The 212,693-nt window shown below is 44.0% G+C and overlaps 13 protein-coding genes across 25 annotated transcripts; 9 read left to right on the top strand and 4 right to left on the bottom strand.

Annotated features, from left to right (window-relative positions):
- Positions 1-15,360: 15,360 nt before the first annotated feature.
- Positions 15,361-19,948, top strand: LOC115132756 (UPF0500 protein C1orf216 homolog). The gene is given in 3 exon segments (XM_029665492.2): positions 15,361-15,525; positions 18,358-18,767; positions 18,770-19,948. Coding segments are annotated over 2 exon segments (939 nt in total). The 5' UTR covers positions 15,361-15,525; positions 18,358-18,403; the 3' UTR covers positions 19,345-19,948.
- A 7,114-nt stretch (positions 19,949-27,062) lies between these two features.
- Positions 27,063-37,272, top strand: LOC115131695 (proteasome subunit beta type-2-like). Of its 2 annotated transcripts, none has more exons than XM_029663615.2 (6): positions 27,063-27,248; positions 28,033-28,155; positions 28,339-28,409; positions 36,228-36,390; positions 36,661-36,710; positions 37,045-37,272. In XM_029663615.2, the coding sequence occupies exons 1-6, from the start codon at positions 27,158-27,160 to the stop codon at positions 37,174-37,176; spliced, it is 630 nt and encodes a 209-aa protein (XP_029519475.1). In that variant the 5' UTR covers positions 27,063-27,157; the 3' UTR covers positions 37,177-37,272. The 2 variants fall into 2 exon arrangements, with proteins under 2 accessions (XP_029519475.1, XP_029519476.1); XM_029663616.2 differs by lacking the exon at positions 27,063-27,248 and adding an exon at positions 27,703-27,732.
- Positions 37,273-38,474: 1,202 nt separating this feature from the next.
- Positions 38,475-50,142, bottom strand: LOC115131693 (transcription factor AP-2-epsilon). Of its 4 annotated transcripts, none has more exons than XM_029663611.2 (7): positions 49,998-50,142; positions 47,290-47,745; positions 44,723-44,777; positions 42,547-42,778; positions 41,849-41,967; positions 41,393-41,531; positions 38,475-39,506 (listed from the first exon to the last, which is right to left on the bottom strand). In XM_029663611.2, the coding sequence occupies exons 1-7, from the start codon at positions 50,037-50,039 to the stop codon at positions 39,245-39,247; spliced, it is 1,305 nt and encodes a 434-aa protein (XP_029519471.1). In that variant the 5' UTR covers positions 50,040-50,142; the 3' UTR covers positions 38,475-39,244. The 4 variants fall into 4 exon arrangements, with proteins under 4 accessions (XP_029519471.1, XP_029519472.1, XP_029519473.1 ...); XM_029663612.2 differs by having other exon boundaries at positions 38,476-39,506; positions 47,302-47,745; XM_029663613.2 differs by lacking the exon at positions 49,998-50,142 and adding an exon at positions 49,037-49,248 and having other exon boundaries at positions 38,476-39,506.
- A 989-nt stretch (positions 50,143-51,131) lies between these two features.
- ncdn (neurochondrin) lies at positions 51,132-64,285 on the bottom strand. Of its 2 annotated transcripts, XM_065020513.1 has the most exons (8): positions 64,190-64,237; positions 61,971-62,021; positions 60,754-60,958; positions 59,379-60,632; positions 52,831-53,075; positions 52,430-52,645; positions 51,962-52,104; positions 51,132-51,812 (listed from the first exon to the last, which is right to left on the bottom strand). In XM_065020513.1, the coding sequence occupies exons 3-8, from the start codon at positions 60,955-60,957 to the stop codon at positions 51,391-51,393; spliced, it is 2,484 nt and encodes an 827-aa protein (XP_064876585.1). In that variant the 5' UTR covers position 60,958; positions 61,971-62,021; positions 64,190-64,237; the 3' UTR covers positions 51,132-51,390. The 2 variants fall into 2 exon arrangements, with proteins under 2 accessions (XP_064876585.1, XP_029519470.2); XM_029663610.2 differs by lacking the exon at positions 61,971-62,021 and having other exon boundaries at positions 64,190-64,285.
- Positions 64,286-86,005: 21,720 nt separating this feature from the next.
- LOC115131691 (dyslexia-associated protein KIAA0319-like protein) lies at positions 86,006-111,302 on the top strand. 2 transcript variants are annotated; one of them, XM_029663608.2, is made up of 23 exons: positions 86,006-86,099; positions 86,519-87,210; positions 90,844-91,015; positions 91,762-91,893; positions 95,606-95,955; positions 100,197-100,428; positions 100,698-100,796; positions 101,053-101,150; positions 101,334-101,421; positions 101,740-101,832; positions 102,271-102,403; positions 104,728-104,956; positions 105,159-105,282; positions 105,553-105,685; positions 106,043-106,191; positions 106,630-106,781; positions 107,252-107,390; positions 107,701-107,860; positions 108,189-108,331; positions 108,725-108,847; positions 109,061-109,151; positions 109,290-109,384; positions 109,476-111,302. In XM_029663608.2, exons 4-23 carry the CDS (start codon positions 91,782-91,784, stop codon positions 109,670-109,672), a joined length of 2,940 nt encoding a protein of 979 aa, XP_029519468.1. In that variant the 5' UTR covers positions 86,006-86,099; positions 86,519-87,210; positions 90,844-91,015; positions 91,762-91,781; the 3' UTR covers positions 109,673-111,302. The 2 variants fall into 2 exon arrangements, with proteins under 2 accessions (XP_029519468.1, XP_029519467.1); XM_029663607.2 differs by lacking the exon at positions 86,519-87,210.
- Positions 111,303-114,079: 2,777 nt separating this feature from the next.
- Positions 114,080-124,581, top strand: LOC115131689 (adenylyl cyclase-associated protein 1-like). Of its 3 annotated transcripts, XM_029663605.2 has the most exons (14): positions 114,080-114,195; positions 114,630-114,712; positions 116,847-116,948; positions 117,186-117,286; positions 117,417-117,494; positions 117,853-117,996; positions 118,359-118,444; positions 118,611-118,716; positions 119,394-119,559; positions 121,163-121,341; positions 122,272-122,395; positions 122,486-122,568; positions 123,093-123,236; positions 123,347-124,581. In XM_029663605.2, exons 3-14 carry the CDS (start codon positions 116,849-116,851, stop codon positions 123,428-123,430), a joined length of 1,395 nt encoding a protein of 464 aa, XP_029519465.1. In that variant the 5' UTR covers positions 114,080-114,195; positions 114,630-114,712; positions 116,847-116,848; the 3' UTR covers positions 123,431-124,581. The 3 variants fall into 3 exon arrangements, with proteins under 3 accessions (XP_029519465.1, XP_029519463.1, XP_064876584.1); XM_029663603.2 differs by lacking the exon at positions 114,630-114,712; XM_065020512.1 differs by lacking the exons at positions 114,080-114,195; positions 114,630-114,712 and having other exon boundaries at positions 116,813-116,948.
- A 161-nt stretch (positions 124,582-124,742) lies between these two features.
- On the bottom strand, positions 124,743-129,763 carry LOC115131690 (palmitoyl-protein thioesterase 1-like). Its single transcript, XM_029663606.2, has 10 exons — positions 129,638-129,763; positions 128,803-128,924; positions 127,887-127,996; positions 127,315-127,442; positions 127,003-127,073; positions 126,792-126,894; positions 126,478-126,568; positions 126,219-126,317; positions 126,034-126,105; positions 124,743-125,199 (listed from the first exon to the last, which is right to left on the bottom strand). Exons 1-10 carry the CDS (start codon positions 129,724-129,726, stop codon positions 125,077-125,079), a joined length of 1,008 nt encoding a protein of 335 aa, XP_029519466.2. The 5' UTR covers positions 129,727-129,763; the 3' UTR covers positions 124,743-125,076.
- Positions 128,895-148,572, top strand: LOC115131687 (sialin-like). 4 transcript variants are annotated; one of them, XM_029663599.2, is made up of 12 exons: positions 128,895-128,981; positions 130,868-131,075; positions 131,538-131,725; positions 132,130-132,344; positions 132,839-133,072; positions 133,292-133,466; positions 141,062-141,180; positions 145,700-145,861; positions 146,301-146,433; positions 146,961-147,108; positions 147,556-147,646; positions 148,049-148,572. In XM_029663599.2, the coding sequence occupies exons 3-12, from the start codon at positions 131,623-131,625 to the stop codon at positions 148,214-148,216; spliced, it is 1,548 nt and encodes a 515-aa protein (XP_029519459.2). In that variant the 5' UTR covers positions 128,895-128,981; positions 130,868-131,075; positions 131,538-131,622; the 3' UTR covers positions 148,217-148,572. The 4 variants fall into 4 exon arrangements, with proteins under 4 accessions (XP_029519459.2, XP_029519458.2, XP_029519462.2 ...); XM_029663598.2 differs by having other exon boundaries at positions 131,535-131,725; XM_029663602.2 differs by lacking the exon at positions 145,700-145,861 and having other exon boundaries at positions 131,535-131,725.
- A 27,182-nt stretch (positions 148,573-175,754) lies between these two features.
- LOC115131686 (elongation factor 1-alpha, oocyte form-like) lies at positions 175,755-179,414 on the top strand. The gene is made up of 8 exons (XM_029663597.2): positions 175,755-175,862; positions 176,625-176,785; positions 177,336-177,515; positions 177,622-177,918; positions 178,020-178,170; positions 178,311-178,567; positions 178,666-178,900; positions 179,001-179,414. Exons 2-8 carry the CDS (start codon positions 176,642-176,644, stop codon positions 179,120-179,122), a joined length of 1,386 nt encoding a protein of 461 aa, XP_029519457.1. The 5' UTR covers positions 175,755-175,862; positions 176,625-176,641; the 3' UTR covers positions 179,123-179,414.
- Positions 179,415-179,553: 139 nt separating this feature from the next.
- LOC115131685 (elongation factor 1-alpha-like) lies at positions 179,554-183,554 on the top strand. The gene is made up of 8 exons (XM_029663596.2): positions 179,554-179,753; positions 180,313-180,462; positions 181,049-181,228; positions 181,335-181,631; positions 181,792-181,942; positions 182,043-182,299; positions 182,530-182,764; positions 183,074-183,554. Exons 2-8 carry the CDS (start codon positions 180,319-180,321, stop codon positions 183,196-183,198), a joined length of 1,389 nt encoding a protein of 462 aa, XP_029519456.1. The 5' UTR covers positions 179,554-179,753; positions 180,313-180,318; the 3' UTR covers positions 183,199-183,554.
- Positions 183,555-183,656: 102 nt separating this feature from the next.
- On the top strand, positions 183,657-192,875 carry LOC115131684 (cyclic GMP-AMP synthase-like). 2 transcript variants are annotated; one of them, XM_029663594.2, is made up of 7 exons: positions 183,657-184,213; positions 184,637-184,935; positions 185,225-185,457; positions 187,367-187,595; positions 187,843-188,127; positions 188,274-188,373; positions 188,500-192,875. In XM_029663594.2, exons 2-7 carry the CDS (start codon positions 184,641-184,643, stop codon positions 189,035-189,037), a joined length of 1,680 nt encoding a protein of 559 aa, XP_029519454.2. In that variant the 5' UTR covers positions 183,657-184,213; positions 184,637-184,640; the 3' UTR covers positions 189,038-192,875. The 2 variants fall into 2 exon arrangements, with proteins under 2 accessions (XP_029519454.2, XP_029519455.2); XM_029663595.2 differs by having other exon boundaries at positions 184,634-184,935.
- A 3,538-nt stretch (positions 192,876-196,413) lies between these two features.
- Positions 196,414-198,753, top strand: LOC115131683 (large ribosomal subunit protein uL5). Its single transcript, XM_029663593.2, has 6 exons — positions 196,414-196,486; positions 197,196-197,346; positions 197,471-197,577; positions 197,940-198,071; positions 198,195-198,305; positions 198,674-198,753. The coding sequence occupies exons 1-6, from the start codon at positions 196,481-196,483 to the stop codon at positions 198,701-198,703; spliced, it is 537 nt and encodes a 178-aa protein (XP_029519453.1). The 5' UTR covers positions 196,414-196,480; the 3' UTR covers positions 198,704-198,753.
- Positions 198,754-200,186: 1,433 nt separating this feature from the next.
- On the bottom strand, positions 200,187-211,146 carry LOC115131681 (kelch-like protein 31). Its single transcript, XM_029663590.2, has 6 exons — positions 210,980-211,146; positions 205,548-206,052; positions 205,055-205,401; positions 204,395-204,694; positions 204,053-204,228; positions 200,187-202,382 (listed from the first exon to the last, which is right to left on the bottom strand). Exons 2-6 carry the CDS (start codon positions 205,990-205,992, stop codon positions 201,596-201,598), a joined length of 2,055 nt encoding a protein of 684 aa, XP_029519450.1. The 5' UTR covers positions 205,993-206,052; positions 210,980-211,146; the 3' UTR covers positions 200,187-201,595.
- Between the last annotated feature and the right edge of the window lie 1,547 nt (positions 211,147-212,693).

The following is a 212,693-nucleotide window of genomic DNA, read 5'->3' as shown; positions in this document are numbered from 1 at the left end:
GCAGGATTCCTTAGTGTTCTTGGTCACAGGGACTATGGTGGTGTGCTTGAAATATGTTGGTATTACAGTCTCAGATAGGGAGAGGTTGAAAGTATCAGTGAAGACACTTTCCAGTTGGTCAGTGCATGCTCTAAGTACACGTCCTGGTAATCCGTCTGGCCCTGCGGCCTTGTGAATGTTACTCACATCGGCTACGTAGAGCGTGATCACACAGTCATCCAGAACAGCTGATGCTCTCATGCATGTTTCAGTGTTACTTGCCTAGAAGCGAGCTTAGGCTTGTGTTACTGGGCAGCTCTCAGCTGTGTTTCCCTTTGTAGTCTGTAATAGTTTGCAAGCCCTGCCACATCTGACGAGCGTCAGAGCCGGTGTCGTGCGATTTGATCTTAATCCTGTATTGACGCTTAGGCAAAGCTCAGTACGGTTGTTCCCTGTAATCCATGGCAACTGGTTGGGGTATGTACAAACGGTCACTGTGGGGACTACGTCATCGATGCACTTATTGATGAAGCCAATGACTGATGTGGTGTACTCCTCAATGCCATCGGAAGAATGCCAGAACATATTCCAGCCTGTGTTAGCAAAACAGTCCTGAAGCTTAGCATCTGACCACTTTTTTATTGACTAAGTCACTGGTGCTTCCTGCTTTAGTTTTTGCTTGTAAGCAGGAATCAAGAGGCTAGAATTATGGTCAGATTTGCCAAATGGAGGGTGAGGGAGAGCTTTGTACGCGTCTCTGTGTGTGTGGAGTAAAGGTGGTCTAGAGTTTTTTTCCTCTCTGGTTGCACATTTAACATGCTGGTAGAAATTAGGTAAAACTGATTTAAGTTTCCCTGCATTAAATTCCCCAGCCACTAGTAGCGCCGCCTCTTGGATGAGCGTTTTCCTGTTTGCTTATGGCCATATACAGCTCATTGAGTGCGGTCTTAGTGCCAGCATCGGTTTATGGTGGTAAATAGACATCTACGACGAATATATATGAAAACTCTCTTGGTAGATATGGTTGTTTATCATGAGATACTCTACCTCAGGCGAGCAAAACCTTGAGATTTCCTTAGATATCGTGCACCAGCTGTTGTTTACAAATATACACCCTTTGTCTTACCAGAGGCTGCTGTTCTATCCTGCCGATACAATGAATAACCCGCCAGCTGTATGTTATTCATGTAGTCGTTCAGCCGTGACTCAGTGAAACATAAGATATTTCCTTTTTTAATGTCCTGTTGGTAGGATATACGTGCTTGTAGTTTGTCCACTTTATTATTCAGTGATTGTACGTTGGCCAATAGTACCGATGGCAAAGGCAGATTAGCCACTCGTCGCCGGATCTTTACAAGGCACCCCACGATCTCCTTCTGCGATATCTCAGTTTTTTCCTCCTGCGAATGACGGGGATGAGGGCCTGGTCGGGTGTCTAGAGTAAATCATAAGAGACGGTAGCAGCAACATTATGTACAAAATAAGTTACAAGCAATGCGGAAAAAACAAAATAGCAAGGTTAGTTAAGAGCCCATAAAACGGCAGCCATACCCTCCAGTGCCTTCATCGCCTGTTCAGCCTCATTGTTGGAAAAGAGCAACGTAATACTGCTGTTTATCTTCTGCCATCCTTGTTAAGCCTTCATAAAGCATTGCCTGTAAGTACAAATCATTTCTAAGATGTTCATATTTTAGTATTGTAAGTATTTTCTACAGGTTATGTTTTAATTCTGAGTTTTTAAGTAAATTGATTACATGTATTTCTTATTTTAAGTTTATTGAACCTTTATTTAAATAGGCAAGTCAGTTAAGAACAAATTCTTATTTACAATGAGGCCTACCAAAAGGCAAAAGACCTGCGGGGACAGGGGTTGGGATTAAAAATATAATAATAATAACATAGAAATATAGGACAAAACACAAATTCCTTCACTCACCTGCCTGTTAAGTGCTGTTCTGCAGCTAGCTTCTCTCTACATGTGAGTTCTCTTCACACTTAAGTTATCTTACATGAAAATGTAGATACTAATCCTGTTTAGAACAATATTCAAGCAGGATACGTACATTTTCTATGTACAGTGTTGGTCAAGTATTGTATTGTTCACAATGCAACTCTATTCACTCTGTTATGTATTTATATTGCCTTTAAGTCTGAGCTGCTCCAATAATTTAGTTTTTCTTTGTTGTTACAGCTTTATGCCATTTCAACTGTAAAACAGGAGGTTTATGGAAAGCCTGTCCCTGACTCTGGTTCAGTTCTTGATTGGAGTTTGGCTTGCTGTCAAATTATGGTTGCATACACCTTAAGGAGGACAGTACAGTCAAAAGGCACAGCTACTATGGCAGTGGATCGATTCACAGTACAACAGAACCTGCAACATGGAAGCTAAAGGAAAACAAGACGAACAATGTTCCCAGGTCAGTTCCAGAACGGGATCGTCAAGATCATCAGTTGCTGCAGCTAGTAGAGCCAGGGCAGAGGAAGCACGCACCCGTGCATCATTCGCTGACAGAGAAGCTTAGATCAAGATAGAAAAAGCTACATTTGAAGCGGAGTTAGACGCATTAAACCTTCATAGAGAGGCAGCCGCAGCACTAGCTCAGGCCGAGATCTGGGAGGCAGCGATAGAGCTACAGGATGAGGGGCTCCGCGATAAAATTGGCGACCCGCCATGTCAAAGGACATTGCTGAACACACAGGTGAATTACATCAGGGAGCAGGCAAATACGTCAGGGAGCAGGCGAATTACGTCAGGGAGCAGGCGAATTACATCAGGGAGCAGGCGAATACGTCAGGGAGCAGGCGAATTACGTCAGGGAGCAGGCGAATTACGTCAGGGAGCAGGCAAATTATGTCAGGGAGCAGGCGAATTACATCAGGGAGCAGGCGAATTACGTCAGGGAGCAGGCAAATTACGTCAGGGAGCAGGCGAATTACGTCAGGGAGCAGGCGAATTACATCAGGGAGCAGGCGAATACATCAGGGAGCAGGCGAATTACGTCAGGGAGCAGGCGAATTACATCAGGGAGCAGGCGAATACGTCAGGGAGCAGGCGAATTACGTCAGGGAGCAGGCGAATTACATCAGGGAGCAGGCGATATACGTCAGGGAGCAGGCGATATACGTCAGGGAGCAGGCGAATTACGTCAGGGAGCAGGCGAATACGTCAGGGAGCAGGCGAATACATCAGGGAGCAGGCGATTTACGTCAGGGAGCAGGCGAATTACGTCAGGGAGCAGGCGAATTACATCAGGGAGCAGGCAAATACGTCAGGGAGCAGGCGAATTACGTCAGGGAGCAGGCGAATTACGTCAGGGAGCAGGCGAATACCGTCAGGGAGCAGGCGAATTACGTCAGGGAGCAGGCGAATTACGTCAGGGATCAGGCGAATACGTCAGGGAGCAGGCAAATACATCAGGGAGCAGGCGAATTACGTCAAGGAGCAGGCAAATTACGTCAGGGAGCAGGCGAATTACGTCAGGGAGCAGGCGAATTACATCAGGGAGCAGGCGAATACGTCAGGGAGCAGGCGAATTACGTCAGGGAGCAGGCGAATTACGTCAGGGAGCAGGCGAATACCGTCAGGGAGCAGGCGATATACGTCAGGGAGCAGGCGATATACGTCAGGGAGCAGGCGAATTACGTCAGGGAGCAGGCGAATACGTCAGGGAGCAGGCGAATACATCAGGGAGCAGGCGATTTACGTCAGGGAGCAGGCGAATTACGTCAGGGAGCAGGCGAATTACATCAGGGAGCAGGCAAATACGTCAGGGAGCAGGCGAATTACGTCAGGGAGCAGGCGAATTACGTCAGGGAGCAGGCGAATACCGTCAGGGAGCAGGCGAATTACGTCAGGGAGCAGGCGAATTACGTCAGGGATCAGGCGAATACGTCAGGGAGCAGGCAAATACATCAGGGAGCAGGCGAATTACGTCAAGGAGCAGGCAAATTACGTCAGGGAGCAGGCGGTACGTCAGGGAGCAGGCGAATTACATCAGGGAGCAGGCGAATACGTCAGGGAGCAGGCGGGTACGTCAGGGAGCAGGCGGGTACGTCAGGGAGCAGGCGAATACCGTCAGGGAGCAGGCGAATTACGTCAGGGAGCAGGCGAATTACGTCAGGGATCAGGCGAATACGTCAGGGAGCAGGCAAATACATCAGGGAGCAGGCGAATTACGTCAGGGAGCAGGCAAATTACGTCAGGGAGCAGGCGAATTAAGTCAGGGAGCAGGCGAATTACATCAGGGAGCAGGCGAATTACGTCAGGGAGCAGGCAAATTACGTCAGGGAGCAGGCAAATTACGTCAGGGAGCAGGCGAATTACATCAGGGAGCAGGCGAATACATCAGGGAGCAGGCGAATTACGTCAGGGAGCAGGCGAATTACGTCAGGGAGCAGGCGAATACGTCAGGGAGCAGGCGAATACATCAGGGAGCAGGCGAATTACGTCAGGGAGCAGGCGAATACATCAGGGAGCAGGCGAATTACGTCAGGGAGCAGGCGAATACGTCAGGGAGCAGGCGAATACATCAGGGAGCAGGCGAATTACGTCAGGGAGCAGGCGAATACATCAGGGAGCAGGCGAATTACGTCAGGGAGCAGGCGAATTACTTCAGGGAGCAGACGATATACGTCAGGGAGGAGGCGAATTACATCAGGGATCAGGCGAATTACGTCAGGGAGCAGGCGAATACGTCAGGGAGCAGGCGAATTACGTCAGGGAGCAGGCGAATTACGTCAGGGAGCAGGCGAATACATCAGGGAGCAGGCAAATTACGTCAGGGAGCAGGCGAATTACGTCAGGGAGCAGGCGAATTACGTCAGGGAGCAGGCGAATACCGTCAGGGAGCAGGCGAATTATGTCAGGGAGCAGGCGAATTACGTCAGGGAGCAGGCGAATTACGTCAGGGAGCAGGCGAATTACGTCAGGGAGCAGGCGAATACATCAGGGAGCAGGCGAATACATCAGGGAGCAGGTGAATTACGTCAGGGAGCAGGCGAATTACGTCAGGGAGCAGGCGAATACGTCAGGGAGCAGGCGAATACATCAGGGAGCAGGCGAATTACGTCAGGGAGCAGGCGAATACATCAGGGAGCAGGCGAATTACGTCAGGGAGCAGGCGAATACGTCAGGGAGCAGGCGAATTACGTCAGGGAGCAGGCAAATACATCAGGGAGCAGGCGAATTACGTCAGGGAGCAGGCGAATTACGTCAGGGAGCAGGCGAATACATCAGGGAGCAGGCGAGTTACGTCAGGGAGCAGGCGAATACATCAGGGAGCAGGCGGGTACGTCAGGGAGCAGGCGAATTACTTCAGGGAGCAGACGATATACGTCAGGGAGGAGGCGAATTACATCAGGGATCAGGCGAATTACGTCAGGGAGCAGGCGAATACGTCAGGGAGCAGGCGAATTACGTCAGGGAGCAGGCGAATTACGTCAGGGAGCAGGCGAATACATCAGGGAGCAGGCAAATTACGTCAGGGAGCAGGCGAATTACATCAGGGAGCAGGCGAATACGTCAGGGAGCAGGCGGGTACGTCAGGGAGCAGGCGAATTACATCAGGGAGCAGGCGATATACGTCAGGGAGCAGGCGAATACGTCAGGGAGCAGGCGTCAGGGAGCAGGCGAATACGTCAGGGAGCAGGCGAATTACGTCAGGGAGCAGGCGAATACATCAGGGAGCAGGCGATTTACGTCAGGGAGCAGGCGAATTACATCAGGGAGCAGGCGAATACGTCAGGGAGCAGGCGAATTACGTCAGGGAGCAGGCGAATACCGTCAGGGAGCAGGCGAATTACGTCAGGGAGCAGGCGAATTACGTCAGGGAGCAGGCGAATTACGTCAGGGAGCAGGCGAATTACATCAGGGAGCAGGCGAATACATCAGGGAGCAGGCGAATTACGTCAGGGAGCAGGCGAATACGTCAGGGAGCAGGCGAATACATCAGGGAGCAGGCGAATTACGTCAGGGAGCAGGCGAATACATCAGGGAGCAGGCGAATTACGTCAGGGAGCAGGCGAATTACTTCAGGGAGCAGACGATATACGTCAGGGAGGAGGCGAATTACATCAGGGATCAGGCGAATTACGTCAGGGAGCAGGCGAATACGTCAGGGAGCAGGCGAATTACGTCAGGGAGCAGGCGAATTACGTCAGGGAGCAGGCGAATACATCAGGGAGCAGGCAAATTACGTCAGGGAGCAGGCGAATTACATCAGGGAGCAGGCGAATACGTCAGGGAGCAGGCGAATTACGTCAGGGAGCAGGCGAATTACATCAGGGAGCAGGCGATATACGTCAGGGAGCAGGCGAATTACGTCAGGGAGCAGGCGAATACGTCAGGGAGCAGGCGAATTACGTCAGGGAGCAGGCGAATACATCAGGGAGCAGGCGATTTACGTCAGGGAGCAGGCGAATTACATCAGGGAGCAGGCGAATACGTCAGGGAGCAGGCGAATTACGTCAGGGAGCAGGCGAATTACGTCAGGGAGCAGGCGGGAGCACGTCAGGGAGCAGGCGAATTACGTCAGGGAGCAGGCGAATTACGTCAGGGAGCAGGCGAATTACGTCAGGGAGCAGGCGAATTACGTCAGGGAGCAGGCGAATACATCAGGGAGCAGGCGAATTACGTCAGGGATCAGGCGAATTAGGTCAGGGAGCAGGCAATTACGTCAGGGAGCAGGCAAATTACGTCAGGGAGCAGGCAAATTACGTCAGGGAGCAGGCGAATTATGTCAGGGAGCAAGCGAATTACGTCAGGGAGCAGGCAAATTACGTCAGGGAGCAGGCGAATTACGTCAGGGAGCAGGCGAATTACATCAGGGAGCAGGCGAATACATCAGGGAGCAGGCGAATTACGTCAGGGAGCAGGCGAATTACGTCAGGGAGCAGGCGAATACGTCAGGGAGCAGGCGAATACATCAGGGTGCAGGCGAATTACGTCAGGGAGCAGGCGAATACATCAGGGAGCAGGCGAATTACGTCAGGGAGCAGGCGAATACGTCAGGGAGCAGGCGAATACGTCAGGGAGCAGGCGAATACATCAGGGAGCAGGCGAATTACGTCAGGGAGCAGGCGAATACATCAGGGAGCAGGCGAATTACGTCAGGGAGCAGGCGAATTACTTCAGGGAGCAGACGATATACGTCAGGGAGGAGGCGAATTACATCAGGGATCAGGCGAATTACGTCAGGGAGCAGGCGAATACGTCAGGGAGCAGGCGAATTACGTCAGGGAGCAGGCGAATTACGTCAGGGAGCAGGCGAATTACGTCAGGGATCAGGCGAATACGTCAGGGAGCAGGCAAATACATCAGGGAGCAGGCGAATTACGTCAGGGAGCAGGCAAATTACGTCAGGGAGCAGGCGAGTTACGTCAGGGAGCAGGCGAATTACATCAGGGAGCAGGCGAATTACGTCAGGGAGCAGGCAAATTACGTCAGGGAGCAGGCGAATTACGTCAGGGAGCAGGCGAATTACATCAGGGAGCAGGCGAATACATCAGGGAGCAGGCGAATTACGTCAGGGAGCAGGCGAATACATCAGGGAGCAGGCGAATTACGTCAGGGAGCAGGCGAATACGTCAGGGAGCAGGCGAATACATCAGGGAGCAGGCGAATTACGTCAGGGAGCAGGCGAATACATCAGGGAGCAGGCGAATTACGTCAGGGAGCAGGCGAATTACGTCAGGGAGCAGACGATATACGTCAGGGAGGAGGCGAATTACATCAGGGATCAGGCGGGTACGTCAGGGAGCAGGCGAATACGTCAGGGAGCAGGCGACAGGGGGACGTCAGGGGGAGCAGGCGTCAGGGAGCGTCAGGGAGCAGGCGGGTACGTCAGGGAGCAGGCGAATACATCAGGGAGCAGGCAAATTACGTCAGGGAGCAGGCGAATTACGTCAGGGAGCAGGCGAATACGTCAGGGAGCAGGCGAATTACGTCAGGGAGCAGGCGAATTACGTCAGGGAGCAGGCGAATTACGTCAGGGATCAGGCGAATACGTCAGGGAGCAGGCAAATACATCAGGGAGCAGGCGAATTACGTCAGGGAGCAGGCGAATTACGTCAGGGAGCAGGCGAATTACGTCAGGGAGCAGGCGAATACATCAGGGAGCAGGCGAATACATCAGGGAGCAGGCGAATTACGTCAGGGAGCAGGCGAATACGTCAGGGAGCAGGCGAATACATCAGGGAGCAGGCGAATTACGTCAGGGAGCAGGCGAATACATCAGGGAGCAGGCGGGTACGTCAGGGAGCAGGCGAATTACTTCAGGGAGCAGACGATATACGTCAGGGAGGAGGCGAATTACATCAGGGATCAGGCGAATTACGTCAGGGAGCAGGCGAATACGTCAGGGAGCAGGCGAATTACGTCAGGGAGCAGGCGAATTACGTCAGGGAGCAGGCGAATACATCAGGGAGCAGGCAAATTACGTCAGGGAGCAGGCGAATACGTCAGGGAGCAGGCGAATACGTCAGGGAGCAGGCAAATACGTCAGGGAGCAGGAGAATACGTCAGGGAGCAGATGAATACGTCACGGAGCAGGCTAATTACGTCAGGGAGCAGGCTAATTACGTCAGGGAGCAGGCGATTTACGTCAGGGAGCAGGCGAATTACGTCAGGGAGCAGGCTAAGCCGTCAAGGAGCAGGCTAGGCCGTCAGGGAGCAGGCCAGGCTACATACTAGCTATCTTTTCTTGCCAAGCCTAGAACAAGCATATGATGACAGTAGGTCGCCACCCAATCCTGACGACACGCTAGCCACTTGGAAGACCCCAGGTTATGGCAACCCACTCACCCTGAAGAGCGTCATAACTCAATGCTAACAGAGAGACATTCACCACCCATCAACAATACAGGATCACCTGCTGCTAAGGCATCACAACCCAAAAGAAAACATAGCCAGCCATGGAACACCCTAGCTCAGCCCTACACCGCTCAGCAACACACAGCTCTAGCAGACCAGACTCAAGCTCCTAAAATTATTGACTTTGCCAAATATCTAGCACGTTGGGAGATGGTAAACACAGGACTCACACAGTTCGTCAACCAGCCTGAGAGCTTTAGGGCATGGCAGTCCTCATTCAACAATGCTACCAAGGGTCTGGACCTCTCCCGCTAGTGAGGAGCAGGATCTCCTAACAAAATGGCTGGGTAAGGAGTCGTCACAAAATGTAAAGTGGGTCGGCTCAGTGAACGTCAACGACCCAAGTGTAGCCCTGAAGAAGCCCTGGGATAGACTGAAGCAGTGTTACGGCTCATCAGTAGTCATAGAAACAACACTCTTCAAGAAGTTGGACAACTTCCCCAGAATCTCTATCGAAGACTATTCCAAGATAATGGAGGTCTCCTGATGGAAGTTAAGCCTGTAAAAGATGGAGACTTACCTGCTCTAACTTACCTGGACACTGCATGTGGTATCAGCCCCATAGTGGAACAACTCTCCCACAGCCTTCAGGAAAGATGGATTTCCCATGGTTCAAGGTACAAAAATGAAAACAACCATTGCTTTCCTTCATTCTCCTTCTTCACAAAGTTCATATGTGATGAAGCAAGAACTAGACACGACCCGAGCTTTGCCCTTTCTAATAGTGGACCTGCGAGAAGCGAGTACCCAGCCATGAGGAACACGAGAACCCCTATATTTGAAAACAAAATGGAAGTTGCCACCACTGCTGACCCCAAACCAGTAACCACAGAAAAGAAAGAAGATTGCCCCATCCACAATAAACCACATCCGCTCAGAAAGGCTTCAGAGCCAAAATCATTGATGAGCGAAAGGCCTTTCTCAAAGAAAAGGGAATATGCTTCAAGTGCTGTACTTCATCCTCCCACCTGGCAAAAGACTGCACCATACCATTGAAATGTAAAGAGTGTGAGGTGAATGGCACAGCAATGCATCCAAGCCCTGGACCCCATAGCCCTCTGGCTCTATGTCAGAGAACAGCGGGGAGGATGAAGGAAACCCGCCCACTGTACCCGCAGTGATCACACAATGCCCATTTTGCTCAGAAAAAAAGCTGAAAGAATGGGAAGCATGGAGGGATGATGCTGTGACACACAGCCCCAGACAATGACGGACCCTCCACCTCCAAATCAGTCCCGCTCCAGAGTACAGGCCTCGGTGTAACGCTCATTCCTTCTACGATAAACGCGAATCCGACCATCACCCCTGGTGAGACAAAACCCTGACTCCTCAGTGAAGAGCACTTTTTACGGTGGCTTTATGCCCATAGGCGACGTTGTTGCCGGTGATGTCTGGTGAGGACCTGCCTTATAACAGGCCTACAAGCCCTCAGTCCAGCCTCTCTCAGCCTATTGTGGACAGTCTGGAGGGATTGTGCGTTCCTGGTGTAACTCGGGCAGTTGTTGCCATCCTATACCTGTCCCGCAGGTGTGATGTTCGGCTGTACCGATCCTGTGCATGTGTTGTTACACGTGGTCTGTCACTGTGAGGACGATCAGCTGTCCGTCCTGTCTCCTTGTAGCGCTGTCTTAGGCGTCTCACAGTACGGACATTGCAGTTTATTGCCCTGGCCACATCTGCAGTCCTCATGCCTCCTTCCAACATGCCTAAGGCATGTTCACACAGATGAACAGGGACCCTGGGCATCTTTCTTTTTGTGTTTTTCAGAGTCAGTAGAAAGGCCTCTTTAGTGTCCTAAGTTTTCATAGCTGTGACCTTAATTGCCTACCGTCTGTAAACTGTTAGTGTTTTAACGACCGTTCCACAGGTGCATGTTCATTAATTGTTTATGGTTCATTGAACAAGCATGGGAGACCGTGTTTAATCTCTTTACAATGAAGATATTTGAATTTTTACGAATTGTCTTTTTATTTTACCTTTATTTTTTGAAAGACAGGGTCCTGAAAGCGGGATGTTTCTTTTTTTGTGGAGTGTATGTGGGTTTTCAGATGCTTCCAACAAAGCCATTGGTGCATCGACATACATCGGAGCAACTGATGAAGATGAACAAAGTGGAGTGGGCTTTGTTTTGCAAAAAGCCAAGTTAACCCTTCAATCTGAGTCTGCCATACCCTGCCTTGAACTATGTGGAGCAGTGTTGACATTAGAATACTATGGGGTATTGTGTTTAGGCCAGTGACAAAATAATAACTCAATTTAATCCATTTTAAATTCAGGCTGTAACACAACAAAATCTGGAAAAAGTCAAGGGGTGTGAACACATTCTGAAGGCACTATATCTAATATGGCAAAAGGGAAGGCACTATAAGTGATGGCACTATAAGAAATATGGCACAAGTCATAGCAGCCAAGTCAAAATTAGAAATTGATGAACAGAACTATAGAACATCACGTAACTGTGCAGTTAAATTGAATCGAAAGGAAAAAAAGTTAATTTACAACAATGCTTTTATTGATTGTAAAAAGGTATGGAACACAGTTAAGGGCTTACTTGGTACATCTATCTCATCATGCCCATCTAGTGTGGAGGTTGACGGGAGAATAATAACAAAACCAGTTGATATTGCCAATCATTTTGCAGATTTTTGTATACAGAAAATTAAATTACTGAGTAACAATGTAGACCAACATTCTTCCAAACAAGCTATTGTCCAATGGATTGATGATCATATTATGAGCAATAAGATCTGCTCTTTTAGTCTGCAAACGGTGTCAGTGGAGGAGGTGTTAAACCTATTGAAGTCATTACCTGATGGTAAATCTACAGGTTATGGTCTTATGGACAATTTTTTGCTTCGCTGTGCTGCTCCCTAGATTGCAGTTCCTCTGAAATACATATTTAATTGGTCACTGGAAAAGGGGATGTTTGCAAATGTTTGGAAGCATGCGAAACTGTGTCCTATTCCGAAAGACTGCAAAGAACCCATTACTCCTGCCAATAGTCGACCAATTAGTCTACTCCCTACACTCAGTAAGATATTGGAGGGTATTGTGAGTAGACAAATGTGGGAGTGCATGGAAAAGAATGATCTGATTACAGCCAATCAGCATGCTTATCACAAAAACCATTCCACTACCACTGCATTGGTTGACATGACTGACCAGTGGCTCAATGCTATGGATAATGGCAAATTTGTAGGTGTACTATTTTTAGATTTCAGTGCAGCATTTGATTTAGTGGATCATGAAATAATTTTGACAAAATTAATGCATTATGTTTTTAAGGAGGTAGCATTGAATTGGGTACAGTCATATCTAACTGACAGGAAACAGTCCACCTATATCAATGGTTAATTTTCTGCCCCTCAAGTGTTTAACTGTGGAATACCACAGGGCAGCTGCCTTGGGCCACTTCTTTATTTAATATATACCAACGACCTTCACTATGCCTTAGTTGAAACTCAAGCTACTATATTTGCAGATGATACTACAATTTATGCAGCAAGACAATCGGTTCAACAGGTACAGCAGGCTTTAACAAGGAGATTTGGAGAATATTAGGAAGTGGGTTTGCCAAAACAAACTTGTTTTAAACACCAAGAAAACCAAAGTTATATTGATCTGTTCAACTAGGAAAAGGCCAAAACAGCATGGGATACAATTAAGTATGGGAGGAGTACAAATTGAAGAAGTGGCAGAAACCAAACTATTGGGAGTGCAGCTAGACAACTGGTTATCATGGTTGTCTCAAATAACTAATCTATGTAAAAAAAATAATATTAAAACAGCATGCATAATCAGAAGGATAGCTAAATATTTACCGGGAAAATGTATTCAGCAAATAACACAGGCATTAATTGAGAGTCAGGTGAACTACTGTTCGGTGGTCTGGGGAAATGCATCATCAAGTGAAGTTAGGAGGCTGCAGAATGCACAGAATAAAGCAGCAAGGATTGTTTTAAGGTGGAGATATGGTTCTTCTGTTGCAGTCATGCGCAGTGGTCTTGGTTGGTCATCAATCGACAAGATCATTTGGGAAAAAACATGCTTATTTTATTTCATAATATACATAATTTAAAACGGCCAAGTTCTCTTTACAACGGTATTCAGTTGGTAAGAGACAGACATTCCGTAAATACTAGGAATAGATTGTCCACTATCTATGCGTTATCCAGACAGAAAAGAGAAATAGGCAAAATAACATTTCAATTTAGAGCAATAAAGAAATGGAAAAATTAACTGAGCAAACTAGAAACCTTTCAATATATAAATGTAAAGATTATTTTTTTAAACAATTTAAATATAATACCTAGAAATGTTGTGGGACTATAGTAGATAAAGAATCAATATTTTTTAGATAGAGTATTTATTGGGTCATTATGCTAGTATATTATGTATGTTTGTAATCGTGTATTATATGTGAAAATGTGTTGTTATTATAAATTGTATTTTAATGTTTAAGGACTCTTGGAAGATTAGTCCAAATGGGGATTAAAAGAGATCCAAATCAATTCAAATATCTGACTTTGAAGGACTGAATCCTAGTTGGGAAAATGTCCACACAGCACTAAGTTTTTGTGCAGATTTTGCATTGATGTCAATAGAATTGTGTGAAAATGTAAGTAACATACTTAAATGTGTCCCTAAATGTCACGGTCTCTCTCTCCCTCTCGCTCTCTGCACCTTCATTTTGATCAGTCTTACCTTAGCTTCAGAATACAAACAATAGAATATCAGTTGACTGACCTCAACCTGACTGAATCAAGACTGTTACCTATAGACCTCAGTCCCTTAGAAGTTACACCCATCCTCTGTTGACCTCTCTAGGCTCAGAGAGGACCACTCTTGGTCCAGAGTTAAGATAATTGCAGTTTATAACCTAATGATTATGATAAGTGACTAATAATAAGGCCCCATTAGGAGTACTTTTAATGACCGCTTTTATCTCTCCATCTCATTAGTCCACGGTGATTTAGCAGCAGGTCTCGGGGTTAGGGGCTGCAGGAAAGCTCATTACACACCATTAGGAGCAGGCACAGGGGCTGGAGTGAACCCCATGGATACCCTCTTAGCTTTAGGCTGAGACTTAATCCTGGTTTTGTTTATTCAATCATAACATTTGAAAGACGGGGAAGGTTATGTGAATTATATTAATCGGGCCTGACCGACCACAATATCTAGAGGACAAAGCCGTTTTATTTGACTTTCAACCGAGAAGAGGCTAGAATAATTGACCAGAAATATGCACTCTTTCACTCTCCGTGATGCATTCCAAGGGGTGGAACATCTAACTAAATGTAAGGGGGTTCGTTTTATGTGGCGTGTCTTGGTCGATTTGACTATCTCTGTTAGAGAAGAGAAAGCTGGAGGTCCTCTCAACTCTAGTTCTCTGTACAGTATCTGCCGTTATGCATTGTGGTGTTGTGAGCTGACAGTATAGCCATTGGTCGCTCCCCTCGGCCACTGTCACAGTAAGGACTGGTGTTACTGAAGATGAAGCTGAACTGAGGGAAGTGGGTCATTACTTGGGGCTGTGTAAAAATCTAACAAGGTCTTATTCGCTAGGTAAGTCATGCTCTTTTTATTAACTGCTGGCGTGTGAGATGGGTGGTTATGAGTTTCCTCGGTTGCTCTGTAACCGAAGCACAATATTTATTTACCGCCCCAAGGGACCTCGCGGATGACCATGCGTCTGAACATTTGGTTCACATGCACCGCAGCACGCGCTCTCATTGTTTCTTTTTGTATGCCTCGCAATGTTTCTATTTTCCGGCCTTGTAGCTATCTGTTTCTCTATATCGGTGTCCTGCTCCACGGTTCTGTGTTCAGTTTTGGAAGATAGAGATGATTTTGCATGTGACGAGGCCGCGGGCTGCCGATGTGTTTGATGTATTTTTCATGTGCTTAGGCTACTATTGAACGATGGGGAGGGGGGGCAGCCTGGGGGTGCGACACTTGAATGGGGATGTTGTTGAAGTGGAAAGGGTTTGAGGGGGAGATGGGGTGAAGGGGGGGCGAGGGGGACTTTCGCTCTTCTGCCGCCAGCGACTGCATGTCAGGGAATGGGGAGGGAGTATACTTGCAAAGTCTGTCTGATGTACCATACCTCCCACCCGAAAACACACTCACACTCAACACATGCGTTCTCTATGATCTAATACCGACATATACACAGTCGTCAGTTTAAAGCGACACAATGCAACAGTGTCTGTTCCACTGGATGTCATAAGGTGAATGCACCAATTTGTAAGTCGCTCTGGATAAGAGCGTCTGCTAAATGACTTAAATGTAAATGTGAGCATTTATTGTAAGTAACATTTGAGTAGCCTATAAACAATTGTTCGTTTGTGGCATATACTTTTCTGGTCGTACCTTCCCTTTAAAAAACAAGGATAAGATGAGACATTCCAATGTAATTTCTGCAGCACTCTTTCTGCTCACATCTTTCTGAAGTTTCCCTTCTACCTTCCCTGCCCAGTTTAAGAAGTGAGTCATTGGGTAGGCTAGCAGTCCATTCTATCAGAGCGCTAGAGAGAGCGGATGGGATGGATAGAGATTCTGGATAGAGCGGAGGTTAGTCACTGATAAACATTAACGTTACATAGGAGGGTGGACCGATGGTGAAATACGGAGGGCGCCGAATCTAGTTCCTCTACGAAGCACTTGTCTACCAAACGGTAAGACAAGGCCCTCCTATGAATCAATTCACATATTTGTCAATCAGAATTATTATGTAACCGGTGAATGAAATAAGGAATGGTAAGGTTGTTTTGTATGAGTGGGAGAGAGGTCATCGCTACGACCGAGAGAGGAGAACTCGGATATGGGGTGAGCTGATAGCGCTGCTGCTATAGGGCTATGCTATTACGTAACGCACAGTGGAGATTCATTCATCTTTATATTAACTTCATAAAACCGCGTTTTTTACCACATCTGTTTTTCTCAAACCATATTACGTGGTCTATGTAGGATAATATTACATCTCGACGCTTTATTGTCGTGAGATCTATAGCCTATAATAGTCTATATGCTTTCATCGAGCATCGGCGTTCGTTCATAACATTTCAAATCTATTTCAGAACGAATTAATAAAAATGAATGTTCAAGCATTATGCTGTGTAGCTGCAAAGCAGGTGGTGTATTGGGAAAAAACAAACGCATTAGAGTAATGGTGCATCCCGTAGTTGACAGCGTTTATGCTGTGTAGTTTAACATAAGCTAAAAAATGATGGAAATGCGTTTTATTGTTGAGCTATTGCAGGAACCACAAACCAATAGAACACATAAATTAACATATTATATCTCATCACCTAAATGTCGATTTTACTTGATAACTTAATGCTCACTAATCGAGCGTCAATATTTACATAGATGCCATTGGCGCGCACGACCCTGAAACGTTAGTTGCTGTCCTTCAGCGGAACGTTAGTTGCTGTCCTTCAGCACAACGTGCCTGTGCATCATGGGACAGAGCGGAGAATGAGTGACAGTACCCCGAAGTCAGGATTAGAGAAATTTCCATTCAGAGGAGACATGTAAATATTTGATGGTAATATAAGTGGAGTGCAATTGGACGCACTGAGCAGCTCCTTTTTACCATATTAGAAAAATAAGGAATAGGAGTGATGCCTAGAAGATTAACTAGTATTAGGCTAATCTAAAACATATTGTGAGTTATTCAGCAGCATACAGGACTGAATCAGGAAACGAGGCGGGAGTTATCAAATTATAGCATGCAGATTTATCTAAATTGTAGGCTAACTCAGGGATTAGCCTTGAAACAATTGCTTTAACTAACTTTCACCAGAGGAGCTAAATGCCTTTTATGCTCGCTTCGAGGCAAGCAACACTGAAGCATGCATGAGAGCACCAGCTGTTCCACTCTCCGTAGTCAATGTGAGCAAGACCTTTAAACAGGTCAACATTCACAAGGCCACGGGGCTAGACGGATTATTAGAATGTGTACTCAGCATGCTCAGATCAACCGGCAAGTGTCTTCACTGACATTTTCAACCTCTCCCTGACCGAGTCTGTAATACCTACATGTTTCAAGCAGACCACCATAGTCCCTGTGCCCAATAAACTGAAGTTAACCTGCCTAAATGACTATCGCCCTGTAGCACTCACGTCTGTAGTTATAAAGTGCTTCGAAAGGCTGGTTATGACTCACGTCAACACCATCATCCTGGAAACCCTAGACATGATGCAATCTTAATCGCACACCACACGGCCCTTTCACACCTGGATTAAAGGAACAACTATATGAGAATGCTTTTCATTGACTACAGCTCAGTGTTCAACACCATAGTGCCCACAAAGCTCATCACTAAGCTAAGGACCCTGGGACTAAACACATCACTCTGCAACTGGAACCTGGACTTCCTGACGGGCAGCGCTCAGGTTGTAAGGGTAGGCAACACACATCTGCCACGCTGATCCTCAACGCTGGGGCCTCTCAGGGGTGCGTGCTCAGTCCCCTCCTGTACTCCCTGTTCACCCACGACTGTTGCCAAGCATGACTCCAACACCATCATTAAGTTTGCTGACGACACAACAGTGGTAGGCCTGATCACCGACACTGATGAAACAGCCTATAGGGAGGAGGTCAGAGAACTGGCAGTGTGGTGACAGGACAACAACCTCTCCCTCAATGTGAGCAAGACAAAGGAGATGATTGTGGACTACAGGAAAAGGAGGGCCGAACAGGCCCCAATTAACATTGACGGGGGTGTAGTGGAGCGGGTCGAGAGTTTCAAGTTCCTTTGTGTCCACATCATCAACAAACTATCATGGTCCAAACATATCAAGACAGTCGGGAAGAGGGCATGACAACACCTTTTCCGCCTCAGGAGAATAAAAATATTTGGCATGGGTCCCCAGATCCTCAAAAAGTTCTACAGCCGCACCATCGAGAGCATTCTGACCTGTTGCATCACCGCCTGGTATGGAAACTGCTCGGCATCTGACCGCAAGGCGCTGCAGAGGGTAGTGTGTACATCACTGGGGCCAAGTTTCCTGCCATCCAGGACCTATATACTAGGCGGTGTCAGAGGAAGGCCCAAAAAATTGTCAAAGACTCCAGTCACCCAAGTCATAGAATGTTCTCTCTGCAACCACACGGCAAGCGGTACCGGAGCGCAAAGTCTAGGTCCAAAGAGCTCCTTAACAGCTTCTACCCCCAAGCCATAAGTCTGCTGAACAATTAATCAAATGGCCACCCGGACTATTTTTATTGACCCCCCCCTCCCCACCACCACCCACCCTTTGTTTTTACACTGCTGCTACACGCTGTTTATTATCTATGCATAGTCACATTACCCCTACCTACATGTACGATTTACCTCGACTAATCCGTACCCCGCACATTGACTCGGTACCGGTACCCCCTCGTTATTTTATTACATTTTTTACATTTTATTTACATTTTATGAACTATTCTTTGTTGGTTAATGGCTTGTAACATGTGACAAATAAAATATGATATTTTCTGTCTCTCCTTTTCTCAACAGTGAATCTCAGTCAAGGTCAAGAAGAAGTGAGTTTCAGCAAAGGAAAATGCTTCACCAGAACCGACCCGTGAATCCCCAGTACGGAGGCCAGGGAGGCGGCTCCTCCTCACTGCGGATACTCAGCAACAACAGCCAGCCTCAGGAGGGCAACAGGAAGCAAGGCAAGAAGGACGGCAACTTCAACTTCCTGGGTCAAGACGATGACATCATGATGGGAGGGGACGAGAACCGCAACCAGGTACGTCCTTGTAACCTGGGCTTGTTGGGCCGTGACCAGCCCCACCCTCCCTCCTCCTCATCCTCTTCCAACCACTACGGTCCGGGGCCCCTGTCTCCACTCTCCCGCCTTCCCTGCTGGAGCCCCATGGATCCCCTGCCTGAGATTGAGAGTGTAGACAATGGGTACAGAAGAGTCCCCCCGACGGCGCAGAGGAGGGCAAGATGCAGGAGGAGATGGGGAGGATGAGCGATGACGAGAAGGAGAAACTAGAGCTGAGAGGAGGCAGCATGAAACAGGGAGTGGTGGTGGAAGAGGAGGAGGTGGAAGTGGAGGATTCAGAGGAATGGGGCAACAGCGACTCAGAGTTTGAGTTCAGGTCCAGCGGCAGCCTGTCCTCTCTCAATATGGAGAGTGGAGGCGAGGGGGCTGGGATGGGGGGGGGGGGCAGACTGGGGAACAGCCTGCTTGACGGGGGAACGTTGTCGGACTCGGACACGGACTGCGGTGAGCTGCCTGAACTGGAGGATGCCGTGTGGACCCTGAGGGACCGCGAGCGCTTCAAGGCCCAGGAGATGGAGAAGCACCAGGTCCAGCTCACCATGTACCGCAGGCTGGCTCTGATCCGCTGGGTTCGCACCCTGCAGGGCCGCGTCCAGGAGCAGCAGAACCGCCTCCAGTCCAGCTTTGACGTCATCCTCGACCACAGGAAGGAGCTGCTGCGCATAGGTGCTGGCACCACTGCAACTGCCACCGCCAGCCAATCGTAGAGCAAGAAGGAAGAGCGGAGGCCATAACAGGAAGTGGTCACTAGCAGAGACAGGACAATCTTTGAAGGGGAATACAAAGGCATTGTTGCCATTGGCGATGGTTAATTTAGCTTATTTTGCCCCAGGCTTAACTTTCCCTGAACTAGACAGTCTCCAAGCCTCCTCTGAGGTTTTACTCTGTTGTGGTGTTTTAATAAGTGGATAATGCAGTTTTGTTTTTTATTTATTGGCGTCCTACCCTGTGTCACTTTCCAAACATATCCATGTCACCTTTCTTCTTGAGAGCCAGGATATCTTTTTTCACCCTAATTCCGCCAATCTATTGAAATATATAAAATATTATATGAGAGTTTAAGAGTTTAATAAATGATTGTATCTTAAAATGTTCTATATACGTTGTAGACTGTGCTATTTTATTTGTTTCTATAACTGTGATATAATCCATGCCAAAAAATATTCAAAGTACAACATATGAGGTGAAATGTTTCTTCTCCAGTGGCATAATACAATTGTTTTAGAGTTATTTGTGTATTGCACCCCCAATTTTTCAGTTTTTGATTTGTTAAAAAAGTTTGAAATATCCAATAAATGTCGTTCCACTTCATGATTGTGTCCCACTTGTTGTTGATTCTTCACAAAAAAATACAGTTTTATATCTTTATGTTTGAAGCCTGAAATGTGGCAAAAGGTCGCAAAGTTCAAGGGGGCCGAATACTTTCGCAAGGCACTGTAGAGCACTAATAGAACAGTTAAAGCCTCTTTGTATTCATTGTTGAAATATATACATTGCAGCCACTGGTCCATGACCTTTCAGTACAATCTTCTATTTATCAGCAGCACAAAGTTCGTTTGTATCGCCTCATCATGACTGTGTTCTGTTGGTGGTGTGATAGCCCTGTGAAGACCAAGCATCACTCTTTATAGGCATGGTTACTGCGTCTCTCGTCGCTGCGGGCAGGGAACGTCTAGCAGTGCTGTGTGTGTCTGTGTGAGTGCTTCCAGAGATACCAGCCTTCGCCAACTAATCTGCGGTCTGAGTTGAGCTGGTTCTGCAGGTTACGGTCCCCCGGGGAATCTGTCAGTTTGCGCCCCGGGGCCAGGCGGTCCTATCCGGCCGGGTGAGCAGCCGCCGGTCCAGTCCCGCAATATGAGCCAAACCCCGGGGCAAGTTTGGGATAATCCTCGGTTATACCTCCGAACTCCGGGCGCTGAGGCTTATGTTCTAAAGCTTATCGTCTCTCCTGGACGCAGGCATGACAGTGAACATGTGAGAGAATTAACATATTTATCTGTTTATTGGTTTTTAAGATGTGTGTATTTAGGGCATCAAAAAGGGAAGCGGCTGGGATAACACGTTTGTTCTGTCATTGTCCTGCCTGTGAACAAATACCGTTTCCAAAAATCGCAGAGAAACAAAACATATTGAGAACATAAAATCCCCATGGTGTAGTTAGGCAGGCAGTGAAGTTCAAATGCAAAGGGACATTTTACCTATAGGCCTGTAGCCTATACAATTAGATGGGATGGAGTTGTTATTATGTCTTGTTAGCTATTGGCCTCAACTCCACAAAGGGCCAATTCAAGCAAATGTCTCCTTTGTTTCTGTAAGGAGGAAAAAAGTGTTCTTGGATGCACATTGTATCTCAATTTGGGATTCTGCGCTGTGTCTAACGTTAAACACTGTGACCTCACCCTGAACACATCTCTTCGTTTCAGCGACACTGTATAATAGGTTCGCCACACGGCGGGACACGAGGCATGTGTGATGGAGGTCCTGCTGGGCGCGAACAGCGGCACAGGCGAAAGAGCAGCCCGCCCGGGGAGAAGCACACGCACGGGAGAGCTGCGGGACGCGCCACCGTCTCTCTCCTTGAGCAGAACTGCTAAAAACGAGCGAAGATAACGCCTCAAACTGCGTTGCTAACGTTTTCTCCCAAATTATTGCGGAGGAGAGAGAGGTGCACACAGCTGTGCCTGGTGTCATCCAAGTCGGTGTCAAGTGTTTCCAAGTATGTGTGACCCTGCGATATTCGCGAAATAACGATCCACCTACTCATTACATACACTCCAACAATTGAATGTATGGAATTTACGTTTCAGACTGTTGTGGCCATTGTGTAGAGACATTCTATCTGGCAACTTTGCGCGCATTCGGGCATAACTTGGATTTCGATAGCAGTGGTGTTCTGCCTAAAACGCCAACTATTCTCATGAATTAGGCTATATTTTATATCAATGATATTGCCTTCATTTAGCCTAACCCCTGTATTTCTGAAAATCATGAATTGATCATCATAGTCCAGGTCAGGCTCGTCCATCCCATGCGTAATGGTGTCATTTTCAATGATTTGCCTATTGTTGACGTGTTTTCTTTCCCATCACTCGGTGGTGTCTTTTTCACACGACAATGACAACAAGCTGAACCCACCATGACACAGTATCCTGCAGTTGGCCTATAAAGCGGAGTGAAATAAGAACTATATTTTAGTCCAGCAGAGGGCGACTCTTCATCACATAGCTCCTTTTGTCACTTACATTTTTTGAAATCCAATTGCGTGTTAAGAACACAAGGGGGCTATCTTCTGCATGATCCAATGAAGTAGCTTCAGTTCAGCCCTGTGTTTTGTGAGTTGGACATATAGGCCCGTACTACCCAGTGTTGTCTGATGAGTCCATAGAGCAGACTCTCTCTCTCCCCTCTCTTCTTTCTCTCCCTGTCTTCCCTCTGCCTGATGTAGTGTGACAGTGTGCTTGCCCCCAGCACTCTGTTGGCGTGGAAACAATCAGCTTTGACAGAAAGGGGGTGGTGGGGGATTGGGGGGGAAAGGAGGGCAGGGGGGCTGCGGCCTGCGGCCTGTGTATGATGAACTGGATAGAAAGACCTGTCGCCAAAAGAGAAAGAGCAAAACATACAGCAGGATAGATAGATAGATGTAGTTAAGTATCTCTTCACTTTTTACCAATGATCTACATAACAAATTGAAAATGAACTAATATTTGCCATGAGCCACTCAGACAGTATATATCTTCTTGAGTATGAAATTGTGTGGTTTTTTTGGTGAGTTATGTTCTTTTTTTGAAAATAAAATAAAAGTATTTATTTTATTGGTTCATTTCCAGCCAGGCTTTGAATCGTTTCATTTTTTATATCAGTATCCACAGCAGTGAATTCGAATTAAATTAATGAATGGAAAATATCCTCATAGAAATACCAGGCACATTTTAATTCATGAACGGAATTTCAAACCACTTCCTGAATTGCCTGAATTGGAAATGGTTAGCAAATGCTCAAACTACCTTCGGTACAACTGGAGGGCTGTAGCGTTACAACAGAAAGCACAAGTAGGCTATATCATCATAACCTTTACAGTGCTGTGAGGATAGAAATTGTGCACAGAGCCTTAACAAAAGTGTTGATGGAGTGCTTTATAAATGCCAAGGAGAGTCAGGGATGGGCAAGATATTATGTCCTTATATAAAAAATGGGAAGTGCTCTTTGCGTCACATGACAATTCATTCATCCACATATTTTTTTCATGTCATTTTAATATGATGTTGAAAATGTTTCGAGGTCCAACAATATAAATTTTTTATTGAAATGTAGGTTAGGCCTAATAATGATACTATTCTCCATAAAGTAAACCACAATCCAGAGGGTTTATTGAGATATATCCTCATGGATTCATAGAGGCCTGTATTTGTTTTAGTTTTATTTTGGACATAAAATGGACTAATTCAATGAAGACATCATTCATTCTGACTAATGCGTCATCATCTTGTTAATGCAGGTCGTCTTAATTGATGAGATTAAAGAAACCTGTTGGCTGACATAAAATGATGATCCCTGAATATGACCACACCAAGTTAGCCTATGCCGATACAGTGCGTCTATATGCCTATATTTCAATTTGCTATCATGGTTGTGGGAATAGTAGGCCTTCTGAAGACCTGTATCACTGATCATTTGCCTGCCTGCTTGTCCAAGTCTGAGGGGTCCTCTGGGGGTTCGCCGGGACTTTCTGAATGTGGGGGTCTTGAGAGCCTGTTGGTGGGGTCTAGGGTATAAGGTTCAGCTGCCTCGGTTGCTTTAACCAGCTAATAAATATGAAAACAGCGGGTTAAAACTTGTATTCTTTCTCTGCTTGAAAGGATTATACCCTTCTATAGAGTCCCATGTAAATCCTGAAACCTCATAATGCCCAATGTTGTCCCATAAAACTGTGTCGGACAATAGAGAGAGAAAGGGAGCTTTTTCACGCATAAGGGGGTTTCACAAGAGCACATTGAGAGAAGCCCCTCCGCGACACGCCCATGGATTATGTGGCTGTTGGTGAAAGCGCTTCTGGGAGCGGCAGGTGCGTGTGCCAGACACGGGGGTCGTGCGGTCGGCGACCATATAGGGGAGCTGACTATGTCGAATGCGCGCAGCTGCCAGCAGGAATTTTTTCAGAGATTGTCACTTCCATTTAACTTGCTCTTTTTCACCCCCTTGAGATGAAGTGGTCTCTCGTGCCCAGTTTCCCTCGACGTCCCTCTCCCGGTTTGCAGACGAAAGGGACCGCTAAACGGTGACATCCCATCCCGCCTCAGCACCGTGAAATTGTGGATTAAACCGATAAACGGTGCCACTGATATCGACCTCGCATTTCTTCAGGACGTATAATTGAATGCCAAAATCTAAGAAGGCAAGGTTAAACAAAGTCTTAACACAATAACTCTCTATTCCCTCGACACTTCTATTCAAGCCCCATATTTCTAAATCATGATCCACCACACCATAGGCCAGTCTGTTGGTTAGTGTGAAATTGGTCATGCAATTTTGCAGTAACTTATCAAATAAAACAGGTTACAGTCTTGCCTACACAGTCAATTAGGATAGCGCACAAATCTATGCTGATGTTGTCTACATTCACAAAGGAAAGTCTGTGTGTGAAGGTCAAGAATCTTATCTCTGTAAATTGAACCATGTCAAAATGCTTGAGCCTGCACAGCCTGCACAGCCTGCACAGCCACAACCTCATTTTCCAGGCTGTTTTTAAATATTTTTTGTGTTAAGAGAAAGACAAGCATATTTTTTTTGTAAATTGAAACGGGGGGCTTTAGCCCGTGTAGGATATTCCCTCAAATTGTTTGCACCATGCACATTGATTGCTAATCTCTGTCGTTCAAACCATGTCCCATTCCAGCAGCTCTCCCCTTAGGGCAAGTTGGGTCCATACATAATCCTCCCTAACTCCGTCGCGTATCCCACTGGGGTTTGGCTAAAATGCTATGTCTGTCAAAGCACAACATTGTCTGCTTTTCACACCATTTCTGGCAACAAAAAATTATTAATTCCCCCTATAGATACAAACAATAAGACTAAATGACAGCAACATGTATGATCAAACACAAGTGTGTGTGTTTGTGTCTGTGTGTTAGAAGGTTCGATTTAGTGGTTTGTGAAGATACTTTTTTTTTTTAAATACATCTGCTCTGTTCACTAATATAATTCCTAATATTCTACTTGCTGGCTCGTGCGGTTTCAACCCGTGAGCCTCTGCTGTATCCACCGCTGCCAAAAACGGACAGTGAGTGCTGCAACAGCCAGTGAATAAAATGAAAGATGAAATAGTGTGATAAACTGGTAGATAATCATCTTTTCATTAAACTTTCATCCCGGGCTAACTTAAATATTCAAGAGCCCAATTACACAGCTTGTATCTTTTTTTCTTTAACAAGAGCAGTCAGGGTGAGTGTATCTCGCTTAAGGGTTCAGTGAGAGCATCATTACTGAGTGGCCACGGGGGAGTTGACCCATCTCTCATGTGTTGGGCAGGAACCAGACTGAGAGATGGAACAGGCTGGCTGATGGCTGTCTAAATAAAGTATAGAGAGACAGAGAGGTGTATAGATTTTCCGGGCAGATAGTTGGAAAGATGTGTGCATTGTGATGTGTGCCATAAACAGTGTGCGTGTGCGCCCCACTCTGATCTAGTCTCTCTCTCTCTCTCTCTCTCTCTCTCTCTCTCTCTCTCTCTCTCTCTCTCCTCTCGCTTTCTGTGAGTGTGTCAGTGTATTAGCAGTCAGAGCACTGAAGCCCAGGGGCGATTCCTGTGTGTGCTTGCGATAAAGGGAAAAGGGAGGAAGTATAGGGGGAAGGGGTGCGATAGTAGTGTGTGTGTGTGTGTGTGTGTGTGTGTGTGTGTGTGGTGGGGGGCGGGGGGATGTGGAGAGGAAAGAAAGAGAGGAGGAAGTTGGGAAGGGGGATGTGCAGAGAGAAAGGGGGGTAGAGATATAAAGAAAGAGAGAGTATGAAGAAGGGGATGAACAACCAGAAGAGCTGAGAGAGCTTCCTCTGTGCTGTCAGTGCTCCTGGATCATGTCCCCACTGGGCTCTCTCTCTCTCTCTCTCTCTCTCTCTCTCTCTCTCTCTCTCTCTCTCTCCCCTTCTCTCCCTCCTTCCCCCTCTTTTTCACGAAAAGAGGAGAAGAGTGTCTGGGCAGGGTAATTAAGAATGGCCTCTAAACACAGGAGTATGGCAGGAACGCTCCAGATGAAAGTAAATGATTAAAATAATTACAGGCTCAGAGCTGACGAGCCGGAGTGTGGGGTGGCCGCCGGACATTTGTCGGTAATTAGATAATTAATCTGAATGCAAATGATGAGCCCTAACGAAGCAGTCAAGCTGAACCAGCGACAACTGCCGAGAGTGAAATAGGAGAGGAGAGAGAGAAATATGAAAATGAGTATAAAGTATCCAGCTTACAAAGTCAGCCTGCCAAAACACATCAGAATTGTAAATCAATAACTCTAGCACCCAGTTTGAGTGTAGCTTGTGCACAAAAAAACTCCTCACATCTCTACATCTATAACTCTCACTCATTGTGACAAGTAGATATGAATAACTTGTTAAAAATACACAAGCCTACAAAGGGTGCCTGACAGTCGGAGCTCGAGCAACTGCATAGCAATTTATAATGTTACAAAAGGTGCATTTCAGAGAGCTCAAACTGGAGGTTGACAGAGCCCAGAGAGACAGAAAACTAATGATGAGTAATGCTGAGATTTCTGCACACAGTTTAAATCCATTTGCAAATTGTGTGTTTATGGCTTTCTAACCTGACTGTTGATAATTTTCTAACCTGCCTTCAACAAGCTACAGAGTTGGGAGGTTTGGAGGGTTGGAAAGAACAAACTGAAAGAGCAATCAACAGAGAACAGAAAAACAGAGCAAACTGATTTCAAACTCAATAAAAAGATAAAGCATATGATAAAAAAAGATGCGTTGCATAATCCAAAAATGCTTTTAGTGTGTGTGTGTGTGTGTGTGTTAAGCCTAGCAGCATCCTACCGGTTAAGAGCGTTGGGCCAGTAATCGAAAGGTCTCTGGTTCAAATCCCTGGCTGACTAGGTGGAACATTTTTCGATGTGCCCTTGAGTAAGGCACTTAACCATAATGGCTCCTGTAAATCGCTCTGGATAAAAGCGTCTAATAAATGACTAAAATGTGTTCAATTTTTTTTTGATGTGTCTTTGTTTTTTATCTTGCTTTCGGCTATTAAACACCCCACTTCAATTAAAATAAAGTAGTCTGTATATTCCAGAGATAGACCGTGGTACATTAATAATTTTCAGCAGAGGGCTCTGATTTGCAGTTGGCTTTCAGTGGCACCAGACCTGGGTCACATGAGAAGGGGAAAAGCTTCATATATCATGACGTCAACATCTTGCGCCAATTATTATAGTTTTGCTGCGTAATCTGAGTGTACGAACGAGTTTGAGTTGTTGCTCAGGCCAAACTTCTTTAAAATTGTTACCCATAAATTACAGTATGGAATATTTGATCGGGATTCAGGGACAAGACTTTGTCCTGGTTGCTGCTGATAATATTGCCGCCAACAGCATCATTCAGATGAAACAGGGTAACGTTATGACTATGACATCGCTCGTTTGCAGTTAGCCAACTAGCTATTTAACCGGCTTTTGTTGGCCATGAACTCATTCATAAAATGTTTAAAGTTAGTGAAAGGTCCAACCTATTTGTCTCATACATTTCCGTTTTGAGTCATATGTTAACTTACTAGTTAGAATGGTTGTGTTAATTAAGCATTCTAGCCTAACTAGCTAACATCTGCTGTTTGAGCTAAATAGTTAGTTAGCTAACTAAGCGAGCTTCCTTTCTCATTGCCTAATGAGTCGAGATCGGAAAAGCACACGCTCTTAGCTAACTGATGTGGCTTCCAGCATAAATGTTAGAACAGTATCTCTGCTTTCAGTTCTCACCTAACGCTAGCGATCTGTCTATCTTGCACGATTTTAACTGTTCACGCGACTAAACGTGTTGGGAACAATCGCGTTGGACTATCTACCTAGCTTGTTAACTTGCATGTTCACAAACTCAAAACGGTGAGTTACAGACTTGTTAGATAGGTAAAAAGGCTAGCTAGTGTGTTAGCCAGCCAACTAGGTAGTTTGATACTTCGAATTGTGAAAGTGGAATTCGTCAAGGAGTGCACACACAAGTAGGCCCAGATTACTATCAAAATGACTTGCAATATTTTCCTCTGTCAAAAAATCTGAAAGCTATTTGTAATCAAACAAATTTGAGGAAAATGGTGTATTTGTCTTTAGTATTTCCATGCATCATGTTGAACATATCACTGGTGTGTGTGATTTGAATAACTAACACCTTGTCTATGCCCTCAGACCAAGACAAGATGTTCAAGCTGAGTGACAAGATTCTATTGCTTTGTGTGGGAGAGGCAGGTGACACAGTGCAGTTTGCAGAGTACATCCAGAAGAATATTCAGCTCTACAAAATGAGAAACGGTAAGTTCTCTTGTGTTTCTCTGGTGTCAAATTAAAGATGACCTAGTAGCCCTATTATTCATGTCACCGCTACGCTTCTAATCTTGATTTAAAATATAGATGTTAGATTTGAATTACGGTGTTTCCATGGTTACGTGTGACTTGTAATGGACATTCCTTTCGTTTGACTCTCTTGTCTTTCAGGTTATGAACTCAGTCCAAAAGCGGCAGCCAACTTCACACGCAAGAACCTTGCAGACTACCTTCGAAGCAGGGTAATTATTTGCCTAACAAATCAGACACTAGTGAAGATTCCATCCAATTGGCAATAGGTTTCTATGCAAATATTCTAAAGTCTGCATAAATCGATATGCACGTTTTCCCACCAGAGATGTTTCCATAAAACAGACTTGTTGTGGATAACAGGCTGTGCGTGATGACTTAGTGCACAAAAAAATACTTTTGGGATTACTTTCCAACTTTTTAAATGTGTTGCCATCGCATTTTCAATTCTTCCGATGGTTTTGTCACAAACTGTTGTGCTATATAGCAAATGTGCCCACTCTGGTTTTGACATGTGCGCTGTAGTCAACAGCTCGCAGATACAGTGCGTGTAGGATAGCCTACATAAGGTTATTTAAGATAAAAGCAAGATTATTTTAATTTAATTTGATCATCATGTCACCAGAATAAGACCCTTGATATTTATTAGTAAGGAGCATCAAGCTCATTATCATGCACTTTCACCACGCTGTGAATTTCACCCTAATAGACTGCATGCTATCCCGAGTCAAAGTGGGAGGTCCACACAACATACAGTTGAAGTCAGAAGTTTACATACACTTAGGTTGGAGTCATTAAAACTCGCTTTTCAACCACTCCACAAATGTCTTGTTAACCAACAAAGTCTGTTAGGACATCTACTTTGCATGACACAAGTAATTTTCCCAACAATTATTTGCAGACAGATTATTTCACTTATAATTCACTGTTCACAATTCCAGTGGGTCAGAAGTTTACATACACTAAGTTGACTGTGCCTTTAAACAGCTTGGAAAAGTCCAGAAAATGATGTCATGGCTTTAGAAGCTTCTGATAGGCTAATTGACATCATTTGAGTCAATTAGAGGTGCACCTGTGGATGTATTTCAAGGCCTACCTTCAAACTCGGGTGTCATCTAAAATAACCCTGATTTATAAGACCGTTCTTATTTGATTAATGGTGGTCAGACCCATCTATGTGAAGCTAGTCACAATAAGGATTAGCCACAACAGTGGACTTTGCGGTTAGCCTTCAAAATAACAGTATGGTTCAATTCTACTACTTGTATTCCTTTGCATAATTGTCAATGACATACTTTTATTCTGAAGGCAAACAGCAAATTCCACTATTGTGCCTCATCCTTAGTGTGGCAAGCTTCACAACACATACCCCCGTCAGGTCGAGCTTCACTAGCCAAATGAAGCTTGCTGGCTGCTTATAACGGTAGCTTTGGGCAACAGGGTTAAGTAGCTGGCTAGCTATTTATTTTCATGAAATGAAGTTCAATTTCAATAGGCGAACAACAAGGGGCAACCTAGCTAATACTTACTCACAAGGATTCCTAAATCATTGCTAAGACTAATGAAAATGACTGCAGGTTCTACTGGTCATTGTTTTCAGGCTGGTTGTATTGGTGCTAGCTAAGTACCAAGCTAAAGCTAGCTACCCTAGAAGTTGAACAAATTATGCTTTATTACCAACGCGGTATTGTTAACACTTCGTTCGTGGCCAGTGTTTGCTTGTTTGCTGACTTTTTTTGTACAGCTTTGACAGTGTTACTGTATCTTTTTGACACCCAAAGACCCAAACAATTTTCCATAATATGTATGTATGTCGTGAAGCTAATAGCAGTGACGCTATTACTGTGTAACCCCAGTAGGGCAACATCTGAAAAATAGCACACTTGGAAGTGTGTACTGGTGCTCGACCAGTCAGCGAAAGCCAACATCACAGACGACAGAGAACGGTTGACTGTCAAGGGATTTCCCCTTTGAGTTGTCTCTCTGAACTTGTTTTAATCTTTCAAATGACTTCTCAACTTGTTGACTGTTCGATCCACACAGCAGACATCGTGGGCTAGGTTAGGAATGCTATGTTGCACCTGTAGCGCAAAATTTGACGTGGCGTCATTACGTACATTATATAGGTAGGCACGGTAGTTTTGACATCGGTTTTTAACATCGGCGTTAAACTAGACATCGGGCCGATACCGACGTTTGCATTTTTAGCTAATATCGTCCGATTCCGATATGTTCACCGATATATCGTGCATCCCTAGTTTGCACCATTGGTGTTCTTAGAGGAGTATCTACACAATTAACATATTATTTCCCCATTGATCAAAATATGCCTTTTTGATTAGACACCCTACAATATTTATTTCCATTATAAATAGAGGGAATGCTTTTTATGTCCTTTACTCTTTAAGTCCAGCTAAGATCAATCTCAAATTTACAAAAACGGCATCTGGGAATAACAATGCAAGGTTCGTTTAACAGACACCTAAGACAATGCATTTTAATAATGTAAGCTGAAATGTTTCATTTTTTTTTTTAGCTCAAGTTATGTTGCTACTGTGAGACTGTGACACGCAGTCACGACTGCTAGCATGAAAAACCCCATATTTTAAATTGGCAAGAAATGTATTAATGCCCATGAAATAGGCTACCATGTGCATCATCCGCATATGAATTGTCCATAAAGTATGATCACTTATCTGAGAAAGTACCAAAACATATCTGAAGATGTTATCTGAGGCTCCCCTCAACACCGTTTGCTTTGGAGCGTCAATAACTTAATAATAAAACCTCTGATTGGTTTAGAATAAAAAGTGTTATGGATATAAACCAGATGAATTGGTTGAAGCATTAAAAGCGAGAAAAAAAAGTTTGTTTATAAAAAATGTAAGTCCAAAGATGGGAGTGGGTTTAATAAGTACTCTTACCCTATTTCCCCCTATGTAATTGTGCATGGCTGTAAAGCTACAGCAGGGACACCGTGGGACAATGTCATTATTTAATGTGGACCCATGCTTGTATTTTCTCCAGTGTAGCCTACTATGTTTACCACTAAGTTGCTCTGTGCTTTTGCCGCTTAGCCTTTGTCACACATTCAGGTGGGAATTCAGTCTGAGCCTCCTACACTGGACACTTAACCTTTGCAGAGCATGAGTCATTCCCATTGTTTTTAGATGAACATTGGGCACAGGCATGTCGGCCCGCTTCCAGTGTGGCAACTTTTAACAAAAAAAAACTACTGCTTTCGTGACGTGCTAGTGTAGCACACATGTTCCACCCGTTTTGTCTCTGTGTTCCTCTACTATATCAGTTTGAGATGTGGGCAGCGAGTCTATTTTGACTGATCCAGAGACATTTGTCAATATGTTGTGAATTGGCATAAGTGTCGCTCTTGTCTCAACGGTACGCAACACCTGCGGCAGAAACGTAATGCAACCCACTGGGTCCCTGTCCTACCACTCCTTGGAGTGAAGTGTGTGTGTGTGTGTGTGTGTGTGGAACACAGGAGTCAAGTCTCCTCGTATCCGTCCCTCTAAATCTCATCTGGTTGTGACGAGGTTAATATGTTAAGAAGAGTGCAGCCGCTGCCTGTCACAATAGCAGAAGGATGAAAATAATTACAAAAAACAATTAGTGAGGCTGAGAAGGGAATGTGGGACACAAGGAGGTGGGAGCCGAGGGAGTGGGATATGGAGGGGGGAGAGGGGGCCAGTCCCGAGGGCTTTGAGCTAGACCCAGAAGTCAACACGGCACAGAAGAGAGTGCGAGCGAGCGTCTGTGTTAGTTAGGCTGCTGCTGGTTCAATATGTGCTTTAGATATTGGATAACATTACAAAATATTCAGAAATACATGCTTGCCCAAAGGCAGTAATACCATATATATATATATTTTTATCCTGTGGTGAAAATATCCTTGTTTATGTATATTATATTTTCGTACGCAGTTCTCGCAGGGTTCCCAAAAGTATTGAGATTTTATTTTGGTTAAAGCAGTTTCTGGTCGACATCCCACACCTTCCTTTAGCTATGCTCCCCAATTCACCCCAGAATATATGGACATGCAAATATGTTCCATAAACATGTTTTCCACTCCTTCCTGAGCATTTCATGTTTTTTCTCTCTTGTCTACCTGAATGGAGGTGAGCTACGCTGTTAAGCGAAGAGGATGTCTCTTGTGGTTCGAAACCTCGGGGGATAAGTGGTAGCGTTGGAGCTTGGAATGGGGGGGGGGAGAATCTTGCACTGGGTACCTACCAGGGATCCAGAACAACACCTGGGCCTCTTGATAACCCCAGGAGTAAGCGCCAAGCTTCAGAGATGGTGTGAGAGAAGGGAAGATGGAGAACACTGGCAAGCAACTGTGAAGAAACCTGAAATCAACTAGCTGCATTGTATTTCAAAACTGTATTTGTAAAAATGGACTGCAAATTTCAGTGGCAGTGGTCTTTTACAGGGTTTGTAAATCATTACCTCAGTCAGATGTCGCCTCTTGGGTTGTATCCAAAAGAACAAGTAAGTCTTCTTGCTTATTTAAAGATTTAGCAAGAAGTCCACAGCAACAGTTTGTGGTGCCAGCGTCACATATGGGGTTTTCTTTTTTTAGTACAGCACGGGCACAAATAATTACTAGTGCCATATTGCACACGACTCCCCTGTTCCAGCACAGATGAACAATTAATACAGCACATTGAGGAGAAATGCCAATAAAGAGAACATGTCCTGGGGCACGGGGAGGAAGAGAGGGGGAGGAAGGGCACGGTGCACAGAGAGAGGGGGAGGAAGGGCACGGTGCACAGAGAGAGGGGAGGAAGGGCACGGTGCACAGAGAGGGGGAGGAAGGGCACGGTGCACAGAGAGGGGGAGGAAGGGCACGGTGCACAGAGAGGGGGGAGGAAGGGCACGGTGCACAGAGAGGGGGGAGGAAGGGCACGGTGCACAGAGAGGGGGAGGAAGGGCACGGTGCACAGAGAGGGGGAGGAAGGGCACGGTGCACAGAGAGGGGGAGGAAGGGCACGGTGCACAGCACAGGGAGAGGGGGGAGGGGGAGGGGGCACGGTGCACAGAGAGAGGGGGAGGGAGGGCACGGTGCACAGAGAGGGGGAGGGAGGGCACGGACGGAGAGGGGAGGGAGGGCACGGAGAGGGGGAGGGAGGGCACGGAGAGGGGGAGGGAGGGCACGGAGAGGGGGAGGGAGGGCACGGTGCACGGAGAGGGGGAGGGAGAGCACGGTGCACGGAGAGGGGGAGGGAGGGCACGGTGCACGGAGAGGGGGGAGGGGGTGCACGGAGAGGGGGCACGGGAGGGGGGCACGGAGAGGGAGGGCACGGAGAGGGGAGGGCACGGAGAGAGAGGGGAGGGCACGGAGGGAGGAGGGAGGGCACGGTGCACGGAGAGGGGGGAGGGGTGCACGGGAGCGGGGGGGAGGGAGGGCACGGAGAGGGGAGGGCACGGCACGGAGGGGAGGGCACGGAGAGAGAGGGGAGGGCACGGAGAGGGAGGGCGCGGTGCACGGAGAGGGCGGGGAGGGCGCGGTGCACGGAGAGGGAGGGCGCACGGAGGGCGGGGGCGGGCGCGGTGCACGGAGAGGGGCGGGAGGGGTGCACGTGACGGAGGGGCGGGCGCGGTGCACGGAGAGGGGAGGGCGCGGTGCACGGAGAGGGAGGGCGCACGGAGAGGGGTGGGCGCGGTGCACGGAGAGGGGGAGGGCGCACGGAGAGGGGTGGGGGCGGTGCAAGGAGAGGGAGGGGGGGCGGAGAGGGGTGCAAGGAGAGGGAGGGCGCGGTGCACGGAGAGGGAGGGCGCGGTGCACGGAGAGGGGTGGGCGCGGTGCACGGAGAGGGTGGGCGCGGTGCACGGAGAGGGGTGGGCGCGGTGCACGGAGAGGGGTGGGCGCGGTGCACGGAGAGGGGGCGGTGGGCGCGGTGCACGGAGAGGGAGGCGCGGTGCACGGAGAGGGGGGGGGCGCGGTGCACGGAGAGGGAGGGCGCGGTGCACGGAGAGGGTGGGCGCGGTGCACGGAGAGGGGTGGGCGCGGTGCACGGAGAGGGGTGGGCGCGGTGCACGGAGAGGGGTGGGCGCGGTGCACGGAGAGGGGTGCACGGAGGGGGCGGTGCACGGAGAGGGGTGCACGGGCGCGGTGCACGGAGAGGGGAGGCGCGGTGCACGGAGAGGGAGGGCGCGGTGCACGGAGAGGGGCGGGCGCGGTGCACGGAGAGGGAGAGGAGGTGCGCGGTGCACGGAGAGGGAGGGGCGCGGTGCACGGAGAGGGGGGCGCGGTGCACGGAGAGGGTGGGCGCGGTGCACGGAGAGGGGTGGGCGCGGTGCACGGAGAGGGGTGGGCGCGGTGCACGGAGAGGGGTGGGCGCGGTGCACGGAGAGGGGGGGCGCGGTGCACGGAGAGGGGTGGGCGCGGAGAGGGAGGGCTGGCACGTGGAAGAGGAGGGAGAGAGCGGGGTTGGGTTGATTTACTACGGTTCACTTCTTTCATCATCAGAACTAACCGTACATCCTTTTAGTTGAATGAATATTAGACAGACCATCTCTGTGTGTTTTATGAGGTTCTTTTGAACATGTATGTGTTGTGTGTTTGTGACTTGGCGTGAGGTCTGGTGCAGGATTTAAGGAGCCTGCTGCCCGGTTGTTGGTGCCCTCTGAGGTGACACGGGGAGGGGGTGGGGGACGCGGTGCACGGAGAGGGGCCTGCTGCCCGGTTGTTGGTGCCCTCTGAGGTGACACTGGGAGGAAGGGTTATTTTGATGCCATCTCCTGCTCTGTATTGTTACGTTGTAACCTGTGAGACCGGTGTCGCTCGTGTGGGTGATGCCACTGGGGTGTTCCGTGATACACCAATGGGTTCAGGCATGGCCTGGCGAGACACACACACACACACACACACAACCCCTCTCCACAGGGAGCATGGCAAGTCGGCCTTTCTTTCCCCTGGTAGAAGTGTCTAACACACATTGATACTTGGGGCAGGTGTTCAGATTACAGCAGGTTACTGCAGCTCAGGAGATGTCACATTAGACATCCACTGTCTCTCTCTCTATTCTAGGAATGGGTTCATGTGCAACGCTTAGCTGCTGATTTTTAGCATTCACTTCATAGCATCGCTAGGTTTGACTCCTTTTAAACGGAAACTCTACAATTGTCGAATGACTAGTTTCACACCATGACTGGTTTCTGAAACTTCAATTTGTCCTGATTAGAGGGATTATAGCAAGGAGGGAGGATGGCGAAAGAGGAGTATTGCGAGCGTGTAAAAGAGCTCATTGAAACGGAGTGGCTAGAAGGATAAAATAAGTAATTTAAGGGAGAGGGAAGGAGAGAGAGACTACAGAAGTTTTTAATGAGCCTTGGCGTTACTCCAGGGTGAAGGCGGGAGTGGAGGGGTGTGTGTGGGGGGGTGATGGAGGGAGCAGCGGGGGTGCCACCTCCCAGCAGATGTCATACTGCTGGTGACACCATGACCCCCCCCCCCCCGTCCTCTCCAACACCCAAACCACCTAACGCCCCTCCATGTCACGGCAGTTTCACACCCCTCCCCATACTTTTGCGCCGCTATTGTTGTTTAATCTCCTATTTTGTTAACTTCCAAATCACAGCCGATATTTTGGGAGGGGCGACGTTTGAGCGAGCTGAAAAGAAACGTCATTTTATTTGCCTTCTGTTGCGGTCTTAATCATAAGCTGCCTCTTCAAAGTGTCTTTCACCCAGCTTATTGCAATGATAGTTTAATGTGCTGACCATAGAGAGAAATCGTTGGCGTGCGATATTAAATCGATTAGTCTCTATGGTACTGACTATTGGTCGCTGTCGGAGCATCAGCCTTGGACGGTCATAACGAAGGAATGGAAAACTGGACCTTGTTGTTCGGATGTGGGGGCGAAGAACTGTATCGTGTGTGTGATCATTTAGTTCATCGTCCTTCCTTACATCTCCATCATGAGAACATTGTCATCACACGATAATGTCTTCATATCGCGATAATACCATAATGTCACACCTTCGCTGACCAATGCCTCTCTCGCCAGACCCCGTACCATGTGAACCTATTGCTGGCTGGGTTTGATGAGACGGACGGCCCAGGGCTCTACTACATGGATCACCTGTCTGCTCTGGCCAAGGCCCCCTTCGCTGCCCACGGCTACGGAGCCTACCTCACCCTGTCTATCCTCGACCGCTACTACAGACCAGGTGGGATCCCTCGTTCTCTATCCCCTCTTTTTACTATTCCTCCATCTCCTCTTTCTGCCTCCTGTTCTTAACCTCTTGTCTGTTTCCCCTGTTCCTTTGGCTGTGTTCTTCGCGCTCTCTCAACACTTAACAGAATTGAAATAGTAAATGATTGAAGAGTTCTTGTATTGAAGTTAAACTTCATCGGGATGTGCAGTGAGTCATATTGCTCTCTTTTTATTCCCGTCTCCCGCTCTCGAATCTCTCTCTCGAATCTCTCTCGTGCTTCAGATCTGACTCGCGATGAAGCCGTGGACCTACTGAAGAAGTGCGTTGAGGAGGTGAGCTCTTTTTCTTTTCTCTCTCTGTTTTAGAGCGAACTGAATGACGGCGGTGGGCTTCATCACCACCTCATTAGTTGGTTTAAAGTTCATCACGTTTGGAGATATTGTTGTGATGCACGTTGTAGTTGAATCATTTCCCACACAGCAGTCTTGAATTGATCAAATTGAGACGTCTCTAATTTAGGAAAACTACATTTAGCGAGAACTGTTCAATGAACTGATATCACCTAGAACAGGAACATAGCTTTGTTTTCTCCTATATTCTAGTGCTGCGCCGTGCATTGGCATGAAAAGACTCATGATCTAACTCTCCTCTCTCTGTCTCCTCCAGCTGAACAAGCGATTCATCCTCAACCTGCCCTCCTTCACCGTCCGTTTGATTGACACGGAAGGCATCCATGACTTGGAGAAGCTTATGCCCATGGGCGCCAAGCTCCTTGCTCCATGGGCGCCAAGTTCCTAAGCTCACTGCTTTACCCCTAATGCCCACATATTTTCCCTTCTGTACCCTAAGACCTTTGCTCTTTTTGTTCCAATAAAACGTGACACACCGTTGAGATATCTTTGTCCTCGTGGTACGTTCCTCTGTGTCCCCTATAAAGAGAACAGCCTTCTGGCTGTGTACTCTGCAGTCTGTCTTGTCTTCTGTGTGCCTCTGTATGTGTTGTGTATGTGCATAGTCAACCATGAGTGAAAGTGAAAAGCCATATAATATGGGTTTTTGTTTATTGCTATTTTAAGTGATGTGGGTCATTTCAAAAGACTTGGAACACCAGTTAAGTACCAAATATTATGCTTGTATTGCGCGCACAGTATATTTAAGCTTTGTTTGTTAAATACATATAAACTAATTTACCTAGCTGTCACAACACTTAATTTACCTCTACATTCAGGAAAAATGTAACCTCTCTACAGCTGGAATAGTGAATACCAAGCCAGTGTGTCTCCAACTCCTCTCTCTCTCTTCCTATACCGCAGACAGGTGATTAATAAACATTAAACAATCCCTCCTCTCCCAAACACACCGGAATCTGATGGGAAGAGCAGCATATGTTTGCCTGGAGGCACAGAGATGGAGAACAACCCTGCTGAGTGTCAGATATAGGAAAGGAGGGGGAGGGGTAGGTCACAGGGAGATAGGATGGGGGAATTGATACTTGGGGTAATGTGGAGGGAGGGGGCAGGTAAGGAGGTGTAGAGAACAAGCAGATAAGAGGTAGTTTAACAGATGGGGGAAGAGGGACGGAAGCTGAGGTGCGGTGTTGTGCACTGGTGTCGCGGTGGTCTCCCAGGTAACGGTGGGGCTGGCGACTGCCTGGCACGGTGACAGTTACCGCTGTGATGGTGAGGGATCGTTTTCACTTCATCGCTCTGCCGTAAATGGGCTCTCTGAATTTTTTGTGGCCCCTGGGGTGCACGTTCGCATCAGTAATTATTAATTTGTGTATGTGAGAAAGGGAGATGGGTAGTGTGTCTATGGTTAATCATAAGTGGTGAATTGCTTATTTTTTTTAAATTAGCAACATATTTTCTATATCAAAAAAACGTTTTAGTAAATATTTCTAATTGTATATCTTAAGAAATTATTTTTGAGATAAAAAACATTTTAAAAATTCCCCTGAAATTGTACTTAAACCATTCAAATTTTGAAGGATCTAATTCATGGCCAGTGGTTTTTAGGTATTAGAAACTTGAAAAGCATCCTTCCACCATTATCGACAGTGAATGATAAAACATGATACCCAGGCAGTCTGCATCAGTTATTCTTTAATAATATATGACATTTATGCCGTAATACAATAATAACAGTAATAACATTAATATTAAACATACACAGTAAGTACAAAATGATGTGTTTTTTTTATTTTTAATTTACCCACACCTACCCTCCCCTTCACCCCAAAAAAATCCCATAGCTGCCTGTGACACCATGCCCCCACCCCCAAAGATCTCAATTACCCAGCAGCACCCACATAGAATCGTAGTACACAAACTGCCCATCCTATGGGGTGGAGTTGGACGGTATCCAATGTCCAGATGAGGAATGAGAAAAACTAAGAAAGTTGGCTGTCCTGGATATGGCTCATCTCTTGTGACGAGATGTTTTCAAAGTGGGTCCAAGTCCAGAGAGTCAAACAGACTTTGAAGGGAAGTAAGCATAGAGATAAATAGTCGCATCTCTACGGGAAGTAGAGGGCATTCCAATGAATGCCGGTTGGGGTATCATCTTGACAGTCACACAGACATACAGGGACATGAAGTCAGAACTCATTCAGAAAATGTCATTGGCAGTTAGGAATGGACACTGCCTAGAAAACCAGCAGCCCAGAAGAAGTCCATGCGTCTTTGAGTGAAGTGGCCGACACATATACAGCACAAACATCACCATGCCCTTCCCTGTGAGGGATTGGGCCGTAGTAAGAATTTGGGGAAGAAATATGTCGTTGTCCTCTTAATGGAGGCTAAGAAAGGATGGAATATGGAAATCAGTCAGTCCGTCAAATCTCCTATCTCGTCAGAAGGCGTCCCACCTATTTGCGGTGCTTCATCTCCTTCTCGTGGTGCCCCTTGCCACCCCCCTGGTCCTTGTCCAGCATTTTGATGGCCTCCACCAGGTAGCTCTGGAAGGCGGAGAGGGCGGCGCAGATAGCGGGGGTGCCGAAGCCGTGGGTGAGTAGGCTGAAGTGGGTGAGGTTGCTCTGGACCCCGTGCTCCAGACAGGGGTTGGGACGGCTCGCCCCCAGAGGAGAGCGGTCCTGGGACATCAGGTCCACAAACTCCTTGCAGATCTCCCTGAGGAGAAAAAGTTAGAGAAGGGTTAGAATTTTTCAATGCCAACGTCAACATTTTCAGGTCAACGTTTAACAATGTAATGGGACGATCGTCACACTCATTAAAACTATACACATATTTCCCAAATAGCTTCGTCTGCTTCACTTAAGCCAAACATATTTTTTAGTTGGAGTCTGCCCTTCATGCACACTATGTACAGTGGGGCAAAAAAGTATCTAGTCAGCCACCAATTGTGCAAGTTCTCCCACTTAAAAAGATGAGAGGCCTGTACTTTTCATCATAGGTACACTTCAACTATGACAGACAAAATGAGAAAAAAAATCCAGAGAATCACATTGTAGGATTTTTTATTATTTAATTTACAAATTATGGTAGAAAATAAGTATTTGGTCAATAACAAAAGTTTCTCAATACTTTGTTATATACCCTTTGTTGGCAATGACAGAGGTCAAATGTTTTCTGTAAGTCTTCACAAGGTTTTCACACACTGTTGCTGGTATTTTGGCCCATTCCTCCATGCAGATCTCCTCTAGAGCAGTGATGTTTGGGGCTGTTGCTGGGCAACACGGACTTTCAACTCCCTCCAAAGATTTTCTATGGGGTTGAGATCTGGAGACTGGCTAGGCCACTCCAGGACCTTGAAATGCTTCTTACGAAGCCACTCCTTCGTTGCCCGGGCAGTGTGTTAGTGTGTTATCATTGTCATGCTTAAAGACCCAGCCACGTTTCATCTTCAATGCCCTTGCTGATGGAAGGAGGTTTTCACTCAAAATCTCACGATACATGGCCCCATTCATTCTTTCCTTTACACGGATCAGTCGTCCTGGTCCCTTTGCAGAAAAACAGCCCCAAAGCATGATGTTTCCATCCCCATGCTTCACAGTAGGTATGGTGTTCTTTGGATGCAACTCAGCATTCTTTGTCCTCCAAACACGACGAGTTGAGTTTTTACCAAAAAGTTTTATTTCGGTTTCATCTGACCATATGACATTCTCCCAATCTTCTTCTGGATCATCCAAATGCTCTCTAGCAAACTTCAGACGGGCCTGGACATGTACTGGCTTAAGCAGGGGGACACGTCTGGCACTGCAGGATTTGAGTCCCTGGCGGCGTAGTATGTTACTGATGGTAGGCTTTGTTACTTTGGTCCCAGCTCTCTGCAGGTCATTCACTAGGTCCCCCCGTGTGGTTGTGATGTCTTGTGATCATTTTGACCCCACGGGGTGAGATCTTGTGTGGAGCCCCAGATCGAGGGAGATTATCAGTGGTCTTGTATGTCTTCCATTTCCTAATAATTGCTCCCACAGTTGATTTCTTCAAACCAAGCTGCTTACCTATTGCAGATTCAGTCTTCCCAGCCTGGTGCAGGTCTACAATTTTGTTTCTGGTGTCCTTTGATAGCTCTTTGGGCTTGGCCATAGTGAAGTTTGGAGTGTGACTGTTTGAGGTTGTGGACAGGTGTCTTTTATACTGATAACAAGTTCAAACAGGTGCCATTAATACAGGTAACAAGTGGAGGACAGAGGAGCCTCTTAAAGAAGAAGTTACAGGTCTGTGAGAGCCAGAAATATTGCTTGTTTGTAGGTGACCAAATACTTATTTTCCACCATAATTTTAAAATAAATTCATAAAAAATCCTACAATGTGATTTTCTGGATATTTTTCTCTCATTTTGTCTGTCATAGTTGAAGTGTACCTATGATGAAAATTACAGGCCTCTCTCATCTTTTTAAGTGGGAGAACTTGCACAATTGGTGGCTGACTAAATACTTTTTTGCCCCACTGTATATCTGTATGTATATGCAACACTTGAGATGGTTCAGTATTAGTGAGACTATCTACTGTAAGATTGTATTAGGCCCAGACATGGATCACGAGACACTCACTTGGTGGCCAGCAGCATACTGCGTCGTGTGGGAAGCTGCTCGGGGTCACTCTGCCGACACAGATACTCTGCTGTCGCTCTGGCAGGGAACTCCGTCTCGCACACATACCCAAAGTCACGGGCCAGGTGGACTGCCTCACCTGGAAGAGATAGAGAAGACTAGTGAATGGCCGGATGTGGAGGTTCGGCAGGAAATAAGGCAAAGCTCCGTTTTTTTACATGGTGCTCTTGTTTGGATTTACCGTTGGTTTATGGTCTTTATGTTACTATTTATTACCAATTTTCATTCAATTTAATTGTGCAAATACATTTTGGTTGAACAGTTAACTTACAGTGGCAGTAGATTTGAATCAAGATTTGACTAAGCGATAACTGGGGAATATGCCCTCTACCTAGAGAGTTGTGTTCACCCAGGAGTGTCTGTCAGTATGTGTACAAGTTACTGTGGACCTCTTACCCTCCACTAGAGCCGTCAGGAGGGTGACGTTGGCTGCCTTGCGTCGCCCAGCGGGGAGATTGAGCCCAATCTTCTCCAGACGCTCTCTCAGACAGCGCCCACCATTCTTTGACTTTGCCCTGAGGGAGGAGAGAGGAGCCAGAGAGACCAGCTTAAGACCTGTCTGTGTGGCCCCGTAACAAACTGCTGAGCCTTGTCCTTGGCTGTGGCTGCCCACTCCTAGGTCTGTTTGTCTGTCTGGGCTGCTTTCACACAGAACTCCCCATGGCCATAGTGTAGTACTGCTGCCACTTGATGGTTTCATTTGGTCCTTTGCTTTTGCGTTCCATTTTTTGTTAGATATGGGTGCCAAAGCACTTCATAGAAGGACAATGATTTGAAATATGCACTATTGTAATCTAATGTATGAACACTGAGCAGGAAATGTGGTTCATTGCATATTTTTGGGGGAGGAATTGAAAATGTCTTAAAATATATGCATTATTACATTCTCTGTGGAGGAGCGGAACTTTTTCCACTGGATACATTAAGCAATCAAGGGGTGACAAATATTGTATTCTATTGTCCAGAATACATGAATACATCTGTTGTTCAGAATGGTCTTATTTGATTTACAATCATGTGTGAAGCCTTGAAGCCGTGTCTCTCTCCACTGTTTCTCTCTCCCCACCCCTTACTCCAAACTCCGACCCTCTCACCTGCGCAGGACTCCGCCCAACAGGGAAGCGTTGAGGCACTCGGGCGGGGCCAGCCGTCGCTGCACCTCCCCCACGGTGACCTTGTACTTGGAGGTGGAGCTGAGGAGGGAGAGGCGGCCGGGGACGGAGCAGAACACCTCCCCCGGGTTGGACACGGAACCCATCCCTAGACCATCCTTACTGAGGTGGAGAGCCGACAGGGACGAGCCGTTCAGCTTGGAGGGGATGGGAACTGTGGAGAGAGAGAGGAGCGAGAGAGAGAGAGAGAGAGAGAGAGAGAGAAAGTGTGTAAAGGTGAGAGAGAGGGTGGAAAAGAGGGGGGGGGGTGGCAAGATAGGAAGAGAGATGGAGAAAGATGGGTATTGAGGAAGAGAGATGATAGAAAAAGATGGGTATTGAGGAAGGGAGAAAAAGAGTTTAGGTGAATAAAAATCATATTTCCACAATCCTTTCTAATATACAAGTAATGTAACTAATGTGTTTATTACATGAGGATGGAGCAGTGGCACGTTTTCCCATGTGTTGCCAGCCCTAATTCTGGCACCACTATTGCTGTTGTTTTGGTCACAGCAGGTGGGTTCCCTGTTTCTTTAAGTAACACATCTCATTTAGATCTTATTCACGCCTCACTACTTTCACAGTCACTTTTCTCTGACTGCTAAGCTTAAAGACCTTCATTCTCAAGTATTGAATGTTGCTAGAATTTAAGTTGCCGCTTTACAGGTTTAAAAACTGGGAGAAACTGGGGACAAAGCAGCACTACCATATGAATGCCAATCATAGAATTGTGGCTGAGAAAGCATTTGAACCGTTAAAATATAGGCATCGTGGTATTATTTGCAGTTACTCGAGAGGATTATTCGAAAAATTATTACAATTTAAATGGCCATTCAGTTCCTAATAATGATTTATGTCGACGTAAAAAAAAAAGAAGAAAGTTACATCTTTTAAACCGTTAATTTGTTTTCTTGAAATTAGCTGATGTAGCCCACTAATCACACGTCTTTTCATGCCAGGACTGTGGGCTGGGATCTAAAGACTGTGTGGCTCCTATAGGCTGAACTGAGAGGATTGAATTAACCCTTTCCCTAGGTGAGCGTGTGTGTTATTATGTATGAGTGTGCATTACTGTGTTTCTATGGTATCTTAGTATCCTCTCCTGCCCTGTGTGTGTGTGTGTGTGTGTGTGTGTGCGCATGTGGGTTTCTGCATCTCTTCCCCCCTTATCCCTTTGGCTCAGTGCATCCTCCCAGTGACTAGCTATACTGTTGCGGAGTTATCTCTGTGCCTACTGTCAGCTGTGCTAGAGCTGCCGCTGTGATGTTTTCTCTCCACTCTCTCTCCGTGGGCGGCGTGCGTCTCTTTGCGACGCCCCACTGTGCGGCACAGATTCCCGGACAGAAGGGAGCTCTCTCTATCCCCCATTCAGAGCCAGCCAGGCCTGGCCGCGGAGCAGTGTAGAGGTCTTTAAGGTCTCTCTGTGTGTGTCTCTCTCTGTGTTCTGTTTCGCTCGCTCTCTCAGATCCGCTTATTCATGTAGGCTTGGAGTTTGTTCTATGCTCTTAAATCCGTGGCCATGAGTACGCACTGTAATTGATACACTCTCAACCTCGGCAAATCACTGGAATGATAGTCATTCCTCTTGAAAATGAGTGTTGGTTGCAAAATGTTAAGCATCGCTCATGCATAGATGCCATGTCTCCGGTGTAGTCACTAAAGCGGATTTGGAATTTAGGTATTTCAAGCTGTTTGGAATTCAACTTGAATTGGTTAATCGTGCCCCTGTGTCTTGTGAAAAATCCTAGTTCTTACTATTGGTAATATTAGAGTGATCACACGGCTGTGAATTTCTCCAGAACTCCTCTTTTATCACTTCTTTCCCCTCCCTTTTCCTTGCCCCACTTCTCTTCTCTCCTCGCTCTAATCCTGCTCTCGCTCTCTCCCTCTTCCTCTCATATGACCATGAACAGTTCATTAAGAATGACTGCCTTTAGGGTGAAGTCTGCAGCCGAGTATTAGAGAACTTTTTGACTTCAAATGAAATAGCAAAACAGAATTATTTATAGTGTGTGTGTGTGTGTGTGTGTATATATATATATATATATGCTGGAGGGGTGGTTGGTGTTTATAGGGAAGGGTGCGCACACACACACACACAGAGCTCTGCCTCCCTTACCTTTCTTAATGACGGAGTGGTCCAGGATGCCCAAGGCTGATCCCTCCTCCATTCCCTGTGTTGGGTAGATACAGTGGCCAGTCAGGATCATTTATTCACTACCCCCACCAGCCAATTCAAAACCAGTCTGGGCCAAGTGCAATCTATAATTTAGCTCTTGTCACAGTGTAAGAAAATTATAACAGTTGATTGGCAGATTTGCTAGAGTATTGTGGTTTGTTAGGGCATCCGTGTTGGAAACTAGACTCAGAAGAGGGCCGAGAAGCCGGGGTTAATTCTATGTTGAGGTGGTTATTGTGGGGCCCTTATCATAATGCAGTGTATGAGACTTAGCAGACGCTTTTATTCAAGGCCAAGTTAATACACTCACAGTGTCTGTGATCTCTATGAACGGGGTGGAAGAAAAAGCAGTAAACAGAATTCACTATTTCTTGAAATTGGATGTGCAAATACACAATGTTGTGTGGTCAGAGAACAAAGAAGAAGACAAAAGTTGGCCCTGCTTAACATGGTCTTCACTCTATGAAAACCTAGACAAAGAACTGACATTTTGTGTTTGGTAGTTGAGAGCGGGCTATTGGCATGATCATCACTTTGTCAATTCCATGTCTCTTTTACACATTTTATGTTGTGTGTATTTTGTTTTACATTAAATGTTGCAAATAAAAAACTATAGCCTAAGTAGGGTATGTTTTTCACTTAAATGAGAAAAGGGGCTAATCGATTAGCCTTCATGAGATGAACCCTGCGACCGCACTCCTTTTCAGATGTATGTATTCATGGACGTCGGACATTTTCAAAAATGTAAATCATTTTGCCCAATTTTCAAGTTACTAAATCTTCATGTAATTATCCATCTTAAGCCTACATATTTTTATATGGATGGATCAGGCCTACTTGTCTATTCAGCAAATAAACTTTATTGAATCATTATTGAACTGCAAAAATAAAGTGACCAATTTAATTCGCTATAACAAATTCAACAAACATTTCAACATTTTAAACGTTGAAGTGTTTGCCATTTGTGGGGTATTTCTATGTTATTCTACATGCGTCAATGAGGAGTGTTAGAAAAAATCTGCAGAGAGAGATCCTCTTCGTCTCGGATTTATATGGGGCTCAAACTTGCGAATTTAATCCATTAATCAAATAGAAGGTTCCGTCAAGAGAGAGCGTTTAACACAAACATGCTCTGGATGACTCCATGCCTTCCGCTTGAGTAAGTGTTTCTTTGTATTAATGACCACGGGAATCAAATTGGTTGCGCCGAATTGTGTCAGAGATGCAGGATGCTTTGAACAAATGCGTCTGAATCTGCACCTGCTTGTGTGTGGTTGACTACTCAATAAATCCATAGCAACGTTTAAACTATTCTTCTTGCTAAAATTGCATGCATACCATAATATGTTCAACACTTCTCCCCATGACTTCAATGGATACCGGCTAAAGGCACCAACGAAATGTTGACTTGCTTCGTGTGTTAGAGGATAGCCTATAGGCCTAATAAGTCAGGCTTGAATTTCAGACCCACAAAGAACAACAAAACTATTCAGGAAGGAAATAATTACAACATATAATATTTCATATTATTATGTACATTTTTCAGGAGATTAGCATCAATTTTGTTAATTTTCCCGCTGCAATTAATACATTGTCAATGTCATTCAAATCAGAAACAAATTAGTTAAATATGAGGTAATAGTATAAATGCGCCTATTATTTTATTGATATCGTACTATTTTGTTGATATTTCCAATATCCATGTCTATTTCAATTTACCTGAAAGAAATTGATTTTCCAAATAATCTATTTAAGAACTGCGTCCACAAAACAGGCTAATATAGTTAAACATATCACTAAAATGTTTTCAAGGTCTAAGAATGTAAATGATAGTTGCTTTCAGATATATTTGTTTGATCTCTGCCCGCTATATTTAACATAACAACACTTTGGGGATTAGGTTGAACTAATATAATTTTTAAGCTAACGAGACAAGCGAGCCCCTGCAATTAGTGGACCAATTCCATTTAACATGATTAGGCCTACATGTATCCATCAACGCAATCATCACCACTTAGACAAGTCTCTAGCCTATTTGCACTGCCACGGGGAAAAAGATGCCATTGGTCTCTAAATAAAGTGTTTAAACTGTGCGTATACTCTCACAATAAGATCAGGGCGAAGAGCAAGTTCATTTAATTTGACAGGTGGCCACTTCGAGACAAGTATTAGTGTAACAGTTGGTCATTTTTTCACCAAATCTTATATGAACTGCATTTACAATTAGGTATTTTTCTAAGGTGGAGCCTTTGGGAGAAAAAAAGCGAGTGTGCAAAATACGCATCAAAAGAAGACTGTCACAGTAACAAAAGAAAAGAGAATCCTTGCCATACACACAATTATTCACTAGTTCTTATAGATTCTTCCACAAAATAAATTGTAAACTAATGCAGCAATGATCTACATAATGGGTGCGTGGGTTAGGCTATGCGCTGAAAGGTGACTTTTACGCACGACCAATATAGTGTTTGTGAACGGGAGAAGGAATAATAAAAAGGTCCACGCACAAATAAACCCACCTGCATGTCCTCCAGTCCGTGATGTCCAATGTGCATTCCAAGAGGCCCGTCCCCTAGCGCTGCGGCACCCTCCCCAAGTCCGTGGAGAAGCCGGGGTACACCGGGGTACTCCCGACGGTGGTCGAGGCTTAAAGCCCGGTGTGACTGTGACAATAGCCCCCCCTCGTCCGCTCGCGACCTCTGCGAGTGCCATGCCGCTTGCTGATGCTGATGGATGGAGTTGATGGAGGTGTAGGGGTCCGATAAGTGAGAGTATGCAGAGTCCTGGCTCTGTGAGTAGGAGAGCGAAGACTGTGGGTATGGAGGGGGGAAGTACGGAGGTTGGAAGTCAGAGGCCGGTGTGTGGCAGAGCGGTGGAGCCGAGGAGTAAGCTGCCTGGTTCAGCGAGGAGAGTTGGGACAGTCGCCCGCTGGGCGAGGAACCGGTCAGTCCGTCCGCGCGGTCCTGTGCATTTAAATACAAAAAAAGTAACTTAGGCTTCTAAATCAAACTATTTTTTGATTACATGCAAATGCATCGATTTACTGCACCAAATGTCAGGCCTATAATTAAAAGTATTTCTTTTATTCAAATAATCTTTGCAAAACTATAAATAGTAGCCTAAGCGTTATCATAAGCACATTACAATTCGTTATTGATTGTGATTAACTGAACTGCAATGAAATTGAAATCATACAAATAAAATGTATTTATAATATTTTAAATCAGTTCGATAGAGCATATAGATCTGTACAAAACTTAGTCCGTCTTGACCACACAAAAAAATACAAATGTAGCTTAAAATTCAACTATTTAATTATAAAATGTCAAAATAACTCAAGGTGTTCGATTTGCATGCCAGACAGGCAGCAGGTGCCTCTGGCATCGCTGCATGACAGTGTCAAAGGTCATGGCCACTGAGAACCCCAACAGAACAAAGGACAGGTATCTAATGCGCAATAGCATCATGTTGCCCCAGGAAATACAACACTCAATATTATAAAATATGTGAACACATTTATGACTACAGGAACTTATAAAATATTGCAAATATGTTCAAGTTAAATGTAAAGCAATATAGCCTAAACATAACTTTAGCCATTTTGTCTGAATTAATTTGGGAGTCATCATGTAATATTGTAATAACATACTATCATCAATGCAATCATTTTACAATATTCTCCAACTGTCCTGTAGCCTTCACATATGCATGCACTTCCTGGTTAAAATCGATTTTTCTAAAGCTGGGTCCCTCCGATCGATTTTGTTTTGTTGGAACAATGTCCATTATTAGAAACTAACAATGGGGGACTTAAAAGCAAAGAAAAAAGTTCATTTAAAATCTGTATAAAATAATAAATGCCAACATAAAACCAATAACCACTAGACTAATATATAGGTTACCATCTGAATATGTATGCCTTATACATGTCACACCCCTTTAGTAGTTTCAATTTTCACTATGCTCACCACAGCAAAACGCAATGGTACTTTTACAAAAGTATTACTACCATCTCAAAGTGCCATTCTGGTTTTACTCGGCTCTCTTTAAATTCATATTTCGACATTCCGCATACAGCGGATCTATCCGGACAGCTGACAATGACAAAAGCTGCGCCGCTAGTGCGAAGTTAACGTCACATATCTGTGCCCACTCGAGTCAAGACAAAGTTGTAGAAATGGAAAATGACAAGACCATATCGGACCTAATCTGGTCTGCAGACTAGCGCGTAGTATTGAATTTAAAAGGACTCACCATAGCCGAATATGTGTGGACTAACATCTCTTCTGGTTACCCAAATTCACGGTCTAGGATATGGATGTCTTGTCCGTGTCACCAAATAGTTATAATCCAAGATACTTTCATGTGTCAACAAGATCCATACAGGAAATAGCTAAAGCTTTTCTTCTTCTTCTTGCTTTTAGAAATGACTCAATCCTCAACCACGTGCTGTTACGGATGCTTCTGTCAGAAAGTGTCCTAAATTTTCTCCATGCACGCGCTACTTATAGGTTTTCCGAACGCGCTCCACAGAAGAGGGGAGGGGGTTGGGGGGTCCAGTTTTCTTAAAGAGATATTCATTCAGACAATCATACATTTCCCCACATGTATGTTTGATCATTTTCCTACCTTTACTTTCCTTTTAGATTCGAAGTTATTAAACTAACCAGACATCCCATATTATTTGCCTCTTGTTTTAAACGCCAAATGAGAGGTCTCGTCCCCAGACAAGTCAAAATGATTTTGGCACAGAGTATGCATCAAATAGCCTAGTAGTCTATATGAATCAATATCCAGCCTTCTGTTTAAACTGCCGCGTAATTAAAGCATTACGCCCGCTATCCACCTCGCTCAACTTTGTGAGATACAGATAACTCAAAACAACTTTTAAAGTGTTTTTGAAATATATTTACATAATTTTGAATAATTTGATTGTGCTCACCATGACAATGAGTGAATGTTATCTATACCATTTCATTCACCCAAATTGGAAAACTGTTAACATGTGCAATATCGATCCGTAAAACCATTATAACATCAAACAAGTTCTGTCACTAGTTCTTGCCACTTTACAAAAACTATTTAAAAAAATATATATATTCATTGTAAGCCCTATTAGCCCGATCAGTAATAGCATGAGATAAAACATTTTTCAAAATTCATTAGCCATTTTATACACTTTTATCAATTCAAGCATAGCCAAATCATTTGTTACCTGACAGTAGGGCTCAGTCTTCGTTCGAGATTTCCAAAGCATGATGACCTTGTTGTAAAGGGTGTCCGGGTTGCAGAGATTTGAGTTACGTTTGGACAGGGGGTTAATAGCGGGCAACAGGAGGTTTGATAAAGACGAGCTGAAGGTAGACTGATGAGTGAGTTAGTTGGAGTAGCGACGCAGGAGTTTTGTATGAGTCACACAGAGACATGGACGGAAGTTTGAGGGGTGTGAGGGCGGGAGGTGAGCGGAATCAAGAGGGCTACTAAATAAGGACAAAAAGAGGGTTAGAGTTTTATGCCAAAAGGAAACATTTGAATAGATAACGCATTCGATTTAATAAACGGGATTGTGTTAAGTTGGACTGTAATGTGCAATTATACTATTACGCATGACTAAGACATTTTAAGCAAACTATATAGACTATATTTTTATTAATTACAGGCAAATAATTATATTTAAGCATTTCCATAGATATATCATTTAAAACGGAATTATAACCGTACACCATACTTCAGGCTACTGGTGTCTCTACTTGCTATTGTATCATTTGAAAACTATGTCCAGACTTGAGACCCTGCAGGTTTTATCAAAAATGTATCGGAAAATTAACATCGTCACTCTCTTTTTGTAAGAAAGAAATTAAGTAAAATGCACCGTTGAAATCTGAAGACTTATTTTATCTGAAATGTAAAGTTAAAACATTTAAGTTTCATGGATTGAGAATATCTGCCAAAAAAATAATTAGTTATTAGTGTCACTGATATATTAGAGTCTTCAAAATAACTTCCAACGCGTAATCTATGCATCATTCTGGGATGTACCATGACCCAAAATGCCACACTGCTGTCAGAATGCCATCTAGCGGTAGAAAAAGCAACATGCATAGACATGAAAAGATATTGGTTCACTTTAACTACAATATCACATAGTTACTCTACCAATTATATTAGTCTAAAGTGTGTGTTCATAAACTGCATCACTCCTTTCAGAAAACAGGAACATTGGTTTTAATGCATATGTCCTGTAAGTGTTTTGAATTTCAGTAGTAAGCAGGACAGCTTTGAGTGTGGATGCCATCTCTTCTCTGTTGAAGGAACATTCTGCTTCAAAATGAAAACACTTAAGATGAAATCTTTAACAAAATAATTATTTATTTTATTCTTAACTTTCATACATGTAACAGACTGCTTATATACAGTCATACCATCTTACAAACAAGTGAAATGTTTATCAGGAAGCGTATGACAAAGCAAGTATAGCCTGTTACTAAACAATGATATATTCAGCCATTTTGTCTTAGTCTCGAGGCTGAAGTTTTTCCTCATCATGTTACGTGTCTGCTCAGGAAAAACTCCTGGCCCCCCATCTTCATGATCAATACACAAGTGCTTCAGTTTGTGGTAAGGGATTTCCTCAGACTGTCCATGCTACCCAAGGCTCCCTTGGCACTGCTCTTCAGGAGGACACTGATCTCCTGTCGACAGAACGGGCACTGGAGTGCCACTGCGCAGAGGGCCTCCTCTAGTGCCCCCTGGGTGTGGGGGTCAGGCAGGGTGCTACAGGAGCCCAGCATGGCGAGGGTGTGGTTGAGCCAACCCTCCTCCCTGACCAGGGTGATGATCCAGGGCTGGGCCTTCACACAACCTCCCAGGGCCTGCAGACCCAGCCTCCACAGCTCCCCAGCCTCCTCCCACCACTCCTCCCAGGCAGGGCTCACCCTAACTGGGCCCGGGCCCGAGCTGGAGTCCAGGGCACCACGGAGGAACCGCAGGGCTGCGGAGAAGAACCGCCTCTGGCTTGCTTCAACCGGAGCTGGAACATGGTAGAACAAATACAAAGACAGGCTTCAATGAATTTAGAGGGAATGTATTAGGCATACATTCATACAATTGCAAAAATAAACAATTCTATTAAGACAGAAATTGGCCCGTTCACTCAAAAACAAAGCCATGTTAACTCACCTTTAGGAGCTGGTTTAAGCCTGCCAATCATGAGCCCCATAGTACAAAGATTGGCAGCCAGGACCAAGAGGCGGGGTTTGTGCAGGAGAACAGGAAGTGCTTCACTCAACAGTGACTCAAGGCATCTGAAACAAGGGTCCTTTCTGAGAGACAAGATTGTGCATAAATAACAGATTTTGTCACACAGGTTATATTGTAATGTTATGCATCCCCAATGTGAACTTGCAGTTAGTGAAATATTTACCGTTGAGGGGGAGATACAATTTAATTTATAAATCAACACAAAACAACCCCATTTTGCTGTATAAAAATCCATCCCAACTAGTCACCAGTATCTGTAAATTAAACTATGTGTGTTTTATAGCGTACGTGTGTGCATTTCGGTCTCTACAAAACATTAGTTATACAACACATACATGTGTATTTGGGTCTCTGCAAGGGCAGCTGTGTGTAGTGTTTATTTTGTACCTGACTCGCTCCGGCTCCGTGACAATGAAGTTGAGCAGGGCCGAGCAGGCTGTCTCCATACTGGGGTCCCGGGCTAACGCTGCCCCTCCTTTCCCCCGCAGGTCACCCCATCCCTGGGTTAGGAAGGTCACCAGGAGACCTGGGGTGTCCAGGGTGAGCAACACCTTTCTTGGGGCGTCCTCTGCAGAGAGGTGGCACAGAGCTGGGAGGAGATACCTAGAGGGGGAGGGGGGGGAGCAGGAGAGGCTGTGGCTTAAGATCCTGTTTCTCAAATGCGGTCAACTCCTGATAAATGCACACAGCTTGGGACTGTCAGCACAACCTGCATTAAACCCAGTATGCAGTTACCAGGAGCAGTTTTTTAAAGAATTCAATTGGGACTGGAATCAGAGTCAACCTACCTTACAGCATCTTTGCCTGTCCAAGCCCCTCCCTGTGAGCAGTCGCCTACAGACATCTCCGACATCCAATTGGAAAGACCCTGGTCGTGACTCTCTCCCTGCAGATGGCTTCTGGCGTAGCCCATCAGAAAGGGCAAGAGGGCAGTCACTTCCTCCTTGAGACATGAAGTCTCTTCGGCGAGCCAGGCGCAGAGGGAACGGAACGTGGCGAAAATGAAGGGGTCGCCATAACGACTCGGATCAACCTGGAGAAAAACACTTAAAAGTTAGTTTCAGAATCAGAGTTAGCCTTCTCTTACAGGAGTACTCTTTGAGCAAAGCTGAAAGTGTGATGCAAGTTAAACACTACCGTATTGGGTAAATCCATTTGAATTCAATCCCTTTTTGACAGCACCCCTTTTGATTTGAACGAAGCCTTCAATATATTTTCCACATTGTAAGGAAGGCTCAGAAAGTGACTTTTTGGACCTGAATGTCAAAATGTAAACGTGTTCAAAGTGAACCCATTTTGCACACCCCACCATACCATGAGACATCCATGTCTTCATCACTGGAAAATATAGCCCTTTGCACTTCTACCCGTAAACAGGTTGAAAATCTTGAGACTGATAAGCACCTAAATTGGAACGTAGTGGCTGTACAGTTAAATGCTATACATGAGTATCAGAGCTCAGGGTCTCCGCTCCACAGCTCTGTATGGGTTTTGACTGACAGTCCTTCTGAACTTGACCACGCGTGCAACAAGAAGTTGGCCACATCCCTCCTGCTAATTTGGCAACTTTTGCACATTTTTTGTTGTCCGAGTGAAGGAAATGCTGCAAATTACGAGGAATCGATGTATTGTGAAAAGCGAGACGTTGAGGATTCAAACCAATATTTCTTTGATGTCATACAAGCAAGCCAAACGCCTGCGAGTCCAAATGTGCACTTCACATCTCCATCTCATAAAACTCATGTAATATACAGTGTCAATGTTTATGATCACTAAGTTTGATGTACAGTTACAAGATGACATGGGTTGTCCTGTACAGAATGAGCCTGTTTGTTTCCGGGTTGGAGCGAGCGGTCGCATCTGCACTCGGTCCGCAGGTAGTATTACATTTCATTACATTTCATTATAGTACAACGGTTTGATTTGTCTAATCTTAGCAATTTTTCTTCTTAGCTAGCTACATAGCCGTCTTTGTATCATAGATAATTGCGTAATTATCGTATTTCGCCGTCCTAACGCAGTCTACACCGCCCTGCAGCTAGCTAGCTAGCTAACGTCTACCGTTAGCTAGTCCACCGTCTACCGATTAGCAGCACAACTTACACTCAACTGAACGACTTGATTAGTGTAGTGTTAGCTAGCTACATAGTTGTCTTTGCTGTCTTCGTAGCCAAGATAATTGTGTAGTTTAGAGTGTGTAGTTTTAGAGTGATTATCTTAATTTACCGAGGTTAGCTAGCCAGCTATTCGTCGTCCTTAACGTAACAGAACTTCCGCACTCAACAATCCGGTCGCATTTCGCTTCGCTCCACAGGTAGTATCACATTTTTCATTTCATTACAGTACAACGGCTTGATTTGTTTGATCGTAGCTAGCTACATAGCTAGCTACATAGCCGTCTTTGTATCAAAGATAATTGTGTAGTCTTGAGCGATTTCCAGATTTCCTAGGTTAGCTAGCCAGCTATTGTCGTTCTTTTAACGCAACGTAACGTATATCAACACTGCTAGCTAGCCAGCTAGCCCCGAATAGCAGCACAGTAGCACAGTAGAAACCATTACACTCAACGGAACGACTTGATTAGTGTAGTGTCAACAACGCAGACACTGCCAGCTAGCCTACATAGTCAACAACGCAGCCTCTGCCAGCTAGCCTACTTCAGCAGTACTGTATCATTTTAATCATTTTAGTCAATAAGATTCTTGCTACGTAAGCTTAACTTTCTGAACACTCGAGACGTGTAGTCCACTTGTCATTCAATCTCCTTTGCATTAGCGTAGCCTCTTGTGTAGCCTGTCAACTATGTGTCTGTCTATCCCTGTTCTCTCCTCTCTGCACAGACCATACAAACGCTCCACACCGCGTGGCCGCGGCCACCCTAATCTGGTGGTCCCAGCGCGCACGACCCACGTGGAGTTCCAGGTCTCCGGTAGCCTCTGGAACTGCCGATCTGCGGCCAACAAGGCAGAGTTCATCTCAGCCTATGCCTCCCTCCAGTCCCTCGACTTCTTGGCACTGACGGAAACATGGATCACCACAGACAACACTGCTACTCCTACTGCTCTCTCTTCGTCTGCCCACGTGTTCTCGCACACCCGAGAGCTTCTGGTCAGCGGGGTGGTGGCACCGGGATCCTCATCTCTCCCAAGTGGTCATTCTCTCTTTCTCCCCTTACCCATCTGTCTATCGCCTCCTTTGAATTCCATGCTGTCACAGTTACCAGCCCTTTCAAGCTTAACGTCCTTATCATTTATCGCCCTCCAGGTTCCCTCGGAGAGTTCATCAATGAGCTTGATGCCTTGATAAGCTCCTTTCCTGAGGACGGCTCACCTCTCACAGTTCTGGGCGACTTTAACCTCCCCACGTCTACCTTTGACTCATTCCTCTCTGCCTCCTTCTTTCCACTCCTCTCCTCTTTTGACCTCACCCTCTCACCTTCCCCCTACTCACAAGGCAGGAAATACGCTCGACCTCATCTTTACTAGATGCTGTTCTTCCACTAACCTCATTGCAACTCCCCTCCAAGTCTCCGACCACTACCTTGTATCCTTCTCCCTCTCGCTCTCATCCAACACTTCCCACACTGCCCCTACTCGGATGGTATCGCGCCGTCCCAACCTTCGCTCTCTCTCCCCCGCTACTCTCTCCTCTTCCATCCTATCATCTCTTCCCTCTGCTCAAACCTTCAACCTATCTCCTGATTCTGCCTCCTCAACCCTCCTCTCCTCCCTTTCTGCATCCTTTGACTCTCTATGTCCCCTATCCTCCAGGCCGGCTCGGTCCTCCCCTCCCGCTCCGTGGCTCAACGACTCATTGCGAGCTCACAGAACAGGGCTCCGGGTAGGCAGCCGAGCGGAAATGGAGGAAAACTCGCCTCCCTGCGGACCTGACATCCTTTCACTCCCTCCTCTCTACATTTTCCTCTTCTCTCTCTGCTGCTAAAGCCACTTTCTACCACTCTAAATTCCAAGCATCTGCCTCTAACCCTAGGAAGCTCTTTGCAACCTTCTCCTCCCTCCTGAATCCTCCTCCCCCTCCCCCCCCCTCCTCCCTCTCTGCAGATGACTTCGTCCACCATTTTGAAAAGAAGGTCGACGACATCCGATCCTCGTTTGCTAAGTCAAACGACACCGCTGGTTCTGCTCACACTGCCCTACCCTGTGCTCTGACCTCTTTCTCCCCCTCTCTCCAGATGAAATCTCGCGTCTTGTGACGGCCGGCCGCCCAACAACCTGCCCGCTTGACCCTATCCCCTCCTCTCTTCTCCAGACCATTTCCGGAGACCTTCTCCCTTACCTCACCTCGCTCATCAACTCATCCCTGACCGCTGGCTACGTCCCTTCCGTCTTCAAGAGAGCGAGAGTTGCACCCCTTCTGAAAAAACCTACACTCGATCCCTCCGATGTCAACAACTACAGACCAGTATCCCTTCTTTCTTTTCTCTCCAAAACTCTTGAACGTGCCGTCCTTGGCCAGCTCTCCCGCTATCTCTCTCAGAATGACCTTCTTGATCCAAATCAGTCAGGTTTCAAGACTAGTCATTCAACTGAGACTGCTCTTCTCTGTATCACGGAGGCGCTCCGCACTGCTAAAGCTAACTCTCTCTCCTCTGCTCTCATCCTTCTAGACCTATCGGCTGCCTTCGATACTGTGAACCATCAGATCCTCCTCTCCACCCTCTCCGAGTTGGGCATCTCCGGCGTGGCCCACGCTTGGATTGCGTCCTACCTGACAGGTCGCTCCTACCAGGTGGCGTGGCGAGAATCCGTCTCCACACCACGTGCTCTCACCACTGGTGTCCCCCAGGGCTCTGTTCTAGGCCCTCTCCTATTCTCGCTATACACCAAGTCACTTGGCTCTGTCATAACCTCACATGGTCTCTCCTATCATTGCTATGCAGACGACACACAATTAATCTTCTCCTTTCCCCCTTCTGATGATCAGGTGGCGAATCGCATCTCTGCATGTCTGGCAGACATATCAGTGTGGATGACGGATCACCACCTCAAGCTGAACCTCGGCAAGACGGAGCTGCTCTTCCTCCCGGGAAGGACTGCCCGTTCCATGATCTCGCCATCACGGTTGACAACTCCATTGTGTCCTCCTCCCAGAGCGCTAAGAACCTTGGCGTGATCCTGGACAACACCCTGTCGTTCTCAACTAACATCAAGGCGGTGGCCCGTTCCTGTAGGTTCATGCTCTACAACATCCGCAGAGTACGACCCTGCCTCACACAGGAAGCGGCGCAGGTCCTAATCCAGGCACTCGTCATCTCCCGTCTGGATTACTGCAACTCGCTGTTGGCTGGGCTCCCTGCCTGTGCCATTAAACCCCTACAACTCATCCAGAACGCCGCAGCCCGTCTGGTGTTCAACCTTCCCAAGTTCTCTCACGTCACCCCGCTCCTCCGCTCTCTCCACTGGCTTCCAGTTGAAGCTCGCATCCGCTACAAGACCATGGTGCTTGCCTACGGAGCTGTGAGGGGAACGGCACCTCAGTACCTCCAGGCTCTGATCAGGCCCTACACCCAAACAAGGGCACTGCGTTCATCCACCTCTGGCCTGCTCGCCTCCCTACCACTGAGGAAGTACAGTTCCCGCTCAGCCCAGTCAAAACTGTCCGCTGCTCTGGCCCCCAATGGTGGAACAAACTCCCTCACGACGCCAGGACAGCGGAGTCAATCACCACCTTCCGGAGACACCTGAAACCCCACCTCTTTAAGGAATACCTAGGATAGGATAAAGTAATCCCTCTCACCCCCCCCCCTTAAAAGATTTAGATGCACTACTGTTCCACTGGATGTCATAAGGTGAATGCACCCATTTGTAAGTCGCTCTGGATAAGAGCGTCTGCTAAATGACTTAAAATGTAAAAAAAATGTAAAATGTTTGTTGTATTGTGAAGACAATTTCCCGCAGACCACACATCTGAACACACTCACGAAAGCGAAAGCCTAATACTGTAAGATTATAAAATACAATTTAGCTAGTCATGTTGGAAATAGAACACACTTTCAAATTATGCCCACCTGACCCAGAATGAGATTTATTATGGACCGCTTTTTGGATTGCGCAAACAGTATTTGTGTAAAGGCGGGGGGATGCAATGCTGTGTTCTAGAGCAAGTACACTTGTAGTTGTTTTGTTCCTCAACGGTACAGCTAGGAGAGCTAAAAAGAAACACTTTATAGCTGAAGACTCTTCGAGTCATATAAACGCATTGAAATTACTTAGGAACTGTGCACACTTAGGTGTGTGGCCACTTGGAAACACCAGTTAGACCACTCACTCAAAACCTTTGTCATGTCTTAGGTTGCACCTATCCCAAATTTTCCAAGAATATTCTTATCATGTTCCTGAATGTATTTCAAGATTTCGTTAAAGAAATTAGGTAAAGGACAGTAAAATGCACATAAAATCAACAGTGTAATGTTTGGATTCACTCGTGTCAGGTGAACTGTTGTGTCCTCACCTTTTATCTAATCATTTTCCCATAATCTCCAAACTGTTTCCTTTTAATTGCTACCATGGGTATGAATATGCTTTCCATATTTCTTCTGTAAGAAACATTTCAATTTAGCCCTATCCATATAGTGGAACAGGTAAAAAAAACAAAAAAAAAACAAAGTTACCTTAAAAACGTAAATGATCCCTAAATATATATTCGCATAGACCCTATTTTACATTATCTGAGGTTCTTGTTTTGTGCCCGCCATCAGTTGAGGCACAAATCCTACAATTCTGTAAAGCAGGGTCTAAGCTACGTGAGTATTACATTTAAAAAATAAATAAATCAGAGTTCACCCATATTAGAGTTCACCCATATTTTGATAATTAACATAAAAAAAAAGGTTAACATTTATTTTATTTTAAATAAAAACATTAATTAAAAAAAAAAAATTCCAAGATATTTTAGAATAGTTTGACAACCCTTTTTGTGAGCTTTTAAATGATACCAAACTCAACCGTTTAGCTTTTCCAGTGATGAAGACGTGTAATGGTAGGGTGGGTATGCAAAATAGCTCAACTTCGAGCACCTCTATCTTCTGAAAGTTTCGGCATTCAGGTCCAAAAAAAGTCACTTCCTGACCACTTCTTCCATAGGCAAAAATGTATTGAAAGTTGTTTAAATCAAAAGGGATGTTGTCAAAAAGCACTTGAAATCAAATGGATATACCCCATTGTGAATTTTGTGTGTCTGTGCTTTGTACTGTCCACGACACAGTTATCTTGTGGGAAACATGATTTGAATTTTACTCCACCTACACTTTCTTACAGACACTCTGGCTGATGTGAAAAATGAGTATGAATGCAGCTGCTTTGCCTCGTTCTCTTACCTGCTGCAGGTGATAGATGACTGCCGAGAAGGCCTCCTCCAGAACCCGGAGAACCTGCCTGCTCTGCTGCAGACTGAGTCCAGTGATGGCAGTCTGTGGCTGGGCATCGCTCTGCTGGGCGACTCCCTGGCTGCTGCAGGCCTGCTCCATGGCCGCTTCCATGACGCGGTAGCAGGCGGTGAGTGTCTGTTGCAGCTGGGGACTCAGCTCTGTATCGGGGGGCTCCTCCAGGCCCATCCTCACCTCCACACAGGCCCGGTTCACCAGCAGGCAACAGAACTTAGGTGTCCCCACAGGCTCCCAGCCGCACAGGTCCAACAGGCAGGCGGAGAGGACTAACACAGGGCCTATTTGACCTGGGGTCAGCTTAGCCTGCAGCATGGGCCTCAGGGCCACCCACAGACTGACCATAGTTGGCGTTAGGTCAGTGTCCTTTGGTGTTCCACCTGGTGAGGGGAGGAACTGCGGCACCAGGGCACACATATCGAGCTGGGTGAGGCCAGTGGCTTGGCAGAAGTCTTGGGAGACTCTGGCCAGGAGAGAGAGGAGTTCGGCTGGGTGCTTACTCCAGGCTCTCTCTTTAGTTTTGCCTGAGAGCAGGGCACCAAGAAGGGGTAGTCCTTTTTCATGGCTCAGTGTCTGTTTCTGCCCCAAGGCCCGACAAAGAGCTGGGACGGCACCCCTGGCCAGGAGCTGATCTGGGCCCCGGGGTAAAGCACACACTGTATTCAAAACCTGGTAACAGTCTGTAGCCAAGGCCTCATCCAGTTTGACTGTTGAATGGGAAGTTGGAGCTCCATTTTCTGCAGTACCTTCCTCAGAGCCTGTAGGACTCGTCGCATCTTGAGACGGTGCTTTGAATCCTGCAGTGTCCTGGACAGGCTCCTTGGTAGTGTTCGTGCTCTGTGATGACTGTTCACCTTCAGCCTGGCTTGGCTGGTCTGGTTCCATCCCTTGTCTAGCCTGGTGCTGGGCTTGTTTCTGCGGGCTCCATTTGGGCCCATCGGCCAGCAGCCCTAGCAGTAGAGGGATGGTGGTAAGGAGCTGTGGGTGGGCGGCCATGTCTGGGTCTGTGCTGAGGGCAGCCAGCAGAGCTGTGCCCAGAGACAGAAGCTCCTCTGGGGGCAAGCCGGAGGCATCACTCCCCCGGACCGCAGTCACCAGCAGGCGAGCAGGAAGACTCAGCCCCACCGCCTCAAAGATGCGCCGCAGTGTCGCACTGTCAAGCTGGCCTGCTGGACACAATCGTGTAATCTACAGAACAGAAAGTGAGGGATGGAGAATATAAGGGTGAAATATGTTTTTGTTACCCACCATACCAGATTAAATAGAATTACTAAGGGTCAGAGATAAGGTAGACTGGTGACACTCTTACCAGGAGGAGTGCAGCGAGTGTGTGGCTGTCGTTTTTGGCATGGGTGAGTGTGTGTAGACAGCGCTCCAGAACCTCGCGCTGGGCAGCAGACAAGCCATCTATCGCCAGTGGCGCTCCCTCTCCTTCCTCACTGCCTGTATGTTCGCCACTGGAATCACTCTCAGAACTCACAATAAATGTACCCTCAGCCATTGCTAATGCCATCCTGTAAACACAATATACATATCAGTGGTGAAAATGAGTGAGACAGAGATCCAGACAATGCCCCATCTTCAAAATTGAGGTAGTAAGACATCAAACTCTACTGCTTCCTGTACATTGGATTAGTGAGCAAAAATAAACCACTGCCTTTTTTTGTCAAGAGCTTACCTCAAATTAGTCCTTTTGGAAGTTTTTCTTGATAAGCCATTCTCATAATTTGTGTCATTGTTGTGGAGCACCACTCCTTCAATTTGTTTTCTGAAGTGCAAAGGCCCACCTGAACTCTTATATTATGAAATAAGTCTTGTTGTGCATTGTATTATGTTCATGTTAGCTGTGTAGCTAGCTAGACTAACTATCCCAAGATGTACTCTTAATAGGTAGACCAAACCAGTTTTGGTGATTTCTGGTATTTCATCAAAATACATTTTTGGACTCATTCAAAAGTTTTTACCTGATTAAGTACAATACCAATGGAAAATCATGTTTAAAAAGTTCAATTTATATTCCTAAAACGTAAGTTGAAAAGGATGCTGTCGCTGCTTCCTGTTGACAAGACATTTTGAGAAATAGCCCAGTGTCCAAATCAATAACCAACAGTTTGTGAAATATTGAAGACCTAAACATAAAAATGTACTATCTGCACATTCATGTGCAACAATAGTAATCATATTACTTGTAGTTTTTATAAACTGCACATGCACCAAAAAACACTGTGGCAATAAACCACTTATCGATTAGGGGGAAATCAGGTTGTACGCGCTGATGAAACTAACACCTAAAAAACCCGCCACATTATTCTTTATTAGGATCCCCGTTAGCCTACAACTAGTCTTACACATGTAGTGTGTTTGCATTGATCAGCTACACATACATGTCAGTACATACACACAAAAAGTAGCTCAAACAGAAGAGAGGTGTTGCTTTATTGGTTTATTTTTTTAATAAACCAGGCTTGCTGTTCACTTGCACTATATGAGATGGAAGAGAGTTCCATGCAATCATCTGTGCGTTACCTTGAATTTGTTCTGTGCCTGGGGACTGTGAAAAGACCCCTGGTGGCATGTCTGGTGGAGTAAGTATGTGTTAGTGTTGTGTGTAAGTTGACTATGCAAACAACTTGGAATTTCCAACACCATTTTTCTTATCAAACAAGAACCCAGTCAGTCTTTCCTCAACTCTTAGCCAAGAGAGACTGGCATGCACATGATTAATATTAATACTCTGATTACAGTGAAGAGCAAAACATGCTGCTCTGTTCTGGGACAGCTGCAGCTTAACTAGGTACTTCTTTGCAGCACTTGACCATGTGACTGGACAATAATCAAGACCAGATAAAACTAGAGGATGCAGTACATTCTTTGTTGAGTCAAAAACCCATGGAAACTTGATGTTTTTTTACATTACTGGTTAGAGAACAACCTGCAGAAGACAGTCAGCAACATTTTGGAGTGATGAATTTAGATTTTTGATGGGGTCGCCAAAACAGAAACGCAACACTTTTTTTTGTCAAGTACTCATATCGATTTCACGTTGATATCGATTGCTTGAGAGGGGGGAAACGAGATTGCACGTCCTGATAAAACTAACAGTTCAAAACCCACAGAATCTGGGAATAATGTGTACATCTTTGGTTAGAGGACAATTTGTAGAACACCGCCATTTTGAATCAAGTCGGTTGCCAACGCTGTAAGTATACTTTTTTTTGCTAATCACTTCGATATCACGCTGAAATCAATAGAACTGAGGGAAAACACTTCGGATGTAGCGCTGTTTACACTAACACTATTCAAAGGCCACACGGTAACTTGGAACAACCTATACACGGTTGGTTAGATGAGAACTTGTAGAAGGCTTATCTATATTTTGGAATGTCGGATATTGATTTCGGGAGGCTGCCATCACAGAAAAGGAACAGACCACTTTTTCTGTTCGTTAAATTAAACATAATGACGCAGCATAGGATAGAAGTGACAACGGTTGGCTGCTATTTAAGTGATAGTTTGACAGTCGAATTCATGTATTGGTGTGCGGCATGCGACTTTTATAGAAACTGCCCCAAATTGTCTGTGCCATTTCCTTAACTCAGTGTTCAAACTCCTGCGCATGACAAAAATCAACAGTACAAAACCAAAGATATGTATCTGTTTTAAACAATCAATCTCATGTCATCACAATGGCTATACACTTTTATACTAATATCACCAATCTGAGGTATAAAGGATGTGTAATTCCACTCAAATTTTACAGGGTGAAAAATGCAAGCTTGTGTAAAGTAGTAACACTAACTGTCCACATTAGGAAAATTAGCGCAATATAGAATATGGCAAACATAATTCCACATGTCACTTTTAAGGTGATAGTGTGTTGCACAATCAAACTATTGCAACAATGACATTAAACTCAATTAACCAATTAAGATTTTTTTTAAAGCTCTCAAACAATTTAGCTCCACGCTCTAGACCAGTGTTTCCCAAACTTGGTCGTGGAATCAGCTGTGTAGAGCTAGGGCAAAATCCAAAACGTGCACCCAGGGGGTGCCCCAGGACCGAGTTTGGGAAACACTGCTCTAGACTAAAGCCTCCACAGTGTCTGTGCAGCAGCCTGGAAGTTTGACATCCCTACTCTTAAGGAGCCTTGTTATTTGCCGAGGTAAACTGGCTCTAACAGTCAAATACTCCATCTAAACATGAATCGATTCTCAATTACGATACGCTTCAAAAAACAAAGCCCTTTTCACATCACACCAATACAATTTCACAAAAGCAAAATATACACTTCACCAGTTATCAGTTGCAGCTGACAGTATTTTTCAGTGACAACACGTTTCTGGCGACCTTCTACACAGGTGTTCGGTGCCGCTGTAACATAGAAATATGGCCATGTGGAAACACGAACCTGGCCTAACCCTATAAAAAAGGTGAGCGCCAATTTTAACGTTGTATTTTTAGGAAAATATGTATCGATGCTATGAAAGATACGGTCCTTATTACTTCCTAAACCGTACCGTATGCGATTAATGTTAATGTTCACACCGAGCGTCGGGGCTCTTGTGGAACTGAGAGTCATGCTCAAGGGCTAGGCTAACTCAAATTAGTAAGCTTTCCAAAGTGTTGTGGCTAATGAACTCATATCGTTCACGTTCCCGCGTACATATATTTTAGCATTTTCTTTGGCATACATTGAAAACTACTGTGATAAAATAATTTGTGGAAGTAGCTACAAACATACTCACATTTAGGCTAGCTGCGTTCTTTATTTGTTCATTCAACTTTCAGCGCTGCACAAGAGAATGAGATCCACGAAAGCAAGCTGTCAAAACAAGAGCAACCAATCAACGTGATCAACAAATTATAATCGGCCAATCATGAGGAGGTTCTTTGACATGTAAGGACGCCATTTTGGTTGGTGGCCCGTTCTGTGAACGTTTATATTTTTGGTTGGCAAAGAAAAATATTGGCACATTATTTCAATGCCCTTTGATAATGTTGTGTTTAGTCATAGCAATAAAAGTTACTCCAAAAGATTGCAATTACTTGGCTGCGTGAGACGGACGTGATTGGATTAATCGTGTTTAGGTTTATATTGTAGCTACCCGCACAGTGTGTTATGTGTTAGGCTAGTAGGTGGTTGTGTTGTACTTACCAGTACCCAGTGTTCGCGGGGTCCGACATGCCAATCAACCTGCTATCTGCCAATCACGGGAATGCCTGGAATGTTCTGATGCCGGGCATTCTGGCGGTTGGCGGAGGGGGGTTGGGCAGGGGGATGGAGCATTGGAAGTTAAGACCAGGTTTAGCCTTTGTTCTCTCTTACGTCTGGGCTTCACAAGAGGTCACGGTTGGCTTGTGGGGTATCTTTCTTTTATTTGGCGTGGGCTACGGCCAAACAGTAGCCTGTGTAAAGTTGGGTTAATAAACCGTCAATTCGTAAACTCAACCCTCTGTCTGGACAATTGTTTACATTTACATTTAAGTCATTTAGCAGACGCTCTTATCCAGAGCGACTTACAAATTGGTGCGTTCACCTTAAGACATCCAGTGGAACAGCCACTTTACAATAGTGCATCTAAATCTTTTAAGGGGGGTGAGAAGGATTACTTTATCCTATCCTAGGTATTCCTGAAAGAGGTGGGGTTTCAGGTGTCTCCGGAAGGTGGTGATTGACTCCGCTGTCCTGGCGTCGTGAGGGAGTTTGTTCCACCATTGGGGGGCCAGAGCAGCGAACAGTTTTGACTGGGCTGCGCGGGAACTGTACTTCCTCAGTGGTAGGGAGGCGAGCAGGCCAGAGGTGGATGAACGCAGTGCCCTTGTTTGGGTGTAGGGCCTGATCAGAGCCTGGAGGTACTGAGGTGCCGTTCCCCTCACAGCTCCGTAGGCAAGCACCATGGTCTTGTAGCGGATGCGAGCTTCAACTGGAAGCCAGTGGAGAGAGCGGAGGAGCGGGGTGACGTGAGAGAACTTGGGAAGGTTGAACACCAGACGGGCTGCGGCGTTCTGGATGAGTTGTAGGGGTTTAATGGCACAGGCAGGGAGCCCAGCCAACAGCGAGTTGCAGTAATCCAGACGGGAGATGACAAGTGCCTGGATTAGGACCTGCGCTGCTTCCTGTGTGAGGCAGGGTCGTACTCTGCGGATGTTGTAGAGCATGAACCTACAAGAACGGGCCACCGCCATGATGTTAGTTGAGAACGACAGGGTGTTGTCCAGGATCACGCCAAGGTTCTTAGCGCTCTGGGAGGAGGACACAATGGAGTTGTCAACCGTGATGGCGAGATCATGGAACGGGCAGTCCTTCCCGGGAGGAAGAGCAGCTCCGTCTTGCCGAGGTTCAGCTTGAGGTGGTGATCCGTCATCCACACTGATATGTCTGCCAGACATGCAGAGATGCGATTCGCCACCTGGTCATCAGAAGGGGGAAAGGAGAAGATTAATTGTGTGTCGTCTGCATAGCAATGATAGGAGAGACCATGTGAGGTTATGACAGAGCCAAGTGACTTGGTGTATAGCGAGAATAGGAGAGGGCCTAGAACAGAGCCCTGGGGGACGCCAGTGGTGAGAGCGCGTGGTGAGGAGACAGATTCTCGCCACGCCACCTGGTAGGAGCGACCTGTCAGGTAGGACGCAATCCAAGCGTGGGCCGCGCCGGAGATGCCCAACTCGGAGAGGGTGGAGAGGAGGATCTGATGGTTCACAGTATCGAAGGCAGCCGATAGGTCTAGAAGGATGAGAGCAGAGGAGAGAGAGTTAGCTTTAGCAGTGCGGAGGGCCTCCGTGATACAGAGAAGAGCAGTCTCAGTTGAATGACTAGTCTTGAAACCAGACTGATTTGGATCAAGAAGGTCATTCTGAGAGAGATAGCGGGAGAGCTGGCCAAGGACGTTCCTTTATGATCTAGTTAGGTCATTACAACATTAAGTCGCAAACTTAAGCAAGACCTCTCAGAAGCCAGTTTTTGTGTACTATATTGAACAAAAATACAAACGCAACAATTTCAAATATTTTACATTGTTACAGTTCATATATGAAAATCTGTCAATTGAAATAAATAAATTAGGCTCTAATCTATGGATTTCACATGACTGGGCAGGGGCGCAGCCATGAGTGTGGCTGGGAGGGCATAGGCCCACCCACTGGGGAGCCAGGCCCAGCCAATCAGAATGAGTTTTTCCCTACAAAAGGGCTTTATTACAGACAAAATACTCCTTAGAAGGTGAAGAAGCCAAATGTGGAGGTCCTGGGCTGCCATGGTTACAAGCAGTGTTTCCTCTAAGCTGCACGCCCAAGACTGCCACAGAGAGAAGCACGAGATTGAACTTCACTCAACTTTCTAGAGCAGTGGTCACCAACCGGTCGATCTCCAAGGCATTCCTAGTCCTAGGCGGATCCTCAGTCTGCTGCTCTCTCCCTTGCTGAGACTGACCATCAGCATATCGGAGCAACCCAGAGCATATCGAAGCAACCCAGAGCATATCGGAGGATTTCTGCCGATCTGGATCATTACACCGGATCAGTAATCCGGATCATGGCAGCTAGCTAACTGCAAACTGTGGCTACTGTTAGCTAACGCCTCTGTCCCGAAGCTAGCACCAGCTAACCTCGAGCTAGGCCAATGCTAATTCTAGGGCTACAATACCTCCTTTGCCAATTGGCCTGGATCCTTTATTGTCGACACGGAGCCCCGCGATCTATCGCGACTGGACTGCCGACGTGATCGCCAGATGTGGTCTCAACAGGCTATTCTATTACAATATCGCCGCAGAACCATCTACTAGCCCCGGCCCGCTAGCTTTTCTGAACGCTGTGTCCCCTGATCGCCCAGCGTAGTAGTGACTACCGAACAGCACCCTGACTCACCTATTGCTGCTCTTTTGACCCTATGAACACTCGGCTACACAGATGATGCCCCCTGGACTGTTTCAATAACACGGTACCTCATTTTGTTTACCTGTCGGCCCCAGCCTCGAACTCAGGTCCTGTATGTACCTAACTGACCAACTCTGCCCATTCATCGCCATTTACCCGTTAGCTCTCCTGATCAACACCTGTGATTGCTTTAAGCCTCTCTCTAATGTCAATATGCCTTGTCTATTGCTGTCTTGGCTAGTTTTGATTGTTTTATTTCACTGTAGAGCCCTCAGTCCCGCTCAAAATGCCTTACATAGCTCTTTCGTCACCACCCCACACACATGCGAAAATCTCACCTAGGTTAATTGATGCCTCCAGAGACAAAACCTCTCTCATCGTCACGCAACGCATAGGTTTACCTCCACTGTACTCCCATCCTACCATACCCTTGTCTGTACATTATGCCTTGAATCTATTCTACCACGTGCAGAAATCTGTTCCTTTTATTCTCTGTCCCAATGCACTAGATGACCAGTTCTTATAGCCTTTAGCCGTACCCTTATCCTACTCCTTCTCTATTCCTCTGGTGATGTAGAGGTTAACCCCTGTAGCCCCCAGTTCTACTCCTATTCCCCAGGCACTATCATTTGTTGACTTCTGTAAGCATAAAAGCCTTGGTTTCATTCATGTTAACATCAGAAGCCTCCTCCGTAAGTTTTTTTTTTTTACTGCTTTAGCACACTCCGCCAACCCTGATGTCCTAGCGGGGCCTGAATACTGGCTTCGGAAGGCCACCAAAAATTCTGAAATTTCCATCCCCAATGACAACATTTTCCGCCAAGATAGAACTTCCCAAGGGGGTGGAGTTGCAATCTACTGCAGAGACAGACTGCAGAGTTTTGTCATGCTATCCAGGTCTGTGCCCAAACAGTTTGAGCTTTTACTTTTAAAAATCCATCTTTCCAGAAATAAGTTTCTCATTGTTGCCACTTGCTACTACAGACCCCCCTCAGCCCCCAGCTGTACCCTGGACACCATATGTTAATTAATTGCCCCCCATTTATCTTCAGAGTTTGTACTGTTAGGTGACCTAAACTGGAATATGCTTAACACCCCAGCCGTCCTACAATCTAAACTAGATGCCCTCAATCTCACCCAAATTATCATGGAACGTACCAGGTACAACGCCAAATCCGTAAACACGGGGGTAACCTCATAGATATCATCCTGACCAACCTGCCCTCTAAATACACCTCTGCTGTCTTCAACCAGGATCTCAGCGATTACTGCCTCATTATCTGTGTCCGTAATGGGTCCACGGTTAAACGACCACCCCTCATCGCTGTCAAACGCTCCCTTTAAAACACTTCAGTGAGCAGGCCTTTCTAATCGACCTGGCCGGGTATCCTGGAAGGATATTGACCTCATTCAGTCAGTAGAGGATGCCTGGTTATTATTTAAAAGGGCTTTCCTCACAATCTTAAATAAGCATGCCCCATTCAAAAAATGTAGAACCAGGAACAGATATAGCCCTTGGTTCACTCCAGACCTGACTGCCCTTGACCAGCACAAAAACATCCTGTGGCGTTCTGCATTAGCATCGAATAGTCCCCGCGATATGCAACCTTTCAGGGAAGTTAGGAGCCAATATACACAGGCAGTTAGGAAAGCAAAGGCTAGCTTTTTGAAGCAGAAATGTGCATCCTGTAGCACAAACTCCAAAAGTTATGGGACACTGTAAACTCCATGGAGAATAAGAGCACCTCCTCCCAGCTGCACACTGCGCTGAGGCTAGGAAACACTGTCACCACCTAAATCCTGTCAGGTGGATGGATTATCTGGGCAAAGAAGAAATGCCCATTAACAGGGATGTAAACAAATGTGTGCACAACATTTGAGAGAAATAAGCTTTTTGTGTGTATGGAACATTTCTGGGATGTTTTATTTCAGCTCATGAAACAGGGGACCAACACATTACATGTTGCATTTATATTTTAGTATCAAAACTATCTATTGAATACTTATTCTGTAATTGTTTGCATAGTGAGGTGTTCTGGACTGATGTGAAGTTATAAATTGGCAAGAAAATTCATACAACCATAGAAATAGAAAGTTTGACATTATTTTACTACACTGATTCTACAATTGAATGTCAGTATGTCATTAATCTCTTTATTTTATTTGGAACATTTTTCATAAACAAATCAACATTTATGAAGAAAAAGCCCCATTTAATATTTTCAACTGATTTGGAAAATGATTTAGAATCATTAAAACGACTGCAAAACAAAATGTCTGAAATGTATTCGCAACATGTCTGTATTGGATTTAATATGTTTTGTTTTTATTTATTTGTATATATTTTATATATTTGTTTTGATTTATTTTTCCTCTGTAATTTCTTTTTTATGTAATCCCTCTGGCTGTTCTGTCTTTTGTGTTTTGTATGTTACTATTGTTGAATAAATAAACAATAAACATTTATAAATAAATTACCTCTGAGAAGCCAGCAAGAATAAGCAAGACCAAGCAGCAAAAATAAGGATGTGACCTCAGCGATTACCCTTCACAATAAAACTCCCGCAATGAAGACGGTACAAAATTACAGAAATTGTCGAAATTACAGAAATTGGCAAATGTTAGCAGAGTTAGATTTGAACCAATATCAAAAAAGGAACAAATTATATTATAGCATTGACAATATTGTAACTAGCATTAAAAGTAATGATTAAGGTTCCTACGGTAACAAAAGTAATACAAATAAAACATTATTTATAATGCTACTGTTAATAATAATATAGTAGGCTTAAGGTCATTAAAATCATTTTAATGTAAAAACAATGTTAATAATAATATTAATATTATCATAATAATACACTTCAGTAAACATGTCTCTTATGACCGAAAAGAGCTTCTGAACATCAGAAGAGCGATTACTCACCTTGAATTGGACAAATAATTTTTCTTTAATGAGTCGGAAGAGAGGAATTTACTTCAGACACCCGAACAGTACCTCATCCCCATCATTCGCAGGAGAAAGAGACAGATTTTGCAGAAGGAGATCGGGGTGCCTTGTGAGGATCAGGCGACGAGTGGCTAATCTGCCTTTGCCATCCGTACTCTTAGCCAACGTACAATTGCAGGAAAATAAATGGGACGAACTAAAAGCATGTACATCCTACCAATGGGACATTAAAAACTGGAAGGTCTTATGTTTCACCGAATCGTGGCTGAACGATGACATTAATAACATACAGCTGGCGGGTTATACACTCTTTCGGCAGGATAGAACAGCAGCCTCTGGTAAGACAAGGGGTGGCGGTCTATGTAGATTTGTAAAAAACAGCTGGTGCACGATATCTAAGGAAGTCTCGAGGTTTTGCTCTCCTGAGGTAGAGTATCTCTTGATAAGCTGTAGACCACACTATCTACCTAGAGAATTTTCATCTGTATTTTTCGTAGCTGTCTACATACCAACACAGACCGATGCTGACATTAAGACTGCACTCAATGAGCTGTATACGCCCATAAATAAACATACGGCCATAAAATCAGTTTTACCTCATTTCTACCAGCATATTTAATGTGCAACCAGAGGAAAAAAAACTCTAGACCACCTTTACTCCACACACAGAGACATGTACAAAGGTCTCCTTCGCCCTCCATTTGGCAAATCTGTCCATTATTCTATCCTCCTGATTCCTATTTACAAGCAAAAATTTAAGCAGGAAGCAACAATGACTCGGTCAATAAAAAGTGGTCAGATGAAGCAGATGCTAAACTACAGGACTGTTTTGCTAACACAGACTGAAATACCTTCCAGGATTCTTCCGATGGCATTGAGGAGTACACCACATCAGTCCCTCATCAAGTCCCTCCCTCACTAGCTTTAAGCACCAGCTGTCAGAGCAGCTCACAGATTACTGCACCTGTACATAGCCCATCTATAATTTAGCCCAAAAAACTACCTCTTTCCCTACTGTATTTATTTAATTTATTTATTTTGCTCCTTTCCACCCCATTATTTTTATTTCTACTTTGCACATTCTTCCACTGCAAATCTACCATTCCAGTGTTTTACTTGCTATATTGTATTTACTTTGCCACCATGGCCTTTTTTTGCCTTTACCTCCCTTATCTCCCCTCATTTGCTCACATCGTATACAGACTTGTTTCGACTGTATTATTGACTGTATGTTTGTTTTACTCCATGTGTAACTCTGTGTTGTTGTATGTGTCGAACTGCTTTGCTTTATCTTGGCCAGGTCGCAATTGTAAATGAGAACTTGTTCTCAACTTGCCTAACTGGTTAAATAAAGGTGAGAAAAAAATGTTTAAGATAAAAAGTCACTGGCTTCATCAATAAGTGCATCGATGACGTCGGCCCAACAGTGACTGTACGTACATACCCCAACCAGAAGCCATGGATTACTGGCAACAGCCGCCCTGAGCTAAAGGGTAGAGGTGCCAATTTCAAGGAGCGGGACTCTAACCTGGAAGCTTATAAGAAATCCCTCTTTGCCCTCTGATGAAGAATCAAACAGGCAAAGCATCAATACAGGACTAAGATCAGATCGTACTCCACCGGCTCTGACATTTGTCAGATGTGGCAGGGCTTGCAAACTATTACAGACTACAAAGAGAAGCACAGTCGTGTGTGATCACGTTCTCCCCAGCCGATGTGAGTAAGACCTTTAAACAGGTCAACATTCACAAGGCCGAAGGGCCAGATGGATTACCAGGACGTGTACTCCAAGCATGTGTTGACCAACTGGCAAGTGTCTTCACTGATATTTTCAAACTCTCCCTGTCTGAGTCTGTAATACCAACATGTTTCAAGCAGACCACCATAGTCCCTGTGCCCAAGAACACTAAGGTAACCTGCTTAAATGACTACCGACACGTAGTACCCACGTCTGTAGCCATGAAGTGCTTTGAAAGGCTGGTCATGGCTCACATCAACACCATTATCCCAGAAACCCTAGACCCACTCCAATTTGCATACCGCCTCAACAGATCCACAGATGATGCTATCTCTATTGCACTCTACACTGCCCTTTCACACCTGGATTAAAGGAACACCTATGTGAGAATGCTATTCATTGACTACAGCTCAGCGTTCAACACCATAGTGCCTTCAAAGCTCATCACTAAGCTAAGGACTAAATAACTCCCTCTGCAACTGGATCCTGGACCTCCCCCAGGTGGTGAGGGTAGGTAACAACACATACGTCACGCTGATCCTCAACTCGGGGGCCCCTCAGGGGTGCGTGCTCAGTCCCGTCCTGTTCTCCCTGTTCACTCAAGACTGCACGGCCAGGCACGACTCCAACACCATCATTACGTGTGCCGATGACACGACAGTGGTAGGCCTGATCACCGACAACAACGAGACAGCCTATAGGGAGGAGGTCAGAGACCTAACCGTGTGGTGCAAGGACAACAACCTCTCCCTCAACGTGATCAAGACAAAGGAGATGATTGTGGACTACAGGAAAAGAATGACCCTGCACGCCTCCATTCTCATCGACGGGGGTGTAGTGGAGCAGGTTGAGATCTTCAAGTTCCTTGGCGTCCACATCACCAACACACTAACATGGTCTAAGCACACCAAGACAGCCGAGAAGAGGGCACAACAAAACCTGTTCCCCCCTCAGGAGACTGAAAAGATTTGGCATGGGTCCTCAGATCCTCAAAAGGTTCTACAGCTGCACCATCGAGAACATCCTGACAGGATGCATCACTGCCTGGTATGGCAACTGCTCGGCCTACGACCACAAGGCACTACAGAGGGTTGTGCGTTCGGCCCAGTACATCACCAGGACCAAGCTTCCTGCCATCCAGAAACTCTACCCAGACTATTTTCATTGCCCCCCCCTTCCATGCTGCTACTCTCTGTTACAGTGCCTTGCGAAAGTATTCGGCCCCCTTGAACTTTGCGACCTTTTGCCACATTTCAGGCTTCAGACATAAAGATATAAAACTGTATTTTTTTGTGAAGAATCAACAAGAAGTGGGACACAATCATGAAGTGGAACGACATTTATTGGATATTTCAAACTTTTTTAACAAATCAAAAACTGAAAAATTGGGCGTGCAAAATTATTCAGCCCCTTTACTTTCAGTGCAGCAAACTCTCTCCAGAAGTTCAGTGAGGATCTCTGAATGATCCAATGTTGACCTAAATGACTAATGATGATAAATACAATCCACCTGTGTGTAATCAAGTCTCCGTATAAATGCACCTGCACTGTGATAGTCTCAGAGGTCCGTTAAAAGCGCAGAGAGCGTCATGAAGAACAAGGAACACACCAGGCAGGTCCGAGATACTGTTGTGAAGAAGTTTAAAGCCGGTTTGGATACAAAAAGATTTCCCAAGCTTTAAACATCCCAAGGAGCACTGTGCAAGCGATAATATTGAAATGGAAGGAGTATCAGACCACTGCAAATCTACCAAGACCTGGCCGTCCCTCTAAACTTTCAGCTCATACAAGGAGAAGACTGATCAGAGATGCAGCCAAGAGGCCCATGATCACTCTGGATGAATTGCAGAGATCTACAGCTGAGGTGGGAGACTCTGTCCATAGGACAACAATCAGTCGTATATTGCACAAATCTGGCCTTTATGGAAGAGTGGCAAGAAGAAAGCCATTTCTTAAAGATATCCATAAAAAGTGTCGTTTAAAGTTTGCCACAAGCCACCTGGGAGACACACCAAACATGTGGAAGAAGGTGCTCTGGTCAGATGAAACCAAAATTGAACTTTTTGGCAACAATGCAAAACGTTATGTTTGGCGTAAAAGCAACACAGCTCATCACCCTGAACCCACCATCCCCACTGTCAAACATGGTGGTGGCAGCATCATGGTTTGGGCCTGCTTTTCTTCAGCAGGGACAGGAAAGATGGTTAAAATTGATGGGAAGATGGATGGAGCCAAATACAGGACCATTCTGGAAGAAAACCTGATGGAGTCTGCAAAAGACCTGAGACTGGGACGGAGATTTGTCTTCCAACAAGACAATGATCCAAAACATAAAGCAAAATCTACAATGGAATGGTTCAAAAATAAACATATCCAGGTGTTAGAATGGCCAAGTCAAAGTCCAGACTTGAATCCAATCGAGAATCTGTGGAAAGAACTGAAAACTGCTGTTCACAAATGCTCTCCATCCAACCTCACTGAGCTCGAGCTGTTTTGCAAGGAGGAATGGGGAAAAAATTCAGTCTCTCGATGTGCAAAACTGATAGAGACATACCCCAAGCGACTTACAGCTGTAATCGCAGCAAAAGGTGGCGCTACAAAGTATTAACTTAAGGGGGCTGAATAATTTTGCACCCCCAATTTTTCAGTTTTTGATTTGTTAAAAAAGTTTGAAATATCCAATAAATGTCGTTCCACTTCATGATTGTGTCCCACTTGTTGTTGAGTCTTCACAAAAAAATACAGTTTTATATCTTTATGTTTGAAGCCTGAAATGTGGCAAAAGGTCGCAAAGTTCAAGGGGGCCGAATACTTTCGCAAGGCACTGTATTATCAATGCATAGTGACTTTAGTAACTCTACCTACATGTACATATTACCTCCATTACCTCAACTAAGCGGTACCCCTGTATATAGCCTCGCTATTGTTATTTTACTGCTGCTCTTTAATTATTTGTTACTTGTATTTGTTACGTTGCTATTTAACCCATTCAATTGGACGATGGTTCAGTATGTTTTTTCATATTGGGCATGCATATTGCACCTTACATAATTGCCTGTACATTGTGTACACTGAACTTCCACGTCACTGATTGAATAGAGCCCTTACTGTGGTCAAACAGGTTCAATTTGGGTGCCTGGACACTATATGGTACAAAATATACAGCACCCGGTGCCACAGGAAGGCCAAGGAGATCAACAAGTACCTCAGCTACCTGAGCCATGGCCTGCTCACCCCGCTACCATCTAGAAGGCAGAGACAATACAGGTGCATTAAAGCTGGGACCGAGAGACTGATAAACAGCTTCTATCTCCCGGCCATTAGACTGTTAAATAGTCACCACTAGCCGGCCTCCAGTACCCTGCCCTGACATTTAGTCACTGTTACTACCCGGCTACCACCAGGTACTCAACCCTGCACCTTAGAGACCAACCTGGTCTCAGAGCATTATGTTACGTTTCGCATGGTATGTATTCATTTGTGATTGTCCATCACCCATTTCATATTGGTATTTTTTATTTTTTTTACCTTTATTTAACTTATTCAATGACGGCCTAGGAACAGTGAGTTAACTGCCTGTTCAGGGGCAGAACGACAGATTTGTACCTTGTCAGCTTTGTACCTTGTCAGCTTGTCAACTAGTTCAATGCTCTAACCACTAGGCTACCCTGCCGCCCCAATGATATGTTACGAATTACAATTCGTATTATATGTTGCGAATTACAATTCTTCTTACAAATGGAATTTGCATAATGTACTATATGTTACGAATTTGCGAAACGTATGATATGTTATGAGTTCTAGCTAGGTGGTTAACGTTAGCGAGCTGGCTAACGTTAGCTAGGTGTTAGTGTTAGGTGTTAGGGTTAAGTTTAGGGGTTAGCTAAAAGGGTTAAGGTTAGGGAAGGGTTAGCTGATATGCTAAGTAGTAGCAAAGTAGTAAGTAGTTGAAAAGTTCCTAATTAGCTAAAATTGTCTGTGATTAGATTCGAACTCGCAAGCTTTGAGTTTCTAGACGTTGGCGTTATACGCCCACTCATCCAATGCGACCAATCACCCTACTTCAATTTTTGCCTCTAGTAGCCCTCTTTCTTATGTAACCATACCAAACGTAACATATCATACTCATTTCAGTGTCCCAGATTTACGTTTACTATGTTACTTACAGTGGGGCAAAAAAGTGTTTAGTCAGCCACCAATTGTGCAAGTTCTCCCACTTAAAAAGATGAGAGAGGCCTGTAATTTTCATCATAGGTACACTTCAACTATGACAGACAAAATGAGAAAAGAATATCCAGAAAATCACATTGTAGGATTTTTTATGAATTTATTTGCAAATTATGGTGGAAAATAAGTATATGGTCACCTACAAACAAGCAAGATTTCTGGCTCTCACAGACCTGTAACTTCTTCTTTAAGAGGATCCTCTGTCCTCCACTCGTTACCTGTATTAATGGCACCTGTTTGAACTTGTTATCAGTATAAAAGACACCTCAACCTCAAACAGTTACACTCCAAACCACACTATGGCCAAGACCAAAGAGCTGTCAAAGGACACCAGAAACAAAATTGTAGACCTGCACCAGGCTGGGAAGACTGAATCTGCAATAGGTAAGCAGCTTGGTTTGAAGAAATCAACTGTGGGAGCAATTATTAGGAAATGGAAGACATACAAGACCACTGATAATCTCCCTCGATCTGGGGCTCCACGCAAGATCTCACCCCGTGGGGTCAAAATGATCACAAGAACGGTGAGCAAAAATCCCAGAACCACACGGGGGGACCTAGTGAATGACCTGCAGAGAGCTGGGACCAAAGTAACAAAGCCTACCATCAGTAACACACTACGCAACCAGGGACTCAAATCCTGCAGTGCCAGACGTGTCCCCCTGCTTAAGCCAGTACATGTCCAGGCCCGTCTGAAGTTTGCTAGAGAGCATTTGGATGATCCAGAAGAAGATTGGGAGAATGTCATATGGTCAGATGAAACCAAAATATAACTTTTTGGTAAAAACTCAACTCGTCGTGTTTGGAGGACAAAGAATGCTGAGTTGCATCCAAATAACACCATACCTACTGTGAAGCATGGGGATGGAAACATCATGCTTTGGGGCTGTTTTTCTGCAAAGGGACCAGGACGACTGAACCGTGTAAAGGAAAGAATGAATGGGGCCATGTATCGTGAGATTTTGAGTGAAAACCTCATTCTATCAGCAAGGGCATTGAAGATGAAATGTGGCTTGGTCTTTCAGCATGACAATGATCCCAAACACACCGCCCTGGCAACGAAGGAGTGGCTTCGTAAGAAGCATTTCAAGGTCCTGGAGTGGCCTAGCCAGTCTCCAGATCTCAACCTCATAGAAAATCTTTGGAGGGAGTTGAAAGTCCGTGTTGCCCAGCAACAGCCCCAAAATATCACTGCTCTAGAGGAGATCTGCATGGAGGAATGGGCCAAAATACCAGCAACAGTGTGTGAAAACCTTGTGAAGACTTACAGAAAACGTTTGACCTCTGTTATATACCCTTTGTTGGCAATGACAAAATATTGAGATGAACTTTTGTTATTGACCAAATACTTATTTTCCACCATAATTTGCAAATAAATTCATTAAAAATCCTACAATATGATTTTCTGGATTTTTTTTCTTCTCATTTTGTCTGTCATAGTTGAAGTGTACCTATGATGAAAAGTACTTGCACAGTTGGTGGCTGACTAAATACTTTTTTGCCCCTCTGTATGTTGATGGGTGAGGAACAAAATCCATTTAATCCATTTTGAAATCAGGCTGTAACACAACAAAATGTGAATACTTTCTGAATGCACTGTATATTTATATTTCAGACTCTGACATTGCTCGTTCTAATTGTATATTTCTTCATTCTTGTCTTTTAGGTACTATTACTGTACTATTATAGCTAGGAACATAAACATTTCTCTACACCCGCGATAACATCTGCAAAATGAGTATGCTTGTCACACCCTGATCAGTTTCACCTGTCCTCGTTATTGTCTCCACTCCCCAGGTGTCACTTGTTTTCCCCAGTGTATTTATCCCTGTGTTTCCTGTCTCTCTGTGCCAGTTCGTCTTGGATGTTTCCAAGTCAACCAGGGTTTTTCCCGTTCTCCTGTATTTTGCATTCTCCTTTTTCTAGTCCTCCCAGTTTTGAGCCTTGCCTGTTTCTGGACTTTGTACCCGCCTGCCTGAACATTCTGCCTGCCTTGACCACGAGCCTGTCTGTCACAATTTGATTTGATATAGCACTGTACAGGAAAAACTATTGATTGTGTGCCCATAAAACCAGGGTCTAGTATACAGTGCCTTGCACAAGTACTCATCCCACTTGGTGTTTTTTCCTATTTTGTTGCATTACAACCTGTAATTTAATTAGAGTTTTATTTGGATTTCATGTAATGGACATACACAAAATAGTCCAAATTGGTGAAGTGAAATTTAAAAACGAACTTGTTAAAAAAAAATAGACAAAATAAAAAACGGAAAAGTGGTGTGTGCATATGTATTCACCCCTTTGCTATGAAGCCCCTAAATAAGATCTGGTGCAGCCAAATACCTTCAGAAGTCACATCATTTGTTCAAATAAAGTCCACCTGTGTACCATCTAAGTGTCACATGGTCTGTCCAGTGGTGGGCCGTCAGGGCCAGCAAGGCCTTCTTTGCTGGCTTAAACATCATCAGAATATAATTTTAAAAAATATATATTTTCCCACAAATATGTATTAAATTATTCCCCAGAGTAAGAGTTACACTCTTCATTTCATAGCGTTCCTCTTGGTTGCACTGCTTCCAGACCCAGGTTGAGATTTGGAGGGCTGGTCTTTATGTTAGATCTTTTATCCAATCATATTCAGCCATCATGTGTTGCCAGGGGTCTAAAATCTGCCCTCAGGCCTTCAGAATCAACAGTGCCGGCGCTTGTAGTTTAAAGTGAATGGAAATTAAAATTTAGTGTCAACCAATCAGCTTTAGAGTTGGCTATTGTACGCCTGCTGGCTGGCTCCAGTGTTACACAGGAGCCAGCTAGCAGGCGTAGTGCGTGCACGTCTTTTGATTGGATTACCAATATTGAGAGGCAGGTCTTATATGGGCAGGTCTCAGAACTAGGAAACTGAAATTGATCTTACGAATTAATTTGCGTACTACTAAGCTGTTTTTTCAACCCACAGTGGCGGAAGGAGAAGATATCGATTTGGTCGAGGATATAATTATAACGTCATTCTCAAGACAAACTTTTCAAGAAAATACATTGTCAGGAGAGGTAGACGCCGACGCTACAAAGCCTGTCACAGGCGGGAAAGGGATTTGTTCGCCACTTTCAACTATGGGCGCTATCAATGACTCACAGGCTCCGAGAAGCACTGCAAACTGTACTGCTGGGAATGCCTATTATTTGCAAGTGATCGATTTGGTGTTTGGAGCCACACGGGCTTTGCAAACCTGAGTTGTCTAACCAAGGCAGCAATGAGACACCAAAGTACGGCTGGGCACTTACAAGCAATGGTGCTTTTGAAAACTTTTGGGGACACCGGAGTGGATCTACAGCTCAACGAACAAACGCGCAGGGCAACGAAGCTGCACAATGAAAAGGTATTGTACTCTTCCCCTGCAATTCTCTGAATAAAAATTTCAATTTCAAGGTGACGCAACGCCTGGTTATACTGCGTTTCTGTCTAAATGTATAGTGTCTAGAGCCATGGCATCATAATGATGGTAATAAGAGGTGGATTAATTCGGGTGGGACTGTGTAGGACTTCACTGAAGGCCCAGGCCCCAGAACCACGGCACGCTACTGGGTCTGTCACATGATCACAGTATATATGCACCTGTTCTGAAAGGCCCCAGAGTCCGCAACACCACCAAGCAAGGGGCTCCACTAGCAAGCGGGACCATGAAGACCAAGGAGCTCTCCAAACAGTTCAGGGACAAAGTTGTGGAGAAGTACAGATCAGGATTGAGTTATAAAAAAATATCCAAAACTTTGAACATCCCACGGAGCACCATTAAATCCATTATTAAAATATTGAAAGAATATGGCACCACAACAAACCTGCCAAGAGAGGGCCGCCCACCAAAACACACAGACCAGGAAAGGAGGGCATTAATCAGAGAGGCAACAAAGAGATCAAAGATAACCCTGAAGGAGCTGCAAAGCTCCACAGCGGAGATTGGAGTATCTGTCCATAGGACCACTTTAAGACGTACACTCCACAGAGCTGGGCTTTACGGAAGAGTGGCCAGAAAAATGCCATTGCTAAAAGAAAAAAATAAGCAAACACATTTGGTGTTTGCCAAAAGGCATGTGGGAGACTCTCCAAACATATGGAAGAAGGTACTATGGTCAGATGAGACTAAAATGTAGCTTTTTGGCCATCAAGGAAAACCCTATTTCTGGCGCCAAACCCAACACCTCTCATCACCCCGAGAACACCATCCCCACAGTGAAGCATGGTGTTGGCAGCATCATGCTGTGGGGATGTTTTTCATCGGCAGGAACTGGGAAACTGGTAAGAATTGAAAGAATGATGAATAGCGCTAAATGACAGTACAAAAGTGTAGACTGGACCCTGGTTTTATGGACAGAATCTATAGTTTTTCCTATACAGTGCTATATATGTACCAGTTACGTATCCAGTGGAAAAACAGTTTAACAATTTTTGGGGGACAATTTATAAACAATAAAAGACTGAAATATCACATTAACATAATTATTCAGACCCTTTACTCAGTGCAATACAAGTGTGCCAAGCTTGTAGCGAGAAGACTCGAGGCTGTAATCGCTGCCAAAGGTAAAGCACCTTTGGGTATGACACTACAAGCTTGGCACACTTGTATTTGGGGAGTTTCTCCCATTCTTCTCTGCAGATCCTCTCAAGCTCTGTCAAGTTGGATGGGGAGCGTCACAGCACAGCTCTTTTCTTTCTTTTTTTTGGGGGGGGGGTGTTTTTTTCCCCAATTTCGTGGTATCCAATTGTTAGTAGTTACTATCTTGTCTCATCGCTACAACTCCCATACGGGCTCGGGAGAGACGAAGGTCGAAAGCCATGCGTCCTCCGATACACAACCCAACCAAGCCGCAATGCTTCTTAACACAGCATGCATCCAACCCGGAAGCCAGCCGCACCAATGTGTCGGAGGAAACACCGTACACCTGGCGACCTGGTTAGCGCGCACTGCGGCCGGCCCGCCACAGGAGTCGCTAGTGCGCAATGAGACAAGGATATCCCGACCGGCCAAACCCTCCCTAACCCGGACGACGCTAGGCCAATTGTGCATCGCCCCATGGACCTCCCGGTCGCGGCCAGCTGCGACAGAGCCTGGGCATGAACACAGAGTCTCTGGTGGCACAACTAGCACTGTGATGCAGTGCCCTAGACCACTGCGCCACCCGGGAGGCCCCTGCACAGCTATTTTCAGGTCTCTCCAGAGATGGTAGATCAGGTTCAAGTCCAGGCTCTGGCTGGGTCACTCAAGGACATTCAGAGACTTGTTCCGAAGCCACTCCTGCGTTGTCTTGGCTGTGTGCTTAGGTGAACCTTCGCCCCAGTCTAAGGTACTGAACGTTCTGGAGCAGGTTTTCATTAAGGCTCTCTCTGTACTTTGCTCCATTCATATTTCCCTCGATCCTGACAGGTCTCCCAGTCCCTGTCGCTGAAAAACATCTCCACAGCATGATACTGCCACCACCATGCTTCAATGTAGGGATGGTGCCAGGTTTCCTCCTGACGTGACGCGTGGTATTCAGGCCTTTTGGAAAACCCGAAGTGGGCTGTCATGTGGCCACTCTACCATAAAGGCCTGATTGGTGGAGTGCTGCAGAATGACCAGAAGAAGAATGACCATCGGATTGCCCAGTTTGGCCGGGTGGCCAGCTCTAGGAAGAATCTTGGGGGTTCCAAACTTATTCTATTTAAACTTATTCCACTGTGTTCTTGGTGTAACGTCTGCCTCCAACTTACACTCTCAAACACGTAGATCCCCTGAACGCAGCTCACTTTCCAGCCCACATTTCAGCTCACACTCTCAAACACATAGATCCCCTGAATGCAGCTCACTCTCCAGATCCCAATCACCTGATTTCTGATCACATGTTCACACACCTGTATGTCATTTACACACACTATTTAGTTCAGTTCTTTGCACCCCATCATTGTGAGTGTAACGTTCTGGGTGTCGGGAGTGTGAAGTCAGGGGCAGGAAAACAGAGAGTTCAATATAGTGCTCTTTTAATGCACACATGGTGAACAACTGCCACCCCACGAAACACTGGTTGCTCAAGACAAATGCCCCAGACACGGGGGACGAAAACAGTCCAGCAAACTCCACGAACATAAACCAACACGTTCGTCTACACCAAACACAAAGGTTACAATAATTAATCCCGCACAAAGAAACGGGCGGGCCGGCTGACTATTAAAGCCCAACTAATTACAACCAACTCAAAACAGGTGTAATCAATAAACACATAAGGAGGGGGAGAAAAGAATCAGTGGCAGCTAGTAGGCCTGCGAGAGCCACCCGAACAGGAAGGGGAGCCACCTTCGGTCGGAATGGTGACAGTGAGGTATTTGTTTGTTTGTTACACGGTCTATTCGGAGCTCTGTTTATTTCTGTATTAGTCCTCCTGTGTATCGTAGTTTTTGGTCATCCTCACTAACAACGCCTTTTTGCCTAATTCCGGCATGCACTTTTGCCCATCAGATTTCCTGTTGTCAACCTCTTGCCTGATCTCTCGGACTACGTTATTAGCCTTTTCCCCTGCCTGTACTGTTAGCTTTTTGGAGCCCCTGTGTATGACCTTCTGCCTGTCCCTGGACCCAGCTACCTGCTTCCTCCTGTGGTCCTTTGCCAATAAACCCTGCTGCACCCTGCGCTTGAAACCAGCGCTCTGTCTCTCATCGTATTCATTACACTTGGGGAACTTTAATGCTGCAGACATTGGTTAGTACACTTCTACAGATCTGTGCCGCGACACATTCCTGTCTCGGCGCTCTACGGACAATTCATTCAACCTCATGGCTTGGTATTTGCTCTGACATGCACTGTCAATTGAGGGGCCTGATATAGACGGGTGCGTGGCTTATCAAATCATGTCCAGTCAATTGGATTTACCACAGGTGGACTCCAATCAAGTTGTAGAAACATCTCAAGGATGATCAATGGAAACAGGATGCACCTGAGCTCAATTTCGAGTCACATAGCAAAGGGTCTGAATACTTATGTAAAACAGGTACTTCTATTTTTAATGTTGTATAAATTTGCAAACATTTCTAAACCTGTTTTCGCTTCGTCATTATAGGGTATTTTTTGTAGATTGATGAATGTATTTAATCCATTTTAGAAAATGTCTGTAATGTAACAAAATGTGGAAAAAGAGGTCTGAATACTTTCTGAATGCACTTTACTTTTTACAAGAACCGGAGCACATGACTTGACAAGTCGTTTACAGTTTTTGACAAATCACAAAGCAAATAAAATGTTATCACCTCACATATCATCACCCCAAATACAATCCTACTGCCTAGCCTAACCACGCGAAAGCTAAACAACGTTGCCAGGATTGGATGAAGCCATTTTAGGGGAGTTTGTGAGGGGGTTCATTTAATTTTGGGGGGTTTTCCAGTCCATGGTTGAGTAAAAATGGGGGAAGGTATCATGGGGGGATATGATGCAGGAAATATTACTATGATGGGGGATTTATTAATAAATGGGGGGGGGGGGGACACAGGAGAAGTTTACAAGTTAATTAAAAATAAAACCCCTGAAAGGAGGGGTCTGAGCTAGCAACCCTGAGGTACCATAGTTACAATCTGATGCTGCGTTCAAAACAACTGGGAACTCTGAAAAAAACAAGGTCTGACTGGGAAAAATGGTTTTGAACGGTCATCCAACTCGGAATTCCAACAAGATAGCTTGATTTTTACCTATTTTTCTGAGTTCCTAGTTGTCTTAAGTACCATATGTCACAGGTCAGGTTTTCTCCCTTGAGTGTACTACCCGAGGTTGCCACTGGAGAGCACCCTTGGGTTACTTCCAGTATCCAGGTGACCCTGATTGGGCTTATTGGGTTCACCTGCTGGATGACTATTTAGGTTCCTCTGTGGAGTGTGCCAGTTGCTCAGGTCTCATGTTTTGTTCAGTGTTCTCTTGCTTTGTTGTTTTGCTATGAAGAGCTTAAGTAAATATTCTGGATTTACCCTTACCTCCATCTGCAGTGTTTCTCTTCGCCTTGGTCAGAGTTCATACTAGCATTAATGTCACACCATAAGTCAGTCGAGTGAGAGGATAAATTCATTAGAGTTAACTGCACCTCAGATTGCAGCCCAAATAAATGCTTCACAGAGTTCAAGTAAGAGACACATCTCAACATCAACTCTTCAGAAGAGAATCCGTGAATCATGCCTTCATGGTCGAATTGCTGCAAAGAAACCACTACTAAAGGACACTAGTAAGAAGAAGAGACTTGTTTGGGCCAAGAAACACGAGCAATGGACAATAGACCGGTGGAAATCAGTCCTTTGATCCAAATTTGAGATTTTTGGTTGCAACTGCTGGGTCTTTGTGAGACGCAGAGGAGGTGAATGGATGATCTCCGCATGTGTGGTTCCCATCGTGAAGCATGGAGGAGGAGGTGTGATGATGTGGGGGTGCTTTGTTGGCTTCATAGTTTTTACAATGTAGACAATAGAAAAAATAAATAAAAACCGTTGAATGAGTAGGTGTGTCCAAACTTTTGACTTGTACTGTACATACATATATACAAACATACATACAAACATATATATACAGTATGCTACAGTAGAAACGACAACACGATATACAGAAAATAAGGCACATATTATTTGTAAGTGTAACCGATGTGAAATGGCTAGCTAGTTCGAGGGGTGTGCGCTAATAGCGTTTCAATCGGTAACGTCACTCGCTCAGACCTTGAAGTAGTTGTTTCCCTTGCTCTGCAAGGGCTGTGGCATTTGGGCCGATGGGTAACGATGCTTCGTGGGAGGCATTTGTAGATGTGTGCAGAGGGTCCCTGGTTCGAGCCCAGGTAGGGGCGAGGAGAGGGACGGAAGCTATACTGTTACATAAGGAAAACAACAATGAAGGCAATGCAGTCACCAGCCAGAAAATGTGCCATGGGGGAAAAGTTAGTACAAGTCCTGTTCTGCCAAGAGATGTGCAAATGTCTGCATATTAGATCTGGGAAACACTGGGGAAGTACTTGGGCTCTTGTCAAATAGGGAAGTTGGTCTGGTTCAGTTAAGCCTCAAAAATAAATTGACCACAACAGTGAAATTGGCTACTTATGTGAATTAATGAGGCGGGACACAGCTCAATTCAAACTGTTATTAGAAAATAAAACTTGACAAGTTTGGTTTGAGGGCAGCACAGGTTAACTGTCCTGTTGCATAACAATCACATTTTGGAACAGTAATTGCATTCTCACATCATATGCATTAAAAAAAACAATGCTGGGGCAACCGTTCGATATATTTGGAATTCATGTGTGAAAAGATTACGGTAAAGGTTCAAGTTTGTAATAGGCTTAAAATATAAAAATATCAAAACAACGTTCTATGGCTAGCGCTCACTGTTGCCCCTATTGGCCAGATTTCACGTCATCTCTGATATCCTCAGACATGGATGATGGATGTCGAATACTGACTTGTATCACGGGTGACCTGGCTGCAAAATGAGCAGAGATGCTCCTCTGGGTGTAACTGTAGATTTGGAAACTAGAAGTGCTCTTGAGTAGAATGGACCCCCCTTTTATTGCGACACAACATAGGTTACACAATAATTGTGTAGCCTAAAGTGCGATATGTATGTCCAATATGAAAAAAATATTGGATTTAAGAGGATTTTCCACAATAACCAATGTTCTATTATTTTTGCCCTAACTATTAATTTACTAAGGAATGATATCTTATTCTGAAGGATTCCAAAAATCCGTGACCCGGAAGTACTTAGTTATTCTTGCCTGTTGTGACAGTGGTGTAAGGAAGCGCTGACCCAAACAGTGAACAGCGAGCAACGACGACGTAGCTCAAACACAGAAAGCGAAACATTTAATACGACGACTGGTGAGTGTATAATTTTCGGCTGTCATACATAAACTGCATGCATTCGATCAGTGAGTGGGCTAATGATACCAGGTTCCAAAGCCACACCAGTATAAACAGCTGGTGCCTGGACGGGGTGGTCATTCCAGGATTATACCGAGATATGACATTTTACACCTGTCATGTTGAATATCAATAACATATGTATTTAAGCATGATTATAATGGAATAATGGCATAAATCATTATCGGTGTTTCCACTGCGCAATCTTGCCTACTGATGTCGACTGTGAGGACTGTTTTTAGAGATGATTTGCTTGCTTATCCAATGGCTATGTTCAGCTTGTTAAAAAACAAACTTGGCTACCTTTTCTTATGGGTCATACTTCTAGGCTACTCATGCATTTTCATGATTATTATAATTTTGTTTTTCGTTTGCAGGGTTTCAAATGGAAATGTCGATTAAATATCTGAATGTGTCTTCATTTGAAACGAGGCAGTGCCAAAGACAGGGGGGCATTCAGTAATCCGAGAAAGTGCTCCTTTGAACTGTCTGTCGACAGCAGCCAACAGGATTTACTGGTGTGTTTTTGATTAGCCTTGCTGAGAGAAGGGGAGGTGGAAGAAAAATCCGGGGAAACCTTTCTCGGATCTGAAGTTTACCATCGCAGAGATCCTTGTCTGCGTTTTTTCTCATTGGAACTTGCTTCTAAAAAACGGTGACCGTGGTGGCATCCCAGTGACCGAGTCACATGGCAGAGCGAGCGCAGTTGTGCGGGCACCACGTCACGACTGGTCTCAAGCCACTGCGCTGCCAAAATGCAAATTGCGGTTATAATTTAGAATAACAGACAGCCAAGTGTTTTTTTTTTTGTAATATTTTTTTAAACTTTCACCTGTTTCCTGTTTGTCTTATATGAAAGGAACTTAAATTAACTGGAAACAAAGCCAATTGGGCTTCTAAACGCCGTAAACAACTTCTAAAAGCCAGGCTTTTGTGACATCCGTCATTGCAGTCGGCTTCTTTATCAGGATAACGTTACAGCAGTTGATAAGACTGAGGCGGATGGAAGTGTGGCATGATCTGCGTGCTGGAATGCGGATCCGACTAGGAATTGACCTCTGTCATGCAGGTTTGTTAGTCATGCTTAGTAAGTGGACGCATAATATTAAATGACTTAATAGCTCAGCAGTTGCCGCATACTCTCACTTAGATAATTAGTCAGAAACTGCTGTGAATGTGAGCGAGCCTATGTCCAATGCCATGGCAATGCACTCTACTCTAACCCGAACTAAATGTTCTCATACTGATCTGTTTAGTTTTTTCCCCCCTGGACCTTCTGCAAGAACTTTCTGAGGAATTGTGAAGTAAGAAATAGTAGTCTACTGCTATTCTCCATGGGGTACATTTTCAGCATGTGGCAAACATTCCGCCTTCTGTAATTCGATAGCAGTATTATAGATATAATTCTACACAGCTTTGAGTTGCTGGAATGAATCCATTCTCATAAGGCAAACTTTTTGAGTCCCACCAGGCAAACCTGTGGGACCAACTGTTGTGGCCATGTTATTCTGACATACTTGTTATTGTGTCTCAAGCTAAGCTTTGTACTTACTAGGAGAAGGCCACAATAAGTGCTGGAACTCACTTCCAAAGCAAAAGATGGGTATGAAAAGGCGTTGTTATTTTGGTCAGAAAAGTCAGCGCAGTCTTAAATCTGCCGCTGAACGTTTTGAGGATGCTCGTACTTTTGTGTCCACTACCGGTAAGTCGCAGTCTATCTTCACTTATCTGAAATGCAATTTCCTGTCGGCTCATTTGAAATTCTGTGGACTCCAGAAAGACTTCCTACTGCAGTTGGGCAATTCCACATTAATGGAATTTCGCTGAGACTAAGATTTTTCACTTAAAATGTATGCCAAATCAAAACCATTGATTTTGAAGTTTTAACAAACCTTACAACTCTATGCACAAGGACAACTTATCAATTTACACTGAACATTTTACAAAAACACATTCTGGAAGAACTGCGCAGATGCAAAGTTTGGTAACAGAATGTCGGTAAAATCTTCCTCTGTTTTTTTATGTGACTACTACAACGGAATTTCATCATGGGTCCCAGATCTGGGCTACACAGAAATGCATAATTATGGGTGTGAATATCATTCTCTTCATGGTGATGTATCCTGAATAGGTACACAAAGGTATAAATATGAAATATCCTCCTTTGCATATTTGAGTATTATTCTATCACTGGCTATTATTTGAATGATCATAGACGACTATGTTTTTCAAGTTTGGACATTCAAAGTACAGCTCGGTAGAGTATAGAGCAGGGGTCTTAAACCTTTTTTCCCAGGCAACCCAGGGACCCCCATCATACGTTAGAAAAATAATTTTTAGCAGGTGAATGATAATGGCAATGAGAAGTTAAAAATAATAATTAAAAATAATCGTTTTGGTAGATAATTTTTCATTATTTTGACCTCCCCACATTAGGATTGGAAGAGACCCTATTAGCTAGAAGGTTACTCCAAACACATTTTCACATTCAAGAACAGCTCTTTTGGTTAGCCATGTGTTGTCAAGAATGAATGTTTAAGTCAAGGAAACGTATCGGCAGCCAGTAGAACTTGACACACTGGGTGCTTTTTCAAAACCTGTGTCAGATACTCCAGTGAGTGTAATTTCCTCAACATTAGGAGTTGAGAAATCAAGTTGACATCATTGTAGATACGATTTTCCTCTTCTACTGTAGGTATGTTGTGATATCAAACAAATCAGGCATGTCATTTTTCTATTAATAGTAAAGGATTATTTACTTAACCAACAGTAGCATATTTCTGTCCTGCTAATGCTGTTTTTGATGGTCTCCGTTCAAGTTAACTGCAGCTAATCTGAGCGTATGGTCACTAGAGATGGCTTGAGCTGACAAATGAGTTAGACTGCATTACATAGGCAAGATGTGGTGGGTGTAACCGAGATAGCCAGGAGGAGTTTAGAACAATTCCTCATTGTCTCTAAATAATCCTTGCACCTGGGAAACTAAGCCAGGGAGGGGTTAAGACGATACCCACGTGCAGGTAACGACAGGATGAACCCAGAGTGGCTTATCATGCTCCTTGGTCTGCACGAGGGGGGTTGAACCAACCATGACTGAGTATTGTTAGTGTCAGCTATATATAGTACTCTGCATTTGTGTAAAGGTTAGGTTACTCGGGCCAACACTCAAGGGTGTCGGGGGGGTCGACCAGCCTCATTATTGCAATAATGAATCAAAATGAAATAAAGATGATTGTTTGAAGAAATGACAATCTCTCTCAGTACTGAATTAACAACGACAACGTAATTAAATATCTGTTTATTCTGTTGCTGGTGATATTCATAAAAACATTGCAAAAATATATTTTTGCGGACCCACTGCAGGCAGTACCTCTGCGAAACCTCCTAGGGTGCCATGGACCCCCGGTTGAATACCCCTGCATTAGAGTACAGTTTTTGGTAACGGAATTTCAAGGCACAGAGATGTTTTTTTAAATATATGTTTTGATAGTGGTCTTTACTTCAACATTAATGTGTTTCGATGTATTTCTAATACCTTTTTTAAAGCGGCAATCAGCAGTTGAAACGATAACAAAGCATTTTCCACGCCCCTGCTTCTGTAAAAAGTTGAGGGGTGGGGCTGGAGAAATGTACCACTCTCAAATGCATAGACCGAGGTATGGGTGCCGAGGTAAGGATTAGGCCTTGTTATCAAAATTATAGTTTTAACCTTGTTTTGAGTCAGTGTTTGCTTACATTTACTTTGTTTACAAACAGCTCGTACCCCTGCACATTGATCTGGTACTTCCTGTATATAGCTTCATTCTTGTGTATTTTATTCCTCTTGTGTTAGATAATAATGTTAAGTCTGCGTCGTTGGGAAGGGCTCGTAAGCTCATAAGCTAGCATTTCACGGTAAAGTCTACACCTGTTTTATTCACTGCATGTGACAAATATATTTAATTTGTAAAAAAACGTGTTGTCACACGTGGTCTGCCACTGTGAGGACGATCAGCTGTCCGTCCTGTCTCCCTGTAGTGCTGTCTTAGGCGTCTCACAGTACGGACATTGCAATTTATTGCCCTGGCCACATCTGCAGTCCTCATGCCTCCTTGCAGCATGCCCAAGGCACATTCACGCAGATGAGCTGTGAGCCTGGGCATCTTTCTTTTGGAGTTTTTCAGAGTCAGCAGAAAGGCCTCTTTTTAGTGTCCTAAGTTTTCATAACTGTGACCTTAATTGCCTACCGTCTGTAAGCTGTTAGTGTCTTAACGACCGTTCCACAGGTGCATGTTCATTTATCTTTTGTTTCATTTAACGAGCATGGGAGACGGTGTTAAAACCCTTTACAATGAAGCTCTGTGAAGTTATTTGGATTTTTACAGATTATCTTTGAAAGACAGGGTCCTGAAAAGGCACGTTTCTCTTTTGTTTTCAGCTTGAGTACTAATAACCATTATAAAATGCAGTCCACCTCACCATTTACAATAAACAGTGTTTGGAAGAAGAGTGCATGAAAGTGAAAGCTTATGCCAGTGGGTGAATAGTTGACATATAGAAATAACAGACAACACCTGTCACTCAAATATTGAACAATGCTCATTATTCTCTTAAACAGAATTTCTGTTAAACCAAAGCCTGTTACAAGTGCTTAATAGAACAGCCGCTCGTTACTACATTCTAGAACATCTCAGGTGAACCCCCCCCCCCCTTCCTCCGCCAGGTTGCTCTCTAGTCTGCCAGGGGCCAGGGGGAGTGTCATGTTGAAGCTGCTCTTCCACAAAGTGCTGGTGTTGACCTGTCTTCACCATTCACCTCACTGTACCTCCCTTCCATCGTAAGCTAACTCCAGCTGCTCTGTCTCCACCCTCTTCCACCACTAGGCCCGGAGAAAGGTAAATCTACTGTACTATAAAAATGTCTGAGCTTAACGCACCCAATTGTATTTGATCACCTGCTGTACTGTCTGACTCATTTAATGTCCGGAAATGATACAATGTGTACAATAGTCTTAGCTAGGATTGACATTAAGGGTTGTCGTATTGCTTGGGATAAGTGAACTGAGCAGTCACAAGTTGAGTCTGCTCTAAGGTTGCCCCTTTGAGCAGGTGTGGAAAAAATACATGTGAAAACCACCTACCAAGAATTCCAGTAGCTTAAACTCATCTTTCTGGTTCCTCCCCATTGTTTAAGTAAAATACAGACAATTTATGCCAGCGGAGCCTCCTCTGAGATTCTGTTAATGGAAAACAACCAAAAATAAAGAATTTCAGGACTGATCTTTCTGTTTCCTCCGCCATGTTTAGGTGAAAGGCAAGCAATGTATTGCACTTCTGCGTGTAAATAGCCAATTTACATTTTCGTGCATATTATCGTAATCTTCGGGGCAGCCCAAAAATACTTCTGACTTGCCCGATGGGCAAAGTGCCGTTCAGACTTTAAACGTCAATCCCTTCCTTCATAGCGCCGCCTTTGTGCTGGTGTTGAATTACACCAAGGTAGTGTGATGTTATAGCCTGGAAATCAAGACTGAAGCATATGCTACGCGTTTACTATTGTTTCATTGTTGAGCGGGATTTCAGTCTGGATTTCCAGGCTAGTAATGTGACACAATCCTGACAACTGTTTCTGTTCTGTCCAGGTCTTTGGTCCTCGTGGAAAATGTCCTATGCGTATCAGAACCTGTTCAGCTGGAGTCGACCTCGATTGACACGACCGCGGCATCTCCTCTTCCTTTTACTGGGCTTCTTGTGCTATTTAGTTCCTCCCACAGGTAAAATGCACCGATACATTTCTCTGGAAATATTCACGGTTTCACGGTTGTCCAAGATGTAAGAATGCATGAGATGTATTCCTTGATTTGATTGTTTTGTTGTACTCACCATACACTTGATTGAATCTAAGACATTAAAACATGAATACCGTTGTCTTAACAATAGATGCTTGCCTTTATTACTTTGGGTGTGCCTTACACCTTGGCACATCTTTACTTTGTGTGTGTCTTTCCTTTCTGTGTTTATTGGGTTGTTAGTAATTGTTTATACTGTCTGTTGGTTCTGAGGCGTGTATGCATACTTCGGTGGTGGCTCACTCCGAATGGCTGTTTTTACAGTGTGGAAGCCACAAGGCATGGTGAGTTACAATGTAGGACGGACAATCGGTCCTCTGTGAGTCCGTGTCGCTCGGGTAGGAGGGGAATGACTAAACAGAGGCGAAAGGCTCCATTCTCTAAAAGAAAGCAAAGGGGCCCAATCGCTGCAAGCAGTGTTACACAGAGTTTAGGTTACACCCACATCCCATAATATTCAGCTCCCGAGCTATGGCAACAATAGCCATGGGAATAGCTGCGCTGTCAGTGAGTGTCTGAGTCTGTGATGGTTGGTGTCTTGTCTAGAGACACACTCATCCTGCCTTTTTGTTTATGTTCTTGAAGCCCTTTGACCTTTTGACCTTGGTGATAATAAGGCCTAATCACCGTCTTGTCAAGGAAAGGCCTCGTTTCCCTTTACCGCTGTGACTTGATTGAGCAGTTGAGCTTCATGCATGTCTGGAGCGTTACTGTATGTTAAGAGATTGCATTTGCGAGGTACACATGGCTATAGAGAGATGACATAGAAGGCTAAAGCTTGTCACAAGTAAGGGTAATTAATGTCAATGACACAACATCTATGCCCTAAATCAGTGGGGCGCAAAACCAGTGTCGGCTGCTTTTCTCATCTGCCTAGCACATTAATGTCTGATTGCTCTCAGATTGCACACACCTGGCTTCCCAGAGCTAAGAAAGAAGGATCTAAAATCTAAACATTCAGGGCCCTAATCAATGTTCCCTCTAATTTCTTTTGGCACTGAGCAAATTTCATGTCTGCTGAGCGCAAACTTTAACATTGTGAAAATGCCTGTGCAACTTCCAGCATGCGTTTACTGTGAACACCTGAGGCTGTACCCACTTTAAGTTACAGTTTTAACAGTGGCCAAGTAGGTTACTGTGGCTATTTGATCATAAAAGAGACCTGCCGGTGTGGTCTGCCATCAAAAACAATGAAGAAAATGCACCCGTAATATTTTAACATGGAAATAGCTATTCTATCATTCAAGTCTACAGTAGCAGCCAGCAGCTAATATATTGTGTTCAGTGTAGGCCTACATTCCATGAGACTTTTGAAAATAACGTCCAGGGTTTGACATTAACCTGTTTATCCACTTGTCCTTCAAACAAGGTGGTGACTGAAAATGTTGACGTGTTTGATGCAAGGAACCACTTTACAAAATACAATGTATTATTATTCCCATATCGTTTACTATAGAGATTCATACAAATTATGCTAGTCTCTGCCTATTGGCTACTTTGCTTATTTAAGCCTGTCTCAAAATACAACACTGCCCCTTTTAAGACAAACAAATGCTCTCTAGAAATGTACGTGTTTTGTGCCCTTGTAGGAAGCAATCGCTCCCCTATTTCTGATAACAGATAATCTAACTGGGCTAATAACTCAACTAGCAAAGGATATGAACAAAATGTGCACACGTGGCTATATACAGCTCTCGCTTTGATCTCAAAACAAGTGCATCTACTCACAACTGCTCATGCTGTAAACACAGTCCAGGTGAATGTAAATGGCAGAGATCCATATATGACAATGGTCTATTTGCATATAGGCCTACTGCAGCTCTGATTGTTTACGCCTCACCTCTGTGTACAGTACGGCCTGAGTAGTGCGTGTCAAAGCAATAGACTCCTCCTCAGATGCGTTATGCCCATAACAAAATATCTTGCGTAGTTGGTTTTGTTTCAGTATGTTACATTGAAAGTGACTAATATTCCGTTGATTTGATCACATTTTCCACAGTAAAGGGAATCGTTGAGTGTTAACAGGGAAAACTCTGAGTTAACATGCAAGCCGAGATCTACCGTTTTAATTTTTTTTTGTGACTTACAAAACCTAAGCCTATGCAACATTAACAAATTAAAAACAGTACTGTAGCAATGAGTTTTGTGAAGTAAGCTATAGGCCCAATACAGTATTTCTGCATATCGGCTTTGCTTGAATTGCCCTGCCAATGCATTGTTGGCAATTTTTGTTTTATTGTATTTCAAAATTTGAGGTAGGCTATATGATCACACCGGTAATAGATCCGCTGTTGTATTACTTGTGAGGCACAGCTGAGTGAGCACACATTTAAATCATCTGCTTTTTATTTGTATTTTACTGAGCTGATGGTGCCTGCATCTGAGGGTCAGTCTCAGAGTGGAGGGAGAGAGCAGCAGACTGAGGGTCAGTCTCAGTGGAGGGAGAGAGCAGCAGACTGAGGGTCAGTCTCAGTGGAGGGAGAGAGCAGCAGATTGAGGGTCAGTCTCAGCGGAGGGAGAGAGCAGCAGACTGAGGGTCAGTCTCAGTGGAGGGAGAGAACAGCAGACTGATGGTCAGTCTCAGCGGAGGGAGAGAGCGGCAGACTGAGGGTCAGTCTCAGCGGAGGGAGAGAGCGGCAGACTGAGGGTCAGTCTCAGCGGAGGGAGAGAGCGGCAGACTGAGGGTCAGTCTCAGCGGAGGGAGAGAGCGGCAGACTGAGGGTCAGTCTCAGCGGAGGGAGAGAGCGGCAGACTGAGGGTCAGTCTCAGCGGAGGGAGAGAGCGGCAGACTGAGGGTCAGTCTCAGCGGAGGGAGAGAGCGGCAGACTGAGGGTCAGTCTCAGCGGAGGGAGAGAGCGGCAGACTGAGGGTCAGTCTCAGCGGAGGGAGAGAGCGGCAGACTGAGGGTCAGTCTCAGCGGAGGGGAGAGCGGCAGACTGAGGGTCAGTCTCAGCGGAGGGAGAGAGCGGCAGACTGAGGGTCAGTCTCAGCGGAGGGAGAGAGCAGCAGACTGAGGGTCAGTCTCAGCGGAGGGAGAGAGCGGCAGACTGAGGGTCAGTCTCAGCGGAGGGAGAGAGCGGCAGACTGAGGGTCAGTCTCAGCGGAGGGAGAGAGCGGCAGACTGAGGGTCAGTCTCAGCGGAGGGAGAGAGCGGCAGACTGAGGGTCAGTCTCAGCGGAGGGAGAGAGCGGCAGACTGAGGGTCAGTCTCAGCGGAGGGAGAGAGCAGCAGAATACCTTGGAGATCGACCGGTTGGTGACCACTGCTCTAGAAAGTTGAGTGAAGTTCAATCTTGTGCTTCTCTCTGTGGGCTGATATTTCTACACGGCAGTCTTCTCTCTGTGGGCTGATATTTCTACACGGCAGTCTTCTCTCTGTGGGCTGATATTTCTACACGGCAGTCTCGGGGCTACTGCTCGCAAGCACCCAGCTTAGAGGGAACATTGGCCCCAAGCACCCAGCTTAGAGGGAACATTGGCCCCAAGTACCCACAGAAAATACCAATCCCTGTCCCAGATGGCAGTCACTGATTGCGTCCTCTTTTTTTCCTCTTGTTTTTAACTGACTTGCCTAGTTAAATAAAAAATATATACACACACTCTCTATAACGACTCTTTCATCCTCTTTCCCTCTCCAGGTGTATCTGCCGAGATCTGCCGGGTGACCGGGGGAGTGTTGGGGATCCACTGGAGCAGTGTGGTCGGTTTAGGCTGGCGCCCCCTGGCCGTGGGCAGGAACAGCGCCAGCTGCTGGGAATCATGCTGCCTGGAGCCCGCCTGCAGTGCCGTGTGGAGCCTGGGGGGGCGCTGTGTCCTACTGAGCTGCTCCAACAGCGGGCTCTGTCAAGTCACGTCTCTACCCAAGCCCCACATCGAGTCCCTGGGGCTCCTGCAGCAGCTTTCAAAGGGCACCACCACAGCTCGAAGGAGAAGGCAGAGGCGAGCACTAACAGGAAAGGGAAGTGGGTCGGACCAACTTTCTAGCACTGTGAGTCAACGGAAAGTTCTAGTATTGTAGTTGAGTCATAGATTCCTGTTTACCCTTCCTTCTGGGATCACTGGGACGGAGTAGATAAAAACAAAGACTAAATACCCTCCTATAAAGTTATACAGGGATGACATCTATATTTCTCTAACTGATGTGTTAATGTAAGCTATGCAATCTCTTACAGTGCATTCGGAAAGTATTCAGACCCCTTGACTTTTTCCACATTTTGTTACGTTTCAGCCTTATTCTAAAATGGATTAAATAAATAAAAATTCCCTCATCAATCTACACACAATATCCCATAATGACAAAGAAAAAGTTTTTTTTGTTTTTAAATGTTTGCACATTTTATACAAATTAAAAATCACATTTACATACAGTACCAGTCAAGTTTGGACACACCAACTAATTCAAGTTTTTTTTCTTAATTTTTTACTATTTTCTACATTGGAGAATAATAGTGAATTCATTAAAACTATGAAATAACACATGGAATCATGTAGTAACCAAAAAAGTGATTGATGCAAGATGCTTTTTGAGGCAAACGCACTCACACAGTTCTGGGTTGCTCATCTACTGCAGGAAGCCGTCTCCAGACTGACTGAGAAAGCAGTCTGATCTGGTTTGGCTCCACACAACTATGTCAGTCAGGGTTCTCAACTCTGGATGACTTAAAAAGCAAGTAACGGTCTCAATGCTGAGCGTGACCTCAGGATTGCACTGAACAAAACTGAGCCCAGAATAGACCTGTTTGTTGAAAACTTCAACCAGTCACATACCTCTCATTAGGACTGTGTTTTTTTCTGGTTTACATCTGTGTGATGCCTTAAACATCTTGCGCCAATCAGTTTGTTCCAGTTCAGAATGAAAATTATTTATTGTGGTTTAACAGCAACAGTTCCAACCTAGACAGATATGTAAGTGTGTTTTTTTATTTAATACATTTTATTATTGTTATATTTTTTTTACCCCTTTCGCCCTAATTTTGGGAGATCCAATTGGTAGTTACAGTCTTGTCCCATCGCTGCAACTCCTGTACGGACTCGGGAGAGACGAAGGTCGAGAGACGTGCGTCCTCCGAAACACAACCCAACCTAGCCGAAACCCAACCTGCTTCTTGACACAATGCTTGCTTAACCCGGAAGCCAGCCGCACAAATGTGTCGGAGGAAACACCGTACACCTGGCGACCATGTCAGCGTGCATGCGCCCGGCCCCCAACAGGAGTCGCTAGGGCGCGATTGGACATCCCGGCCAGGCAGACCCTCCCCTAACCCAGGCGACGCTGGGCCAATTGTGCGTCACCTCATGGGTTTCCCGGGCGCGGCTGGCTGCGACACAGCCCGGTATTGAACCCGGATCCTTAGTAACGTAGCTAGCACTGCGATGTAGTGCCTTAGACCGCTGCGCCACTCAGGAGGCTGTAAGAGTGTGTATAATGAGGAAAAGGAAACATGAATAGCTATTTATATGGGTATCTCATTGTTAATTGTCTATATTGCATTTGTTTTAGGGATAAGACCAATTAAATGTACCAATATTTATGAATATTTGCATGTTTTCATAAGCTTGGGTCCCAGGAAAACACAGGATTTCTCATTTGGGTCCCAGGCGTAAAAAGTTTAAGAACCCCTGTTCTAGAATGCTCTCCCATCTCCACAGAGGAACTCTGGAGCTCTGTCAGTGAACATCGGGTTCTTAGTCACCTCGCTGACCAAGGCCCTTCTCCCCCGATTGCTCAGTTTGGCTGGGCGGCCAGGTCTAGGAAGAGTCTCTTGGTGGTTCCAAACGTCTTCTATTTAAGAAGGATGGAGGCCACTGTGTTCTTAGGGTCCTTCAATGCTGCATACGTTTTTTGGTACCCTTCCCCAGATCTGTGCCTCGACACAATCCAGTCTCGGCGCTCTACAGACAATTCCTTCGACATCATGGCTTGTTTTTTGATCTGTGGGCCCTTATATAGACAGGTGTTTGCCTTTCCAAATCGTGTCCAATCAATTGAATTTATCACAGTTGGACTCCAAGTTGTAAAAACATCTGAAGGTTGATCAATGGAAACAGGATGCACCTGAGCTCAATTTTGAGTCCCATAGCAAAGAGACTGAATACTTGTGTAAATAACGTACACAACCGGTCAAAAGTTTTAGGACACCTACTCATTCAAGTGTTTTTCTTAATTTTTTTTTTACTATTGTCTACATTGTAGAATAATAGTGAAGGCATCAAAACTATGAAATAACACATATGGAATCATCTAGTAATTAAAGTGTTGAACAAATCTAAATATATTTTATATTTGAGATTCTTCAAATAGCCACCCTTTGCCATCTTGGCCATGTTCTGTTATAATCTCCACCTGGCACAACCAGAACAGGACTGGCCACCCCACATAGCCTGGTTCCTCTCTAGGTTTCTTCCTAGGTTTTGACCTTTCTAGGGCGTTTTAGAAACCCTAGCCACCGTGCTTCTACACCTGCATTGCTTGCTGTTTGGGGTTTTAGGCTGAGTTTCTGTACAGCACTTTGAGATATCAGCTGATGTACGAAGGGCTATATAAATACATTTGATTTGATTTGCCGTGATGACAGCTTTGCACACTCTTGGCATTCTCTCAACTAGCTTCACCTGGAATGCTTTTCCAAACTCCAACAGGAGTTTCCACGTACGCTGAGCACTTGCTGGCTGCTTTTCCTTCACTCTGCGGTCTGACTCATCCCAAACCATCTCAATTGTTTTGAGGTCGGGGGATTGTGGAGGCCAGGTCATCTGATGCAGCACTCCATTACTCTCCTTCTTGGTAAAATAGCCCTTTCACAGCCTGGAGGTGTGTTGGGTCATTGTCCTGTTGAAAAACAACTGATAGTGGGACTAAGCCCAAACCAGATGGGATGGCGTATCGCTGCAGAATGCTGTGGTAGACATGCTGGTTAAGTGTGCCTTGAATTCTCAATAAATCAGTGTCACCAGCAAAGCAACCCCACTCCATCACACCTCCTCCATGCTTCACGGTGGGAACCACACATGCGGAAATCATCCGTTCACCCACACTGCGTCTCACAAAAACAAGGAGGTTGGTACCAAAAAAATCTAATTCGGACATTTACATTTACATTACATTTAAGTCATTTCAACCAGTCTAATGTCCATTTGCTCGTGTTTCTTGGCCCAATCAAGTCTCTTATTATTATTATTGGTGCCCTTTCGTAGTGGTTTCTTTGCAGCAATTTGACCATGAAGGCCTGATTCACACAGTCTCCTCTGAACAGTTGATGTGTCTGTTACTTGAATTCTGTGAAGCATTTATTTGAGCTGCAATTGCTGAGGCTGGTAACTCTAATGAACTTATCCTCTGCAGCAGAGGTAACTCTGGGTCTTCCTTTCCTGTGGTTGTCCTCATGAGAGCCAGTTTCATCGTAGCGCTTGATGGTTTTTGCGACTGCACTTGAAGAAGCGTTCAAGAAGAAGTTCTTGCCATTTTCCGTATTGACTGACCTTCATGTCTTAACATAATGATGGCCTGTCGTTTCTCTTTACTTATTTGAGCTGTTCTTGCCATAATATGGACTTGGTCTTTTACCAAATAGGGCTGTCTTCTGTATACCACCCCTACCTTGTCACAACACAACTGATTGGCTCAAATGCATTAAGAAGGAAAGAAATTCCACAAATGAACTTTTAACAAGGCACACCTGTTAATTGAAAAGCATTCCAGGTGACTACCTCATGACGCTGGTTGAGAGAATACCAATAGTGTGCAAAGCTTTCATCAAAGCAAAGGGTGGCTATTTGAAGAATTTGTTTAACACTTTGTTGGTTACTACATGATTCCATATGTATTATATCATAGTTTTGATGTATTCACTATTATTCTACAATGTAGAAATAGTACAAATAAAGAGAGAACCTTGAATGAGTAGGTGTTCTAAAACTTTTGACCGGTATTGTATTTCTGTTTTAAATTTCTTATAAACGTTCAAACATAAAATTTAAATAAAAAAAACTGTTTTCGCTTTGTCATTATGGGGTGCTGTGTGTAGATTGATGAGGAACATTTTCTTATTTATTCCCTTTTTTAGAGTAAAGCTGCAACGTAACAAAGTGGAAAAAAGTCTAAATACTTTCCGACTGTAACTGCAGTGTTTACTTCACGAAGCCTGTTGAAGACGGTACAATGTAGCCAATGTCGCTCGTCATTTTTCCATTCTTATCTGAAGTTCATGAAGTACATCCATGTCTTGACAGCGGGTTTCCAAGGATGCAGAGCGTCCGGCTCCAACGGTCGACATCGCCAGCGGTGTGGCCCTCCCTCAAACATCTGATAAGAATCCCAGTCACTTAACCAATGGGAGTGGAGAAGCTCCATCACCCTCACAGCAGAACTCTACGTCGGAGGACACCAGAGACGCACCTTCCAACAGCAGCTCTGTGCTCCCCACTACTGCTCCTACAGTCACTACATCACCAACGCAGGCTGGTAAGGCAGTGGACGCTGAACTCTGACCTAGTGTCCCTCAAAAGCCACCCTTGACAACTGTTTAGTTAATAACGTACTAATAACAAAATGGACGTGCTGAGGCGTGTCTTCATGGAAGGAAGAAACGTGTAGCTCTAAACATCTACTCCCGTTCATAAACTGGCACCCACTGCAGATGTACGTCTACTGTTTGCACTTTGAATGAGCTTCTGTTTCAGTGTTTCCGCCCTCCGTTTCAATCCATGCAAATCCTGTGGTTTCCATGACAGTGCGGGAATTGGTGGTGTCGGCAGGCGAGAGTGTGGAGGTCACGCTGCCGCGCAACGAGGTGGAACTCAACGCCTTTGTGGTGCCAGCGTCCAAGCAAGGTACGACCACTCAACCTACCGGAGTTATTACTTAGTTAAACTGTATCATACACCTGTATTAATACACAACCCGTGTAGTCCACGTCTCACTGGAGTTCTGTATGCGCTTATCTGTTTCATTTGGCACGACTACGGCACACGAGTGAGCTAACGTAGAAAACAGACTGGCACTAAGGCGAGCTCTGTATCCATGCATGCCATTGGTCATAGCTTACATCCTCTGCTTTGATTGCTCTCTTTCTCACGTCTCGAAAAGGGACCGACTATGAATTTGACTGGCTCTTGAGAACTCATCCCAAAGACTACAGTGGAGAGATGGAGGGGAAACACAGTGAGACGCTCAAACTCAGCAAGGTACAGCTCCTTGAATTAGTTCAACCGTTACCTCTCTCATCTCTCTCTCTGTTCAAACTCTCAGGCCTTTTTAACTGAGATTGAATGTATGACTAGAACCATTCATACAGTACTGTAATACTATGAGAAACCGTTATTGTTGTGGTCCCTCCAATTCAACCTCTCTCTGGATCTTGTGTTCAGCTGACGGTGGGGCTGTATGAGTTTGAGGTGACCGTGGGCAGCGACGGAGCATATGGAGAGGGCTTTGTCAACGTCACAGTCAAACCAGGTGGGGTGGTTAAGCTAACATGACTTGTATTGACTGTGTTTTGATACTCTTCAGTAGGAACCTGTGTAAACTGTCACATCTTAAAGGTCACCTCCCTCGACTTTCCCATTAATGGGCTTATACTGAAACGTCGACAATGACTCCTACCTGGGGGCGTGTTCGTTAGAACCGAACGGAGGATAGCAGACTGAAACAGGGATGGATTACCTGGAGTTGTCCAAAAAGAAATGCACATTTTCGGGTTTGGCTACTCGTGCCCTAATGAACACGGCCCAACTGTACCGTTCAGCCAATTAGCTAACCTCTTCCACTTCACAGAGCTGCGGATAAACAAGCTGCCCGTCGCTGTGGTTTCCCCTAAGTTCCAGGAGATATCCTTGCCAACCAGCTCCACGGTGATCGACGGCAGCCGTGAGTTCACCCGTCTCGTTGGTCACAATCAAATCAAATACACTGGAATTGCACCATCTGTGGATGTCATGTCACATCTTGTCTAGTTCTTTGCTTACAAAAAACAGACAGATTTTGTCAAGGGTGTATTTATTTAGATTTATAGCTCTACTGCCGTACATTGACATTGTAGCGAGACCGTTTTAGGACAAGAACCGGTATAAACCCTAGAATGCGAGATGTTTATCTTTGGTTTGGTGCAAAGGCCCTCTGTCAACACCCTGTGCAGTTCTTCCATAAAACAATGGGGAGATAAACTTTGGTAGTCAGGGTTGAGACGGGCAAAAGTATAGGCAGGGTGGCCTAGACATTTATGGACCGTTTGGTTTTTATCCGGTTCTTTTCCCCCTCTTCTTCCTGTCCTGTCTTCCTCCTCTCCCTGTGTTTCGGCCCCATCAGAGAGCACAGACGATGACAAGGTGGTGGCGTGGCACTGGGAGGAGGTGAAGGGCCCGCTGAGGGAGGAGAAGGTCTCGGCAGACACCCAAATCCTCACCCTCACCGGCCTGGTCCCAGGGAACTACACATTCAGGTACTGTTCCCTTGTCTTCTCAATGGGTATGTGGCGCTTCGTAGTTTCTCTACCTAGTACCGACACTTTTATTATCGTTGTACAGCTCCCGGCGCTGTCACCTTGTCTTCTCCATGGGCACGCACGCTCTTTTCTCTACATATTTCAGCAATGAAAGACTAGGGGGTGTGGTATATGGTCAAGATACAGTGGCAAGATAAAGTATGTGAACCCTTTGGAATTACCTGCATTTCTGCATAAATTGGTCTTAATATTTGATCTGATTTTCATCAATAATAGACAAACACAGGCGGCTTAAACTAATAACACACAAACAATTATACGTTTTCATGTCTTTGTTGAACACACCGTGTAAACATTCACAGTGAAGGGTGGGAAAGTATGTGAACCCTTGGATTTAATAACTGGTTGACCCTCCTTTGGCAGCAATAACGTCAACCAAACGTTTTCTGTAGTTGCGGATCAGACCTGCACAACGGTCAGGAGGAATTTTGGACCATTCCTCTTTACAAAACTGTTTCAGTTCCACAATATTGTTGGGATGTCTGGTGTGAACCGCTCTCTTGAGGTCATGCCACAGCATCTCAATCGGGTTGAGGTCAGGACTGACTGGGCCACTCCAGAAGGTGCATTTTCTTCTGAAGCCATTCTGTTGTTTATTTACTTCTGTGTTTTAGGTCGTTGTCCTGTTGCATCACCCAACTTCTGTTGAGCTTCATTTGGAGGACAGATAGCCTAACATTCTCCTGCAAAATGTCTTGATAGACTTGTGAATTCATTTTTCCATCGATGATAGCAAGCTGTCCCGGCCCTGAGGCAGCAAAGCAGCCCCAAACCATGATCCTCCCTCCACCATAGTTTACAGTTGGGATGAGGTTTTGATGTTGGTGTGCTGTGCTTTTTTTTTCTCCACACATAGTGTTGTGTTTCCTTCCAAACAACCCAACTGTAGTTTAATCTGTCCGCAGAATATTTTGCCAGTAGCACTGTGGAACATCCAGGTGCTCTTTTGCGAACTTCAGACATGCAGCAATGTTTTTTTTGACAGCAGTGGCTTCTTCCGTGGTGTCCTCCCACCAACACCATTCTTGTTTAGTGTTTTACGTATCGTAGCCTCGTCAACAGAGATGTTAGCATGTTCCAGAGATTTCTGTAAGTCTTTAGCTGACACTCAGGATTCTTACATTTACATTTACATTTATTCTTCTTAACCTCATTGAGTGTTCTGCGCTGTGCTTTTTCAGTCATCTTTGCAAGACGGCCACTCCTAGGGAGAGTAGCAACAGTGCTGACATTTTTCCATTTATAGACAATTTGTCTTACCGGACTGACTTTTAGAGATACTTTTGAAACCTTTCCAGCTTTATGCGAGGCAACAATTCTTAATTTTAGGTCTTCTGAGATCTCTTTTGTTCGAGGCATGGTTCATATCAGGCAATGCTTCTTGTGAATAGCAAACTCACATTTTGTGAGTGTTTTTTATAGGGCAAGGCAGCTCTAACCAACATCTCAATCTCGTCTCATTGATTGGACTCCAGGTTAGCTGACTCCGGACTCCGATTAGCTTTTGGAAAAGTCATTAGCCTTGGGGTTCACATACTTTTCCCAACCTACACTGAGCATGTTTAAATGATGTATTCAATACAATAATTTGTGTGTTATTAGTTTAAGCACACTGTTTGTCTATTGTTGTGACTTTGATGAAGATCAGATCAAATTTTATGACCAATTTATGCAGAAATCCAGGTAATTCCAAAGGGTTCACACACTTTATCTTGCCACTATACCACGGCTAAGGGCTGTTCTTAGGCACGACGCAACGCTGAGCAGTCAGGACTCGAACCACCCAGTTTATAATGCTTTTTATAAACTGGGTGGTTCGAGCCCTGAATGCTGATTGGCTGACAGCCGTGGTATATCAGATCATATAACACAACATTTCTTGTTACTGCTCTAATTACGTTGGTAACCAGTTTATAATCGCAATAAGGCACCTCTGGGTTGGTGGTATATGGCCAATATACCACGGCTAAGGGCTGTATCCACTTTGCGTGTAAGAACAGCCCTTTGCCGACGTATATTGGCCGTATACCACACCCCCTCGGGCCATATTGCTTAAATGTACCTAGTTGTTTCTATGGGCATGCCATCTTGTATTCCCCGTCTAGCTCTTTGTTCAGCTGTTTTCCTCCATACCATTTCACAAGCATTTGCCCCTCTCCCCATTTCAGCCATAGGTGAAGGCTAGGTCTTAGACAAAAGCAAGGACGTTAGGAATTTGTCTATCACAAACTTACCCCCCCCCCCTATTCTCTCCCCTTCAGTCTGACGGTTACGGACTCAGACGGGGCCCAGAGCTCCACCCAGGCCACGCTGTCGGTCAGCAAGGCCATGGACTACCGGCCGGTGGCCAACGCCGGGCCCAACCAGGTCATCACGCTACCGCGCAACGCTGTCACGCTGCACGGCAACCAGAGCGCGGACGACCATGAGCCGCTGGCCTACGAGTGGTCGCTCAGCCCCGAGAGCAAGGGCAAGGTGGTGGAGATGCAGGTGAGAGAGGAGCACCAGGGGTGGCCATGTCAGGGACCATGCACATGTCTTACCTAGCAATCATGGCGATTCGAGGTGTTTTGTTTTCTGAAAATAAAGCTTTTTTTTTGTAGTTTTATAATGGAAATTCTTCATTTTGACACCAACAAGAAAAGGGAAATTCTTCTCTCCCATCTTGACAGTTCTTTTCTTCGACTTATAGGGCGTGCGGACTCCCACTCTGCAGCTATCTGCTATGCAGGAAGGAGACTACACCTTCCAGCTCACTGTCACAGACACAGCCGGACAGCAGGACACGGCACAGGTCACTGTTATCGTCCAGCCAGGTAAATCAGCAGCATAGATCATGTGTATTTATGGCTAATTTCAACACCACTGCAGTGGTAATTGCTTGAATATCATCATGGCCTGATTTACAAGAAATAAGCCACACATTGTCTCTCATTCATTGCTGTTATATAACATATCTGAATGGATGTTTTTTTAACCTTGATGAACAGAGACAAACGATGAAAATAGGGTTATATATGGATATTGTCCTCGTGTCACCAAAGTCTACGTTTCCCCCGCGCCTGCTTGTGTTCCATCCTCCTCAGAGAACAATAAGCCCCCAGTAGCGGACCCCGGCCCAGAGAAGGAGCTGACCCTACCTGTGGACCGCACCACTCTGGACGGCAGCAAGAGCACGGACGACCAGAATATCTCCACCTACCACTGGAAACAGAGCAAGTCAGTATTCACACACCTATGCACAGACTGACACAATAGACGCGCGCACACACACTCAACTACATGCATGCTCACGTTTGAGCTCACACACTCACTTTCTCTCATACACACGCATACGCACACACTCCCAAATACACACACACACCACACTTTGGCAAATGACACACTCCCTGTTCTCTGTGCTTGAATGACACTTAGTTCAACTACCAGAGGCAATATGGTGAGTGGAGATGACACTTTAGAGCTCTCCTCTTTTCCACCTCATGTTATATGGCGCAGTTCAGTGCTCTGTGGTGACAGTGGAGCTGCTGTTTCTCCACCTGTCTGACTCTGTGATGGTCGTCTCTCTCCTCTCAGGGGCCCGGACGGAGTGAAGATCGAGAACGCCGACGGCGCCGTTGCCACGGTGACGGGGCTGCAGGTGGGCGAGTACGAGTTCAGCCTGACCGTGACGGACGAGAGGGATCTGGCGAGCACCGAAACGGTCACAGTCATCGTCCGAGAGGGTAACTGTCCTCTGTGTGTGTGTGTGTGTGTGTGTGTGTGTGTGTGTGTGTGTGTGTGTGGTGCGTGTGTTTGTTCTGTGTTTTTTTTGTTTAAATTCGTTTTTCTCGTTTCATAAGAGTAAGATTTTCCTTTTGTTTCTGATTTTTTTTTTTTCTGGGTGCTGAGATGATTTTTAGCAGAAAAACACAGTTATTTAATATAGAATTGCCTACAAGGAAATGTATCAGAGACTGAACTGTATGAAGCTTTCAAAAACAGGCTTTACAAGGTAATGGTCTCACACGAGATGCACTCAAATATTTTGTCAACTGAAGTCTTGCCGAGCTGAATATCAGTACTCTTAGGTTATACTTCAAAGTATAACTCCCTTACCTAGTTTTACCAGGTGCGTGGGAACCTGCAATGTCCTTAAATGTGTCTTGTCTGCTCTCTACCAGAGTTAGACCAGCCCCCAGTAGCCCATGTCCAGTCCAGGCCGGCCATCTCTCTGCCCATGCGGACTGCAGCCCTGGACGGCTCCCACTCCACTGACGACAAGGGCGGAGTCGGCTACTTGTGGACCCGTGACGACAGTAGTCCAGCAGCAGGGGTGAGAGACAGAGTCCACTCCGTGGTGCTATAATGAATAACAGAAATATGTACAGAAAGTATCATGAAGTTTTAGGTGATCTGTGGCAGGCAAGCACAATGAACCCGTAGTACGTAAACGAACAAATACAATTTAGAAAACATTTCCTTCTTCATGTTGTATTAATTATCATACTCTTGCATTTCTCATGATTAACATTCTGCTTAATAATAGTTGCATACAATGAGCTACTTGGAAGTATTTGGAATAAGAACGTGTTCTGCTCAGACAACAGTTTGTCTACATTTATTTTTTCAGTAATGTAGGCCATTGCATGCAGCTAGAAAATACATTCTGCAATTATCACATTATTCGATGTCTTAATCAGACTTTGAATTAAGAAATGTCATCAGCATGAGACAAAATCTCATTGTAATTGATCAAATGCAAATAAAATGCATCTTGTCTGAAGAATGTGTTCCATCCTCCAGGATGTACTGAACAACTCCGACCACCAGGCGGTGCTGTTTCTCACTAACCTGGTGGAGGGAAAGTACAGCTTCACTTTGACTGTGACAGACAGCAAGGGCCAGAGCAGCTCAGACAGAGGGACTGTAGAGGTCAAACCAGGTCAGTGGGCTCCTCATGGTCTACATACACACATGCCCAGTGCAAAATCAACCCCTAGACACTAGGTCTGAAAGAATCAAATGGATGTGGCTATAGCTTCAGCAAGCTTTTTGGTACGACAGTGTTATATTTCCACCATATTCCTTACACCCAATCCATTCAGATCTATGGGAAGTAGGAGCAATAATCTATTTAAGACTGGATCACACACTCACATATATATATATATATATATACACACACACACACACACACACACACACACACACAGCAGAAATGGCTCCTACACACTCCCTCTCTCTCCTGTCAGATGTGTGGCAGCGTGACCTGGTGGAGCTGGTGCTGGAGGTGTCTGTGTCCCAGGTGTCCCACCGCCAGAGAGACATGCTGCTCAGGCAGGTGGGCGTGCTGCTGGGCGTGCTTGACAGTGACATCATCGTACGCGAGGTCAGCGCCTTCAACGAGCACAGGTCAGCTCCTTTCCACTATATTCGGTCTCTTCAATTCAACTCACAATAAGTTACTATATTGCAATGTAAGTGCAAGAACATAGGAATATACTTTCACTGACATGCACATCATATTTTATCATGTTTTGTTTTGGCCCATCTGACTCTGATTTAAATCAGTTGATAACACTTTGGGGTTGTAATGACAATGTAACTTTATTTTGATTTTTTTTTACAACACTTACATGGTATGAACATGAGGCAATAGTTAGAATAACTAAGAATGTCATAATACGGCTGGTTGCGCCAATCTGTTAATTTCTTCCCGTCTCCATTCCTCTCCTCTCAGTACTCGTCTGGTTTTCTTGGTGTCTGGGGGTCCGGGTCGCTCCCCTCTGGCCGGTCACAGTGTGGCTCTGGGGCTGCGCAACAAACTACGCAAACAGAAGAACGACTTCCTCATCTTCAAGGCGCGGCGGGTGGACACAGTCAGTGAGTATTAAGACACGAGAGAAGAGAAAAGGAATACACGGATGGAGGAATATATTAGAACTAATGAATTGAAACTTAGTTGAGTTGCATAACAAGAACTTGGAGAGTTTGCTGGGAAATTGAACACGCTCTATGAATGAAATGGTTTGTTTCGTGTATCGTTTTTACGTTTGTGATATGCAAAGTATATGGGCACTTAAGTTTCTTTTGACTTTTCCTTATTTTCTAACTTGCAACTTCCAAGTTGAATATTCTTTGTTGTATTGTTCTCCGGGCGAGAGAGACCAAACTTACTAGACAGTTAGGATAGGTTTGTTGTCTTTGACCAAGAAGATGTCAAGAAAGACACTGGGGGACAACCTGTCTCTAACGTCTCTCTCTCTCCCCCTGCAGTCTGCCAGCTGAACTGCTCCAGCCACGGGGATTGTGACTCGTTCACGCGGACCTGCGTCTGCCACCCTTTCTGGATGGAGAACTTCATCAAGGCACAGCTGTGGGACCAAGAGAGCAACTGTGGTGAGCAGCGGAGTGGACACTCGTGGAGTTGAAGATGATGACATTGTGTATATATTAGGATACTGCGAGGAGTCACGTGACCTCCCGACTTTACTTCAGAGTATGACACGCAGTAGGGAGCGTTGTCGTGGAAATGCCTAGTGCGGAAAGTGCTGGAATTCAAGCGCTCTCTTTCGGACAACCTGCGACTTCTATTGATTCTCTCTCTTTCAGAATGGAGTGTGCTCTACGTAACCATAGCATCCTTCATGATTGTGGTTGTCCTCGCGACCGTTGTCTGGGGTATGGTATGTTGTTACCGCAGGTAAGAGATTTACATGTTGCATAGTAATATGATGTTGCTTCTTTTACATTTCATGGCGTACTACTCTGTTTAAGTACGTACTTATTGTCCCTTCTGTAATGTGTAACAAGCACTGACAGGACTGTGTGTTTTGAGCAGGCGTAGGGGTAAAGTGCGCCACAAGAGCAAAAGTCGCTATAAGATGCTTAATGGCGAAGAGCAGGACAGCCTGGAGCTACACCCACCCCGAACTGGTAACACACAAACACACACACACACAAAATCTACTCTCTGTCACTTATTATCTTTGAATAAGTTGAACACTGCAAATCCCTCCCCCACCAGGCAGAATGAAGCCAGCCCCCGCTCCCTCCTCCTCGGCCCTCATGCACTCTGACTCTGACCTGGACAGTGACGACGGGCAGGGAGGGGTCCCGTGGACGGACCGGGAACGAGGACACCTCCTCCGACCCCAGAACGGAACCCTGAAAAACGGCCAGGGTCCCACCAGGAGTAAAAAGCAAAGAGAGGAGCAGCTATAGCAACAGAGGGTGGGGGAAACCCTCACCCCCCCCACCCTCCTCTCTCTCTCTCTCTCTTCTCCACCACACAAACCGTGCACCTCTCCACCCATAGGACACTTAAGACACATGGAGAATGAGAGAGTACTCTGTTGGACACGGGATCAGGCTACACACCCCCGTATTGAAACTTCCCTGCGCCCACACTGAGCCAAGATGGAGATGAGGTTTAACCTTTGAGAAGGACAGGGGGAGTTGATAGGGTAACGAATGGTCAGAATGCCAAGTTGAGCGCTGTTCACCCGAGACATGAATGTACCCCCCCTCACTTCTAGAAGGAAAAAACGGGAGACTGCTAGTCAAGACGATCCTGTTCCCCTCAGACAGGAACTTTACTTCACTCCAATGTCAACATGAACCACATGGAAAATGAGCCCGTCTCTCTCACTCACTCACACACACACACACAATTCCTCTAAGACACACACCTCTTCCCAGGATGCTTGATGCAAAACTCAACGCTGGCCAACTCCACTCTGACATTACAATATGATTGACAAGTGACTTGTCTAGATGAAAACAAATCTAGATATCTGTGCATGAGACAGTACGGCTGCAGTCGTATGTATATGTATTCATGTTTGAATGGTGGTTAGGTCTGCATGAGTTAGCCATGTTGTGTGTGTCCGAATGTGTCTAAAATCAGAATATGTGTGCTTTTGGCCATTTTGCCAAAATGTCTTGTTTCTGAAAAGGGTTATGTGTTCGTTTGACACTTAACCAGCATTGAGAGTCGAAACTGCTGCTGTCAGCCATGTTGGTCAGTCAGAGGATCCTGGGAAATGCTGTTTTACGAGAGCCATGCCTCATACTGTATGAACTCACTGGATGACACACTGGACTACACAACATTGACGCCCCTACCCCTATGACTGTTCCTGGGAGTTGATGATGACGAAGATGACACCAATGACACATGGGGAAGAAAGGGGCAACGCTTCCTACTCACTCACCTCAGACGACTGCTCGAGCCTGGAAGACCACTTAACATCTTGTCTGTTTTTAAGATTCCTTTTGACCGATTTTTATTTATTTAGATTCTGATGCACTTTGTTTTTCATGCTCACCGTGGCTCTGTCTGCATCACCACTTCTCTCACAGGCTGCTAACTGAACAAGTGCTGATCCACACATTGATTGGGAATTTCTTCAGTTCAGCCGTAGATTCGGAGTGGGACCACATTGCCCAGCATGTACCTCCACCATTCAAATTTGGAGTTGTCACTTTGCTTGTAGGTTACTGTGAACCCTGACCCTTCAGTCTGACTTTAGCTACTGTTTTGGTTGTTGAATTTTTCTCAGAGGAAAGCCCCCATCTAATCAGAGGAACGCTCTGTGAAATGAGCTCTCGTGCTGTTTCTCCGTTGCTCTAGTCGAGCACATTTTATAAAAGATTGGTAGCGTTCATTCTGGGACATGGAGTCCACTGTGAAGGCAGACAGTGAAGGCAGACTGGGATCAGCAACAAAATGAAGGGATTCTGTGTTAATTTAGTTGTTCAATAACAATATTGTTTTGTGAAGGATTCCCCTCGATATGTGACCAGACCTGATGAAACTGGATTATCAGTCAATTAAAATCAAATGTTTTAATTTGTCCACCTTTTTTTTAAAGTTTTTTTTGTCAGGACTCCCAAAGTCTTAGGTTATAGCTAACCTAAAACATCTGCAAAAGTCTTGTGACCTACCCTAAACATATCCTGTTTTATTCCAGCCACAACAAGTCTATAAAGTCTTTAGTGCTCTGACTCAGGAGAGACCAACTGTGACCCATTTGAGAAAACACTGTAATACAGGGTTTCCCCAAGGGGTGCAGGTTTTGGGTTTTGCCCTTTGCGCTACACAGCTGATTCAAATAATCAACTGACCATCAAGCTTTGATCATTTGAATCAGCTGTGTAGTGTTAGGGCCAAAACAAAAACGTGCACCCCCTAGGGTCCTGAGGATCGAGTTTGGGAAACGCTGCTGTAATGGCATACACTACTACACAGCTATCTATTCTGTTGCCACTTACAGATTTCATTCTCTTTTATGGCTGACCATTGCGGACTGTGGTTCCCCTTTTAGTGCTCCATAACACTAATTGATGAGATGAAGCCATCTTAGATGATGGCCGCCTTTGGTCTCATTAATGTTATTCCGTCTGCTTGACTTTGATCTCTCTATAGACTAGACCGGGTGCAGTGTGTAAGTCTGTTTAATCACCTCGCCACTAAGTGTTGACTTAACGGCTTTGAATACCCAGTCGGTAATGAGATTGAGTTAAAGAGATGATCTAATACTTTTTAGCCAGTTGTTCTGAAGGTAGTGCTCACTAGCCAATAGTGGTCCCCGAAAATGTACTGTCAAGTGCAGATGTGTGCACCACAACATTGCTCACTCGCTCTCACTCTGCTACATCTTGCTAGCTGTCACTCAAATGGTGAGAGGCTGCTAGGGGTTCTGGTCCACGTTGGGGAGATGGCTTCCAGAAAAACATTTGCTTTCAAACTATGGATTTCTTAGCAAATTAAAGTAAAACAGTAATTCTGCTCAGAGATTATGCATGTAGGAACTCCAAATTGACACATTCAATCCAGAGGTTTAGAGAATAAAAAATATATATATATTTCAAAAAAAAAAAAAAAAGTAGCTGCCAAAGTTCCAGAGCATGCAAGTCTTTAAATCTAACTCACATCAGAGATTGAATGACGGACTAACAAACATTGGTGCTTGAGAGTATAAATGCCACAGTCTGATCACAATGGATTGATGGACTGACTGACGTACAATGAGTTAGTTGGATGCAATGGGATTTGTAGAACAGTCAGTCTGCGTAGTCGCTAATGCCAGAGGGGTAAAAATACTTAAGTTCTAATTTAAGTCGTTTTTTGGGGTATCTGTACTCGACTATTTATATTTTTGACAACTTGCTTCGCTACATCCAGGTTGCATCACATCCTCCGTGATCGGGAGTCCCATAGGGCGGCGCACAGTTGGCCCAGCGTCGTCCATGGTCATCCCTACTGCCTCTGGCCTAGCGACTCACTAATGCATTAATATTTTTTAATAATGTTTGAGTTTTGGGGTGTGTGCCTCTGGCTATCCATACATTTTGAAAACAAGAAAATTGTGCTGTCTGCTTTGCTTAAGGAATTTTAAATTATTTTTCCTTTTTAGTATATTTTAGCAATTTACATTTACTGTGATACTTAAGTATATTTAAAACCAAATACTTTTAAACTTACTCAAGTAGTATTTTACTGGCCGACTTTTACTTGAGTAACTTTCTATTAAGGTATCTTTACGTTAATTATGACAATTGGGTACTTTTCCCACCACTGGCTAATGCGCTCAAACACTGCCATTATTTCAGTTGTGTGTTGCGATCCCCTGATCTGAAACAGCAACTCAACAGAGACGTGTTCAGACGAGAATTAGGGGTACACTGTGTTAAACTATTTCACACACCACTTGCAACAAATGTTTATTAACTAATTGCTTGCCACTCATGAAAATACTAACGCCAATAAATCAGTTCATTAATGGCAGCCTTTCACTGTCAGGTGACTGGCTGTGACACTGAATACATCTATTTGATGGCCGTCACTAATGGCAGCCTATGCTGAGAAGGGCAGTGGGGATTTGTAAACTGGATGTGTGTTTCTGCTTGACTGGGTATGAATCTGGGTTCAACAAGACTGGCCAATTTTTAAAAAAACATTTCAAAATAAAGCTGATTATCTCAATGCCTTCTGAGTTTAGAAGTGACCTCTTCAGGTTAAAGGCAAGCTTGGTCATCACTCTGCAGGTCTCCTCTCCACAACGACCTGTGATCGGCGGCATCAATTGACTGAATCCAGGTCACAGCACCAATGTGACCATCTGGGTTTGAACTCGGTTGTCTGTACACCACAAGACTGTGTTAGCCCGCTGATATAAAGCCTGGGCATTGCTCCTGGCCAGGGAGCTAGAGCAAGCCTTCAGGTCTCACTGGCAAGATCATTCATCAAGCAAGTGTGGTTGACTGAACCACCTCCATTACATAGGTAGTCAAAACTGGCCCCAAATTGTGCTGACTGTCAAATTGTGGTGAGGCTGAGGGGTAGAGCCAGTATGGACGTCACATCAGTAGGCCTACCCTACAGTATGCTATAATGAGCAATGTATCACAGTTATAGGGCATCGGGACATACAGTGTTTGGAACAATGACAGATCTTGTCAATTGCAACGGAGACCAGAAAGTGGGAGGACATGTTTATTTCAGAAGAAGAGGAAGGAAAGATGTTTTGTGTTGTCTTTCAGTTATCTTCACTCTCTTCTCCTTATAAGGGAAAGGAATGGTTGCGCGAATAAGGGCGGAAACGCCGCGCGGTGACAGCTGGGAACTGCTACACATACAGGAAGAATAGGCAGAGCAGTCAGTTCGCTTGCTCGGCACTCTCTCCCATAGACTATTAACGGTGATTAAATACCTAATCAGTGCTGCTTGTCCAAGTTAGCAGGTAAGGATGACGTTTTATAACTCTTTGGGCATATGCTACCTTATATTACTCATCCTAAATTGTTTTAGAAGTGCACACTAGTCCGTGTCATAATGCGCCTCCGACTCCATTGCATTGATCATTCAGAAATTATGATTTCGCGTGATGCTGTGTAGATTGCTGGCTGATTGTCAATTTGTAGTAACAAGACATTATTCCATGGTTGCAGTATTTTGATGCAGTTCATATTTCAATCCAAATGTGAAGTGATTCAATTTTGCAGACTAGCGCAACAAGGGAGGGGTGTGTAAAAAAATACAGGAAATGCCGAAACACAGAGGGACGGGAGTGTTTTTGCTCATTGGTATTTTGTCGAGTTCGGGACTCTATCTGCCTGAATAAATCGTTAACTGGTAGTTGTTTAACTTTGCTAACCAACCTTTTTCATGTTAAAGGGTGTTTTCATTACATAAACCGTTCACGTTACAGTTGAAGAACCGAACGAAACAAAGCTAGAGTTTCTATTGGACAAATTCAGGTAGGTTCAACCACGTTTCGTTTCCTTCCGTTTGAGAAACGTTTTGCAACATCGGCATAATGAATACGCCACAACTAACCTTAGCTGTTAAGTTGTTGCTTTCTAGCTATAGCTAACTACCTCGGTCGAGTCCCAATATCATTGTCATCGGCTTGTAAAGATTAGCAGTGCTTCGCTAGCTACCTAACCATGATAGCTAGATGAAACATTGGGCATCCCAAAAACTGTTTGGCTCTGGATACCGGTAGAAGACGCCGGGGTATATTTGCCCTACTTATTCCTTACTAAAGCAGAAATGACCTGTTTTCTATTATTTATTTATTTTTTATCCCAGACTAGAACACACAGCAGACTGCGCCTAAGTGCATTTTCCCTTTATGTCTGAACGCATCTAAAGCGCGCTCTACCCCGAGGCTGTTGGCGAGCCCGAGGCTGTTGGCGAAATGTGTAGTTAACCTACTTCAATCCGTCATTCATAGGTCCTGATCCATGCTAAAAAGGGAAACAATGCGCCATTGCCAATGTGCTTAGAGGGCCCTTGAATAATACAATGCGTTTGAAACATGCCCAGCCTTTGGAAAACAGATGTTTAGCTGCAGTTTGCAATAAGACTTCGTCCTACTTTCCAAGTGCACTTTAAGCACTGTTTTCTAACTGTCCATATAAGCAACTAAAGTTCTCCCATCCTGCTTTAGCCACAAGGAGCAGGCCTAGGTTGAGGCATGGCACTGACATGGCAACAAGGAAGTAAAAGAAAAGTTGAACTCTGGGTCCACCAGCCCTTGTATAGCCAATCTTCCAAGTACAGGCCTAGCCCATACATGTAGGTCAGGGATAGGTATGGTGTGCAGAGATGTCTATCCCCATGAGGGCAGTTTGGCTGTAACTGCATACATAAACACATAATATATCACGAATGACCTCCAGACCTGTCTGCTTGACCCCTAGCACCTTAATAGTAGCGCCAACCATTTTTCTTAACATATTTCCAAAGCATGAGTTAGTGTCTCTGAGGCAGCGAAATGTTATTGACATCGAAAATGAAGACTGCATCTCTGCCCGGCATCACAGACATTTGCAAAGTGACAAGCAAGTAACCGGCCGGGAAACCCCGATGGCTGATTATTACCAGTCTCTCTTAATGGTTAATGTCATGGTGTTTGCTTATTGTCATTGTCATCTTCTCCCCATAAAACAAGTGGGTCTGCATGTATTTCTCTAACATGAACAAGACCTTGATTTAGAGGCTGAAAGGTTAATCTCCAACCAAATCAAAAGCCATTGAATAATTTGGTGGCATTTAGCATGACATTTAATGTCACAAGCAACATATTGCTCTGGGAAAGTGAATGCTGAGGGGATTATCCCAGCAGAATAGAGCGACATGGATCCACTGTCATTAATGGGGTGAGGTCTTTGTGTTTCCGCTCAGGTGACAGTACCTGACACTCACTCAGATGAACAGGGGATCTGGTTTCTGTTATGCAATGTCAGCCTCTAGGCCTGGGGGGGGTGCACTCGTGCAAGGGCATTTCACAACACTAGAGATCTAACACTTACCACTTTGTCAACACAGAGGACTGTTGTTGAGAATATATAGATTTAGCTGTGTGCACTAAGCCTGTGTAGTTATGAGTGGTTACATTTTAATATGGCCTGGGTATTGGGGGGGAATGGGAATATCAGGGAGGGAGGGAAGGGCTGTCTTATTACCTGCATACCTGTACTCATCAGGTCTTAACATGTCCCCCAAACACATTCCAGGCCTCTTTTTTTTTAAACCACAAGTTTGGTTAAAGGAAACAATTGTCTTCCCATTTTTGTTGTTGTCAGTCCAGTTGTGTCTATGGCCACAATCTCAGATTTTATTGGCAAAATTGCAGTATGCTGCCTATTTTTAGTAGACAGTATATGACTTGACGGAATGACAAGATATAGGCTAACATGCTGCGACAAGTAGGCCTACAAATGCAATTTAAACTTTAAATGAGCGGCCAAAATGGTGGGGGAGAATGTCCCTGTCACTAATTCTGCTGTCAAACCCACTTGGTTGTCAATGACAGCTAGTGATACTTTGTTAGTAAACAAGCAGTGATCAATGAACCCCCTTAGCTGATGTGTCGTCTCTCCCCAGGAATGGCAGAGTTGGCAAGTCTGGTGCAGCGGCTGGAGGTGGCTGTGGGTCGTCTGGAAGCCGTGTCGGGCGATGGAGGTGGCTCTGCTGGCGGCTCTGGAGGTAACCTGGACTTTTCCATATTGTAGCCCATTTCACACAAACATGAATGCAAGAAATCATGGAAAGACTGAGATTGAGTTGCGAGTCCAGGATCTAATAATGCTAAAGAAACGTCCACAGTACCAGTTGTCGTAGTATGTTTTAGATAATGGAGGTGAAAGTAAAACATGCAGAACAAACATAACCCATAAACGTTGGTATCTGACTTTTCTCCCTGTTGCCACCCATTCCTTGCAGTTGTGGCAGCGTACGTGGAGGCCTATGATGGCATCATCACCGGTTCTGTTGGCCAGTACATGACCCTCAGCCAGCAGATAGGGGGCGACGTCCAGAAGCATGTAAGTTGAATTGCACTGGAGGGACAAGTTGCCTTGGAATGCTCATCACGTCGCCTGTCATGCTTATCAGTGGATGTGTAGCATACAATTAACCAAACCGGGACCTTTTTCTAATTTCTCTCCGCCTCAGGCGGACATGATGAAGCAGGCGTTCTCCTGTCAGAGACAGCTCCTGGTCACCTCCTCCTGCTCCCAGAAACCCTCTGATGTGAGTTGGTTCATCCATCATCAATCCTCTTAACCCTCAGCATAAGTTTTCAGCAGAATAAGTCATTATTTAGATCAACTGAACAGTGGATATACTGTAATTGCCTCATTAACAGATGTATTGGCGATGAATCAGCAGTGTAGCAATTGGGTCGACTAATTCCAATGCCATAGCATGGTTTCCCTAAGTTTTTCCTTGCCACACATTATCTCATGTAATGAATTGCCTTTTTACCCATGCTATTCCACCCTGGTTGACACTTAGATTATATCATATTTTGTCATCGGGCACAAACACATTTGTTTCTTTGCATCTCTAGAATGTTCTGATTTAAGTCATGGTTGTTTTCCCTCTATAGGCATCCTTGACTGCTCTCCTGGCCCCCGTCTCCAAAGTGATCCAGCAGGTGCAGACGTTCCGCGAGCAAAACCGCTCCTCGCCCCTCTTCAACCACCTCTCGGCCGTCAGTGAGAGCGTGCCTGCCCTCGGCTGGGTCGCCATGGTGAGGGGAGAGGAGGGGCTTGACATTGCCACCGCCACCCGTGTGTGTGGGGGCAGTGTGTAATTGCCGGAAACAAACATGTCTTTCATTCAGTAGAAGTCTGAGATGGTTGTTTGGCAGTGAAATTTGAACAAATTTCGTCAAGCAACAGTGCGTCACTGTTAAAACTCTGGAATTATAATGATTGTTTTGATGAATGAATATTAATGAGACCTTCTGCATTGTAAACCTAGACTTTGGTATGCCAGTGGAAGCAACATTGAAAAGCCATTGTAAGCCATCACGCCAGCTGTCTCCACACGAGCTCTGTTTGCAGGAGAGTTGTTCCTGTCAATGTTCTTATGACGTTCTTGCTCTTCCAGGCTCCTAAACCAGGTCCCTATGTGAAGGAGATGCAGGATGCTGCCCAGTTCTACACCAACCGGGTTCTCAAGGACTACAAGGAGAAGTAAGGACTCTGCTGTCTGTCCTTTAACTTTTTATTTTTATCTGACCCCCCCCAAGTCCCCTACGTAGTTAAGCTCCACACTCTCTCATAGTTGGATACTGTATATTTTCTTCATCCTTTGGTCTCCCTCCTGTTGTATTCAATTCCCTTGTGTCCTACACCTTAGGGACCAGAAGCATGTGGACTGGGTGAAGGCCTACCTGTCTATCTGGACTGAGCTGCAGAACTACGTCAAACAGCACCACACCACCGGACTGGTCTGGAGCAAGAGTGTAAGTCCTTTCACTTTACTCTCTCTCCTCATGTCAGTACAGGAAGGATTCACTTTGTCGGCTTCAACAGACGTAGTGCTGGGGGTGATCCTAACCGTTACCATAGGAGTAAAATAATGACATGGGCTTATTTAGGAAAGTGGAACGTTTCCGAATAGAAACGTTCTAATCATGTTTATCGAACATGCGTGAAGCTCTGTCTTGTGAAATATGGAATCGTTAGACTTGGCTCTGTTTGACTTTTCTATCAGCACAGAACTTAACGTCACACTCGGTAATCAAGTGTTGTCTTTGGATTTATGTGTGATAAGAGGGCAAAGGTAAAGCCACCGATGTGTTTGTTACTCGTCAGCCCTTTCCTATCTGCACAATTCAAACAATTTTATTGAATTAGACCAAGTTGTTTAAGAGCAGGAAATGACCATGTCTAGGCATGTGTATAACCAGGAAATGACCATGTGTATAACCAGGAAATGACCATGTCTAGGCATGTCTATAACCAGGAAATGACCATGTGTATAACCAGGAAATGACCATGTCTAGGCATGTGTATAACCAGGAAATGACCATGTGTATAACCAGGAAATGACCATGTCTAGGCATGTGTATAACCAGGAAATGACCACCATGTCTAGGCATGTGTATAACCAATGTGCTGTGTGTTTCGTCCATCCCAGGGTCCAGTAGCCTCTGCCTCTGCAGCTCCTCCTCCCCGTGCCGGTCCTCCTCCCCCCGGACCTCCTCCCCCTCCCATGGCGTCGTCTGGCGGCAGCGGAGACCAGGGACCAGACACCCGAAACGCACTCTTCGCTTCCCTCAACAAGGGAGCTGACGTCACCAAGGGTACGTGTTGAATAATGAATCCTCAAAAGTTCTCAAGAATCAGAAGCTCAATTGATTAAGTACTTTGGAACATACAGGGCTTACTTGAAAAAGATGTCCATCTCAATGTGACGTACTTGGTTAAATAAAGAAAATTTGAGAAGCAGATTGACCCTAGACCTTAGATTCAGTGTCCAGGGCCACCCGTTGTGTAAACCAAAATTTGATGAGCTGAATACAACAGGTGTAATATGAAAACACGAACACAAGGACATTACTATTTTATTTAACTAGGCAAGTCAGTTAAGAACAAATTCTTATTTACAATGACAGCCTACTCTCAATAACGAGGCTATATACAGGGGGTACCAGTACAGAGTCAATGTGCGGGGGTACAAGTTAGTAGAGGTAATTTATAAAGTGAATATCCCTAGATAATAAACGGCTTGTAGCAGCAGTGTGAAAAACAAGGAGGGGGACCGATGTAAGTAGTCTGGGTGGCTATTTGATTAATTGTTCAGAGGTCATATTGCTTGGGGGTAGAAGCTGTTAACGAGCCTTTTGGTCCTAGACTTGGTGTTCCGGTACTGCTTGCCATGCGGTATCAGAGAGAACAGTCTGACTTGGGTGACTGAAGTGTCTGACAATTTTATGGACTTTCCTCTGAGACCGCCTATTACATAGGTCCTTGATGGCAGGAAGCTTGGCCCCAGTGATGTACTGGGCCGTATGCAATACCCTCTGTAGCACCTTACGGTCGGATGCCGAGCAGTTGCCATACCAGGCGGTGCTGCAACCAGTCAGAATGCTCTCGATGGTGCAGCTGTAGAACTTTTTGAGGACTTGGGGACCCATGCCAAATCTTTTCAGTCTCCTGAGGGGGGAAAAGGTGTTGTCGTGCCCTCTTCACAACTGTCTTGGTGTGTTTGGACCATGACAGTTTGTTGGTGATGTGGACACCAAGGAACTTGAAACTCTTGACCCGCTCCACTTCAGCCCCGTTGACGTTAATGGGGGCCTGTTCGGCCCTCCTTTTCCTGTAGTCCACGATCAGCTCACATTGAGGGAGAGGTTGTCCTGGTACCACACTGCCATGTCTCTGACTTTCCAATAGGCTGTTTCATCGTTGTCGTTGATCAGGCCTCCCACTGTTGTCATCAACAAACTTAATTATGGTGTTGTCGCATTTGGCCACGCAGTCGTGGGTGAACAGGGAGTACAGGAGGGCATTCCTTGTCTACCAGCACAGTACCACCATGTGGGCGGTAGGGTAGCCTAGTGGTTAGCGCATTGGACTAGTAACCGGAAGGTTGCAAGATCGAATCCCCGAGCTGACAAGGTAAAAATCTGTCGTTCTTCCCCTGAACAAGGCAGTTAACCCACTGTTCCTAGGCCGTCATTGAAAATAAGAATTGGTTCTTAACTGACTTGCCTAGTTACATAAAGGTAAAATATATATTTAAATGTCTCACCCATCTGTATGTTACTCTGATAATAGCATCTGGTAAATGACTAAAATGTAAGTATTTGTGTATGTTACTCTGATAATAGCATCTGGTAAATGGCTAAAATGTAAGTATTTGTGTTCCCCATCTCGTACCTTTTTATTACTTTATGTTCCAAGGCCTGAAGCATGTGCCCAAAGACCAGATGACTCACAAGAACCCCAACCTGAGGACTCAGACCGGCCCGGTGCGCACAGGGCCCAAGCCCTTCACTACCTCCAAGCCGGCTGTCACCGCCGCCGCCTCCTCTCGCAAGCTGCCCCCCGTTTTGGAGCTTGACGGCAAAAAGTGGAAAGTGGTGAGCTGGATTGGAAAAGTAGTGTAGCTTCAGCAGCGGGGGCATGGATGGTAGAGCCAGAGAGAAACAAATAGACTGACAAACAGGCCCGGAGAGTTTCATCAGTGCACCACATCTGCTTCTCTGACAGTCAGTTCCTCCTATAGGAAAACGGTTCCTCTAGGCAATGTTCTCTCTCCACAGCCCCTTAAAGTAACTGTCAGTGAAAATCTCACTTTTTTTAAAGTTCTTATTTTGTTAATTCATATCCAAATAATGTTGTTGATTCATCCTATACTTGAATCTGTGGCCAAAGCATAAATTGGACAAAAAATAATATTAGAAACAAACCTTTAAAAAATTGTTTTGCTATTTCCTCATAGAGGATGATGTCATCCTCCTAAAGAGGATGAGCTGGCCAATCAGCGGTCGACTCGCATTAATATTTTTATCACCATTATACGCCCATACCATTCTGTTTTTGGGGTACGCCCACACATTCCAATACCGAAAGGTGCTTTCTAACGTACTTAATTACCATTGTTTGGAAGACTATTTGACTCCCATTTTAATAAATGATTGTTCATTTTTCATCCAAATCTGGAAACAATGGACAGTTTCTTTAAGGGCTTGGCTGTGTTTCCCAACATATGCAACATGGAAGTGTTTCCAAACAGTGGTGTGCATGACTCCATGTGGTTTACTTGGTGCACCCAATTGTAGGCTTTATATGAGTCATAGTAAACCCAGTGGTTTATAAATATTTGTACTATAAAAATATCTACTATATAAGGAGAGTTTCCACTACAGTGAACTCATGATAAGTGGGCTGTTGGTTTGCCGCTGAAAACTGAATGCACGGGTTTAGCACACACTGATCATGACAGCCCCAAGCCAGTATATTTTCTCCCTAACTCCTAACAGCTCTCCCTCCTGTGTGATGACCTATAGGAGAACCAGGAGGGTGTCCAGGGCCTGGTGATCAGTGACACAGAGCTCAAGCAAGTGGTCTACGCCTTCAAGTGTAACAACAGCACCCTGCAGATCAAGGGCAAGATAAACTCCATCACTTTAGGTAAGGGCGGACCCCATGTTCCTGTGCCCGTGCGTGAACAAATTAAAAGGCTAACGAAGGGCATTTGTTAATATGATTCCTTTTTTGCAGACAACTGTAAGAAACTGGGCCTGGTCTTTGACGATGTTGTGGGCATTATCGAGGTTATCAACTGCAGGGACGTCAAGGTCCAGGTGTGTATTTTTAAAATGGATTCATGCGGAAATGGACACTGTGAAAAGGCCTGGCACAACGGTGACATCAGCTTTTGTCTCATTACCATTTACATATTAAAAGTCTCCTATGTGACTATGTGGACGTGACATTTTGCGGAGTACTTTGCATGTTTTCCAAACTGTGGCTGTTTTATCTATGCACTGTACCCAACAGATTATTTAATTATAGTTGATTCACTCTTAAAGATGCTCTATGCAGACATCGCTCTGCTATTTCCTGGTTGCTAAAATTATCATTTCAGTTTGTGATGAAACAAGCAACTTTAGTGCAAAGAATCATTGTACCATCTAAACCGCTGGTGTACAAAAACGAAAGTATAAGACACAAAAATATAACTTAATGGGAAGCATAGAAATTGCATACATAAAACAGATATATGGCTGCTTAGACTTTCTTTCAATGAGAATTACATATCTATGTGAATTTGGCTGGGTTGCCCAAAAAATGACATTGCAGCTTTAACCCTATCTGGTGTGTTCAGGTCTTGGGCAAGGTGCCCACCATCTCCATCAACAAGACTGACGGTTGCCACGTGTACCTGAGCAAAGATTCGCTGGAGTGTGAGATCGTCAGCGCCAAGAGCTCAGAGATGAACGTGCTGGTACCTGGTAAAGATGGAGACTATGTGAGTACATTTATGGATGAATTTGGGGCGTCTAGAGTGGCATAGTAATACGTGTTATGTGGAAAAGTTGATGATAAACTAACGTTTTCTCCTTTGTCTCTCTCTCTTAGACTGAGATCCCTGTTCCTGAGCAGTTCAAGACTGTCTGGGATGGCAAGAAGCTAGTCACCACTTGTACAGAGATCGCTGGATAGAGGGGCAGCCAGCACTCGTAACAGCCTCCCCTTTGCAAATGCCTACCTGACTGATCGACCGACCAACCAGCTAACCAAACCACAAAGTAGACTGAGATGCCAACCTATCCCAAAATATTTTCCTATCCGCCAATCACAGCTTTAGCTGTTTCTTCCTTCAGCCAATGAGAGGACTGCTTGCTTTATCTGGAGCGTTCCTTCAGCCAATTGCAGGGAGCAGCTTGTTATTCGATTTGGTTATCCTCATGGCCAGTGAGTGCATTCAAATGAGTTTGCCAACAACCAGGATCATTTCTGATTTGATCTGTACATTCCAGCAAATTATAAAAGCCTTGCTCCCACTATTATGTTTATTTATCACACCTTCTCTGTGGTTTAAACTCCTATGCCAATCAGGCTATGCTTCCTGTTTCCTTCAACCAATCATTTAATAGGGTTCCCATTTCCCCTCTGGTCGGGGGGGGGGGCAGGAGTCCAGGAGTCGAAGGTTTGTTTCATTTATGCAATTCATCCGTGAAGCACATGTACAACCAAGCCCCTCTTTACAGACGACGTTATTAACATTTCATAGGGATTGATTAACTATGATATGTCATCGCTCTTAAATCGGTGAAATGACGAGTTGCGTGCAGGATCACTGTCTTTAAAAATAAATAAAAATTAATCAAAATGCTGAAAAAAATATTGAAAAATAAAAAAAAGTTTAGTTCCCAAAACATTCCCTTTAGCATTTTTAAATTAACATTCCATATTATTGAGACATATGGAGGTGAACGGTGGCAAAGAAAGAGGGAGAATGATGGAAGTATGTGGTGAGTGTGAGTGGTTCTAGAGATAGACAAGAGAAACATATTCTTGAAGAATCATTATTGGCTAAGTTTGGGGTTACCTCCCTTAAGCTCTGAATGACTGTTGTAACGATCTGTGTAGACATTTCTTTTTAATGCTAGAGTTGTCTTAACTCCACTGTCGCCATCACCTACACACCAATCCACCTAGCCACTCTTGTCTACAACATCTGTGGTTATCCTGTTGTAGCGGTCATGCTCTGTGGAGTTTCTTTTGCCTCTTTATTTGGGTCAAGAATCAACATTTTGCTCATCAGTACTGGATGGAGGAAGACAATGTTGCAATAAAATAATTATAAGAAATCAGTCTTGGGTGATTTTTCTCCATCTGCTTCAGGCTGAATATGGAATGAGATTTGTGATGTGCCCTTATGTTTGGCTAATTTTCCCAGAGACCATTGTTTACCACTTTTCACAAGGAGAGCTGGGGGAACTTAATGAATATTAGCCCAGTCCAGAACCAGTGATTATCTAACATTAGTTTATTTACCATTACACGCACTACCCGTTAAGTTTTTTTAATGTACATTTTTATTTCAAAATGGTGCTAAACAAAAAATGATCAAATGTAAACTTGAATACACGTCCCCCAGTTAGACCACCATGCATCTCTGGGAACCAATTAAGACCAACTTAATTTTCTGTGGTAGTACATTAACTGGGTAAAATCGGGGTTTTAAAAATCATAAATTGTGCATTAGATTCATCAGCAGGATGGTATTGATATGATAGGAATGATCAGTGCAATAGTTGTGCCCATGCCAACTTGAGTGTCAGAGCGTAGGTAGCTAGGTGTATTTAGCGCAGGTAAGGCACTAGTTTGGCATTGAACCACTCCCTGGTGAACTGGAGGTGATCTCCTTCTGTACCCAGGAAATCCAGCTTGCCAGCTGCATCCATCGCTGCCAGTCCCAGACGATCCTGAAAATAAATTCCAGGTATCAATATCACATTACAATGAGTCGAATACATGAAAAATTATGTGGACACCTGCTTGTCATACATCTCATTCCAAAGTTATGGGCATTAATATGGAGTTGGTCCAGGTAGTTTTCTCCTGGCATCCGCCAAACCCAGATTTGTTAATCGGACTGCCAGATGGTGAAGCATGATTCATCACTCCAGAGAACGCGTTCACACTGCTCCAGAGTTCAATGGCGGCGCGCTTTACACCACTCCAGCCGACGCTTGGCATTGCGCATGGTGATCTTAGGCTTGTGTGAGGCTGCTCAGCCATGGAAACCCATTTCATGAAGCTCTCGACAAACAGTTATTGTGATGTTGCTTCCAGGGGCAGTTTGGAATTCTGTAGCGAGTGATGCAACCGAGGACAGACGATTGTTACATGGTACGTGCTTCAGCACTTGGCGGTCCAGTTCTGTGAGCTTGTGTGGCCTACCACTTCGCGGCTGAGCTGTTGTTGTTCCTAGACGTTTCCACTTCACAATAACAGCACTTACAGTTGACCGGGGCAGCTCTAGCAGGGCAGACATTTGACACCCTGACTTGGTAGAAAGGTGACATCCTATGACAGTGCCACGTTGAAAGTAACTGAACTCTTTAGGAAGGCCATTCTACTGCCAGTGTTTGTCTATGGAGATTGCATGGCGGTGTGCTTGATTTTTTGTTGTCAGCAACGGTTGTGACTGAAATAGCCAAAACCATTAATTTGAAGGGCTGTCCACATACTTTTGTATATACTGTATAGTGTACATGTCTGTGTTTGAAGATGACGAAATATGATGGTGGTTTTACCTCTTTATAGAGAACACTCTCCTGAAGCGTCTCGGTCTCTTTTGCCTGACCCGTTTTCAGAAAACCAAACCACTATAACAAATAGATTGCATACAAAATACATATTGACCATTAGCATCAGTAATTACAGTGTAGGAGGAGGACAGTACAGCAAGAGAGGTTGTCACAATGTGTCCAGTATTTACCTCAGTGTCAGCTGGATCCACAACACTGTCCTGCAAGAACTTGACCATCACAAACTTGTCCAGCAGCTGGAGGTTCTTCTTGTAAGTCTCGTTCACCACCTATGGGGTGAAAGGCAGCAGATGTATGGAATGGAATTGGAATACAGCGATGGAGAGTTCTCAGGAGAATATTGAATATAAACAGCACTGTATGGAGCAATCAAATAACAAGGTCTGATTCTGAAAAGATATACTAACACCATACTAGAGCCATACTAACCCGCTCCTGGTTGATATCAGCCAGGAAGAGGCTGTGTTTTTTGTATAGGTCGTCATTCAGTGGGTCGTGCCAGTACTGTGCCTGCACCAAGCTGATAAAGACAAGGATTCCAAATGACTCACTGGATAACAACTACACAATACACAAAGCCCTTTCTCTTTGTACCTCATCTCAAAACGTACAGTAGCTATGTCATAACATACTGTTGATCTGGATATTGCTGTTTTGTCTCAAACATAAGACTTGCACTCTGAAAGAGTTGAAATATAGTCTACACTCACTGTTTTTGAGTTGTAAAAAAATTCTACACTCACTGTTTTTGCACAATATCGGTGTAGGCTCCTGAGTTGAGTTTCTTGCGAATCCAGTCACAGATATGGGAGCTTTCTCCAGGGCATTTAGGGAGACCATACACCCCTGTGAATGTGGAGAATGGGATCATTTCAAAACTGTCAGGAAGTGGATGAAAGACAATGAAAAGAGACAAGGCAAGAGATTATGTTACTGTTGCCATGGTGCCGTTACCTTGTTGTTGTCCCCCAACAGAGATCAGGGTCTTCATTGGAGGAGATGGACAGCGCTGCGCCACTGCCCTCCTGGGGGGGGGAGAACTGAGAATTACAGCTTCTTGTCTCATGTATAAAGTACTTTTACTTTGGGCAACTCTGCAGGCTTTTGTTCCACCTCAGCTCTAAGACACCTGGTTGAATAAGTGTGCAAGTGTTGGGCTGGAATTGGCACATACAGCAGCTCTAATTCATGTAAAAATTTAAAAAATAAACATTCAAAAAGCATTCTGAGAGGCTTTGTGAGTACGGACCCAGAGACACTACTTACAGGAACTGCCCTCCCTGGGAGAAGCCCATGGCATTGTAGCCATCCTTCAGTTTGGGATCCTGGGCCAGCTGGCTGCACACCATGGACACCTGCTCATTGACATCCATGAAGAAACCATTCTCTGTGTCCTGAGGGTTAGATATGAGGATGTTCATGTTGGGACAGTAAGAGTGTTGACAAACAGAAACACCACATCTCAAAAAATAGGTCACGGGTGAGTGATTTTAGCCTGCAAGGGCTGGCATGGATGCAGGCTTTTGCTCCAGCCACACAGTAGGGAAAGGGGATACCTAGTCAGTTGCACAATTGAATGCATTCAACTGAAATGTGTCTTCTGGGGGGGGTGCATTAATGGCAGAACGGCAGATTTTTCCACCTTGATGGCTCTGGGTTTCAAACCAGAAACCTTTCAATTACTGGCACAACACTCTTAACCACTAAGCTACTTGCAGTAATACACCCAATTCTACTTATGAAATTCAATCAAAGCTTTCATTAGTAGAATCAGGCTTGGCTGGAGCAAAGGCAAAGCATTCACACCGGTCACCTGTCCACCACAGATTGGAAAGTACCTGAATGACAGTCTTGCCAATCATTAGTGACAGGACGTCAATTCCAGGGATGGTTTCCTCGACCATCTTCTTTATGGAGCCCATGCTGAGAGGGTTGCAACAGCTGTCTCCTATGTACACACCAAAACAAGAACCCAGATTCTCTATATGAAGAGCTTCATTCCAAAATGCTATTTTCAGAAATGTTGATAAGTTTGGTTTTGTTGTTTCAAGAAATTATGAAAGAGATTGGTGTGTTTTTTCACTATCTAATCATCGCACGGTGTTGTTCAATGACAGACAAATGGTGTTTTTTGCTAAATATTACATATCCACCTCACTCTCAGAAAAATAAGTAGTACTAGGATTTACACAGTAAAATGTAACAAATAACTCAAAACAAATTGATAAAGAACTGATACATTTGTGACATGTTTAAAAAATAAATGTAGGTGTTATTCAATACAGTAATATGAGCCTGTATGTAAAACATTTACATTTGACATTTGAGTCATTTAACAGATGTTCTTATCCAGAGCCACTTACAGTAAGTGCATTCATCTTAAGATAGCTAGGTGAGACAACCACATATCACAGTCAAATTACAGGATACGAACAGTTCATTCCAGCTAAACAACACATATAAAGCATTTTGCAAAAAAATTAAATAAAATAAATTATGAATCCAAAAATCTGACAACTCAAAAGCAATCCTTTCTGATGAAAAAACTGAATGTGAAAAATTGATTGATATAGAGTTTTGGGTGTAAAAAAACGATTCATATACACTAACTGCCATATCATGACTTATCTAAGGGACACATGCAAATATAGGAAGTGGCCATCAGTTCCTTGTTTTGCTACTCTGCCAATCTTAGAAACCCCACTGCTGTATGTGAAACATGATGTTGTTGCATTATGCATCTCAAGTGCTTACCCATTCCGTGCCACAGAACCAGAGGGAGGGTGGCATTGTCGGATCCATGTACTGGGTTTAGGGCAAGTAACAGTAGTGGACCAGCCCAGAGGAGCAAGCTAAGAAGTGTGGTCATCTTGAACCTTGAAATCAATGTAATGAAGAGGTCCAGGAAGTTAGTGAACGAACGATAAAACAGTGTGAGTGTGATGTTATTTGCTGAACATGTGTTCAAATATGTTATTTCAACAGCCTGGCCCTGCCACTTTGTTTTTTAAACTGAGTGATGGGGCTGGGGAAATGTATCTTCTCTCAGATGCATAGAGGTAGCAATGAATGCAAGGACTGACAGATTATGTCTTTAAAGCTGCGATTCTTGTTTGGTAGGGGTTTTCCATGTTGTCAAATCATGAAATATGGCTGTGTGAGCTTCACAAGAACAAAACAAAGCCAGAATGAACAACAACTACCCATTTTCCCAAAAGGTCTGACTGAGTCTATGACATCTTTGCATATCATGTGTAACTATGGGGCTGCAAGGTAGCCTAGTGGTTAGAGCGTTGGGCCAATAATCGAAAGGTTGCTAGATCGAATCCCCGACAAGGTAAACAAACATCTGTTGTTCTGCCCCTGAACAAGGCAGTTAACCCACTGTTCCTAGGCCGTCATTGTAAATAAGAATTTGCCAAGTTATATATATTTTAAACTAGCTACCTTACTTTCATAACAAACCAGCTAGCTAGGTTATTTTGCTACATTAGACACCAGCATAACTTGACAGTTGGCCTTATCTACATTTCTGGCTGGTCGTGTTTCACAGATAAAAACGAAAACTACACAATAAACTTCTACTTACTGTTCAGGAATGACCACCACTGAGCGCAATAACTTGTCACATTGCAACCAGGAAGGAACTTGGGAAATAACCATCGATTTCCAACTCATACGGAGCAGCTTGTTGCGCAATGTGTAAACTAGCTGCATGTATCTTGTGCTGTAGACTTAAGTGCAAATTCATATATACAGTCATTGGTGCAAATTCATAATCGCGTCACCGAAGAAAAATACGTTTTTGGTCATGTGACTACCGGTTTCTCCGAATCGTAAACACGCATATAGATTTTGCACATAGATTTTTGAGTCTATCCATGTGTAATGGGAATTTCATGGTGAATTAAAAAGTAGAGCAGTCGTTGATCACAAAATAATTTTGGTTTAGTTACAAATTGCAACATGGAGAAGCCTCCGGCACAGAAGCAGAGAAATTGTCTAACATGCCTCTTGGAGACAGGCCCTTTATATTCTAATCCGACAGTACCAAATGTTCTCTAAACATCATCCCGAGAGGCTTGTACGAGGTCAAAACAAAAGACAGTGACTTTGCCAGCTGCTACAGAATCATACAGTGTGCATAATGTCATCAATACAATAAGAATCAATGTGTCCTCAGTCCTTGTACCTTCAGGAGCTCTGGTGTCAATCACTATCAAACGATATGAGAAGAATCCATAACATTCAGTCACAAATCTAGTGACCATCAATTTATGAACAAATGTGTCACAAATAGAACATTGGTAATCATCATGAATAATTGCCTCTTTGAGGACATTCTAGTTTTCGGAATATTACAGAAAATGAAAAACATAAATATGCTAAGCATTGTGTTAATCACTCCAACCTGAATAAAAACTTTAATCACCTTAAATCTCACCTACACCATGTCAAGAGGTATTACATTACCTCATTCTATTCCACCCCCCTCATCAGCTGACCTGCTTAACATACATTATCTGTTCCTCCAATGGTAACCTGGGAAGGTTTTGTTTGTCTGCACATACACTAGGTTCACATCTGCTTTTGGTCAGTCTGCACAAGTCACAGTTAGAGTGGAGGAGAGGCCAAATCTACTACTTTATTTCATTTAGTGGAAAGACCTATCATCTGAGATCAGATGTACTGCGTACTACTTGTCCAGCACTAAAAGAAGTAGCTATGAAAAATCATTGAAATCATGCGTCTGTGACTGACTTTACTTAGGCCATTACTCACAGTCTGGTATTTGTTTCCCGTCTTGTTTTTTCTGCAGGGTCAACATGGGTTAATCCACACCACCAGCTACCGTTAAACTATTTGGAGCATCATCATCCCCATCATCATCATCATCATCTGAAGAAGAAGAAGAAGAAGAAGAAGAAGAAGAATGTATATATGATGCTCTCCAGTCCGACGATCTAGGTCTAGAACCTCAATAACCGCAAGTGAATAACTACCTGGTCCATCCAATCCAATTTGTGGTAATTGTTCAAACCTTTTTATCTATCTAAACGTTCCTCGATATAAAGAGCAAAGCATAATGTTATATACATGTCTATGTCGGATCTCTTTGACTTGTCAGGTGTTTTGTCATTGTTGCACAATCTCCTACGGATTTCTTTAAAGTCAGTAAGTTGTTGTCGTCTGGCTATTGTAGCTAAGGAACTAAATACTTTTTGTCTTGGCATGCTCGGCCAATTACATTGAACACCGTGAGGACCATTGACCTGCCTAGTCATGGTCATTCTCATATCCAAATCAAATCAAATTTGATTGCTCACATACACATATTTAACAGATGTTATTGCGGGTGTAGCGAAATGCTTGTCCAGCCTGTATCTGTGGTCTTAACCCGTCTGTGTGTATGTGTGTGTGCGTACGTGCATGAGGCTGAATGTCTAGCAATTGCTCATGCTGACTCTTACCGTTTCTCTATCTAGCAGATTTTCTTAGGACACTATGGTTAGGTGACCTCAGATCACCCTCACTTCATTCCCCTCTCTGGCCGTCATCTGACTGGTGGTTGCAATGGCTTTGCAAAATGGATACTCCATCGACTCCTCCCCCCTGGACGAGAGTGGAGATACTACACCCCTACTTAAAAAAGAAGTGGTAGATGTTGATGATTCAGGTGTCTTAACTTGTTTTGGTTGCTCTTTTGCGTAGTCAGCATGAATGTGCTAGTCGTGCTTCGTTATGTAACTTCATTATGTAATGATAACCTTCTGATTGTTGAATGAGGTCATATCAAGTGTTTTGTCAGTATGGGGCATTGATGTCAGTGGGGGACTAAGTGAACATTTGACCTACGTGGAAGTTCGGATTCGCCCCTATGATTTTGCTTATTACATCATAACTAACAGTGTGCTAGTGAAATATGTCATTTAAGTGTCATGTACTCCTCGTTAGCTAGAGTAGATTTACTACTAGCACTGTCTAAGTAGTCATCTTTAAGTGTCATCTTCAGTCATCTTTACGTGTTTTCAGATAGACTGTGAGGTGTGATTGGGCACATGTTGTCGTCGTGTCTAACAGTACCTCCACAATGTTGCTCTGCACGCTGCAATCTGGCCATCATGATGTTCTTTGGATTCTCCGTCGTCTACGGTCTCCGTGTCAATCTAAGTGTTGCCATGGTCGCCATGGTCAATGGGACCAAAAGCCAACCATCTCTCAACAGCTCAGGTGGCCATGAGTGCCCAGTTTCCTCCCACGGCAATGGCAGCCAAACCCCAGACCAACCAGATGGGGTAAGTACCAGCTCTTCCCAAAGTATCAACTAGACCTATAGTAGTATACTCTACATGCATATTATATCATATATTATAAACTGGGTGGTTCGAGACCTGAATGTTGATTGGCTGACAGCCGTGGTATATCAGACCGTATACCAATGGTATGGCAAAACATTTATTGACTTATCTGGTTACGTTGGTAACCAGTTTATAATAGCAATAAGGCACCTCGGAGGTTTGTGATATATGGCCAATATACCACAGCTAAAGGCTGTGTCCAGGCACTCCTCGTTGTGTTGCGCATAAGAACAGCCCATAGCCGTAGTATATTGGCCATATACCACACCCCCCCTCAGGCCTTATTGCTTAATTATAGCACATATATTACAGTACATAAATAGGCTTCACACAAACATGATCCATGCATACTGGACATACTGCACATGCGAAGACACTCACAAACTCATACGTAACACTAATGCTCATTTACGTCTATCTCTCTCTCTCAGATACCTCTGTATTTGTGGGATTCTCTGACTCAGGGCCTGCTGCTGGGGGCGTTCTTCTTTGGCTACCTGGTGACGCAGATCCCCGGGGGTTACCTGGCCGGACACTTTGGGGGGAGTATCTTCCTGGGGGGAGGGGTGCTGGGCACCGCAGCCCTCAGCCTCCTCACCCCCCTGGCAGCGCAGCTAGGACCCTACTGGCTGTTTGGCTTACGGGCACTGGAGGGCTTTGGGGAGGTAAGAGGCTTCATGTGTTCAGAGTAGGGGTCAATCTCATTCTGTCATCAGAAATGAACTGGATTAGTATTTGATTGTATAAACAACCGTATTTATCGTATACATATAGCCATATGGTCATTCTTTTCCGTAAAACACCAAGGTATATTGTTAATTTCAGTGCCATAAGAATGGTTCATTTAAATCAGTGTGTTTCGCTCTGTGTTTGTATGTCCTCAGGGGGTGACGTTCCCGGCCATGATGGCCATGTGGGCTCGCTGGGCTCCCCCTCTAGAGAGGTCTCGGCTTATGACCCTTTCGGGGTCAGGGGCCAACTTTGGGGCCTTTGTAGCCCTGCCCCTCACTGGCTTCATCTGTCACAGTCTGGGCTGGCCAGCTGTCTTCTACATGTTTGGTGAGAGTTGGATAGCAATTACACCCCTCAAACCTATACATTCATTACACCCCTCAAACATAATACATTCATTACACCCCTCAAACCTATACATTCATTACACACCTCAAACATAATACATTCATTACACCCCTCAAACATAATACATTCATTACACCCCTCAAACATAATGCATTCATTACACCCCTCAAACATAATACATTCATTACACCCCTCAAACATAATGCATTCATTACACCCCTCAAACCTATACATTCATTACACCCCTCAAACCTATACATTCATTACACCCCTCAAACATAATACATTCATTACACCCCTCAAACATAATGCATTCATTACACCCCTCAAACATAATGCATTCATTACACCCCTCAAACATAATACATTCATTACACCCCTCAAACATAATGCATTCATTACACCCCTCAAACATAATACATTCATTACACCCCTCAAACATAATGCATTCATTACACCCCTCAAACATAATACATTCATTACACCCCTCAAACCTATACATTCATTACACCCCTCAAACCTATACATTCATTACACACCTCAAACCTATACATTCATTACACCCTCAAACCTATACATTCATTACACCCCTCAAACCTATACATTCATTACACCCCTCAAACATAATGCATTCATTACACCCCTCAAACATAATACATTCATTACACACCTCAAACATAATACATTCATTACACCCCTCAAACATAATGCATTCATTACACCCCTCAAACATAATACATTCATTACACCCCTCAAACATAATACATTCATTACACCCAAACATAATATTCATTACAAACTCAAACATAATACATTCATTACACCCCTCAAACATAATACATTCATTACACCCCTCAAACATAATGCATTCATTACACCCTCAAACATAATGCATTCATTACACCCTCAAACATAATACATTCATTACACCCCTCAAACATAATACATTCATTACACCCCTCAAACATAATGCATTCATTACACCCTCAAACATAATACATTCATTACACCCCTCAAACCTAATCAAACATTCATTACACCCCTCAAACCTAATACATTCATTACACACCCTCAAACATAATACATTCATTACACACCTCAAACATATACATTCATTACACCCCTCAAACATAATACATTCATTACACCCCTCAAACATAATACATTCATTACACCCCTCAAACATAATACATTCATTACACCCTCAAACATAATGCATTCATTACATCCCTCAAACATAATACATTCATTATACCCCTCAAACATAATACATTCATTACACCCTCAAACATAATACATTCATTACACCCCTCAAACATAATGCATTCATTACACCTCAAACATAATACATTCATTACACCCCTCAAACATAATACATTCATTACATTACATTCATTACACCCCTCAAACATAATACATTCATTACACCCCTCAAACATAATGCATTCATTACACCCCTCAAACATAATACATTCATTATACCCCTCAAACATAATACATTCATTACACCCCTCAAACCTATACATTCATTACACCCCTCAAACATAATACATTCATTACACCCCTCAAACATAATGCATTCATTACACCCTCAAACATAATACATTCATTACACCCCTCAAACATAATCAAACATTCATTATTACCCCTCAAACATAATACATTCTTTACACCCCTCAAACATAATACATTCATTACACCACTCAAACATAATGCATTCATTACACACCTCAAACATAATGCATTCATTACACCCCTCAAACATAATACATTCTTTACACCCCTCAAACATAATACATTCATTACACACCTAAAACATAATGCATTCATTACATCCCTCAAACCTATACATTCATTACACCCCTCATACCTATACATTCATTACACCCCTCAAACCTATACATTCATTACACCCCTCAAACCTATACATTCATTACACCCTCAAACATAATACATTCATTACACCCTCAAACATAATACATTCATTACACAAACTCAAACATAATACATTCATTACACCCCTGCAAACATAATACATTCATTACATAATACATTCATTACACACCTCAAACATAATGCATTCATTACATTCCTCAAACCTATACATTCATTACACCCCTCATACCTATACATTCATTACACCCTCAAACATAATACATTCATTACACCCCTCAAACATAATACATTCATTACACCCTCAAACATAATACATTCATTACACCCTCAAACATAATACATTCATTACACCCATCAAACATAATACATTCATTACACCCCTCAAACATAATACATTCATTACACCCTCAAACATAATACACCCCTCAAACCTATACATTCATTACACACCTCAAACATAATGCATTCATTACACCCTCAAACATAATGCATTCATTACACCCTCAAACCTATACATTCATTACATTCCTCAAACCCTCAAACCTATACATTCATTACACCCTCAAACATTACATACATTCATTACACACCTCAAACCTATACATTCATTACACATCAAACCTATACATTCATTACACCCTCAAACATAATACATTCATTACACCCTCAAACATAATGCATTCATTACACACCCCTCAAACATAATACATTCATTACACCCTCAAACATAATACATTCATTACACCCTCAAACATAATACATTCATTACACCCCTCAAACATAATGCATTCATTACACACCTCAAACATAATACATTCATTACACCCCTCAAACATAATACATTCATTACACCCCTCAAACATAATACATTCATTACACCCCTCAAACATAATACATTCATTACACCCCTCAAACATAATGCATTCATTACACCCCTCAAACATAATACATTCATTATACCCCTCAAACATAATACATTCATTACACCCCTCAAACCTATACATTCATTACACCCCTCAAACATAATGCATTCATTACACCCCTCAAACATAATACATTCATTACACCCCTCAAACATAATGCATTCATTACACCCCTCAAACATAATACATTCTTTACACCCCTCAAACATAATACATTCATTACACCCCTCAAACATAATGCATTCATTACACACCTCAAACATAATGCATTCATTACACCCCTCAAACATAATACATTCATTACACACCTAAAACATAATGCATTCATTACATCCCTCAAACCTATACATTCATTACACCCCTCATACCTATACATTCATTACACCCCTCAAACCTATACATTCATTACACCCCTCAAACCTATACATTCATTACACCCCTCAAACATAATACATTCATTACACCCCTCAAACATAATACATTCATTACACCCCTCAAACATAATACATTCATTACACCCCTCAAACATAATACATTCATTACACAAACCTCAAACATACATTCATTACACCCCTCAAACATAATACATTCAAATTACACCCCTCAAACATATACATTACATTTTACACCCTCAAACATAATACATTCATTACACCCCTCAAACATAATACATTCATTACACACCTCAAACATAATGCATTCATTACATTCCCAAACCTCAAACATAATACATTCATTACACCTCAAACATAATACATTCATTACACCCCTCAAACATAATATACATTCATTACACCCTCAAACATAATACATTCATTACACACCCTCAAACCTAATACATTCATTACACCCCTCAAACATAATACATTCATTACACCCTCAAACATAATACATTCATTACACCCCTCAAACATAATGCATTCATTACACCCCTCAAACATAATACATTCATTACACCCCTCAAACCTATACATTCATTACACCCCTCAAACCTATACATTCATTACACCCTCAAACCTATACATTCATTACACCCCTCAAACATAATACATTCATTACACCCCTCAAACATAATGCATTCATTACACCCCTCAAACATAATACATTCATTACACCCCTCAAACATAATACATTCATTACACCCCTCAAACATAATACATTCATTACACCCCTCAAACATAATACATTCATTACACCCCTCAAACATAATGCATTCATTACACACCTCAAACATAATACATTCATTACACCCCTCAAACATAATACATTCATTACACCCCTCAAACATAATGCATTCATTACACCCCTCAAACATAATACATTCATTACACCCCTCAAACATAATGCATTCATTACACCCTCAAACATAATGCATTCATTACACCCTCAAACCATTCCTCAAACATAATACATTCATTACACCCCCAAACATAATCAAACCTCAAACATAATGCATTCATTACACCCCTCAAACATAATGCATTCATTACACCCTCAAACATAATACATTCATTACACCCCTCAAACATAATGCATTCATTACATCCCCCCCTCAAACATAATGCATTCATTACACCCCTCAAACATAATACATTCATTACACCCTCAAACATAATGCATTCATTACACCCTCAAACATAATGCATTCATTACACCCTCAAACATAATGCATTCATTACACCCTCAAACATAATGCATTCATTACACCCCTCAAAAACATTCATTACACCCCTCAAACATATACATTCATTACACCCTCAAACATAATACATTCATTACACCCCTCAAACCTATACATTCATTACACCCCTCAAACATAATACATTCATTACACCCCTCAAACATAATACATTCATTACACCCCTCAAACATAATACATTCATTACACCCCTCAAACATAATACATTCATTACACCCCTCAAACCTATACATTCATTACACCCCTCAAACATAATACATTCATTACACCCCTCAAACCTATACATTCATTACACCCCTCAAACCTATACATTCATTACACCCCTCAAACCTATACATTCATTACACCCCTCAAACATAATACATTCATTACACCCCTCAAACATAATGCATTCATTACACCCCTCAAACATAATGCATTCATTACACCCCTCAAACATAATGCATTCATTACACCCCTCAAACATAATACATTCATTACACCCTCAAACATAATACATTCATTACACCCCTCAAACATAATGCATTCATTACACCCCTCAAACATAATGCATTCATTACACCCCTCAAACATAATACATTCATTACACCCCTCAAACATAATGCATTCATTACACCCCTCAAACATAATGCATTCATTACACCCCTCAAACATAATGCATTCATTACACACCTCAAACATAATGCATTCATTACACCCCTCAAACATAATGCATTCATTACACCCCTCAAACATAATGCATTCATTACACCCCTCAAACATAATACATTCATTACACCCCTCAAACATAATACATTCATTACACCCCTCAAACCTATACATTCATTACATCCCTCAAACATAATGCATTCATTACACCCCTCAAACCTATACATTCATTACACCCCTCAAACCTATACATTCATTACACCTCTCAAACATAATGCATTCATTACACCCCTCAAACATAATGCATTCATTACACCCCTCAAACATAATGCATTCATTACACCCCTCAAACATTCATTACATCCCTCAAACATAATACATTCATTACACACCTCAAACATAATACATTCATTACACCCCTCAAACATAATAGATTCATTACACCCCTCAAACATAATGCATTCATTACACCCCTCAAACATAATAGATTCATTACACCCCTCAAACATAATGCATTCATTACACCCCTCAAACATAATGCATTCATTACACACCTCAAACCTATACATTCATTACACCCCTCAAACCTATACATTCATTACACACCTCAAACCTATACATTCATTACACCCCTCAAACCTATACATTCATTACACACCTCAAACCTATACATTCATTACACCCCTCAAACCTATACATTCATTACACACCTCAAACATAATACATTCATTACACCCCTCAAACATAATGCATTCATTACACCCCTCAAACATAATGCATTCATTACACCCCTCAAACATAATACATTCATTACACACCTCAAACATAATACATTCTTTACACCCCTCAAACATAATACATTCATTACACCCCTCAAACATAATGCATTCATTACACCCCTCAAACATAATGCATTCATTACACCCCTCAAACATAATACATTCATTACACACCTCAAACATAATACATTCTTTACACCCCTCAAACATAATACATTCATTACACCCCTCAAACATAATGCATTCATTACACCCCTCAAACATAATGCATTCATTACACCCCTCAAACATAATGCATTCATTACACCCCTCAAACATAATGCATTCATTACATCCCTCAAACATAATACATTCATTACACACCTCAAACATAATACATTCATTACACCCCTCAAACATAATAGATTCATTACACCCCTCAAACATAATGCATTCATTACACCCCTCAAACATAATACATTCATTACACCCCTCAAACATAATGCATTCATTACACCCCTCAAACATAATGCATTCATTACACACCTCAAACCTATACATTCATTACACCCCTCAAACCTATACATTCATTACACCCCTCAAACCTATACATTCATTACACCCCTCAAACATAATACATTCATTACACCCCTCAAACATAATACATTCATTATACCCCTCAAACCTATACATTCATTACACCCTCAAACCTATACATTCATTACACCCCTCAAACATAATGCATTCATTACACCCCTCAAACATAATGCATTCATTACACCCCTCAAACATAATACATTCATTACACCCCTCAAACATAATGCATTCATTACACCCCTCAAACATAATACATTCATTACACACCTCAAACATAATGCATTCATTACATTCCTCAAACCTATACATTCATTACACCCCTCATACCTATACATTCATTACACCCCTCAAACCTATACATTCATTACACCCCTCAAACCTATACATTCATTTACACCCCTCAAACATAATACATTCATTACACCCCTCAAACATAATACATTCATTACACCCCTCAAACATAATACATTCATTACACCCCTCAAACATAATACATTCATTACACCCCTCAAACATAATACATTCATTACACCCCTCAAACATAATGCATTCATTACACACCTCAAACATAATACATTCATTACACCCCTCAAACATAATACATTCATTACACCCCTCAAACATAATGCATTCATTACACACCTCAAACATAATGCATTCATTACACACCTCAAACATAATGCATTCATTACACACCTCAAACAAACATTCATTACACACCTCAAACATAATGCATTCATTACACACCTCAAACATAATGCATTCATTACACCCCTCAAACATATACATTCCCCCTACACACACCATATCTGCATGTCTCTGCATACCCACATTTTCAGCTCTTATTTTGTTCTCCTGTGAAGTTTTCACACACATAATACCTTCCAATTTTTTTTTATCATTCACAATTCTTCTCTGCACATTCTCTTGTTCAGCACAAACACTGTACCTGCACAACCTTTTGCTTTGTGAAGATGTCAACAGAATCAGGCTTTTCTCTCACTCCGTCCCTCTGTCTCTCTCTCTCTCTGTCCCTCTTTCTCTCATCACCAGGGGGTGCTGGTTGCATTTGGGCAGTGTTCTGGTTCATTCTGGTGTCGGACCAGCCTGGCACTCATCCACGAATCAGCACAAGAGAAAAAGATTACATCATCAACTCCATAGGAAAAGGGGTAACAACAGTCTATCTGAGGTGTCCTTTACGGCCCTTTGTCATACATTTTGTCAACCGGTTCACAGTCAATCCACTTCCTCTCAACTCATTTCAATTTAATTCAAGGGCCTTTATTGGCATGGGAAACATATGTTAACATTGCCAAAGCAAGTGAGGTAGATAATATACAAAAGTGAAATAAACTATAAAAATGAACAGTAAACATTACATTCACAGAAGTTCCAAAAGAATAAAGACATTACAAATGTCGTATTATGTACTGTATATTTACAGTGTTGTAACGATGTGCAAATGGTTAAAGTACAAAAGGGAAAATAAATAAACAGAAATATGGGTTGTATTTACATTGGTGTTTGTTCTTCGCTAATTGCCCTTTTCTTGTGGCAACAAGTCACAAATATTGCTGCTGTGATGGCACACTGTGATATTTCACCCAGTAGATATGGGAGTTTATCAAAATCGGGTTTGTTTTCTGATTCTTTGTGGATCTGTGTAATCTGAGGGAAATATGTGTCTCTAATATGGTCATACATTTGGCAAGTGGTTAGGAAGTGCAGCTCAGTTTCCATCTCATTTTGTGGGCAGTGTGCACATAGCGTGTCTTCTCTTGAGAGCCAGGTCTGCCTACGGCGGCCTTTCTCAATAGCAAGTCTATGCTAACTGAGTCTGTACATAGTCAAAGTTTACCTTAAATTTGGGTCAGTCGGGCCTCCCGGGTGGCGCAGTGGTTAAGGGCGCTGTACTGCAGTGCCAGCTGTGCCACCAGAGACTCTGGGTTCGCGCCCAGGCACAATTGGCCTAGCGCCGTCCGGGTTAGGGAGGGCTTGGCCGGTAGGGATATCATCGCGCACCAGCGACTCCTGTGGGTTCGCGCCCAGGCACAATTGGCCTAGCGCCGTCCGGGTTAGGGAGGGCTTGGCCGGTAGGGATATCATCGCGCACCAGCGACTCCTGTGGCAGGCCGGGCGCAGTGCGCACCTACAAGGTTGCCAGGTGCAGGGTGTTTCCTCCGACACATTGGTGCGGCTGGCTTCCGGGTTGGATGCACGCTGTGTTAAGAAGCAGTGCGGCTTGGTTGGGTTGTCTATCGAAGGACGCATGACTTTCAACCTTCGTCTCTCCCGAGCCTGTACGGGAGTTGTAGCGATGAGACAAGATAGTAGCTACTAACAATTGGATACCACGAAATTGGGGAGAAAAAAGGTGTAAAATTCAACAAACAAAAAAGTTTGGGTCAGTCACAGGTATTCTGCCACTATGTATCATCAAATCAAATGTATTTTTCAGCTGATATCTCAAAGTGCTGTACAGAAACCCAGCCTAAAACCCCAGGTGTAGAAGCACGGTGGCTAGGAAAAACTCCCTAGGAAGAAACCTAGAGGGGTGGCCAGTCCAGAACATGGCCAAGATGTTCAAATTTTCATGGTCAAATAATAATTATCACAGTATCCTTGGGTGCAGCAAGTCAGCACCTCAGGAGTAAATGTCAGTTGGCTTTTCATAGCCGATCATTAAGAGTATCTCTACCGCTCCTGCTGTCTCTAGAGAGGTAGCACGTCCGGTGAACAGGTCAGGGTTCCATAGCTGCAGGCAGAACAGTTGAAACTGGAGCAGCAGCACAGCCAGATGGACTGGGGACAGCAAAGAGTCATCATGCCAGGAAGTCCTGAGGCATGGTCCAAGGGCTCAGGTCCTCCAAGAGAAAGAGAGAAAGAGAGAATTCTCTGTTTTGGGCCAAATAAAATTCTAGTTTGCTCTGTTTTTTTGTTAATTCTTTCAAATGTGTCAAGTAATTAGCTTTTTGTTTTCTCATGATTTGGTTGAGTCTAATTGTGTTGATGTCCTGGGGCTCTGTGGGGTCTGTTTGTGTTTGTGAACAGAGCCTCAGGACCAGCTTGCTTAGGGGACTCTTCTCCAGGTTCATCTCTCTGTAGGTGATGGCTTTGTTATGGAAGTTTTGGGAATCGCTTCCTTTTAGGTAGTTGTATAATTTAACGGCTCTTTTCTGGATTTTGATCATTAGCATGTATCGGCCTAATTCCGCTCTGCATGCATTATTTGATGTTTTACGTTGTACACTGAGGATATTTTTGCAGAATTCTGCATGCAGAGTCTCAATTTGGTGTTTGTCCCATTTTGTGAATTCTTGGTTGGTGAGCGGACCCCAGACCTCACAACCATAAAGGGCATTGGGTTCTATAACTGATTCAAGTATTTTTAGCCAGCTCCTAATTGGTATAGAAATTTGATGTTCCTTTTTATGGCATAGAATGCACTTCTTGCCTTGTCTCTCAGATTGTTCACAGCTTTGTGGAAGTCACCTGTGGCGTTGATGTTTAGGACAAGAAATGTATAGTTTTTTGTGTGTTCTAGGGCAATGGTGTCTAGATGGAATTTGTATTTGTGGTCCTGGTGACTGGACCTTTTTTGGAACACCATTATTTTGTTCTTACTGATAATTACTGTCATGGCCCAGGTCTGACAGAATCTGTGCAGAATATCTAGGTGCTGCTGTAGGCCCTCCTTGGTTGGTGACAGAAGCACTAGATCATCAGCAAACAGTAGACAATTGACTTCAGATTCTAGTAGGGTGAGGCCGAGTGCTGCAGACTGTTCAAGTGCCCTCGCCAATTCGTTGATATATATGTTGAAGAGGGTGGGGCTTAAGCTGCATTCCTGTCTCACCCCATGGCCCTGTGGGAAGAAATGTGTGTGATTTTTGCCTATTTGAACCGCACACTTGTTGTTTGTATATATGGATTTTATAATCTCATATGTTTTTCCCCCAACACCACTTTCCATCAATTTGTATAGCAGACTCTCATGCCAAATTGAGTCGAAGGCTTTTTTGAAATCAACAAAGCATGAGAAGACTTTGCCTTTGTTTCGGTTTATTTGTTTGTCAATGATGGTGTGGAGGATGTATACATGGTCTGTCATACGATAATTTGGTAAAAAGCCAATTTGACATTTGCTCAGTACAATGTTTTCACTGAGGAAATGTACAAGTCTGCTGTTAATGATAAAGCAGAGGATTTTCCCAAGGTTGCTGTTGACGCATATCCCACAGTAGTTATTGGGGTCAAATTTGTCTCCACTTTTGTGGATTGGGGTGATAAGTCCTTGGTTCCAAATATTGGGGAAGATGCCAGAGCTAAGGATGATGTTAAAGAGTTTTAGTACAGCCAATTGGATTTTGTTGTCTGTATATTTGATCATTTCATTGAGGATACCATCAACACCACAGGCTTTTTGGGTTGGAGGGTTTTTATTTTATACTGTAGTTCATTCAAGGTAATTGGAGAATCCAGTGTGTTCTGGTCTTTAATAGTTGATTCTAAGATTTGTATTTGATCATATATATATTTTTACTGTTTGTTCTTTGTTATAGAGCCAAAAAGGATGGATTCTTCAATTACATTGAGCTGATTTCTGACGTGCTGTTCCTTCTTTTTCCGTAGTGTATTTCTGTATTGTTTTAATGATTCACCATAGTGAAGGCGTAGACTCAGGTTTTCTGGGTCTTTATGTTTTTGGTTGAACAGGTTTCTCAATTTCTTTCTTAGGTTTTTGCATTCTTCATCAAACCTTTTGTCATTGTTGTTCATTTTCTTCGGTTTTCTGCTTGAAATTTTTAGATTTGATAGGGAAGCTGAGAGGCTAAATATACTGTTAAGAGTTTCTACTGCCAGGTTTACACCTTCACTATTACAGTGGAACGTTTAATCCAGGAAGTTGTCTAAAAGGGATTGAATTTGTTGTTGCCTAATTGATTTTTGGTAGGTTTTCACGCTACATTCCTTCCATCTATAGCATTTCTTATTATTACTCAGTTCCTTTGGCTTTGATGCCTTATGATTGACTATTGCTCTGTTCAAGTAGACTGTAATTTTGCTGTGATCTGATAGGTGTGTCAGTGGGCTGACTGTGAACGCTCTGAGAGACTCTGGGTTGAGGTCAGTGATAAAGTAGTCTACAGTACTGCTGCCAAGAGATGAGCTATAGGTGTACCATAGGAGTCCCCTCGAAGCCTACCATTGACTATGTACATACCCAGCATGTGACAGAGCTGCAGGAGTTGTGACCCGTTTTTGTTGGTTATGTTGTCATAGTTGTGCCTAGGGGGGCCTATGGGGGAGGGAATGCTGTCACCTCCAGGCAGGTGTTTGTCCCCCTGTGTGCTGAGGGTGTCAGGTTCTTGTCCGGTTCTGGAATTTAGGTTGCCACAGACTAGTACATGTCCCTGGGACTGGAAATGATTGATTTCCCCCTCCAGGATGGAGAAGCTGTCTTCATTAAAGTATGGGGTTTCTAGTGTGTGTGGGGGGGGGGGGGGTATGCTGTAGGTAGCACACAGGAGGATATTTTTCTCTGTTAAGATCATTTCCTTTTGAATTTCTAGCCAAATGTAAAATGTTCCTGTTTTGACTAATTTAATGGAGTGAGTTAGGTCTGCTCTATCCCAAATTAGCATACCCCCTCTCTCGCTCTCTCTCTCTCTCTGGCTCCTAACCCAGGGTGGTGCCCATGGCTGGTCAGTGCCTTTGTTGCCCATGATGCTCTCTGTTCCCCTGTGGGCCATCATAGTGTCTCAGATGTGTGCCAACTGGGGTAACTGCATTCTGCTCACATCACTACCCACCTACATGGACACGGTGCTTCACTTTGACCTCCGACAGGTGAGACCCAAAGAAATCATATATTAAGTAATACATCATTGATATATATATGGACATATGATTTCTATGGATGACGCCTTAAGAGGAGAGCGAGAGTGTGAGATGCTCAATTCCAGAGTGCTGTAAAGGCCAGATAGGTATAAGAAATATGGTAAGAGCTCCACCTGGTGGTATTAGGCTCTGTAGGCAGGTGGTAGGACTAGAGAATGACTAAGATATCACGGTGTACAGGGATAGAACAGGAGTCTCGAGACTTGAATCGTGTTGGGTTGTAACCTAGGCCTATACCGTTCTGCTGTAGCATTGCTGTAATAAAACCTTGGTGAAAGTGATGCCATGTTATTGGGATATTTTATTCCTGCCATGCAGTTGCAATCCTTTCTGTTGTTGTTTTTGTTGTCGGTTAATATTGTCTATTTCTTTCTGACTGTCTATATAGAATGCCTTTCTCTCAGCTCTGCCCTATCTGGGTGGCTGGGCCTTCTCGGTGATATCAGGTGTAGTAGCAGACAGCCTCCTGGAGAAGGAGCTGTTGAGTGTCACAGCGGTCCGCAAGATCTTCACTATCACAGGCAAGGAGGGGACTTTTATTTTGAAAGGAACCGGTCTCGGTTACTTACGGACTTTACCAGATGTTTGATTGATTGACTGGTTAAACATGCAACAGTTCTTTCGGGATTCTTTGGATGCTATTTCATGCAACGGATATTTTAGTCTGTAGTAATATGTTTTGTAACAAAATATGAACTAATGGAGTATTACATTTGAGTTATTTAGAAGACGCTCTTATCCAGACCGACTTACAGTTAGAGTATCACGTAAACTGTGTACATGTTAATTGTGTGGATGGCCATACCCATGTGTTACTGTTAAATGCAGCGTTTGTACATTGACCGTGTATATTGACGTCACGGGAGGCTGCTGAGGGGAGAACGGCTCATAATAATGGCCAGAACCGAACAAATGGAACGGCATCAAACACCTGGAAACCATGTAGTATTTGAGCTCGTCCTACTAATTGCCATGAGCCCGTTCTCCCCATTTCAGGAGACATCAACCTCCTGTGATTGATGCATATTGTTGACCCCTCCTCCCCCAGGTCTGCTGCTGCCTGCAGCGTTCCTGGTTGCTGTGGGCTACTCCGGCTGCAGTGGTGTGTTGGCAGTGACCTTCCTCACCCTCTCTTCAACTGCAGGAGGCACCAGTGCAGCCGGGGTCTTCATCAACCAGATAGACATTGCTCCACGGTGGGTGTTTAATCGATTTGCGAGGTCGTCACTTCACTTGTTTCTCTTCACTTCTCTCCCTACTCACCAGTCTTTTCTGGCAAATTTTGGACCTTTACTGAACTTTCTCTCTCTTCCGCTCATTCTATCACACTCTACGTCACTGAGGACTGAAGAAGTCACTCACATTGAACTTTCTCTCTCTTCCTCTCATTCTATCACACTCTACGTCACTGAGGACTGAAGAAGTCACTCACATTGAACTTTCTCTTCCTCTCATTCTATCACACTCTACGTCACTGAGGACTGAAGAAGTCACTCACATTGAACTTTCTCTCTCTTCCGCTCATTCTATCACACTCTACGTCACTGAGGACTGAAGAAGTCACTCACATACTCACTGCTTTTTCACTGCTTTTGGATGTTTGGATGTTTTTGAACCTCTATTTTTCTCTCTCTCTTCCGCAGGTATGCGGGGGTGCTTTTAGGAATCACCAACACTTTCGGGACTATCCCAGGTGTGGTCGCTCCAATCATCACGGGTTACCTCACCAAAGATGTAAGCTTTCTGGTGACATTTCCTTCATAATCAAATGCATTCAACCTCTACTACTTTAAGAAATAATGAAATATTTGTAATATATCTACTTAAATACTGTAAAAAATTTTTTTAAAGTATTAGACCATGGCTGCGTTGACACAGGCAGCATAATTCTGATAGTTTAAAAAAATGATTGGTATTTGGACCAAACAGATCAGCTCTGGAAAAGAGCTGATGTGAAAAGAGCTGATGTGATTGGTCAAACGACCAATTAGTGGAAGAAACATCAGAATTGGGCTGCTTGACGCAGGAGTATGCAATTGAGATCTTCCCAATGGCTCATTTCTAAAAGTTACTGCACTCTTGAAGACTGTTATACATACGACTATGACCCATGTCCCCCCCCCCCTCCTGGAACAGCAATCCCTGGCGGGATGGAGGAGTGTGTTCTGTCTGTCGGCCGGGATCAGCGCCGTAGGAGCTTTCATCTTTACCTTGTTTGGGTCCGGGGAGGTCCAGAAATGGGCCCTGGTAGAGGTGGATCAGGAGCAGGCAGAAACAAAGAGAGACAGGTTCATCCCTACATGACAGATAAGACCTAAAGCAGGGTTCCCCAACTGATGGCCCACGGTGGTTTTATTTTGCCCCCCATGTTTTCTGAGCAAAAAATGTATAAAACAATATTATTCTTTATTTTTTAAATTTTCATTGTTGGACATAAAAACACCAGGAAATCAGCTCCGCGTCATTTTAATTTGGGAATTCTGTTCCCAAGTATTTCTGCACATAATAGAGAGGCAAGTGATCATATACAAATGTAAGCTTCGTTGGAAATGATTGTTTAAGTCTGTTTGGGCTCCTTGCGGTCAATTTGCAGTCGACAAATGATTTAAAATGATGTTCCGGCCCCTTGACTATCCGCTCAATAAAAGAAAATGTCCCTACGCTGAATCTAGTTGATGATCCCTGTAAGATATAAACTGACCTCAGGTTAACTCACCATCAGGTGGTTTTAAAAAGGATGGGCCAGTGCATTCTCTTAGTACACTGTGTTGGGAATGGGACCCTTAATCAAATGCGGTATTCATAAGAGGATAAGGGACTTTTTAAATGGCCTCTTTATTTTCCAAATGCCTTTCTTTAGTATTGTTTACAACCATCTGTTTCTGACCATGTTTTGTATTTACAGTTGAAGTCGGAAGTTTACATACACATTAGTCAAATACGTTTAAACTCAGTGTTTCACAATTCCTGACATTTAATCCTAGTAAAAATTCCCTGTCAGTTAGGATCACCACTTTATTTTAAGAATGTGAAATGTCAGAATAATAGTAGAGAGAATGATTTATTTCAAAGTTGACATACACTCAATTAGTATTTGGTAGCATTGCCTTTAAATTGTTTAACTTGGTTCAAATGTTTCAAGTAGCCTTCCACTGTCACGTTCTGACCTTAGTTCTTTTATTGTCTTTGTTGTAGTATGGTCAGGGCGTGAGTTGGGTGGGTTGTCTATGTTCGTTTTTCTATGATTTGGGATTGCTGTGTTCGGCCTGGTATGGTTCTCAATCAGAGGCAGCTTAGGGAGCCTGGTTTCACTTTTGAGTTGTGGGTGTTTATTTTCTGTGTTAGTGCCACATGGGACTGTTTCGTTTTCATTTTGTGTAGTGTTGCGTTTTGGTCCTCTTCTCCTTCACCTCACTCCAACGACGAACGTTACGTTACATCCACAAGCTTCCCACAATAAGTTGGGTGAATTTTGGCCCATTCCTCCTGACAAATCCGGTGAAACTGAGTCAGGTTTGTAGGCCTCCTTGCTCGCACACGCTTCAGTTCTGCCCACAAATTTTCTATAGGATTGAGGTCAGGGCTTTGTGATGGCCACTCCAATACCTTGACTTTGTTGTCCTTAAGCCATTTGCCACACCTTTGGAAGTATGCTTGGGGTCATTGTTCATTTGGAAGACCCATTTGCGACCAAGCTTTAACTTCCTGACTGATGTCTTGAGATGTTGCATCAATATATCCACATAATTTTCCTACCTTATGATGCCATCTATTTTGTGAAGTGCACCAGTCCCTCCTGCAGCAAAGCATCCCCACAACACGCATCCGCACAACATGACAACAAGTACCATCTTTGTCCCCATGTGCAATTGCAAACCGCAGTCTGGCTTTTTATATGGTGGTTTTGGAGAAACCAGTGGGGAAGGATTAATGACGGTACTAACCGTAAGTGGTATAAATCCTCTACGGGATCAGTGTCCCTATACCTGGACGGTTATGCTAACGTACTCTAATGTGAATAGCATGACATTTTAAGTAAGAGCAAACTTTCCAGAAAGCAGAAAGTGTAAATTCTTGTTAATCTAGCTGCACTGTCCAATTTACAGTAGCTATTACAGTGAAAAAAACATGCTATTGTTTGAGGAGACTGAACAACAACAAAAACACTTTATCACGGCCACTGGTTTGATACATTCACCTCTGAAGGTAAATAATGTACTTACATTCAGTAATCTTGCTCTGATTTGTCATCCTGAGGGTCCCAGACATAAAATGTAGCACTGTTTTGTTTGATCAAATCCATTTTTATATTCAAAATGTAGTAACTGGGTTCTACAGTTTGAACCCCTGCTGTCTCTGGCTCCACACCCACCCCGCCCGGCCATCTAGATGTGTGAAGGTTAGTGTATAAACTAATGATTAACTTTAAATAATGTACCAAAATGTTCGCATAGTCAATTTTTGTGTTGTCATTTTTGAACTTAGAAGTTAAAAAAGTTGTCACAAGAATTATATTTGTGACAACTTTATTCTAAATGCATGATTACATTTTTATTCACATTTATATTGCGTCAAACTTGGACTTTTATTTTGAAGTTTAAGCTCATAACTTGATTCCATTTAATGTCCAACCCGGATGTTTTCAAGTTTTCAAGTTGTCTGGTAAGACAAGGGGCGGCGGACTATGTATTTCTGTAAATAACAGCTGGTGCACGATATCTAAGGATGTCTCGAGCTATTGCTTGCCTGAGGTAGAGTATCTCATGATAAGCAGTAGATCACACTACCTACCTAGAGTTTTCATCTGTATTCTTCATAGCTGTTTACATACCACCTCAGTCAGAGGTTGGCACTAAGACAGCATTGAATGAGCTGTATTCCGTCATAATCAAACAAGAAAACGGGGACTTTAATGCAGGGAAACTTAAATACATTTTACCAAATTTCTATCAGCATGTTAAATGTGCAACCAGAGGGGGAAAAAACTCTGGACCACCTTTACTCCACACACAGAGACGTATACAAAGCTCTCCCTCGCCCTCCATTTGGCAAATCTGAACATAATTCTATCCTCCTGATTCCTGCTTACATGCAAAAATTAAAGCAGGAAGCACCAGTGACTCTGTCAACAACAAAAAAGTGGTCAGATGAAGCAGATGCTGAGCTACAGACTGTTTTACTATCACAGACTGGAACATGTTCCAGGATTCCTCCAATGGTATTGAGGAATACACCACATCAGTCATTGGGCTCATCAATAAGTGCATCGATGACGTCGTCCCCACAGTGACCGTACGTACATAACCCAACTAGAAGCCATGGATTACAGGAAACATCCGCTAAAAGCTAGAGCTGCCGCTTTCAAGGTGCGGGACTCTAACCCGGAAGCTTATAAGAAATCCTGCTATGCCCTCCGACGAACCATCAAACAGGCAAAGCGTCAATACAGGACTAAAATCTAATCGTACTACACCGGTGTAGCCCTGTATTGATGCTTTGCCAGTCTGTGCTAGCAAAACAGGGGTGTCACAGGGGTTTGCAAACCATTACAGACTACAAAGGGAAGCACAGCCGAGAGCTGCCCAGTGACACGAGCCTATCAGACGAGCTAAACTACTTCTATGCTCGCTTTGAGGCAAATAACATTGAAATATGTATGAGAACACCAGCTGTTCTGAAAGATTTTGTGATCAAGCCGATGTGAGTACGACCTTGAAACAGGTCAACATTCACAAGGCCCTAGGGCCAGACAGATTACCAGGACGTGCACTGCAAGCATGCGCTGACCAACTGGCAAGTGTCTTCACTGACATTTTCAACCTCTCCCTGTCCGAGTCTGTAATACCATCATGTTTTAAGCAAACCACCGTAGTGCCTGTGCCCAAGAACAATAAGGTAAACTGCCTAAACAACTACCGATCTGTAGCACTCACGTCTGTAGCCATGAAGTGCTTTGAAAGGCTGGTCATGACTCACATCAACACCATTATCTCAGAAACCCTAGACCCACTCCAATTTGCATACCGCCCCAACAGATCCACAGATGATGCAATCTCTATTGCACTCCACACTGCCCTTTCCCACCTGGACAAAAAGGAACACCTATGTGAAAATGCTAGTCATTAACTACAGCTCAGCGTTCATCTCCATTGTGCCCTCAAGGCTCATCAATCAGAGACCTGGAGGTCAGAGACCTGGCCGTGTGGTGCCAGGAAAACAACCTCCCCCTCAACGTGATGAAGACAAAAGAGATGATTGTGGACTACAGGAAAAAGAGGACCGAGCACGTCCCATTCTCATCGACAAGGCTGCAGTGGAGCAGGTTGAGAGCTTCAAGTTCCTTGGTGTGCACATCATTAACAAACTAACATGGTCCAAGCACACCAAGACAGTCGTGAAGAGGGCTCGACAAAACCTATTCCCCCTCAAGAGACTGAAAAGATTTGGCATGGGTCCTCAGATTCTCTAAAGGTTGCATCACTGCCTGGTATGGCAACTTCTCAGGCTCCGACCGCAAGGCACTACAGAGGGTAGTGCGAACGGCCAAGTACATCACTGGAGCCAAGCTTCCTGCCATCCAGGACCTCTATACCAGGCAGTGTCCGAGGAAATCCCTAAAAATTGTCAAAGACTTCAGCCACCCTGGTCATAGACTGTTCTCTCTGCTACCGCACGGCAAGCAGTACCGGAGTGCCAAGTCTAGGTCCAAGAGGCTTCGAAACAGCTTCTACCCCAAAGCCATAAGACTCCTGAACACCTAATCAAATGGCTACCCAGACTATTTGCATTGCCCCCCCCCCCTCTTTCAACTCTCTGTTGTTATCTTCTATGCATCGTCACTTTAACTCTCTACCTACATGTACATATTACCTCAACTAACCGGTGCCCCTGCACATTGAATCTGTACTATTACACCCCTGTATATAGTCTCGCTATTGTTATTTTACTGCTGCTCTTTAATTACTTGTTATTTTTATTTCTTATTCTTATCCATATTTTTTTTTAACTGCATTGTTGGTCAGAGGCTTGTCAGTAAGCATTTCACTGTTGTATTCGGTGCATGTGACTAATACAATTTCATTTGATTTGAAAATGGGGTGCAGGAGACTGGCAAAGATGGCTCCCTTTGGCAAAGGTTAAACCCCATTGGAGAAGCAGTAGGCCAGTAGGCAACTCAACATATTTTCATGGCCACTCCAGGGACAAAAGAGCATGCAAAAAGCGACATAGACAGCAGCCCACTCAGCGCCTTCCATTGACTGTTTGACATCAACATGTTGATGCACTGATCACAGTTCATTGGACATGTCTTTGGATGAGGTTCAAGCCTTCATTGCGCTACTGTACGTTCGTGGGGCTTTCGGAGGCAATTGCATGAAGATGGAGAGCTTTTGGAATGACCAATGGGGGGTCATATTTTTTAGGCAAACAATGTCAAGGAACAGATTTAGAGATATCATGCAATATTTATGATTGGACCACAAAGAACTAAAGAGTCAAAGTATCAAAAATGACACATTTCACCCGTGTCACACGTTTGGAACAGTTTTGTCAAAAATAGTGTCACCTGCTACAATCCAGGGCCGAATATTGCTGTGGATTAGTAATGCGTTTTCTCATATTTCATGGGAAAGAAGCTGGACCGTTATGGATTCAAGTTCTGGCTGGCAGTGGATGCTGACTCCAAATACATTGTGAATAGTTTCCCCGACTTGGGGAAAGTGGATGACAGCCAGACAACTGGACAGATGGAACCTTATCTCGATTAAAACTTCTTAGGGATTGGCGTCCTGTTAATGGGACAGTTGTAAATCATGCACTGCCTTATGTCACAATCACATATTTTTATATATATATATATATATATATTTTATATAGTGCCGTCCTTGGCCAGCTCTCCCGCTATCTCTCTCAGAATGACCTTCTTGATCCAAATCAGTCAGGTTTCAAGACTAGTCATTCAACTGAGACTGCTCTTCTCTGTATCACGGAGGCCCTCCGCACTGCTAAAGCTAACTCTCTCTCCTCTGCTCTCATCCTTCTAGACCTATCGGCTGCCTTCGATACTGTGAACCATCAGATCCTCCTCTCCACCCTCTCCGAGTTGGGCATCTCCGGCGCGGCCCACGCTTGGATTGCGTCCTACCTGACAGGTCGCTCCTACCAGGTGGCGTGGCGAGAATCTGTCTCCTCACCACGCGCTCTCACCACTGGCGTCCCCCAGGGCTCTGTTCTAGGCCCTCTCCTATTCTCGCTATACACCAAGTCACTTGGCTCTGTCATAACCTCACATGGTCTCTCCTATCATTGCTATGCAGACGACACACAATTAATCTTCTCCTTTCCCCTTCTGATGACCAGGTGGCGAATCGCATCTCTGCATGTCTGGCAGACATATCAGTGTGGATGACGGATCACCACCTCAAGCTGAACCTCGGCAAGACGGAGCTGCTCTTCCTCCCGGGAAGGACTGCCCATTCCATGATCTCGCCATCACGGTTGACAACTCCATTGTGTCCTCCTCCCAGAGCGCTAAGAACCTTGGCGTGATCCTGGACAACACCCTGTCGTTCTCAACTAACATCAAGGCGGTGGCCCGTTCTTGTAGGTTCATGCTCTACAACATCCGCAGAGTACGACCCTGCCTCACACAGGAAGCAGCGCAGGTCCTAATCCAGGCACTTGTCATCTCCCGTCTGGATTACTGCAACTCGCTGTTGGCTGGGCTCCCTGCCTGTGCCATTAAACCCCTACAACTCATCCAGAACGCCGCAGCCCGTCTGGTGTTCAACCTTCCCAAGTTCTCTCACGTCACCCCGCTCCTCCGCTCTCTCCACTGGCTTCCAGTTGAAGCTCGCATCCGCTACAAGACCATGGTGCTTGCCTACGGAGCTGTGAGGGGAACGGCACCTCAGTACCTCCAGGCTCTGATCAGGCCCTACACCCAAACAAGGGCACTGCGTTCATCCACCTCTGGCCTGCTCGCCTCCCTACCACTGAGGAAGTACAGTTCCCGCGCAGCCCAGTCAAAACTGTTCGCTGCTCTGGCCCCCCAATGGTGGAACAAACTCCCTCACGATGCCAGGACAGCGGAGTCAATCACCACCTTCCGGAGACACCTGAAACCCCACCTCTTTCAGGAATACCTAGGATAGGATAAAGTAATCCTTCTCACCCCCTTAAAAGATTTAGATGCACTATTGTAAAGTGGCTGTTCCACTGGATGTCTTAAGGTGAACGCACCAATTTGTAAGTCGCTCTGGATAAGAGCGTCTGCTAAATGACTTAAATGTAATGTAAATGTTATAGAAACAACAAATGTCGGTACATATAAGTGTCTTATATCGCCTGAAAGCTTAAATTCTTGTTAATATAACTGCACTGTCCAATTTACAGTAGCTATTACTGCAAAAAAATGCAATGCTATTGTTTGAGGAGAGCTCCTAACAACAAAACTTTTCACATTGATAGGTTTGATAAATTCACCTCTGAAATCTTGCTCTGATTTATCATCCAAAGGGACCCAGAGATAACATGAAGTGTTGTTTTTTGTTTTTCATATACTTAAAAGGTGCACAATCAATTTTGTATTTCCACTCGTTCAATTTGCGAAGAAAGGAATCTGTGAAAATGTATTCCTCAGAGATCCTAGGATGTCGCCAGACTTCACTATATCATTAGGGGTGTAGTATATCATATAGGACACCAAATTTGGTCAGAGAGCGACGCCTTCATGGCACGCCGATGACGCGGCCGGTCTTCATTTAATCGACTGTATCTTTGTCAAATAAGCACCAATCGGGGTCAAACAAAGTTAGCTAGATAGCCAATGAGCTGGGCTTTACGGGAGTATCCGGAAACCCTGTCTCTGTTGCAAAATGTAGGTGCTAACCTTTTGCGATAGCATGCCTTTTCCTTTTGGACAAAAAGTAGAAGAATATTCAGAGTTATGAAGTTATGAAAACTGGTTGTTTTGCAAATGTTGAACTTATAATATGGCTACTGATAATGGAAAAGCTAAATCAAAGTCCAAGTATACAGATTTGATGATATTCTTGCAGAAAAATGTTATGAATGCCAATGTGATTTGCCCAAATGTACCTGTGTGACTTCACACTAAATGTCATGTAGTTTGCTCATAATTCAAGTTATCTGTCTAAAACTTTGCTCATCCACTGCTGTCATCTTGTGGACACCATCGGAATTACAACCAGAGTGATGGCTAGAACTGGAACCTTTCTGTTGCGTTTTAAAGACGGTGGTAGAAAATAAAACTGTTGTTTTTTGTTCGTATTTTCTTAAGTGTTTCCTTTCAAATGTTACCAAGAATATGCATATCCTTGCTTCATTCAGGGCCTGAGCTACAGGCGGTTAGATTTGGTATGTCATTTTAGGAGACATTTTTTTAAAAAGGGGGCTATCCCTAAGGAAGAAATGTGACCACTTCTCATGAACTGGCAAATAAGTTACTGCATAAGAAAACCGCCCTGGTTGGAAAGATTGACAAATGCCGATGGGAGCTGCCACCATCTGCCATCAAGTACAAGAATTTGTAGAAGACGGCCATTGGCTACCGCTTGGAGCCCCCCCTTCACACTATACATGTGTTCATGTCTGTCCAACACATTCACCTGACTTGTAGAAAGTCAGAGTTTCTGAGGTTTTGGCTAGGAATTCGGTATCATTGAACGCGAAGAACGTCAACTGCCAACATGAATGAATGTCGCTCTGAACTATCCCCTCTGAAATCAAGACGACACACTGAGCGTAAATATATATATATTGATTGCAATTGTGCCTCTGGAAGCAACGTAAGCACAAGTACTGTTCGTCGGGAGCTTTATTATATGGGTTTCCATGGCCGAGCAGTCTCACACAAGTCTAAGATCAACATGCGCAATGCCAAGTGTCGGCTGGAGTGATGTACAGCTTGCAGCCATTGGTCTCTGGAGCAGTGGAAATGCATTCTCTGGAGTGATGAATTACGCTTCACCATCTGGCAGTCCTGACGGACGAATCTGGGTTTGGCGGATGCCTGGAGAATGCTACCTGCCCCAATGCATAGTGCCAACTGTATAGTTTGGTGGAGGAAGAATAATGGTCTTGGGCTGAAGGAAGATCGTAACGCTACAGCATACAATGTCATTGTAGATGATTTTGTGCTTTCAACTTTGTGGCAACAGTTTGGGAAAGCCCCTTTCCTGTTTCAGCATGACAATGCCCCCATGCACAAAGCGAGGTCCATACAGAAATTATTGTTGAGATTGGTGTGGAAGAACTTGACTGGCCTGCACAGAGCCCTGACCTCAACCCCATCGAAAACCTTTGGCATGAATTGGAATGCTGACTGAGAGCCAGGCTTAATCGCCCAACATCAGTGCCTGACCTCACTAATGCTCTTGTGGCTGAATAGAAGCAAGTCCCATAGAAATTTTCCAATATCTAGTGGAGGCTTCCCAGAAGAGTGGAGGCTGTTAATGATACAAAGGGGGACCAACTCCATATTAATGGCCATGATTTTGGAATGAGATGTTCGACGAGCTGGTGTCCACATACTTTTGGTCATGTAGTGTATGTGATGCAAATAGGAACTATAATGTCGGAGCCCGGTCCGGATCCCTGCCCTGCCAACAGTATTGCCAACTTAGTGACTTTGTCGCTATATTTAGCGAGTATTCAGACCCTTCTATCGACACATTTTCAAAAAAATCGACTAGTGGTAAATATAGTGACTTTTTCTGGTGTTATTGGAGACTTTTGGAGACTCTGTGAAAGCATGTATCATTCTTACTCTTTTCAACGAGCAGCGGGTGCTGTTCTGGGCCCCACCCCTGTCCCAAAGCACTCACAGGCGGCCCAGTCCTTGCGCAGCAGTCCCTCCCAGCTGCAGTCAAAGCAGGAGATGTTCACCCCTCCACGTCCAGACTGAAAATGAATTGCGCATGCGGGAAGATGCCGCTGGCTGATATTCAGGGCGGGATGTAAATATAAAATGTTCTTTGTCATAAATAAATCACTGCACAAAAATAAATCACTGCATTTGACTCAAACAGCCTCAGTCACATGCTCACCTTGTCCACTGTGTGTGTGCCTCTCTGTGACATAAGCTAAACATCTAGCTGGCTAGCTCATCATGTCTCAGTCTAAACTGTACACTCAAAAATACAGAAAGGAGTGGGAATCAAACCCTGGGAATCAAACCCTGAATTCAAAGGCTGGTTGAAGCCGTTTATTGGAGATGATACACGGGCATACTGCCTGTATTGTAAGGCTGATTTATACACCAAACCTAGTGATGTAAAAAAAACACATGACAACTCAAAAACATACTCAAAAGGCAAAGCCTTGTAACAGTTCCACCCAAAACAAGCTGCCATTTATGGTTTAAAAAAATGGACTCTGCAAAAAATGCGATGATATTAGCTATCGCTGAACACAATTCCATGCTGGCCTGTGATCACAATGGAGAAGCATGTAGAGCTGCTTTCTCAGACTCCACTGCTGCTACCCACTTCAAAATGCACAGGTCAAAGTGCCCAGAAATTATTAATGGTGTTCTAGCGCCATACTTTCTGAAGAAGTTGGTCACAGATGTGGGTGACCAGAGTTTCAGCCTCCTCCTCGATGAGTCCACGGATGTAAGTGTTTCTAAGTACCTGGGGGTTGTGATAAGGTACTTTAGTGACACCAAGCAGACATTTGTATCAACATTTCTGGGGTTTGTTGAGTTGGAGGGAGGAGATGCCAAATCTATAGCCCGTGCTGTTGTGGCTTTCCTCAAAGTGTTGTCTTAAAAAAGAGAAACTCCTGGGGATAGGGACTGACAATGCCTCTGTTATGACGGAGATTAACAATGGGGTCCAGAAAGTGCTGAAGGAGCAGTATGGCCTCAAATATCTGGTTCTTATTCGCTGTGTGTGCCACTCTCTGCAGCTTGCTCATTTGTAGTTCTAAACATATTTCGGGTGTTTTTACTAACTTTTTGTCTCTCCCACCACGTTATCCCTCTCTCCTACAGCTTCCATCACAATTACATGCACATGGCCAATTATGCAAATGAGGTGACGACCTAATAAAGAATTGTCAGGGGGCTAGGACTAAATGTAGGAACAGAACTCTTGAGGTATTTTTTATTTTAAAAAACTAGTAGCAGGACACTTTCCAAAATCCCCAAGTTTGCAGCATGTGTAAAAGCCCACGCCGAAGAACTATGGCACACAAACTATGAAGACAGATGTTGATGCATTGGCTGCATTTTCATCAACATACAAAACAAGTGGCCTACTACCTCAACATGACTGCAGCATATCAGCTTGGCAAAGCTTCATGAATATATAAGTATAGGCTACAGAGTTTGACGATGAGTGAAGTTGTGTGGTCGTTGTTTGCATTACATTTACAAACAAGTACTGACTGTATGTAATGTGTAACCAAAACGAGTGAACAAAATGTAGGTTAAGCACGAAGGTTACGCATGTGAAATAAAAGGTGTTATAGCTTACTTTTGACTAACAATAATAATAATAATACTATTTTAATCTCCAAAAGAAACAATGTTTGAGACAAAATAAACACCAAACAACTAAATAGGACTCTGACTGACTGCACATGCTAAAATAAATAGATTAAAGTTTGGGCAATCAATCAATTATACATGTTGAAGGTGGGCAGCAAGGCCTCTGTCTTTCCAAATTAAATTGTGTGCTTAATTTTGAGATGGTTAGTGCTATTCTTGGGACGTACCTACTCTGAACCTTAACTTCTAACAGCCCCCCCCATAAAACATTGATTTGGAATAGAGTTGTTAAAATTAATAGGAAATCCATTTTCAAAGGCATTTGGTTGACACGGGTATTCATTTTGTATGTGATTTTGTTAGACAACACTGGGGAGTTTCTGCCGTTTGAGTTTATTGGTAAATTTCAGGTTAATATTACTCAGAGTATATTAAGGTTTGCAAAGCAAATCCAGTTCTTTTACTTAAACTTATTAAGGACACTTTGCTATATTACGAGGTTGTTCCCACTTTTAATGACTTGAGCCTTTTGGACAAAAAAAAATAAACAAGAAGTGGATACAATTGGCAGTCAATTAAGTAATTTTTGTTGATTATAATTAAATATATTTCTATGGAAGTGACCAACCCGTGCTATGGTCAAAAGCGTCAACTTTTTTTACCTTAATTGTCCAGTTATCCCAAAAGTTAAAGAAACTAATTTTTAAATATTTTGCTTCTACCTACCCTGTTAATGATTTCTTGCACAAAAGGTTCAATTTTGACAAAATGCCTTTAGTTTTTAGTTCCTCTGATTCAGAATCTATAGAGCATTTATTTTTTTCATGCCGCCATTCTAGTAAACTATGGATTGAAGTTCATGAATGGTTGTGTAAAAATCTCCAGAATTACCTATGTTTACCTTTGATTATGTTAAATGGCATTATGCTTATCCTTGTAATTCCGAACATAACTATTTCATTAACATTATTATTCTCTTGGCAAAATATTATATTCACAAATGTAAATGGGGTGGAAAAATGCCTTATGTTGTAGTTTTTTTTTCATAATTGTTACAATTTTATAAAACTTAAAAAGTTGGGAAAATGATTAAAAGTCATTATTAGAAGTCATGTCTCTGAATGTCTGTCTCATTGCTTTGTCACATATAAATGAGGTCCTGATTTTCTTCTTTTTTTTTTAAATGGGCAGGGGGTCGTTTTATTTTTTCATTGCATTCACAGGAATGTCCCTATATTGATTTGTAATATTGTTATTATTGTTGCAATAAATAATACCAAATTAAAAATAGGAACATTTTGAGATTGCGACAGTTGCTAAAACTCCCACAAGAGGGCAATGAATAAAGACGTTTCTATTTCTGTGTGTCAGGCGATTGCCTCAGATTTTGCGAATGATCCGGATGTACATTGCCTGGCACGGTTGTGCGTAAACGTCATTGAGCTATAATAAGAGGTCAACTTGCGTAAACTATTCATTTGCGTCACTGCATTGAAACGTTACGCCACAGATTTTATATTATATTGACAAGATACTCGAGGGACTGTTCTAACAATGGAAATGCCGTGTCCTTAAAGATGGAAGGCATGTGGAAAGAGGCGAGATCAGGTGGTACAATGGTAGCCAATGAGAGGGCAGATACGAGGGTGAACAACAGGCACAACTCCAATATAAATTATATTTTTTCAAAGTTGCCGAAATGCCACGTATGTCAACTTACATCAGTGCGTTTGTGACAACCAAACCATTACGAAACATCTACTCGATCAACAAGCCTCTCCTAACAACTTCTCAATTGCCTATTTTATTCATTCAACCATGACACTGATTGACCGCCATACAAAAATTTGGGCGGAGTAAAAACCCTCTCTCTTCGCCTCTTCCTCTCTGACTACACAAACCTGTAGACCCTGCACCACCCACTGCCCATTCCTTTTTAGATCATTCTGATGTGTCTGCAGACACAAAGTCAGTGGGGAAAATGTGTCATTCGTGCTCTGACACAACAACTTAATTTATTTCCAAAATTGTCCCTTTGAGTAGGCCTAACTGTTCTGTGACCTGGCTGTCACTTATAAAACCTGTATAAAACCGGATTCTCACTACAGTCAAATGGATACATGGACATAATCAGTAATAACTTAAAGGGTGACTGCACTTCTTAATTTGGCCTCGTTTTACATTTGGGCAGAGAGGAAGAGGCGAAGCTTGGCCGGATTTACTCCGCCCAAGCGGTACCAGAGCACCAAGTCTGAGACCAAAAGGCTCCTGAACAGCTTCTACCCCCAAGCCATTAGACTGCTGAGGCATTGACCCACTTTTTTTGACGACTCTCTTGCGCTGGCTCTACTGTAGGCATACTCATTGGACTCTGCCCACACACTCACACATACTACACTGACACTCCAACACACACACACACTACATATGCTCACACACACATACATATTGATGCCACACCTACACACACACACACACACACACACATAGACACACTTTCACGCTTTTCACACGCTGCTGCTACTGTTTATTATCTATCCTGATTGCCTAGTCACTTCTACCCCTATCTACATGTACGGTGCATTCGGAAAGTATCCAGGCCCCTTCACTTTTTCCACATTTTGTTAGTTACAAACTTATTTTAAAATGTAATAAATTGTTTTTTCCCCCTCATCAATCTACAAACAATATTCCACAATGACAAAGCAAAAACAGGTTTTTAGAAATGTTTGCTAATTTATTAAAAATAAAAAACTGAAATATCACATTTACATAAGTATTCAGACCCTTTACTCAGTACTTTGTTGAAGCACCTTTGGCAGCGATTACAGCCTTGAATCTTAGGTATGATTGTACAAGCTTGGCACACCTGTATTTGGGGAGTTTTTCCCATTCTTCTCTGCACATCCACTCAAGCTCTGTCAGGTTGAATGGGGAGCGTCAGGTCTCTCCAGAGATGTTCGATCGAGTTCAAGTCTGGGCTCTGGCTGGGCCAGTCAAGGACATTCAGAGACTTGTTCCGAAGCCACTCCTGCGCTATCTTGGATGTGCGCTTAGGGTCATTGTCCTGTTGGAAGGTGAACCTTCTCCCCAGTCTGAGGTCCTGAGCACTTTGTAGCAGGTTTTCATCAAAGATCTCCCTGTACTTTCCTCCATTCATCTAGTTTCCCAGTCCTTGCCACTGAAAAACGTCCCCACAGCATGATGCTGCCACCACCATGCTTCACCAACACCATGCAATAACCTGATGGTCACTGTGAAGCATCGTGGCGGCAGCATCATGCTGTGGGATGTTTTTCAGTGGCAGGGACAGGAAGACTAGTCAGGATAGAGGGAAACATGAACTTGAGAGGATCTGCAGAGAAGAATGGGAGAAACTCTCCAAATACAGGTGTGCCAAGCTTGTAGTGTCATACCCAAGAAGACTCAAGGATGTAATCGCTGCCAAAGGTGCTTCAACAAAGTAATGAGTAAAGGGTCTGAATACTTATGTAAATGTCATATTTTTATTTTGAATACATTTTCCAAAAATTCTAAAAACCTTTTTTCCCTTTGTCATAATGGGTTATTGTGTGTAAAAAAGTTTTTTTTTTAAACTATTTAATCAATTCTGTGTTAAGACTTTCACCCTTCACACTTGGCCTGAGACCAAACAAAAGAAAAGGCTGACCAAATGGACTTTGTTTGAATATATGAATTAACTCCTTGATATTGCCAGAGGGTGACAGACTGTACAGACTGCTCAGACTCAGTGAGCATAGCCTTGCTATTGAGAGAAGATGCCGTAGACAGACCTGGCTCTCAAGAGAAGACAGGCTATGTGCGCACTCAGTGACTACCAGTCATTCAGGGCACTCTGCCCCACCTGTTTTGAGCCCCACCTGTTTAACTAAAAAAAAAAACATATACATTTGCAAACAATGTAAAAAATAATAATAATTGAGTTAATAAAGCCGCATACAAACATGGTCTCTTTTTTGCTTTCTTGAATAAGGCAGCTCCATAATGCAGGTGTTTCAGTCTAGCCCCATGCTTTCTGCAGTGGTGTGGCAGCCAGCTGAAAATATGGAGCGTATGGGTTGGTAATGTTCTCTAGTTGCGCCGTGATTGGCTCAGTGTTCTGTCACTCATGGGGACTCTACGTCACCGTAAAATCTACGGGGAGAGCTTGAAAATAAAAGCCTCTTGGGTGCTGCCATAGATTTACATTAGAAGTGCCCATCCAAGAAAGCTTAAGGTCATTGGCCACAGATAAAATGATGTCAAATCTCATATCTCATATCAACATCATACTTTCAAAATCTTAGCAAGCAAGCTAGGCAAGCAGTCATCATTGTGAATCTAGTCAACAATCTACTGGCAAATCCTTTTCAATAATTGTCACATGAAGAGAAATTATAGATAAAACGTATCGGTGCTCATCGGCCATTGGACACAAACATTACACATTACACATTCAACAAAGAGTGGTTTGGAAAGAATCAGTGGCTAACTGCAAGTGTTGCAAAGCAATCATTAGCCTGCGATTCAGTGGAGTCTGGGTTTAAGGGTCTCTTTTTCAAGCTTAAAAGGATAAACATTCATATGCAACACCATGGGCCAGAAAAAGGTTGAATACCTTGGCAATGCTGTCAATCCAGCATGATTTCTGCCGTGTTCAAAACACCTGGAAACTGAGAACGTGGAAATCTCAGACTTCAGTGAGTTCAAGACAAACTGGGAACTATGGAAATAACGACCTCCGACTGGGAAAATACATTTTGAACGGTCATCCAACTCGGAATTCTTTGTGGGCTATACGTGGGCTATACTCGGCCTTGCCCTCAGGATAGTACCTGTCTTTGTGATTGTCTCCACCTCCCTCCAGGTGTCGCCCATCTTCTCCATTATCCCATGTATTTATACCTGTGTTCTCTGTTTGTCTGAAGCCAGTTCGTCTTGCTTGTCAAGTCAACCAGCGTTTTTGTGTCTCAGCGCCTGCTGTTCCCAGACTTTCTTTTTCTCGCCCTCCTGGTTTTGACCCTTGCCTGTCCTGACTCTGAGCCTGCCTGCCTGACCCTGAGCCTGCCTGCCTGCCAACCTGTACCTTTCCCCTACCTCTGGATTATTGACCTCTGCCTACCCTGACCCTGAGTCTGCCTGTCTAGACCTGTCTATTGCCTGCCCCTGTTGGATTATTAAATTTGGTAATTCGACGTTGTCTGCATCTGGGTCTTACCTCCAAACCTGATACTATGTGCCGGTGGGCTAGGCACAGTCTGTTTTATCTGATGTAATTCTCCTGTCTTATCTGGTGTCCTGTGTGAATTTAAGTATGCTCCCTCTAATTCTCTCTCTCTCCCTCTCTCCCTCCCCTCCCGCAGGACCTGAGCCCTAGGATCATGCCTCAGGACTACCTGGCCTGATGACTCCTGGCTGTCCCCAGTCCACCTGGTCGTGCTGCTGCTCCAGTTTCAACTGTTCTGCCTGAGGCTAGGGAACCCTGACCTGTTCACCGGATGTGCTACCCTGTCCCGGACCTGCTGTTTCCGACTCTCTCTACCGCACCTGCTGTCTCGACCTCTGAATGCTTGGCTATGAAAAGCCAACTGACATTTACTCCTGGGGTGCTGACCTGTTGCACCCTCTACAACCACTGTGATTATTATTTGACCCTGCTGGTCATCTATGAACGTTTGAACATCTTGGCCATGTTCTGTTATAATCTCTACCCGGCACAAACAGAAAAGGACTGGCCACCTCTCAGAGCCTGGTTCCTCTCTAGGTTTCTTCCTAAATTCCTGCCTTTCAAAGACGTTTTTCCTAGCCATCATGCTTCTACATTTGCATTGCATTGCATGCTGTTTGTGGTTTTAGGCTGGGTTTCTGTATAGCACTTTGTGATATCTACTGATGTAAAAAGGGCTATTCAAATACATTAGATTGCTTTATATCAGCAATGATTTTTTTAAAGGCAGTAAATGAGGCTGAATGAACTGTTTCATGCCAGACAAGGCTCCGCTGATAGCCAGATGTTATAGTGGTAAGGTTTCACTCCAAGGTGCTGAAAAGAAAGCTCTGCTTTTGGGACAGCTTTATGTAGGCCCTAACAGTTTGTGGGTACCATTTGTTACCGTTGTAATGCAACTAATGTATTGTTTAGTGTTGTAGTTTTGCTGGAATGCATAAAAAAAAATGTTTTTTGCCCCACCAAGATTTACATGCTAAAGTCGCTACTGTGCATGACTATATTAGAGACACATATTGCCCTCAGATTACACAGACCCACAAAGAATACACATTTTAAAAAATCTAATTTAGACTCCCATATCTCCCATTTGACTCCCAAACCCATTGGGTGAAATACCATATTGTGCATCACAGCAGCAAGATATGTAACCTGTTTCCACAAGAAAAGGGCAACCAGTGACGAACAAACACCATTGTAAATACAGTTGAAGTCGGAAGTTTACATACACCTTAGCCAAATACATTTAAACAGTTTTTCCACAATTCCTGACATTTAATCCCAGTAAAAATTCCCTGTCTTAGGTCAGTTAGGATCACCACTTTATTTTAAGAATGTGAAATGTCAGAATAATAGTAGAGAATTATTCATTTCAGCTTTTATTTATTTCATCACATTCCCAGTGGGTCAGAAGTTTACATACACTCAATTAGTATTTGGTAATATTGCCTTTAAATTGTTTAACTTGGGTAAAATGTTTTGGACAGCCTTCCGCAAGCTTTCCACAATAAGTTGGGTGAATTTTGGCCCATTCCTCATGACAGAGCTGGTGTAACTGAGTCAGGTTTGTAAGTCTCCTGATCGCACACGCTTTTTCCGTTCTGCTCACAAATTTTCTATAGGATTAGGTCTTTGTGATGGCCACTCCAATACCTTGACTTTGTTGTGGAAAATGGCTTAAGTACAACTTTGGTTGTTGCTTCAATATATCCACATAATTTTCCTACCTCATGATGCCATCTATTTTGTGAAGTGCACCAGTCCCTCCTGCAGCAAATCACCCCTACAACATGATGCTGCCACCCCCGTGCTTCACGGTTGGGTTGGTGTTCTTCGGCTTGCAAGCCTCCCCCTTTTTCCTCCAAACATAATTATGGTCAATCAGTACTATTTTTGTTTCATCAGACCAGAGGACATTACTCCAAAAAGTTCCATCTTTGTCCCCATGTGCAGTTGTAAACCGTAGTCTGGCTTTTTTATTGAGGTTTTGGAGCAGTGGCTTCGTCCTTGCTGAGCGGCCTTTCAGGTTATATCGATATAGGACTCGTTTTACTGTGGATACAGATACTTTTGTACCTGTTTCCTCCAGCATCTTCACAAGGTCCTTTGCTGTTGTTCTGGGATTGATTTTCACTTTTTGACCCAAGTACGTTCATCTCTAGGAGACAGAACGCGCCTCCTTCCTGAGCGGTGTGACGGCTGCGTGGTCCCATGGTGTTTATACTCGCGTATTATTGTTTGTACAGATGAACTTGGTACCGTCGGGCATTTTGAAATTGCTCCCAAGGATGTACCAGACTTGTGGAGGTCTACAAATTATTTTCCGAGGTCTTGGCTGATTTATCAAGCAATGATTGTCAAGCAAAGAGGCACTGAGTTTGAAAGTAAGCCTTGAAATACATCCACAGGTACACCTCCAATTGACTCAAAGGATGTCAATTCGCCTATCAGAAGCTTCTAAAGCCATGACATCATTTTCTGGAATTTTCCAAGCTGTTTAAAGGCACAGTCAACTTAGTGTATGTAAACTTCTGAACCACTGGAATTGTGATACAGTGAATTATAAGTGAAATAATCTGTCTGTAATCAATAATTTGAAACATTTCTTGTGTCATGCACAAAGTAGATGTCCTAACTGACTTTCCAAAACTATAGTTTGTTAATTAAGAAGAAATTTGTGGAGTGGTTGACAAACGAGTTTTAATGACTCCAACCTAAGTGTATGTAGACTTCCGACTTCAACTGTACAACCCATATATATTTTTATTTATTTTCCTTTTGTACTTGAACTATTTGCACATTGTTACAACACTGTCTATAGCCGTAATAAAACATTTAAAATGTCTCTATTCCTTTTGATTGATTCTGAGTGTAATTTATTACTGTTTATTACACTTTTTGTTTATCTATTTCACTGGCTTTGACAATGTAAACATGTTTCCCATGCCAATGAAGCCCAATGAATTGACAGGAGGGCACTGCCTTGCAAAATATTCTATTTGCATTAGCAATTCGACCCCATGAAGGTAAAATGTGCACGTGTATACCTCACACATATATTTCAGATATGAATACTTTAAGTGTATGGCTTTGTCAGTAGGCTATATGGAAGAACATAATTGTTACTTCACTGACATTCTATGCTGAGACTATTTCCCCCTATTTTTACGCCCCAGTCTTATGTCACTGCATGACTAATGTTTCCCTTCCATTAAGGTTGGAATCTATACTATCTATTGCTTAATAGGCCACACTAAGATAACAGGACTGTTGCTAGCAGTCACAATCTTAACTGCCTGCTTAGTCATCTGGAAGAGAAGGTTCAACCCTGCACTATGAGCAGGAACTCTGCAGAGGGCACAGCTATTAGCTGACAGCCTGCACCATGACATCCTCACTGACACTCTGCCAGACACCGTCCACTTGCTCTTCCTGAGTTAGTGTGTGCAGTAAGACCTCAGCTGTCGTTTGTTGTCGCTGTGTGTGCGTGCTACTGACATTAAATCAAATCATAACTTCAGCGCTGACTTATAATAGTGTTGCCTTTGTGTGAGGCGGCCTGAAAGTCATGCGTTTGTCATCTACAGTGGCACCCGATAGGGAACACCGGTTGTGTGATATTTATATGCTGGTGTGAGCCACTCAGGGACATCCTGACTAATTGGTGAGCGCAAGTATGTGCCTAGGAATGGGAAGGGGTGTATGGGTGGTCTAGCCAGCCACATGGACAGCTGCAGTTATTCCCTTCAACCGCCTCCAATCTCCCTCAGTTACAGTTTTTTACAATCACTTTGGCACTAATTTCGGAACCTTGATGTCATTTTTCAAAACTCTAGACACAAAACTCACAACCAGTGATCAAAGTTTTTCAAATCTCGAGCACTTTTTCCAATTGCTTGGATACAATACACTTAAAGCTAAGATAATTTGTTCATTGAACTAAAATCACCTGTTCAAAATGACACAACTTAACATCAAAGTATTACCATTTCAAAATGAAATTAGCACATTACATCTGAAATGACTGTCTATTCATTTCATTACAATGATCTAACTATCAATTGATACAACTGCACATCATCAAATTTCATCATCATTCTTTATCAGACGATGTTTCTGTGGTCCCATGTACCACTTTTCTAGACCATGGTTTCAGATTTGATATTACTGTACACTCACCGGCCACTTTATTAGGTACATCCATCTAGTACTGGGTAGGACCCCCTTTTGCCTCCACAACAGCCTGAATTATTTACGGTGTTGTACGTTAAGAGACGCCATTCTGTACACCACTGTTTTAAACAGCTGTTATTTGAGCATTTGTGGCCTTTCTGTTTGCTTGAATGTGTCTGGACATTCTCCTCTGACCTCTCTCATTAACAAGGTGTTTTGCCCACAGAACTGCCGCTCACTAAATGTGTCTTGTTTATCGCACCATTCTCTGTACATTCTAGAGACTGTAGTGCATAAAAATCCCAGGAAGGCAGCTGTTTCTGAGATGCTGGAATTACCATGTGCGGCATTAACAATCATACCACGGTCAAAGTTTCCTAGATTACGCATCTTGCCCATTCTAATGTTTGGTCAAAAAACATCTTAAGCTCTCTACTCTATATGCTCTATATATTGAGTTGCAGGCAGCCACATAATTCGCTGTTCGAATGTAACCTTCCTTGATGAGCTAAATCAGGTCTGTAGAGCTGATGGCATGACCTCAGGTTCCACCATGCTCAAATGGGGTAAGCATGGTTTCAGGCCCATCCACAATTTACCACCCTGTACTTACCCCCATACTCTCCTTTCCTAAAACCCGATTGAGGAATTTTTCTCCATATGGAGGTGGAAGGTACAGTGGGGAGAACAAGTATTTGATACACTGCTGATTTAGCAGATTTTCCTACTTACAAAGCATGTAGAGGTCTGTAATTTTTATCATAGGTACACTTCAACTGTGAGAGACGGAATCTAAAACAAAAATCCAGAAAATCACATTGTATGATTTTTAAGTCATTAATTTACATTTTAATGCATGACATAAGTATTTGATACATCAGAAAAACAGAACTTAATATTTGGTACAGAAACCTTTATTTGCAATTACAGAGATCATACGTTTCCTGTAGTTCTTGACCAGGTTTGCACACATTGCAGCAGGGATTTTGGCCCACTCCTCCGTACAGACCTTCTCCAGATCCTTCAGGTTTTGGGGCTGTCGCTGGGCAATACGGACTTTCAGCTCCCTCCAAAGATGTTCTATTGGGTTCACGTCTGGAGACTGGCTAGGCCATTCCAGGACCTTGAGATGCTTCTTACGGAGCCACTCTATAGTTGCCCTGGCTGTGTGTTTCGGGTCGTTGTCATGCTGGAAGACCCAGCCACGACCCATCTTCAATGCTCTTACTGAGGGAAGGAGGTTGTTGGCCAAGATCTCGCGATACATGGCCCCATCCATCCTCCCCTCAATACGGTGCAGTCGTCCTGTCCCCTTTGCAGAAAAGCATCCCCAAAGAATGGTGTTTCCACCTCCATGCCTCACGGTTGGGAAGGTGTTCTTGGGTTTGTACTCATTCTTCTTCCTCCTCCAAACACGGTGTGGAGTTTAGACAAAAAAAAAAGCTGAAAGCTCTATTTTTGTCTCATCAGACCACATGAACTTCTCCCATTCCTCCTCGGGATCATCCAGATGGTCATTGGCAAACTTCAGACGGGCCTGGACATGCGCTGACTTGAGCAGGGGGACCTTGTGTGCGCTGCAGGATTTTAATCCATGACGGCATAGTGTGTTACTAATGGTTTTCTTTGAGACTGTGGTCCCAGCTCTCTTCAGGTCATTGACCAGGTCCTGCCATGTACTTCCGGCCTGATCCCTCACCTTCCTCATGATCATTGATGCCCCACGAGGTGAGATCTTGCATGGAGCCCCAGACTGAGGGTAATTGACCGTCATCTTGAACTTCTTCCATTTTCTAATAATTGCGCCAACAGTTGTTGCCTTCTCACCAAGCTACTTGCCTATTGTCCTGTAGCCCATCCCAGCTTTGTGCAGGTCTACAATTTGATCCCTGATGTCCTTACACAGCCCTCGAGTCTTGGCCATTGTGGAGAGGTTGGAGTCTGTTTGATTGAGTGTGTGGACAGGTGTCTTTTATACAGGTAACGAGTTCAAACAGGTGCAGTTAATACAGGTAATGAGTGGAGAACAGGAGGGCTTCTTAAAGAAAATCTAACAGGTCTGTGAGAGCCGGAATTCTTACTGGTTGGTAGGTGATCAAATACTTATGTCTTGCAATAAAATGCAAATTAATTACTTAAAAATCATACAATGTGATTTTCTGGATTTTTGTTTTAGGTTCCGTCTCTCACAGTTGCAGTGTACCTATGATTTAAAAAATTACAGACCTCTACATGCTTTGTAAGTAGGAAAACCTGCAAAATCGGCAGTGTATCAAAAACCTGTTCTCCCCACTGTATATGATAGGCGCCCTCACGAACAAGCCACCCTTCTCCAGGCCATGGATGACGCATGCAATGACATCACGGCAGACCAGTGTCAGGCCTGGATTCGCCTGAAGATTCTTCCCAAGATGTTTGTCTAATGAAAACATCCATTGTGATGTGGATGAGAACCTGTGGCCAAATCCACAAGACAGAGTTGATGGAAATATAGGACAGGAATCAACCTTTTGTTTAGCTTTTTACAGTAAGCCAGGTGAGGAACACTGCAGTTACTGTAGTTTTTTCTTTTTTTGTAGCTAATTATTTTTGCTTTGATTCAAAGAAACCTATGTTGTGATTTTATTATATTTCATCAATACATTTCATATTTTGTTCAATGATTCCACTGTGTCTGTAGTATTCTCTCTACTAGTCCTTTTACATTGATGTATTTACATGTATCACATATTTTGTACTACAATATTTAATGATTGTACGAACAACGACACAGTGAAACTATCCGTATCTTGTGTGTGGGTGATCTAAATGAATGTTCCGATGGTATTTCATGATAAATGAGTTATTTGAACCAATGATTCTGCAAGTGCAAGGTTTCTTTAAAGATATGAATTAACAATGCAATGTTTTGAACATTGGACAGCCTGTGTTACAAGTGATGACCGTTTTGAGTTTTGTGTCTAGAGTTTTGAAAAATGACCACAAGGTTCTGAAATTAGTGTCAAAGTGATTGTCAAAAACTGTAAGTTATCCACTGCTCTTCAGTGTGTGTGTTTCTGCTTCCGTGTGTGTGTGTGTGTGTGTGCGTGCGTGCGTGCGTGCGTGCGTGCGTGCGTGCGTGCGTGTGTGTCGGTGTGTGGGTAACTGTGTTTGTGTACGTGTTCATTATATGGGTGTCACTTTAAGTGCTTGAACTCAACTTGGGTCTTTGCCAATTTCTGCGCTCCACCTCTCTAGCACTTCTGCTGGCCACTTGGAATGCTCAGCCATCAGTAAAACTAATTTCCCTCTCTCTCTGAGTCTGCTGTACTGGTAACTGGACTTACAGGCAACTTCTGTTTTTTTTGCTGTAGGGAACAGTTAAAAAGTAGGGTTCTGCCCCAATTAAACAGTTATCTGCCTTGTCAATGTGATGTACATGATGTATTAGACAAATAAGGCAAAACTTTTCATTTTAGTGTCAGTTTAGTGAGGCCCTAAGACAAAATGACAGTAGCTAAAAGTAATTTATTTGGCCTAAACCCAGTCGTTAAAGTGGCACTCCAGTCTTCGTTTCACCTCATTCATATATCCTTATGTACATATTCTTTATCCCCTTACACTGTGTATAAGACAGTAGTTTTGGAATTGTTAGTTAGATTACTTGTTGGTTATTACTGCATTGTCGGAACTAGAAGCACAAGCATTTCTCTACACTCGCATTAACATCTGCTAACCATGTGTATGTGACAAATAAAATTTGATTTGATTTGATTTGAACAAAGGCAAATCGCAACAGCTGATCCAGGTAAATCATGACATAGCACCTCTTTTGTTCTCTATTGCTCCCCTATTGTTCCTCAAGCAAGGGGGAAGGCCGATGACAACACGACTTCCCATCAAACCAACTCCTTGAATGCCCTACTCCTTGAAGTTTGTAGTTGTATCTAAAAAACACTATTTTGCTAAAAATATGTATTTTTTACCCTTTAGTGTGTGTATTTCAATGTATTTATACTTGGGAAATTGATTTCCAACAGGAAAAGTTCAAAAATCACTGGAGGACTTCTATTACAGCATCATTTTCTCCTAGTCCCTGATTATCATTCACACCTGCTCTTAAACTTAACTAAATATTCATAATACAACATATGAATATGTTATTTGTCATATTTTTATCATAACTGTTATGTCACATGTTAAAACTGCATGCTTTTTTGGTCACTGCTTCCTTATTCAAAACAGGACTGTATCTAGGAACCCGAGAGAATATCTTTTCATAACATTGTTGGGTGTGGTTTAGCAATGGTTTAATTATACAAGTTTGGGTGGTATTGGACGTCAGCAAGACAACCCAAGGCTGTAGCTTCAACAAATAGCCTTTTTGTAAAGAGTTATGTGGTTCAGTTACATTTGCCTGATCTTCTGGTGTTAGTGCTGCACCCACCCTTTACTTGTTGGCCTTTTTACTATACTAGCTCCTTCCTCATTCTAAAAGGAAGATTCAGTACTGTATAATCTTTGGGGATTAGAGACAACCAGGGCACATTTCCTGTGTTTCGTGCTTTAACAATTTTTCCAAAATAAAACCCAGCTGAATATGTGGGCCAATATAATGTCATGGAGAAACTTTTATAGAATAAACCATTTGTCCTATTTTTACGATGTATCATGCCAACACTTTTTAACAGACCCTCCAGAAGTCTCTGAAGCTCTGAGGAAGGCGTCTGACACGCTGAATTGTAAGCCTATTAGTTTGCCCTGGATAAACCTTAAGATCAATGTGGATATCTCAATTCTTCTCTGGGATAGTCATTTTTAAACTGGGGTAAAAAAGGTTTTTTTTTCTGGCCTCCTGAAAACCTGTTCTTGGCCAATGCCTCTCCGCTTCTATTCTCCTTTGCTTCCCCCTCTGTTTTTTTAACCTCTCCTGGCTTCCCATCCTATATCTCCCCCTCTTCCTCGGACACAGTGCAGTTGCAGCAGCATTCATACTGACCTCCTGCACCCCAACACTCCCACCTATCCGCTGCCTTACTCTGACACCGGCCTCCTCCCCAACTCTGGAACTCCCTCCCTCTCCATGTCAGAACCTCACAATCCATACACATATTCAAGTCCTCACATAAGACACACCCCTTCACACAGGCTTACCCAGATTCTCTGTTGTCTTAGCTTTTCTCCTCTGTCTAATTCACTTCCTTGGTTAGTCTGCCATCATGTTAGTGTCCTCCATGGTTAGTCTATCCTTATGTTTAGTGGACTTTCACATACTTGCTTATTTTAATGTGTGATTTTATAGCTTTTTATCTTGCTGATTGTCTTGTGTAAAGTGACTTTGGGTGTCGTGAAAAGCGCTTTAAATAAAATGTATTGTTATTATTCACCCACTCTCTGTGGCACGGTTTTCGAGTACCCTTCACTCTCGCACTCACTTTCTCGCCCTCTCTCTCTTTCTCTCTCTCACCCCCCCCCCACACACTCACTGCACTGTGAGCTGATTGAAAGCAGCAGCTGCTTTCTCAGTGGTTGTTACCTGAACTGAGGGAGGAAGAGATAGTCGGGGAGAGCCGTCGCTGTGCCAAGGGATGCCAGCTGTCCTATATCGGGAATTCAACAGTGATGGGGACAGCAAGGAGACTGAAAGGCCCTGAGTCTGACCTCTCCACAGCACCCAAAACACAGAGTGGACTTCCACAGCATCCTTTGGAATAGGCTCTATAGATTAGAATATATTGATCATATATTGGGGAATAACAATATGAACATCATCACATCTTTGTGATGCTGGAGATGAGATACATCAATGTTTACATTGTTGTTGACTGTTCTTTTGAAACAGAGTGACTGAAATGTTGTAAAAACAAACAAACATGCAGAGTCATTTTTATCACTATTTGTCATAAAGCACAGTCACTGACTAGGGTATGGGGAAAAGGAAATGTAGAATGTAGAACTGCAATCACAGTTACATCACCCAACTTTGATGCAGTGTTATTGAATTTAACATTGTTTTTGGACTGGGTGGGCAACACATAGGCCTACAGCAAGGAGAGTTTTAGCATGCAATTTACTATATTTAATTTGATTGATATGATCATTATGAGAAAGCACTCAGCATTACAATGTGAATGGAGAATCTATCAGGACTCCCTCACACTTATTGATCACTGTATTCACTCACCTTAGCCTGGTCGGAACCTCTTTTGAACCTGAAGGTGTGTGAGATGTGGTGAAGATGCCTTCCAGGTCATTGAAACAATGAGTCTGGGTCTCCCTTCTCAGTGCACTGTTTGAGTGCAAATCTCTGAATTTGAATACTCTTGTTATACTGATTGGGTCATCTAGAATCAATCATTTCCTTTGTGTCTAGTGTAGCCTGCTCCTAAAGTATTAATCCAAGACAGTTTATAGTCCACTGAGAAAACTGTATAATCTAATTATAGTAGGTCTAGAGTACACTGACTAAATAACAAAAGATTATATGACAATTGTAAATGCTATGTACTCATGTTGAAACCAAATTGATGAAATAATGTCATTTCATTTCCAGAAAGGAGGTTTTAATAATCTCATTCGGGGTTATGAGACAATGGGGATTGGTTTGTTGAGATATCTAATCCAACTCAATATACAGTGGGGTAATCTACTTTCAGATTTTAATCAAACTCTTGTCAGTTGAGTTATTCAATGAGTCTCTGGTCATTTTGTTCTCGTGCCAATAAAGAGTGTACTTGACCACATGTGGTTATTTAGTCAATTTATAAATGACCTAGCTATATTGTTTTTAGACCCTTTGATTGAATCAGAAAGGATTTCGTTCAAATTTGGAAAATGTTTCAAACATCATGACGTACCATGACAGACGGGCATAGTTTTTCGCTGAATTGTGTGTGATTTGAGGGTTCGAGTAGGGAGGGGGAAGGGAAGCGGGGACGCAACCCAGTCTAGCCACCTCCCAGTGTATAAAAACTCAAACTCAACCAGCATTCTTTCTCTTTTTGTTACCTGGGTAGGGGCATCAGCAGTGGTCGAGTGAGCGCACAGTAACACCGGTAAGCGCGTTTATCTTATTTAGCCTCTAGTGGTTTCAAAAACAGGCCTAACATGTTAGCACATTGGTTTTTAAAACTTGTTAGACATATTGCGAAAACGTAAGCCATTTCAGATAGTATTTAATGGTGTGGACAATGTTTCAATTTAAAGTGACTTGGATGGTGTAGCGGGATGCTTTAACGGTACTCTTTAAGTTACCTTATGAAGTGGTGATTTGGTTTAAGTGAACTTCAAGATATATTTTGCCGGGGGGAAAAACGTTTTCAATTGGGGGAGGGGGAACTGGGGGGAAAACAAAGGATACTAAAGCGGTGGCCTGTGAGAATGAGTAGGTAGCTAAATGGAATGTCTTCCATGATCTGAACAACTGCACGTAAACCCAGGCGACTTGTCTAGTAGGGATAAATTCCTTCTGGATATTTGGAGTTCTTTCTGTAACTCTATACGACGTGGCCTGGAAGCAACACGTGTCGCTTTTGGCCCATGGCCGACTGAGGCCTAACAGTACGTGATCGTAACTCACTCATCCCCTTTCGGAGGCGTTTAACGACGTCAGCTGACAGCAAACTATTTTATTTTTTTCTTTCAATATAATTTTAATGGGATGTGGACAGTGAATTGATGGTCCATCGACATAAACGTTCGAATGCATAGTCTGAGTGACCCGGTGTTTTAATGCTGCAGCCTTGTTCCCCAAGAATTGTTACACTAACGTTAATGTTCATTGTTATTAAGTGGTATCTCTGCTCATTTTATTTCAGAAACGAATTAAGCAACCATGGGAAAGGAAAAGATCCACATTAACATCGTGGTCATTGGCCATGTCGACTCCGGCAAGTCAACCACCACAGGCCATCTGATCTACAAGTGCGGAGGCATTGACAAGAGAACCATTGAAAAGTTCGAGAAGGAAGCAGCTGAGGTAAGCGTTTTTTCTGGTTGTTGGAGCTTTCTGTTCTGGTTACATTACTTTGGATCAAAGATGGCGACGACGGCATGTTTTTTTATAAACTGGTGAAGCCGGCAGGGTGTGGGCAACGAGTGCGCGCATGTGGGACGGTGCTTGCGCAGGCCTAGTGTCGGGTAATGACGATGCACTTTGTGTAATGGCGGCTGAGGACTTTATAGCGGTCATGGCTAGGAGGGATACAGTTAACTTTTACATTTAAAATACACGTATACAATTTGTAAAAAATGGAACCCTTTCCCTAACCTTGACATACGTCTCATAACTTGCTACAGACAAAAGCTATCCCATCTATGCAACATTGGTTTAAAGCATTCTCTGCGTTTCAGATATTGCATACATCAGGATCTGTTAAATTATGTAAATGACTTGGGCCATGTTTCCCAAATCCAATCTAGGCCTAACCCTAAATGAGCTACTTGCTCACTATACATTTTTGCTGTGTAGCATTACTTTACCAGTAAAATGAATTATTGAACATAATGTGCTTTTCCTCTAATTTTAGATGGGCAAGGGCTCTTTCAAGTATGCCTGGGTGCTGGACAAGCTGAAGGCTGAGAGGGAGCGTGGTATCACCATTGACATTTCTCTGTGGAAGTTTGAGACTGGCAGGTACTACGTCACAATCATTGATGCCCCTGGACACAGAGACTTCATCAAGAACATGATCACTGGTACCTCTCAGGTAATTGGGGGGTGGCCAGTGCAATCAGAATATACTGTAAACCTGACCAACTAAGGTGATAGATGAACAAGTGTGTTGGGCTGACATGACTTGTTCCCCCCCCCAGGCTGATTGCGCTGTGCTGGTTGTTGCTGGTGGTGTGGGTGAGTTTGAGGCTGGTATCTCCAAGAACGGCCAGACCCGTGAGCACGCTCTCCTCGCCTACACTCTGGGAGTGAAGCAGCTCATTGTTGGCGTCAACAAGATGGACTCTACTGAGCCCCCCTACAGCCAGAAGCGGTTTGAGGAGATCCAGAAGGAGGTCACCACCTACATCAAGAAGATTGGCTACAACCCTGCCACTGTCGCCTTTGTGCCCATCTCTGGTTGGCATGGGGACAACATGCTGGAAGCCAGCGCCAATGTGAGTAGCCTATCCTCAATGTAGTAGAATGCACTGAAAGTCTCACCCTGTCACTTGCATATGTCATGCTTTGTACATAAACAGAAATTCTCCTATTCTAGATGGCCTGGTTCAAGGGATGGAAGGTCGAACGTAAGGATGGTAACGCCAACGGTGTGACTCTTCTAGAGGCCCTGGACTCAATCCTGCCCCCCTCCCGCCCCACAGATAAGCCCCTTCGTCTGCCCCTCCAGGATGTCTACAAAATCGGTGGTAAGAACCAGTCCTAGACTTCATGCTTGTATACAGACTGTGTACTTGCTTGTATACAGACTGTGTACTTGCTTGTATACAGACTGTGTACTTGCTTGTGCTCTTGATCGTTAATCTATTCTCCCCTGGTTTTCCATCAGGTATTGGAACAGTACCCGTGGGCCGTGTGGAGACTGGCACCCTGAAGGCCGGTATGATCGTCACCTTCGCCCCCGCTAATGTCACCACTGAGGTGAAGTCTGTGGAGATGCACCACGAGACCCTGGAATCGGCCATGCCCGGTGACAATGTCGGCTTCAACGTCAAGAACGTGTCCGTCAAGGATATCCGTCGTGGCAACGTGGCTGGAGACAGCAAAAACGACCCCCCAATGGAGGCCGGCACCTTCACCGCTCAGGTAGGCATGCTGTTTAAAATTGTTGGGTGGGTGAGCTGTCTTCCCTTGACAATTTAATTGTTTTCATGCTCTAATCGACCATATCTTGTTTTTTTCAGGTCATCATCCTGAACCACCCTGGCCAGATCTCCCAGGGCTATGCCCCTGTACTGGATTGCCACACTGCTCACATCGCCTGCAAGTTCAGCGAGCTCAAGGAGAAAATCGACCGTCGTTCCGGCAAGAAGCTTGAGGATGCCCCCAAGTTCCTGAAGTCTGGAGACGCCGCCATCGTTGACATGATCCCCGGCAAGCCCATGTGTGTGGAGAGCTTCCAGGAATACCCTCCTCTTGGTAAGTAATCCACAAGACCTCCTACCAAAGACATTGTTCCTTTTTAAAAGGCATTCTATGCTTGGAAAAGGCCTCGTTCCTAATGTTCTCTTTCTCTCAGGTCGTTTTGCTGTGCGTGACATGAGGCAGACTGTTGCTGTTGGTGTCATCAAGGCCGTCGACAAGAAGGCTGCCTCAAGCGGCAAGGTCACCAAATCTGCCGTTAAGGCTGGTAAAAAGTGAATTCTCCTCCCACAGGATGTCCCTCGGGTGGTGGGGTCTGCAGCCCTACATCCTGCGGAGTCTCGAAACCTGAGCTCTATACTTAAGGACTGGTTAATGCTGATTAAAACCCATCGTAAAAGTTTTCGCAGGAAAAAAACTCAACGCAGATACACTTTGTCACATGACTGACAGTGCCTCTTTCAGTTATATTTGAGTTAATGGTTGAGAACTAAACCTGTTTGATGCCACAATTAAATTGGAAGAAAGCTGCTGGTAACTAATAAAGGTCTTTAAATGTCTTGACCAAAAAGCTTGCTCTGTCGTTTTCCTTAATCCTTGTTCTTGTTGTAGTTGAGTGGGAGCTGTGCCATAGGGTAGAACAAGTGCAGCACTGTATCTAACTTGGTCTTTGCAGCTGTTTTGACCCAAGCTATCCCTGACTGCTGCAAGGCTGTGCCCGGTGATGGTTTTTGCCAGCCAATCACCTAGGTGGGGTTACACTGGCATAACCAATGGCACTTTATTTCTCGTGACACCAGGGCTGTAGCGCCCGCCTCCCACTATACCGGTATAAAAAGAGATGTGGGCTCATATTCTGTCCTTTTTCTCCGGTCTAAAGCAGGAATACCCGTTATCTGTATTGTTTCAGGTTAGTGAAGAAAATGTTCATTTCAGGATGTAATTGTTATGTAGCTACACTAATTACCTCAATACTGCTACATTTAAATTGCAGCATGGTTATGAAAGTGTGGCAGCCTCTTTTGGGGCGCATGATTTTAGGACCGGTCTGATTTGTACAAGATGACTAACTGCTTTTTAAAATTTGGAGTCAGTCTCATTGCAGACCACTTCAAGTTTAGTGGGTAATTTAATTTCGTTTAATGGGTAACGAAGGTTAACTGAATTGCTGTAATATAGCCTAGATAGAATTTTGAGTAGTGGGCTGTGCACGACTGCCTTAAAGCGGGTGTCGTTGATTTGACTCAACATGGCCGGCTTGCTGGTCTTATGACTGAACATGGAGGGCAGTGGGAGGGGAATGATTTGTGGATAGCACATGGTGCATGAGTCAGGGGCGCCCATCGGCAATCTGTCGAATTCATCACTTGATTACACCATGAATTTCTACTGCAGCCATGTCGGCCATATGTGTATTTTGTGTAAATAAAATTGTACATCGGTAGTTATGTCAGTCTCCTTTTCATCAGTAAATCATGGGAAAGGAAAAGATCCACATCAACATTGTGGTCATTGGCCATGTCGATTCCGGAAAGTCAACTACCACAGGTCATCTGATCTACAAATGCGGAGGCATTGACAAGAGAACAATTGAAAAGTTCGAGAAGGAAGCCGCTGAGGTATGTTTGGGAGCCCTGGCATTTTCTATGAATTCCGAGTTTGCTAATGTTGCTATGAATTGCGACGTTCTATAACGGGTGTGGTTAGAGAAAATCCTTCGACTGATTACTTTGACACGAGCGCCATCTACTGTACCAAATGTATTGTCAGTTGTGGCCATTGTGCACTAAATGGCATATATTGATTAAAATCTTATTTAAATCTAATCTGTTTTGTCGGTGCATTATGACGAGTATTGGGGAACACTCAAACAAATGAATGTTGGCAAGTGGGATTGACGGACCAGTTTGACTTTAGTTAAGACAAATATGGATTATCTTTGATGGGACAGATTTATTGCTAAGCTAGCAGAAGTTTTATCTGATTAGGCAGACATTTTTGGAGTAATTTTGTTGGGATGGATCGTCAATTTGCAATTCACGAGTAATACTGTTGTAAATAGATTAAATTCTTAAATTGTGTACGCATTTCATTAACTGACAAACTAGTACAAAATTATCAGACCTTTGTAGTAGGTGTAATTGGATCGATTTGAACTGTGTAGACATAAGTGCAATAAAAGCAAACTTTTCTTTACGTGTGTAGATGGGCAAGGGCTCTTTCAAGTATGCCTGGGTGCTGGACAAGCTGAAGGCTGAGAGGGAGCGTGGTATCACCATCGACATTTCCCTGTGGAAGTTCGAGACTGCCAAGTACTACGTCACAATCATTGATGCCCCTGGACACAGAGACTTTATCAAGAACATGATCACTGGTACCTCTCAGGTAAAGATGAGCTTTAATGTCCAATCTGTTTCCTAACTGAAAGAATCAGTAGTGGCATTTTACAACAAGGTTTGGAGTGTCACTATCTATGACTTCATTTTCTCAGGCTGATTGCGCTGTGCTGATTGTTGCTGGTGGTGTGGGTGAGTTTGAGGCTGGTATCTCCAAGAACGGCCAGACCCGTGAGCACGCTCTCCTCGCCTACACTCTGGGAGTGAAACAGCTCATTGTTGGCGTCAACAAGATGGACTCTACTGAGCCCCCCTACAGCCAGAAGCGGTTTGAGGAGATCCAGAAGGAGGTCAGCACCTACATCAAGAAGATTGGCTACAACCCTGCCACTGTCGCCTTTGTGCCCATCTCTGGATGGCATGGGGACAACATGCTGGAGGCTAGCCCCAACGTGAGTAGCCCATCCACACACGATAAACTAAACCACAGCAGTGTAGGTCTAGGTGGTTATATGTGTAAATTATTAGGGCTAGAACTTTAAAGTAGGATTAACTCTTGACAGGTAAGTAAGTCTGTAATATTGATCTTGTTTCTTCTGTTGGCCATTGCAGATGGGCTGGTTCAAGGGATGGAAGGTGGAACGTAAGGAGGGTGGCGCTAGCGGTGTGACCCTTCTGGAGGCTCTGGACTCTATCCTGGCCCCCTCCCGCCCCACCAACAAGCCCCTCCGTCTGCCCCTGCAGGACGTCTACAAAATCGGCGGTAAGAACCAGTCATAGATCAATATGTTTGAATGTACTGGTTATTTTCTTTAGACATGAATGGGTATGTGTCTTGTGGTTAAATACTTGTTTCCCATCAGGTATTGGAACAGTACCCGTGGGCCGTGTGGAGACTGGCACCCTGAAGGCCGGTATGATCGTCACCTTCGCCCCCGCTAATGTCACCACTGAGGTGAAGTCTGTGGAGATGCACCACGAGACCCTGGAAGCGGCTCTACCCGGTGACAATGTTGGCTTCAACGTCAAGAACGTATCCGTCAAGGATATCCGTCGTGGCAACGTGGCTGGAGACAGCAAGAATGACCCCCCAATGGAGGCCGGCAACTTCACAGCTCAGGTGAGAGATGGAACTGATTTTCAATGTAGTTTTGGGAAAGATAACACAAAATACTAATATTGTAAGTCTACTTTACTACATATCTCGTTTCTGGCCATAAATTAGCACTTTCATAAACACATTTTTTTTAAAGTGCACTTTTTAAATTCAGTTTTGCTACGTACCAACCCCCTTTCACTGTAGGTCTAGAGTCCAGCCCATCCTTACCCAACCTTTACCCCAATCTTCAGGTCATCATCCTGAACCACCCGGGCACCATCTCCCAGGGCTATGCCCCCGTGCTGGATTGCCACACCGCTCACATCGCCTGCAAGTTCAGCGAGCTCAAGGAGAAGATCGACCGTCGTTCCGGCAAGAAGCTTGAGGACAACCCCAAAGCCCTGAAATCTGGAGACGCCGCCATCATCGTCATGGTGCCAGGAAAGCCCATGTGTGTGGAGAGCTTCGCCGCCTACCCTCCCCTCGGTGAGTCACACACGAACACCTAATGATGACGATTATGGGTTACGTGTTACGTGGGGGTTCCCATAACTGTATAGGACACATCTGGGTAATGCAGCCTTTTGGTATTGAAAGAATTCTCCACACATTTACTGTTGCATTGCTTGTAAGATGGTGAAGAGATCTTACTAGTCTCAACCTTACAATGTCACTTACAAAAGCAGTGAAGTAGGAACTTCAATGACTTCTGGAATATGCTGACACTCCATTTAGCAAAACCACACAAAAAATCGTTCAGACCCGTCCAGTAACCATTTCTCTTAACTGTTGCAGGTCGTTTTGCCGTACGCGACATGAGACAGACCGTTGCCGTTGGTGTCATCAAGGCCGTTGACAAGAAGGCTGCCAGCACTGGCAAGGTGACCAAGTCTGCCATTAAGGCCACCAAAGCCAAATGAATTCCTGCTCCAGACATCCAGCAACAACCAGGCGTGTCACCGGCATCCCATCCTGCAGTGTCTCAGAACCTGAGCTCTCTACTCAAGGACTGGCTAATGCTAATAAAAACCCATCGCAAAAGTTTTCGCAGGAAAGGAAAGCAAATGTTCGAAGAATAATGCTTTAGGGGAAATTATGATAACACCAAAAATAAAAAAACATGAACATTAACTGCCAAAACGCTGCTGTTTCTTGTTTCTCATAAGCCAAACGCTGAATCAGTTACTGTTGGATACATACTGGTATCTATCATGAAATTATATGTTGTGTTAGAATATGAAAATAAAGTCTGATTTCTGTTGCTGTGAAACATTGAGCTAGTTGTCAGATTTTGGATTGATTTGCTGAAAACGTTCCATTGGTTTACAATATTGACTACAAACAGAAAATAATACCTATCAATTTCTTTGGGGAATATTCGATAGATATGATTCACTGCCTCGGTTTTTCTCATTTGAGTTACTTCAGAAATGTAAGTGTTGTTGCTAAACATGTCAATACTGTAGATGCATACTTTCAGAAAAGTGTCTGCCCTGTAGGAAATTGTACATCAGTAAATTTCGGCTACTGTTAAATTATGGGGTTGTTATTGAAAGATAAACTAATTGCCAGTGGGTTTTTTTCCCTTAATATTAAAGCTTTCGCACAAAATGGCAAGCTTTCACGAACCTAGTAGAGCATAATATTTTTATGACGGTACCTATACAATCCTCTGGTGAAAACCTCTCTTACAGTTTTACGTTCAGTATCAACCCGTCATCCACTGCTAAAAAGACAAAGGAGGGGCAATGCTCTTTTATCTTTCATTTATATGTGACATCATACTTGGGAAATAGAAAGCGAAAATGGGAATAGTGGCAGGAAACGGGGATATGCTGTCACACAGTAAGTGAGCCGACACGGAGAAGAGCAATAGCGACGTCTCAGTCTGTCACCCTACCAAGCTGATATTTGTGACAAAGACGGCAATAGCAGGTACATCTTCACAACCCGTGTAACATTTCACAATGGTTGAATGATTATTTAACAATCGGTCTGGGATTACGAATAAAATGTCACAAACCAGGTTGTCTTGAGTAACATGTAGCCTGGGCTGGGGTCATTGTGGTTCGGGTAAGGTCTTGGAAACAACAATTATGTTAATTCCTCATGGCAGGACCTCAGCATTACTTTCATTGTACTAAAATGACATCAAATTTAGTAATTTATTATGATCTCTGTGGTGCTATGTTTATAAGCACCCACTAAACGTTGAGGTAGTTTTTTATTATTATTGAGCAGTCCTATCCTATATACATTCAACCTAGAAGGAAGAGGATATTCAAATTATATTTATGTCATACTTTCAGATATAGTTTATCTGAATTGATTTGTGTTTGTGTGCGTTGATCAAAGTAGAAAGATGAACAGAAGCACACCTCAGAGGGGATCATCCTCCAGGAGACAGAGCTCAGTTCCATCCACACCCTCTGGAGAGCACCAGACAACTCCATCACTCAGAAGGACCCCATCCACCCCCATCGACCTCCAACCTAGCCTGGGCAGAGAGGCAGAGGATGGTGGGTTTCTGGACGGAGATGAAGGTAGCCCTATAGAGGACTCTCAGACTGGGGCATTGCTGGGTCAGGATGATGGAAATGCCAGTACCCCAGCCACACTCACCTCACACCTCCCTAGGCAGAGACCACACCAGGCAGGTAATAGCATGTTAGACCTACTCGCTTCAATGCTATTGTTGATTGTCCTTATCTGATGTGTGTATTAGTGTCATAGATGATAAGACAATCAGTAACATGTTACATTCATTAATCTAGCTAGAATTGACATTCTGAGTTGAGTGAGTTTTTGCCTCTGAGACAGAAAGATGTTTTGTAGATGAAGTTCATGTGTGTATAATCCTGTAAAACAGGTTGAAAATTACACCATTCATGCTTCAATACAATGCTCATCTGAGACAGTCCAGCCAATACATCAATATGCCCACAGCCAAGATCCCCAAACCAGGGGACGAGCTGGCCCCTATCTCCCCAGAGCTGGCCCGTTGGATCAGGCTTCGGGCCCAGGACCTTAAGCTCCGCCAGAGTGACCGGCAGTGGGCCGTGGACCTGGTCAACCATCTCCGGGAAAGCCTGCTGGTCTTCCTCAAGAACAGTGACGAGCAGCCCTACTTCCAGTCAGCCTCTGTGCTCAGCAGTGGCTCATACTACGAGATGGTCAAGGTAACTCACACCATGAGACGGGATATGTCTCTAGCTGGCAGCTCATTTAAAACACATGAACACAAGAGAATAACCCAACAGCAAATTATCCACATTTCCACTTAAGGTGTGTTTTAAAAAACATGGATGAACCCTGAGTGACTGATTAGACAGTTTTGATGAGCCAATACTGCAATATGGCTGCCTGTCCTGCATTACCGGTACATCTCTTACCCCCTCACCAATGCCCCACCTTAACACTGATAGGAATGTTTACTGTCCGTCATAAACATATACAGCAAAAACAAATCCTCACCCCCAAACATATACAGTTGAAGTCAGAAGTTTACATACACCTTAGCCAAATACATTTAAACTCAGTTTTTCACAATTCCTGACATTTAATCCTAGTAAAAATAGCCTTTAAATTGTTTAACTTGGGTTAAATGTTTTGGACAGCCTTACACAAGCTTTCCACAATAAGTTGGGTGAATTTTGGCCCATTCCTCCTGACAGAGCTGGTGTAACTGAGTCAGGTTTGTAAGCCTCCTTGCTTGCACACGCTTTTTCAGTTCTGCCCACAACTTTTCTATAGGATTGAGGTCAGGGCTTTGTGATGGCCAATACCTTGACTTTGTTGTCCTTAAGCCATTTTGCCACAACTTTGGAAGTATGCTTGGGGTCATTGTCCATTTGGAAGACCCATTTTCGACCAAGCTTTAACTTCCTGACTGATGTCTTGTGATGTTGCTTCAATATATCCACATCATTTTCCTACCTCATGATGCCATCTATTTTGTGAAGTGCACCAGTCCCTCCTGCAGCAAAACATCCCCACAACATGATGCTGCCACCCCTGTGCTTCACGGTTGGGATGGTGTTATTTGGCTTGCAAGCCTCCCCCTTTTTCCTCCAAACGTAACAATGGTCATTATGGCCAAACAGTTATATTTTTGTTTCATCAGACCACAGGACATTTCTCAAAAAAGTATGATCTTTGTCCCAATATGCAGTTGCAAACCGTAATCTGGCTTTTTTATGTCCGTTTTGGAGCAGTGGCTTCTTCCTTGCTGAGCGGCCTTTCAGGTTATGTCGATAGAACTCGTTTTACTTTGGCTATAAACTCAGCAAAATAAGAAATGTCCCTTTTTCAGGACCCTGTCTTTCAAAGATAATTAGTAAAAATCCAAATAACTTCAGATCTTCATTGTAAAGGGATTAAACATGGTCTCCCATGCTTGTTCAATGAACCATAAAAAATAAATGAACATGCACCTGTGGAACGGTCGTTAAGACACTAACAGCTTACAGACGGTAGGCAATTAAGGTCACAGTTATGAAAACGTAGGACACTAAAGAGGCCTTTCTGCTGACTCTGAAAAACACCAAAAGATACATCCACAGGTACACCTCCAATTGGCTCAAATGATGTCAATTAGCCTATCAGAAGCTTCTAAAGCCAAGCTGTTTAAAGGCATAGTCAACTTAGTGTATGTAAACTTCTGACCCACTGGAATTGTGATACAGTGAATTATAAGTGAAATAATCTGTCTGTAAACAATTTTTGGAAAAATGACATGTGTCATGCACAAAGTCCTAACCGACTTGCCAAAACTATAGTTTGTTAAGAAGAAATTTGTGGAGTGGTTGAAAAACGAGTTTTAATGACTCCAATCTAAGTGTATGTACATTTCCGACCTCAACTGTAGTATCACATACTGTACATAATAGGGAAATATGACATGCAAACATGGAGGTCCTTGTTCATCTTGTGTTGAATGTCAAGTGTTGCTGTTTGTGAGTTCATCTGGGTCAGTCAAACCTGCCCTTTGCATTCAGTGACTATACTTTACTTTTATTATAATCCTGTGAATGAAACTAAATAGTATATAAATAGTCAATTGTACTTATTGCCATTGTGTGCCAACAGATACTCAACCCAAATGAGTTTGACATGATGCTGAAGCTCCAGTCTCCTTCCCGCCTCAAAATGACTGAGCTGGACCAATACCACGGCCTCTTCTACGAAGTCGCCCTATCCCGATCAACCCGTTCCCACATACGGTCTTTCCTTTTGGACGATGGGCTCACCATCTCAGCCAGCAAGATCATAAGTGAAATGCACCGTCTGGTCCGCAAGTTCATCAGCACCTACAGAGGTGTGGTAACTGGTCTATATTCACCTGAGAGTATACGAATGCAGTCATATAAATGCTCACATACCCATACTGTATATCTTGTACAACTGGTTTGTCTGTAGATGCTATGTTGTTGAGGGGTCAATATGATTATTTGAGCCTTTGAGGTCAGTGGTCGTAGTGCACATCTCCAACCACCTGGGGCATTGTTTTGTCTAAATATGACATGACGTTGCCTGTATGCTTTTGTGTGTTCTTTGATCACCAGTGCCTGGAAATAGCTGGCGTTGGGTTGTGAATAGGAAGCGTCCAAACTCACCAGCGGTGACCCTTTCCCTGTTGGAGGTGGATCATGGGAAACAGGAACTACTTTCTGTGGATGTGGTGCCCGCCCTGGAAGTGCCCTCCTCACAGGGCTGGCCTCTGGCTGCCCGCGCCGGCCCAGATGTGGACAACTGGCTGGGGAAGAAGACCCGGCGCTCTCTCACCCACCAAACTTGCTTCTTTGTGCCCAAGAAACCCCCGGGACGAAATCTTAGTGAGGCAGCTAAAGGTGTGCGGAACATTGTTGTTTTGTGCCAGAGCCAGAGGTGCAGGACTCTGGATGTGTATAGTTTTTGTGACCGATACATGATTGATACACTGAATGTGAATGATATTTTCCCTTTGATTGAAATGTTGCTGCTTTGTCTCCTGCAGAGAGTTGGAGGATTTCCTTTTCTCACATAGAAAAGGAACTGATCAAGACTCATGGGAACAAGAGGACCTGCTGTGAGACCTCTGCCACCAAGTGCTGCCGGTCAGAATTCGCTCTACAACACCGTTTACTATCACCTGTGACTCATTTATCCCTAATACTGAACAAACACCTTTATGTGAAGTGATCTATATTATGAACCTCTCTTTCTCTCCTCCTCTCGTTTAGTAAGCAGTGCTTCAAGCTCCTTAAGTGCCTGATCGAGGGACTGAAGCAACGCTACCCTCAAGAGCTGGATGCACTGTGCTCCTACCACGGGAAGACAGCCTTCCTACACACCCTCTCGATCAGGGCCCAGGACTCCCTGTGGACGCCCCGTCAGCTGCCTGCCTGCTTCATGCACCTCCTAAGGGCCCTGGAGGGCCACGCAAGAAGTGGTCTGCTCCCCCACTTCTTTGTCCCCACCTCCAACCTCTTTGCCCCACCAACCTTCCCGCGCAAAGCTTTGGTGTTTCTGATTGAGGCTCTGGAGGAGCAGAGGAGACAGGGGCTTCCCCTTTTAATGCCCCCGGCTCCTTCCCCACCACTGGCAGTGCACTCCCACAGTGACTCCCAGCCCCAGCTTTCCCCTGTTGTACAGCAGACTCCTGTTATCCAGTATCCTGTTATCCTGCCACCCCAAGTTGTTGAGATGAAATCCTTTGAGCAAATGTTCAAAATTGTGGCTTTGGTTGTGGTTCTTGTCTATGTTTGTTACCTCCTGTAGAGGTGTCTGTCCTGCCCATCGGTGGTAGGAAGGTGGCAGAGACAGTCTATCTACAGCAGATGGTGGTAAAATGACATGCAGCTGTAGAAAATGGTATGCCATTTTGAAACAGTATAACATAGGATAGGATTCCAGATTTGTATTTCTCTCTAAATCATGTCTTTGCTCTAGACAAACACAATGAAACATTTAGCCCAAAAGTAAAAATGTTGTATTTGTATATACAGTGCTTTCGGAAAGTATTCAGACCCCTTCCTTTTTCCACATTTTGTTATGTTGCAGCCTTATTCTAAACTGTTCCTCATTAATCTAGACACAATACCCCACAATGACGAAGCGAAAACAGGTTTTTAGAAATGTATAAAAAAATAACAAACAGAAATACCTTATTTATATAAGTATTCAGACCTTTTGCTATGATTCTCGAAATTGAGCTCAGGTGCATCCTGTTTCCGTTGATCATCCTTTATATGTTTCTACAACTTGATTGGAGTCCACCTGTGGTAAATTCAGTTGATTGGACATGATTTGGAAAGTAACACACCTGTTTATATAAGGTCCCACAGTTGACAGTGCATGTTAGAGCAAAAACCAAGCCATGAGGTCAAAAGAATTGTCCAAGGAGCACCGAGACAGGTGCAAAAAAATGTCTGCAGCTTTGAAGGTCTCCAAGAACACAGTGGCCTCCATCATTCTTAAATGGAAGTAGTTTGGAACCACCAAGACTCTTCCTAGAGCTGGCCGCCAGGCCAAACTGAGCAATCGGGGGAGAAGGGCCTTGGTCAGGAAGGTGACCAATAACCCGATGATCACTCCGACAGAGCTCCAGAGTTCCACTGTGGCGATGGGAGAACCTTCCAGAAAGAAAACCATCTCTGCAGCACTGCCCCAATCAGGCCTTTATGGTAGAGTGGCCAGATGGAAGCCACTCTTCAGTAAAAGGCTCATGATTCTCTGGTCTGATGAAACCAAGATTGAACTCTTTGGCCTGAATGCCAAGTGTCACATCTGGAAGATAACTTGGTCCCTTCCCTACGGGAGAGCATAGTGGTGGCAGCATCATGCTGTGGGAATGTTTTTCAGCACCAGAGACTGGGTGACTAGTCAGGATTGAGGGAAAGATCAACAGAGCAAAATACAATGCGATGCTTGATGAAAACCTGCTCCAGAGCGCTCAGGACCTGACTGTGGCGAAGGTTCAGCTTCCAACAGGACAACGACCCTGAGCACACAGCCAAGACAACGCAGGAGTGGATTTGGGACAAGTCTCTGAAGGTCATTGAGTGGCCCAGCCAGAGCCCGGACTTGAACCCGATCTAACATCTGCACAGAGACCTGAAAATAGCTGTGCAGCGAAGCTCCCCATCTAACCTGAAAGAGCTTGAGAGGATCTGGGAGAAACTCTCCAAAGACCATTGTGCCCAGCTAGTAGTGTCATACCCAAGAAGACTTGAGGCTGTAATCGCTGCCAAAGGTGTTTCAAGGGTCTGAATACTTAAGTACCGACCAATCTAAAGACTAGAGCTGCCGCTTTCAAGGAGCGGGACACTAATCCGGACACTTATAAGAAATCCTGCTATGCACTCAGATGAACCATCAAACAGGCAAAGTGTCAATACAGAACTAAGATTGGATCCTACTTCACCGGCTCTGACACTCGTCAGATGTGGCAGGGCTTGCAAACTATTATGGACTACAAAGGGAAACTTAGTCGCAAGCTGCCCAGTGATGCGAGCCTACCAGACAGTCTAAATGCCTGTTATGCTCGCTTTGAGGAAAGCAACACTGAAGCATGCATGAGAGCACCAGCTGTTCCGGATGACTGTGTGAGCGAGACCTTTAAACAGGTCAACATTTACAAGGCCACAGGGCCAGACGGGTTACCAGGACGTGTACTCAGAGCGTGCGCGGACCAACTGGCAAGTGTCTTCACTGATATTTTCAATCTCTCCCTGACCGAGTCTGTAGTACCTATATGTTTCAAGCAGACCGCCATAGTTCCTGTGCACAAGAAAGCGAAGGTAACCTGCCTAAATGACTACTGCCCCATAGCACTCACGTCGGTAACCATGAAGTGCTTTGAAAGGCTGGTCATGGCTCACATCAACACCATCATCCTGGAAACCCTAGACCCACTCCAATTTGCATACCGCCCCAACAGATCCACAGATGAATTAATCTCAATCGCATTCCACACTGCCCTATTCCACCTGGACAAAATGAATACCTATGTGAGAATGCTGTTCATTGACTACAGCTCAGCGTTCACCACTGTAGTGCCCACAAGCTCATCACCAAGCTAAGGACCCTGGGACATAACACCTCCCTCTGCAACTGGATCCTGGACTTCCTGACAGGCCGCCTCTAAGCTGTAAGGGTAGGCAACAACACATTTGCCACGCTGATCCTCAACACGGGGGGACCCTCAGGGGTGCGTGCTTAGTCCTCTCCTGTACTCCCTGTTCAACCACGACTGTGTGGCCAAGCACGACTCCAACACCATCATTAAGTTTGCTGACCACACAACAGTGGTAGGCCTGACCGACAACGATGAGACAGCCTATAGGGAGGAGGTCAGAGACCTGGCAGTGTGGTGACAGGACAACAACCTCTCAATGTGAGCAAGACAAAGGAGATGATCGTGGACGACAGGAAAAGGAGGGCTGAACAGGCCCCCATCCACATCGACGGGGCTGTAGTGGAGTAGGTTGAGAACTTCAATTTCCTTGGTGTTCACGTCACCAACAAACTATCATGGTCCAAATACACCAAGAAAGTGGTGAAGAGACCACGACAATGCCTTTTCGCCCTCAAGAGATTGAAAAGATTTGGCAAGGGTCCCCAGACCATCAAAAAGTTCCACAGCTGCACCATCGAGAGCATCCTGACCGGTCGCAACACCGCCTGGTATGGCAACTGCTCGGTATCCGACCGTAAGGTACTGCAGAGGGTAGTGCATACGGCGCCATACATTACTGGGGCTAAGGTTCCTGCCATCCAGGACCTATATACTAGCGGGTGTCAGAGGAAGTTCCAAAAAATTGTCAAAGACTCCAGTCACCCAAGTTATAGACTGTTCTCTCGAAGTTCAGGTCCAAAAGGCTCCTTAACAGCTTCTAACCTCAAGCCATAAGACTGCTGAACAATTAATTAAATGGCCACCCAGACTATTTGCATTGACCCCCCCTCCCCTTTGTTTTTACACTGCTGCTACTCACTGTTTATTATCTATGCATTGTCACTTCACCCCGACCTACATGTGCAAATTACCTTGACTAACCTGTACCTCTGCACATTGACCCTGTACCCCCTGTATATAGCCTCATTATTATTGTGTTATAATACATTTTTCTTTGATCTTATTTAGTCAATCTTTTCTTAACTCTATTTTCTTAAAACGGCATTGTTGGTTAAAGGCTTGTAGGTAAGCATTTCATGGTAAGGTCTACACCTGTTATGTTCGGCGCATGTGACAAATAAAATTGTATTCGATTTTTGAATTCAGAAAAAAAAGATGTACCAAATTTTCTACAAACCTGTTTTATTGCTTTGTTATTTTAATCAATTTTCATCCATTTTAGAAAGGCTGTAATGTAACAAATTGTGGAAAATGTCAAAGGGTCTGAATACTTTCCGAATGCACTGACAGTTATGCAGATTACCACGAGTATAGTAGCTACGCAATGTATTGTTAACTACTACTCCCAATGTACATTTACATTTTAGTCATTTAACAGACGCTCTTATCCAGAGCGACTTACAGTAGTGCATACATTTTCATACTTTCTTTGTACTTGTACTTCATAACAAACATTTAAATAAACATGATTAAGTATCACTTGTCCTGCATGTATGATCTTATATTTTATAATATGGTGTGTGTAAATTAAATCCTTGTTTCCTTACAGTGCTATAAGAGAGTTGCTGGTCTGGAAATGGTTCCAATAATGGTTCCAATAATTTCCCCACCATTTATTTTCAGTGGCGTGCATTCATTCATGGATGCCAAGGGCAGCCAGGCTTCTCAAATTATTTTACCAAGAAATATATATATTTTTTAAATCTTTCATTATTTTCCTCCAATTCGCAAGAGGCTAAATGTATTTTACCAGAGAAAACATCAGAGCGAGCGAAACAGTGCCCCTCTGTATCTGTAGGCCATCTATCTGATACTGTCTGGTCAGAAAGAGTATGACATTGTTGCAGCCCATAGCATTGAATGCAAGGGAAACCAGAGAGCGTTTGACTTCCCTTTATATCTTTTTTATAACATAATAGCCAATCAGCGTTGAGCTAAACTGATTAAGCTCAACTGTATATGCTCCCGGCGCACCAAAACAAAGTGTCAAGGGAAGCCAGTTTGGATTTGGCTTTACACCAATCACAAGCCAAACATCATTTACAGAAAAAACTTGTTGCATCTTCTTGTGTCGTTGTCCTCCGGTGGCTAGCTAGCATGCTAAAATGATCCCTTTCTTAAATTAGCCATGGATGGAGATAGGGATTTGGACTTGTGGTTTTACTTAATTCTCTGTACTGGCCAATGATTATAATGGTGATTCTGATCTAACCATAAATTCATACATTGTGCCCCTGGCCTGAGAGGATGGAAGTTCAATATGTAGCTAGATGTAGTAGGCTATGTTAAGAAACTAGCCTGTCGCGTTGTTGCCCATGAAAGGAAGTTAGGCTAGCGAGGAAGCATTTTAACCAGGTAGCCTAGGACAACAAAAACTAAAGTGTGATCTGCAGTGGCGATTTTAGCCTGTAAATCTTGGTGGGGCAACAAAAAAAAACGCATGCCAGCAAAGCAACAACACAACACTAAACAATACATGAATTGTACTATAACGGTGACAAACAGTGCCCACAAACTGTTTAAATAAAGCTATCCCAACAGCAGAGCTTTCTTTTCACCACCATGGAGTGAAACCTTACCACTATTACATCTGGCTATCAGCGGAGTCTTGTCTGGCAGCGAAACAGTTCATTCAGCCTAATTTACTTCCTTTAAAGAAAACATAGCTGATATGGGTGACTTTCTTAAAAATGTGGTTTCTACTGACAATTGAGATGTACAGACTATAAGGGGACGACGAGCAGATACGGGGCAATCTGTCATTTCAATTAAGGCATTAACGAGGACGGACGTAGTCAATATAACTATTTCTTCATCACTTTAGAAACGTACAGCAACAGAATTCAGAACATGGGCCGTTCTTACATTATTCTCCCTGTACACCAAGTCAGAACTGTAGGATAAATAAAGGGGGTATATAGAGTGCATTCTGAAATTGTATTCAGACCCCTTCCCTTTTTTCACATTTTGTTACGTTACAGCCTTCTTCTAAAATGTATTTTGTTTTTAATTGTCCTCATTAATACCCCATAATGACAAAGCGAAAACAGGTTTTTCCATTTTTTATTTTGAATACATTTGCAAATATTTCTAAAAAACTGTTTTTGTTTTGTCATTATGGGGTATTGTGTGTAGATTGATGAGGAAAAAAACTATTTAATACATTTTCCAAATGCACTGTAAGCAGACAATGAAAGGTTTTATAATATTTAGTGCTTACATTTCTCTAAAATAGGCTACTGGCCACTTAATAATGGAACACTAGTCACTTTAATAATGTTCAAATAATGTTTACATACTGCTTTACTCATCTCATATGTATATACTGTATTCAATTATACTGTAATGAATGCCACTCCGACATTGCTCAATTTAATATTTATATATTTCTTAATTCCATTATTTTACTTTTAGATTTGTGTGCATTGTTGTGAATTGTTTTAGATACTACAGCACTGTTAGATACTACTGCACTGTTGGAGCTAGGAACACAAGCATTTCGCTACACCCACAATAACGTCTCCTAAATATATGTATGTGACCAATAACATTTGATTTGAGGCTACATGTGCACCACAAAGTCAGAACAGTAGGCTAAGTTATGAGGGGGAAAGGGACCAAATTATTAGGGTGAGGCACATGGGCTACTAACAGCTTACTAAACAACATACTCTTATTATTACGTTCTTAGCTGGCATTTTATATAATTTATGCAGCAGCATACAATACATTTTTGGACTCACCTTGTTGTGCTGTGCTCACTTGAAAAAGAAGGTGGTGCAGCGGTCCTTGTGGGCAAATTGTGTCATCAACATATGGCATGGATTTATTGTGCTTTCAAGACAACTGGGAACTGGAAAAAAACAAGGTAGAATCACAACGTCAGTGTGATTTCTAGAGCTCTAGAAAGACGCCTGAGTTCCCGACTTGGAATTCCGAGTTGGATGACCATTTTCCCAGTCTGAGCTCTTTTTTTCAGAGTTCCCAGTTGTCTTGAACTCACTGAAGTCTGAGATTTCCCAGTTCCAAGTTTCCAGTTGTTTTAAACATGGCAGAAGTAATGCTGGATTGATAAAGAGCTTGGTAAAGAGACTCTTAAACCCAGACTTGGACCACACACCCACTCCACTGAATAGCAGGCTAGTGATTGCTTGCAACGCTTGCAGCTAGCCACTGATTCCTTCCAAACCACTCATTGTTGAATTTGCGATTTCAAACTTGTTGTGCAATGTTTATGTCCAATGGCAGATGAGCATCAATACATTTATCTATAATTTATCTTCATAAAACAAGGATTGAAAATGATTTTCCAGTAGATTGTAGATGTGATTCAAGATGATGACTGCTTGTCTAGCTTGCTAGCTAAGATTTAGAAAGTATGATGTTGACATGATCAGTCCAATCAAAGCCCCGGTAGATATAATGTGATTTGATGTCATTTTATCTGTGGCCAATGACCTTGAGCCTTCTTGGATGGGCACTTCTAATGTAACTCTAGGCAGCACCCAAGGGCTTGAATTTTCGAGCTGTCCCCTTAGATTTTGCGGTGACGTAGTGTCCCCATGAGTGACAGTACACTGAGCCAATCACGGCGCGACTAGAGGACATTACCAACCCCTAAGCTCCATATTTTCCACTTCTGCCCCACCACCACACAAAGCACTGAGCTAGGCAGAAACACCTGCATTTTGGAGCAGCCTTAGTCCAAAAAAGAGACCATGTTTGCATGCAGCTTTATTAACTCAATTATTATTTTTATTTTTTACATTGTTTGAAAACTGATATGTGACACATATTAATTAATGCCAAAATAACATGCAAATCAGGCAAAAAAATAGGGATGACATTTTCCACTTGTAATTTTGCTTTAAATAAACCATTTTATTGTGTTCTTGAATCTAAACAGTCTTATATAAGCGCAATTGAATAATGATATATACTGTTTTACTGTACATTATTATTGAATTTGTGCGCCTATGGAACCTTTCTTCAAATGCGTGATTTTACGTAGGGCTCATTTAGTTAAACACTTCCCTATAAATGCGCTGGCCCGGAAATGTGTCGTCCTCTTCAAGTGATCAAACATGGCGGTGAGTGCAGGTTTTACGTATAAGGAGGCAAGATTTCGCGGGTTACCTTTTAAATCCACAATCATCAGCGTTATACGGCCAAAAACCCATTGTTTTTATAACCAGACATGAGTAGGTTAATGTGCACTATTGAAACAAAGTTGTATTACGCACAAAATATGCGTCCTTGCTTTTAATTGAAGCGTATGTTGGGGAAAGTGACATGGCTGTTGAAGTCGAGGTTTCTCTCCGAATATGTTTCCCAGTACTTTGTTACAGTTGACGCGACATCGGTAGAACGTTAACATGCGAACAGTGAAAATATGAACATTCACGAAATTGTACAATTGACTGCAACATTGTAAACATGATACCTTAGCGAGGTGGCTAGTAGCAGCCGACGATAAGCCATAGGATATGCACCGGCATGTCCTGTTGGCAGGAATCTGGTTATTTAGCCAGGAAGTTAAACGCATTGAATCACGTTTTTGAATATATTTGTCAGTGTAATTATGTGTGGCTGCTTGGAAACGGCCTAAAGATCGCCAGTTGGGTATCTATTGACATTGACCAGGATTTAATAGCTAGTTAATATCGACATGTTGCTATGTTTGCAACTAGCTAGCTATCCAGCCTGGCTGCATAGCGGACAGCTGATGTAGCTAGCGAAACATACGAAACGTAACTGTTAACCTCCCAGCCACCTAATGCCAACGTTTGATTTCAACAGGAACAGAGCGAGAAAAAGGAGAACCCCATGCGTGAGCTTCGCATCCGCAAGCTTTGTATGAACATCTGTGTTGGGGAGAGTGGTGACAGACTGACCCGTGCTGCTAAGGTGCTTGAGCAGCTCACAGGCCAGACTCCTGTCTTCTCCAAGGGTAGGTATCCTATGCCTGTTTTGTTTATGATCATCTGTGGCTGTGTGTTTGATGGTTACCCTGTTGATTGACATGTTAGTGGAAAATGTTTGTGCTGAAGTCTTCCTCCCCCTGTACCCCTCAGCCCGCTACACTGTGCGATCGTTCGGCATCCGCAGAAATGAAAAGATTGCTGTCCACTGTACGGTCCGTGGAGCTAAGGCTGAGGAGATCCTGGAAAAGGGACTCAAGGTGAGTTTTCAATATTTTATACACTGTCCATTTATTACAACCACTGCATGAGTGTTTTGGGATGTGGGTTTGTTGACTATGCAAAACTCTTAATCACCATTTGCCACGGGAATGTTTCTTTCTGACACCCTTTAGGGTAGGGTTTAGTGTAGTCGTAACATTTACCCCTATTCGTATTTTCCTAGAGTTCCGTATACTTATGGTTAAGTTTAATCACTTGTGTTCATCCTCAGCCAATGGTGATTTTGATTTGGCAAGGTGTCAACTTTGACCATTGTCCACATTAGCAATGTATTTAGGCATACTGCCTAATGTTGCAACATGTTGCCCCTGCTAAATGGAATACCTTGTTTCTTCCAAAGGTGCGTGAGTACGAGTTGAGGAAGAACAACTTCTCCGACACCGGCAACTTTGGCTTTGGCATCCAGGAACACATTGATCTGGGAATAAAGTACGACCCCAGCATCGGTATCTACGGACTGGACTTCTACGTCGTGAGTGGCTTCACATATTTTAGAATTATTATTTTTTTGATTTTACCTGCCAGTTGGGATACGATAGGGTTTTACATGTCTTCTAATCTGAACCACACTCTCTTTCACTCTTTTTGTTTTCAGGTCCTGGGCAGACCCGGTTTCAGCATTGCTGACAAGAAGCAGAAAACGGGCCGCATTGGTTTCAGGCACCGCATCCGCAAAGAGGAAGCCATGCGCTGGTTCCAGCAGAAGGTGTGTGGGTTCTCTTATACAGGGTGGGCAGTCATACCTGCAGATTATTTGCTGTGTGTTGCCAATTAAGCAGTAACGCACTCCTGAGTCTACTAATCAACAATTTGGTCTTCAATGTTGACTTTGATAATTTTGAATTGGCGGTTACCGTTTGGCTCAAATAAAAGCCTGCACTCAGTGCCCCCATGCAGGTATGATTGCCTTCTTGTTGCTTGAATGCTGTTGGTAAGAACTCTGACTCGTATTGTATAGTAAGGCTGAATGACCTGTGTAATATATAAAATTGATGGCTTTTCTTTTGTGTGCAGCTTGAGTAGACTTCCTTGCTAAGCATCTAATTGTTTCCTTTTTTTTTCTCCTTTCTTTAGTATGACGGTATCATCCTCCCCGGGAAGTAAAAAACCATCGTTGACCATGTTTATAACTGTAATAAAATGGAAAAATACCAGTGTTTGGTTCTGTGGTCATTGAAGTGATATGCTGAATTTTATGTTGAGTAATCCACATTTATAATTCTGCATAATAGGAAACTATTGACAGTAACATGACTCAAAGGACAGACTGCGCTAATGGGTCTAGATTCTGGAAAGATTGGAGCTTGCTCCTTACAAGCACATGTTAGTATGTTCTCTTAGTCTGCTCTCAAAATCAGAATACTAGGGGTCTGTTGAGAAGCTTTTGCCTCTGAAGCTCAAATTGTAATTATACCATAAGAAGCTATTAAAGGGGAAATTAATATAAAATCAGAAAGTATGGTGGAGACTATTTGATTTTGAGTGATTTGCCCGATGTGTACTTTCCTAAGTGCAGCCAGTTGTATTGAACGTTTTGTGTATGTAATACATTATTCTGGCACATGATGGCAGTATTGGCTCTTAAATTGAGTAGTCTGGGTGAATTGAGTTTGATACTATTTTTGGAGGTCACGTGGCTCTTGAAATCATGAATTTAAGCAGCTGTCTCAGCTCTTCAGAATGCCTTTGGGAGAGTGTCGGAGACGAGTTGGTGCAGGCATGGAGGATTTTATGCTTCCAAATGCAGCTATTTCATGCCATTTTAGAGAAAGTGGCAATAGACAATGCAGAAATCGTTTCCTGGACAATGTGACCACAAGTTACCTCAGAGGTTTGAAATAAACCGATCCACCAAAGCCCCATACACTACCCACCATTGTGACCTGTACGTTCTCGTTGGTTGGCCCTCGCTTCATACTCGTTGCCAAACCCACTGGCTACAGGTTATCTACAAGTCTCTGCTAGGTAAAGCCCCGCCTTATCTCTGCTCACTGGTCACCATAGCAGCACCCACTCGTAGCACGCGCTCCAGCAGGTATATCTCACTGGTCACCCCCAAAGCCAATTCCTCCTTTGGTCGTCTTTCCATCCAGTTCTCTGCTGCCCATGACTGGAATGAATTGCTAAAATTTCTGGAGCTGGAGACTCACATCTCCCTCACTAGCTTTAAGCACCAGCTGTCAGAGCAGTTTACAGATCACTGCACCTGTTCATAGCAAATCTGTATACAGCCCATCTATCTACCTCATTCCCATACTGTATTTATTTATTTAGCGCCTTTGCACCCCAAGTATCTCTACCTGCACATTCATCTTCTGCCGATCTACCATTCCAGTGTTTAGTTGCTATATTGTAATTACTTCGCCACAATGGCCTATTTCCTAAACTTACCTCATTTGCACTCACTGTATATAGAATTGTTTTCTGTTCTTCTACTGTATTGACTATGTTTTGTTTATTCCATGTGTAACTGTACGTGTCGAATTGCTACGCTTTATCTTGGCCAGGTCGCAGTTGCAAATGAGAACTTGTTCTCAACTAGCCTACCTGGTTAAATAAAGGTGAAATAAAGGTGAAATAAAAAATATCCTCTTAGGTCAGTTTGGCTTTATTCAGTGAAACACCAGGGTTACGTTGCCTCTGGAATTGCTTGTCTGGACAGACAATGGCTGTTTACACAGGCAGCCCTTTTCAGATATTTTTCTACTAAATGGTCAAAGATATGAATTGGGCTGCTCATGTAAATGCCAAAAGCACCAACACACATTTACCCTGTGCCAGCAACTCTCAGAAAGATGAATACAGAGTGATTCCTCCAATCAAATAAGCATAATTAGCATCCAATGACATTATAGTTGAGTCCTCATTTACTTGACCCCTTTTTTTTGCTAGGCAGGTTCCCATCTATGGGAGTTTTACTGATTCCTGGTAGCTTTATTTACCTTTATTTAACTAGGCAAGTCAGTTAAGAACAAATTCTTATTTTCAATGACGGCCTAGTGGGTTAACTGCCTGTTCAGGGGCAGAACAACAGATTTGTACCTTGTCAGCTCAGGGATATGAACTTGCAACCTTTTGGTTACTAGTCCAACGCTCTAACCACTAGGCTACCCTAGTGGATGGAGATGGAGGTCGACAAACTCTATAACAAACACAGGTGAGCTGGAACCCATGGCCTAAATACAAAACATGACCTGAGCCAAATCTCTAAATGGTCACCCATTTAATTTCCGAATCAAAGGTCTGCTGTTTTGTTTCTGGTAGGTGGAAATTCTGAGGCCTGCGAATAGGTCAGGGTCACAGTTTGCTGGGCTATCGCCCTGACAGACATTCTCTACCTGTGTTCGTCAATGGGTGACATTGTAATCATGTTACTTTGACCTCTAACCTTGTCCACCTATACTTCAGCAGTCACTGCAACTCTCACTTCATTGCACTTAAAAAAAAAAAAATTATGTATAATAAAACTTTTCTGAGCTAAACTACTTCAGACAAGCATACTTTACAGTACTGTTATACATATAGTATTATAAATACATATATTCGCTGTTTCTTTTAAATGAGAAATGTTTAACGTTTTGCTGAAAATCATATTGCAATATTTGTCATAAGATTGTATGACTTAATGTAGAACACCCTGACACTATCATTCACTCCAGGATGTTCACACACACACACAAAAACACACACACGTAATCACCACAGTCGTTACATGTTCCACCTTACTAACTGCAATACATATTGTACACATACTGCAAATTTATTTAATTTACAGTCATATTCACATTCAACAACCACATAGGCCCCATTTCATTGAACTCCCTAATGTGCTGTTGTCATACCAGTATAGGAGTTAATTCACTCTGCCTTCCATCTTTAATTTTCCTTTCTTTACTGCTCTGTTCCTCTATCTACAGCTCTCTTCTCTCCTCCACCTCTATCACTCCTCCCTTCCATCTTCCTCTCTCTTTTATTTTATTTTTTAAAATCTCGCTCTTAGGCAGTGATGGACTGTGGGGCCACACTGCTCTCTCTCTGTGGCAGTTGCTGCTCCTCTTTGGTTGTTGGGGTGTTGCGGTGCTGTTGCCTGCGGGGGGTGTGGCGGGGTGGGAGGGTCAGGGTGCAGCAGGACACGCCCACAGTGGCCTCGGGCAGATTCTCCTCCACGGACCAGCTGTCAGTTGCCGGGGTGTACTTCTGCACGGCCGCCTTGTATCGCTTCTCGGCCTCGTTCCAGCCACCCAGCAGGTACAGCTGTTCCCCGAGGGGTGACAGGCCTGCCGTGCTCACGCCGAGGGGCAGGGGGGAGGCCCGGCTCCACTCACCGTTCTCTGGGGAGAACACCTCCATGCACAGGACGTCCATGCGGTCTCCGCTGGGGCCCAGCTGGCTACCACCCACCACGTACACCTTCCCTCCCAGGGTGGAGGAGCAGTGCCAGCCTCGGGGGGTCTCCAGGCTGGCCTTCTCACTCCAGGTGTCCGTCTCAATGTTGTAGCAGGCCACCGAGCGCGAGTAGGCGCAGTTGATGTAGCCACCGGTCACCAGGATGTCTCCGGAGGGCAGCACGGCACTGGCGTGGCAGCAGCGTGGCATCTCCATGGGCGTCTTGAGCTGCCAGATGTTGGAGGAAGGCAGGTAGCTCTCGATGGTGGCCAGCAGGCCCTCCACGTTGCGGCCGCCAACAGCGTACAGGCGCCCGCCGGTGGCTACCAGGCTGAAGTGGGTGCGGCGCTGGCGCATGCTAGCCAGATGCAGCCAGGTGTTGAAGCGAGGGTCGTACCTGAGGAGGAAGAGATAAACAGTGATGAGTCAGAATATGAAGTTGTCTAAATTGAAATGAAATCTACACATAATCAATGAACACTCAAGTGTGCTTTGCTGCCTTATAATATTTACTGTATGTTAAGGTCTGGACCTAGTCAGTGACTTTTCTCATGTGTGGGTGTTTGCTAATACATAAACTCAGCAAAAAAAGAAACGTTCCTTTTTCAGGACCCTGTCTTTCAAAGATAATTCCTAAAAATCAAAATAGCTTCACATATCTTCATTGTAAAGGTTTTGAACACTGTTCCCCATGTTTGTTCAATGAACAATAAACAATTAATGAACGTGCACCTGTGGAACGGTCGTTAAGACACTAACAGCTTACAGACGGTAGGCAATTAAGGTCACAGTTATGAAAACTAGGACACTAAAGAGGCCTTTCTACTGACTCTGAAAAACACCTAAAGAAAGATGCCTGGGTCCCTGCTCATCTGCGTGAATGTGCCTTGGGCATGCTGCACGGAGGCATGAGGACTGCAGATGTGGCCAGGGCAATAAATTGCAATGTCCATATTGTGAGACGCCTAAGACAGCGCTACAAGGAGACAGAACAGACAGCTGATCGTCCACGCAGTGGCAGACCACGTGTAACAACACCTGCACAGGATCGGTACATCCGAACATCACACCTGCGGGACAGATACAGGATGACAACAACTGCCCGAGTTACACCAGGAACGCACAATCCCTCCATCAGTGCTCAGACTGTCCGCAATAGCCTGAGAGAGGCTGGACTGAGGGCTTGTAGGCCTGTTATAAGGCAGGTCTTCGCTAGATATCACCGGCAACAACGTTGCCTATGGGCACAAACCCATCGTCGCTGGACCAGACAGGACTGGCAAAAATGCTCTTCACTGACGAGTTGCGGTTTTGTCTCACCAGGGGTGATGGTCAGATTTGCGTTTATCGTTGAAGGAATGAGCGTTACACCGAGGCCTGTAATCTGGAGCGGAATCGATTTGGAGGTGGAGGGTCCGTCATGGTCTGGGGCTGTGTGTCACAGCATCATCGGACTGAGCTTGTCATTGCAGGCAATCTCAACGCTGTGCGTTACAGGGAAGACATCCTCCTCCCTCATGTAGGACACGCCCACATCCTGAGATGACCCTCCAGCATGACAATGCCACCAGCCATACTGCTCGTTCTGTGCGTGATTTCCTGCAAGACAGAAATGTCAGTGTTCTGCCATGGCCGGCGAAGAGCCTGGATCTCAGTCCCATTGAGGACGTCTGGGACCTGTTGGATCGGAGGGTGATTGCTAGGGCCATTCCCCCCAGAAATGTCAGGGAACTTGCAGGTGCCTTGGTGGAAGAGTGGGGTAACATCTCACAGCAAGAACTGGCAAATCTGGTGCAGTCCATGAGGAGGAGATGCACTGCAGTACTTAATGCAGCTGGTGGCCACACCAGATACTGACTGTTACTTTTGACCCCCCCCTTTGTTCAGTGACAAGTTATTACATTTCTGCTAGTCACGTGTCTGTGGCACTTGTTCAGTTTATGTCTCAGTTGTTGAATCTTCTGTTCATACAAATATTTACACATGTTAAGTTTGCTGAAAATAAACGCAGTTGACAGCGAGAGGACGTTTCTTTTTTTGCTGTTGTTATACAGGATATCCATATACCTGCTGAGGGTGCTGACAGCGTGCTTGGCCTGGTTGCGTGCATCGTTCTGGTCCTCTCCTCCTGCCACGTACAGGAAGCCGTCCATCACAGCCACACACTGGTTGAAGCTCTTAGCGGGCAGCTGGGACAGGTGGCGCCAGGTGGCCGCACCCTCACGTGGATCTCTCCACAGCACCTGGAAGGGAACCAACGTCAACAACGTAGCACTTCTCATTTCGGATAATACGGTTGAATCATGGTGATTGGTGAAACAGTAGTATTCTAAAATGTTGGTTAACTTCTTCATCATGTCTTTGACCTCTGCCTAATGTTTAGCCCACCACAAGATCCGCCACACTCACCACTCTGCTCAGTGCCCGCTCGGTGATGGAGGGACGCCCCCCAACAGTCAGCAGGGTGGCCTGTCCTCCACGCACCTGCGTGCGACGAGACTGCAGCGTGTTCTGTTGGTGGGGCAGCAGGTGGTAGTTCATGGCATCCACTAGCAGGCGGTGGCAGTGAGGGTCCATCATCATCCTCGCCACGGGCTGGATCTCGCTGACCAGCTCGCTGGCAGGAATGGTCTCGAAGCGCACGTGGTACAGCAGCTCGGCGGCGTGCACCTGGCGCTTGGGGTCGAAGTCCAGCCACTTCATGGCCAACTGTGGTTGAATGAAACCAGAAATATACTTAGAATCCTATTCGATTCGGCTTATAAATACCGCTCCCTCTCTGCTTCCTTGCTATGTCTCTCATTCCTACTGGTATTGTGTATTAATAACCATACATACAGAGAGTTATACTGACTGAGTATTTCTATTCACAGTAGCCTGGCAAATAGCCTGGCAAGTGTCTGTGTACTAGGGTCATGTGGCTATATCATGTCCTTAACAGCTGGTCTGAGGATTGATTTAGGTTTCGCTCAAAATGGCTGTAGTTGGGGGTATGGAATGAGGAGACCTGATCCCAAGTCAGTTATTACATGCAGAAAAGTAGGGTAAAGCAAGGTGAGCGGAGCTGACCTGGAAGGCGGTGACTTCAGATGGCAGCAGCAGGCTGTCCTCCTGGAGGAAGGCTGTGATCTGTTCCAGGGTCAGCTGGTTGAACAGAGGCGTCTCGGTGAACGCGACAAAGTTCTCCAGCACAAAGCGGCGGGCTGCATCGCGCACGGGAATCAGGCCGTAGGCGGCGCCGATGTTCCACACGTACACGCACGTCTGCACGTTCATCTCGGCCAGCAGGAAGTCCATGCACATCTGGAGTAGCTGGGGGATCTGGAGGGTGGCAGCGGCGGACACAGTGCAGCCGATGGTGTACAGGGACATGTGGACGCGGCCCAGGTAGGCGAAGGTGATCACATTGGCCAGGCCTGAGAATAGGTGGAAAACATCATCGCTTTATTCATGTGTTTTTGTCTATTCATGTGGACTTTGACAGATACGTTTCCAAACAAGACTGTTCCTGCCTTTAATAAATGTCAGCTATAGATGCTAGGCGGTTAAGTTTGAAACCTACCGAGGGGGGAGAGCGACGACAGCTCTAGACGCTTCATTCCGGGGTCCTTGGCCAGGATCTCCCGGAAGTACTGGCTGACGGAAGAAATGACCAGCTTGTGCACGTCGAAGGCCTTGGTCTTACAGGCCAGCTCCAGGTCGGTGAGGAAGCGCTCCTGGCGCATGCGGCTCAGCTCCTCCAGCAGGGCGTTGCCGTGGAGGGGGCGGGTCACTTCACAGCCCAGGCCCAGGCCCTTTTCTCCGGGCTTGATGATGGGAGGGGGCAGGGGGAGGTTGAGGTGGTTGAGCTGCACAATATCCAGTGCAGCCATCTCCTCGATCTTCTTCACGCCCTCCACCACCACCACTCCTCCTCCTGTCATCTGAGTAGTAACAGTGCTCACCTGGGTGACAACTGGCTCCATGGCAATCTCCTTTGTACGATTGACCTTCCTCTTGGGGGCCATGGTGACAGCTACTTTAACAGTTGGGTTAAAGATTTTGGCTCTCGAGTTCTGACTGAAGCACTGAGGGATGAGGACAGACCAACTAATCAACAAATTGACAAAGCAGATTTTTTACTGAGTGTGGTAAGGTGGACTTTCTTCATTGATAAACAACCACTGAAACACTGAGTGACTGTTGGACTAGCTATGTGTTCTCTACTGCTAACAGAAGGGGAACAGATTGACAGACACCGGTGTGTAAGGGTGGTGGGTAGGTGGGGTTGGTCAGTTTCAGTGCGACAGCACACAGGACCTGTGTTAGGGAATAATCAGAATTTGTTGGTAACATAGGTAAGATGTTTTATATTCATCATATGTTTGTAAGTTACTTCTCATCAAGAATGTTCTTTTTGTATAATACTGTGGCAGGGTTGCAGTATCTGTTCTGTCAAGACTAAGTTGCATGGGCCACAGAGAGGGAAGAGGTCAAAGTGTCATCATGTGTAAACATATCTTTTGCTCCACTGTGTGTGTGTGACAGTCACTCCCTATATTTCCCATCGGGGAAAAGGAGGATGGCAGTGTCTGGAATCATTCTCATGCTCCTTTTTATCTTAACCTATAGCCTCACTCTCCTCTCCGTGAGTTTGTCCAGGATTGGTTGTATTTAGAATTGGTTCTATCTAAATGACAATTTGATATATTTCATAGGGTGGGGGTAATGTGTTGGTACCATTTTGTACCAAGGACGAGATAAGAGCTTTGTTTAGGAGACCAAACTGAACGATAATGTATAGCCAACTCTGTCTTCTTTGGGGATACTCCTCTCTGAAGTAAAGTCTTTCTTTGTGTAAGTTCCTAAGACCTGTGTTTTGTCATGTCGTCTAGGAGGGGGTGGATCTTTGCTATAAAGGAACCCATTTGCCATTATGGGGGGGGAACTCTCAACTTTTCATTAGAGATACTGAACTGTTGAAAGTCAAAATGCTATAGAGCTTATATAATTAAAGATGGACTTTGATAACTAACTCTGACTTGTGTGTGTGGTTTGCGCTCATGATTTGGTAAATAGAGGAAATTTCCACGACACCTGAAAAAGCGAAGTACTAAGTACCACAACATCAGAGAAAAAGGCCATGGCAAGAAAGTAACGACAAAAACTCTTTATCTGGCTCTCTATCACAGACAGAGTCTAAAAAAAGAGGGGTGTGTGATTGACAGCTGCAGGTTTCTGAGGGTGCTTCGGGTCAGGTTTATGGTTTATAGCAGCCAGACACACAGGTGCTTGTATTCATACTCAAATACAGACTCCCACTATATTTCAGCAACAGAAAAACTGTGAATCTTATTCATGTTTTAAATGGTCCTATATAAAAATGTGAGAAACTTGAGGGGAGTTTTAGAAGGACACTTGAAAAATATACAGTATGGTCCTGTATAGTCTCTTAGTTTTAAATAGAAATTAAGTATAAACGTTGCTTATACACATGCTGGTTATTCAAGTTTCAAAGTGTCTCAATCATTACGACAAACTAAGCACACACTTGTAACACATACTTGGAAAAATACACACATCCCACTAGCTCAACATCCATGGCAACTTCAATTACAGATACACAGGCCCGCTCATGTCACCTAAAAATACACTAAGGGCAAAGCGAGTATAGCTTTGGATTACTACCCAGTAAACCACCTCTCTGGTTCCACACCCCATACCTGCCCCTCATCATATCCTCCCAGTGATTTGACACACTATACCTAAATTACTTTCATTCAGTGCTTATCACTTTGTAAATAAACACAGAAGGACAAGCTGGGACTGTGGCCTTTATAGATATAAAATACAAATGAAAATGATCATAGTGGGACAACCTAATCATGACTAACCCTTTGATTACAAGGGTACAGTGTCATTATCATCAACAGAGGACCAAAACCTGGAAATAATGCTGCTACTCTGTTCTTTTTTTACTCTTATTATCTATCCTGATGCCTAGTCCCTTTACCCTGCCTTCATGTAAATATCTACCTCAAGTACCTCGTACCTCTGCACATTGATCTGGTACTGCTCCTCCCTGTATATAGCCTCGTTCTTGTTTATTTTAATCCTCCTGTTATTATTTAAATTGTTCTTATTTTTAACTCTGCATTGTTGGGAAAGGACTCGTAAGTATTTCACGGTAATTTGTTGTAATGGAATTGACCCCTGGGTGTTCTACTCTGGCAAAGAGTCTCATTTTGCTTCATGTCTGTTTTAAAATGTACAAATAGAAACAGAAATTCAACATGCTTTTTTACCTTGTGATATTCCTGTGCAGATTCTTTAAAAAAATGAAGTGGCAAGAAAGGAGATAATATATATGTTTTGTGTGAAAGGACATTTGTTTCTCTCTCAAAAAACCATGGAGATTTTTCACTCCATGCTGCTGATGTTCTCTGTAAACGTTATACCTTTCCATGGCCAAAGTCAGAGTAAACAACATGTCAGAGTGCAGGTGCTTTCCACCACGTGTGCTATGAAAATACATACATGGAGATCCTGTCGGAGATTGACCCTCAGCCAAGGTTATTTATGTCCAGACTGTTGTTTACAGATCACCTACAGAAGCAGTGGATATGGGTCACCAATCATCCTTGACCTATCAAAGGGGTGTGTACATCTCCTCAATATATGAAGTACCCGTTTTAAGAGATAGTCATTTCGTTGAATAAATAGATGTGCTGCTATTTCTGGTTCCTGTGATGAAGTCTGATGTTGTTCTATTGTTGTGTCTATTTGCCATGGGGCGTCCAGTATGGGAGATGACACAGCAGCTGTGACTCCCACCAACCGTTGTTACAGATATTTGTAGAGGGTTAATGTGCTATGTGAAGGTTATTTTCATTTGATGTAATCATGTCACATTGTTACCTACATTTCTAGAACCTTGCTGAATATTCTAAGACCTTTGCAAATGTCTTCCTTTGGTGGTCAGGTTCTTGCCCACCAGCGGAGAAGTTTTAAGAAAGTGGTCTCAGAAATATCAGGTTCTTTCTTACATAAGCAGCCTCTACTTGTGTTTTTGACGTTTCAGTGGATGCTTATCTTCACTTGCACTTCTCAAGAAGGCCTGGCCAGGCAACAATTTAGGTCAAACTGTCAGGGATCTCTTTCCCCCATCATTCCGATAGTTATCATCCCACTGGGCACACACTGGAACCAACGTGGAATAGAATTGATGTCTGTGCCCAGTGGAATCTCTGGTGCAGTCCAGCTATAGGTCAGTAATGGTAGGTTATAATTTTGGCACCCAGAACAAATCTTGAGTAAGCGGTGGCCTCTGGCTATCTACTCGATTTTGGCAAGTCTGTCACAAGATATTATTAGTGGTACAGTACATCATTGGTCACTGCTGTTTCATCTCTTTTGCGGTGTGTTGCGACATCCAACTAGGTGGCTACTCACACCCGCCCTTTGGCATGTAACTAACTATCTCCCAGTGTCAGCTCTCTCTCATATGACACCGACAACAGCTGCTGTCCTGTCCCCCTCTCCATATGGGGGGGAACACAGCCCAGTCACAAGCATCATCCACTGCACTGACCGGGGATATTTGAAAACATCAAGTTCAGAGAGAATGAGTAGGAGGGGAGTGAGAGAGGCAGAGCATCTAATACAGTATGCATGTGAATCTTTGTGAAAAAAAAGTATGTAAGCTAGTTGAGGTCTGAGGCAGAGCTTAATGTTGGGAGGTTATGGTGTAAATTTTCATTGGTTGCTGTTTGGGGGTTTAGCCTGGGTTTCTGTATAGCACTTTGTGACATCTGCTGATGTAAAAAGGGCCTTATAAATAAATGTGATTGATTGATTGAGTGTACTTCTCAAATGTGTATTGGAGTGACCGAGTGTGCCATAACCTCCGTATGGAAAAGATGTCTTTGTCGAGGATGATGAGGGTCAGAGTTGGCAGGAAAACAGGACAATAATGTGAAGGAAAGATGAACTACCAGATCCTATGAAAAACATCATATGGGATAGGCTAGGAACAGACAGAACATCTTATGAAGCTAAAGAAAAAGGAGGACAGAAATGAAAAGGGGGCATGAACATAAGGAAAATAGCAGAGATGGATCAAAATCGACAGGGAAGATTTTGGAACGTGGTAGAGGTAGCTGAGTAGGTGACACCGTGACAAAACAAAAACAAAGCCTGAAAGAATGATCATTAGCACTAACACCACCTGTTGTTTAACAGTGTTGATGCAAAATTGGGCTCCTGAGTGACGCAGCGGCCTAAGGCGCTGCATCTCAGTGCTAGAGGTGTCACTACAGACCCTGGTTCGATCCTGGGCTATATCACAACCGGACGTGATTTGGAGTCCTATTGTGCGGCGCACATTTGGCCCCGTGTCCTCCGGGTTAGGGTTTGGCCGGGGTAGGCCGTCATTGTAAATATGAATTTGTTCTTAAGTGTCTTGCCTGGTTAAATAAAATCTCAAAGCCCAGAACTCTGTGCGGTACACAATGCCATCATGCGTCCGACTCCCACCTCCCCCAGTGTCAGAATTCCTTTGCCTATCGCCAGAGATTATTTATAGATGCTGAGCAACACTGTGCCTTTGAGGCTATAGCTCGTATGCATCCTGCTATCAACTTGGCCTCACATGAACTGTTTGTGAGTGTGGGTGAAATAAAATGCAACTTCAGATTCTACATAGTGTGTAATTGATGCTATAGTCAATGTGATTACATCCATTATTTTAGGTGATAAAATGTTTGAAAAGGTTCTTATTTGGGTATGTCTTTCATGCCAATGTCTGCACACTTGTAGTTTGTATTATTGGCAATGGTTAAGTTGTAAGGTTCTGGTGAAATACAAGAGCGCAGCAGTGCAACTTCTAATGTCAACATATTACTTAATATATATAAATGCTTTATGATTAGGATAGGCTATCTCATCAAGTTGGATAAATCATGAGTCGAAGAATCATGCAAATAGTTAGAGAAAAATACAGTCAATATGTTTTACCTGTCTCTCCACCCACTTTCCTCTCACTCTTCTTCCTTTTCTTTCTTTGTTTCTTGGCTTTCTTTCACTTTGTTGATTTTCTCTCACAGGTGGCTCTCTCTTCCTCTGTCCCTCCGTCCTCTGTCTGTCTTTCAGTGCACTGTGGTTCAGTGTTTGAGCGAGTCAGGGTCCAACCAAGTCTATTGAAATGAGACCCCCTCCCTCCCTAATTTCCAGCTCACACCACCTACAACTCCAAATGCAGGCACCCCCTCCCTCCCCACCAAAAATACTCCATATGTGGCCAGCCCTCTGCCATCCACCCCCTTCAGCCACTAGGCTGAGCAGACTATGCCAATATGCTGTGCTCAAGTTTCTGTTGTCTCACAGTCTATCTCTCGGTGTTGTGTGTGTGTGTGTGTGTGTGTGTGTGTGTGTGTGTACACGCATCAGGAAGGGCCTCTGGTGCTATTTTATGTAACATTATAGTAGACGATCGTATACAGAGTGACTTACATGAACAATTAGTGTTAAGTGCCTTGTTCAAGGGCACATAGACAGAGTTCTAACCTAGTGGGCTCGGGGGTTACTGGGCGAACGCTCTTAACTGTTGGGCTACCTGCCACCCTGAAAATGCTGTCTTTGTCTCTCAAAATCATTATAATGTGGTTAACATAAAAAATCTAAATGAAAATTATTTCAATTTAAAAGTTCAAATTCAACCAGAGAGCCCCTTAGATCGTGGGAACGGCCGAACTTGACCGTTGTACTTGAATCATTCCCACCGTGAATGTGTAAGCCTGCTATGCTATGAAACCCCATACTATTCCAGATACTTTGATATTACCAGCCACAATTAATATGTGAAAAAAATGTGTGGGGAGGCAGAGAAACTCACATCAATACCTTTGTCAGATAACACTGTGAAACTAAGAATTGATGCTATCGCTAACTATCAAGAGGAAACTGACTGAAAGACTCAAAAACTCCCCACACTATGCTCTATTAGCCGTGAGGGCTGTGCATTGGGCTATGCATGCCCATGCATTGACTTTTGTTTTCTAGGGGCATGCTATTCACAAGTAAACATTGTTCTGTCTCACGATTCCCAAGCATGAAGCAGGGGATATTCAGTGTGCTGCGTGGCTATATTGACGAAAAACAGGTTCCATGAGATCGAATGGTGGGCTATTGTACAGATGGGGCTACATCTATTAAGGGACGGCAGAAAGCCTCTGTACTCTAGTTATGAATGTGTCTCCCTCTGCTATGTGGACGCACTGTATGATACACCCTCTGAGCTATGATGGATACACCGCAGCAACTGGCGGCAAAAGAGCTGAGCGCGCAACTCGGGGGATATTGCAGCAGGTAACTTCGATTGTAACCTAAATCGCGCACGCCTGTTGGCAAAACTATGTGGAGATATGGGATCAGAGCATGACAATGTTCTATTGCACACTGAGGCTTGGTGGTTATCGAGGGGGAGTGTTGGGGGACAAAATTATTGAGAGAGAAACTGCTGTCAATCACAATGTCTGTGAAACAAACAAAAAATACTTTGTTGACTTTCTGTATAACAAAATAAAATGTGGCTATGTAACAGACATATTTGGGAAACTGAACGAACTAAACGCAAACATGCAGGGGGAAATACACCAACATTCTACGAAATGCGTTAGACTATGATCCTGGCTGTGTTGACATGCTGGTAAATCAAATCAAACCGCTGATC

This window comes from Oncorhynchus nerka, linkage group LG7 (genome assembly GCF_034236695.1).
Source record: "Oncorhynchus nerka isolate Pitt River linkage group LG7, Oner_Uvic_2.0, whole genome shotgun sequence".
Taxonomy (NCBI): domain Eukaryota; kingdom Metazoa; phylum Chordata; class Actinopteri; order Salmoniformes; family Salmonidae; genus Oncorhynchus; species Oncorhynchus nerka.
Note: the sequence above shows the minus strand (reverse complement) of the source record. Positions and strands in the feature narration are given on the sequence as shown.

What these genes read in the sequence shown, in the direction of transcription:
- LOC115131695 (XM_029663615.2), top strand. Translation starts at nt 27,158, where the DNA reads ATGGAATATTTGATCGGGATTCAGGGACAAGACTTTGTCCTGGTTGCT. An exon ending in GCTCTACAAAATGAGAAACG is followed by an intron (nt 28,156 to 28,338) that starts GTAAGTTCTCTT and finishes CTTGTCTTTCAG; the next exon opens with GTTATGAACTCAGTCCAAAA. An exon ending in CGACCGCTACTACAGACCAG is followed by an intron (nt 36,391 to 36,660) that starts GTGGGATCCCTC and finishes CTCGTGCTTCAG; the next exon opens with ATCTGACTCGCGATGAAGCC.
- LOC115131693 (XM_029663611.2), bottom strand. Translation starts at nt 50,039, where the DNA reads ATGCTTTGGAAATCTCGAACGAAGACTGAGCCCTACTGTCAG. An exon ending in ACATGCAGGTGGGTTTATTT is followed by an intron (nt 44,778 to 47,289) that starts GTGCGTGGACCT and finishes TACCCAACACAG; the next exon opens with GGAATGGAGGAGGGATCAGC. An exon ending in AGTATGCTGCTGGCCACCAA is followed by an intron (nt 39,507 to 41,392) that starts GTGAGTGTCTCG and finishes TTTTCTCCTCAG; the next exon opens with GGAGATCTGCAAGGAGTTTG.
- ncdn (XM_029663610.2), bottom strand. An exon ending in CACTCGCTGCACTCCTCCTG is followed by an intron (nt 60,633 to 60,753) that starts GTAAGAGTGTCA and finishes TCTGTTCTGTAG; the next exon opens with ATTACACGATTGTGTCCAGC. An exon ending in TCATCTATCACCTGCAGCAG is followed by an intron (nt 53,076 to 59,378) that starts GTAAGAGAACGA and finishes GTTTTTCTCCAG; the next exon opens with GTTGATCCGAGTCGTTATGG.
- LOC115131691 (XM_029663607.2), top strand. Translation starts at nt 91,782, where the DNA reads ATGTCCTATGCGTATCAGAACCTGTTCAGCTGGAGTCGACCTCGATTG. An exon ending in ACAGTAGTCCAGCAGCAGGG is followed by an intron (nt 106,782 to 107,251) that starts GTGAGAGACAGA and finishes TCCATCCTCCAG; the next exon opens with GATGTACTGAACAACTCCGA. An exon ending in GCTACACCCACCCCGAACTG is followed by an intron (nt 109,385 to 109,475) that starts GTAACACACAAA and finishes CTCCCCCACCAG; the next exon opens with GCAGAATGAAGCCAGCCCCC.
- LOC115131689 (XM_065020512.1), top strand. Translation starts at nt 116,828, where the DNA reads ATGTGTCGTCTCTCCCCAGGAATGGCAGAGTTGGCAAGTCTGGTGCAG. An exon ending in GGGGCGACGTCCAGAAGCAT is followed by an intron (nt 117,287 to 117,416) that starts GTAAGTTGAATT and finishes TCTCCGCCTCAG; the next exon opens with GCGGACATGATGAAGCAGGC. An exon ending in GACTGGTCTGGAGCAAGAGT is followed by an intron (nt 118,717 to 119,393) that starts GTAAGTCCTTTC and finishes CGTCCATCCCAG; the next exon opens with GGTCCAGTAGCCTCTGCCTC.
- LOC115131690 (XM_029663606.2), bottom strand. Translation starts at nt 129,726, where the DNA reads ATGAGTTGGAAATCGATGGTTATTTCCCAAGTTCCTTCCTGGTTGCAA. An exon ending in TGTTGGGGGACAACAACAAG is followed by an intron (nt 126,895 to 127,002) that starts GTAACGGCACCA and finishes CCACATTCACAG; the next exon opens with GGGTGTATGGTCTCCCTAAA. An exon ending in AGAGTGTTCTCTATAAAGAG is followed by an intron (nt 125,200 to 126,033) that starts GTAAAACCACCA and finishes ATTTATTTTCAG; the next exon opens with GATCGTCTGGGACTGGCAGC.
- LOC115131687 (XM_029663599.2), top strand. Translation starts at nt 131,623, where the DNA reads ATGGCTTTGCAAAATGGATACTCCATCGACTCCTCCCCCCTGGACGAG. An exon ending in GGTAGATGTTGATGATTCAG is followed by an intron (nt 131,726 to 132,129) that starts GTGTCTTAACTT and finishes CGTGTCTAACAG; the next exon opens with TACCTCCACAATGTTGCTCT. An exon ending in CAGATAGACATTGCTCCACG is followed by an intron (nt 147,109 to 147,555) that starts GTGGGTGTTTAA and finishes TCTCTTCCGCAG; the next exon opens with GTATGCGGGGGTGCTTTTAG.
- LOC115131686 (XM_029663597.2), top strand. Translation starts at nt 176,642, where the DNA reads ATGGGAAAGGAAAAGATCCACATTAACATCGTGGTCATTGGCCATGTC. An exon ending in TCGAGAAGGAAGCAGCTGAG is followed by an intron (nt 176,786 to 177,335) that starts GTAAGCGTTTTT and finishes CTCTAATTTTAG; the next exon opens with ATGGGCAAGGGCTCTTTCAA. An exon ending in CCGGCACCTTCACCGCTCAG is followed by an intron (nt 178,568 to 178,665) that starts GTAGGCATGCTG and finishes TGTTTTTTTCAG; the next exon opens with GTCATCATCCTGAACCACCC.
- LOC115131685 (XM_029663596.2), top strand. Translation starts at nt 180,319, where the DNA reads ATGGGAAAGGAAAAGATCCACATCAACATTGTGGTCATTGGCCATGTC. An exon ending in TGATCACTGGTACCTCTCAG is followed by an intron (nt 181,229 to 181,334) that starts GTAAAGATGAGC and finishes TCATTTTCTCAG; the next exon opens with GCTGATTGCGCTGTGCTGAT. An exon ending in CCGGCAACTTCACAGCTCAG is followed by an intron (nt 182,300 to 182,529) that starts GTGAGAGATGGA and finishes CCCAATCTTCAG; the next exon opens with GTCATCATCCTGAACCACCC.
- LOC115131684 (XM_029663594.2), top strand. Translation starts at nt 184,641, where the DNA reads ATGAACAGAAGCACACCTCAGAGGGGATCATCCTCCAGGAGACAGAGC. An exon ending in GCAGAGACCACACCAGGCAG is followed by an intron (nt 184,936 to 185,224) that starts GTAATAGCATGT and finishes ATATGCCCACAG; the next exon opens with CCAAGATCCCCAAACCAGGG. An exon ending in TCTTAGTGAGGCAGCTAAAG is followed by an intron (nt 188,128 to 188,273) that starts GTGTGCGGAACA and finishes TGTCTCCTGCAG; the next exon opens with AGAGTTGGAGGATTTCCTTT.
- LOC115131683 (XM_029663593.2), top strand. An exon ending in TCCTGGAAAAGGGACTCAAG is followed by an intron (nt 197,578 to 197,939) that starts GTGAGTTTTCAA and finishes TTTCTTCCAAAG; the next exon opens with GTGCGTGAGTACGAGTTGAG. An exon ending in TGCGCTGGTTCCAGCAGAAG is followed by an intron (nt 198,306 to 198,673) that starts GTGTGTGGGTTC and finishes TCCTTTCTTTAG; the next exon opens with TATGACGGTATCATCCTCCC.
- LOC115131681 (XM_029663590.2), bottom strand. Translation starts at nt 205,992, where the DNA reads ATGGCCCCCAAGAGGAAGGTCAATCGTACAAAGGAGATTGCCATGGAG. An exon ending in GTCGTCGCTCTCCCCCCTCG is followed by an intron (nt 205,402 to 205,547) that starts GTAGGTTTCAAA and finishes ACCTATTCTCAG; the next exon opens with GCCTGGCCAATGTGATCACC. An exon ending in GCTGTCAGCACCCTCAGCAG is followed by an intron (nt 202,383 to 204,052) that starts GTATATGGATAT and finishes CTTCCTCCTCAG; the next exon opens with GTACGACCCTCGCTTCAACA.